At 43.4% G+C, this 211,689-nt stretch overlaps 1 protein-coding gene across 1 annotated transcript; it reads right to left on the bottom strand.

Moving 5' to 3' along the window:
- Window positions 1-5,182: 5,182 nt before the first annotated feature.
- FLT1 (fms related receptor tyrosine kinase 1) lies at window positions 5,183-179,428 on the bottom strand. The gene is made up of 30 exons (XM_035003626.1): window positions 179,009-179,428; window positions 151,440-151,536; window positions 150,824-151,050; window positions 128,034-128,158; window positions 124,227-124,389; window positions 123,990-124,126; window positions 121,330-121,504; window positions 120,271-120,388; window positions 117,954-118,123; window positions 117,394-117,553; window positions 97,245-97,359; window positions 88,130-88,238; window positions 81,254-81,562; window positions 76,383-76,529; window positions 56,383-56,514; window positions 44,426-44,532; window positions 40,149-40,281; window positions 34,815-34,919; window positions 31,346-31,459; window positions 30,473-30,561; window positions 26,463-26,619; window positions 25,939-26,036; window positions 25,111-25,233; window positions 23,449-23,560; window positions 21,812-21,911; window positions 16,041-16,146; window positions 15,633-15,775; window positions 13,274-13,358; window positions 11,229-11,323; window positions 5,183-7,952 (listed from the first exon to the last, which is right to left on the bottom strand). The coding sequence occupies exons 1-30, from the start codon at window positions 179,070-179,072 to the stop codon at window positions 7,751-7,753; spliced, it is 4,017 nt and encodes a 1,338-aa protein (XP_034859517.1). The 5' UTR covers window positions 179,073-179,428; the 3' UTR covers window positions 5,183-7,750.
- Window positions 179,429-211,689: the final 32,261 nt, after the last annotated feature.

The following is a 211,689-nucleotide window of genomic DNA, read 5'->3' as shown; positions in this document are numbered from 1 at the left end:
AGACTCCACACTGAGCACTGAGCACAGAGCCTGGCGCGGGGCTTGATCTCATGAGCCTGAGATCATAGCCTGAGCTGAAACCAGGAGTTGGATGCTTAACTGACTGCACTACCCAGTCACCGCAGTGAAGAAGGACTTTCAAAACACATGTCCTTAACATTTATTAAAAACAGTCTCTATGATGGTTAAGAAACCAGCTTGCCAGAACAAGACTACCTGAGTTCAAAAACTGGCTCTGCCACTTAGAGCTCTGTGATCTTGAGAAACCATTTACCCACAGTTGAATGAATTGGGATTCACTCATTCATGAAATATTTATTGAATGCCTATTAAATGTCAGGCATCGCTCTAGAGGAACCAACAGAACAACTCTGACCACAACAGACAAATATTTCTGCTCTTACAGAGTTTCCACTCTAGCGGGAAGAAAACAAAGTACATAGTACATTAAGAGGTAATAGTGGCTATGGAAAGAAAGTAAAGTAGGATAAAGGACGTGGGTGGAGTTACCATATTTAGCGAATAAAAATAGAGAACACAAAGTTGAATTTGAATTTCAGATAAACAATGGATAATTTCTTTTTTAGCATAAGTATGTCTCAGGTATTGCATGGGACATACTTGTCTTAAAAAATTAATTTGTTGGGGTGCCTGGGTGGCTCAGTCATTAAGCATCTGCCTTCGGCTCAGGTCATGATCCCAGGGTCCTGGGATCGAGTCCCACATCGGGCTCCTTGCTCAGCGGGGAGCCTGCTTCTCCCTCTGCCGCTCCCTGCCGCTCTGCCTGCTTGTGATTCCTCTCTCTCCCTGTGTGTCAAATAAATAAATAAAATCTTTAAAAAAAAATTAATTTGTTTATGTGAAATTCAAATTTGGTTATCCCTGTGTTTCATCTTGCAACTCGAGATGTGGGGAATTTGGTGGTGGTGTTAGAATTTCAAATGGGATGATCTGGGTACCAGCCCTCACTGAGAAGGTGATATTCAAGCAAGGACTTGAGGTAATGGAGCCAGCCATGCAGATACCTGAGGGAGAAGAATTCCACATCAGGATGTGCCAGGAGTATATGAGGAATGGCAAAGGGGCGTGTGTGGCTATAAAAGTGAAGTCAGGTAATGGGGAAGGAGGGTAGTGTTCTGTAGACCATTTTAGGACCATTTTGGCTTTGACTCCCATTGAAGAGAGAAGCTGCAGGAAGACTTTGAGTGGAGGAAAAACGTGATAATTACAAAGGATCTCTTTGGTTACTAGTTAGGAAGTTCTTGCAATATTTTGAGCAAAAGAGAGGGATTTGGACACACGTGTTAGTACAGGCGGCGTGAAGTGATTAGATTCTGAATATATTTTAAAATTAGAGCCACAAAGGACGTCCTGATTATTGGATATGGAGTGAGAAAAGAAGTTAAAATGACTGTTAAGATTTTGACCTGATACTGACAGGAAGGAGGATTCTACTGAATTGAAAGAGATTGTTTTAGAAACAGGTTTTTGTGGAGGGTGGGCAAGGATGGGGAAGTGAGGAAAGACAAATGGGAGTTTGGTCTGGGACCTGTTACATTTCAGATGTTCAGTACTCATTTGTTCTGGTTACTTATTTTGTAATGAATGACTCCGAACTTAATGGCATAAAACACCATTTTATAATTCTCAGGAATTCTGTGGGTTAGGAATTTGGGACAGGGCACAGCTGGGATGTCTTATCTCTATTCCATTATGTTTGGGGCCTCTGCTGGGAAAATTCCAGTGGCTGGGGGCTGAAATCATCTGGTCTGATACTGGGACTGAATGACTTAAAAGCTGGGCTCATCTGGGGACCGTCAGTGGAAGCACCTACACGTGACCCCACCCTGTGGCTCAGGCTTCTCCAATCATGACGACTGGGTCTCTAGTTTGAGCGGCTGCTTTTTTTTTTTTTTTTTTTAAAGATTTTATTTATTTATTTGACAGACGCAGCGAGAGAGGGAACACAAGCAGGGGGAGTGGGAGAGGAAGAAGCAGGCCTCCCGCGGAGCAGGGAGCCCCATGCAGGGCTCGATCCCAGGAGCCTGGCATCATGACCGGAGCCGAAGGCAGACGCTTAACGACTGAGCCACCCAGGCGCCCCTCTAGTTTGAGCTTCTGGAGCATGAGTGTACCAGGAGACTCGGGTGGAAAGGGCATGATCTTTTCTGACCTGGCCTCAGACTCATGCAGTGTCACTTCTGCCACAGTCTGTTGATTACAATTGAGTCACAAAGGCATCTCGAATTCTAGGGGAGAGGAATTTGATGGGGAAGTGGCAAGGGCATGTTGCCAAAGGTCGTGTGGGATGGGAGATGTTATTGCCATTATTTTTGGAAAATCCAGTCTGCCACCGCATCAAGAGATGTCAATTCAACACGTATGCATGTGAGTTTGGAGTCTGGGGGAGAGATCTGGTCTGTATGTGTAATTTGCAAGTCATTATATAGATGTCATTTAAAGCCCTGAGATTGGTTGAGATCATGAAGGGAGTTAGTATAGACGGAGAGGAGAAAAAAGTCCAAGGGCAGAGCCCTAGGGTAACTGGAACAATGTTCAAATGTCAGAGACAAGAGGAAACTAGTTAGAGGGACAGAAATGACCCATGAAATAGGAGGAAATATGTGCGACGTCCTGGAATCAAGGTTAAAATGGATATTTTCAGGAATAAGGGTCAAGTTGTTGATGAATCAAGAAAGATTGAGACTGAAAATTGGCCGTTGGATTTAGCAATTTGCAGGTAACTGATCATCTTATCAAGAGCGGTGTCCATGAGTGTGACAGAGAAAGCTAGGTTTGAGCGGGTTTAAGAGTACTTCGGAGGGATCGGAAACAGAGACTAACCACTTCAAGGAATTTTGCTGTAAAGAGGAGTAAAGAAATGTATTGGTAACGAGGGGAAAGGAAGAATGGAAGTTTGTTTTGTAACATGGGAGAGTGAACAGCATGTTTGTCTGATCTAGTGGGAACGGGACCAGTTGATGGCAGTGAGGGAGTGCTGAATTTCTGGAGCTGTGTCCCTGAGGATAGGAAGGCATCCAGCTGTGTCAGGACATGTTTTGAACTGGCCATCCACAAGAGAGGGCTGACTTGCATGAGTTCAGGTGCCAGCAGGCGGGTAGATGTGAGGGTGAGATTTTGAAGTTCTCTTGATTACTTAAATCTTTTCCTTGATGTGGGTACAACTAATGGTACCAGTCACATTGGGTTGCTTTGAAAATTGAATGAGTTTGTTCCTCTAAAGCACTTAGAATAGTTGCTGGCCCCTGAAGTTAATCTGTTTTTGTCTGAGATTAAGCCCTTACTCTTTTTTAAATGGGCCTTCTCTGAAAAGTGATATTAAATGGTGTTTTTTTTTAAAGATTTTATTTATTCATTTGAGACACAGAGATACAGAGAGAGAGAGAGAGCATGAGCAGTGGGAGAGGCAGAGGGAGAGGGAGAAGCAGGCTCCCCGCTGAGCCAGGAGCCCAATGTGGGACTCGATCCCAGGACCCTGGGATCATGACCTGAGCGGAAGGCAGACGCTTAACCATCTGAGCCACCCAGGCGGCCCTGGTTTTTTTTTCTTTTAATAATCTTTTATTGAATAATAACACGCACATACACATAAGTTTGCAAATAAGTAGATAGCTCTGTTAGTTATCACAAAGTGAACACACCTAGGTACCACACCCAGACCAAGAAATAGAACATTTGTGGCATCTAATTGTTTTTGTTTTGTTTTGTTTTCTCCCTTAAAATACCCTTAGTTCAAAAAAATAGAAGGCTAGTCATCCCTGTGTTGGGATCCAGGATATTTTTATAAAATTTACTGGCCTGTGAAACCCCAAAGTCTGGTAATATGTTTAACACTGAGGAGTCCAGTAAACCTTACTGGGCCATCCTTCTGCTGGAAGAAAGAAACAAAACAAAACAAAACAAAAACCACAACAATTCCCAAATGTCCTATAAGTTTCCAGAGTCATGAGAAAATTTCTAAACTATGATGTGACACCAATTCCTTGAGCATTCTTCAAATCATGTGCTTCAATGAGTGACTTTACTCTTATGTTATGAAAATGAACACTATTTTTAAAGGATTTCAGATTCATGAAGATAAACTGCCTCGTGCCCTCTTCAGTTAACCACAGACTTACTGAGAGAGTAGGCCTGGTTTCCCTTACAACATGTCTCCATCTAGTTTCCTCATGATGTTTTCAGGAAGATGACCACTTCCAAAACAATATGTTGGTCACTTAGGTCTATTAGCGATGATCTGGATTATTTCTCTTTTTAGGATGTAATCCACCAAAACACAAATGAAAGATATTTGGCTGGTGTACTTTTCTTAGGAAAGCTCTTGTGTCTTAGGCTTTTGTCTAATCCTGTATGGTTTCCTGCACACCACCTCTAATACACACACACACACGCACACACACATCCTGTAATTAATTGTTTCTTAGCTGACAGTGTTTGGGAAAACCCACCTCTTTTTTAATTGAGGGCACTTCCATTTGCAGCCAGCACTTGCATTCAGTCTGTACATTTTACTTCTGATTGTGTTCATTTTAGTGTTTAGTTTTCTCGGCGATGTGCCTTGTATGAGTTTGGTTTTGATTTACTGATGCTTTACAGCAGCCATCTTGTGGCATGGACAGAAAGCTCTTCGCCCCTCTCTGCAGAGTGCTTGCTTGATTTTTCTTTTCTTTCTTTCTTTCTTTTTTTTTTTTTGCTTGCTTGATTTTTCTTGTGCTATGTTTCGTAATTGGTATATAATGAAATCCCTCAGAACACCAGTCCTCCACCCCCAAGGAAACCCAAGACCCCTTTTTTCACGTATAAGCAAATTGGAGAAAATAGTAGATATTTTTGGAAGTTAATTTTATTATATGAAGATAGCATACAAAATACATTCATAGTGACTAGAGATGTAGGACCAAATTAAGTCTTACTTATATCTGCAGCATATATTCTTGGTATGTATAAAAGTAACTTTAAAATTCCAGTTTCCTTAAATAGTTACGCACAAAACACACACACGTATATACACATACAGTTACTACCACTGTCGGTCAAAGATGCGCTCCTCCTTTCACGAATGAAAAGGGCCTGGCAAGTATCTGTTTCAGGTTTGACATACTTACAGGCTGGGAAACAAGGCACAGCTAGAAGACCTACGTGACATTTTTCAGGATTTGGACAAATCTGTTCCATGGGCTAAAACTAAGGTCTGAGCATCGTTTCTTAGACTAACAAGATAATAGACCTGCGTATGGTTTCAGTCCTGTTCCACCCACAGTGTTACACATACATGGCCTCACAAATCCTGAAAGGAAATGCTGCTTTACTTGTTAGTGCCAGCTGTTTTTGTCATAAATGACAAATGGTTCTAATAATATCATCGGTTAATTAGTGTTTTCATTTTCAGTGCTTTTTAATAAATGTTCAGGGCTGGTAAATGAACCATTCTGTGGCAAGCACTCTGCCACTAGATAGACTCATTCCTGCAAGCTTCCATTTTTCTTTGTGTTAAGACTCTAGATGGAACCATTGTTGACTGATGGACTCGTGTAGGCTATAAACCTGAGTCTTTGAAGCAGTTGAATTGACACAGTTCTAGTACATGTTTTGTTTTTCTTTTGGAAAGATGGCATTACTAAGGTTTCTGAACAATACAGAATTGGATTATTGAAATCAAGATGTGGTACGGGTAGTTAAGGTTTCTGTTTTCACTCATTGCTGGATCCTTACTGTTTTGAAAGCATGAGAGAATTGATTGACATCTTCTTTTAATTTTCCCTATTCAACCTCCTTCTGGTTACCTGATTGATACCATCGCCAGCTGTTCCAGGTGCTTTTGTGCGTGCAAAGAAGAGGAGGAACAAAGCTCATCCCCTCTTCTGGCCCTGGCCTGACTTTGTTTGCACTGGGCCCTTGGTGGAGAGGCCTGCCTCGCTTCTCTGCCGGCCAGGGGCTTCCCCAGCAGAACCACCACTGGAGCACCCGCCGCCCCCCTTGGGATGTGCTGACTGTCCCATCTCTTTATACTAAGAACCTTGAAACCAGAGTGTGACACACAGAGAAGGAAGCAAAGATTCCTTATATCTCAGGTTCTAGAGTTAAGTTACGTGCATAAAGGGAAGCATACTCTACTACCAGAAGCAGCAATTCACTGTTGCCTGTCCAGCCTTGACTGGCTTTAGAAGGTGCATACATCCTAAATACATAGCTTCAAACAGAGCCAGTTGAGAGATCCAGAGTCTGTAGACTCTCTGAAGAGTCGGCACCCTTGTGTACCCTGTCTCCCTATTTCCATCATCTTCAGACCCATGGCAAGGTCCAAAGCAAATGAAAAGAGGCTTTTCTCCTCTTGATGGCTCATTAACTAATATCCTGAGTCCCAATTCTAAAAGTATCTTGCATAAATTACATATCACCTTTTTTCTCAAGGAGCATAAAGTGCTTAATAAACATTGATTAACGTTCTTCCACATCTTTCCAGTAGACTAGCATGAGATAGTAGAATCCCCATTGAAAAGGAAACATGATTGACTTCCTATCCTTTGGGTCCCAACTGTTTCAGTGAGTTGGTTTGGTTGGTATAGAGATGGGGTTTTCACCCTGTTCATCCTGTTTTTTGCTCCATCTATCCTGGTTTTGGCATAGAGGAAACCCCCCGCAAGACTCATTTTCATCCTCCTCAGAGCTTCCTTTTATAACTAACTGTACAAAACAGGTTAATGTAAAAAACTTGAAGTGTTTTGATTATACATTAAGACTCAAAATAGAATCTGACAATATTTTTGAACATGTGGCTTAAAGCCCAACAGGTAACCCTAATAGACCAAACTCGTTCCAGTTAGCTTACTCTGAGCAACCTGTTAAGTGTGAGGCCATCATGCTGTGGAGCCAGCTTAGCTCAGGGTGAGTTTGCAGTGTATCTTGCTAGAGGGGCCTACAGTCTCGGCTCAGATTTGAGCACCAAGCTCAGTGCTAGAAATTTAAAAATGTGCCATATATGGGAATGGGCATAGATCCAGTCCCATAGCTAAGACTTTAAAAATTTGTTTTGTAGTTCCAAAAAAATATGTCTGTCCTTTTCTTGCCTGCCGGAATCCAGAAAATGTCCCCTCATCCTTCTGTCCTATTTGCTCCCTGGCTGGATTTTCCATGTGGACCGGGTTCGGTCAGGGTTTGGAAGCATTGTCATGGCTTTTCCTACTCCCTTCCCATATGGGACAGCACAAATTCTTCTCTCCAGTGCTCCATCCTGTTTACTCTCTGCTACCTTTCTCCCTTCTTTCCTTCTCCTCCTTCCATGCCACATCTGCTAGAGGACCCCAGAGACATTGCACAGGCCGGCTTAGGGCTGGTTGCCTCCTGGTTCCCGGGTGCCGGTGGCTGGCCCCATGAGTCCACACTGCACGGTGGGGTCAGTGTGTCTCCTGAATCATCAAATGCCCTGTGGTCTCAGGGGTAGGAGCAGGTAAGTCATTGGGCTTAGAAAGGGTTTCTCTAACACACTGAATAATGTGAGGATTTACCAGTGGTGTTTTTCACTTGTCACTATTACTCTATCTGGGGTTACATTCTTGTTAGTCAAAAAGAAAAAAAAAAAAAAGCACTATTAAAAAATCACAAAAGGCAGCTTGCTCCTGTGGAAAGGTAAAGGTGTACATTTATATATGTGTCATACTGGCAGAAGCAGCTAGTTTTCAGGGGGCATAAATACTTGTGTGGTTCTAGAAAGAAGGCGATGTGTCAAACTTTAGACAGGCGGGGTGGAGTATAAGACCACCGAGTTGTAGTCTGGGGGAGGAGAGCAGCACGAAATCTTCTTTTCCAGCTCTGAGTTGTCATACGTAAATCTGCGCCTGCCTCTGTTGATATGCCCACACCCGGAATGGCAGAAAGCAGGCCGCGTGAGGTCAGAAAGCCCCGACTCCTTACTTTTACTGGTTACTCTCAAGCTAAAGAGAGAAAAGGAAAAAAAAAAAATCATATACACAAAATTGATTTCTCGAAAACAAACAGGTCCACTCTTTCCTGTTAGGCCTTTGCTCGTAACTGTTCTAGAGCTGATGGTTATTGAATCCCATCTCAATCTCAGCTCACAGACTCTTTGTTCTAGAGCCTCACGCTGCTTCTCTGCTATCGGCCCGGTGGCACCAGGCAGAAAGATGCCTTCTCTGGCCGGGGCGTGGACTGGGTATGAATAGATACTGCAAATCCATAACGCCGGGTGGAAAATAACTCCAAGACGGGTATGGCCCTCCCCTGCTCTTGGGCCGGTTAGCTACTGGGGTAGGCTGAAAACCGCTCCCGCCTCCAAAATACATAGATCTCAAATCCCTGGAACCTGCAAATAGCACTTCGGCAAAAGACTGAATATTGCCTCATGTGGCAAGCCGGGTGATCAAGCTAAGGATCTTCAGAGGAGGAGCTTAGCCTGAATTGCCCAGGTGGGCCCTAAATACAATCACACGTATCCTTATAAGAGAGGCAGACGGAGATTCACACCCACACACAGGAGGCGGTGGTTGAAGGTGGAGCAGGGAGACACGGCCACAAGCCAAGGAAGGCCCAGAGACACCGGGAGCCGGGAAGGGTGATGAATGGATTCTCCCTCAGATCCTCCAGAGGGATTGCGGCTCTGCCAACACCTTGATTTTGGACTGCTGGCCCCCAGAACTACAAGAGAATAAATCTCTCCTGGTCTAAGCCACTAACTTTGTGGGGATGTGTTACAACAGCCTCAAGAAACGAATAAAGCTTCAGACAAACAGGTCAGTTACAGTTGTTTCCCTATCATGTTTGTGTTCTAGAAAACTTGTTATGGCTCAAGGAGAAGAAACTTGTTTCTGGTTCTATATGTTACATCCAGCCTGAGACAGATACACAGGAAAGAAAAGCTTCTCTTGTCCTTTCATATTTGTTTGTTTCTTCATAGCTGGGATGAGAACGAGAAAACCTCATGTGCTACCATATTACTTCGATTGGCTCATGGACTAAACACGTCAAGCATTTTCTATATTTTTAATCTCAGAGTCGAGGGCGAGATTATGGCTTTCCTTCACAGAGATCTAGATTAAGTCTTCCAAAATAGGAAACAAAAGGTTGTTGGTAGCCTACTTTCTTTCCTCCCTTATACACGTCTTCTTTGTGAGGGTCCCCTAATCCTCTACCCTCTGAGGGGACTCAGCTCTGGTACCATCATGGTGCTCATGTTAAAAGGAAACAAGTATGAAGATGTTTGCCTGGCAGTGTGCCTCCCCTTCAGACTCACTCGTGGTTGTTAAATTGTGCTCACTCTATCACTTAGAGGCATTTGGGCCCACCTTTGGACTCAGATCAAGGTCAGCAAAGCACATGCTATGGGCTGAAAACCTGCTTGGTTTCGTTCTTTTTTTTTTTTTCCTCCATTTTTATTGAGATACGTTCACCTGTTTAAGGTGTCCAGCTGAATGGTTTTTAGTATATTCGCAGATGGTGCAACCATCAACACAATCAATTTTAGGACATTTTCCTCACTCCGCAAAACCCATACCCACTAGTATAGCCAGTTACCCATCTCCCCCACACGTCCCACCCCCAGCCCTAGACAACCACCGACCGACTTTTATTTATAGAATAAATATATAGAGTGGCCTATTGCTGGCATTTCACGTAAATGGAATCATATGCTATGTAGTCTGTTGTGACTGGCTTCGTTCACTTAAAAATGTTTTTCAAGGTTTGTCCATGTTGTAGCATATATCAGTACTTCGTACTTTTTTATTGGCAAATAATATTTGATTGTATGGGTATACTGCATTTTATCAACTCATCAATTGAAGGACCGTTGGCTTGTTTTGGGGTTATTATTAACGATGCTGCTATGAACATTCATGAATAAGCTTTTGTGTGGACATCAGTTTTTGTGCTGTTGGGTATGTACCGAAGGAGTGGAATTGCTGGGTTTTAGAGTAACGCTATTTAACCTTTGAAGAACTGCTATCCTGTTTCCCAAAGTGACCGTGCCATTTTACATTCCTACAGCAACACACAGGCTTAGGATTTCTCCACCTCCTTGTCAATGCTAACCTTTTGGTTCTAGCCATCCTAGTGGGTACGAAGTGGTATGTCGTTATGGTTTTGATTTGTGTTTCCCTGATGACTAACGACCTTAAGCATCTTTTCCCGTGCTCGTTGGCCACGGCCGTCTGTTTCTGTAAGGTTTACTGGAACACAGCCCCACCTCCTTGTTTATATATTGGTGATGGCCGCTTTTATCCTACAGTGGCAGAGTTGAGTAGTTGTTTTGTTTTGTTTTTAAAGATCTTATTTACTAGAGAGAGAGAGAATGAGCAGAAGGAGCAGGAGACTCTCTGCTGAGCAGGGAGCCCGACACGGGGCTCGATCCCAGGACCCTGGGACCATGACCTGAGCAAAGGCAGATGCTTAACTGACTGAGCCCCCCAGGCGCCCTGAATAGTTGTTTTCTATGTGGCTCTTGAAGAAAAAGTCTGCTGACCCCTGATTTAGAGGAAAGAGGAGCATGTTCTGCCTTTGGGTGAGATGGGCAGGCGTTTGAATCAGGAAAGGTGGGAATGCCTGACAGATCAGCCCAGCCTTCGCCTGCCCAGCACGGTCCCCAGGCAGAGACCAGCACAGAGAAGCTGAAGTGGTAGCAGGGCCAGTGGAGAAAAACGCTGGGGCCTAGGTTATTCCAACAGCACTTGCCGATGGCCACTGTAGGGAGGGAGGAGGGCCAGGAGCCAACAGGACACAAGCCTTCTCTTGGAAGGGTTGGCTTCTCGGGATGGCACATCTTAGGACGGGAAAACAGGACCGTGCGCCTTCCCGTACAAATGCTGGCAAGCCCAGGGTATGATCACGGGCGAGCTGCCCTCCCTGCCCCCGTAAGCGTGTCTCCATCTGACTTATGCACTGCTCACACTTGGGCATATCAGACTCCGTCCAGCTGAGGCGCTGTGCTTCATGTGTTTGGACTGCCTGTCCCTGCTAGAATTTTCTGCATGTTTCTACTTCTCAAATCCCAGGCTTCCTTCTCAGCACTTGGTGCTCATCTCTCTGATTTTTATACCCTCCTTCTTGCCCTTGGGAGGACAAAAAGTGCTTTTCTGCAAAACCTGAACACTGTAGTTCAGGAGGCCGAGTGGCCCTCAACTGTCCCCATTGAGTTTTCCCCAGCATCTTCCTTCACACCCCTCGATCAGTTGATCAAAGACCCCCAGCTTCCTTACTCAATCTTCACGGAGGCCTTGGGTTTGCTCTCAGCCCAGGTGAAGCGCTTCAGCAAGGGGGAGGCCATCAGAGTGTTACTGTCCACCTGGTAATCCTGGTGGGAGGAAGGAAACAGGTTATACTTCTTGCCTGACCCAGACGGGCCCACGAGTCTGGGGCATGATATTGGGATGCACATCCGAAGTCACTCCAAGCTCTGTCCTCACCTGCCTATTAAGACCAAGCATGTTCTCCATATGGGCAAACCTAAATTTTGTCAGTTGCAAAAAATGCCTATTATTCCCTGTGACTTTGAGGTCCTTCTTCCTGAAGGTGAAAAAAATACCTTTTAAACAAAAGGGGAAGCTGCAGGTAACAGGTGAGCATTTTTTTATAGTAAACTTTTATGCAAATGATTGCATACATCTACTAAAACTAATTTTGGCAGATGACTGCTATCTGTGAGTATTTGGGGGCCATACATAAGATGCAAAGATTTCACGAAATTATAAAGACCTGGTTGAATTTTCTTTCTTGTGGATCCTATGGCATTCTCAGGCCCTCCATGGTCATGGTTTGCAACAATTCCATTTTCTCCTTGGTTCAGCTTTAGCATGGAGTTTCATGCAGGCTCCTCCTTACTCTGTTAATACAGCCTTCCCAGTGTGTGGATTCCACACTTTGTTCCTCTGTCCTTTGAGTCTCTGACGGGGCTGTGTTCATGTCCTTACTCATCAGTAAGCAAACCTAAGCGAGCAAAGAAGCTGTTGTGGCCCCACTGTATCGGGCTGGGGAGGGTTAAGGTGGACAGAAATCTTCCATGTTTTGCTCAGTATCACTTCCTAGGACTTAAAACCAGCTTACTAAGTAAAACAAAATTTCCAGCTATTTTACTTTGGTATTCTGTGGCTAGTTGTAATGCTTTTAAGTGTTCCAGTCATCTTTTCCTCTTTAGTGTGTTTGAAAAGCTTTTGGTGCTTTTTAAATGATGACTGTGCTGGGTATCAAGTCACAGTGTTTGTGGTCATCACCTTCACACTGGTTGGTTTTCCGGCCCTTTTATGGGATCTGAGCATTACCAGTGCTCCTCAAACTTTATTGTGCACATCAGTCCCCTGGGGACCTTGTGACAGGGCAAAGTCTGACTCAGTGAGTATGGACAGGTCCTGAGATTTGGCATTTCTAGCCCGCTTAGTGGCCACGGTGCTTACCTGGAGATCACACTCTGTCAGGGGCTAGCTAGCAGAAGGGCACTCTTGCCCAGCCCTCCCCCTCCTCCCCTTACTCTCTCAACCTCATGTCCCAGAGCTTCAGAGAGACAGCTGGGTAAGGCCCTGTGTTTGCCGGGCTGTACTGGATTGCTTCTCCCAGTGTGGCTGGGTAGGACCATGGCTGTCCAGCTTCTATAATCTCAGTGGGAAGGAGCATAAGGCCTGGGTAGACTTCTCTCAGGACCTCAAGGCTATTCTTTTTTTTTTTTTTTTTTTTTTAAGATTTTATTTATTTATTTGACAGATACATAGCAAAAGAGGGAACACAAGCAGGGGGAATGGGAGAGGGAGAAGTAGGCTTCCCGCCGAGCAGGGAGCCCAATGCAGGGCTTGATCCCAGGACCCCGGGACCATGACCTGAGCTGAAGGCAGACGCTTAACAACTGAGCCACCCAGGTGCCCCCTCAAGGCTATTCTTAAGGGAGAGCTTTCTGTTATATCATGAAGACCCAGCCACTCACAGCTTTGAGTTCCTCCATTAATCTGGAAGCAGGATTCCATCATTGATAGCCAAGAAGCTTAGAAACACACAATGAAGTTTCCTAAGGGACTAAACTATGACCAGGTGAAGATGTGGACCCTGGAGTGAATTCGAGGTCATTGTCAAACTTCAGAATTACCTATTAGCTCTGTATAGCTAAGTCTTGTTGTCAGTCCCCCGAAATTGTCATTTCAGCCACTAATTACTGACCCCCATGGACTGAGAGCCACCAGACTATTGGAGTTTGTGTTTGGATAGAGTCCGGCAAAGGGTCCTGCCAGGGTGCCTTGAGTAGGTGAATTCCATTACTTACATCAAAGATAGAGGTGGTGTTTGGTGAAAGTTCTTCAAAGGTTTTGATTCTCTCCAGACTCATGAAATTGAAAGCATTTACGTATCTGATGAAGAAGCAGAAAGAATAATCAAGACAGGAAAATGAATCCAGCTTTTATTAGTTGGGAGACTATGGGCACTGTATCCCAGCTGAGGCGAACAAAAGTACCAAAGGAATCCCTGGCTCCTGAGGCTGAAGGTCTCTTGCTGTGTTCCCCCTAAGGATCCTCCCATGGTTGTTCATCCACACTGCATAGTTTTGAGCAAAACCCCAGAGGGACCCTTGAGAGACTCCTCAGTGGTTGGGCTTCTAGTCCCTTGTGGAATTGGAGAAATGTCAGGCCTAGAAGAAACCTGAATCCTCATGTGGTCTAAACACCCTCCCTTACAAAGGAGAGAGATGATGCCCAGAGAAGGGATATGACTTGATAATGTATAGCTGCCTACTTCTCAAAGGATGCGAGGAGACCAAGGAAATGACCTCGCAAGGTCACACAGCTGATTTAATGGCTAGTTCTGTATATTCTGCTCTTGGATTCCAGATTGGGAGAAATGGGTAGTATTTTTGTGTTTTCCCTTTACCTACTGACCTATTGTTGATGATCCATTAGGAAGGCTGGCAGAGATCTCCACCATATGGTTCCTCCTAAGGCGAGTTCACCTATAGACTGAGTTTCTTAGTCTGAAACCCTATCATCACTTGCAAGGCCCAATTTCTTAGATAAGCTTTTTATTGGCCTAAGGCTCAGCAGCATCCTGTAAAGGCCCAAAAACTGACAATTTCCCTCCCCCATCTCTGATACAATCAGATATTGCTAATGTGTTCAATCCCAGCTAGCTTTCTTTAAAAAAAAAGGGGGGGGGGGAGGGTGATTCAATGGGTGATTTTTTTAATCTTAAAAAATTCGGTGATTTTTTTTTTTCCTTAAAAAAAATAAAAGGTGATTCATTCAAATGGGTGAATCCCAGCTAGTTTTCTTAAAAAAAAAAAAAAGGTGACTCAGTGGTGTGTTGATACATGTATCATGTATCAGAGATACAATCAGATACTGCTAATGTGTCCAATCCCAGCTACTTTTCCTAGCTTAAAAAAAAAAATGGGGGTGATTCATCTGTTTCAGCCTCCTGGGCTGGTTGTGAACTGTGAGCAGTGCCACTGACCTATAGCCCATGACCACAAATCCGGGCTGGCCACTGGACTTCTAGGCCTGTCAGAGAAGGCTGTCAGTCTTTTCAGACTGTCCCAACCCTTAGCCATGCCTCCCCTGGCTGAACTGAGGCCAAAGCTGTAGGGTTGTGCCTTCTGCAGATAAAGATGCTAGAAGGCCCACAGGATAGTCTAAAGATCCTAAAAATCATTCTAATGGCATGGAGGGAGTATCAAAATACCTAGGTTACAAACTCCAATCTGCCACTTTCCAGACACACCATTTTTGGCAAGCTATCTCCCATGGAGCCTAATGTCCCCATTTGTGGAACAGGAATAATAATACCTACTGTATAGTATTGTTTTGAGCATTAAAGGAATTGATGTCCACAAAGAGCCTACACAGGGCCAGACTACACACAGCGCATGTCTGTGTGCCCATTAGTACCGAGTGTGTATGATGCACATGGAACCATCAGCAGCGATGAACATCCATATGTAACTGTTAGGACTTATGTGGGATGCATGTCTAACCACCAGGAATGACGTGTTAATACATGTATAACTGTTAGTGATGAACATGTGTGATAAACATGTAACCATTAGTAGTCAAGAGCTGATTCCCACCCCACTAGCACCCAGTAGAGGCACTCAGTCAATATGTTTTCCCCTTATCCCTTCTCCAACTTCTTCTGCAGTGATGAGACAGAGGTTAGTGTGTCAAGTAAGAAAAAAAAGGTTTGTTTTATCTAAGGCCTTACAAAAAGAAAAGGTATTGGGGGGGAGAAAAAGATGTAGGAGTATCTTAGAATAAAAGAAAATGCAATGTGTTATTCTTGATTGGATCCTGTGTTTGTCTTTTGTTTTTTTCTTAAGGTATAAAAGACATTTGGAGAACTTATGGAAAGGTGAATATTTAATAATATTGAGGAACTATCAATTTCTTTGGTGTGATAATTTTGATGTGGTAACACAGGAGAATGACCTTCTTACAAGATTTAGGGGTAGAATGTTATAATGCCTTAAGTCTCTTTCAATTGGTTCAGCAAAAAGAAAAAAAAATACACATAGAGTGTATACAATAGAGACAAAATAGGGCAAAATGTTAACTATGGTTGAATTTAGGAGGTAGACTTTTTTTTAATGTTTGAAAATTTTATAATACAAGCCTAGGGAAAGAAAGAAATCTTACCTGACATTATCAGAACTTCCTGAGTTAAACTTTGGAGCTGAAGTATCTTCCTTGAAGAAGTCATCAGAGAAGGCAGGAGATGAGTATGTAAACCCACTATTTCCTGTCAGTATGGCATTTAGTGGGATATAGTCTTTACCGTCCTAAAATACCAAAGATAGAGCTCTAATTGTACAAATCTCTATTTTAACCCATGTCTGTGAAACGTGTCAGCTTCAACTGTGTCATTTCCACAATCTTTGTTGTGTTTTGGGAAGATAATCGTGCATCTGCACTCTGCGCGCACACACACACACGTTTAACTGCTAATCTCTGCTGTTAATAGCTCTTAAAACAAACAAAGCACCCCCTTGACTTATATTCAAAGGCATTTGGGTCTTCCGATATCCGAGATAAATTCAGCTTTACCTGTTGTACATTGGCTTGCAACAAGTCGCCTAGTTTTTCCACAAGTTCTGCAAATCTTGGCCTTTCTTTTGGGTCTTTGTGCCAGCAATGCAACATGATCTGATAGCTGTTGGGTGAAAGCACAACAGAACTAGCTGGAGACCAGTGGTAATCGTGTAAATTGCCCCACATGCATCAGCAAAGTGATGGAGCTCTTCTTGAATAAAGCAGGGCTCCTGGAAAAGGAAGCCTCGCCCCGCTGTTGACTTGCTCTTAGGTATGCAGTTTAGAGCTCCTCCCCTCACTGTCAAAAGCAGGGCAATGTCCCTTAAAGGTAAAAGGTCTCATAGACACAAATATCCATGGGTGAATTGTTTGTAGTAGTTATATTCTCAGGCTGTAAAAAAAAAAAAAATCGACTCAGGCTTCTTAAGACGCATGTGGTATGTCCAGGGCCCCACGGTTCCATGATTGAGCTCAGCAGGGTAGAGAAAGCATTGTGTACAGGACTCCGGTCCCTTCCAAAAGGTGAGAGTGTTTGTGTAGCGTGGGTTGTTCCTTGGGCTGCGTGCAGGTTTCCTGCATGTGGCTGACCCCCTCTCCCTCTGCCAGCCCCAGGATTTCAAAGCCGCCATTACAAACTGGACTCCCACCCCTCTCAAGGCACTAGGTACAGGCTGGGCTTCTGGGTATGAAAACGTTTGTCTTAATCTCATCCTTAAATGTCAACAGGCTTCCTCTATGATTCTTCTCCTCTGACCTTGGAGATGGAAAGGTTTGGGGCTCTTCCCTTGATCCTGAGGGGATGAGGGGATGCAGGTCTCTGCCTGCCCCCTCCCCCCAAACCCTGCCCCCCTCCCCCAAGAAGAACACACGCCAGGGGTCTGTACACACACTGGCTTACAGATTTACTCTCCTTGGGCTCTTTGTTCTCAAGAGATGTTTACTGTAAGCAATCTCTTCTCTCAGAAGATCATCTGGACTAGAGAAGGACTCTGACCAAGTAGGAACAAAGTCTGAATGGCCTCAGAATTTGGAACTGGATCAGAACCCGGCTGTTAGTGCCATGTGGGCAGGGACCACATCTCCGTGCCCCTCCACCTAGCTCAGGGCCTGCCATACAAGTACTCAATTATTTGATAAGGCAGTCAGGCTGGTCTCTGGGAAGAGATAGCAAGGCTCCTTCCATCAAGTCCTAAGCCACATTGCAGGCATTACTTGTAGTGCTGGGACCTGGGTGTTCCTAACCCAGACCTGAAAAAAGCCTGAGAACCCCGCCACCCCCCTGCCACTTCTTTTTTGTTTTTTGTTTAGATTTATTTATTTATTTATTTGAGAGAGAGAGAATGAGAGAGAGCATGAGAGACAGAGAGCACGAGAGGGAAGAGGGTCAGAGGGAGAAGCAGACTCCCTGCCGAGCACGGAGCTCGATGTGGGACTTGATCCCGGGACTCCAGGACCATGACCCGAGCCGAAGGCAGTCTCTTATCCAACTGAGCCACCCAGGCGCCCCCCCCCCCCCCTTGCACTTCTTAGACCCGTGCTTTCAGTCTGCCCCAGCTGCTCCCAGTGTCTCTGAAGGAACTCCCTATTTGTTTCAAAGGACAGACGAGGTGACCAACAGAGACAGCAGGAATATAGGAAGGTTATGAAAAGAGAAAAGCATATCGGGGGAAGGGAGAATAAAAAAAGGCAAAAGCACAGGCAAAGCTAATCTGCAAAATGTGCATCCTGACTCTCAGCGGTTGGATGGAGGCGGGGCTCTAAACTCCCAGGCAGCTGGTGAAAAGAAGGGATAATCAATTACGTGATGCACATAAGGCAAAAGTTAAAAACAGACCAGTTACTTGGAAGAAGCACGGCTATTCCTAGAACTGAAATCCAAAAGGAAGCTGTCCTAGACGCCTCTCAACAGTGTAATTTCCATCTAGGAAATAATGACTTCATGGGACTGTCTTGTACCTTGCCTTTCAACCAAAGCCTGAAGAGCAAAAGTACCACTCAGAAAAAACAATTCTGAGAGGCAAGAAACAGTGGTTGGGGGTGTGTCTCCTCTGGTCCCCAGGGGAGGGGTGGCCCCATGTGGTCTTCAGACACCCTCCGTGGGTACTGGTCTTCAAAAGCAAGCTCCCCGAATAGTTGGATGGTGAAGTTGAGGTTCTGAGTACCCAGTGAGCACATATCCTAAGTCTTTGATTAAGGGCCTGGAGCTCATAAAGATCACTTGTCTGAATCACAGATTCTCCTGACTTTGTCCAGACTGATGGATCAAGGCTTTTCTCAGAAGACGATTCTGGTTCCCTCCCACCCGTGTATCTCCTCTACTGTACCTATTTTACTTAACTCCCAGGGGGTGTGGTGGGCCTCAACGGGTCCCAAGAGCTGTGAAGGCCAATGTCAAGGACCACCCTACCGAGGCTCAATGCGCAGACACACAGGAAACTCGGAGTGAGGAGAGGAGCCCGGGCTCTCCAACTTGGGGCCATTGTCCCCGCTGTCTGGGAGACCTAGGACAGGGGCTGCAGGGCCCACGTCCCTGACTATCCCTGACCACCAGCCTCAGAGCGAGGGCTCCAGGCACTTGCTCCGGTCAGGCAACCTGGCCCAGCTTGCTAGTGGCCAGAGGTCTGAAGTGGCCCAGTCTGCACAATCCTACGTGGCGCTCACTTGAAGCTTACACGTTTTACTGATTTTTTGAGCTGGGTGCAAAAACGTTTACCAAGGAGACAGGAGGTCACTGGACGAAGCCCGTGGTCCCACACCCCCGATGCGCTGGCTGTGGTGTGATGAAGGCTGGCCCGCTTCCATCCTACCACCCTGAGGCCTGCTCATCCAAGGCAGCTCTAGCAATGAGCAGTCTTGGAGGCTGTTGGAAGGACATTCAATGTATATACGCTGATAATGTATAAAAGGTAGCCTGGCTTGAACCAGCCACAAAAGGGGGGGTGGTCCTGTTGGGGGCCCCGGCTTCTCTCAGCCAGCACCCTTTCCCTGCTGAGCCAAAAGCCGCTGTGAGCAGGACTCACCCTGGCTTCTCTCTGCCCATACTAGCAAAAGGGACCACCTACAACTACTTGCTGTTTTTATTTTGACTCTTGGTTTCCGATTTCTAGTTTCCATTCCTCTTGCCTAAAATCCAATGCAAAATCATCTCCGCAAACACCAAAGGAAAAGAAAAAAAACATCAAAACATTCATTGCTTATTTCCTTATTGAAAGACATCTGATTAAACAGGCCCTGGGCGAGGAACCAGCCACTCAGGGTTGAACAGTTTACATCACTAAGTAAACAGGTTGAACACAGTAAAGAGACACCAGCTGCACCCACCCCAACAGCCCTCCTTGAAACCAGCTGTGGGAAGGGCTTCCTTTTCAAGCTATCACCCAAGCCCCCAAGTGCATGCCACTTTAGGCCAAGTTCAGGTCACAGAGGCCAGTTCCAAGAGCTGCACTTTGTCCTCCACCCAGGCCTTCCCGCTGTGGAGCAAACAAGAAGGCAATTCTCCACCAGCTCTCGAATGCTTGAGAATGGCTGAACGTTTGGATTCCAGGCTTCTGAACATACATTCCACAAAGCCGCTGCTTTTCACCATTTCTAGAACTCCCCAGCATTGAGGAACCATCCTTCTGTCTACAGGCTGCGTGGGATACAAGGGTTTCCTGGGAGTGGTTAACGTGAAGAAGCTTTGATAAAGTCCAAGGGGGTTTTCAGTCCAAAGCTGATATGACTTTGTACCTCTAGCGTCCTTTTGGACTAGAACAGACCCTGCAGGTATGTGGCCTGGTGTTGTGGACTCCGGGCTCAGACAAACTTACTAGCAGTGTCGCGGATCACTTAGATGTTCTGTGCCTCGGTTTTCTCACCTGTAAAATGGCGTTAATAATTGTACCTACTTTATAGGGTTGTGATGAGCACTAGGTAAGTTAGTATGGGTTAAAAGGCACTTAAAACAGCACCTGGCACTTAAGCACTAAATAACTGTTTAGTTAATAAATATTAAGCGTTACTTAGTAATGACAGCAATTATTATGATTAGTAGTTGAGAACTAGTCTTGTGATTGTCAGATTTTTTTTTAAGATTGATTGATTGTTTGATTGACTGATTTACTTGAGAGAGAGACAGAGAGCGAACAGGAGCTGAAGGGCAGAGGGAGAAGCAGACTCCTCGCTGAGCAGGGAGCCTGATGCGGGGCTCGATCCCAGGACCCTGGGATCATGACCTGAGCTGAAGGCAGACGCTTAACCGTCTGAGCCACCCAGGTGCCCCGTGATTGTCAGAGTATATGAAAAGTGGAAGAACTATTCAAAGCATGAGTGGACATATTAGGAATGTGGGTGTATCTATAATTTAACAGCCCTGTGATCTAGGGAAATCAGTCCAAAAGACAGGCTTCTAAACGTCTCCTCTGCTACTTAGTTGACGGAGGACACATCACTTCACTTTTGAGAGGATTAGTTTCATTACTCCTCACATTCGAATTATAACATCTGTCTGCCCGCCCCTCGAGCTTTAGCTGAAACTGTTGGGGGGATACACTTAGGAAACCGTGAAGTGCGAAGTAATCTCCTTTTACACCAGATCTCCCAGCTGTTGCCCCTCTCCACCAAGCAAAAGGAGGCAAGCGATTAAAACTCTCAATGCCTTCCACACTCCACAGCCCAAATGTCATCCTGGGGGTTACTCTAGCTCCGTTCCCAGCTCTCCGAAAGGGGCCCTGCCTCAAGGTCTCCGGACTTCCCTGACCAGACCCCACACAGGCCCGACAAGGACAGGTGCACCTAGCTCCTTTCTGCACTCCTGCTCTTCCCCAGCGCTGCCTTCACGGGCCCGAGTCTCCCACCCTCGTCCGGGCTCTGACCTAGCCTCGTCTCCAGATGGTGAAGGAAAAAGACAGCAACCTTGCACTTTGGCCAAGCCCATGCTTCCTTCATTCCCTCTGACTCCTCCCCAAAGGCCATCCCAGGGCTTCTGACAAGACCCCATTGTGTGGGTAGCACAGGGAGGGCCGCCTGCCAGTTCAGGAAAGGTGGTGCCGCCCTGGGGAGGTCCGAGTCCTCGTCAGCAGCTCGACAGAACTCCAAGTGTCATCACATTCCTGCTTAGGCCTCAAAGTTCAAAACCTCCACAAAGCTTCAGGGAAACAGAGTGTCTGAGGGAGGCCAGCAAGCATTTGCATGATGGAGGACGCCTTCCCGTGGAGCCTAGAGTCCTAGGATCCTCAGCAGGGATCCACCTCAAGAAAAAGCTCCACACAGCTGCCAATTCCCAAAATGAGTCTCGAGAAGTCTTGATGCCCATGGACCCTTCTGGGGAGTAGGATTACTACTTCCTTCGGGAGATGCCCCTTTTCCTCTCCCACACCTCTTCCCCTGAATTCCACATGAACCGCCCCCGTCATGGGTCTGTAGAGTGAATGGAGGACTGGCTGGTCCATAGCGGCTTTTAGCCCTTCATCCCTGCGGCTGCTTAGCTCATTTGGCTCCCACTTTGTGAAGGAGGACAAGGTCTTGCATTCAGTGCCTGGGTGGTCTGTTCAGTGTGCTGGCATTCATACCTAGAAGCTCAATTTCTAACTTCAGTTCCAGCTAATGGCCTTGAAAAGCATGTCCGTGCTCAAGAGGGGAAATAGGGAGGCATGGGTCAGGGATAATGTGTCCCACTTCCAGAAAATAGTCCCAGCACAGCTGGGCCCAAGAGGGGCTGAACATCATCGGCAGGACGTTCCCCTTTTGGAGGTGTGCTGGTGGGAAGACCGAGGTCGGGTGGGGAAGGGAGGAAGTTGGGGGCTCACATTTCAGGAGTTGCGTATTCAGGGGCCCTCATCCTCATGCCTTCCTTCAGGCGGCTGCAGAAGTCCTCATCCATTTGCACACCTGGGTATGGAGACCCACCTGCAGGAGACAGCATGCGGAAGCACAGGGTACATCACGGTTTTGGGGTGCGGAAGACCACGGGGGAGCGAGTCCGTGTTTGCCTCCTCCCTTTAGACTGATGTCTTAGTCCCAAGTCCACAGTGATGGGAATGGATATCCACAGCCAGTACCAGCTGCGGAGAGGCTCAGCAGATCCCCTCCAGCAGCGCAGGCTTGCCTGGTCGGTCCTGTGGTGCTGGGTGTCCGATGCCCACAGGCCATTCCCACCTCAGGAGAAGGGGTGTCCTCTGCAGGGGGTTCCTCTCTCCATACAAGGAACTCTAAAGAAAGCCCGTCGTTAGAGACTCCTACCTGGGGTGACTGAGATTCTTTTTAAGACGCCAGTGGACCTGGAATCAGATACTCATGGATCATTCACACCTCCATGAGAATGCTTTACTTCCCTACGTTCTTGTAAATGCCTCACAGAACTGGAGGACTGGCTGCTGTGAGGGACCCGAGGGAAAGGGGGCCTTGAGCTCTGGAGTGAGGCTGAACGGGGAGTGCGCCCAAGAGGGGCCCAGACTCTGCCTTCCACCCAGTTTCCCATCCAGGAGACCCACGTAACCTTTCCTGTGAGGGGGATGCTTGGCTGGAGCCCGGGGCGGCTAAGGCCTCCCGACCTGCCCTGTTGCAGACCTCGGATCTCGTCTCCGCATTTGTCTGCACTTTCTAGTGCTTGCTGCTGTTAGGAAGCAGCTGGGAGGCGTGCGGCTCTGGCACCGTGTCACCGTAGGGCCACTGCCGACGCCAAGCTGCTTTCAAGGACTGGAAGCAACAGGTGCCTGTCATCGAAAGCAGGGGAATGGTTTTCACACATTACAGGAAACCAGGGATGTTACTGGGTGACTTTTATTTGCTCTGCAAGGCAAATTTTTGGCAAAGTCCAAAAGACTGTTGGCTAGACCCCACGCTTGGGAGGCCTCGCAGCATCAGTGTGTGTCTGCGTGCAGATGTGGGCTCTGTGCACATCTGTGGGCCTGGGGCCTTGAACAGGGCTTCTAGCCACCCATCGTGGATGTTATTGGAAGCAGGATAAATACAACCGGTGTTCCCATTGTTCATCCTATGTAAACCAGCGTCTGGGGCTAACTGGGCTAATATCCGAGCTGGAGCCGGTTTCTAACACCGACGCCCGTCGAGCTGTGCTTGCGGGGGCCTTTCTGGAGAAATTCTGGGGGGAGGGTGATGCAGAGAGGGAAGGGGCAGGGCGTTAGGAATTGGGGAGTTTGAGGAATTAGGAGAAGGCACAAAGGAGAGAGAAAGTAGTCAGACTGGCTAATGTGATGCTGGCGTGCCCCCCCCCCCCACCCCGCCCCGTGCGTGTTGGTACAGAGCATCCTTCCAATACAGGGCACACATGCGTGCACTGTTCCTCATGTGAGCTTCTACAAGGACACAGGCGTCTTTTAGAGGCTGATCTCAAGGGTAGGTCTATCCGGAGGACACTCGACAGAGGATGCAGACTTTTGGTTCTGGGCCATGTATTTGATCCCTTCCTTCCCCCCAGATTTACCTAGGGAGAAGATTTCCCACAGCAGTACTCCATAAGACCACACGTCACTCTTGGTGCTGTAGATTTTGTCGAAGATAGATTCGGGAGCCATCCACTTCAGAGGAAGTCGAGTCTAGAAAAGGGCAGGGGGTCCTTGAGCAGAAGGACTGGAAAACAAAGCATGTTCCACCCAAGGCCCATGGGCTCCCCTCCCAGATAACACTTGGCCCACAAATCATTTCCTAGAGCAGCTATGGTTTCCTAAAATGGAGGAAACCCTTATAACAGTGTCACACTAAAAGAGAGGGCAGTCACTGTCTGGTGAGCCCCTCCCACGTATCCTGCATGTCCTCCCTCCAGAACTCTGGAAGAAGCCCTTCTCCCCCAAAAGGCGTGAGCTCTACAAGGTCCTGGAAAAGGATGATCTGAATTAGGACACATCCTGAAAAATCGATGATTTTCAGGGTTTTGGTTTTTGGTGTGGAAGGAGGAGGATTTTGAAAGGCCTTGCTATGTAAAAAAGAATTTTAAAAGTCACTGGATCAGGGGAGTAGGCAAAGGCACTGGAAGGAAGGAAGGTGATAGATAGCATTTAGGAGACCATTTGGCTGGTTTTCCAGTGTGCAGAGAAATCTTCCTTCTCTTCAGAGAGCAGGAGTCCCAGTGGGTTAGGCCTTGCCCTGCAGATGGATGGGATTTGACAGGAAGTATGGGATCACGGATTGAGAGAGAGAGAGAGACAGAAGTAGGAGAGGCCAGAAGAGACAGAGATGACAGAAAATAGGGACAGACTTCGCAAATTTGCGCTCCCGAGGAAGGTTTGTTGTTCTCCTTTTATAAAAAGAGACTGTGGGGCAGTGGTTCCCAAAGTCTAGTCCTGGGGGCAGCTGTATCTGCAGCACTTAGAAACTCGTTAGAAAGGCAGATTCTCAGGCCCCCGCCCCCAGACTCCCTGCATCAGAATCTCGGTGGGGGTGGGGGGGGGGGAGCTCAGTAAATTAGAGTTTAACAAGCCCTCCAGGTGATGTGTGTGCTTGCTCAAGTGTGAGAACTGCTCCCAGAGTAATCGTCAGAACCCAGACCCAGCTTCAGCCCTCCGGCTGGAGAAGAGAGGACACAGGAGGTCACCCACAAAGGTGCAAAATAACACTGTTCAAAAACAAGCAGGGAAGAGAAGCCAGTGGGAGCCAGCAGGGAGATGCTAGGCGGGAAGGCAGGCATGGGAGGTAAGCCATTTCCTGGTCAGCGAGATAAGGTTGATCCCCTCCCCCCGCTTTCCTGAGATATCCACACCTGCTGAATCAATCACCAGGGTTTATTTGAGGGAAAGAGTCCAGGCTGTTCTTTCCAGCGGTACAGGGAACTCCCGCAGGAGTCAAAGGGAGGCGATGATACGGTCTTCCCAGGCCCCCGCGGAACATTTCTCAGGTTAGCAGGCTCTGGCAGTGCTGCCCAAAAGGACAGGTACCAAGCCAGCAATGGGGGAAAGAACAGAACAGGAGATGGGGGTCTTTCTGAGCCCCACACAAGGGCTCTCTGGTATACAGCCCATCCGGGCTGCTCGTCTTCACAGAAAGCACATGATGGTTTTCGGGGAGTGTGTAAATATTTACCAAGGGCTTTGGTCTAAGGTTTAAAGATGACAGGGTATAAATGAGTCAAAGAAACATAGCACCGACTTACATCTCCTTTTCTTACATAATCGGGGTTCTTATAAATATCCCGGGCAAGGCCAAAATCACAAATCTTCACCACATTGTTCTCAGATAAAAGAATATTTCTTGCTGCCAGGTCCCGATGAATGCACTAGAATGAAACATTAGCATCATCAATACATTTCCTTAATTCAACCCACCATTTCCCTGTGCCTTTTCAGTGTCCTTATTCCTCTCAATTGGAGGATCCATTTCACATGCTTCCTTTACATGAAGGAAGCGACTTCCAAAGCCCATGGGGTGACCACAAACACGAAGGCATTTCTTTATAAATATAGGCCCCCCGAGGCCCAAAAGCCAAGAAATGCCGCAAGTCCGCTTTGCCACCTTTGGGCAGGACAGCAACCTGGTAAACCAAGTTGGCACTGATGTCTCCCGTGAGCAACACCCCACTCCCCCCACCTCCGGCCTTTAATCCTGAGCTGCCAAGGTCAGATCATGATCTGGTTTCGTGGAGCACTCCACATGGATGAATTAACAGAAGCTCTCTGGAGAAGTTGTGTATTCTGAGATTCTGGCCAGTTTTGAAAATATGCCAGAGGGCAATGTGGAGAATGGTCACCAGGTTTGTCTAGTTTGAAATCTGGTGAGGTTCTCCCCTAGAATCCAGTTCTACTCATCGGTATCCGATGCTCCTCCATCCTATCGGGACAAATTAAGGCATTTGGTGTGATGTTTACTCTATGTAAGTATAAGCAAATACTAGGAAGGATGGATTTAGAGTGAAGGTGAGTCCACATAACACCCACGTGTCCAGGCTTGGCAAAGAAGGAAAGCAGTAAAAGACAAGGCTGACCTTTCTGGAAGACAAAAACTCCATGCCTCTGGCCACTTGGAAACTGTAAGAAATCAGATCTTCCATAGTGATGGGCTGCTTGTAGAAATCATCAGAATCTGGAAAGCATTAAAACCATAACTGTTTGTAATGACTCTTATTATTCCACCAAATCCCAGTTTATTGGAACAATGTTAGCAAAACATAAAACCAACAAGTAGATCAGAGTTCATTTTCGAGAGCATTGGAGTTTCAAAATGAACATCAGAGATTTTTCCAGGCCTCCAGCCCATTCTACCCAGGCATGGGGGTGGGGGGTGATCCATTTGGACAAAAAGCCCTGAGGGGAGACAATTGCACAGTTCCCTGTCAAAATTAGTAACTCTGTAAATAATCTTAATTCAAATCTTATCTCCTCAGGACATTACCCTTCAAGTCTCCCACGGATGTTTATTAGGGTGATAAATAAGAAAAAAATGTCAGAGATGCACAGTATGTTGTAAAAATATCTCAGACTGCGAGGACAGGAAGGAATTAATACCTACCCTCCTCTTCCTCAACATCGCTCAGACTTTTATCTTCCTGAAACCCGGAGCTCGCAAAGCTCTCGCTGCTGGTGACACTATCTAGTCTTGGTTTCTTGTCTTGCTCCAGGTCGGGCTCCATTTTTTCTTTCTTAGGCTCCATGTGTAATGCCGCATCCTTTGAACCGACCGAGAAGGACACAGAGGAAAGAGAGTTTCAGAACAGCGATGAGGGAAACTAATCCCTCATGTGGGCAGGTGCCTGAGTTGGGAGAATGTCATTGCACAAAACGGGTGGTAAATTGGTGGCAAGAGCCCCATGGTGCTCAGGTGCCTGGCTCTTCATGGGGTTCTGGAGTCTGTTCGGCTTTCGGGTGGGTTTTGAGATAGCATGTTAGGTAGGATAAAGAAATGTTAACAGTCGCTGGTATTCACTGAGCGCTTGCTTGGTGTGAGCCAGTGTATTAAGACTCTTAGGTACAGTTTCTCATTTAGTCTTTGTAACAATTTGATGAAGTAGTTCTTGCTGATACATGAAGAAATAGGTCCGGCGGAGGCGAGTAATAAAAGTCATAGGCAAGTAGTAAATGGCAACGCTTGAACCCAGGTTTGGCCAGCTCCAGGCCATGCCTTTTACCATTTTTTCCATACCACACACCATCTTGTGAAAGATGATCTGAATAAGAGAGACAAATCCCTAGTGGACTTGGGGCTTCACTTGGCATAATCCCTGTGAGTAAGGAGAGAAGGCCATACTTATTGATTTCTCTGGTTTCTTTGAGGAAGGAGGGAACACGAACATTTCTTTGTCTCCCCTCCATTCAAAACAAAGGTCCAGTTTAATCCTAATAAGGGCAGAAAAGGCCTTTCATCCTGGGCTGGGCATCCAAGCCCTGGTGTATAATCTGGCTCTTTCATTAACTATGTGATATTGGGCAAATTACCTCCTTTTTTGGGTTTCATTTTCCTCACTGGGAAAGCTCCATCTTATTATGTTTGGCCTCTCAGGAAAGGAGGTGTTGGTTCTGGGTGTTCGTGTGGAACCGGAAAAGATTTTTATCATCTTTGGTAATTCACCTAATAACGGCGACACTACAAATTTGGTGCGCCCAGTGGCTTCGTGACTCCGTGCTGGTGGAGCATGGACCTGGGCTCAGTCATGCTAGCTGGCAGTACTGAGGAAGGGGCTGACAGGGACTGGGGCTCAGTGGTATCCCCTGATGCACCTGCACGGCGCGAGGCAGTGCGGGACTAACCAGGCTCCACGTCCTTGCTTGGCTTTTCCTAGACGTGTCACAAATCAGGAGAGATCCTTCCACTAGAGGGCGCAGTGGGAGTAAGCAGAGGACAGCGGAGGGAGCCCCAGCAGGGACAGCGGGACAGACTCAGGCTGGGGGGTACCAGCCTCCTGCCTGCTGACAGGAGCCCCGCAGGAGCCCTGCAGTGGGGCAGACAGGCCACAGGGCAGACCCCCACTGGCACCCCAGGTGACCTACCTGAGAAGAGGTAAACTATAATGCTTTGTTACTGTGTCTCCCAGAGGCAGTTAGAGTTGGTTCTGCTCAGTTGGGGCCTGGAATTGGATTTTCCACAAGGCCCCTGCTCAGGCCACAAGGCAGCAGGGAAAAGGCACTGGCAAGGGTGTGGGGAGGAAAGTGCTCGACAGGTCTGCTCACGGCTCAGCCCATGACAATCCATGCTCTCTGCTCCCCGGGCCACCTTCTTCCTCATCCTCCCAGTGGTCACAGCCCCAGACACATCTGCAGGGGCCATAACTCAAGCTCCCTCATTCTTTCCTTGACTCTCAATCAATGCTCTGTTCAGCTTTGCTTATTGGTAACTACCACTGTTAAATAAAGGTAGATGTATGGAACTTTCGGGACTCTGGCAGAAGGCCGTGCATTTATTACAAATAGGATTGAGAGATCTTGCTGCATTTATTTGGAAAACGGAATATCCCATTTCTATTTAGCCTTTCGGTTTTTCCTTCACTTTCTCTTTATATTCCTTTAGGTTCCAAATATGAAATACAGCCATGTGTTTTCCATGAAAACACTGAGCTCCACCAACAGGGAGGCGAATCATTAAATATAGCCAGAGAAGGAAGCAAGCTTTCTAAACAAAGGACGCACGAACCCAAACGTTCCATCCTGCCCAGGTCCCTGGGCTATGCTGCCGCCTTGGTTCTTCTTGAAGCAAGTCCAGGATTTCAGGACTGAAGGGACTTTGCACTGCTCCCAACCCGGGCCACCACTTTCCCCTTTTTCTTATGGTTTCTCCCCCCTCCCGACCCCACCCTGCTTTCCTTATCCAGCATAATGCACAGAAGGGTTTGCAAGGGCTGTCAAGAGAGCGGGGCTCTTTTCTTCCAGACTTCACCTCTGAGTAAGGGAGTGTCCTTAAGCCAATCACTTACTTGACTTTTCTGGGCTCATCTATAACGTGAGAGAGTGAACTAGCTGAACACAAGGTCCTTTCCAGATTCAAGATTCTTTTTTTTTTTTTTTTTTAAGTTATCTCTACCCTCAACATGGGCTTGAACTCAGGACCCTGAGATAAAGAGTCGCATGCTCTACTGACTGAGCCAGTCATGTGCCCCTTCAGCTTCAAGGTTCTAACTCTTGGAGGGCATGGTTTAAAATTGGAGACAACATGTTCTCGCATATATGTTTCCAAGTCTGGTAGACCACCTGTGTCTTTGGTTGGGTCAAAGTTGAAGGGATGAGAGAATTGACCAGCTGTCCAGTGGTTCTTATTTGTATGTCCTGTGAATACTCTTGTCCATGTAACAGATGGGCATAATTCTTGGATGTGCGGCACTTTATCCATCATACAGGTTGTATAGATGAGTGGCATTAAGTTGGACTCTCCCAGTCCTTCTCTCTCGGTGGGTCAATAATGACAAGGATAGTTAACATTTCTGGAGTGCTTAGCTCAGTGAAAAATGGGATTCTCTCAACAATGCCATGAGTTTGGTTCTGTTTTTACCTCCATTTAATAAAGGAAGGAACTGAGACCAAGAGATTGAGTAGCTTGCCCAAGGTCCCAGATTTTGAGTGACAGAGACAGGATTTAAACCCAGGATGTCTGATTCTGGAGTCTGTGTGTTTAATCACCACACTATATAGACTCATCACCAACACTGCTGATTATCAGGTAATAATGTTGAGTCATTGCTCTCCAAGCCGCTCCGGCCCAGAGAAGGACACAACACTGGTAGGATGGGTCACACTGGTGAAATTTTATTAAACCTTCTCCTCCATTAAATAATCTCTGCCTTCAGGGCTTAAGCCTACATGTTCCTTTTGTTACGTGGTTTTATTTTAGTGGGTAAAGCTGGTTCTGTGTGCGCATAGGGCTGACATGGGTGGTGTGGGTCTGGGGAAGGCGAAGTAAAGGGCACAGCAAGGGGGGGCACCTGGGTGGCTCAGTTGGTTAAGCGACTGCCTTCGGCTCAGGTCGTGATCCTGGAGTCCCGGGATCGAGTCCCGCATCGGGCTCCCTGCTCGGCGGGGGGTCTGCTTCTCCCTCTGGCCCTCCCCCCTCTCATGTGCTTGCTCTCTCTCATTCTTTCTCTCTCAAATAAATAAATAAAATCTTTAAAAAAAAAAAAAAGGCACAGCAAGGGGAGAAAATAATTTCTCTGGCTTCATGTTCACTGCAAAGTCACTCAGTTGATTGAGTCCTTAATTTCTCTAGTAAATGGAGACAATTATACTTGCTATCATCTTCTTTAAAGAAGTAACTAAGTGACTTGTGTGGGTGTCTGTATATACAGAGAGAGAGAAAGAAAGAAAATGATCAAGATGCTTGGATAGGTAGTTAGGTAGATGACTCGAAATTGTAACCTCTAATTGTCGCTTCATAGGCTAGGATTACATGTTCTCTGTGCTGCCCATAAAAAGTGTGGTATATTAGCATGGAAGGAAAAAGCAGAGATTGGGTTTTAGGCTTAGTCATTAATGGAAAAATACAGTTTTCTCTGGCTTTATGCTGCTATCGCCTAAACCTCCAACCCCTAAATTCCTTACCTTGTTGAGAAAGAATAAGTCCCGTTTGCTCTTGAGGTAGTTGGACAGATTTCCGTATTTGCAATATTCAACGATCACCATCAGGGGCCCTGTACGCAAAACAGGTGGCTTATCACTTGTCACTTCTCAAGGGCAATGGAGAAACAGGCAGCCTACGGCTGGGTCTCTATGACTCTAGTTGGGGTCTCCCAGCCCTTAGCTGCTTTCTGTACCCACTGCTACTCCCAACATGTAGGGTCTTCCCGACTACCCTTCATCTCTACTAGTTTTGTTGACCTTGGAAAACACCGATGTGCACAGGTCTTTCGCTCCTTTCTTTCTGGCTTAAGCAGTGATCATACATCTATACCCAAGTGCTAACCTTGCCACAGGGGAAGATAGAAAGGTCTTCAGGAACATGCTGGAGCCCTGAGTCATGACCACAGCCCTGTCCCAGCCACTTGCGCCAGCGGGTAAAACCTGTCTGAAGGGAAGGGCCCTTCTCATTGTCCCTCACATCCCCTCCTCCTGGGATCCCACCAGTAGTGACTCCTTTATGTGGAGCTTCGAAGAAAGCTCACCCTTCTATCCGTTACCTTAGCTCTGGCCACACTCCTTCAAAGCCATCCTGAGAGAAAAATGCTCTCCACTTGACCTGGAGCCCCTGGAAGGAGGTCTCAAAGGGAATCCTTCTCTTTAGAAACTTTCAGTTAACTGTACAGGAAAGGCATTTTTAGGATGGGAGCGCCTTTCCATAAATGGACAAATTGTTTCCTCTGGACCTACTGAGAGGCCGTTTTTCAGGAGATGAGGAGGACCGGGGAGAAGGAGCTATATATCCAACTCTGCTCTTGGCATGTGAATCGGGAGAGGGAGCAGGCCCTCCTCATTTACCTCCTTGCTTGGTACAGGCTCCCAGCAGGTTGACTACATTCAGATGGTGGCCAATGTGGGTCAAGATCTTGAGCTCAGTCATCAGAGCTTTGTACTCACTGGCTGTGGCCCCCTCTGTGTGAGAAACAAGGAAGAGTCAGTGCGACAGGACAATGGGGCTCTTTCCGCTGGAGGCGGCATTCCTGCCCTCCATATTTGCCAATGCTCAGCCGGTTGCTTCATTAACTTCCCCACATCTGCAGAAAGGCCCGGTCTCCAGACTGTTTTCATTACTCCCTCCCTCCAACATCCTTTTGATTACAGTAAGGCCCAGAAGCAGTGGTGGGGTTAGTCACTGGGCATTTCCTCTTGGTGGACCTGGTCTGCTCAGCAATGCGCTGACTCAGAGCTGGGCACCTTGTGAAGGCGCCTTCCAAAGGCTTCCGCTTGGCAGAACCAGGCGCAGCAAGAACCTTCCAGACAGGGGATGTGCCCACACCTCCCCTCTTTTTCTCACTTGCCCCTCTTTGAAGAGTTACAAAGAAGGAGCACCAGGGGTCTGCAAGAGTGGAATGGCCACTTCTGTAAACATCTTTGCAATGTGTTATTTTCTCCCTATAACCTTTTCCTCCCTGGAGTCTGCAGGGTTATCTTGAGTTGTAAGGATCCATAAGCATCTGACTTCAACTTCATTCGCAGAGATAAACAACATCACTCTAAGATTTAGCAGAGTCTAAAGCCTAAATTAAGTTTGTTCTGTTTGTTTTCTCCCTTTCTTTTTTTGGTGGTGGTGGGGAGGGGTGTCTTTCTTATTGGTTAATTTATAAGGCATTTACAAAATTTAAAAAATAAAGTCATATAATCTTGCTGTAAAATATTCCAACAATATGATTTATACAGAGTAAAAAGTCAAAGTCATTCCAACCGCTTACTTCCCTAGACTTTTTTCTACATATTTATTAACATATATACCTACTTAAAGGTCTTTTTGTTTTGTTTACATAAATGGAATCCTTTCTATTTTTTTAAGATTTGCTTTTTAATATGTCAGAGACTTTTTCCATTCTTGTTAGTTGATTAATAGCATTCTTGACATTCGAACTGTCTCTAGTTTGTGTGTGTGTGTGTGTGTGTGTTTTGCCATTACAAATAATGCTGTAGTAGATAGCCAATGTGTAATCTTTGTACACATATGCAAGTATTTCTGTAGAACAGTCTGCGAAATGGCCAGAGCATGTGCATGGTATTTCATAAACACAAATCATTTTTAAATTATTTTTTAAGTAATAACCAGATAAACACTAGAAGCTTTCCAACGGGGTTGAGATTGGCTCACAGTAGATGCTCAACAAATATTTGTTAGAAAAATAAACACTGTGAATACTCTTCTCATTTCAGACATGGGCATGAGGCCCAAAAAGGTTAAAGGTTCTGCTCAAGGGCACTTTGAAGGAGCTTCTGACTCACGGCCTATGTTTGACATTCTGTCTTTTCAGTTTCTCTTGAAACAGATGGCCAACCAATTCGAGCAAGAAAGCTGAATGAAAATGGTTTTTAGGAATTTTATATAGTGGGTGATTTGGCAATCTTTTAAAAATCAAGGCTCATGGCTTAAAAAGATAAGCATTTATAAAGATATTGCAAATGCTGTTTCTGTATTACAAAGAATACATTTTGGGGGCCTTTAAAATTTTTCAAGTCAGCATCATCCCCCTCAAACTCATCAGTCCCTGCATGCTTTTATGCCCCTTCGGCACAGAGGGGAAAAAAACCAAGCTCTCTTCCTCGGATTGTTCCATTTACAGGCAGGTGTTATCTTGGGTGGACAATAGACAAGCATGGGCAGCAGACCCGCCTCTCCAGGAGATGGTGTGTGGTTAGTACAGGGAAATGGGACCAGCTAAGGAAGCAGATGCTTCCAGATGGAGTTTCAACTTCGTTCAAGGTTGGATATCAGGTTGCTTCCATAACTTGGGCTAGGACCATGTTAGGATTTTGGAGCAATGGGCCATTTCCTGGAGGCCAGGTCTCGGCAGCCCCTCTTATGTAGCACTGTGCGGGGGAGGGTTGGGGGGGGGCTGTGCCTGACTTTTGCACTGGTGAGCTGTGGGGCCTTGCAGAGGCGATCTAACCTCTCAGAGCCCTGTTTCCTCATCCACCAACTGGGAAAATAATATCTACCTCAAAAGGCTGGAGAGAGAAAAATAAGAAAAATGGCAATTTCATGTGGTTCAACCTAACACATGAAAGCACTTAGTCTGGTGCTTTCTCATACAGAGGACATGTTGATGCCTCTTCTCTTCAGCATCTGGGGCACGGGGTGCGGGGCAGGGTGCTGGAATGCAGGGATTCTCACAGGAAGGCCTGCCATCATCTGGGCAGTCCATTTTGAGCAGAAATCCTGATTCGTGGGTGTAAGAGTCCTTCTCTGGTTACTTTCTGGTAGAACGGTCAGGTTCCTTGAAGAGCTTTATCAGAGACTTTGCCTGACAAGGACAGCCTTTTGGGGTAGAAAATATCATTTCATGGGGCTCTTGCAATGCTGGCATCCATGCTGGAAGAAAGGAAGTGCTCTGAAATCTCCCTATGCAAATGGTCCTTTCTCCTGGAGCCTTTCCTAGGGATCTGCTTGGCTGGGTTCATGGCCTCCCATGCCTCAGGAGCCCCTGGTCATATCTCGGAGAGTTGGGAAAGCTAGAAAAATGCCCTTTGGGTTTCCAGTACTTTTGGGTTTTGGAATCTGAAAATGAGTCAAAATGACATGAATATTCCATCATGAATGAAGAAATGAAGATTTTCCATACTTCAAAAGAAATCTGCATCTTTGAGATGTCTGATTTATGTAGTTTTCACGTATTTTCATTTTCATCTGTCTTGTGATGGTCATGAATCACAAAGTGATTCATGTGACTTCACTTCGCATGTGCTTCAGAGAGTGGTAGTATCTTTCAACATGAGAAAGATATAGATAGATAGATAGATAGGTTTTTTTAATTTCTAAGAGGAAATGTTTTACGGGTAGGATCTGACAGTATAAAATAGTTTAGATTTCTGAGTATCTCAATTATTCCAGCTTCATAGTTTTACTTTATAGTTAGGTCAAGCCCCAGCTAAGCCTTTGGGATTTATGATGCACAGCTAATTTCCCATTACAAGGTCATAATGGATCATTCCAAAACTTTGAACCTGTGGTTATAGTGAGCTTAAGTCCCTAGTATTTTAGAGCCCACGATGGGAGAGGAGAAAGATCTTTGAGGTGACAGAAATTGTTTTCTCGTGGACAGTGCTGGGTTGTTTCATTTACAACGTTTATTCTGAGCTCTCACGGGCCTGATCTAAAACTCCTGAAGCCAAGGATGCTTCCAGCAGTGCAAGATCGTTATGTGACCCAAGCAGAAATAGCTGCGTCTATACCTAGGCCATATCTAGCTCGTACCAGTGTTTTGGGAATGCAACCGGTCCGCTAAAAGCCAAACTATGACACCCATACCTTTCAGCATTTTTACAGCCACAGTCCGGCATGTGGGTGATTTCTTAATGCCAAATGCAGAAGCTTGAACCACTTTTCCAAAAGCTCCTCTTCCAAGTGACTTGCCTGCAATGAAAAGAAGACATTGGTTTGTTTGCCAAGCCAGCAGGGTGAGGTTAAGTCTTTTTCCGGAAGAAAGTATCCTGTGTGCATATGTGAGCCATGTAGACTTTGAAAGGAATCCCCAGGGCGCCTGGGTGGCTCAGTTGGTTAAGCGACTGCCTTCGGCTCAGGTCATGATCCTGGAGTCCCTGGATCGAGTCCCGCATCGGGCTCCCTGCTCGGCAGGGAGCCTACTTCTGCCTCTGACCCTCCCCCCTCTCATGTGCTCTCTCTGTCTCAAATAAATAAATAAAATCTTTAAAAAAAAAAAAAAAAAAAGAAAGGAATCCCCAATAAACTGAGCCCCAAAGAGTCAAAGTAAGGGACATGTTTCTGGGTATCTTCCTTCCACCTCTTCACTGGGCTTCTGAGGTGCCTTTGTCCCTTGCAGCGAGACTGGGCCCCTGGGAGGCATTTGGTTTGGGTGGGTGACTAGTTTCCTCTTCACCAAATCTTCCTGGGGAGTCTCTTCCATTGTTTAACATTACTACCAAGACTTCCCTTTGTTTAACCTAAGCCACTTCTCTTGCCTCTTGAGGTCATTTCTTCTGAGCTGTTTTCTTTTTTTTTTTTTTCTTTTAAGATTTTATTCATTTATTTGAGAGAGAGAGAGAATGCGCCAGAGAGGGGAGGGGCAGAGAGAGAGAAGGAGAAGTAGACCCCCATGTGGGGCTTGATCCCAGGACCCTGGGATCACGACCTGCGCCGAAGGCAGATGCTTAACCGACTGAGCCACCCAGGCGCCTCTCTTCTGATCTGTGTACAGCAGAAAGGAAGAAACAGAATGACAGTCACTGCTATCGGTTCTGAGAATGCCCCATAGCTACACAAAAATCATGAAATCATTTCTCAGCCTTCCTTGCCAGGCAAAATGCTCCCAGCTATCCTACCGTGCCCTTACACGATGTCGACATCTTCAGGGTTCAGCACATGAACCTAGCAACCACTGGCAGCAATTTGTTTAAGCCACAGAGAAATGGTTGCCAAATGCAATAACAAAGTCAGGTTTCTTTCATGGCACCTGTCATGTTCTGCTGTGACCGCTGTTAACATGTTTCTTTCCTCACCTTTGCATGAGACCACTTGACTCAGAGGGGTGATAACCACGTCTGAATCTTCCCAGAAGCGGGCTCAGGACCTGGTGCACAGAGGGCCCCCTGTGCCTTAGTGCAGAAGGAAGAGTAGCCATTTGGGAACTTGTGAGCAAGTCTTGTACAGTTATGGGGACCTAGAGGAACCCTTGGGTTGGAGACCATGAAGGTGATGCTCCATGAAGAGAGCACCCCCCCTCCCCCTGAATACCTCAGCTACTTTTTATATCAGGGCACTTTCTTTTGTACCATCAGGACACAGGTAGCCAAATAGAACTGAGAGAAACAGTACACCTCAAGCATGATGTGGAAAAAGGAAGAGTGAGCCAAAGAAGTCACTCTCGCTTGGTTCTTCTGGGGGGGAAAGTAGCCAACACAATGCCATTGGCCAAAAGTAAATCCTGGCAGTTAGAATGTTAATTTGACACAAGCCCTCCTCTCTCAGCCTAGTCGTCTTTCTCAGACAACTGTTCCGATAAGGGGCCTTCAGTGAGTTAACCAACCGACCTTCCTTCCTTCCTTCTACTCCAATCCCTTCCCCCCCAAAGACATAGGTTTCTGTCTGTTTGTTTTTAAGATTCTTACAAAGCTTATAACGAAGCTTTCCTGCTTCCTTATCATATTACAACTTTATACTTTTATGTGCAGTGACTCAGTAACAAAGATGACATCACCCTGGCTCTGCTTAGTATCGTCCCCTCACTACCAACCACCCCAGGCACCCAGTCAGGACACAGGAAAAATTCAGTTACCGATGCGATCATAAGAGCCTCTTTGCAGCTGTCTCCTGGGGACTCCTTCTTCCTTAGGAGGGAACACTGGTGAAATTACACGCTTTTTCTCACATGTACTGGTAGCGACTGATAAAGATCATTCCTCCCAGAGTGGGCACCATGGACAGGGATATGGGCTCTGCTTCCCTCTTCAGATAAAACTGTCCATGAAATAGACCAGAATGGGGACTCTAGGTTTAAATAAAAGTGCCTCGGGAGGACCCTGCAGGTAGTGAATGTGGAAATCATGCATGGAAAGAGCATTGGCAGCTACCAGACTTGTAAAGATGGGTGCATTTTGGTTGGATGCTCATTCCTTGCTTTTTTAGGGCAAAAAACATTTTCCCTCTGCCGTGCCTGATAGGAAAAGTGTCCCGAGCCTGACAAATATCCAGGTAATCTCTCTCTTAGGACATCTCCTACATACCACATACCGTGAAGACTCTTGCTTTGTTTGGGGGCAGGCAGAATCCTTTTCCCTTCCACAGCCTCAGCCCCACGCATTCCCTTCTTCACCCCGGCACAACACACTTGATTTTAACTAGTGTTTGGGGATTTTGCTTCTGTCAGTGAGAATAAGCTCGTTCTCACTTGGCTTCCCTCAGCCTTTTCATCTATTCTCTTGGAAGCTGACTGCTGCCTCATAAAACAGCACGAAGCTATTATGCGCTCTTTAATCATCTGATGCATTGGAATCCTTTGGCAGACCCACTGTTCCAGTTTCAGGGGAGCCCGGTGACCCTGGGCTTGACCTTGCCCGATCCCTCTTTTCCCTTAAAATCCTCCTTGGTGTTACCTACATGCCGCTAACTGGCTCGTCAAAGTGCTAGGTCATTGCCATACAATGAAAGGCTATTGGAATCTCCTTCAACAATGTCCTTGACTGGCCAGGGTGTCCCTGGGACACTCCAGGGAGAGTGCCTGGCAGCACTGGTCTTCTAAGAGGCAACACCAGCCCAGGTGCCGTCCCCTTGCAAATTCCACGTTCCCTGTGTAGTTTCCTAGATTAGGTAATTCTGACTTTATTTTGCTATAGAAAGCTGCGTTGTCTGACATTATCCCAGCTTCTGTGATACATTTGTAAGAGCTAACTTCTCCCTTAGGTTTAGTGAGGAAGCACTAACAAAACAGATTCCGTTCTTCCCGGATTTCAGGCATTTCAATGGGAGCAACACTTTTGACCCGAACTCCTACTGTATCTATCTATCAGGTACCATAAATGCTGACTTGTCTCAACAGGGCTGCTAGTAGGAACCAACAGAGTACAAAAAGCTGAAATCAGATGCCACTTGTCTGTGTATTTCCCTACACAGCATGTTTTTTGTATTTATAGCCCCATTGTAACTCTGCCCATCAAACCAGCTTTTCCTCTCCAACTATCCATAGTCTTGGTTACTTTCACTTGCCAGACATTACTTCAGATTACTTTCTGTCATTTATTTGGCTTCAAACCCCCCAAATCTTGGGCCTTTCTGCTCCCATGCTGGTAGGAGTAACATTCCTCTGGCCCTTGCCGCCGCGCTCTGCACTGGAAGACAGAGTGAGCTGACTTCACCCCCTTTCTCTCACCCATCAAAGACACTCACGTGCACATGAGCCAAATCATAACATCTGGCAACTCCAGGAAGGGAAAGAACCGTAAGAGAGATCTTCCACAAGGAGAACCTCCTGAAATGGGATTATCTAAACCCACAGAGGCCCCAGGGGAAATTTGGTGGAAGGATTAGCTTGGCCCCCAATGTGATACGGAGCACAGGGATACTAGGTGAAGGAGTGAAGGGATGGGACGAAAGCTCATATGTCCTATACAGGAAGAGGGATGTTTGATTGTGACTAATAACTCTGGAAAGCAATGTGGCCTGAGAATGGCTTACGGTTGTGGGAAAATTATCCCAGTTCCCTGCCAAGGTCACTGAAGGGCTGGGCTAGCTGCCATATAATTTAGACTTGCAGAAGGAACTCATCTAGTGTACCACCTGCCCTTAACTACTCTAAATTTAGATGATTTTTTTCCCCCTGTCAGCAGCCATTGCTGGCTTTTGCCTGTCTCTCCAGCTTTTCACTGATTTCTAATTTTCTTCCCCAAGCCAAACAGAACATACTCTTGGGGCCAAGTATTCTTTCTCATGTATGAAGAAATGTAAGCAGAGTCATTTCAAGGCCCAAGAGAACAAGAAGAAGAAGCATTTCTCCCTCTCCGTCCTGCCAGACACCCACTCCAATATAGTCTGCCTGTCGAGGGAGGGGAGGCATTGCCCTCGAATTCGGAACAACAGGCTCTTTCGCCGAGAGTGACAAGATCTGGGAACGCTGGATCCATGATCTCTGTTGCTAGTTCCAACTATTAATGATTCTGGCATACACAGGAGTGAGTAGAAATTTTTCAGAAGCCACAGTCCAAATATTTTGGGCAAGAGTCACAGAGGCTTCTTTGGTTTTGTACTACCCCAGGATGGAGATTAATTTGCGTTGTGACACTGAGCTGGAGGAAAGCACAGCTGCCTGATGTTTACGCAGGAACAGTGGTCCTTGCTCTTCAAAAATGCAACTTAAATGACCCCTGGGACTTTCTTCTCTGGACATTTCGAACACCCACGGAAATTCCACGTACGTAGTCTACGGATTTGTGCCGCGGGGTTCTTTGACCCACAGCTTTGAAGGGGCACTGAAGGCTCTTTCCACGTGTTTGGCTGTGCTGTTCCTTGCCATCTTGAATTGTGTCACAAATTTCTAAGTCCTCAAAAATGTCCTTGTTTAGGAGTGCTTGTACTTGTAAGCCTTGTGGTGGCCCTGATCCCTGCCCTTCACTTATCTCCTTCTGCGGCGATCTCCGTCCCCCTTTGGGGTAGCGCACTCAGACATCTTTGTACCCCCCACGGCTTAGATGGGTGTCTGCTGCTCAGACAGGTGCTTAGAGACTGTTGCAAGAAAAAGCAGGTGCCCCCATCCCTTTTTTTTTTTTTTTAAGATTGTATTTATTTATCTGTCAGCACAAGCAGGGGGAGCGGCAGGCAGAGGGAGAAGCAGGCTCCCCACGGAGCAGGGAGCCCAATGCAGGGCTTGATCCCAGGACGCTGGGACCATGACCTGAGCCAAGGCAGCGGCTTAACCGCTGAGCCCCCCAGGCGCCCCTCCCCCGTGCCTTTGTACTGCCGTCCCAGCATTCTGTTAGAACTATTTACCTCTGTGCCCACCTCCCTTGCCATTTTGTGAGCGGCTGGAGGGGAGAATCCCGAGTCTAGGTGACTTTTGCAGCCCTCAGAGCACAGTGCTTTGTAGGCAGGAGGCGCTCAGTGTGGGTTTAGGAATCTGTTGGACGAATACATTACCCAGTTTAAGTCGCTCCCGGGCAAACTCCCACTTGCTGGCATCATAAGGGAGCCGCTCACACTGCTCGTCCAGGGGAACTTCGTCTGGGTCCATTATAATCGATAGGTAGTCCGTCTTTATTTCAGAAGAAGACTGAGAAAGAAAGAAAGAAAGAGATCTCAAAGTCACCAACAAGGAAACAACTTAAAAAACCCTGGATATCCAATTTAAAATAATACCCAGCAGCATCTGCTGCTATTTTGGTTCATGTGGTTGAAACCGTGCGGTTGGGTACAGAAAGTACCCCTCCGCATACACGTATGTACATCACACTTCCCATTAAATAACTCCTTACTCTTCTCACGCCGCATTTCTGTAGGCTGGTTCCGCCATATTGTCTCAGATAATATGCACCCAGATGGTCGGTGACCTTGTTGCTTGTTCTTAGACAATGACCAGATGATAGTCCTTCCCCAAAACATGCAAAGCATTTTTATAAAATCATTCCAAATAAGTGACTGAAAATAACTTCCCATGGCCAATCTGTACAAGCAGGGATATACGTCACAAGCCAGGCCAACGGTGAGAAGTGTGACTGTGGCTTTTCCGCATTTGCAAGAAGGGCCAGAGGTGGCGAAGTGAACCCAGGAGCTCTGGGACAGTTGAGAGGCATATTTCATGTGAAGTATTTAAATATACTCAGAAGGCCTGGCCCCTTGGTTGCTGCAGGTACCTAGAAACACTATGGGATCCGTTGGTGAGAACAGAATAAGATTTACCTTCAATAAGAAATAGAAGTTGACTATTTCAAAGGCCGAGGAGTCTATAAGGCATGGGACTTAAACACAGCCATGTCCTGAGCTTTGGCCATTAGTAGGATTGTCAAATAAGTAAGGCGGGCATCTGCCTTCAGGTGCTTATTTTATCTTGGTAATGGACATCAAGCCCAGAAAACATCCTTTATTTCATAAGCATAGATAAGTGGATTTACATTTTGTGTCTTAGATTCCCATCAATGAATTTATTGCCTGTTGATTCAATGTAGAAGTGATGATGGCATTTCTATGGGCAGTTCAGAAAAGAAGGTTGCTTACCCATATAAGGTGGGTTTGGGTAAGTCTTGCCTAGAAGTTACAGCAACTTCATTTCCGTGAGTTTTGGAACCCTCTTGCGTTGCCCTTCCCTAGGCAGGACAGAGTTCAGGAGAGAAGTCACCCTCTCCATCCACACCATTTCACGCTCGCCCGCATTCTTCAGCTCTTACTCACCCTGTTCTGGGCTGTCACTGCTCACCTCATCCATCACTTGCAATCGGTCTCCTTCTCCTAGAAATTATCACTAAAATGTGTGACAAATAGCTCAAAGCAGAAAGATCTGCCTGGCCTCCATGGCGAGTGGAAACCAGAGAAAGATACGGAGCACATTTGTCACGAGCTGCATTTGCCACTGGTGCTAATCTGTGAGGGCCAGCCCATCAGACCCTCGTGTGAGTCTGGGAAGGAATACAAGTTCCTCTCCCAGGGTGCTGGATGTGTACTAGAGAAGCCACGTGAGTAGGTTTTAGGACTATACTTTTTGATGTCCAATATAGCCAAGGCCGTGAGAAAAAACCTCCAATCTTCAAAGAGCCCAGGCTAGCTGAAGCCTAGCAAGGAACGTGTCAGTTTTGGGACCACACGTGGGGAGGTTGGTGGAGGTGTTGAGAGAGACAGGGGATCAGGCAATGAAAGACAATCTCCCCATGGAATTTTATGGTTTATCTCAATAAGGCAGATGAGAGGGAACACCAGACAAACCTCAAGGAAGGGCTGGAGGAGAGTCGGATAGTAGAATCTTAGTTGACAAATATTTATTCTTTCAATTGACATTAACACTGAGCAGCTACTAGGTGTTAGGCATGGAAGTTGCACAGCTCAGTGCTTCGGGGCCCAGGCATTGAGCTGGCTGCCTGGCTCTGAGTCACAGATCAACTCTGGACCAGCACCTAACCTTGGCAAGTCGCTTAACCTCTCTAAACCTGGTATCCTTATCTGCGAAATAATGATAATGACGGTGCTTATCTCCCAGGCTTGTGGTGAATATTGCATGAAATGATCCATGTCAAGCTATGAGAACGGGGCCTGGGACACAGTAAGCATCCATCAATGCTAGCTCTAATTCTAACGCTGACCTATGCGGCGTGGGGGTAAAAGGATAACATCCAGTCCATATCAATGAGGAATTCACTTGCGGTTACAGAAACCACATGGAAATAGTTTTTGAGGGCCTGTATCTCTTTACCTCCCACAATTAATCACCTTTCAAATTCCCTAAGGATCCTCTTCTGGAAGGAATCATCTCTTGCTCTCATCCTCTCTTATTGACATCAAGATTTCAGATTTTTAGAAATACTAGGGCCATCTTCAATTTAGTCCCAATGCACCTTTCCAGCTTTATTTCCACTCTGCTCCTGTGGGGTCCTTCCCTCCTCTGGGGAGTGGGGAGGAGGAGAGTGGGCTGCCTTTTTCTGCTGCCTTCCTTCCTGCCACAACCTTCGAATTCGTTCTCTAAACTTCATTTTCTCTCAAGTTTTTTCTCCCCCTCCCTCCTTTGTAGCCTTTGGACCTCCCTTCCAGATTTGGCAAGCTTTGCTTTTGTTAGACCTACTTCCCTATGCGCTCTGTCTCCCCTTTCAAATGCCGGTGGTGTGGCCTTTGTGTCCTTCTAAAGCAGTGGCCTTCACTGTCACGTCCCAAAACCAGCTGACGCCTGATGTTACATATTACCACAGAAGGCTCCTGCTTAGCCTTGCCTCTCATATCGACGCTATAAAGTACACCTCGTTGGTTTTGGTTACTAAGCCTAAGGTCGCACAACCTGGGTTCAACACTCAGCTCCAACTCTAACTAGCTTTGTGACTTTGGACACATTACCTCTCTGAACCGTACTTTCTTTCTGTCTACGATGGGAATGATAATATATCTACCTCTTTGCATTTCTGGAAGGATTAATTGGGATACTACATGAAGAGCTCGTCATGAGACCTGGCACGATAACAAGGACTAAGAAATCTCTAGAAATGGAGGAGGCCTCCTTGACACTTTTCACGTCCTGTTGATTTAACCCGCTAAATATGTCTTGAATTCTAATCCCTTAGACTAAGAGCTACTATCGTTTCTTACTTGGGTTACTAGAAAGTCTTCTGGTAGGTTCCTCTCTATGCACCCTCGCCTCCTCTGGTCCATTCTCATAGCAGCCAGAATTCTCTTTCCAGACACTGCTCTCTTACACTGATTGCCTCCTTTTGCTTAACAACACCCCACCCCCATGACGCCAGGCTTCCTTTTACTTCCAGAACACAGACTAAATTTCTTACCTAGGCCTGCAAGGGCCTGTGTGGCCAGCCTTTGCATTCTCTCCTCTCCCACCTCACCTCCTACCTTGTTCCCTCCACGGCAGCCACACGGGCCTCCATCAGGCTCTCGTTCCCAAGGCGTCCCTGTCCTGCCCCAGCCTCACACAGGCTTTCCCTCGGCCTGAAGCCCTTTTCCCTCCCTCTGGGCCCGACTGCCCGCCCCTTACGGTACATCTTTCAGTCAGCTGCCTCTAGTGCGGCAGGTTCACATTTGTCTGTGCAACTGGTGAAAGCCAGGCTCCTCTCCAGACCGCACACTCCGCGTGTCCTCTCCGCTGCCACCCAAGGGCCTGACACCGGGCCTGACGCTCCTCGTGGAGCAGGTGCACGGTAAATGTTGGAGGCATGAATGAATGGATGAACGCTTGTCGGCTCTTCTCCCCCGGACTGCAGAGAAGCAAGTGGGGCTGCAGGCCTGATGATAGAGATCTGATGTCCTGTGCTCAGGCTGAACCTCGCAGCAAAGAACGTAGTTGTGTGGTGGGGCTCAGAGGGCACGGATCCGCCGTGTGCTGTGTGCACTCCCATAATGTTATGAGACGTAAGTCAGAGGGGGTCTCTGTTTTGCATTTTCCTTTTCATTTCTTGGCAGAGAATAAGAAAGACTTTGCAGGCCTTATGCTGAATTTAAAGATTTTATGACATATCTTTATATCAAAAACATCCCTTCTGTTTCTGGGAAATAGTCCTCTGTTCGTTGCTCTAGCTTTGGGTGTGAACACTCCCGTTAACGGTTGAGAGGCATTTTAATGATCTATGTTTGGTGCTCCCCAGGTCCGAGACAGAAGCCAGGGGGCAAGGGGATTAGAGTCTAACATTGGCTCCGCGCCTGCTCTGGCCGTGAGAAGCATTTTAGAACATTATGTAAAAAGGAACGTAGAACTTCATCTGAAATGTTCTTACCCTTTTCAGTTTTCGGATAAAGAGCGTTAACAGGAGCCAGAAGAGGGTTGCAGCCACACAGGTGCATGTCAGAGTGATGAGCTCCAGGTTAGACTTGTCCGAGGTTCCTGGAGAGAGAAAACCATCAGGCTGATCCTCAAAAGGCACCGTCCAACTTAAGAGTCTTTGTGATTCTAGAAAACGGGTCTGATGCCCCTACATGGTTCATCGTGGCGAACGCAATCTGCTGGTGCAAGAGTTACTCTGGGACAGGTCCTCTCTTACCTTCTGAGTCAGGCAGGGTGCGTGATGTTATCATCATGAACTCACGCAGAAATGAAAAGACTTTCCAGAAATTCTGCAGTTGAGTTTGCAAACTCTGTAATCCCAGAAATAGCTAATTAAAAATCAGAGGAGAAATTTTTAAAAAGGAAAAAATTAAGACAGGAACAAAAGCCCATTAAAGTGCTAAATCTGGAATATGTGAAATCTCCCTAAAGGGTTTTAGAGGAAATTCTAAAGAAAAAGAAAAAAAGTAACAAAAATGACATAAAAGCGCTCCTCTGGGACTCACAAAATTCCTCTACTTTGATTTTAAAAATAAAAATAAAACTCAAGGACTGTTAGAGGTGCCTGCTCGCTGCTTTTGGAACAGTCGGGCCAAACTGCCCACCTCCTGCTCACCACTCCTGGCTCCGTTTCTGACCTTCGCAGCAGCAGCTGACCCTGCAGGGGGGCTGGGATGCCAAGGGGGTCCTTCCCAATCGCCTCATTTCCCGGAATCACACACAGATCAAAAGCTGAGCAGTTTCTCCACCACCAAAAAGAAACGACCCAAAGCGTTCAGGAGAAGCCTCCAGAGAGGAAGATCTTTGGGATTTGGAAAGGAATGCCCCAGTGGGCCAGGACAGTGGTTCCCTACTTACAGACTCCAGGGGACAGTTTCTGGAGAATTCTAAAGTAGTGCCTCATCCTTTAACCTCATTACAGGGAGACAGAGGCTCCCTATTAAGCTAGGGAAGAACAAATGGAACTTATTCTCTTTAGAAATAATGATGTGGGGGCACCTGGGTGGCTCAGTCAGTTAAGCATCTGCCTTCGGCTCAGGTCATGATCCCAGGGTCCTGGGATCGAGCCCCTCATTGGGCTCCCTGCTCAGCAGGGAGCCTGCTTCTCCCTCTCCCTCTGCCTCCTCCCCCCTGCTCATGCCCTGTCTCTCGCAAATAAATAAATAAAATCTTTTTTAAAGAAGAATGATAGGAATGGTATCATGGAGCACTTATCATGTGCCAAGCCCTCAGAACCGCCCCATGAAGTAGGTAGCAATAATATCCCCATTTCCTAGACAAAGTGCTACATCTCGTGGGCTCTTTGTTTCAATTCAACAAGAAGGTACAGACTCCTACTGCAGGTGACAGTCAGTCTGGAGGAGATGGGAAGATGAGCAAGAGAAAGTTGTCACGCTCCAGGGGCTCACTGCCAACCTAACTGAGACGTAAGGCAAATACAAAGAAATGAGGGTTGAGGGAATCTAACGCTTTTTGGAAGAGGCGACATTTGAAATGGATGGTGGCCTACAGAGATGAGGCGGGGAGGGCACAGAGACAGAGGGGACAGCAGGAGTGAGGACCCAGAGCTGGGAAATGACGGGGCACACGTGGCAATATACAGGCAGGCCAGGACTCGACTGCAGAGAGTTCGAGCATCTGTGTGAAGGGTTTAAACTCCATGCTGCCTGCGGGCGGTTGGAGCCAGTGAAGTTTCTCTGAAGAACAGCAAATGCACAAGTTAGAAAGCCGAGCCGCTTCCTTCTTCCCTCTATCCATGTGCTTCCTGCAGCCCACGGTCCCTGCTGCAGTGGATCTTTCCATCTAGAGGGGAAATGCACATTTTCTACCCCAACCACTCCAACACAAAGTCCCACCCCTTCTCCTCCCAAGGCTCAGGAGATTGTCCCCTCCTGTGCTGCCAGGCTCACTGCCTACCTCGAGGCCCTGTCACCTGGACCACGGCACCAGCTTCTTGACCCGCCTTGACTCCCCCCAGATCTCCTCCTCGCTGAGCCAGCGTGACTTTGCTTCTGTCTAAATGCCATCACTGCCCACCTCTGCCCCCATGGCTGTCAGGATAAAAATCCAAATCTTTGGATCCTTTGTGCCCAACCTTGCTTGTCTCTTCAGCTTCATCTCCTACCATCCTCCCACTTGCTCCAATCACATCAAAATACTTGTAGTTTCTTAAATTGACCAGTCCTCTTGCACCTCCATGCTTTGGTCCTCACTGTTTCTCTACCAGAATGTAAGCTGCCAGGGGCTGTGGCCACATTCCCGTCCCCGCTCCTCGGACTGGGTGAGTGAGTGGGTACATTATGATTGGCTTTGTCGCCAAAGAGCTTCATGAAGCTTTCAAAGGGTTCAGGGTCAAATTCCTGTTCATGGGCATTAATCCAATAAACACATGGAACACCACCTATGTTGCAGGCTCTGTTCTAGATGCTGGTATATGGTGGTAGATGAAAGGTATGGTCTGGAGTTCACAGTCTGGCATTCACATCTGAACAGGTGAATAGGTTCAAAGTTCCTATCCAAAGCAGCAGAATGTAGGATCGTGGTTCTCCTGTTCACCGCTCTGTCTCTGGTGTTTAGAAGAGTGCCCAGCACTGAGTAGGCATCCTGAATATAGTGGGTGAGTGAATGAATGAATGAATGAATTTGGCTTCATTTGCTGCATTGTTAGCTTGTGGCCGTTTCCCTGAACCTCATGAGAATGAGAACAGCTTTGTTGAAGTTTCGAAGTATGATAAGTTTTTCTCTCTGTATGCATCCTCTCGGGAATATTGTAAGCTCAAGTTAATATGAGTTTGGCTTTCCTCTCCCATGTGTATTCACAGCTGCCCTGCTGTATTCACACACACACACACACACACACACTCACACTCACACGTGCTCTCACACTCACACTCTTCTCTGCTTATGCTGCAAATAAGTTTTGTGGAATCTTACTGGGACCTGCTTGGGCCATAGTGGCCTTGGGCTGTTGGGGATGCTGACAGCATCTTGAGACATGGCACTGTCTGCATCAAACCTCTGCAGAGGCCTCCTGCCCGGAATGCCCTGGGAGAGGCCCCCTCCCATTGTGGGAACTTTCCCACTGCATTCCACGGGGCAGGAAGTTGACCCCCAAAGTAATTCCACAGCCCTTACTCAGGCAAAATTCCTTTCAGTGGGACCAAATGTGTTTGTGTGCACTTACACATTTAAAGAACTCATTAAGAAACCTCTTCAAGATGAACATTTATTACAGGCGAAAGATCTTTCTAGTGTTCTATCCCTGCTTACTGAAAACTAGCATGGGAAATTAACAGGGTATCATGAAGTATCTGTGCTCTTTCTGTCTCACTTGCTTTATTTGGAAAGTAACCATTAGGATAGTCTTATGTTGAGGAAACCGACTTAAGTCAGCAACATCTCTTCCTATGCAGCTCTTGGATGTTTTCTCAGAGGTCAAACATCCCCACACTGGTCTGACTAGACCCAGCTTCAACAGGCTGGTGACAGCTGATGAGCTCAGTCCATGAAATGGCCCAGCTGCACATGGCAGGGGGAAAGGAGGCGAGAGGAAACGTGGGTGGGGTTGACACTAACTAGGAGTGGGCCCTGGGGCTCGAACCGCTGCGCTCATAGGCCGTGTGTGCAAGCCTGCATCAGAGCACGCTGCGAGGTTATTTTTATATGGGAGAGTGACCAGACTGTGGCTCCTCTGAAGAGTTAGGGGGACTGTACTTTTTTTTTTTTTTTAAAGATTTTATTTATTTATTTGAGAGAGAGAGAATGAGATAGAGAGAGCATGAGAGGGAGGAGGGTCAGAGGGAGAAGCAGACTCCCCGCCGAGCAGGGAGCCCGATGTGGGACTCGATCCCGGGACTCCAGGATCATGACCTGAGCCGAAGGTAGTCGCCTAACCAACTGAGCCACCCAGGTGCCCGGGTGACTGTACTTTTTATTCCAGACCGCTAACCCTGCTGCACAGAGTCCTCCCTGTCAGTTACCCTCTGAGGCTCCAGACCACCCCTCCTGGGACAGGAAGTGCGGATGCCCCCCCAGGGGAGGCACTGAGTCTCGAGGGGTGACGTGCCTAGTCTAGAGTCTGTGTAACCGCAGTGGCTGGCTACCCTGCCCTGAGCCTTTGTGATGGTGACGGCCGCTCCCTCTGCCCAGGGCTGGACTCTGGGTTGCGGCCGCAGCCCCCAACCCTGACACGCAGGGCCAGGAAACTCAGCTCTCGCAGTAGAACCGGTGGTGCTTCCCAGGAGGTTAGGAAAGCTCCCCAAGCACAAGACCAGGGCCTCTTGCTCTGGGACCTGCCTTGACTTGAGATGAGCCCAAGTGTCACCAGGAAAGGGGAGGAAGCAAGCAGCTATGTCTTAGACCGAGGACCCCGTGCCCCAGCGGGAGCCATTCTTTTCAAGGTTCCCCCCAACCCCAGAACTCCCTTTCCTTTTTTTTTCTTTTTTTTAAATCCTTCTTAGTTTTTGGACTTCAAGTACAAGATAATTTGGTTTCCATCCAAACCTAGTGCATATATATCACAATTTGTCTCTTCTTTCTAAAACTACTCAGACTTTGGCCAAATACCGATCGTTTTCTACAGACAAATGGGTCACTACTTGCCCTGAGACATTTGCCTCATACCTGCCAGGGTGGCTTAGGTGTTGTTCTCTGGTTCTATCATTATTTTAATTTGAGGTAACTGTTCATTTGGGTTTATTGCCCATTAAATTCTTAAGACATCAAGAGATGGGTGTGTTTCATGTTCATTTGGCATCTCCAGCACTGGCCCAGTGGAAGTCTCAATATTTATATATAGATGAAAAGAAAATCAATCAGATACACTTAGACCTGATCTCCCACATGAGCCAGTCAAGAAGTGCTACTTCGTTTTATCTAAAATCCAATAACCAACAATCCAGTTAACCTTATTACATTATTTCTCTAAGACTTATTGGAATATTAAAATTGGCTCTCCTACTATTTATGAAGCTCTTTGGGAATCTTTGTACACCAGTTTGGAACCCCTCTTAAGAACAGAGAACTACTGTATTCAGATTAAATTAGAAGTAAGTTTTCAAGAATAATTTTAGGTAAAGATATTTAAAATAGCGGGGGCACCTGGGTGGCTCAGTCGTTAAGCGTCTGCCTTCAGCTGAGGTCATGGTCCCAGGGTCCTGGGATCGAGCCCCGCATCAGGCTCCCTGCTCAGCAGGAAGCCTGCTTCTCCCTCTCCCACTCCCCCTGCTTGTGCTCCCTCTCTGGCTGTCTCGCTCTCTGTCAAATAAATAAATAAAATCTTAAAAAAAGAGAACTTTAAAAAAAAAAGATATTTAAAACTGCTATTATGGGCCATCAGTTCTAGAACACATTTTTATTAAAGCTAGTAAAGCTAAATCTTTTGACCTAAATCCTTAGGTCAAAGAGGAACTTTGTGGTTTGGAACCCCGTTTGGGTGACTCCCTGGTTAAGTGTAGGAAAACTAAAATACAGAAAGTTTTGGGGAAGTTAATATGGTTTATCACATTAACAAACAATAATGTTAGCTAATGGTTAAAAAGTTTCTATTATATGCCAGACACGGGTTTGAATGTGTTAATCCTTACAACCCTGTAAGTTTGGCATACCATTATTAACATCTATTTTGCAGATGAAGCACCAAGAAGGTAAGTAATTGGCCCAAGGGTACACAGCTCAGGAGCAGTGACGCACCTGGCTTCAGAGGGGGTCCCCTGCTACCTTAGAGCTGAGAGGAAGTAGAGCAGAATGGTTCAACACGGATCCGGTTCTCAGCTCTGCCACTCCTAGCTTTGTTACCCTGAACAAAGTCCTAAATCTTTCTGTACTTCAGATTCTCACTCGCAAGTAGAAAAAAATCCCCATTGGGTTGTCACAGAAGTTGAATAGACTAATGCATGTTGAGTGAGCATAAGCTATTAGAACTGAATTCCATCACCATTTTTTGAATTCTTGATCAAGGCCAGCTTTATGTCATTGTTTAGATTTTAAGTACAAAGGCATGCATATCCCGTCCCCTAGCCCTTCTGCGTGAAATTAGTGAGTAGCGAGTTCATCTTTCCATTGCAAGCGCTGGTCTCTCCTTGGGAACCCTTCTGAGTTGCCAACACCCAGGAGAGGAGTGACATCAATCAGCAACATCTTCATGTGAATTAGTTTATCACATCCTTCCTAGTGCCAGGAGAGCCAGAGGAGTGAATTTGGGGCAGGATTCAGGAAGAGAGGAGCTAACGTGGAGGGTCCTCCAGGCTCGAAGGAGCATCAGAAAGAAGTGAAACCCAAAAGCTGGCCTGGCCAAGGGGGATAAAAGGGAGTGGCTGCATATCCAAGACAGTTTTGGGCTTTTCCTATTTCTTACTCTCAGAAATGATTAGGGAACACATGTATATTTCCCGCTCTGTGGGTCCTTTCCCGAAATGTGTTAATGTGCAATTATCATGGCATAATTTTGCCAATCTCACCTCTACTGCCATCTGCCACTCCAAGCATTTAGACTGTGGGACCCTAAGGCAGTCCTGTGCATTCCATGATTTTCATATCCATCAGTCATCCTCAAAAGAATGTTTAACGTGGTATTTTCTCTTGTGTAATTATAAATGCTATTGAAGTAGTATTCCAATAGCAAAGCCTAAATCTGTTAGAAGAATGTATTTACATATACATTGTGGTTCTTTCTTGCAATAATAAAGTATGTTTTATCTCAAGTCCTTGGATGAGAATGTGCCATGCTTTCCTTGAAACGGTCCCATTGAGTTGCATGGGCTATTGAGCACTATGTCAATTTCAGAAATTATTTTGGTTAGGAACGGTTTTGTGGTGTTGTTTTTAACGTTAGAACTTCCTCTCTGAGAGTTCCACGTGTGATCCTGTGCAGTCCAAACCAAACAAGACCTGTGATTATTTAAAGAAGCCACTCTGACTCCACAGTCCACTCATCCTTTTCAGATACAAAAATAACACATTGTTTTATCTATGAGCATAAGAATCCTTTTTCAAGGGAAATAAAAGGAGCAGACAGTTTCCTTCCTGGCTAATTCATGAACCTCTTTAAATCTGTTAAACATAGCTGCAGACACAACTCATTTGCTTGGTTTCATTTCCTAAACTCAACCTGACAAGATAGGTCAGTGTGAAGGGTCTATATGCATATATTGGGAAATGAAGTCGAAAGCTAGGGGACGTTTCCTGGCCACCAGAGTGACAGCCACCAGAGAGAGAGCAAGGATCTAATTTCAGTGATAAAATTATTAACCAGGTCCTGCGCTGAACAGTTTGGAAGAGCATCTAAGGATCCAGTTTTTATTCAGTGAGCCTCAAGTACATCCATCCGAGATGGTGCATCTAACTAAAAAGATCCACATAATATCCACTTTAAAAAAATCTCCTTATCCCAAACTGTATATGGAGCTGAAACCTGCCTCCTTGAAATTTCGCCACCATCTCCCTTCCTTGGTTCTGGCTATATTTTCTGGTGTGTCAGAGGAGTGAAACATCTCCTCAGTCTGATGCTTCTCAAATATTTGAGGAAAACAATAATATCACTGCTTAGTTTTTAGACTAAACATCCTCATTTCCTTGCGCTACTTTATCATTACCCTATTCGGATATGGCTCCATTTATTTGTAAATGGGTACAGTATTTCAGGTGGTTTGATGATTGCAGATCAGGGAATCTGTTTTCTCAGCCAACCCCAGTTTTTAAGCAGAGAGGTCGGGTTCAGCTGTCACTGCGAGAGCAGGGGGAGAAAAAAATTACAAAAGAGAGCCAGGAAGAAGGCAGGACAACTATAAAAAGCAGACACAAGAACTCAAAAAGCATGGCAGTTGAGGACAATAATGAGTAAAAACAAAGAGCCATGTGCATGAAGTGCCCACAGCCACCTTGCAAGGCTCTATCATTTCCCCAGGTGCTATTGGAGACTCATGCCACCCGAGGGAAAAGAGGTCATGAATCAAAAGTACCAGTTCCTCAGAAAACCCAGTGAGCTAGACAAGAGGAAATATTTAAAATACCTCAACTTTGTTGTTGCCAAGGGAGATATCAACGTAGAGGGCTCACAGTTGTCTCATAGCTCACTGCCCCATTTGCCTTGCCAACCCAACAACCTCTGAGGCTTCCTTTAGACCTTGGTTCACTCCCCATGGCCTTTCTTGTCTCTCTGAACCCCCTGAGCTCTTATTAGCAGCACTGTGTGGTCTGCTTGATACAAACTAGTGTTTCTATTTTATCCTTAGGAGGAGCTCAAAATTCCTCTTTTTTAAGATTTGTTTTTTTAGTAGAAAGGGGTGGGGGAAGGGGCAGAGGCAGAGAATATCCAAGCAGACTCCTGCTGAGCATGGAGCCTAACACAGGGCTCAATCCCATGAGCCATGAGATCAGGACCTGAGCTGAAACCGAGAGTTGGATGCTTAACTGACTGAGCCACCCAGGTGCCCTTAGAAGCTCAAAATTCTTATTGGTCTGGTTCTGATTGTTCCCTGTGCACCTTAATCTGCTTCCAACCAGGTTGTGAAAGCACACTGAGGTGAGGGATCATGGTTATACTTCCACGTGCTGCACAGTCCTGGGCACATAACTAAGTTGTTGAGTTAATAACTAATTGAATTTGGCTTATCTCTCTTGCCCTAAACAATCTATTGACGTGTGTCTTTTTTCAGACCTTCAGTGGTGGTTTTCTAAGTAGATCAATCCAGCAAACACATTTATCGAATGCTCAGGGAAAGAGGAGTGAAGAGTAAGCTGTGGTAAGCGTTGCGTTAAAGGTTCGCATTAAAGGTTCACGGCAAGTACTCTGGGAGCACAGAGGCGAAAGTGATGGTAAGGCAGGAGGTCCTTTCCTCTACACCCGAAGCAAGTCAAGGTGAGTTGTCAGGATAAATAGGGTTGTCTGGGGGAGAAGGAGATGGGAAGAGGGAAGGCTGTGGAGACCAAAGGAAGGCACTGTGTACAGGCAGAGGATGAGGAGGAGCAGTTGCACAGCTGGGGAGCTAAGGGGTGAAGGGAGGGGTAAGCCACAAGCCTGCAGAAGGAGCCCAGGGAGGACCTTGTGTGCCTGGATGAGGATGAGAGCCTATCCAGAACCACTGCAAATTCGAAGCAGGGAAGTAACATGTCTTAAGATTAGTCATTTAAAAAGAGCACTCTAGAATTGGAAGACGATGGAAGGAGAGAGAAGTAGGCGGGCTCTTTGGAAGGCTGAGAGATGATGTCAGGAGATGGCAGGGTTAGGACGTCTGTAGAGGCAGCCGACATGGCAATCAAGTGAGAATGGTCTCCCCTTTTCTCAGAAGCAAATGACACAGGCTGATGGAAACGTGTAGAAAGGATCAGTGGCAGCCATATTCTTAATGCTGTCTGACTTCAGAAAAGCACTTAGTGGGAAAAGGAATCACTGTAGGAAATTAGAACCAGGTAGAGAGAAAACCAAATAACAGGATAACTGAAAAAGTCTAAGAACCGAATTTTATGCTAAGGCCTCAAGGACAAGTTCCTACGGCACCTCAGGGATTGGGACGAATGGAGAAAGGGTGGACCCTCCACAGGTTACAGGACATGGACTGCAGCCAGCCTTCCTGCTGACTTCGTTGTATGACTTTGGGCAAATAATTTAACCTTTCTGGAGCGTCTGTTTTCCCATCTGTAGACTAAAGATAATACTAGTTACTTCTTTGGATTCTTAAGTTCATGGGATTAGGTATACCAGGTGTCTAGCAGTATCTGCACGGAAAGGTACTAAATAAACAGTCTCCTGCTAAGTGCGGGGCACAGCTAAGAGATACAAAGATAGGTCAGACACAGTTCTGTCTCAAAACGTTTACAATTCAGTCAGGAAGAGAGGGATATCAATCCCCAAATAATAATAAAAAGCAGGATAAAATAAGTACAGACTAAAGATCCAAGAACCATGGTGTGGGAGGGCAGGGAAGAGAATGAGCATCTGAGTCAGCTGTTCATCCTGGAGGACACTGCTAAATTGGCCATAGGGACAAAGGAGGGTTAGCGGTAAGTCAGGCTCTCTGATGGCCAGCGTGTTGGCTCCAGTCCAGCCTGGGAGTCTCCCCAGTGCCACTGCTCTGCCCGTGGACAGCAAACACATCACAGCAGGAGAGACTATTCCCAGGGGGTAGACTTGTGGCAAATAGAAGGGTGGTGGTCCTGACTGCAGACAGAAGAAACTCACAGATGTCGTGAAGCAAGATGGCTTCTGGGAACCCCAGATCAGCCTGGCAGAAAAGGTGAAGGGAAAGGAAATAAAGTCTTTGTGGAGAGCTGCAAACTTGCAGAAATATCCCTGCTTCAGGCAAGGGCTTCTCCCAAACCATCAGCTGCCTAGCCACTGGGTCAGACACGGCTGCATATTCCCTGATAGAGAAGAGTGGGGATGGTGGGGATGAACCACAAAGAAGGCAGGTATGGGAAGCTGGAGTGGGTCTGAAGAGCCCAGCTCTCATTTACGTTTGCCATTACCTGGCTGTCGGGTTTAGATCAGTCCTCTCATTCCTGTATGGGGCTTCCTAACTGCTCTGTGCGTCTTTTGGGGTTGTTGTCAGGACATGGGGGAAAATGCCTTCTGGATTGAGCATCTGGGACCTCCTTGCCCCTTTCTCAGATCTGCAGCCCTCCCTGGCCTGATGGAGTGACTCCCTGAGGGCTACATCTGGAGTCCTTGTTAAAAGGTAAACGAACCATCCTTTGAAGAAAGAGGTGTTAAAGAGAGACGTGCACGTAATTTTCTCCATGGCTAATTGTTTTGTCCGCGCGTAAGCAGACTAGTTGAAAGAATCCTTGGAGATGAGGACTATTTGGGAGAGAAACAGGATCATCACTGTAAGTACTGGGGGAATGCTACCCTCAACTTTTTCCGAAAGTATACATCTGTGGAAGCATAGTTTCTAGATTTTTCAGGAGGCTCTCTAAAATTATCTCCTCGGCAAAGAATGGGGATGATGCTCTGTTTTAAAGGAGTCTGGATTCCCAGAGTTAGACTCTGAGCAGTGCAAGTTTCCAGAGCGGAAGACCTGACGTATAAGCCATTGCCCCGCCAGCAATACTTGTGCCTCCTGTTGTCTGGGGAGCCCCTGGAAACAGGCTACCGAACAAATTGCGTCTTTTCATGGAAGACTTCAGAATGCCATAGATATTTACATCTCAAGAGGTGCCAATGTGATATTTTATGATACTGTAAATGTTATGTTTTGGATGATTCCTGGCATCAGAGGACTGAAATTGAGGTCTGAGCTACTTCCCAAATGGGAGCCACATGGCCACGGTCCTGGCTCGGATTAGACCGCTTTGGATTTTGCTGCTCAACAAACTGTCTGAGGTCTATAAAGAGGAAGCACTTGGAATAGTTTTCTCAAATGTGGTCTGTTTTTTATGTGTGGCTTCTCCCGGATAATATTTTGCAGACTGCTCCGTGTTAAAACAAAAACAAAAACAAAAACACAAAAAACCCCCCAAAAGCCTAGCTTGTGAAAACATTCAGGAGAGCGGCATATGTCTAACTCGTGGGAACTGGAAAAGGAAAAAGAACGAACGAGTTTCCACCGTGTGGGTGTTTCCCTCTCTCTACACCCCTCTGCCTTCTTGGATTTCTTTGTCACAAGCGGGGCCACTGCGGTCATTCTCTGCGGGTCAGTGGCGTACCCCTCTTCCAGGAACTACTTCCCTGCAGAGATGGGGTTCAGATGGTGGCTCTGGGGCAGGGGGGTGGGTGGCCCACCAGCGTCTTCCCCTTGGGCCTCGCCAGGGCCCCCCCCCCACGCGCCCTCCCTCACCCAGAGCCCCAGGGGAGGGGCAAGGAGGTCAGAGAAAGGAACAGGCTGGAGGCAGCGGGAGACCGGGAGGTGGAAAGTTAAACAGGGAAATAGACGTCTGATCTGTTTCTTGTTGCTTTCTGGCGCAGCTGTTTACCTTGAACAGTGAGGTACGCCGAACTTTCCACGGACCCCTTCTGGTTGGTGGCTTTGCAGTGATAGACACCTTCATCCTCTTCTGTGACTCTTTCAATAAACAGCGTGCTGCTTCCTGGTCCTAAAATAATTCCTGCGGGGTGAGAGATGTTTACATTAGTGGGCCTGGGTGACACACAGAAACAGCTGCTTCTGTAATCCAACCCTCTTCCTATAATTATGCGTTCAGACGAGGAAATCCGAGCTCTAGGTAACCTTGGGCTGGGCTGCTCATTTGTTTTCTCTCGGTCCGCGCCGCAGAGCTCGGAGCCCAGCTCTGGAGATGCGGATCGGACCCAGGCCGTTCGCTGCGTGGCGGGCCATGAGATGGGGCTGCGTACCCAGCTTTCAGCAGCAAATGTCAAGGCGGCAGCATGCCCAATAAGAACACTTACCGTTGATTGGCGCCTGCTGTGTGTAAGTAAGACAAATGAATCCTTGCCTACAGAGGGCTTAAATTCTAGTTTTGGAGAATTACAACACACTTCCCATCTCGACGTTGACAACCGCCCCGCAAGGTCTCACGGTCTCCCGTTTTACAGACGTGGAAACAGATTCGGTGAGGTTAAGTAACTTGACCAAGAGCACACAGCTGGACTGAAACACATCTGTGGCCCCGGGGCCAAAGGAAGTCCTGCTTCACTGGTCGGAGAGGTGAAGAGCTGGGGCTGTGTTTTAGTCCAGGTCTTAGCCCTTCCAGCTTTGTCACTCTAGGCAAGCTACTTAGGCTTTCTGTGTTTCAGTTTCTTCAACCTTAAGCTGAAAATGCAAGCAGTTCCTACCAGGTGCACAGGAGCATGAACGGCTGGCGCAGGCCACACAGTAAGTGCTCCGTCAGTCCGAGCTGAAGTGTTACTAGCGAGCATCCCGTAATGGAAGGAGCACCGTGAATTTTCAGAGCCCCAGCTTGAAGGCCCAGTAGCCTCAACACCAAGGACTACCAGCAAGTATTTATTGAGTACTTACTCTGCTATTAGTCTATGTTAAAGATTTGGAGGGAGGAGGAACGCTAAGACATGGTATCTGCTGAGGAGGGAAAATGAACTCCTCCCAAACACACATATATACATATTCTCTCTCTCTCTGTTTCACACATACAAGCCAGCAAACAGAAAGTGTTTCATGAATGAGTGAATAGCATGGCATACCCAGTTAAATGCAAAGCTGGTGTGGGATGGAGATCCATTAAGTATAGGAATAACCTCAGGAAGGCCTCATGGAGGAGGTGGGCCTTGAGCTGAGGTTTCAAGGATTATCAGAGGTGCAGGAAGAAGGGCAGGCAAGAAGACAGCCATGCCACTGACATGAATGTGCATCGAATGCTTGTTCTGGAATAGTGATAAAATGGGCCTGGCCAGACTACAGGCTATTTTGTTTAAATAGTTTGTATTCCCCCTGATTATAAAAGACCCTCAAAAGAGAAAATTTGAGAAATATTGGAAAGCATGAAGAAAATGTAAAACAAACCTACAGTCTTTGCTTCTAGATATTTTCCTTTTATTCTTTTTAAAGTGGACTTTTAACACAATTTGTTCATTCATATGAAAATTTTGAGCTCCTACCATGCATGTACTAGCCACTATTCTAGATGTGGTGATATGATAGTAAGTAAGACAAACGAATCCTTGCCTACAGAGGGCTTAAATTCTAGTTTTGGAGAATTAAAAGTAAGTAATTTCAAGGAACAAAGTCTGTGAAGAAACTAAACCAGATTAAGGGGAACATGGAGGGTGCTTAGATCACGGAGGGTGCTTAGAGAAGGCTTTTTGAAGAGGTGACATCTGAGCAGACACCTGAAAGATGGGGAAGAATGAACTGTTTGAAGATCTGAAAAGGGCATTTGAGACATAGGAAATAGCAACTATAAAGTCCCTGGGGCAGGAATGAGCTTGTTTAAGGGACAGTGAAAAGACCACTATAGACTTTAGTTAGCAAGCAGGAGAGAGGAAAGTTGGCTGGGTTCAGTCATGTATGACCACAGGCCACGGTAAGGATTTAGGGTTTTATTCTAAGCACCGAAGCAAGCCACTGGAGGCTTATATCTAATTGCTCATAACTATAAATAACAGTATAATGAACATCTTTAGACATAAGGGTTTTTCCGTATTTCGGATTACTTCCTTAGGATAGATGTCCAGAAGCAGATTTATTAAGTCAAAAGCTCTTGATTCTTACAACCACACTGCCTTCCAAAAAGATTATACGCACGAACATGTCTACCAGCAAGGCTAAAAGTCTGTTTTATGACTCTTGTCAGTACTGAGCAGGATCGTCTAAAAAATACAAAACACAAACCTTTGCTGATTTGATGGATGGATTTGTTAGCCATTTTTATTTTCAAAGCACCCGTTTTGAGTGGTTGACTAGAAAAGGTGAATTCAGATTAAGGAGAGGTTTGAAATCCTGGCCAAGGAGTTTCCATTCAGTGTAGAAGGAAAGAGCGGCTCACAAAAATTTTTGAGCAGGGAAATGACATAATGAAAGCAATGTTTAAGGAAGTTTAGTCTAGCATGAGAATGCAGGGTAGACTGGAACGAGGGAAAAGTGGCATCTGGAAGTCTAGCTCACCAGCTGTAATTCAGGCAAGGAATGCTGAGGATCCAAATCTGGATGGTGGGAAAGGAAGTAGAGAGGAGGAAAGGCATATGGACACTTTGTAGAAACAACCTATAGGAATTGCTGCCTTACTGATGCAGGAATGGACAGAGACAAATGCAAGGTGATTCTGATATTCTAAGTCCGTGAAACATGAGACTCTCCCCTGTAACCTTGGCTAAATCATTTAATGTCTTTGGGTCTGTTTCCCCATTTGTAAAATGAGAATAGTGCCCGCTTTGCCTATTTTATGGGATTGCTATGAGGATCAATTGAGATAATTTCAATGAAAGCTCTGGAAAGCACACGATATGGCATACATGTTAAAATCAGAAAGTAAAAGCATGGCTAGAGATTGGGTGGTCAAGGGCAATGAACGTTCATAGTAGCGGCTATCCTGCTACTCACCATCATCTTCATTGCAGTAGACCTGACCCTCAACCAACTTTCTATCACTCAAATCCTGGTTTAAGGCTGACACAATGAACAAATGAAGCCCAAGGCCTTGGATTTCACCCAAGGAGATGGGGTTGTAGTTGTGAAGGTGAGCAGATCATGCCAAGGATGCCGTGAGCTAAGGTCACCTGACTGTTTCCTCTTTCTGTCACATGGAGGAGGAGACGGGGTGAGAGGGTGTCCCAAGCCAAGCAGCAACACTCTTCTTCCAGACTTGCTGTCACACTACACTCTGACCAGCGCTCAGAGGTTGATGTGTCACCACCAGGAGGACATTCAGAATCCTCATCGGGCACTTGCTCATTGTCTGCTCTCACTATTTGCCTTCTCTCAGACATAAGCCAGTTACTACCTTTATTATCCGCCCCCCCCCCCAGCCCTCAGATCTGCCCATACTTATTCATAGTTGTGTGCTCTCGTTTCTTTTTAATGCCTTAGCTTGTTGCTACTCACTTCACATGACCCGACCCCCTATGATACAGATGCTGTTCTACTGAGGAGCTCATCTTCTACAAAGGGCTCTCTTCTTAGTTTAACTTTTTCATTGTGATTCATTTCAAACATTTAAAAGTGCAAGAAAAATAGGACCCATGTACCCACCATGAAGATAATCAGATGTCAACATTTGGCCATATTTGCTCTATTCCCCCCTTTCTCTTTTATATGAATAAAATGTGTAGATACTTTATCCCCTTCCTTCTCCTCTCCCCAGAGGTATCACTATCCTGAAGTTGGTGTGTCTCATTCTCATGCACGTTTTTGTGCTTTTTCCACACTGCTATGTACCTCTATAGACTATATAATACTGTTTTGTGGCTTTAAACATTCTAAATAAATGGTGCCATACAGTATATACCTTTTTTCAACTTTTCCTATTCAGTGATGTTTTAATATTTATTCTTGCTGATACATGTAAATGGAGTTCATTCTTAACTCATGTTAAAAAAACTCACTGTATAAAAAAATCTTCTCTACTACAAGATAGTTTTCACTCTTTTACTGTTACAAAGAAGGCTGCCATGCACATCTGACACACGTATGTACACATGGTTATGCAAACATCTCCTTGTGCTGGGTTATACGGTACACCGATTTCAACTCTATGAATAGGATTACAAAATTGTCTTCCAAAATATACTGATTTATACTTTCACCAGCACTGAGTAAGAGCTCCCCTTCCCCCATATACTTCCCAATACCTGGTGCTACCAAATGTTGCAATTGACGGCAACATGATGGGCATAAGATGGCATCTCTCTGTGGGTTTAACCTCTGTTTCTCTGATTACTAGTTAGGTGGAACATCTTTTCCCAATTTTGTTGGCCAAGAGGGCTTCTTTTCCTGTGGATTACCTCTTCATGTTTCCCGCCCATTTTTCTATTAACATGTTTGTCTTTTCCTCAATGATTCTGGGTTCTCTAGATGCTTTGGATACCGATCCTTTGTTGGTTTAATATGCTGCAAGTCCTCCCCCATTCTATAAACAGTCTTTTAAACTTTGCTTATGGTGATTATTCAATACAAAAGCTTTTAAAATTCTAATGTAGTCAAATTTATTAATGTTTTCCATTATCCTTTGTGCTTTTTGTTGCTTTCTTTTTTTTTTAAGATTTATTTATTTGAAAGAGAGAGAGAGAGAATGAGAGAGAGCAGGGGAAGGGGCAGAGGCAGAGAGAGAATCAATCCTCCAGCAGAATCCAGCTGAGTGCAAAGCGCAATGTGGGGCTCGATCCTAGGACCCTGAGATCATGACCTGAGCCGAAATCATATCAGCTGCTCAACTGACTGACCCAACCAGGAGCCCCCATTGCTTGTTTTAAAAAGATGGTTTCCTATTCTGATTATATACTTTCTTCTAAAAATTAAAAAAAAAATCTCTTAAAAAAGATTTATTTAGAGATTTGCCATTTTTCATTTTCATTTCTTTAATCCATCTGAATTTTCTTTTAGGGAGGGGTATGTGTGGTGTGAGTTAAAAATCTGATTTTTACCCTATAAATAGCCAGTTATCCCAGCATCATTTACTGAATAATCTGTTCTTCTCCCATTGAGTTATGCTGTCAGTTCTGTCAGATACTAAGTTCCCATATATTTGTGGCTCTGTTTTTAGGTTCCCTATTTGTTCACAATGACCTATTTATCCCACACAAGTTATGATTGCTTGATAATACATCTTGATATTTGCTATGGTATGACCCCTTCTTCTTCAAAATTGTCTTGGCCCTTTATACGTCAATAAGGATTTCAGGTTTAGCTTGTCAAATTCTGTGAGAAGCACTGCTGGGATGTGGATGGGAATGTCACTGAATTTATGTACTAATTTGGGGGAAATTGTCATATTTATTTTTAGGTTGAAACAAATGAAATTGCCAATATTTTTGACCTCAAAAGTGGCTCAAAAATGGTTCCACTAATAATTATTCCCTGGAGTACCTGGGTGGCTCAGTCGTTAAGCAGCTGGTTCTTGATTTTGGCTCAGGTCACAATCTCAGGGTTGTGAGATCGAGCCCCGTGTTGGGTTCTGCACTAAGTGCAGAGTCTGCCTGAGATTCTCTCTCTCCTTCTCCCTCTGCCTCTCCCTCCACTCACTCACACTCTCTCTCTCAAATAAATAAAATCTTTTAAAAAATAAATATTCCCATCCAAGAATATCAAATGTCTTTGAGTTATTTTGGCATTATTTTATGTCATTTGATAGTTTTACAATCTTCTCTTTAAATATCTTTTCAGTTATATTTATTCCTAGATCTGTTGTAATTTTGTTGTTATGTGAAATGGTATTGGGTTCTCTGAAGAGTCACCCTGAATGAATTTCCTGTTTCCGTTTGGGTGTTAATCATTAAGAACTAACACGTAGAACTCACCTAGAAACATGATGCTCTACTTTGTGTTGTTGAGATGAGATCATTTAATTGTAGGTCTGCTTGCTTCTAGAGGGATCCCCTAAGTAATTTTCAACCACTAAAAACATAATTCCTGTCAAAACAGGATTTATTTCCCTTTATTGAAAGAAGTTGTATCAGATTGGACCAACAGGGCACAGAGCAGGATTTGCAAGTGTGGATGTCTTCAGGGGCCAGGCACATAACATAAATGAGTTGGGGATGAGATCATGGGAGGGGGACTGTGTCTGTGGAGTGCAGAAAGCCTGTCTCCCATCTAAAGATGGAAGCATTAACTTAGCTCCAACCAACTGGAATCTGGGAATTTGAGTCCAGTGTTGTCTTCTGAGGGTTTTTTTGTTTTGTTTTTTGTTTTTTGTTTTATTAATGTGGGCTCCATGCCCAGCGTGGAGCCCAACACACTGCTTGAACTCATTACCCTGAGATTGAGGCCTGAGCTGAGATCAAGAGTCAGATGCTTAACTGACTGAGCCACCCAGGGGCCCATCTTCTGAGGTGTTTTTTAAAATTTAAATTCACTTAATTAACATATAACGTATTATTAGTCTCAGAGGTAGAGGTCAGTGATTCATCAGTTGCATATAACACCCAGTGCTCATTCCATCATGTGCCCTCCTTAATGCCCATCCCCCAGTTACCCCATCTCCCCCACCTTCCTCCCCTCCAGCAACCATCAGTTTGTTTCCTATGATTAAGAGTCTCTTATGGTTTGTCTCCCTCTCTGATTTCATCCTGTTTTATTTTTTTCCCTTTCTTCCCCTATGATCCTCTGTTTTGTTTCTTAAATTCCAAATGTGAGTGAGATCATATGATAATTGTATTTCTCTAATTGACTTATTTCACTTAGCATAATACTCTAGTTCCATCAACAGAAAAATCTGGATTTTTCATGTTAAAGCTTACGATTTCTAAATGTTGGCAACCAAATCAACTTATGTAAATTTGCTGTGAGGGCCAATAGAAGTGTGCAGGCTGGATAGAGTAGATACAACTTTGACTTAGAGGATGTACATGGGATGACACTATTACATTTAATGAAGCAAAGACCTCCATGATCTGGCCCCTGTCTGGCTTTTTTTTTTTTTTTTTTTCCAGTTTCTGTCCCTGCTACATCCCTAAGTGTATCCTTAGTATGAGCCATCCTTGTCTATTGGCAGTTCATGATAAGCCTCCATGACTCTGCCCATTACTGTCTTGACCTGGCACTTGATTAGCATTCATTTACTAATATTTAGCTCAAGGCAAATCCGGATGCTCTGGAAAGCTTCTGATGCTCTTGGGCCCCTTCTTTGTTACTCTTGCATCACCTCGTGCATGCCTCCGCTCCAACACTTAACATTTTGTAGAAATTTGCTGACTTTCTTACTTGCCTGCTCCACTGCCTTATTCATCACTGAGCCCCAGTGTTTAGCACTATGCCAACAGACAGCAGACACTTGGCAACTGAGGAAGTGGCCAAATAAACCAAGACCATGGAAAATGGAATTTAGGGGGTGAGGAAAGGAGAGAGCTCTGTAGCATTTGCTATATGAAGCTGAGTAAGGTAGTAGTTAATGCTGACGCCCTACATACCCAGCTCTCCCTGGTCTGTAAAGTTCTATGTCAGTTAATTTTATGATCTTAAGATTCAAAGAGCTTTAGGTCCTAGAGCTTAGAAATGCAAACTCAGGTAGTTTCATGGGTCTGTTAAACCATTAACGTCAAAGGCTCAAGTAAAATTTTACGCAGATTTGTTTTTGTAGGAACTTGTACTTCAAGGAAATCTGGTGATGTCACCAGTGTAAGAACCTGAAGCATCTATCGTGTTCCTGCTGATGGGGGTTTTAGATCAGAGTTTGTGATGATGCTGGTCTATATGTTTATCCATGGGATGTAGTCTACATTTTAAACATATGAACACCCCCTTTAGTTTTTAATATTTTCAAGGGATTTTCACAATTTTATTTCCTCCCATGATACCATAAGGTGAAGGACAATCTTTGTCCAGAGAAGGGCATGAAATAGAACTTTAATCCAATTCACCAGTGAGTAAATAAATCTGTAGATTTTAACCTGTTTGACTAAATTAATGCATACCATGTGTTTTCCTCCTGTTCCTTCCACAAAAATCTGACTTGTTTCCTAAATTGGCCTGCTAGTCTGACCAGTGACTCCTGTTCTGTGGCTTAGCCAAGCATCTGTACTTCTGACTTAGAGAACATGTCTATGCAATTTGGCCAAATTAGTTGTCATCATCAAAACTCTCTTCTTCAACCATCAGAGTCCAATTAGATGACAGCTCCTCCATGAAGCCCTCCCTGATCACTCCAATCAGAGGTGCCGATTTGTAGCTCATGGAATTTTATACCATTCACACTGCATACTTATGAACTGACTTGTACCTATTATGTGTAATTTTTCCAAAGGTAAGGACTAAGTTTTGCTCATTTTCATTTTCTCTAGAATGTGACAAAATGTCTGGCTCATGGAATAGGTAGTTAATAGATGTTAGGTTTAACAAAATAAAAAGTAAATTTTGTTATGATAGTGTTGGCTGTCCAACGAAATGATAAATTCTTTGAAGTTGGCACATGATATATTTTTGATAAACAGAAGCTATGAGGATGATGATGTATACAGTTGTAGGTACACGGTAAATTGTACCTGTAGATTGATACCTCTTAAAGGAATTGATTAGCTAAGAACTATATCTGAACGAGGGACCAGAAGAGCCAAATATAGATTCAAGATGGCTAATGCAACCCAAGACGACTAGACACTGGATGTCTGATTAACGTCCCACAAAGAACACAGAGGAGACTGTGTTTACCCAGTCAAACTTCAGAGGTTTGCACAACTACAGGGAAGAGAAATCCAAGTTTAGTAAGCTGCAAAGACTGACAAATTTGGGGAGTGAGCAATGGTGGTCAATCAGTGGCACTAAAAATGCAAACGATTCCAGTGTTTTCAAAGGATTGCCACTGGGCTGTTGCTTTCTCTGTTGAGAATTTTACCCTAAGGTCAAGCCACGTGGCAAAGCATTCACAGATGTAAGAAAAAAAAGTTGGCGAACGGTGGAATAATTTGAGACATAGTGAAAACCAGCCTTATAATAATGTGTTATGTTGGAAGAGAATTATGAGATGCTTAAAACACATGGTCTAAAGGAGATCTGATGGGCAATGTGATCCCTGGTGAGACTATTGGCTTGTTAGCCATGAAAAAGAGAGAAGAAGAGCTCTTAGAAAAGATTAAGACTGATGGGCGCCTGGGTGGCTCAGTCGGTTAAGCCTCTGACTCTTGATTTCGGCTCAGGTCATGATCTTGGGGTTGTGAAATCAAGCTGGCGTCGGGCTCCACGCTGGGTGTGGAGCCTGCTTGGGATTCTCTCTCTCTCTCCCTCTGCCCTTCCTGCCCCTGCCCCTCTAAAAAAAAAAAGAATAAGATTGAGAACAGTGGTGGAAAATGCTGTATAATATTCCTCTTCATGAAACCACCAAATAAGGGAAGAGACATAAACAAAGGTCCTTTCATTTGGGACAATGTCTATTGCTTCACCAGCCTAACTTACAAAACTGAGTTATGAGAACAGAATGGTTTCCAAAAGCTGTCAAGAAATTGTAAACTGGTTGACATGAAGGGGTTATAGTTGAAGTGAGCACCTTGAAACTGTGCCAAACACACATGTATTTCTAAACATTTAAAACTGAAAAGCACTCTTGTGCCCTTTCACTGTGAACTTTGCCGTTGTTCTAATGAAGTATTTCAAGATGATTCAGGCACTTAAAAAATGTGTCAAGTGGTGCTACATCTATAGTTATACATAGTTGATAGCTAAGGTTTCATAGTTAATAGCTACAAATTATAAACACACACATGTGCATGCACACACACATGCACTCATTCCTGCTTCACTACATTCTTGTCTATGTTCAGATTGCCGTAGTCCCTCCATGAGGTTGGATGCATTTATCCTGCAGAATACAGCCATTTATCCCAAGTGGCCTTCCTGTGTATAACGAAGAGGTGTTTCTACGACCAGTTTAGTATTAGTGCTGCATTGCTTAGAGGTTAAAGTCAAGGACTTGTTTTTCCATCAGCAGAAGAATAAATTATGGGAATGCATATCATATGATAGTATATGGATGCTAAAAAGAATGAGGCAGAACATTATGCACTGACATAGAAAGACCTCCAAGATACACTGTGATCAAAGCAAGTCCTAAAACAAACATATAGCATGATCTCAACTCATACTTATCTTAGAGATACTAGCTTTCCCATGTAACCCCTCTCCTGGTCACTCACTATAATCTATTACCTTGTTTTGTTCATCATAGCAGTTATTACTATCTGATGGTAGGCAATATGCTTATAGTTCTGTCTGTTAAGTTTATTAAGTGGACTTTTCCATTAGAATGTAAATTCAAGGTCCTGTCTGGTTCCAAGCACCTCCTATATTCCTGGCACAGAGTTGGCTTTCCGTGAATAGCTGTTGAATGAATGAATGACTGAATCCCATTTATTTATTTGCCCCACATATATGTGTGCCCCAATTTGTATATATGCACGTATCTAGGTAAAAAAATGATAAAATTGTTGACAAAATATAAATCAAACAGTTGGCATGTGTTAATTCTCCAGAAGGAAATTTTTTATAGCTTATGCTGTTTCTGTACTATGTGATCTTTTACAATGAAAATGTATTCATGTATTATTTAATTTTTTAAAAGGATAGTTTTAAAAATGAAAGCATGGGCCTCTTGACCATCAGCAAAGAGCCACTGAATAAAAGTTTAAAAGATATATATAATATTGACCATACAATGATGAAATATTTTTGAAGGAAAGTAGATTTATACTCCACAACAATTTATAATTTTGGATTAAAGCAAAACCAAAATCCATCCCATCAGAAGACTGGCCCCCTATAGTGTGTGTGTGTTGGGGTACATGATATATGTTTGCTGTGTTTTATTTTTCAGTGATGGCTGGTTTAATTATGACTGAGTTGAATGAGATAACTCCTTAAACTAACATACAATCTAATTGTTTAAGGCTCCTTACTAGCAGGAGATAATGCAACAATGAAGCACTTGAATATGGGATGTAGGAGGAATGAACTTTCTTAGTTTGACTTTATCAGCATCAATTCAGTCATGCAGGCCATGGCCGAGTCCACCGACTAGGTCATCTGTGAAGACATTTGTATGAGCATTGTCCTTAACTGGATCGGGAATACCCAGCTGCATTGCCATCTGTCACTGTAGGTCCTGGTTAAACTGTTTCAAGTTTGTACTTGGACACATGGAATAGAAAAACCTGATTTAATTGTTCTGCTAAGAGATGGAGGTACAGAATTATCTAAGGTAGAGTATGGCTTTTCCTTCTTTTGCCAGGCAGTCTTCGGTGTAAGCAGAAAATTGTAGATTGGGGATGGAGATGCCTCCCACTCTCAGCACCCAGACAGTGGCTGTTAGTTTTAGGCTTAGTGACTTTGGACAGGGTGCAGCCCTGAGATCTCTGAGATCTCTGGGGTGATCGCTGGGAGGGTCTACCCTCACACCCCCATGTCTCTATTTCTCTTCTCTTTGTTTTTTCTTCATTCCCCGTTTCTTTTTCTCTGCTCCTGGTCCCTCAAGCCCTGGCTGCTCGGCAGACAAAACAGGCTGCTGATCTTGGCCATGCTCAAATGACAGTTCCGTGTGTTGCGAGACGTCACAGAAAGAATCGAAAGAGGAGGTTCATTCACAGTCAAAAGCTTTAATGGGTATGAGGTTTCTCTTTGAGGTGATGAAAAAGTGCTCAACACCAATCCTTGGTGTCACTGAATTGTACCCGTTAATGATTAAGTGGTAATGTTTATGTTATGTGTATTTTGCCATAATAAAAAAAAAAGGGGAGAGGCTCTTTCTAAAGTGATGCTCACGTTCTCCGGTTCTTTTCCATCTCTTATGGTCTAAATTTTTCATTTGAAAATCAAGAGGACTTTTTAAAAGGCACAAAACCACACTTAAACAACCAGCAGGCAGCCCCACTGTTTATATGCGGGGACTTGTGCTGCCTTAATGTGTGTGATTCCCTCGGCTGGGTCTTGCTGTGGCTCACAACTTTCGGGAGGCTTTTCTGGGCTGGATGGGGACGAGGATGCTGTGCTGGAAAGCGCATCCAAGAAATTTTCTTTAGACAAAGCATGAGGATAGGATTAGCTACATACGTACAAGACCTAAATAAGCTGGACGTTACCTCAGTAAAGAGATAGATTTGGGTGTCAAGACTGATTCTCCATAAATAACTTCTAGTGGTTTTCAGTACAAAATGGGACTCTACCCGTGGGTTACTTCACTTTTCTGGGTGTAAACCAGAGAGCTCTACAGCTGTACTTGTCAGTCTCACTGAACCAGCCCGACAGCGACAAGTAATTGCAGACGCCCATAAAGTGACAGCCTCCATTTCTTCACCATGTTTTGGCCGTGGTCAAAGTCCGGGTTCCTCTTTCATCTGGGGTTGGGCTTGTAGCTCTGGACTCTGGCAGTGCCAACCCAGGAAATGTTTTCCCTGCTGTCTCCTCACTCTACTCTCTCCTGAATTCCACTCCTTTCTCCTCACCTTCTAAATGGAAGTTTATCCTTAGAAAAGAACTGAGTCTTGGTTCTGCAACATGTTCAGAAGGTTCCCTATGCTTATATTGTTGTCAGGGGCACAGCTAAGCGTTGAGAATTTGTTAAAAGATTCTGGCCAGGGAGAGGAGCTACCGGGATAGCCGCGTGGGAAGCTTGGCGGTTCTTGGTCTGGGTACATGGACCCCCTCACCTTAAAGACACATATTGGAGAGCAAGGAATGGTGAGAGCAGCTGCTTAGCCAGTCACATCAGCGGACTGACGGGGCTCAGCGGGGGTGATAAACAGAGTGGCCAGCGCACCCCCCCGCCCCATGCACTGCCCTATGCATACCAGGAATCTTGCACACGCTTTTCTGCAACACATCTTCATTCATTATGCACCATAAGGATGGATTTCATAAGAAAGAAAACACAATTACTCCTCATGTTTTGCAAAAAGATAATTGACATTTCTGAATTTTATTATTACCAAGAAATCAAGCGAAGCTATTGATTCTAACAGCCTGAGGGTGACAGGTAGTCACTTTATTATCCCCAGGCATCAACATCCCCATTCATTTCTCTCCTCTACCTTCCTTCAGATCTTTCCTAGATCTATGAAAACCACTTTACACTTCAGATGTCATTCTGTGCCCCCCCCCCCCCCCAGTACGAGGACAGCTGGTCCCCTCCATCTGGATATGCACTTACAGGTACAGATATTTGGTGTCAGTGGTCTAGTGGTAACAGGGAGGCTGTCACCTTCCGGGCTTTAGATAAATAGTCTTAGTGACCAAGACCCAATTGAGGAAAGAATATTAATCAGAGGGTTAGAGTGATCCTCTCCTGCTCCAGCCTCAGGCTATTTAAGAAGGAATTTATTCTTTCTAAACTCTTTGTTGTTCCCATCGTCGTAGTGCTCCGATCTTAAAATATTCTGAAAGGTTTTGCTGCCACAGAAATTCAGTTAAGCATAGCAATTTGCTGATGATTTCTCGGTTTAGGCAGTCTTTATTAGAACCGTCTCAGAGCGGCATTGTTTTCTGTCCTCTTAAATATTTTCAGAGGAAAGTTTGTTACTTTTTCCAGCATTTTAATGACTTTCTCAGAAACCCCATTTACTCTGCACAATTGCTTGGGAGGCAGTCTGTGCTTGTATTGAAGCAATACTAAGCTAGGTAGACCTTCCGTATCTACTCCGCACACCCCTCTGGTGTCCTTAGAGTGTCATCAAGCCGGTGCCAAAGGTCCCACCTGCGGAGCTTGCTCAGCTCTGTCACAGCTTCGGACATTTTTAGGAGAATCTGGGAAGTGTGTAAGGTAGAAAGGCGACTTTCTGATCATTTTGGAGGAACTGCCCGTCTCTTGGGCAGGTGGCTGGAGAAGTAATGAAGACACCCTGGAGGTCACACGTTCTCCAGGGTGAATTCATACTATCGCTCCAAGCCTGGGTGCAAACCCTTTACATTTCTAACCCAAAGGAAATGGATGTTTCTTAGAGGTGCTTGCTGTCTGTACACTCCTAAGAATTAAACCATGCTCAAAGCAGCCAGTGACCAATAGAATTCATCTCCAACTTGCTATCGGGCCTTCCATATTACAGTTTTCTTTCCTGTCCGGTCCTCGAGATTCTACTCGCTTTAGCCGATCAATTCTCTGTTCACCTGTCTCTTCAAAGTAAACACGTCTCAAACTACTTTTCTCGACAACACTCTGCACCCTACCAGCCCCTCCTAAGAGTTCCGAGTGGTTTCTTTCCTTGGTTCTAGTTTGGAAGTTCTCCTGCCTGTATTACTTCTGGCACATTTTCTCTTCTTTCCTCTTTATTTCTCTTCCATTCTGCGTATTCAGTGAACAAGGAATAATTGAGAATCTGTTGTATGTGCAGCATTAAAGTAGGAAAATTGAAATAGAGAGGATGTATTTTTTTCAATTAACTAATGTAGTCAAGGTATTTTAATCCTGTGATGGAGACATATTTTCTACTTGTCCCATTTATTAATTCACCTTATTCCATTTTTAGACTGAGTAACTCTGGTGCCCAACTGGCACGATGATAGTGAATAAATTAGGACACACATGGTTGTAGCTTCAAGAGGTTGGGCTCATTTAAACACCTACACAAACTAATTAGATATTTCGTTATTCAGATTTTAGCTTTCTCATTCGCTGCTGTATTGACAGGGCCTACACAGCACCAGGCACAAAGTACTGCCTTATAAATATTTGTTGAATGACTAAGAGAGTGTTGGACTGCTATCATAAATTCTGGACTTTTTTAAAACTTCAGAGTAACTGGATTTGGGTTCAGAATCATTTTTAACTTCATAAGGGCATGTCTGCTTTTATTTTACTTTAAAATTTTATTTCTAAGTAATCTCTATACCCAAGGTGGGGTTGGAACCCCATAGCCCCAAGGTTAAGAACTCCATGCTCTACCCACCCAGCCAGGCACTCCATGGCATGCCTTCGTTAAAAAAAAATGCTTTAAATATTTTTAATATGCTGTAAATTTTTAACATTTAAAAAATAAACTATGTCTTTGGGAATCTTAAGCTTTAAGAGTTAGAAATGAGAAAATATCCATTGTTTTAAAAATATGCTTGTTTACGCCCATGAGGTCATTTAAAAGGGGTGCTTATGGGGGGCCTGGGTGTCTCAGTGGGTTAAGCCACGGACTCTTGATCTCAGCTCAGGTCTTGATTTCAGGGTCCTGAGTTCAAGCCCCATGTTGCGCTCCACGTTGGGCTCGATGCTGGGCACAGAGCCTACTTAAAAAAAAAAAAGTGGTGCTTATATGTTCCTGAGAGCGATGTACACCAGCGGTCAGCCCCCATGCTCAGTGTGCAGAGTGTCGGCTCCAGACTCACCCTCTGGTCCCAGCCTCGGGCAGCTAGGCACAGGCTCTATGACCTAGTCTGCTATTTCTCCTGTGTCTATGCCTCCTCATGTTTCCTTTGTAAAACAGGCATCATAATTTAGCAAACCTCATAGGATGATGATGATGAATAAGTGACATGCTTGGAACGGGACCAGGCACCTAGTTCAGTGCTTGTTAAATTAAACTAGATCCGTGAAATGGCATCTAACACCAGTACCTACCTCTGATGACAGTTGCAAAAAGTAAATGAAATATTTGTAAATCTCACACAGTGCCTTGTTTCCTGGTGAGTGCTCAATACACTTTTATTATTTTTCATAAAGAAGACCTATTAAGATATTAGATCTATCTTCGAAGGTTTTCAAAACAAGCCCACATGAAACAAGGGAATAAGTGACATTCTGTGACATGAATTGCAAATAAACCAGATATCAAAGGAAGGGAAGAGTCGTGATGTACTGGAATGTGAAAGAAGGATCCTTAGTGGAGGCAGCCTCTGTGGTCCCCTGGCCGGGAAGTAAAGACTGTCCTGTCTGGGGATGGCAGGAGGAAATGGCAATCCACGAGGCAGGGCGGTGCCACGGAGACCCCCAAAGCCTGCAGGTGTGCAGTGGGAGGGCGGGGAGGGCCGCTCAGTGCACGGGGGGGGGGGGGGGGGGCGGGGGCTGTGTGGCTTACAGGGCGTGCCCTGCTGGAGACTGCCTCGTGTCCCCTGCGTACATGCTGTCCTGGGCCTGCGTGTGTAGCCTCCCTTTTATTCCTGCGGATGCCCTTTGGCCCAAGAAAGCACTACTCAGCTTTCATAATGCTTTCTTAAAACTGCATTTCTTCTCTAGAATGGCTGTGTCCCACTGAAGGGCTTCCTGAAAGGAAAGGAGGAAGGAGGAGAAAAGCTCTCCCATAAGCTCTTTCAGCAGGCATTTTATGGCCACTTGTCCCGAGCATGAGCTCTCACATGTGCCCTGTTTCCTCTCTCCTATTTTTTTTTCGAATAGGGTAAGTTATCATTTAACAAATGGCAATGATGATGGGCCAGATCCTAGCCAAGACCCAAGGCCACTAAAATCCTCTCAGTATATCAATGTTTTTTTGAGTTGCCAGGCGTCACAGGTCTTTAAAGGACGTGTGGTTTATTCTCCGGATTTTTAAACTTTAAAAAATTAGCTTTATTAATTGTAAACCATCATTTATATTTAGTTCTATATTTTATATTCATAAACGATATATATTTATAACAATATACTTCACTAAATATGTTTAATTCTGTATTTGGGTATTTGTAAAGCTATCTCATTAAATATATATTTAATTGTTAATTATTTAAACTTTATTTAAAATTTATTCTCAGTATGGCTTTCCAAAGGCTTAGTTTAAAATGGACTAGTTTTCAGTCTTTTCCAGGCTGTGATCTTGATGTTTTCCCAGCTCAGCTTTGGAATAACCAGTGAGTTAAGGATTGTCACTTTGGTTACCTGTAATCTTTACCCATAGGTTTGTAAAAAAAAGAACCATAAAAGAATTGGTATTTTTGAAGATGTCTATGTGCACACACACAGGGTCATAGTCATATAGCTTATTGCATTGACTGCTGAATTTGCTGTCTTAAATTGGAAATCTTACATATGAAACTTTATAAATACTATATGCATGTAAGAGATTATCTCCAGAAAACTAAGAAATTCTTTTCCAAAAGGCTATAGCCATTTTAAGGTGTGAATAAAGGGAGAGAAAATGGACGACTTAATACAGTTGAACTCCATAAATGCCAACAGTAGCATAGTAGAATGATATTTATAAAAGATTTTATGTAAGAATTTATATAAGACTTATTTTAGATATTCTTCTCTTGGCCCTCTGAAAAGCAAAGAAAGCTAGGAGGAAGATATCTTTATTGGATATAGAAGTGTTAGACATTTGAGCTGAATTATTAATTAACTCCTCTGACACCTTCCGACAAATCCTGAAAACTCATTGGCCAATTTCTATGTAAATGAGGTGGGTCAGAAGGCAGCATTTACTCAGCCATAAAGAGAGGCACGCTTAGTGATATTAACTCATTTAAACCTTACCTCATCTTTGTGTTGTCAGCATTCTCCCAGTTGTATAAACAAGGAAACAGAGGCTCAGAGAGGAAGGATAAGTGAGTTGCCCAAATTCCCTGACCCATGAGGGCGATGGTAGGACTCAATCCTCCCCTCGCACCTCATAATCTTTTTCCATTTGTGGTAACTGCCTTAACATACCCTCTTGCCTTGTCTACCCTCTAGTCCCAGAATGGCCACAAGCTTTCGAAATTGGTTCAACTCTAATTCTTTAACCCACATCCAAAGTATGAAAATTGAACACAAGCCAAATTTACTTCTCTCAAAGAACCCAATATCTTACACTAATATTTCGTAAAATGTATTTTGTGATCAAGTTATTTGTGGGAATACTTTAAAGCAATTTACCTGATTTCTTTACTATAAGGCTTCTTGGCGTCTTTAATATACTAATGTGAACTCTGAATCTCTAAAGGGAGGATGTTACAGGTATTGTTACAGACACTGCTTTATTTATTTATTTATTCATGTATTCATCTTTTTGTTTTGGTAGAATACCTCAAGAAATCATTTTCTATGAAACTACCTATCTTAATAGTGTGTCATCTTGGGCAAATCACTTTACCTCATTGGGCCTAAATTTTCTGTCCTACAAATGGGACTAAAGATATCCCAAAGATCTCTTTAGCTTTAAAAGTTCTATGATACAGCTTTCCCAATCACTCCTAAGTCCAGGCATTCATGCTACCAGGTGAACCTGCTAAGGATAGAATAAGATTTTCTGAAAAACTCTCATTCATTCATTCATAGAACATTTATTGATTGCCAAGCACTATGCCAGGTTCTCAGGATAAAAAGATATACTGTCTGCCCTCAAGATGAGGCATGATATGATGATAAACATGTAGGAAGAGAGCATACACATGAACTGATGATATGGTACAGAAAGAGAGCAGTGGAAATATGCATGGATAATACACAGATGAACTGATGATTATAAAATAACTCAGTAAGAGAGAATAGAAACACTTATAAATAATAAAGACCCCTGGAGGATCTGCCCCCTCATTGCAGGGGTTGAATAAGGCTTCCTGGAGGAAGAACACCCAATCTGGGTCTAAAAGGACAGGAAGGCGTTAGATGAAGGGAAGATACTCCAGGCAGAGGGGGGACACAAGCACAAAAGAAGCAGAGGGGTTGAACCAGCATAATGTGTGCAGCGATCTACAAGAGTTTGGCACCTGCTAGAATATAAGGTTCAAGGCAAAGTAGGGGGGCGGTAAGCATGGAGTTGGAGAAGTAGGGAGGGCCAGTTGTTGAGGGCCTTCTCTGTCAGACGCTTGAACTTGGTCCTGGGATAGAGAGCGAGTGAAAAACTTGAAACAGGGAAGTGATGTGCATCTTATCCTGCTGTGTGGAAAATAAGATTCCAAGAGAGAAAAAAAAAAAAAGAGGTGCAGAGATCAGGAGACAGATAATGAGCTCCTGAACCCAGAGAATGACAACGGGAGAGTGGAGGGAAGAATGGACTTGAGAAGTATTTCGTATTTAGTAGACATAACCTGCTCAGCCTGGTGACAGATTAGAGAAGGACGAAGGGGAGGTCATCAGCTTCTGGTTTGGATGATGAAGTGAATGACGTCAGTATGAGAGGAGGCGCTGCTTGATGGAGAAAAATGATGTGAGGTGGTTAGTTTGGGACCAGCTTAGTGTAAGGCATTTCTAAGACATCTTAAAATTGGAGATTTTCTACCACCACCCCCTTCTGTGCATCACACTCAAATGGAGATTTTGTTTTGCATAGAGGACTCACATTCAAGGACCATTCCATAGTGCTAGTCATTTGATTTAGGTTGTTGGGATGTTGCAGATAAATGGTCCAATTTTATTTTTCATGTAAATGGAATTATTAAGCAAAATCATAAATAAGTTTATTTTAATCTTATTTAATGACAAAATTATGAGGCAAGCCACAGACAATGTTGATATGTACTAAGTCTAGTTGTTCTTAAATATATTTTTTCTTGAAAGAAAATTAACACGTGACCATTAGTTTCAGGTTTTTTTTTTTACCAGTATTCTATCAATTTAAAATATTCTTTTTACCAAATCATTTTAATGCACTTACTATCAATTTAAAAGATTATACAACTTCCCTGAACTTCCTCTCTAGACCAGATGTTCAAAGCTTTGCTGTACCTCAAACCAAGGCACGAACTCCTCACTTGCCCTGTTGTCAAGTTGAACAGACACGATGTCTAAGGGGCTCTTCCCATTTCTTTATGAATGCACCACTTAAAGCAGAGTCTGTATGGATCTTTCTACATGGTTCGGCACATGGGGTGCATAAGGACGGGCTCAAACTCCTCACTTAAAGTTGCTATCGGCAGGAACCAAAACTGTACTGGCAAGAGGTTCTAGAAGTACGGGAGGGAGGTGAGAGGAATGTTGAGGGAAGAAGAGAATGATGAGAAAGCGAATTCAAGGAAAACAAAATCTCTTACCGGGTTCTTGTTGGATTCTGTGGTTGTTTTTAAACCAGGTTATCTGAGGCTCTGGGACGCCAGTAGCGTGACAGTCCAACGTGGTGGAGCTGCTGATGGCCACTGTGTGGTCGCTGAGGTTTCGCAGGAGGTGTGGTGCTTCCTGATCTAGTGAATAAAGAAAGGGGATTGTTATTACCGGTCACTTGTATTCCTTTGTCATATATGCACATCAACACTTGACGTATATAAACAGCAAAACTCCCCCGTAAGGTTCCATTCGTCTTTTGTTCCCTCAATTTTTCTTCCCTGGGTAACCTGCTTCATCTTTAGGAAGTTCTAACATACTGAAATTTGTTAGAACACAGAGTAAAATTGAGACCAAAATTCTACAGGATTCAGTATCACAGGTTTTGCCTGGCCAACTAGTTTTCTTCCTTTCTGTGAGAGCAGCTTTTCGGAAACCTAAGGATTTCGCATCCTATTCAAGGAACCGAAAAGGAAACCCACGATTTGGGATAGAGCCTTATAATGAATTTTTACCTAAAGATATCCTATTACAGCGATGAGCTAATGTAATTTTGCACATATTTTTATCAATGTGTTTGTGAGGGCCTGTCTGTGTTACTCAGCCGTCAGTAACCTAAAGTGTGAGGCAGCAGACCAAACAGGAGAATTTCTTGAACTTTGCAAGCTTTATTGATTCTTTCCGTCCCTCCATCCCCTCCCCAGTGCAAGCAACCAAAGGATTAATTCAAGAGGCAGAGGCTTCGATTTGTAGTTTTTGCACTATATAATAGTACAAATATTGTATTTTATATTATTTTCTCTTAAAAACATACAAATATGATACAATACAATTTATTTTAATAAAATGCCAACCAATATAGTACAACAAAATGAGTTTCATACATTAAGATGCAATACATTACAACATTAAAATCCCACATTGGAACAGCAGTACCCCCAAGACCCCAGCGAGTACAGTGTCTCTGTTTAACGAAGTAGTCAGTCCTGCTGATGTGTATACATTCTAGTTAGGCGAGTGCTGGATTGGTAGCTGGAGCTTCCAGGGTAAAAGAATAAAGATCCCTCCTAACGTCCTTCCCACCCTCCCGAGTCATCGTCTTCACCCCCTCTTGTTGCACGTCCTGGAACAGAAATCAGAAGAGGTTTGGCGTAACTTACACATTCTGCGCCGTTGGTTTCAGTTATAGACACTGACCGTTTGGATTTCCTCACCTTATTGTACTAACACTGTGAAAGCAGCTTAGGAGTGATTACAGGGCTAAGGGGTGACACACTGCAGTGCCTTTGACACGGATGTCCCTGCAGGATGCTGCCGACGCCCCCAAACCTTTCTCTTTTTATTCCTGCAGGGAAACTCTGAGGATTAGCATTCATTCAAGCAATTTTGAAATCTCAGGTTAAAAAGTATAGTATCACATAACTTTTACAGCATGCTGACAGGGCAGAACATGGCAGGGTGACCCTCTGTTCAGAGGAACGGCTTTCTCATTAAATTTTGATTTCCAAAGCGCATCACTAGCTCTTTCCTCATTTTATACAAAATGAAATCTTGAAGGCTAAAAAGAGCGTTGAAAGGAGAGCCCTGATTTAGAAACTCTTCAAACGTAGCTTGGAATGAGTGATCACAATGGCCCTTTTGCTTTCCATCAATGTATCCTTCTAGTCTGTTCTGCACCCCCAGGCAGAACCATTTCAACATTTCTGTGTTTGCATTCTGTGCAGTCTGTCAAATGGTCTTTCCTAATTGCAGATGCAGCCAGGTATCAAAATCTTCAGTTCTGATAACTTTTTACAAGCTTGATTGTTACAATTTTGACATTTTTACACAGTAAAGATTCCAAACGTATCAGTGAAACACGACAAGATAATGAAGAACAGTGCCATATTACTATTTAGTGTCTATTACAATGGCAAGTCAAATTTGACATATCTCATTTAAAACTCAGACACAGTTCATGGAGTTATATTTTAATAGCTTCCCCTACCACATTGACTATTTCCCATGTGCTAAGTATGATAAAATTATCTATCATTGCCCATAGGCCTTATTATAAAAAGGAAGCCTGAATATAGGGCTTGCAACACCCACAGTATTTTCATAGCTACAGACTATAGCATCATCAACATAGACAACATTTGACCTCCCTGACAGGTGTACTGGAAAACACTTATATGTAAGAGAACAGTTTATCTTAACAGAAATGTCATGAGAACTCCCAAAGGCCCTATCTGCCCTAGACAAACTTCAGACAAGAGAAGCAGCAAAAAGGCTGCAGAATAAACACAGGACTCTCAATTAAATACAAAGTTCATATAAACATGTCTGAAACACACAGTATTATATTTTTTTCTGGTACCCATTTCTGAAAAAAAAAAAAATGCTCTCCTATGTGAACAATCTCATTTCTGACTGGTTTCTAAATGACCGATCAACCAAGGAATTGTTTTATCAATTCCCCTTTATACTTTATAATCTGTTTTGACATTTTAGGTAAGAAAGGCACATCAAACCCTTATTATTAACCCTAAGTTATCCGATGGAAATAGGTAGCTGCTTTCCAAAACTTAACAAAGTGGAGGTGATCCCTTCAAATGGAAAAAATCAGAATTAACAGAATATTTCTGCTGGTTATCAATAGCCAAAGATAGCTCCCCACCAGGTTCTTCTTTCAGCTTTCAGTGTTATGGCCACAAAGATCTGCCAGGTCTCATAAATACATAGTTTCTCATCTTCACTTGGACTGGGGGACTGAGGAACCAGCCTCATGTCCTCTACTCCAACTCAATCATTCTCCATTTTAGGCCCTTCTTTCTTTCTCTTTTTCCCCATTATCCTCCCCTTCCTCCACACCCCAAAGAGGCACCAAAACAAAATAGAACGCACCCAATTGATTTTTCTCTTTGAAACTCTTTGGAAGGATGAATTACACAGCAAACAATTAATTACTCTGTGGAATTCTTAAAATCATCTCTTGGAAGTACTTAAAATCCTCTCCTGTAAATACTAACACCCTTCCCCGCCCTGCAAAAATTGCAGTCGCAGTTTTAAGGGGGAAAGAAATGATAGCTTCTGCGTGTCTGCTTCAGCATTTTTTTCAGCAGCAATCCCACAACCATCCCATTTGCTTTTTCAGCTTTAGTAAAAATGGGAGTCCCCACGATCTGTGGTACTAAGGCATTGTTTCCTGAAGGAACATGCTGACTTAGAATGAACAAAGACGCCAGGCGAAAGAGCCATAGGTAAAATTTCAAGATACAATTGATTATTCTTTCCTCTGGGCTGACAACTTCCAGGTTACTAATTGTTTTCAGAGCATTTGGGGCTCCATAAAACTGGCATTCTGGGGAAATGCTATTGTTTACTCTTTCACACTTGACAAAAGCAATTCCCACGTGAAAGACAAGTTTAGCCGTGGGACAGAGTCTGTTACCTAAAGGAGGAAACAGTCTGGTGAGTTCCCAAGCCTGAAAAGTTGTCATATTGTCACCTTCTATTGATTTGCCCAGCCACTGTGTTCTCAGCCATGGCTATTTTGGTCACTGTGGCTTGTTTTCCAATAGTTCACGCAAGGCACATATAATGATCAATCATAAATGAAAACAACAGAACAATGCATAGTAAATTGGTGAAAAAGTCACTTTCCCTTCAAACGCGAGCTGGAGAGAGGAAATTTCCATCTCTCCCGATTGAAAAATGGTGTATATTTTTAAATGGCTCTGAATTCTGCTTCTGTAGTTTTGCCATTTCTTAATCCCCATAAAAATCCTATGAACATTTGCATATGGGGAAAGTGGACTTCTTTTAATGGGCAAATCTTAGATTTACATTTAGAAGAATGCATTCAACCTTTGGTCACAAGAGCCTTGATAAACTGATTGTGGTATGTCTTTGAATGCCATCAATTAGATAGGAGAGAGTTCTTTAAAAGAATAACCAGGGGACAAATCTAAGTAAGGCGAAGGCATGATGCACATATTTTCAGATGTGGTCAGTGGCTGTATAGTCCACTCAGGGGCAGTGAGGGGGAAGCCTGCACTGCTAATTGGTTGGCTACCCAGAGTGCACAGGGGCAGGACATGGCCTTGACCTGGGTGGGCATTCTGAATTCATACTGTGATAAAGCTTTAATACCTCTGGATTACACCGACATCTTGCACTCCTGGGGCCCATTTTAGAAGCTCCAGTTTAAGATTAATGTGCTTAATGTAAAAAAAAAAAAAAAAAGCATTTTCAAATAAATAAGCATTATAACTTGCTATCCAGGTGCTATTTACAAATCGAGAGCGGATGAAATAGTACAAAATAAAACCAAGCAGAGGTCCGATAAGAGTCTCAAATTCAACTGTAACTCGTTCTGAGCTGGAAAATTAACTTATTCATGTCCATCTTTGGCAGAAACCATCATTTGTTTAAATTATTCAGTTTGCGTAGCTTCGAAACTTAAAAATACAAAGAGGTTGGCATCAAAGTGGGAGGAAAGGATCAGTCCCAAGTTGTTGTTTATCAGGCAGGAGAAGACAGCAAAGAGCAAAAACAGAGAATGCACTGCAGGGATCCTCCAAATCCAAACGCGCACCAAGTTGGCCCCAGAGAGCAGAGCCCTCAGCCTGAGTGGGGAGCCCAGAGCTGGGACCTTGGGAGCTCATTATCACTCCTATCATCTCCAAACTCATTTTGGGAGGAGCATCTCCTCTGAGCCAGAAAGTTAGCAACAGTGACAATAAATCAAGATGATATGAGACAACTGTTACTTTTTAATGAGTCCTTTAATGTTTTACATTATTTTGTGTGGTACAATCATTCCTTGTGCTTTTAAATTTGGAGATCCGAGAGAAAACAGCCTTTTTGTTGCAGTGCTCACCTCTAATTGTAACTTCTTTCTTCTGAAGGATTTCTTCCCCTGTGTATATGTTCCTGGCTCTGCAGGCATACGTGCCTGAATCTTCCAGGGAAACGTTCTTGATGGTGACATTGAGAGTGACGGAGTACTCTTTAGTGATGGCCATTTTTTGCTTGCTGATGCTGTGGTGCATTGTTCGGTTTTTAACTGTCCGCAGCAAAATCCAAGTAATGTCTCTGTATAAGAACTTGTTAACCGTGCAAGACAGTTTCAGGTCCTCTCCTTCCGTAGGCATTTTTTCCAAGTTAACATGAAATCCATTTGGCACGTCTATAAAATAAGAATAAAGAACTTCAGTTCATGGAAAAATCAGTGTCTCCTCTGGAGATCGTTACAGATCTTAAGAACCGTTCTGACACAAATTCTCTCAGCATCAGCATTAAAAGGGTGAGTATTTATCTTTTCGTGTTAGTGGAACTGATCAAACCCACATAGGAACCAACTAAGTTCGTTCCGTAAGAAGCGAGGCAGCAGGTGCCAAACAGGCTGGTTATTGGGATGGGGACATTTTCCCTGTTTGCACCACGTTGCTTTTCAAAGTGGAATTTGTTGTACACCTTGTGGTGATAGCCACATTCCCCATTTCTGTAATACATCTAGAACTTCTACCGGTGGGTGAGTGGGCGAAATAGGGAAGTCCTAAAAGAGCGACCTGTACAAAAAACCAAGGGTGGTGTTATGGTCAGACTTATCCAGAAAAAGTTGTGACCAGGTGAGAAGAGGAAGTCCCAGGTACACGGTAGGAGACATCAGTCCTGCCAGTCAGTACCACTTTAATCCTAAACTTTTCCAATAAAAAAACCCAACTGATTTCCCCAGTTTCCAACAAGCGGACCGACAGTATCCCGCTCCAGCTGCTGCACCACCGCCTCGCCTGCTCTCGGCGGGCACTGTGGGCACAGAAGAGCCGCGTTCCTTGCTCAGGTCCCCTTTCACGGTGATCGTTCTATTCCGACATAAAAGAACAAAGTGCAGCCAACTAATCTGGGAGAGTTGCTTCATTTCAGAAGTGGGGGCAAGGCGGGGGGAAATAATTTTTAAAAAATCGTATTTCCTCTCAATAACATAGTAAGGGTTTTCAGAAGGTGAATATGCCATTCAAAGCCATTTCTCTCCTGTCGATCCCCAGCTAACCTTCATTTCCATCTCCAGCAACACCTTGTGAGCTCTCCTCCTCAGCTTTCTTACCCTGGACTGTCACTTAGCTTTTGCGCTCCGAGTTCCCTAGTCTCATTTTGGACCATTTCCCCAGAGGATTAAAAAAAAAAAAAAAAATCATTGGTTACTGGCCCCGAATTGACCCGCTCCCAAACCCTCCCATTGCTTGTTACTTAGTGGCGTATCTGTATTGAGCAAAGAATTTGGGCCAACATTTTACAAAGTACTTTGAAGATGAAAAGCACTATGTTCTGCTATTATTATTATTATCCGTTGCACACAAAGCTATAAAGAAACCTTTAAACCTTAAGGGGACAATAGTCCAAAATTAGATATCATATCAACTCTTTCCTAAATCTGACTTTGCTTGTTTTTCTGATTTTTCTGGGCTTTGGCTTTATCATAAAGTGTCACGTCTGAAGAAATGCCAAAGTATTCATTTGAAACCTGGGGGCAGGGGTAGCAGTGCTTATGAAGCTGTCAGTGGTTGGAGAGAGAGGAGACCAGCAGAGGTTTTTCCTGCTTTTAAAATGAATATCTAAGAATGTGCCAGAAGATGCAGAAGCAGCTGACAGTCATTTTTAACACAACAATAAGGTGTCAGAAATAGCCCCTCTAATTCAGCATCTTTTTATATTTGGGACATTTCCAAGCCTGCGGCGGAATAAAACATCAACCATCAACTTTTACACAGATACCCAAAGTATTGTGTATGGACTGCAGTCAAATCATTTCTTCCAAGGCCATACATAGGCTTTCCATTTATTATGAGGTCCCGTCCTGGTGGTTAGAACCCAAGCGAGCCCAAGTAACACCACTGAGATCATGTAGAGTTTCTATTTACTTTAGTGATTTGAAACTTCCTGTGGAAATAGCTCACAGGTTTCCTGATGGAAGATTTTGTTTATCTTTGCCAAGCACCACCAGGAATCTCAAAATAAAGTGCATTTAGTGACACTGGGAAACCAGCAAGATAAGGCAGTGTGCTGTTCCTGTTTCACCCTTGGTAATTGCCAACACACCCATAGTCATGCGGAGTGCCCACAAACAGCAAACACACACACACAGGAAAAGAAAAGAACCAACCAGGTTCTGAGGTCTGCTGCTCATATGGGGGACACTGTTAGTGAAGTTAGTTTGGTTCACGTTACCAGACAGCCTCTTAGAAATGACTGTCCCTGGGCGCCTGGGTGGCTCAGTTGGTTAAGCGACTGCCTTCGGCTCAGGTCATGATCCTGGAGTCCCGGGATCGAGTCCCGCATCGGGCTCCCTGCTCGGCGGGGAGTCTGCTTCTCCCTCTGACCCTCCCCCCTCTCATGTGCTCTCTCTCATTCTCTCTCTCTCAAATAAATAAATAAAATCTTAAAAAAAAAAAAGGAAATGATTGTCCATTTCTCAGGATAACTCCTTTGGCCTTCTCTTTTGAGCCACAGAAGATGATAAATAAAATGTCCTAACACTAGTTAAGGAATCCAGAGGGATTTTTCCTTTTAATTCATGTGGATTTTTTTTTTTTTTTAGCCTGAGTACAAAAACAGACCCAAAGAATTGCCTTCTAACAAAGCGAAAGTGAGAAATCTTCTCACACTTAAGTATCTGTGGCAGATTTAGCACAATCCTCATTGGCACCTACTAACACTCATCCCCTATGACGCAGAGCACATCTGCAGCATCTTATGAGGTATCGTGGAGAAGAAGCAATCTTTGGTCAGAAGAGAGACTCAATTTAGGGTTAGGTGCAAAGAGTAATCACTGACACAGCTGCATATTTGGGGGGGCGCATACTGACTTGGTTGGATCAAACGTGAATTAAGTTCATGAAACAGACAAGCACAGAAATTAACACGCTGAGCAGTGTGTCATTTGTCAGGTGGTAATAAAGAAGGCTTTCCTTCTACTGAAGAACAGAAATAACATTCTCTAAGAGGTGAGTGGTTACTAGAAAGTTTTGCTTGTTTCAAGTAGACACTATGTACAAGTGAATGCCAAAGTTTAGAGTAGAAGCAGTGGAGAATTCTAAAGGCCACAGCTAACTTGTTTTCATCAGTTTGGAAGGCAACCTGTGTGAGTTGTTACTATATTTTAAGGAAGGGGCAACATGCATGACAAATCCAGATCTTTTGATTTAGAGGAGTTAAACTTTGGATCTTTTAAAACAGTCCTTGGGCGCCTGGGTGGCTCAGTTGGTTAAGCGACTGCCTTCGGCTCAGGTCATGATCCTGGAGTCCCGGGATCGAGTCCCGCATCGGGCTCCCTGCTCAGCAGGGAGCCTGCTTCTCCCTCTGACCCTCCCCCCTCTCATGTGCTCTCTGTCTCTCTCATTCTCTCTGTCTCAAATAAATAAATAAAATCTTAAAAAAACAAACAAACAATGTTTAAAACAGTCCTTGCACGCAGTCAAGCATAAACACTGAGTAAACGTACATTCACTTTTCAGAAAATACACGTGTAAGGAGCAACATTCCTAAGAGTATCTAGTTTTATCTTCAGTGAGAAGAAATCTCGTGACTAAGATTTAAGTAAGAAAAAGGTAGTAATTAGTTAAAAAAATAATTAATGTAAGCAAATTAATCCATGATTACCAAAAACTAGAACTTTTCAGGATTGGTAGGAAAGAATTCAGAGCAATTATATTCCATTTCAGGGTAAGATTAAAACTCCTGAATTTCTAGAGGAAAAGCATTGTAAGCCTCAACTCTGTACGTCTGAATTGAATTCTCATAGCTCCTTTCTACGGACAAGCCTTGAGATCGAGAAAAGCTTTCAACCATTCCATGGTTATACATTGTATAATGTGGTAGGAGGGAATCTGTCTGCATTGAACGTGTGATCAGCTTTGTCAGTAAGACAGCCACACGCAGACAGACACGCAGTAATGCCAAGCTCAGGGGGGTAGGCTAGATATTGGTGCTGCAGTTAAGGCTGGGTATCAGTTCATCTTTCTTGGGGACTCTGAATAATAAGGAAATGAGCACAACATCCCCCTCTACTCTTGGTACCTCCTTTTCCAGTACTGCCTTCAGACCCAGGCAAGAGGGGTCCCTGTTCTGGGCCTTTAGATGGCTCTACTCCGGCTGTCCCCCTCCTCACAATATAGAGTCTGGGGGGTCAAGAAAGCATGCCACCCCCACTTCCGTATCTTGCTTGAGGTCCTTGGGATCCCAGAATTCCTTGTAAAGATGATCCCGAGTCTGCTTCCAGACTGTCAAAGTCCTCTTCCCTGGGTTTGTCCTCCTGAGGTCAGACTGCTCCTAGGTGTGCACACGTCTAGATCTCAGGGAAGACTGTTAGTCAGGAGTGTGGGCAGCGCTTGGATATGTGGGCTGTGGAGACCATGCATGTGGGTGCAGTAGTGGGACAGAGCCAGGAGTCGAAGGAGAAGATGGGGGGCCGTTCCTTCTGTACCTCCAGGCATTGCCACGTTCTGTGGTGGAGCTATGAGGAGACCCAGAGTTCTAAATTTGCACCTCACCTCTCAGGTCATCATGGAGGTATATTTGTCCATGAGAAGCTGAAACATAACAGCTAAATGAAACATAACTGAAGTTCATTTAGAACTTGTGACGTGGTTCGATGTATAGTTTGTGGACCTCCATTGGTACTCTTGCATTGACTCTAAAAATGTCAAGGCAAGCCTGTCCTCTTCTTTTTACCTGTTCAAATTTTATGCCCTCCTCCCCTAGGTCGACCTTGGCCCTTATTTCTCAGAGGCTTAAAGCTCCTCTGTACACATAGTATCCACTGGCCACGTGTGGCTACTGAGCACTTAAAATGTGGTTAGTGTGACTGAAGAACTGAATTTTATTCAATTAATTTTATTTCAATTAATTTAAAATGTAAAAACGGATGCAGTGTAATACTTTGAAAACACTGCATTTTGAAATGGTATTTTGGATATACTGGGTTAAAAAAATTAATTTTACTTTTTATTTTTTTAAAAAACGTAGTTTTGCTAGAAAATTTTAAATTACATGTGTGGCTTGTATTTCTATTGGACAGCATCGGCTTAGCGTTGGTAAGTTCATCTGCCACATTACTTCTGCATACGCCTTTTGATATTAGGGTACAGATAACACTTCTTTTTTATGTTAAACCTGTCTTCCTATAAAGACAGGGCTTCATTGATAATCTGTTCAAGTGCTCAGTGCAGAGCTGAACTATTCTAATTAATAGTGCTCATTAAGCTTGTGTAAACTTGTTGAATGTTCAGAACAGGAACTGCTCAATCTTTTATACTTTCAATCATACATACAGGCACTATGGATTTGGATAGGAACTTGTTTGCAACCAAATATAAAGGACAGTTCAAACCTTTGTTCCTAATTAGTCCAAATCATCCGAGACTGGTTAGAGAACCAGTATGTGTGAAATTGCTATCTGACTCCTTCTCCAAATAAAGGACTTTTCCTATGTGGAATGGATGCAGAGACAATGTCCCTTCCACTCTTTGTAAGGAGTGGAAGAGGACAGGGGCTAACTTGGTCTCGGGTGGCTCTGGCGTGTCCCCTTGCACCTCTCCAAACCCGATTTCCTGACTTGCAAAGTTCGAGGGCTATCATGCTGAATAGCCTCTCAAGTCTCCTTCAGCTCTGACATTCCGTGAGAATCTACCTCAGGAGATCTCCCACGATCCCACGACACAGCTTCTCTGAGGATTGGCTAACTTGCCGGAAGGCTCCCTGTGATCCGACAACCCATATGTCTCATGGAATCAGACCTACCTATTTCTTTCTAGAGAACTCTAGGCAACTGCTGCAGCCTGCCCCATGCAGTGCAAAGTTTCCAGAAAGCTGGCAAACTGCCCGGGTTTCCTCAGAAAATTGGGGCAGTGCGGAGCCAGGCAATTGTTTTTATACTTTGAGCTACTTACTTCCTTCCTGTACCCGTGGAGGGACATAGGGAGTGCCATTTGTGTACCTTGGAAGTTTTAAGATTTGCAGAGACCATCATATTGAAGGCTGAAAAATGTGTAAATGCTACCAAAAAACCACATTAATTACTGTCAACAAACTCAGTTTCAGGTTTCTACAGGAGAGCCTCATTCCTCAAAAGTAGAAATTACTTAAGTTGTGAGACAACTAGCTTCTCGGCTTCAAAAACAAAAACCTATCATCATAGGTTTGGTGTCCTTGATTGTTACTGAACAACTTCTATGTACCAGACCCTGTGCCAGGTATTGAAAGGAGTTCAAAAATGAACATGACAAGATCCTAAATTCACGATCCAGCCTGGGAGGGAGATGTACACACATAGCTCTAAAAGGGAACTCAGAGAAAGAACTTGTTCAGAGATCCAGTGATGTTGCAGAATCCTATTCCTGAGAGCAAGGATGAAGGTGCTCAAAGTTTAACAATTCTATGGAAGTTTTTAAAAATAAAAATCCCGGGCGCCTGGGTGGCTCAGTTGGTTAAGCGACTGCCTTCGGCTCGGGTCATGATCCTGGAGTCCCGGGATCGAGTCCCATGTCGGGCTCCCTGCTCAGCAGGGGGTCTGCTTCTCCCTCTGCCCTCTTCCCTCTCGTGCTCTCTCTCTCTCTCAAATAAATAAATAAAATCTTAAAAAAATAAAATAAAATAAAAATAAAAATCCCTCAAGCCAAAAGTGCACTAAGAACAAACAGAATTGAAAGGACAGCGAGGTCACCAGGCTATCTTTGTGAGTATAGGATATACGGCTTACCTGTAATATAAAAGCTTATGTTTCTTTCCACAGATCCTACTTTATTAGAAGCCATGCAACTGTAGATTCCAGAAATTCTAGAGTCAGCCACAACCAAGGTGCTAGCCGTCTGTAAAAGAAAAGGAAGCTTTAGCTAGAGCAAAGAGCTATTTGAACATCCCTAAGATTCTTCTAAAGGTTGAAGTGATTCAGCTATTCCATTCATTCGACAAGGCTAGTACTACGCACACGGCGGTTACCAGAAGGCTCTCCCTTTGCGGAGCCCCAGCAAGAATGGAAAAATAACAGGAAAGCAGGTCCTCAGGAGACCGGGGGCTATGACATCCGACTCGTATGAGGGTTTCAGGCTTATTTATCTCGTGCTGCTGGCGTAACAATTACAGACCTGAAGCTGAGATGCGGGACTGCACGTCCTACTCTATGAGGTGGTCAGTTCCACGTCAATGAGAGGAACAGGTGAGGCTGAGACCTTCCCTTTTGTTTGGATGACCTGAGACTATGGATGCCATTTGGTAACAGGAGGTTTCTTTGCTGTTTGCTTCTGTAATGGGCGTGTTAAGTGAGCAAGGACAGAAGAGAAAGGTTGGCCAAACCATTTCTTTTATGTACTCAAAGAATGGAGCTCTGCAGCCCCCAAGGTGCAGAAGCTTTGGAAAGCTCTCTAAGGCTGTCCTGTGTGTTTATAAATGACTTAATTTCTCAGTCTGCCAACCCACAATCTAGAAAACGAAGACATAAACTGTGAATACAATATCGTTTCACGGAATTTTCGTGCTGCTATTTGACACATGAACCCTTGAAGAAACACTAGTGGTCACATTTGTGTGAGGTGGAAAGCGCTTTCTAAACTGTGATGTCTCACAGAGTAATGAAACACAAATTTGTACAGCATAAAGACTCTGCTGTCTTCTTTTAAAGATAAAAATTAGTAAAATGGAACCAGTTGTTGAGAGTTTTAAAATCTAACCCAGCCTTGCAAAATTGTAATGCATCCTTTCTATGGAACAAATGAAAAAGGAAGTTAAGTTTCTAGTATTTTTTTTTTTTTTTTTTTGAGTGTATCCAGTTACTTATAAATTGTTGCGGCTTATCTCCTAGAACACAAATGACTGGTCATTGGCTTTGAAATTAGAGAGGCTTGCTGATGCTTCCAGACAGAATGGAGTGTCCTAGCTGAAGTAGAATTAGGTCAAGTGACTTACAGGCTAATGTAATATATAGGTAGAAATGTGACAGTCGGCTTTCTAAGATGATGAACCCCGATTCTATAAAGGGTCCCAGCATTCTTCTGAGTTGCTAAGTAATGGTCTAATTAAGCACTTTACTTATGTTCTCATATCCCAGCCAATAAATTATTTGTCTTTAATCTACAGATCAAGAACACTGAAAAATACACTCCTCGTTTTTTCAGCCAGCAAGCTTATTGCTCCAGATTCTCTGTAATTTTCACTATAGTATAGTGTATATTACATGATGTCTCCTCTTCTGTTTCTTGGATCTGTTTAATTACATCTCCTCATATATCCTCTGTGAATTATTGAAATTACTGGAAATGAAAGTGTCTGCAATATGTGGCAATTTTCATTCAACTTAGCAGACATTTATTGAGCGTTTATCAAGGTATGGTGCAGATGTTGTAGGGGAAACAGAGATGAATGTGACACAACCCCTATTCTTAACCTTGAATAGTCCTTGGAGGATTGCTTTAAGGTGACAGATAATTTCCCTGCTTGAAGATCAAATACGTATTATTCTCTCTTTTGCAGAGAAACACTCCCATGGAGGCAAATGGCCAGTAGAGGAGATCATGAAAAGAACTCACGTGTCTCTTTCCCTATGCGAATTAATAATCTTTAGAAGAGGTGGGAAATACAAGGAAATTCTAGCCAGGATATTTCTTTTAATTACTGCACCCACCACTTAAGAGCCATGGAAGAAAATGGCAGTAATTAGAAGTGAAGCTTGTAGGTAGCAGTGTGAAAGGAAGTGTTAGCTCGTGACCGCTGGAACAATTCAGACCATCAAGTCAGACACTGACTTCTTTATTTGGTCTCTGCAAACTTGGGCTCAGATGCTTGGAAGCGGTATGCAACAAGTTCAGACCCAGGGGACACCAATAGAGCCCCCCCCCCCCCCCCAGCTCAAGCACAGGTTTTCTTATGACGTCAGCTCTCAAATGTTTATCCTCAGGGGCCTCAGCAGTGTCTTATCTACATTCTTTGATTTGCTGCTCAGTAAATAAGTGAGAAACTCATTTCTGTTTGTCCTGAGGATGTTTGATATGAGGGACAGCTACTGCCTGAATCTGAAAGTTGCGTCTGTGTTTCTATTAAAACTATTTTGATTTCACTGGACTCAAAGCAAGGGAGCACCAGAACTGGGCTCTGTGGCAAGGGGAAGGAAATTCAGATGTGGCACATTTGCCACAGTTAAGATTTGTGCAGGCAATCGGGGGATGATTCCAATAAACTGTCGGGAGAGCTCAGAACTTTTGTATAATCAGAGAATGAAACTGAGACACCTAAAACTGAAAGGAATCCAGGCCAAAGGATGCGCCATGGAGATACAAATATTTGAATCTCTTATTTTGCTTGAATGACCCCTTCCCAAACCAAGGCAAGCCTTGGCAAGCCTGCTCCAGAACTCACCTCTCCCAAGTTGCTATTAAAATTGGACGAGAAAATGACATCGATGGGAGTTTACATTATTTGTTTCTGGGTGCCTTTATGTAGCCCTTGCTGTGTGCCAGATGGCACGTGAGGCGATATCTAGCCTGTTGCTGGGCAGGCTAACTATGCGACTGTAGGTAAAAGGCTCATTATACTCTAAGCTGGGACTTTAATTTCCTCCTCCCTATAGCCCTGTGAGGTAGGTATATTACCCATGATCTCTACATGAAACTGCTTCTTGCCTTAAAACTCTTTAGATTGAATGGCACAGATCTATTGGTAGAGTTCCATCTAGTCTTTGAATTGAGTTCTTCCTTAAGAATACATCCTTAAATTGGCAGAGATGGGTCACATAAGCTAAAATGCTACTATGTACAGAAATACTAGTTTCTCTCTTATTATTTCACATAAGCTGCAAGCTATTTTTCAACTGATACATTGTTACAAGGTTTGAGAATATGACCGATGAATGAAAAAGTTATAGTTAAAGAAGGAAATGTAAAAATAAGATGAAATTAATATCCTATGATCAACTTTATTAAAAATTATCTGATTTCTAGAGCACTTTTTTCCAGAGAATATATTTTTTAACTTAGAAACTAAAACATGTTTTCATGACAAACAAAAGATATTTATTTGATAATTGAAGTATAAACATTATAGGGTCAGAAAAAGGAGCTCAACTGTGAGTTGTGGGTGAGTGTGGTTTTTCTGCACAAGAGACAACTTCCCTTAGGACAGCAAGTCTAAACGCAGAGGTCTTCTGAGTAAAAGGGACAAATCCATTCCCCAGTGCTCGTAACCAAATACTATTGTTTCAAAGGGGGAAAAGATGAAAATAGCCTAACAGTGGGAACACCAAATATTAACTTAATACTTTAAAAGAGGAAGTGCCAAGAATTTGAGTAGTTACATGTGTTTGAAATTATCATTTAGAAGGTGCACCAAAAGAAATTCTCAAGGATGTCTGCTTGTCTTCATTCTATAGTTTTCATTTGCCATAATTGTTTTTTGCTCTGAACATACACTTTGGGGGTGCCTTGACTTGCCCTGCCAGGACCTCAAGGATTTAGATATTAGAAATAGAGCCTTAAAGTCATTTTCTGGGTTCTTTTGTATGACCCAAGAATGCTGATGAAATCTGTCATCAGGTACTGTAAGTTGGGAAGTTATTCATACCCCTTCCTTCCCTTTCCCTACACATTAGTAATTCCCTACCACAATGAGGTTGCAACCTCATGGGTGAGAATATTTTGATGGGATGATGTGTAATTCAGCCTAATTTCCAGAACTAGTTTTAAAAGGTCTAAATATGGACCCGTGATCTTAATCTCGGGATGTTTCTAATATCGTTTCCTTTCAAGTGTGTCAGGGAGACATAAAAGTAGATATATAAAGGTCATGGAAGAATCTAAAATTAACCTCAGGTGGCACATTTGAGCCAAGTGATGGGAAAACAGAACGTGAGAATTCGAAAAACTTGAGGAGTGTGGGAAATGAGACACAAACTGTAATTCTGTCATTAGTTTTAAGGTCACTGTCATGGATCAGTCTTGTAATGGTAACCCTCCTCAAGGTAACCTCCAAACGGTTTCAATGGAAACACTGCTAAAACATTAAAATTGTCACAATTCTCCAGCCTCACAGAATGAATGCTGTAATATGTATTTCCTGAGTGTTTTTTCTAACACCGGGTTCCCTCTACTTCCTACTCCGTAGCTACAAACCCAAGAGTCTGGCAACTCCATTAAAGAATACTAAAACTCCGCATTTGCTATTAGCAACTCCAATTGATGACTCATTTTTCACAGATCTAGGCCAAAACTTGCCAATGAGGAAACTAAATTTTATTGTTCTCTGCACCCTTCTGAGTTAAACAAACAAACAAACAAAAAACAAAGAAAAAAAAAAGGAAATCCCTAGAATCTAACGGGGGCTCCAGTGGGACCTCTATTCCCCTGATCTGTGGGGGGTGTCACTGTGTGGGCTATGTGACTGTAGTTAAAACGGTCATTAGAGTCTAAGCTGGGACTTTAATATACTTCCTAAAAATGGACAGAAAAGAAAAGCAGTTTTAATTGTAAAGGAAAGGCCAGCGCAAATAATTCTGAAATAGCAAAACTCCCATCGGTCATCATCATAAATTTTTTTCCTACATACACAGAGATAAACTAATAGATGCCCAAATTGTAAAAGTAGTAAATGCTTCTAAATTTAGGCCTTGAAATGAAGAATGAGAATCTATTACTGTTACAGCTTCTAAGAGGATATGCCACAGATACATGATATACATAGATAACAACTTTGTTAAAAGTATTAAAAGTTTTTCAATGCAGACAATTATTGAACAAACAGTCTTCATTGTATACGATCACAATCAACTTGGGAACTGCATTAGGGCATACATGACAATCATGTTTATAAGAACGGGCAAATGAGGGAGGACAAGTATTATTAGCTCCATCTTTTGGAGGAGGGAGCAGGTTCAGACAGAGGGACGGATCTGCGTGTGGTTATACAAGATAGGAAGTCGCAGAGCTTGACCCCAGGGCTCCTGGCTGCAGGCTGGTCAACATACATGCCCACTGTGTCTGGAGATCTATATTTAAAACCTGCATAACTACAAAATTACAAGACAATAAACTTGTTTCAAGCCGTGTAGAAAAACATCAAGGAAGTTCCTTATCTCACTCGGGTTTTGTGACTTCACTCCCTCTGTGCTTTCCAGGTAATTCTGTATGGAGTCAGGTTGCTACTTTATATAATCCGAATATAATAGGTTCAGGCTAATCCGAAACCTCACCTGGCTTTTTCATTTTCCACTTTCTTTTCTATCGTATTTTTTGTGGCTAGGATGCCAGAATAGAATTAAAACTTACCATTGGAATTAGGCTCATAAATGTTTTTTTTAATATCCAGCAGTTAACAGTCCATCTCCCTGATATGATCAGGAGAAGGCAAAATGAATTAACACATTCAGTGGCATCTTGAAGTTTTCTAGTATATTCTGTGACAACTAACTTGCCTTCTACTGTGAGGCATTTCCTTTCTTTGAAAAGACGTACTGTCACCCAAATTAAACTTTCAAGTTCATAGAATTTCCTCTTTTCTAAGGATTTCATTGAACTGCTCTCATCCATGGTTATCCATCATGGGACGTTTCAAACTACTGTTCATTTGTATTAGAGAAAAAGAATTGTAAACCACGGGCACCTGGGTGGCTCAGTCATTAAGTGTCTGCCTTCGGCTCAGGTCATGGTCCCAGGGTCCTGGGATCGAGCCCTGCATTGGGCTCCCTGCTCTGTGGGAAGCCTGCTTCTCCCTCTCCCACTCCCCCTGCTTGTGTTCCCTCTCTCGCTGTGTCTCTCTCTGTCAAATAAATAAATAAAATCTTAAAAAAAAAAAAGAATTGTAAACCACGACTGTAGTCAGAAAAACTTTTCTTAAATCCTTGACAAGTGATTGTTCATATTTTCATGGAAGTCATCACCATTTTAATTTCTGTACCCCGTTGGAAGAGCTGTGGCTTTTGGACTAGGAAGACTTTGCTTTGAGTTCCTCGTCTGCCACATTTAAGCTGTGTGGCTTTGAGTTCATCTCACCACCCCTGTTTTTATCTTTAAAAAGTAGATAACCACTCCGGCTGGCCAGAATGTTGTTGATACGAGCGTATGTCAAAAAGTTTTACAGAACGCGGAAATCAGATGTTATTTGTCGTCACTATTCAATCCTACATGGGGAGTGGGGGGAATGATGCTATCTACTTTGTTGCCTTCAAACGCAAAAAATACAGCTGAATACACAGATAACACACGCATAACCACACTCAAGCAGACAGACCCATACTAACAAGCCACTCTGAGTCAAGATATGCATGTATAAATAGACATTTTGGCAAGGGGTTGGGAGCTTTTTACTTTTAAAGCATCACTACCCCTGGGCCTGGTAAGAGCCGATTTTAAAGTGTATTTTTCCTGAATTCAACCAAAGAAAAGTCCGAGGTCCATGAGATGTGCCCAGTTCATAAGGTATCTGCTATTGCTGAGGTTCAGCGGAGCCCAGGGGAACGGCGAAGGAATGGTATGCAGGAGGGGACAGCAAAGGCCACCCACTCTAAAAAATACGGGTTCCCAAAGTTCAGGGTCCCTCAGCTGCTCTGCCAATCCACTGCCTGCACAGTTTCTACCCAGGCACTAGGGGGCAAGAGGACCAGTGCTAACAAGAAGCCCGCGAGATTTGCTGTGAGTAATAAAGTCCTTGTATCTGACCCGCAAGTAGCAGGTCTTCAACCACAAAACATAAAACTGGGACAGGCCTACCTGTTAGCCTGAAAATCGGGTACAATCTCAAGAGCCTTTGCTGTTCTTGGCATCTCTTTTAGAGAAGTTGAATCTTCCAAAATTGGTCAAAGGGTACAAAGTTTCAGTGATGCTAGATGAGTAAGTCCTAGAGATCCACTGTTCAGCGTAGTTACTTGCACTGAACAATGCTGCGTTGTATACATTTGCTATGTGTTATCATTAATTCATTGATTCATTCACACGGTCCTACATTCAGTGGGAGGAAACTTTTGGAGGCGATGGATAAGTTTGTAGCTTTGACTGTATTGATGGTTTCGTGGGTGTATATTTATCTCCAAAGTCCTCATTAAACTGTACACATTAAATTTGTACAGCTTTTTGTGTGTCAATCACACCTCAATAAAAATTTTTTAATACCAAAAAGCGTACCAGCAAAGATGTGTGCTCGATGCTCATTAGGTCAGGGAACTGTGTGGTTTTTTTTGGTTAGAAGTCTTTTTTTTTTTTTTTTAATTGAGGTATAATTGATACATAACACTGTATTAGTTTCAAATGTAAGAAAGCATAAATGATTCAGTATTTGTATATATTGCAACACGATCACCGTAAGTACACTTAACATCTGTCATCATACATAGTTAAGCAAATTTTTTGTCTTGTGATGAGAAGTACTAAGATCCATTCTCTTAGCAAACTTTCAAATATGCAATTCAGTATGATTAACTATATTCACCATGTTGTACAATAATCCCCAGGACTTAGTTATAACTGCAACTTCATGCCTTTTGACCCCCTTCACTTATTCTTCACAACCCTTACCCCTGCCTCTGGCAACCACCATTCTGTGCTCTGTAATCTATAAGCTTGGGGTTTGGTTTCTTTTAGATTCCACATATAAATGAGATCATACGGTATTTGTCTTTTCTTTGCCTGACTTCTTACTCTTAGCTTAGTGCCCTCAAAGTCCATCCATGTCACAAATGGCAAGATTTCATTCTTTCTTGTGGCTGAGTCATATTCCATTGTGTATATGCATACCATACATTCTTCATTCATTCATTCATTCCATGGGCACTCAAGTTGCTTCCATATCTTGGTTATTATAAATAGTACTGCTATGAACAGGAGGGTGCAGATATTTTTGAGTGTTTTTGTTTTTTTCTTTCTTTGTTTTCCACCCAGAAGTGGAATTGCTAGATTATAGGGTGGTTCTATTTTTAGTTTTTTGTGAAACCTCCAAAAACCTCCATGTTTTTCATAATAGCTGTATAAATTTACAACCCACCAATAGTGCACAAAGATTCCCTTTTCTCCACATCCTCACCCATACTCATTATTTCTTGTCTTTTTGATAATGGCCATTCTAACAGGTGTCAGGCAATAGCTCCTTGTGCTTCTGATTTGTATTTCTTAGGTCAGGGAGTCCTGATATACTCTAATGTGTTTGCATACCCTGACTTAGGCTTTGCCTTTGTGAAGACAGAGGGAAAACAATCTATTTTGTGAGATGGCAATATTCCATTTTAGACCTAAGTCTTGTACTAGCTTTTGCTTATTGACTACCTATTTTATGTATGTCAGAGATACTCAGTCCTAGGTATGTGCTAGAATCTCCCAGGGAACTTTTATGAACCCCAGGCTCTACTCCAGAGATTCAAATGTAAGAATAATTGGTGGAGTATTCTGATATTCAGCCAGGGTTGAAAGCCGTTGGTATGTGAGAGGCCGTTCCGCCTCTTGCATTAGGATCTAGTACTCATGCCTTTGGAACTGGTGGGCCACCGGAGAACAGAGTTTAAGCAGTCTCAGGGTATCTCTCCACGAAGACATATCTCTGATCTTGTCTTCTCTCTGAACTTTTGTTGTGAGCATTTGAATTACTTCTGGTTCTAGTAAACCCAGAACTGGAAGCCAAGTGTGTGTCTTTAAAATAAATATCCCAGGGTCACCTGGGTGGCTCAGTTGGCTAAGCATCTGACTTTGGCTCAGGTCATGGTCTTGGGGTCCTGGGATCAAGTCTGCTTCTCTCTCTCTCCTTCTCTCTTTGCCCCTCCCCCTACTTGTGCTCTCGCTCACTCTCAAATAAATAAAATCTTGAAAATAAAATAAAATAAATATGCCAGTGCTTATTTTTGCAGACAATACCTTATTCTTTCCTTCTATTATTGCCGTGCGCTGAGTGATGCTCTCAATCCTGTTTCCTATGTTGCTGTCGGGATCCAGGATTAGGGACTCTTCATTATTGGAGCAAAAGTCATACCTATTTTTTAAAAAAAGCAAGTCATCACTATATTGCTTTGTAGCATGGTCCAGCCCATGGTGACAGGTGAAATAAAAATCACTGGTTAAGTCCTGAGATAACAAAGATAACAAAACACATTTTCCTCTTTTCCTTAGATTTTCCCCCCCATATTCATCCCCACAACTTAAAAATAGAAAATATATTTTGCTTGCTCTGAAAGCAACCCACACCAGTATATCTCCATACATCCTTCCTGTTCTAAATATTAAATACTAAGTAAAAATGCAAAAATTAGGAAATTTAATATCTAGATTTTAATCAGTTCCTAGTGGAGGAAACATGCAAACACAGGGGGAAAAAAAGAAGCTATGTTAATGAATGGAAACCTCAAGGAAATAATAGCATTTCACATCTATAAAAGGTTGGTTTTAATCAGAATATTCCATTATACAGCTAATTTTTTCCAGGGCTATTAAGTGTATATGGAAACACACAGCATGAAGCAGTTATTAAATTCTATTTCTTTCCAAGTTTTGGAGTATCATGAGAAGCTCTTTAACTGCTCAGACCTCAAAGTGTTTAATTATAAAATGATCTCTTCTGTTTCTAAAAGTCCATGAGATCTCTTATTATATGAAACTAGCTAGTAGAGTACCATTTTAAAGAGAGAAGTTAGCATGTTCTCTCCAATACACGTTCTTATCAGCAAGCTTCTATTTTCATATGGCTTATTACTCAGATTTTGGTGGAAATAGTTATTAATCTCAACACTCACAAAACTGCTCCCAGACTCCTGAATGTTCTGGTTTTTAGTGGAATCCTTTTTGCTTCCAAAGCTCCAATGACTATACTGAAGAAAGCCCAGCTTCCTTGTCCAACAGTCAAGGCCATTCATAGTCCATTCCCTACCTAGAATTTGTGGTGAGCAGAGAACCTACAGGGCTCTAATTTGTACTTGTCATGGGCAGATTATGGGGATTTTCAAGCCAGGAGGAATTTCACAGCCCAATTTCCAGAGAGAATGAGTGGTTGATCTTAGGTAGCCAAGGCGGCCATCATTTACATCAGATGACAGGGAGAGAATAAAATAAGCTGAGGAAGAAGGTAGGATAGATGGGATTGTGAAGACCAGGAAAATGTCCTGTGATTATCCCTCGATGGTCCTTGAGCTAGAAGGGACTCCAGACTGTTAAACCACTGAGTCTTCCTGGGTGGTGTCCTCTCCTGCCCTGTCATGTCTGCCCCCAGAGCTTTCCCCATGTTCTAAGTGGCCCCACTGGACCAGCAGCTCCAGGGGACCACATCTACTGTACACTCTGTCCTCACATCACAGCAAGGGCCGAGCGTGTCATTGGCATGCTATGAACACCTGTTAATATACACACAGGCATGGGGGATTGATACGCTGTTTCTAGCAAGAGCTTTCATTTGTTTTCATTGTTCATTATTTTCAAACATCTTGGTAATCACAGCCCTAGTGTAATGCCCATCACCCAGATTTAACAGTGATCCAGATTTTGCCACAGTTGTTTTGTCTATCCTTATTTCTTTCCATCTTTCTCTTTTGTGAAGTATTTTAAAGCAAATCTCAGGTGTCATTTCAGCCCTACATACTTCAGTGCATATTCCTAAAAGAATGCACATTTTCTAAGATAACAACAAGGCCATTATTACACCTAACTGTACCCACTCCATATACCAGATTTCCCCAAATGTTGGCAAAATGTCTCTCTTTTACAGTTAGATGATAAGATTTTAAATAAGAAAGAATAATAAGGACAGGCCATTCCTTAAGGAATTTATGCAATTTCTACTAGATATTCTTTATAGTCATCGGGTAAAATAAGTGAATGTTTTAACTGTTACTGATTAGTAGAGGAAAATGAACCCAAGAGAAATTATATACTTTCTCCTTTACTTGAAACCCTGTAATGCTATAGTTTTGAAATCCTGTCATTCTGCAATTTTTCGTTGTCTGTTCTCTGCACTGTTACAGCCATGCCCTGAACCGCCTTTTGACCTCAGGTCCTTCACACACGCTCAGGACACATATGAGTACAGCCAACGCACGTATGCCTTACATGTAGATGGGGTTTATTACACACGTGCACACCTGTATTGGACACGTGCGTGTGTACTTGGCATTGTGCCGTCAAACAGCTGATATTCTCTTGTATCTGGAAAAGAAGCTTTTAATTTCATTCTTTTCTCCCCAAAGAAGTGAAAAAGATAAACGGATGCCTCAGACAGAGATCTTAATTGCATACTCTTGATCTTCAGGAAAGGCAAAGAAATATGTTCGAGTACAGCGAGTCTAGGCATTTCCCAAGGGAAGTGCAGTCTGCTGCCCAAGTTCACGCGGGGCTGTCAACCTCTGACCCTTACCCCTGCCCCCAGAGGCGGCTGCTGGCAGCACAAGCCCTATGGAAACTATAGGCTAGACTCACGGCAAGGTCCTCCCAGTGCAAAGGACAGATTTTGTGGCCATTTTCTAATTTGGGGACTGGTTTTTTGTTTTTGTTTTTTTCTTTTTCCCTCTTTGTAATTGGAACCATAAAAATAGAATGTCATTTAGGAGCCTGACTATATAACAGCACTTGAAAAGAGATTTAGGGGGAGGGGAATTTGCCTAAGCCTTAAGAATACATCAAGCTCTTAAGGAAGTAGATTGTGCAATGTTTGAAGATGCAAAGATAATCACTGTGCTGGGAACCGTCTTGAGGGGGGAGGAAGCCGAACAACAAGAGGAAAGCAGCGTTCACTCCTGATTTCGCACAGGAAGCCCACAGCACCTCCTGCCAAAGGGAGATAAGAAAGCTCCCAGGCACTATTCTGGACAAGGCCACTGTTATCAGCTTCAGCTCCACACGGTCCTCTCCAAGCCCCAAGCCTCTGTCCCTCGCCTAATGAGCTTTCGGACTCCTACCTCCATTTGCATACAGCACGACAAATACAATAGCACCGAGGTATTTATAACCATTGAGACGCAAAAAATTTCCGGGGTAAGGGTGTACTCCATGTCATCTCATCAATTGCGGAGTTGAAACAAATTAGTTTGGGACTAGAGATTGATAATAAATAAGTTAAAACAAAACAGCCAAGTATATATCCAACACATGGAGCTGAGACCTTACGTGTGACATGTCAGTCTGTCTAATTCCAGGTAGGAGCCGTCTGTGGGGCTCTCCCACCTGGTCTAAGTAACCAGGCGGCGGCTTTCCACACCTAATGGGAAAACACCACCCTCCGTTGATGTAGGTGACATTACAGACCTGCAAGCTTTGGGTTGATTTTTCCTGTAGTCGTGATGGATTTGCCCTAGTCCCTTCACAGTTGTAAATATTTGTCTCCTCTGTGACCAAAGACAGATGAAGGCAGTCTGGGGCCACAGACAAAGGCAAAGCCAACACTGGGGTCAAACCCACAATCTCAACTGCCAGTCCTAACAGGCAAGCTAACCAGCCATGGGCTAGAATAATTGTAATCTACACCATGCAATATTATACTCTATTATAATAAGGGTATTTTCTACATGCTAAGCACCGTGCTATGTGATTCATATACTCTATCTCATTAATCCACACAACAACCTAAAAAGTAGTTTCTATCATCCCCCCTTTAAGGGATGGGGAAATTGAAGATTAGAGAGGTTAAGTAAATTACCCAAGGTTAAACAGCTAATAAATGGCAGAGGCAGAATTTGTTATCAGTGCTAGCTCATTCCAGAATCTGCGCACTTAACCCTTACCCCACATGCAACATAACATCCATGTCGTATCCTCACATACCGAGAGATTATTATACTTCAGTGCTTCTTTGTATGTAGGAAGAAAAGGCTTCTCCAACATTCACTACCCCAATTCTATTACTGCAGTGGGGATTTAATGTTTTGTTTTTGTTTTTTTTTTTTTGTTTGTTTGTTTTAAAGATTTTATTTATTTATTTGAGAGAGAGAGAATGAGAGAAAGCACATGAGAGGGGGGAGGGTCAGAGGGAGAAGCAGACTCCCCGCCGAGCAGGGAGCCCGATGTGGGACTCGATCCCGGGACTCCAGGATCATGACCTGAGCCGAAGGCAGTCGCTTAACCAACTGAGCCACCTAGGCACCCTTTTTTTTTTTTTTAAGACCTTTCTGCAATAAAGCTTCCTTCCAAAATATAGCAAACAACTCTTACCACACACCAAAATGTATTAAGCGCTCAAAGTGTGCACACTGCAGAATTACAGTTTAAATTAGGGCTCCCTTTGTCGTCCCAGTCCCTGAACCCAGTTCCCACTCACCTTCATAAATCCTTTGGATCGCCTTTACAGGAAATGCCAGGCAGAGTGCACCCAAAGGTACCCTTTGGTGTTCACCTGTGCTTTTTCTTAGTGCTGGCTTTGAACAATTCTGATTTTCAGACTCTGTTCATTCCTCCTGCCTTCCTGTCCCCTCCCCCTACCTCAAATGCAGAGCTCACACTTTCTTTTCTTTAGAGGGTGTATGGTTGCATCTGGTGGAATCAGAAGGAAGCATCCAGCTGGGTGAGCTTTAGCCATTGATGGTTAGTATCTATGTATTCTTTGAAGTGGCCTTCTCAGAACGGTTCAACACTTCACTGAGCCTTTCTAGAAACTGACCATCTGTTTAGTGCCTGTTATGATACCCACGCCTCCTGGAGATACCCAGTAGGACTTCTCATGTCTTGATTGATTTCTAGCAAATTCTAGACGGTCTACTCCATAGCCTGAATCTCAAGATAAAGATTTTTTTTTTTTTTTTTGGCTCGCCTTTCATCCCTTGATAAATAAATGATATTAAGCTGATCTTTCTTTCAACATTTCTGTTCTGCTAAATCCTGACTCTTGGTTGGCTGAAGGGAAACTGGCTGTTACTGAGCTGCTACTAATGTGTCAGGCCTGGGTTGGGGAGGCTATACACATTTAATTCTCACAGTCCAACCAGTTCTCACAGTCCCCCTTCGGTGAAGCAGGCATTATAATGCCCATTTCAAAAATCATTTTACAACGAAGGAAACCAAGACTCAGAAAAACCAAATGCTTTGCTCAGACTCACAGAGAAAATAGCAGACCTAGGATCAGAACCCAGATATACTCCACCCTTCCCACCACGCCAGAACTCAGCCCATCACACAGGATGAATTCTGTTCCCCGGGAACCTCCCCAAACCTTTATCACCATCCTTCACAGGGTGAATCTGGCTCAGAGTCACAGGTTAGAGGAAAACTCTGTGGTCCTCTGAATCAAACTGGTACAAAGTCAGACACCAAGAGAAAGTGAAAAATTAGCTTTCAAGAGAAGTAGCACCCAGTCCTTTGGTGGAGGGGGAAAGGGCAGAGGCATATTTTATAACTACATTTTTGACATAAATTCTGGTTTGTTTTGATCATCAAAATGTCTTGATGCTAAAATTATAGGAACTCTTAGGCTCCTACTGGCTGATGAAATTTATCATTTAAAAAAATCTTGCAGCGAAATATCAAATCTAACTTTTATCACAGGCCTTGTCTTTCCCTATAACTTACTTGTGTCTGCGCAATCCCTGCACATGTTCTGGGATGAAGCGGCCTTGTTTTATTGTGAATTCCTATACAGTTGTAGCAGGCAGCAGACTTTAAAGAGGACCTCTGGGGTGGGGGTGGGGGTGCGCCGTGGTGAGCCGAGCACCCAATACCCGGTGGCTGCCTATCTGAGCCTGAGCCATGCCCAGGAATGAATGTATATATCGATTTAGAATGAAAGCACATTTAGCTGGAAAAGAGGCTCTAGAAAGCCCTACAAAGTCTCAAGGCAGAGAATAACCTCCCTCTCCCTTTTTTTCTTTTTTGGATGATGAAATCTGAGGACTTCTGGTGTGGACTCTGCTTATCTGTTTAATGGGATTTGACTGCACGTGCTAACTCTGATTAGAATCTGTTTATACAGAATATTGAATCATTTCAAGTTACAAAACAAAGGGGTAGAGCAGTAATAAAGAGCAAGTCGAGGCTGTAAAATGTCTTTAAAAAAAACTAGAAAGGAAAAAAAAAAAAAAAAGGACCAGCTGGCAGCGTGCCAGAGGGCACGGCCGGGGCTGGTCCCCCACTATGGCGCGCCGTCCTGGAGAAGGGCCTGAGGTAAACTTTCCTCTGCTATGCGGCTGTACTACCCCACATTAGGGACAGTGGGTCTGAGCCTTCAGATTAATATAATCTGCAAACACTCTCCAGTCCCCTCCTCTAGCGTTCTCTCAAAACAAACAAAACAATATAGGGGAGGGGACACTGGCAGAAAAAGATGTGGAGGTGGAAGGAGTGTTTAGACAGAATGGTTCCTGCTCCTTCTGCTCCAGGAAAAGGGCCTGGGCCTTCGGGGTGGTCACAGGGTCACACCAAGGGGATCCTGGACAAGTGACTCTCGCGCACGGACAGACCTTGTGACGCCTTGGAGCCCATACTGAAAACTACTTCTTGTCTGAATGGAGAGGGGGGAGTGGAGAAGGCTTTTCGGGGATTGAAGGCTCTGGGTCAGCTCCTTGGACAATGGTGGAGGTGATCCAGCACCCGGGCCACCTCTGTTTCGATAAGAGCTTTTCCGTGAGCCTCTTGGCCTGCGCTGCTTCCTGTCCTCCAGGGTCTCGCGGTCCATTCACACTCAGAACAAGGCCTCCTCTCTCCCTGCTTGCTCCCACCAAGAGCTCCAAGCTACCCCTGACTCTGCCCCTCTCTCTTGCACAGAATCTGAGCCAAGGGCCAAGGCATCCTTGCAACCCTATTACCGGGGTGACTAAGGGTGGATACTTACTTGGCCACACCTAGATGTGGGTCTTCACAAGAACACCTATTTTGTTCATTCATTTTTTCTTCTAAGTGAAAGATAGGTCAGCTGAGGAAGGGTGGTTTGACATATAAGAATTCTTCAGGGAAATCTCAAGAGGAGCTACAAATAATATCCTTAAACCCATTCAAGGAGTCTTAAGGTGTTAGCTCTAAATATTTCAAGCTATGGTTACATTTTGTTCTCATGGAAAGGAAGAAAGCACATGACTTACTATATAGCTGTCAAGGCTGAAATGTCCAGAGAGCCTTCAGGGGTAGGAGGTGGTCAATCACAATTTAGCATTAGAAACACAGAACCTAGACCTAGTCTGACCTGAGTTCAAATCATAGTTTTACAACTTCCTAGTTCTGAAAGCCTGGACAGCAAAATCCCAACTGTGAGAATCATAGTCACAGAAAATCATAGTCTTTTCAATCCTTTGAATAGTTCTGAAATAGAACTTTTTTTAAAGATTTATTTATTTGGGAGAGGGAGAGCGCACGCAAGCAGGGGGAGGGGCAGAGGGAGAGGAAATCTCAAGCTGACTCTGTGCTAAGTGCGGAGCGCACTGCCAGGCTCAGTCTCACAACCCTGAGATCATGACCTGAGCCAAAATCAAGAGTTGGACGCTTAACCCACTGAGCTGCCCAAGCGCCCTGGATCATTTCACTTTTAATAAATTCTGCTTTGGTGTTAGGCCGATGATCAACACTAAGGGATGTGATGATTTCCAGTCCTGTGACATTCACTGTAGTGGAAATGTGATTGAGGAGTTTGTGTATACCACATCCCAAGGATTATGACAGGAGAAATCATTTTTCTCGGATTTCAGTTCCCTGAAAGGCTGTACATCTTTTGGTTTGTTTTTATCTGATGGGCCCCTTCATCTTGCCAACATTTATTTCATTTCTCTTTCTCTCTCTCGACAACTAGAAAGTAAAAGCATATGAGCCATATCTCTGTACTAGCCTTACCGCATTTTCTCCTTTCATTCAGAGTTGCTAAATTATTTATTGTACTCTTTGTGAACCGCCTCAAATCCTTTGGGAAATGAATGTGTTCTTAACACTGCCAACTCGAAAGAAGTAACCCCATGTTACCACGTCTTACTAGTTTTATTACAGGAGTTAAAAGACCAACAGAAGGGAAATAATTTACAGAAGAGTCTTTTGCTGTCAATGATGGTAAACATCAGGGTGATACTAAACGAGTTAATTTATGCAATGTGCCTAGCACAGTGCCCAACACACACTAGATGGATTGATAATGTAAGCTGTCCTTTCATTATCTCGCTAGATAGAGAGCTACTTAAGAGCAGGGACTATGTCTTGTTCACCATTATAACCTCCGGGCCTAGCCCAGCCACCGGGTAAACAGCAGAGGAGCACACCCACCTCTTGCTCAGTTAACCATCTGATGAGAAGAGTGAATCCTGACAATGGCCTGACTAGATGTGGATTCAACCCCGTGTCAGGTGTCAACCCACCATCCATCATTTACCTCCAACGTGCTGAAAAAGGGGCACTGCTGACCCTCAAATGACCTCCCATGTCTCCCTTCAACGAAGCACCATGTCACCACCATCAGCGCCTGTCTACTCACGGTGAGGAGTACTAATGGAGACAGAGGGTCTGACTGGGACCTGGACGGACTCCTCACAGCATTATCCATATCTGACCAACTGACAGTCATGGACAATTTCAACTTAGGCAATGATGCTCACGTGTGGAGAAGCATCTTCTGGTCTAACAGAAAATAGAAAACCAACCAGCAATGGTCTTCTCTTTTCCTCAAGGGTAGGCAAAAATATTGGATCATAATCATTAGCACATTTTATTCAAATAAAAAAATATATATTCATACATATTCCATTTAAGAAGTAAAATCATGTCCTCTGAGAGAAGTAGAAGATTTAGTTCCTTCTGTTACTAAGGAACATATACATTTATTGAAGAGACAAGTCAAATACATGCTCAGGTATCAAAATATCAGAAAAATGTCAGAATATAATTGAGCGCAAGCAAGTAAGATGTCAAGAGTCCATATGCTACCATCACTGGACAAGACTTGGGTCAATGAACATTTGAATAGCTGAGGTAGAATTCTCAAATGCAAGCAGATTGAGGATATTATAGCTCCTCTAATTTCCTAAAAAAATCTGAAAACTCTATGCTTTCTGGTCCCATCTTAATTTCTTTGGAGTAAATCACCGTACTCAGAAGACCTGTCTAAAGATGCAAGCACTGGGGCAGCTGGGTGGCTCAGTTGGTTAAGTGTCCAACTGTTGGTTTCAGCTCAGGTCATGATCTCGGGGTCTGGAGATCGAGCCCCAAGATGGGCTCCATGCTCAGTGCGGAGTATGCTTGGGACTCTCTCTCCCTCGCCCTCTGCCCCTCCCCCCTTCTCTCTTTCTCTCCCTCTCAAACAAATAAATAAATCTTTGGGAAAAAAAAATAAAGATGCAAGCACGTTTCTGGGAGAACATTAACCTAACAGCACGGATCATTTTGTCAGAATATTGTCAGCTTCCACAGGATACCAGCGTGTGCATGTTGCCACCTCAGAGGGAAGCTGCTTTGCAGGGGACAGCCCTAGAGTGGTCTAAAAATACTGGACAGGTTCCAGCAAACAAACTTAGCGCTTGCAGTGCACCAGCCATGGAGCTAAATACTTCATATATATTAGCTCATCTAATCCCCTGAACAGCCTACGGTGTCAGTGCTTTCATCTATCTCTACTGTGTAGGTCAGGAAACTCGGACGCACACGGTAGTTTATTCTACCCAGATGCTGGTAGACCGTAGTAGGTGGTGGAGACAGGATTCAGGCTCCAGAGCCCATGACCTTAAACTCTAGACTAGATTTTTCTGTATTCTATCTTTTAAAATTGTTTTTTGATGGTCATTAACGTATTTCTCAAAACATATTTGCTTTCTGGATATGAGCCTTTGCCCCCAAATTACTCAACTTAAGGTCGAAGTAGTTGTTACAGAGACAATCCTAGTAGTGAAAATGAAGTGCTTGGTAGGTGATGCTCAAGAGGCCAAACTCTGACACGTCACAACCAGGGCTGGTTTCCTAACAAGGAACTTAAACTTTCTGTAATGGTAATAATCCCAGGATCTGCCTCATAGAAGTTCTGCAATAATTAAATGAGACAATATATATAAAGCACACATTAAGCACTTAATGTCCTATAGATAAGTGCTCAATAATTTTCAGCTATAAAAGAAAGAAAAATAGAAATCCTAGGCCACAGGGTCTTCTTCTGGACGTGATCTTCTGTTTGGCTCTAAGTAGTCTCTAAATACCCATTCTTGTTATCCTCACCTTACATAGCCAAAGGCTTTTTCACACGAGAGTATTTCTCAGTAAGGTAGCATAGTTTTCAATGACGAAGACAAGGCATATGGAACATTAAATGCCTCAGGAAATGGGATAACATGCCCTTAGATAATTCTTTTATCTACTTATTTATTTTTAAAGATTGTATTTATCTATTTGAGAGAGAGAGAGAAAGAGCTCGCGCACATGAGCAGGGGGTAAGGGCAGTAGGAGAGGGAGAAGTAGACTCCCTGCTGAGCATGGAGCCCGACTTGGGGCTCCATCCCAGGATCCTGGGATCATGACCCAAGCCGAAGGCAGATGCTTAACCAACTGAGCCACCCAAGTACCCCCCCCCCCCACTCCAGATCATTTTTTTAAAAACTCAAGTGAAAATCCAAGTTCTTGGATTCTGAGGCTTTGATCTTCAGACGTGCAGGACAGAGTTTCAGGGACACAAGGCACATGACACATGCCAAAGATGGGCTACAGGAGTAAGACTGCCAGCAGTGAGCCTGTGGAAGTCTATCAGTCTGCACGGGCGAGGGACAGGGTGGGCCTACGGGCAGTAGATGGCAGAAGAGCCAGGCATCAGCCAGGAAGGCTGGCTCAAGTACAATGAATGACTGGCTCAACAATTTAGCCCTTGTTTGAAAATTCCACATCGAGTCCATACCCACCTTTCCAATTTTGGGTTTTAATTTTTCTCAGCCCAAATCTGAGGCATCAGCCAAGTTACTCTTCACGCATGTCCTTTTCAACTCTTCAACCCATCCTTGTCCCCATGTTACTCTGCCACATCTATGTTCCTTTCCATCTGCCATTCTAGTACCTACCCATCATCTTTAGGACTCAGATCTTATTTCCCCCACAGAGTTTCCTCTAAACTGCAGGAGTCCCCACCTACCATCCACTGAAACCATGATGGTTCATTTATTCATCCAGATTACAGGCACCTCCCACGGAGACTCAAGGCAATGTTGTGGTGGAAATAAGAATGAACGGGAATAATAAACAGGTAATCAGAGACTTGAGTCTAGTCCCGCTTGCCATTAACTAGCTGCTAGGTGAGGGATTAATTATTTATCTTTGAGCCAGTTTCTCCTCTATAAAACAAGCTCTTCTTAATCTCGAAGATTCCCTAATTCTAAGTGAATGAAGCATCTTTCAAAGTGACTAAATCAAGGCCTGCGGTGGCGTCCATGTCCTTGTTGCATTTACTCATCAACTATAAACTCAAACTTTCTCCTTCATTTTCTTTTGTCCCCGCCCCCCCCCACTCTTCATCTCCTTTGTTCTCCTGTGCCTCCTGCAAAAATCCACAGCTTTGTGAGCCCCCTGAGGGCTGAGTGCTTGCTGAATCCTGATCCAGAAAAATAATCCTGAACAACAAAGGAGGGAACAGGACTTCCTGCGAGAGATCAAATACCCCTGCAAGGTGAGAAAGTCAGAGAGAGGAACAGTGCCACCACAGTAAAAGTGCCAAATTGACTGTATGACTTGCTACCCTTCTCAGGTTGGTCTTATTTAGACCTGCTCATCCCACTGGGGTTGATACCTCCTCAAAGGGTCTATTCCCACCTGCAGGTCTGGGGCCCAAACCAGTGCAGCTCATCCTCAGTTCCCAAAGTAATTGTGACATCTGAGTTGAATTCTCCCAGCTGCTCTCTCTCCTCTCCCCTCCCATCCTTGGTGCAACTAATTTAACAGGTGGACTCCAAAGGATCACTGGTGACACGAGTAAACCCAGTGGGTTAGGCCGGTGACTCCCCAAACCTGTCCCCCTCAAGGATTTCTGCGCCTTCCTCTGGGAACCCATGGGGGTGCACTTAGAGGAGTCCTGTGGGACACCAATGAAAAGTAACCTTCTGAAATGCCAACCTACTTAGCCTCTCTTATTCCATGATCTGAAGACACCTGAGAAATAACTTTCTGAGCTTCAGTTTCCTAATGGGAAATTATGTCCCTTCAGGAATATTGTACAGATTAGGGATAGTGTATGGAAAGGGGTGAACACAGCTTTGGCACTAGGAAGGGCTCACTGATTACATCTGTTATCATTAAGTAGAAGTGGCATTCAAGGTGACAAGACACCCCCCGAAGCTTCGAGAGAAATTATGAAGAAACAAGTTCTAGTGACTTGAAGTGCATTATAAGGCACCATCTGGCCATAGTCTAAATCCATTACATCCTTTCTCTCTTCTCAATGCACCAGGCTCTACTTTTTCACCCAAAAAGGCAGTGAGGTTACATTAAAACCACAGACCAGAGTTCATATTTCAAGAAACAGTCTACCGATTTTATTCTTTGTGCTACACCAGCGATGGCGGGGGGACAAAACAGTCTACTAAGTCAATGGAGGTCTAACTAAAATGTAGATTTCCAAGAACAGGTGCATGTTTTATAAGTGATTGGTCCTATTTATCCATTACCTAATGCTCTTGTGTTAGGACATTAGTTTCTAAGATTCAGTAAGAAAATGCCCATTCCGTTTTTAAAAATCTGTAAGTAAGGCCAAAGAAAATTTGAGAGGTTCTGCCAATCTTCTTTAAGGAATCTTCCCAAACTATGTGTTATTACCTTCTGGCATTCCTAATCCTGGGAAGCAACACTGAATTTTGCTCAAAAGATCCCTAAAAAAAACCATTCCTATGACTCAGCCTTTTGGTTTAATTTAAACACATAATGAAATGTTTGATAGCAATTACAGGAGACAGTTAATTCATTAGAAACAATTATTCCTCAGACTCGCTGTATTACCACGAGGAGTGGGGAAAGGAGGAAAATCTCACAAAGCAGAGAAAAGTGGCATACAGGCATTTGGCACATGAACTCGTGCTCTGTTCTCAGGACTTTGTATGAAATATTAATAAGGGCCCTCGTCCAAACATTCACATTGGGCAGCATGCACTTCCTCATCCAGCAATTATATAACAGAAAGCAAGAAGTTTCTCATTAGGAGGGGAACATTCACATTCTGCTTGTGATGAAAGCCTCCTAAAGACGATGGCCCGATTGATTTGAGCTTGTTTGTTCAAGCTCAAAGTCCTGCTGAAGTGGTCTTTGGTGAATGAGTCTTCTTTAAAGTCCCCATTTTGATTCAAGGTTTTGTGTATGGCAAACTAAAATTCTCGACAGCATGCCTGCTTTGGGTCCCTGAACCCATACGTACCCCGCACAGAAAATATGTCAAGAGATGCATGGATACAAATTATATGTACACTTAGGAGGAATGTGATAAATATTAAAACACTCAGTACGTGATATTTCCAAAAGAAGAGGTCTTTTTAAATTATGCTTCCCTCTGACATCTGACCTACATTTAGCCCCCAGGAAATGCTGACTTTTTCAAAAATGTTTACACTGTTAACACTTTCATTTTGTAGATAGAATATGGGACATAAAATTGTTTCAGCAAAATAAATAAATAAATAAATAACAGACATTCATGCTGGCAGTCAATTAAGTCCTTGAGTACATCTCTAATTAACTACCATTAACAATTGTTTTGTTTCAGTCCTGTTAGTTTTGTGCATCAGTGGGGTATGTGAAATTACGTTTCTCTCAGATGATCCATCCCTCTCACATCCCTAATGATTCAGGCCTTCCTTTCTTTGCCAATTTGCTGAAGTAAACAATAGAGGGATGCAATTAAGCAAGCCCTTCTCATAGTTCCTAGATGTCTCTGCCTTCCCTTATTTTGTAGGCCACCTCGCCCCCCCCTCCCCCATGCCCCCAAGAAGCCCAGCAAACCACACTTGGTCCTGGAGTGGTCCGCTTTTCCTAGACCCAATCCCCTGTCCTCTACTGCTGGTCAGATGAAGAGTGTTCAGAAATGAGCGCCTGGGTGGCTCAGTTGGTTAAGAGTGTTCAGAAATGGGATGTCAAATTGTGTGGTGGAATGATTATATCCTATTAAACTTCTAAAGCCTGTAACTATTTGCCATTCCAGATCTGACTGGCTTTAGAGTTCTGGAAGCAGTCCCTTGAAATGCCACGTACGCCTATCGGGTTTTTCCTAGCAAATCCCCCATTTTGGCTAAGAAAGTAATACAGGATACTCTACCCCTTTCACCTGCCATGACTTGAGAATCCAGTGACATTTTTTGCATTCTGAAGGGGCTCGTTGGCGAAAGATCAAATAAAGCAAGCAAGGTTTTAGGGCTAACTGGGCAAAGAACGATAATGCCTTTGCTTGGATGGGTTGGACCAAGACCAGCAAAGGTAGTCCAGCTTGGCCCTGAAGAAAATGTGGGTTGACACCAGCAATGCAGGAGCAGAGGGTTGTTTTTTTTTTTTTTTTAAATGGGTGATTACTCGCAATATAATTACTGAGGCAGTTCTGTACCACAGAATACATACTTACACACGCGTAAGGCTTTTCTACAACCATTCAGCTTTCACAGGTTGGTTTTTTCAGTGAATTTGGCACTGATCCTCAGAGTTAATCCTCAGGTCAAATTGCTTTATAATTTGCAAGAAGCAGAAGGGAAATATCAGTGTGCAACAACTAGGAAATTATTTCAAGCTTTTCTGAATGAAGAAAACGTCATTTTAAGTGATTTTCTCATTTCACTCACGAATAGCTGTGTATTATAGGAAAGGGGAAGCAGGGCAGTTACCATTTACAGAAGGGGAAATTGAAGCACAGATTAAATAACTGGCCAAGGTCACAAAGAAGTCAGGGCCTGTGCCAAGAATAGAACCCACTTCCTTGCTTCCCAGGTCTCTATCCCTGAGACTGGGAAAAAGATATTCTGCAGGTACGTGTATGGAGAAAATAAGTAACGACCAGCTGTGTTTGATCTTATAGCATTAAACATACATGCTGAAGGCCAATGGTGTGTATCTTTGTTTTGCACACGGCTGGTGCGGTAAGTAGACGGGTGACAGTATATTTGGGTTGAACACTGATGATGTGCAACATGCATTTGTAAGATGTGAACAATGTGAATGCAAGAGAAGTAGCCGAAGTTTCTCTCTGTGTATTTTTATTGGTCATCACAGAGAGCCAATGAAGAAAATGAGATTTTTCACAAAGAACTTGATACACTTAACAGCCTCTTTCACTAAAGGCCACTCTATTATCATCTATCAGTGTTATTTGTGACCTCAACAGTTAGCTGGGGACAGAGAATTAAAGCAGCCTGTGATGGAAAGAGCGTGCGGTCTAAAAACAAACCTGCAGTAATCAGTGACCACAGGCCACTTCACCCTCCCTGGAGAAAAGACCCAGACACATTCAACATTTGAAAAGCAGGCCTTAGTTTTAGAAAGAAGACAAGACAACCTCGGAAACAACTGGGGAGACTCTGGGCACAGACGGGGAGCGGAGCCGTGTTAATCGGTTAACGGCGAGCATCAGGAAGGATGACCCAGCCTCAGCCCACTCACCACCCCTCTGGTTTCGGGGAGCAAAGGACCCAGCCAGGCCTGCTATTCTCCAGTCAGTTACTGGCAGGGCTCCTGGGCGCTCGAGCATGCATCAGTAAAAGCAATCTTGCAACATCTCAGACTCTTTCTGAGAAAAATGTAACTGGTGATCTGGAGTACCAGCATCATGCCAACACTGTCCATTCCCTGTTTCCCACTAGGGACCCACAGATCCATGTCCTCCATTTCCCGAAGAGGGGTCCCCTCCCTCCAGTCCAAGATTGTTACTCTTTCCTTTAGAGACCAAGCTCCACACAGTGGGCAACCTCATGCACACTATTCCCTGCGAGACAGAACCAGCACCGTGGCAGAGAGATATGTGGCAAAGGACTATGGGAGCAAGACCCGCTCATTGCATGGGCGGGTCAGGAGTTCCACATAGTGCTTCAAAATCCAAGGGGGACGTGAAGTTCTAGAATCTACTGTGGACTCCCTCCGTAGGAATCAGCTCTCCCACGTCCCACTCTGCCCCACTCTGGCCTTTGCCAACCCACAGGTCAGAACCACTTCCTCCCATGACAGGAAACGAGTGAGTGAGAGGCCGCACAAACTGGGATGGTTACTTTAGTCCCCCGCTGCACAGCCTTTGTCGTCTTGCTTTTGCTTTTGCCTAACTCAGCTGTATTTCCTTCATTTCTCTTCTTCTGAAAAATCGTGTTATGTTTTCCTCAATTCTACAGGCCACACCTACTCCATTTCTATTTCTCAAGCACAGCAAAATACACTTTACTTTCCACAACTTGTGTTCATTTCTCAGAAGCGCTGGTTAGGTTAAAAATTGTCACTGTTGTGAAACTAGCTCTATGGTAGGCAGAAAATTCTTTTCACGTTCCTTAAAAGTTTTGGAGGCTTAGACAATTTTATCCCACTGCTAGCAGTAATCACAACCTTGCCTTTTTTTTTTTTTTTTTTAAAGATTTTATTTATTTATTTGAGACAGAATGAGAGAGACAGAGAGCACATGAGAGGGGGGAGGGTCAGAGGGAGAAGCAGACTCCCCGCCGAGCAGGGAGCCCGATGCGGGACTCGATCCGGGGACTCCAGGATCATGACCTGAGCCGAAGGCAGTCGCTTAACCGACTGAGCCACCCAGGCGCCCCACAACCTTGCCTTTCAACGGCACTCCGTACCTTTCCCAAATACATGATCTCATTTGAACCTCATATTGTCTCTGGGAAGTGTGTGTAATCATTTGTATTTTATATGAACAGAAGCTGTAAACTACACACATGTGAAAGGTACTCTGAGCTTAACTACCCTTATGCATACTCCCTAGGTTATGCCCACACTAACCTGGAACAAGTTTAGGAATATCTATTTAGAAGTCTCTGCTAGTTGCTAAGGATGAGGAAAAATCCAAAATTCCACTTCATTTGGAATTGACAAGTTATTTTAATGCTATTAAAAATTCAAAAGAAATATTCTAGCTCTCCTGCTACGTTACCACCCAAATGTGCAGAAAAGTAAAAGGGGGAAAAGATTCTGCCATATTTCCTCTCAGCTCATTAGGAATGTGAGTTGAAAAGTAACTACCTTTTTCCTCCTTTCTTTTATTCTTAATGTTTTATAAGAACAAACTCTAGGTGAATCAGAAGCATAGCTAAAACATAGCTCAGCTGTGTATCACAGTTTTGTTTTTTTTTTTTTAAAGGAGGAAATTTCTGTTAATTTTATTTATGGTTCTTATTTTCCACAAAGGTAAACTAGTTGAGCAATAGTTCTGACAGTTTCAAAATATATTTAATGTATTTACTGGACTCCAGAAAACTATGCAATTTAAGTCTGAACCTCTTTAACTTAGATACATTAACCAGTTGGCCATATTAAACCAATTAATAAGTTTGAGCTACTTAAAACAAATACATTCAAACCTCAAAACTAATGTAATGCTTCGCTTGTGTCCATATATAGATATGTCCTTTAACTAGAGCCTAAAATTTAAATACCAAGAACTATTCTATATATTCACGAGTAATATGGACATGTTACCACCTAATCTCTTTTGACAGTCATGCGTAGATACCACCGTGCAAATATGTTACTATGTAACTCAAAATAAAATTTTAAAAATTCATGCAATAGATCTCCCCTTTATTCAAATGTCACTAACTAAAATTCCTATCTACAATGGAACCTAGGTGTTAAATATATAAAATACATTTATATAAAGACATATTTGAAAACTTCTAGTAATTAAAGAAGGCTCCATTTCTCTGTCAATTTTAGCTCCTATCTCTCTGACAGGGTGAAGTAGAATTATTCTATTTTCCTAGTTCACAAAGGTCCTGTATATCTTTCTGAACTATTTCTAAGTTAAACGTACTGATTTAACCACCAAGCACCAAATTCGGGCCTGACACACGTAAGCTACTTGGTCTGTTGACTTAGGAAAAAAAAAAAACAACAACTTCTTATGGATATGCACATTTTGTAGCAGATAATTTCAAGCAGCAACATATATTGTTTTAATGAAGCATCACTGAAAAAGTTAAAGCTTTCATTTCTGATCTGTCTTGTGATTGGTTAAAAAAAAATGCCTTGATCAGAGAATAAGTCAGATGGTTAACAAACATTTACTGAAGATCTGAGGCACTGCTCTGAGTCTTGAGAGAAGAGGAATTAGACATCTTTCGAGACCTTGGCAAATTTACTCTGTGACACAAGAGAAGGATCCCATGTACCACAAAGAAATCAGAAAAAGAGAGCTAATGCCTCCAAAGCTTTACTTCAAATGACTTCATTCCCCAAACCATATTTTATTAGCATTATTCAAACCCAACTTTATAACATTATATTCCCTCACTCATAATTGCTATTTTCTAAGAGGGTTCCTAGCTCTGCCCTAAATAGAATCGAAATTTTATTTTTATTTATTTTTTATTTTTTAAGTAGGTTCCATGCCCAGCTTGGAGCCCAATGAGGGGCTCAAACTCACAACCCTGAGATCAAAACCTGAAACTGACTGGGCCACCCAGGTGTCCCTAGAATTGAAATTTTAGATTTGCTATTGTCAAAACAAAAATTAAAAACATCTATAAAAGGCTATGTTATTCCCCCAAAATTCAACTTTATACTTTTCTCCAAATAGCTTAAATTATTTAGTTATTTTTCACTTATTTGCATGTTAGGTTAGCACAAATATCCAGGCCTTAAGGGAATAGATCCACAAATATGGGTGCCTACCCCTAAATTAGCAAAATCATACAAAATCTCAGTAGATCTCACTTTCTTTTGGGTTAAGTATCCACAGTGGTAAAGAAGATAGTCAAGATTTGTAATTTCTCCATATTTCTATTCTTAGGAAATGACATTCACATGAGAAATTGGGACATGTGTGGAAACAGCTACTTCTCGGGAACCCCAGGACTCACCAGTAGCTTTCACTATCAGAATGAAAGACTTCAAGCAAAAGATTACAACACAAGATGAAGAGTTGAAATGGCAGGAAGAATCCAGAAAACCAAACAGTCCCTTCTGTTTATGCTAGAATTGTGTCTTACTTTTTATCAAGCTAATTTTGTTTTCGTTTTTGTTTTTTCTTTTAAATAGCAACTTTCCCGACACTCCACAAGTGGAGTTAAAAGCAACAAAGCAAATATTAGGGCATAATGATTGTTCTTGGGCGGTCTCAATAGTATCTGATTGTTGCACTTATCAACTCTATTCCTGTCCTTCAAATTAGCTCTCATGAACTGTCCTTAGCATCATTCCTCTAGACTAAACAAAAATGGGAAAAGAGCAAACAGGACTCAGTCATCAACAGGATGCAAGGAAATGCTGCACAATGACCAGAAGGTAGGGACGTATCCACTCAGCAAATACACAGTAAGCCTCTACCACTGTGTGTGCCGGGCCCTAAAGACACAGAGCTGCTCTCAGTCAGCTCAGGGCTTAGAGATAAAACAAATATATGCAACTGTATGCAAACCCAGTAAAGTAACAAGGCGTAAATGAGGCGTGGTTCCTACTGAAGAGGGAGAAAGGAATCTGAATGAGGCAGTCAGGAGAGTTGGCAAAGCTAAGCCTTGGAGGGTAAGGAAGGACTTCTCAGGAGGCAGCAAATGGGTGGAAACGAAAGAAGAGCATGAGCAAAACCTACGACGGGTAGTGATCACCAGGGCAGGGAAGATCTCCTATCATACCCAATGTTCACAAAATGGGAAATGGGAAAGCCACTGTAGCTGAATTAGCCAAAGTCTGGAGGTTCTCAGTTGAAAACAAGACTGGAGTTCCAACTGAGCTTCAAGAAAGGCTCACAAGGTGACCTTGATTCTGTCCCTGTGCTCCTAAAACTATCAACTAAAGAGAAAAATTATGAAATGGTTAGAAACGAGTAAGGAAGAAAAGTAGATATTGCCGACTTTTTCCCATGGGAGGGAAAGCCTTTGCCCCAAATATAACTGCACATCCCATTTGCAAACTTCCATCTGTGTCCCTTAAAGAATCTCGAGTCCAGGTATAGCAAGTATTCGAAAGTTAGAAAACAAACTGTCCTTACCTTGCTTTGGAATGACTGTGGTTACAGGCACGCCAGAACCACGTGACCGTAGGCTGAGGTAAACCATAAATGGTACAAGTCAGGGTCTGTCTGCTGCCCAGGGGGTAGAGAGTTGGGTCTGGAAAGGATGACACGGCCTTTTCATAGATCTGGGGTTTCACTGGAAGGGAGATGAACAGGACAGAAGTCAAGAGCTGTACAGTGACTTTCTCTGGGTCTACAACATGAAGGCCCGCATTCTCCTTGGTTTTGATGTCGGGGAAACCAACACATATCTGTTGTCATTACTGCCTTTTTTAAAAAAATAAATAAAAGTGTTTTGATAACAGTAAAAATTGATTCCATGGTGTGTACGTCATGATTACAATGATAAAAAATCATATTGCTTATGGAAGATAACGAGCAGACATGAAATCGGTATGATGGGGGCGTACATGGTTTTAAAAATCATTACTTAAAAGTGTGTTTTCTCTGATGTTGTTCTATTGACTTCTGGTTTACAAATTTTTCTGAACTGCACCCCTGCCAGAACCAGAAGAAAGTACGAACAGCAAACTTACCATTTACAATCAAAATGGTGGTGAGGTTTTTAAACACACTGGACTTCTTGATGGCCAGCAAGATCGTGTAATCCCCTGCATCTTCTGCAGCAACATCTTTGATAATTAACGAGTAGCCATGAACCAAATAGCGAGGAGATTTCTCAGTCACAGGGAACCCATCTTTTAACCTGTGGTTAAGAGTGTGATTGGGAAGTCATTCCACACGGCCTCTCAGATATCACTTTAACGCTGTCATTTACATTTGTGAGCTCAAGTTGATACGCTCCAAGCCTTTGGTCCTCCACATTCATTTTACAAATGTAGACACTAACTTTTCAGTAAAGCCAGGTGTGGTTTTTAAATGGAGAAACACTTCACATTTATTGGCAAGGAGGAAGAAGTATGTTGAAGGAAGAAAGAAAAGCGATGGTTTTAAGGTACCCACAAGGATGCTGGTCACCACGTGACTTAAGTATTCACCCAGCAGCACTGGCTGATCCCATCGAGATGTTTTTCAGTTTTCCATGAGGCTTCATTAGCAATACAAGGGCCATTGTAAGTCAGATCAACTAGATCACTTCTCCAGATAAAAATAAAAATAGACTTTCCTATTGTGGTCTCATGTGGAGTTCTTATTAGTTGTATAAATGGTCACACCAGTTGTCCCTTTCATAAGCTACAGTAAAATCAAGATTACCAAGATTTTTCCCCTGTGGAAGAATAGTTAAGGCACAAAACTCACAAACAAAAGGTACAAAACTTAAAAAAAAATTCTTTTTAACTTTAAATACAGAATCAATGCCTAGATACCTAACGCAGTTGCATACAGAACTGAGATTCAGGAGGCCTGAATGCTTGTCCCAGCTCTGCCACTCTGTGCTGTGCACCTGACTTGTCCGTGTGAGCCTCAGTTTCTCCAAATTTTCTAGAGTTTCTCAAAGATTTAATGCTACAAGTCTGTGATTTCATTAAATCGCACAGTTCTTTAGCTGGGCATTTTTTAATCTGTTAGGAGCTTATTGTGTTCTATATGAAGGTTTAATATTGGAAATGGTGTTAGTTCATATCCATACAAACGTTACATTGTCCTGTAAGCAAATACCCATCACTAATGGGTCTCGGTTCCAAAGCAGTTGAAATAACTATGCTCTATTTTATGACTGCAGATATCATCTTAATTTACTTTATTTCTCATGAACAAGTCAGTGTTTTCAAAGAGGGATCGATTTATTGTGTATGTGTTTTAGGTCCTAGCTGCTTAGTTACTAAAGAAATTAGCACTGTTTAATAGATGGGGATACTCTCAGGCCCTTTTGAAAGAGGGAATGTATAGCCTGGAGTGATTAAATTCCTATTAAGGAATTATGTACACCACAGGAAATTTACTACTGGACCTTTTACACATTATAAAACAAAACAAAAAAATCTCTCTTCTACTGTGATGGCATGAAGGGGCACAGCACAGAGTTTAATTTTCTCTTTAACTCCCTATTAACTATTTGAGGAAACTGCAAATCATATGATATTGAAAGCAAAATAAGGTCTGGTGGAGGTGATTCTACAATGGCACCATTTCTATATTGTACGGGCTGTTTTCCTAATCGGTTTTGTACTGTACTCTTTGTTTAAAATGTAATGGTTTGAGCCAAAGATATTGGCATTTAAAAATGATTTAACAAAATGACTACAGATTATAAACAGATTACATTGTTTTACATCAGGTGTTGTACTAACACAAAAAGAACCTGCTTCAGGAGGTTCTGAATATGCAAACTTCGAGCCAAAAAAAACTTAATTAGTTCAAGTAGGTCCTTTCCTCCACCCCTGCGACTGAATAAGTCTTGTCTCTATTAATGTTTGTTTAATTTTACAACAAGCCTGGAACTTTCATCCCAGCTGTATATAAAAGAATTATTTTCAGATAATAAAAGAATTATTATCTTCATTACAAGGGCCCACTTCTTCAGGGTTAATAGAGCATGTTACATATTCAAGATGCTTCCTACTCATTGCCCAACATACTCCATTCAAAGGTTGTTGACATCATGGGGAGGTTTAGAGATGCAGAAATTTAGTCACAGCACGGGAAGGGCTGAACTGAACGGAGCACTCAAAACACCTCAGCTCTTGCCCCATCCTGGGACAGCTTCCTTTTCCCTCCAGCCCAGCCTCTCTGCTTGCTCCCAGCCCCAGAAATCAACACAGTTCTTGGCTTTCCACCACCGTCTGGGGAACTTCTCTTGATATTTTTTCAGGAATTCCAGTCATTGGGCTCCTGCATCTTCCTACTTACAAAGCATATCTTAAACTGATAGGAAAATAATTATGGTCCTACCATAGAACCTCTGGCGAGGGAAATGCCTTCACTTTCACAGATAACCTGTAGGCCCTCTTGCCAGCTGTGGTCTCTAGCACGTGCTGTTTTCGATGCTTCACAGTGATGAATGCTTTATCTTTGAAAGGAGAATGATAAAGAGATTAGGAAAGACCATGTTTATCTAAATAGAACAACACCAACCCAACCCCCTGCCTCCTAGAAGGAGGGTGCAAGCAATAAACAAACAGAGCTGAACTCTGATCAAGCCTACCAGTGAGCCCAAATATCGAGCCCTGAATAAAATAATTCAGAAGCACTCTAACTGGTGAAGTACATTCAAATGAAAGGGTTGCGAGTAAAACGGAAAAACAAAGGCAGAGCCACAGAGAATGGAACATCTCAAATATCCGTATCGCATCACAGAAAAGTAGAGATACTTCTGAAACATGAGTATGTTGGGAGAAAGTTCCTTCAGACACCATAAAACAAATGATCTGATTAAAACAAAAACAAACAAACAAAAAACCCTACTGGAGAAAATCAAAAGAATATCTAAGCCCACTGCCAGGAGTGTTCCAGGTTTCTGCCTCTCGCCGTTTTTCTTTTCAACAGTGAAGATAAATAAGGTTTTTAAGGATTCTAAAGAGGTTTAAGTATTTTCTTTACAGAACTTGCCTATTGGCATTAAGCAACAATATTAGGATTTCATCAGGGTAAAACCAGGGATAAAATCACATCTATTCTAAATAACTTATCCCACCACATTTTTCTCTAGCTCACAGCAGCACCTGAGAAATGAAGGTAAATCTGTCATATTTTTCTGTCTTGTTTGTATGGAATACTAAAAAAAGAATTTAATATGATCTAACTGAATTATTCACCACAATAAGCTGGCAAGGAAAAGATGCTCTAATTCGAAAGTATTAAACAACACTTAATGCGCTTTGCTTTTTGGCAGCGGGAGGAGGGGAATCAAGTTGTATCATTCATGATAGAGTACCTCTTGGCCAAAAAAACATTTTTTATAGAACCCGCCCCAAATCCACGATGATAGAAAGCAGAGCACGAGTGCCTTACCATATACATGCACTGAGGTGTTAACAGATTTGAATGACGGGCCACTCTTCACATGGCAAGTATAAAGTCCTTTGTCTTTGTTCTGTACTTTGTCAATAACAAGAACGCTGTAGAACACAATGGCAATGGAGGTGCGTTGGCCAATACGTTGCCTTATAGACGCTCTCTTCTTTGTCTAGAAAGAAAATGTATAGCAAATGTGGAAGTAGTAATTGTTCATGCTCAAGGTGATAGCATTTCTCAGATTATTATGATGGACATTTTACGCTGAGAAGCAAACCCACCTAACAGCAAGATGTTTAGAAACTCAAACTGTATCTCAATGCGTTTCAAATATTTGCCATGGGGGCACTCATTTAGCACATCATCTTCTCCAGATGGACTTTCATTTACATTAACTCAGTAGTTTCTCACAACCACCCAATGAGATAGGCAGCATCACTGCCCTTTTACAGATGAAGAGGCTGAAGCGTCAGAGGCCACCGTGGGCAGGAAACTCAGGTCTTTGGAGTATAAATCTAGTGCCTTCCCTCCAGCACACGCCTCTCTAAACAGTAACCAGCTCTCTGGGCATAGACGTGGCTAACTCAGGCAGTCAGTATCTTTGGTATCTGGCTTCATGACATTGTTTCTCTAATAAATCACCGTGTGAATTTTCTCTTGCTTCCTTACTGGAAATGAAGGAAAAAATCATGAGTCCTGGCTACACGGACTAAAGTGTAATAATCTTGCTTTCATCATTTCACTATTTTGAGCAAGGCTTACCAATTTCTGCTAAATCACACTGAATGGATCTGAGGACATGCAAAGCCATCTACAAGCGTAGCCAACACTCTGATGGTGGTGGTGGTGGGACGTCCTCCTGTGTTTGCCTCAGGGCACACCAGGAGCAGGCCCTGGGGCTCAGCAGTGTAAAGTGGTCACAGTGCCTCCTTCCTGGTTTTGAGAAGATGAGATCACATTGCCTTTTCCTTCCATTGTTCCTTCCCCCTCTCTCATTTTTTTTTTTTTTTAGCATTACATTTTATAACACATAATATGTTATTTCTCCCTCTCCATCCTTCCCCGTGAGGCATGGAAAAAAGACATTGAAAAGTACGGTACTGGTCTTTGGGTCTTGAAATTAGCTCTCCTCTGTGCCGCGTTTACGAAACTTCTACCACCTGTCCTTACATTGCCCTGCTGGAACAGACACACGGGTAGGCCGTTTTCTTCCTTCTCGGCAGCAACCAGAAAGAAGATGTCAACCACCACCATCAAAAATCAGAGCAGCAGCCCCTTAAATGCCAGCCTGAGGGATTTTCAGCCACTCTCTGTAGGTATTACTTCTGTCTTCTCCCTTGGAGAACTCTTCCCTTCCCAAATTTGAGTAACATTGGTGCTGTTTCTGCCTTTGGAAAAGAGCTGATCCCGGGTTTCAGGTAACTGTTTTGTCTGGCACCGTGGCCACCAGCCACATGTGGGCTGTTAAAATTAAAATAAGAAATTCGGTTCCTTAGTCACAGGAACCACATTCCAGGCCCTCATTAGCCACCTGTGGCTAGTGGTTACTGTATTAGTCAGAAAAGATATTTCAATCACACGAAGTTCTATTGGACAGCGCCATTTTCGAAGGTAACTGGTGGTCAGTAGATGTTTTATCATATCTTGTCATACAGCCACCAACAGGATAAGAGTTTGTTCCCTCCTGGCGTTTACTGAGAATATCTGACTTCTATCAAAACCCAGAAACAATTGCTGCAAGTCATAGCATTGTTATTTAAATGAAACAATATCACTTTCTAGAAAATAGGACTGACGAGTCCTTCCTACAGGGCACTTGTTGCATCTTTTTGTTGCCAAGTTATTCTATTTCCATGGCAATAAATGTTGATGAGAAATAACAGTAGCTTGGGGCTGACGCATTAATCTTAGCATAAAATTTAATCATCGGTAACCTTTGTGATTGCGCAATCTGAATGACCGAACGCATGACTGGGCCTGGGATATGCCCCATCCGTCATACTGCCACCCAGCCAATGGGGGCCGCGGTGACAACAGCTGATCATCGATTCCCCATCTACACGCCTGCAAACGATGACTGTTTGTTTGCAGGGACGTTTGGTCTGAATAAGGAGCCCCGACTCAGTCTTCATTCTTCTCATTTTTCTGAAGGACAGCATTGCTCCTTTGTCACTGAACAAAGGGGATACTGGCCGGCTGGCTTGGAATATCTTTTCCAAACATGCTCCAATCAGGTGCCTCGCTGTCTGCGGGTATCTGACATTAATGCGCTGACAACAGCTTTTTGTTGTTGTTCTTACCACAGATAGGCCCTGCCTGGCATTGAGTGATAAATTTCCCTCTCATCTCTAAATCCCAGAGAACAGTTTCCAAGGATGAAACGATCCCCTTTTCCACCCGGAATCATGCAACAGAAATACCAGCCTATATACTTCAAAACAAAACCTCCAGACATCAAAAGACTGTATCTATGCACACACACTCAGGGAACATCAGACAAGGGAAGCCCCCAAAACACACCCACAGCTTCCTTGTTCACTCGGAACTGCCACGTGAGTCAGAAGATGCTGATTTTGCCCCACCTCAAAAACCCAGCGGCACGTCACTTGCCAGAAAGCAATACTGCCCTCCAGAAGCCAGAGAAAAACGTCACTCACTTCACCAGGGTAACTCCAGGTCATCTGAACCCTCGTGTTCAAATCAGTGGTAGCAGTGCAGTTGAGGGTAAGAGTGCGACCTCGAAGCAACTTGACTGGGCTTGGAGTGCTTATCTGGACGTCTTGGATGGTATTGGCTGCAAGCATAAGAAATGAGATTTTTTTTTTTTTTTTAATCAAGGTTTCCCTGCATTTTGGTGTTTTCGCCTGCGCTCATGCCTTTGGAACATCACTTACTTTGTCGATGGGTGAGATAGTTGGTCTTGTACAAATGCCCGTTGACTGTTGTTTCACAGGTCAGAAGCCCTATTTCTCTGTATGTTGCATTTGCTATTATAAAACCCTTCCTACTGTCCCAGGTTATTCGTTTTCCATCCGGGATCAGGGTATCAAGGGGAAACTGAAAAGAAAAAAAAAAAAAAAAAAAAAAAAGATGTTTTAAGAAAATCGTACTAGCACCGTGGCAATACTCTTTCCCTCGTAATTTGTGGAAACACAGTTTTCATTGAAAATGAAAATGGTCCAGGTAAAAACTTTAGTTTGTCATCATGGGCTCTTTAGTTTTCTTTGCGTGGAGCGAGATATACATTATGATGATAAACTACAGTAATTACGATAATTCGTTATCAGCCTCGGCAACAAGCTGCACCCACCCGGGATAGACCTAGCTGTCATGTCAGACTTGCACTGGGAGCCCATATCGCTTGGCCTCTGGGAATCATCCTTGTAACGGACTGGCCTGAGACTCCACAGAGAAACCAACCAGGACTTTTTCCACTGGGGCCGCCAGGTTACCCTCCTGGGCCTCATCATCTGGAGCTTTTAACAAGCCATAACTTGTCCTCCCACTTTTCATGATTTAGTAAAGAGGTGGCTGTCCTCAGAGGACTAAGGAATTCCCAGTCCTTTGAGATTCATAGCATTCACTTGGTGCTCGCTGGGGTTATCATTCTGGGAAGGCTGAGGGCCTCGACTCTGCCTCTGGGAGGGGAAACTCCAGGGAAATGGACAGTGAAGACAGCTGCAAACAGATGTGGAGGCCGGAGATGCTGTCGTGAGTGAAGTGCTCTCACATTCTTAGAAGTATTCCCAGACACATTGAGTCCAAACACAAGAAAGGAATCCATGATTTGATTTTCCCTTATGCCTTCCGCTGGACGCCAAGAATTTTATTTTTAAAGATTACCATATAAACAATCCGCCTTGGGATGAGGCTTTATAAAGGGGATACTGCTCCACTGATTGACCCAGCCAAATTCCCCTGATGCCAGATTGCCAGCCCAATTTCAGAGGCATCTCTGACAACCACTATGACTTATGCCCTGCTGGAAAAGGGGGGAAGAAAAAAATCAGATTACCTTCCCACAACAGATTAAAAAGGAAAGGGCAAACTGCCCTGAAGATGTTTCAGATCTTTTTCATCTTCTAAAAAGTGCACCTTGCATCGCTTATCTGTTTATCATTTATTTATATTGCTTGTTGAAGGAGCTAATCTGGCTGGGATTTGTGACTCCATGGCAGAAATTCCTCTGGGAAACGTCACCAGCGCCCTCTCCCAGTGAGCATGTCTGCGTCTGTCTGTGTTACCAGAGTGTCACACGGCTTTGAAATGAGCTGCACCCTGTTTATGAGGAACTTGCAAGCAAGTGAAGGATGCATTTAGTGTTCTAGTAAATCATGATTCTATCTGCAGGCTTAGGAAGGCTTTATCTCCAGTGGGAGGAAAAGAACCTTCTCCTCTAATTTGGTGCAAATTATTAAGGGGAAAGCTCAGACAAATTTAAGTCAGGGATTGAGACCTATGATGCTTTAAACATAGGTGAACACGAGCATGTACCGAATCTAAAAGAAAGGTTCACTGATGGACTTCCTCAGCACAACTGAGAAATACACTAAAGTTTCCTTTAAGGTTTCAGAGGAAGTTTCGCTTACTCTAATCTGCCCTTATGGCCACTAGTAGGATTCTACTGACCAAGAAGCTTTGTTCCGAGCTGCCGAGAGCTAAACTAGCAGAAGCCCATGTAGCTCATCAGCTGTGGTGGTGCCTACGAGTGTCACAGAGAGGCACGCAGAGGGGCAGCCCTGAGAGAAAGGACTGGATAGGGAGGCTGTCTCCAGCTTACATGGCTCTACCAACACTAGCGGGGGAAAGGAGAGGGAGGGGACAGCAAGTTAAAAGGGACAAAAGGAGAAGTGGAGAAGTGGAAAAGATCTTACAACTTTAGGGCGACATACATACATAATAGGTTCGAATAGTTTCCATATATATGTGGCAAACCCAAAGCCCTATTAGAACAGTGTGCTTTTCTCTCTTCCCTCCCTCTCTCTTTCCCTCTCTCTCTCTCTCCCCCTCTCTCTCTTTCTCTCATGTCTGTTATAGATCTTAGGTAGAAAAACAGAGAAAATAAGCTCCCCCCCCCTCATATTTTTACATGGGGGAATGTGGGACTGTTTCTTACAACAGACAAATGATCTGCACTAGAACCAAAAGGCAGTCCCGTGGTATGTTCCACGGTCATCACACAGTGATTATTACCTCAGACTAAGAGGAGTGGATACCACGCTTGATAATAAATATCACTTGATAATAAATCAAGTATTGGGTATTAAGCTGTTAGATAAATAATAACAGCTAACCCTTAATGGCGCTCAGCTTGTACAAGGAACTGTTCTAAGGGCTTTTTATGTATCACCTCAGTTACTTCCTAACATCCATGTGAGGTGGGTGCGACCCCATTTCTCCAATGAGGAAACTGAGGTGGAGGGAGTTTTGATAATTTGCCAGTTTGTCCAGCAGGTTAAGTGGTTGAGTGATCAGAATCCAGGCAGCGTGCCACAGGGCTCTGTTCTTAACCACTCTGGTCTTTCTCCTGTGCAAACTAAACCATTAACCAAGGTGGCAAGGGCATGGAAGGAGAGGTCAAGATACAGATTCCAAAGCCCAGTGTGGTCTGGGAGGTCCCCAACTCCCCCAGAATCTCAGTTTTTCCTTCCACCCATTGGTTTAAACTCCTCTGATGCTTCCAGCTCTGAAATACAATGCTTTTATAATTACTGGCAGGGACACATACATATAATGGAAGCTAAAACCTGTCACCGATGGACTATCCTGAGGGCTTAAATCAAATCAATAATGTAGGAAAGTGAATTCAAGGGAATAAGACTGGGAGACACCTCCATCATATTCCAGGACTCTAGTGATACTGGAAATCCCTCCAAGCTTTTCAGACTTGACTACTGCGACCACCAAACGCTTCGTGAGTACCTACAGGGTGATGGTGGTGCTTCGTGCTGCCTTGAGAAAGGCTTAACTTTTCCTCTTAAAGCTCAAAGCTCTCGGGACTCACCACCATTTTCCATTTGGGGAGTGCTTGTCCACCTCTTCACCCTAGTCTGTTCCCAAACTCTTAGCATCGATGAATTAGCTAGAATGTGACATTTTAGCTTTTATCTTTATTAGATTCCATCCCAAATCTTTTTCTTTCTCCACATGCATGGTTTACAACTTGATATGAAGGAAAAAATGTCGTGTGTAGCTTTCTTGCCCCCACTCCCTTTTTTTCCCTTTCCCTAAGCAGCTAGGTTTGGCTGCCCAGCAGGACTTAAGCTTTTTGTTCCTAGGAACTTCACAACCCAAACTAAAGGTAGTGGGTCCACACGCACCTGTCTCACAGTTCTGTCCTTAGCAAAAATCTAGAGTAACCACTCTCTGCCAAGCTATTACTTTGTATAAGCAACAGAATTGGTTTTTCTCACATTTGCAAACACTTGGATTTGTGGCAATATATGAACATTTGCACGATTTTCGTTCTTTCATTATATTCACACAGATTTATGCCCACCACATTGTCATGATATTTCATTTAAGTACATGCCTGGGTATGACTTCTAGCACTTATCCTTTATAGTAAAAGGACATTCCAGAAAAGTCCACTGAGCAGCCCAAATGTGTGAGAAAATCATTCCAGAGAGATAAAAGGACTTGAAATTCATTGTGCTCACTTGCAGTAAAGATTTTCTGAGAGAAGCATTGCTCGGTTTTACCTTTTTTAAAGTCACAGTGATGTTAGGTGACGTGACCCGGCAGGGGATGACGATCTCCCTTCCTTCAGTCATATATATAATTTCGGGTATTTCACTGTGCATCTCTAAGAAAGGTCTACCTGTATCTGAATGAGAAGAAAATGAAAAATACATAATATATATATATATGTATATATATATATATGAATGGTTGTATCAACAACATCTAGACACCGTAGCTGGGTGAGGCGGGATGGTCACTGACACGAGTCCCTCTTAATATAATCCATAAGTTCACATTCTTGTCTCTGAATTTGGCCCTTTTTGTTTTTACCCAGAAACAGAATGCTTCTGTAATAAACCAAATTCCTTAAAGAGGTCTTGACCTTGGGTCAGATTGCCCCTGATGCCCTAAAATGCCATTGTGATGTGTGGGGTGGGTGGGGGTGGGGTGGGTTTAGGTCACTATTGCAAAAAGCCATAAAAGCACAGGGAGAAAGAAAGAAGAATATTCTGCATACACTTCTTACCACAGCTATGCTAAATGCCTCAGGAAGCGCCCTCCAGAGCCTTTGTAAGGAGTCAAAGGGCCCTGGGTGCAATGGTCAGCTGACCTTGGAGCAGACAGAGGTAATGCAGGGGTGTCAGTTTGGAGAGAGGATTAGCATTTGAATGACAGAAGCCTGACTTAAAGGTTTTCTAGACCTTTCCCAGCAGACTAATAATGAGTGAGAAGCTCTGAGCTGCTCGGGGCCAGGGGAAAGCCCGGACAAGCGGTGTTGAGGACTGCATTGATTTCCTAGGCAGATTAGATTTCTTTAGTATGTGCTAGGTATCTCCTAATAGCACAGTATGTCCCAGTGCATGCAGAGAGGGCTGGAAGACGCTTTAAATAATCACCAAGATACCACCCTTCAGAAGAATGGCATCTGGCTAAGTCTCAGAGGCCAAAAGGATTCAAACCACCTGTTCAACTTCTCTGTGGTTCCTCTGTGGACCAGAAGGAGCATCAGATCCTTTAGGAACATTCGAACAGCCTCCAATGCCCTCACCCTCAGGGACCCACTGACATCTCATGATCTCTTCAGGAGTCACTGTGTTCCCATCTTCTGCCCTTGGCTTCAGCCTTAGACACCCAGATGGAAAGTATGGTGTTAACTCCCTCCAACTGGACCTGAAAGATCCAACGAGTTCCCCCCACCTGCTTGCTGTACTTTAAGGAAGCTCGCTCTGGACACTGAATGGAGAATGGAGACACACAGCAGTAAGTAGGCAGTGGTTGCCTGGACTAGATGGTGGCTATGAAGTTGTTGTGGGTTGAACTGTGTCCCCCCACCCAAAACCAAAATGTGGAAGTTCCTCACTTCAGAATGTGACTCAGTACTTCAGAATGTGACCTCATTTGGGTCAAATGGAGTCATTGCTTATGGAATTATCAGTTAAGTAGGGTGGGTTCCTACTCCAGTATGACTGGTGCCTTTTTAGGAAGATGGCCCCGAGGAGACGGACATGGGGAATGTGGGGGGAGAAGCCACATGAATACACGGGGAGAGACTGAGTGATGAGGTGCAAGTTGGGGGCTGCCAAGGATTGCCAGCAACCACCACAGGTAGGAAGAGACATAGAAGGAGCCCCCTCCCTACAGGTTTCAGAGGTAGCATGGTCCCACTGACACGCTGATTTCAACCTCTAGTTTCTAGAATGTGAGACAATAAATTCCTGTAGTTTTAATTAAAAAAAAAAAAAAGTAACATTGGTGTAGCCTGCTTAAGATGGAATCATTTGACACACGCTAGACACAGAATTCCTCCTTGTCCTCTGGGAAGCCTTGCTAGGCCAGCCCCTTCCTTATACCCTTTCTCCGCCCCAGCCCACCTTAGGGGCCCTCCCCAAATCCCCAACATTCTCCAATAACCACACTTCACACACTCTACACTCAATGGGCAGGTTACTTCTCTGGCTACAAACTGGCTGATGAATTCCTACAGGAGAGGAAACAGATTGTATGCATCTCAGTCTGACGTGTAGTCAGTGAATGAATGAATGACCTAACAAAATGGATGAAGGGCTATCCAACAACTCTGTCCTTTTACAGATAAGACAGAGGTGTAAATATGTGAAGTGAGGTGAGCAGAGCCAGGCCTGGAGGCCAGTATCTCCTGACCTTCCCCTGTACCACCCTCAGGGCTGGAACTCCCCCTACCCTCCCACCCAGCCCCACAAGGGCTGTAGCCAGCAACTGCTCTTCAGAGACTCAGCCTGATTATCACACACACACACAGTGGGGAAAGGATGTGCCCTGTCATACTGTCTAGTATTAGAGGAATTCTGAGAAGAGGACAATCACCCAGGGGCAGGGCTGTGAGGGTAGGCTTGGGGACAGGGCGGTTACAAAGGCTGAGTCAGAGGGCATCAGCAGATGGTGGGGGTTCAGAGCTCACACTTTACAAACTGGGTTGGAATCCTGGCTCTCCCCCTTACTGGTTGTGAAACCTCAGGCAAATCATTTTACTCTCTGTGCTTCATTTGCAAAATCTACTTCAAAGGGCTATTATGAGGGTTACATGAAGGAATATATGTAAAGTGGTTAGAATGGTACCTGGCAGACAGTTAATACTGGATATGTGCTGGCTCTTACTTTTCTTATTTTTATGAGAGATTTGAACTTATGGAGAGAGGGGGTTGGGATATATGAAAATCACTAATTATACCCATGATCTTAACTATAAAAGGTATAAAAAAAAATTAACTATAAAAGGTATAACTATATATTCGTCTATGGCATAGAAAAAAATACACTAAAATGTTTGAGTAGTGGCTTTGTTGTTATTTTCTCATCTACCTTTTTATATATTTGTCAGATTTTCTAGAATGATCATGTATTATTTTATAATAACATTTTGAATTATTAAATTTAAGTCTCAAATTATAAAGCAGCATCCATTTTTACTTGAGGGAAACTATCAATTCTGCCATTTTATTTACTTTAGTTTTACCCAATAGACATTAATACTGCACAGTTAATAGTTATATGTCTATTAGGAGAGCTCAGTGGGTATAGCAACATATGCAGAGAGGAAAAGTTAATTATACAGAGACAAAGATTCACTTATCAGCACAAAATTCCTCCCTTAAATAAAGTTGCTGAGCTAGACATTCAGGCAGAAACTATTGGGATTTGATCATTCCTTTCCTTCCTCCTGTGAGTCTATATTTTTGTCTTCTTTGTGAGTCCCAAGGTAAACACAAACACCAGGAAATGGTTTAATTCATGTAACTAAACTGTAAATCCTTCACATTTAATTTACTGTCTCCTTAAGCAACTATTTGCAACAAAGGGCACTGGCATAAAAAGTTGGGGCAGGAAATAGTAAACATCAGTGCAGTCATATCTAGGCTAATGAATTCCCATCCCAAATGAAAACAGAAGAGGTGAACTCCATGTGCCTTTGAATGTTTCCTTTCCCTTTGTCACTTTGGATCCCCCCAACACTTGAATTTGACTACAACTATTGGCCTCGACAAGCCAATACCAATATCAGCCCTGGGCCCACTGCACTTCTGTTCGGAACTTCAGTGAATTGTGTCCATCCCAATACAATTCAAGGTACATCATTTGTATCAAGTCAGCAGTTGGTTAAAATCCACTGTGTTTGCAAATGAGGTTATGACTGTGGATACACACACACACACACACACACACAATGCTCTGGGCTTATTAATAGTATACTTCCTCTACAATTTGCTTCAAGGAAGGGCTAAGAATGAACTTGCCTGACATATTATAATACAAACATTTTTTGTTTTGTAGGACCATAGATACAGAAGAGGTCACGGTTCCATTAATATCACCAGTAAAACCACTTACTACTCCCCTAGGACACATTTGTCTTTGTCACAAAATTAAAAATGACTTCTGAACCCAGCCAGCACTGCAGAGTGGTTTCCTGAGACCAAATTGGCTGGTTGTTGAGCGAGGAAGATTGTCGGCACACTCACAGCGCAGACACACTGTCACCAGGGCCTCGTGCCAACACCCAGCTAGGCAGAGGTCACGCCACCCTCCCCTCTCTGAACTCCTAGAGCTCAGAGCAGTGCAGGAAACTGGCCCAGAATGTGAGGTGCTCTCCTCTAATGGCAGGATCGGGGCTAGCCTCCTCTAGGACAACAAGGGGGCTCAGACTCAGGGAAAGATCAAACAGGGACATCACTGGCTGTGAAACCTCAGGCAAATCATTTCACTCTCTGTGCTCTGAGTGGTATTACATCTGTTTTTTTAAATGTGTTTTTTCCTTTTGAAATCTGTACTCACTCTGGCACAGTAAGCCCCACAGACACAGGGGTCCCAGCATTCCATCCTCATTCCATGCCATTTCCCACCAGCATCACTTGGGGGTTCTTCCGCGGCATTCGGGGCAAGTGAACGACCCAAAGAATTCGGGGAAGCTTTTCTGACTTGAAGAGGAGGTCAAGAGTAAACATCTTTTTCCTAAAACCTTCGTAGTCCTCTGATTTTAATAAAATTTTCCCTGATTTCCTTTTCAATTTCAGTTTCTTACCTCTAAGTTCTGGTCATGACGACTCCTCGTTATTTTAGCGGAGGATGTGATTTTAATTTATTGAGGATGAAGTAAAGAGGATGAACCAATCCCATGAAAGCGTTCTAATCTAGACCCAAGAGTTTTCACGTCACACAGGTTTTCGTGTTGGGGACCATACTTAGTGCTCAAGGAGAGTTGGTTGATTGGTAAAATATTTCATTTGAAAGATGAAGGGGGGTAAAAAGGAAAAGGGGTAATGTCTTCACTCATTTACAGGGCCCATCAAAGTCTATGAAAATTCAAAGCAGAGCTTTGGAGCAACCATAAGAAAGCTGAAGTAGCTATGCTAATATTCGATAAAATAGACTCTAAAACAAGAAATGTTACTAGAGATAAAGAGGGACATTTTATAATAAGAATAGGGTCAATCCATCAGGAAGATATAATAATTATAAACATCTGCAACTAACAACAGAGTAACAAAATACATGAGGCAAAAACTGAGAGAAATGACAGAAATAGACCATTCAACAATCATAGATGAAGACTGCAATATCCCAACTTCAATAGAACAACTAGACAGAGAATCAAAAAGGAAATGGAGAGCTTGAACAACACTAATAACCAGAGAGGCCCAAGAGACACCTAAAAGAGACCCCAGCCATCACAGCTGGCTATATATTCTTCTCAAGTGTACGTGGAGCATTCTCTAGGATAAACTGTATGCTAGGCCATGAAACAAACATCAACAAATTTAAAAGGACAGAAATAATACAAAGAGTATTCTCTGACTACGGTAGAATGAAAACCAAAATCAGTAACAGCAAGAAACTTGGGAAGCCCACATATTAAACAACACCCTCCTAACTAGTGAATCAAACAAAGAAGAAATCAAAAGGGAAATGAGAAAATAGATGAATGAAGATGAAGATGTCATATTCCAAAACTTATGGGATGGAGCTAACATTTATAGCTGTCTGGAGGGAAATTTATAGCTGTATGCCTCCACTGAGAAAAGAGAGAGACCTCAAGTCAATAACCCACTCTTCCACCTTAAAACTCTAGGGAAAGAGCAGCAAACTTAACCTAGAGGAAGCAGAAGGGAGGAAAGAATAATGATTAGAGTAGAAATGGATGAAGTAGAGAACAGAAAAACAATAGAGAAAAATCTGTGAAACCAAGAGCTAGTTCTTTGAAAAGATGAACAAATTGGATGGGGCTCCTGGGTGGCTCAGTCAGTTAAGACCTTCAGCCCAGGTCATGATCCTGGGGTCCTGGGATCGAGCCTGCATCGTGCTCCCTGCTCAGCGAGGAGTATGCTTCTCCCTCTCCTTCTGCCCTCTTGTGCCCCTCCCTCTTCTTCTCTCCGCCCCTTCCCCCCACCCCCCACCCCGCCCCGGCTCGTGCTCACTTGCTCTTTCGTGTTTTCTCTCTCAAATAAATAAATAAAATCTTAGAAAAAAAAAAAAAGATTAACAAATTGGAAAACATTTAAACAGACAGGCCAAGACAAGAAAAAAAGAGAGAAGACAAATTAATAAATCAGAGAGGAAACAGGAGACATTACTACCAGCATTACTAAAATAAAAAGCATTATAAAGGAATATTGTTAATTGTGTGCCAGTAAGTTAAATAACCTGAAATGGACAGGTTCCTAGAAAAACATAAACTACTGAAACTAACCCAGCAAGAAACAGACAACCCAAATAGACCTATAAGTAAAGAGATTGAATTAGTAACCAAAACACTACCCACAAAGAAAAGCCCAGGCCCAGATGGCAAGTGAATTCTATCAAACATTTAAATAACTAATACCAATTCTTCAAAAACTGTTCTAAAACAGAAGGGAAAACTTCCCAATTCATTCTGAGGGCAGTCTAATACCAAAACCAAAGACATTACAAGGAAACCACAGATCAATATCTTTTGTGAATGTGGATACCATAAAGCTCAACAAAACACTAGCAAACTGAATATATATAAAAAGAATGATACACCATGACTGAGTGGGATTTGTTCCAGGAATGCAAGATTGGTTTAACATCCAAAAATCAATGTCATTAATATACCATATCAATAGAATAAAAATCAAAAAGCATACGATCATTTCAGTAGATGCAGTAAAAGCATTTGACAGAATCCAAACCCCTTTCAAGATAAAAACACTCAACAAACCAGTAATAGAAGGGAACTTCTTCAACCTGTTAAGAAAATCTACAAAAAAACAAAAAACAAAAACAAAAAAAACCCTAACAGCTAATGTCATACTAATGACGAAATACTGGATGCCTTCTCTTTAAGATTAGGAACAAGCCAAGGTCGTCCACTCTCACTACTTCTATTCAACATTATATTAGAGGCGCCATGGCTATCGTGAATAATGCAATAAACATTCTAGCCAGCACAACTGGGCAAGAAAAAGAAATAAGAGGTAAGATTTTCTCTATTTTCAGATGACATAATCTTGTATATAGAAAATCCTAAGGAATTCACCAAAAAAAAAAAAAAAAAAACTATTAGAACTAGTAAATAAGTTCAACAAGATTGCAGGGTCCAAAAACAATATACAAAAGCAAATTATATTCCTATATACTTGCATGAGCAATCTGAAAATGAAATTAAGAAAACAATTCCATTTATAACAGCCATCAAAAAGAAAAAAGTACTTAGGAATATATTTAACACAAGAAGTATAAAACTACACTTCTCAATTTCAAGTTACCACAAAAACTATAAGCAACAGTGATTAAGACAGTGTGGTACTAGCGTAAGGACAGACACATAGATCAATGGAGTAGAACTAAGAATCCAGAGTCTAAGCCCATGAGTCTACGGTCAGTTGATTTTTGACAAGGTGCCAAGATCATTCGATGGGGAAAGAATAGGCTTTTCGACAAATGGTGCTGGAGTAACTTCACATGCAAAAGAATCAAGCTGGACCTTTCTATCACACCATACACAAACACTAACTCAAAATGGATCAAAGACCTAAATGTAAGAATTAAAATTATAAAACTCTCAAAAGAAGCCCTTGAGGTGAATCTTCGTGATCTCGGATGTGGCACTGGATTCTTACTATGATACAAGTAACAAAAGAAAAAAATAGATCCACTGGAATTCATCAAAATTTAAAACTTTTGTGCTTCAAAGAATACTATCAAAGAAAGTGAGAAGAACCCACAGAATGAGGGAAATATTTGCAAATTATATATCTGATAAGGGGCCTGTATCTAGAATATCTAGTATATATTTATACAAATCTAGAATACATTAAAATCTAGACATATATATATCTGTAACGTGTCACTACACTCTATCTCTAGATGATATTAAATTTTAAATATATAATTATATAAAATATATTAATATATAATATTAATAAAAAATTGAGGAACTCTTACAACTCATAATAAAGACAAATAGCCCAATTAAAAACTGGAAAAATGCTCTGAATAGACCTTTCTCCACAGAAGATACACAAATGGCCAAAAAGTGCATGACTAGATGCTCAACATCATGAGTCATCAGGGAAATACAAATCCACACTAGAACGAGATACTGCTTCACATCCAATTGGATGGCTGTAATAATAAATAAAAACCTACAATAACAAGTACTGGCAAGGATTTGGAAAAATTGGAACCCTCATACACTGTTGATAGGAATGTAAAATGGTGAAACCACTTTGGAAAACAGTCTGGCATTTCTTCAAATGGTTAAACATTGAGTTACCATAGGACCCAGCAAATTCCTCCACTAGGTATCTACCCAAGAAAATGAAAACTTGGGCGCCTGGTGGCTCAGTTGGTTAAGCGACTGCCTTCGGCTCAGGTCACGATCCTGGAGTCCCGGGATCGAGTCCCGCATCGGGCTCCCTGCTCAGCAGGGGATCTGCTTCTCCCTCCGCCCTCTTCCCTCTCGTGCTCTCTGTCTCTCATTCTCTCTCTCTCAAATAAATAAATAAAATCTTAAAAAAAAAAAAGAAAAGAAAATGAAAACTTACGTCCACACAAAAACTTGTATATGAATGTCATAGCCAAAACATGGGAACAACTCAAATGTCCATCTACTGATAAATGGGTAGCTAAAATGTGGTAGATCCATACAGTGGAATATCATCCAGCAACAAAAAGAGATGAAATGCTCATACGTGGTACAATACAACATGGATAAGCTTTAAAACATGCTGAGTGAAAAAAGCCATCAATATATTTATATATTTAATAATAAAATACCACATATTTGATTCTATTTCTATGAAATATCCGGAATAGGCAAATCTGTAGGGACAGAAAATATATTAGTGGTGGCTTCAGGCTGGGAGCTAAGGATGGAGAAAGGGTGATAGCTAAAGTGTACGGGGGTTCTTCTTGAGATAATGAAATGTTCTAAAACTGACGGTGCTGATGGCTGCATATATCTGTCAATATGCTGAAAACTATTAACTGGTACACTTTTAAATGGGTGAATTGTTGTATCTCAAAAGCATACTTTGAAAACATCAGAACTTGGGGCTCTTTCTTAAAAACAGTGACGCACTGTTTTTTGAGCTGGAATAGTTCCTGGAGATCATCCAGTGCAAACTCTTCACGTTATGGGTCCTTGCAACCTTTTTCTCCCACTCCCCTTTGCATCCGGGTGGGCTACTCATGAAAAATGCAATTTTCCCCTGTGACAAAGTCATCCTGACTGCAAATATGTCCTTCCGTTCCTCTTAGCCCCTGCTCAGCGGGGAGCACAGTGAAACATCTCTGCCTTCATTTAAAGAAGCCTCTTGACTAACATGTCTGAGGATGATAGGCCATACAGAGTATTCAGTTAGGTATTTCCTAGCAAGTTATCCTGATTTTCCAAATGAATATCATAAAACCTCAGTGGTAGTTTACCACCAACCCTAATTATAGATTAAATCTATAATCACAGTTACCAATAGTGGTGGCTCCGTATTTGGATTCAAAAGTGAGAAAAATCCTGGGGTGGCTGACCTGGGAATATCAGCTTCCAGCTTCTTTCATCTAGATAGATACTGTACAGAAATATTTCTGTTCAAGCAAGGCAAAGAGAGAAAGGTCATCATGTCGCAGACTCAAGATGCTATCCCCAAATTAAAAATTTTAAAAATGTATTATTTGTGTGGTACAAAATAAGAAATGCCTCTTTTGGGAGAAGCTCTTTCCTGACTACCTTTCTTCAGAAGAGAAACGTGTAGTTTTGCCTTGTCTCACTTTGAAGCCCGACTGGCCCAGTTACAACAGCTAATTGAATAGCAAGGGAGGAGAAAAGGACAAGAGTTAGAAAGGAGAGCAGAAAACACAGACGACAGTCCACCCTCACTCCTTCCTCTTGCATCTTTTATGAACTTGCTCCTTGAAACATGGGCAGCTAGCGGCAGATCAGGGTAATCAACCATCTCAGCCCCGTGTCCAGCCCAGGCTGGGCACGTGGGAGACAGTCAGCTGATGTTTATGGAGAAGATATCAGGTGAAGCAAGAAAAAAGGTGAAATCGGAATGTATTAAACACCCAGCGCTGTGCATAAATCATAGTCCGTGAACTCAAGGTCTTTCTACTACAGTTCGGCTCTCTGCTCAGCACACATACCTCCCCCACACAGAAATTTTCAGATTGATCAGAGGAAAAAGTATGAAATGTTGCCTTAAAGGAGAAGAGGAACATCATTTTTTTTAACAATTATAGCTAAGATCTAAATAAGTTAGTTGAAGATCTAAATAAGAGTGGAGTGCTGAGTAGATGGTAAGCTTGACTAGGACTATAAGATCCAGAAAAGCAGAGGTCTCAGGCGTTCCGCGTGCCCTGGAACCTCGCTGACTGGGTGTTCACGCAAAGCTGCTTAGTTGAATGACCTGTTAGCTCTTCATCTTGATCATCTGAAGCATCTCAAAAAGAAAAGAAAAAGAGAAAGACAGGAAGGAAGGTAAGGAGGAAGAGAGGAAGAGTGGAAAGGAAGGAAGAAGGATGGATGGATGGATGGATGGATGGAAAGGAGGAAAGATGGATGGATGGAAAGGTGGAAAGATGGAAGGATGGATGGATGGATGGAAAGACAAAAGGAAGGCAAGATGGAGGGAAGGAAGGAAAGAAGGAAGGAAGGACAGACAGCAGGAAGGAAGGAAAGAAGGAAATGAAGCACAAATGAAGGAGAAAGGAGAGGAAGATGCAAGGAGCTCTGAAGGACTATTGTAACTTTCTTCTACTGCCAAGATTTTGGCCATGTCCCAAGTCCTATTATTTCCAGTTCTGCCTCTGAATCATGAAACTGTAAAACTGTTAAGAGGCTTTTATGATATCCTAACACTGTCTCTCATCTTACAGAAGAGGAAACTGAGGCCCAGAGAGAAGGAGCACAGGAATAATATGAACGGTTGAGCCAAAACTGAATTCAGGTTTCCTGATTCTAGACCATTCTCTCTCTACCACACTGACATCTGGCCCTGACCCTCCTGAATGACTCGGGAGCAACACCACCTTCAAATATCCACCCCAATGGGAGAAATGGGGGCACAGACACAGGGGTAGCATGGTCCTTCTGACAGAACTTAGAAATCCAAAGCACAGACTGACAAGTAATTCTCACGACTGCAATCAAGCTTAGCTCTCTCTGCTATCAGTGCCAGTGATCCCTTGGTGGTCTCTGTGATAGCCCCCTCCTGCCCGAGAACAGCCAAACCAGAGAAGGTCCTGTTTTATGGAGACTAGAGATGGAATTCCTTCCAAGGGTATAGTCGGCAAGTACAGGGGGCGCTTGGTCACCCCCTCCCCAGCTGGGACTCGGGTTCTCCTAGAGAGCATCTATCACGCAAACATTCCTTCCAGAGTCATGAGGAGTCTGGAGCCAGGGTTCCGTTCAGGTCCTGCACTGACAACTTGTGCCACCATGGGACTCCCTGGGGCTCAGAGTCCTCACCCAGAAAGGGTGGCAAGCGCTTTTCCTATTCCCAAACTTACGATTTGTCATTCATTCACTTGGAATGTTCACACTGGGCATGGCACGCAGACATCCCTCTGGGGGCCGGGCAAGGAAGGCAAATGAGGGGAGTAACAGGATGAGAGATGGTGAGAAAGCTGACCGTTGAGAGTGTGGGGACCAGGTCTGGAAGAGGCAATCCTTGCTTGCGGCAGCCGGCTGTTGCCAAGTGGAATAGGGGCCAATATGGCTAATTTCCAGTTTTTAAAGATAAGTAGGGAATCAGGTTTTTATGTGAACTCCTCCAATTATTAAATATTGGCAGCCAAAAGCACTCTGCCTGCCAATCAAAACGTATGTCAGCTGAATCTGGCCCACACACTTCCAGTGTGCAATCCTGCACCACGCTCCACCTTCCCCCACTCTGTTTCATACGGCACACAAAGCTCCCAGGCGGCTGGGGCAGAAGCCCCAGCAAAGCCACGTTGGAAAGAGCGGGGGCTTTGGAGTTACCCAGATCAGGGTCCAAAGCTTGACTTGGTAACTTACAGAGTATGCAACCTTGAGCACAGTATCGGATTTCGCCAACTTTTCTGTAAAAGGAGACTTACAATGGAATTTATTCCATTGCGTTGTTAGCATGAAATGAGATGATATGTGTAATGAATCTGAGCCAGATATCAATAAATAATAGTGACACACACCAAGTCCTCAATGAATCCCAACAAGGGGACAACCCTGAGGCATCATCTCATCCAGACCCACCAAGTGAGCACCTGTCCTGTGTTGGAATACCTGGACACATGGGGAATTCACCAGGTCCCAAGACAGTTTGTTTGGATAGCTTTAGACATTAGAAAGTGTTTCCTTCTGTCAAACTGAAATGCCTGTCTTGACTTCTTTCATTCTTAGATGGCACTTCTGCCATCTAGGTTCATAAAGACGAAGAAGCTTAGTCTCTTCTTCATATAAGAAAACTTTGAAAGAGACTATTCTATAGTGTCTCCTTTTTTCCCCACCCAATTCTTTACTTCTTTAAACATTTCAGTTCCTTTCTTTGGTTGTTCCTTGCCAATGGTGATAATAAAGTCATCCAATTATTTGATGCTCACAACCCTATGAGGCAGGTGCCCATTTTACAGATGGTGAAAATGAAGTTTAGAGGGGTTGAGCAATTTGCTTGGAATTCCTGTTTTCATTGTCCATCTTGAAGTGTAAACGAAATGGTAAGACACGCACCACCTTTATCCTGAATGTGACGTATTTATTAATGCAGTCCAAGATTGGATTCTTTGCCTTGTCCAATGTGGAGTCTCTGTCCGTCTCACTCAGTCACAGCCTCCCCTGGACGGTCCCAGGGCAGTTAGTGGGTTTTGAAAGCCAAATGTAGTCCTTTACACTTATTCTTGTCAAATCTCATTTTGTTAATCCCAGTTCACTGTTTAAGTCAGTTGGAAATTTTTAGGATCGTGATTCTGCCACAGGATAGACGAGTTTTGCCCCCAGATTTTGCTCATTTGCTCAGTGTGTCCTCAATTTCCTCAGCAAAGTCCAGGAGATGAGGTGAGGCTAATGTAACTGAAAAATCCCATCTTTCCTTCCTTCTCTTTCTTTCTTTTTTTCTTTCTTTCCTTCCTTCCTTCCTTCCTTTCATTTAGCAAACACTCTTGAGCACCTCCTATGTATGGGACCCTGTGCTGGGTGCTGGAGCTAGAACAGTCAGTCCTGGTCCTCCCAGAGCCTGGGAGAGGTGAGTTCTATGTGAAAGGGGGAGGGCAGCAGAAGAAGCACCAAACCTAGTTTGGGGGAGCCTGGGGAGGTACCCAGAAGGGATGATGTTTAACTTGAGACCTGAAAAGTAAGAGTAAGCTGATGAAGAAGAGCTGGAGGGAGGTGTGGGGAGGGGGAAAGTGTCCCAGGCAGAGCGTCCTGGTCTATATTCCTCTTACTGCTCTTTCCCATAGTGCTTTGCAATTGGCTCATTGTAACAGATTTCATTTGCTCGAACAATTGCAGGCCCCTTGAGAGTTAAGGTTGTCATCTCTATAATTTCTAGTCTGCCCAGCATGGTGCCCTTCACAAAAGTAATTATTGCTGATTGATCCTTCTAAGCACAGGCACAGCGTTATGTTGATCATCTCATTTAATCTCCTGACAAGCCCGAGAAGTAGTCCTCTTCTCATTTTATAGGTGAGGAAGCCAAGGCTCAGAAGTTGATCACATTAACAACAGCAGTAGCCGTCAAAGTAAACGCTCACACAGCTACGAACTCCTGACTGTTAGAGGTGGCGAAGGGCAAGAACTTCGTTGCCCTCTCTACTGTGTATCGGTTATAGGACTCCTTATGTGAACAAGTTACTTAACCTTTCCATGAAATGGAGATAAAATGGCAGCACTATTCAGAGCCCTGTGGAGGAAATGAAAACCACTCCCTTATGCAAAGTGCTTCCCGTGGTGTCCAGCAGAGTGAGACCTCAGTGTTAACCATTATTCTTACCAAGGAATTTGTACAAAGTCAAAGACCTAGCATGTATCAGAACAGGGATTTAAACCTAATCTGAAACAGATCATGTGGTTTCAGCTCACAACAGCCCACTGGTTGACATTTGATGAGGGAAGGCAGGGTGTTTATGGTTTTAGTAAGTCACCCATTTTGAGAAGCGCAATCTGTGGGTCAAGACGATGCCAAGGTAACCCAGCAAAATGCATCAGATGACAAAACAATGAATATTTTAAATAGTAAAGAAAAATGTAAGAATATCAGAACTGCAAGGACCATAAAGATCAAAACAGATCTTCTCTGGGTCTCCAGATAGGGCAGGCATTTCATTATCATTGTTAAAGAAAGTTACAGAATGTCAGAAACTTAAAGCCTTCTCGGCTTAAGGGGATTTCTCCTGAAAAAGCCCCTTGCTCGTTCTTAAAAGATCACTTAGAGGAGATTTTTAAAAATCCTTAAAGCCATAAAGTTTTGATGTATTGTTCTTCACCCTTCTTGATTGTAGAAGGAAAATGAGAGGGTATAGTCAATTTTATTGCCTTTGGACTTCACTGCCATCTTGAGATTTCATTGATTGTACCTCAATCGTTAACTTCTCAAAGTCTGAGGCTGTGTCCAAATGGCTCATTCAAGACTATGTTCATTCCGATTATTTTTTAGTATTTATGTAGTTGTACTCAATGTCTTGTGATATACAATTGTATAGCAAAGCTTAGCTAGCTGGCCAAAATTTTCTGGTAGGGAGCCTAGGGAGTGTTAGAAAACACTCTCTTTCTGAGGGAAGGGCTGGAACATTTGGCAGGTACCATCAAGGGCTAAGGTTGAATTCCTAGGAATATGCTAGGTAAACACAAGGTCTGGGGCAGGGACCAGGGAAAGAAGATGCAATGCTCCCGATTGTCAGCAAATCTACATAGGAGGGGCTTCTATCCCAATCACACATAAGTGTTTTCTATGGCCAAAGACCCTTGGTCTAAAGACAAAATGTTTCTAGAAAGGAAATATGAAATGGCAGGGCTTGAAGATACCAAGAAGTTATTCTATCAAATTTTCACAGAGTTGGAAAGGAGAATGGATAAGAGTTAAGTTACTCTTCTCTAAACTCTCACCATGTGGTCCTAATCAGCTGTCCCCAACGATGGATAGAATGGATCATCTCCTTCATGCTTGCGCCCTAGAGGGGACACAGAGCTGGGAGGCAGAGGGGTCCATTTCCCAAGGAAAAATCTGCCATTCCAATCAACAGTGTCATCAAGTGTATATTTTAAATCCTAGAAATATTTCTTTCCCCTTTTATACAACTTCATCAAAATGAGAGGGAAAAAAAACACCAACCCAGCAAAACCTGACCTTGCACTAAAATTTCTGATGAAGCTGTATGCAGAGACAGGTCACAGTGTTCCTAGGAATTCCTTTTAGAAGATCATTTGTAGTAGAATTCTGGAAATGCAAATCAGCCTCAAATCACTGCTGTTTTAGGAAGCCCACCTGGGTTTCCAAAGGCTGAGAGTCCAAACTCTGTTCACCTCAATGTGTTCATCTGTCTCCTGAGCAAATACAACAGGCAACGATGTAAGAAGAAGAAGAAACATGATCCATCAGCTGACCTGGCTGCATCCGTTGCTTCCTGGTGCTGCGAGGTGACTTGTAAGTTTACTTTGCAACAACTGTGTGCTCGAGAGATTACTAGGACAGGAATCTCAGACCACCCCCAAGACCAAAACTTTGGAAAGCCATTCTTACTGAGAGATGCCACTGAGTTTTCTGAAACTCAAGTTTCAGAAAATAAGGGGTAGGAGCCACAGGTTAGGGATAGAGATGAAGTGAGTAAGGGAGGTGTGGGGAACTGGAGATGACTCCAGACATTAATCTAGCAGTAACAGATAATGTCACAGATTTGCCAAGAAATCCGGAACCTAAAGAATTCAGCCAACTAGTGTGGCTACGAGTTTTGTTTTTGTTTTTTTAAATTGGTTTCTAATTTTCTTTCTTCCTACAAAACGTTAACCGTTTAAGCATCTTTTCCCTTGGAGGAGAATTTTGATAAACAGAAACAATATTTTCTCCTCAAAAGTTTCACGAAACTACGAGGGGTATTACACTGAAATGTTTCCGGAAGCTTTGAAAGTCCGTTCAGCCTTGCATTGCCCTCCCTGCCCATCACGGCTCTGACCTGCACCATGCGGTGCATCTGACCAGGCAACCAGCTGATGCAATCCAAAGTATGAAGACCCCCCTTCAGGTTAGGCTGGAGGGCTAGCATCCTTTGTTCATGCCACCTTACAAATGCTGTCATCACTACAGCGTAAGAGATGGAAGCCACGAGGCTTAAGTAAATCTGCAGATCGCTGCTGTTCTCATTGATGTCCCTGATTGTTATAATGGCTCTGCTGGTTGAACTTGCCATACCAGGATGGCAAATGAGGCAACAAACACCAGCTGCTCAGACATCACCCAGCTAAGCCACGTCGACTGAGCATCTCTCATGGGCCCCACCGTGCGTGAGACGGGGGAAGGAACCCGACGGGGGGCAGTGTTGGAACAGAACGTGCCTGCTTCACGGAACACTGGCAGGGCGCCTTCAGTAAGTACTGCTGGAGGAGTCCTCGGCACTCCTTAGAAAGATCCACTTGTGAACAGCAGTTATTCTCTATAAATGTTAAGCCTGTGCATTTAAAAATGCTCACAAATCTATTTATATAAACTAGGGGCGCCTGGGTGGCTCAGTGGGTTAAGCGTCTGCCTTTGGCTCAGGTCATGATCCCTGGGTCCTGGAATCGAGCCCCACATCAGGCTCCCTGCTCAGCCGGAAGCCTGCTTCTCCCTCCACCTGCAGCTCCCCCTGCTTGCGCTATCTCTCTGACAAATAAATAAATAAAAATCTTAAAAAAAAACCTCACCATAGTGCTTCTATAACTGGTGCTGTTTTCCTAAATAAAAAGTACAGATAGGACCTATCTTGTCTAAACCAGGTTAACACTTTTGTAAGTTCACTTGTTTAAACTTTGATAAGTTTGAAACTTTTAACTTATTTATTCTGAGTTCCACAATAAGACATACATTTTACATCAGATTCTTTAAACTTCTGTTTCCATTTTACACACATACACATTCATGTGTTTTACATATATGTGGGTATGTGTGTGTGCTATGTGTATAAAATGGAAACACAAGTTTTTTTTGTTTTGTTTTTACATTTTTTTATTCTTATGTTAATCCCCATACATTACATCATTAGTTTTAGATGTAGTGTTCCATGATTCATTGTTTGTGCATAACACCCAGTGCTCCATGCAGAATGTGCCCTCCTCAATACCCACCACCAGGCTAACCCATCCTCCCACCCGGAAACACAAGTTTTATTTAAAAATGTTTCCCCAGGGACTCCTGGGTGGCTCAGGCGGTTAAGCATGTGCCTTTGGCTCAGGTCAAGATTCCAGGGTCCTGGGATCGAGTTCTGTATCAGGCTTCTTGCTTGGCAGGGAGCCTGCTTCTCCCTCTGCCTGCCGCTCCCCCTGCTTGTGCGCTCTCTCTCTCTCTGACAAATAAATAAAATCTTAAAAAAAAAAAAAAGTTTCCCCACACGATACCTACCCTTACCTTTTGCAATATACTTGGATATTTTCCATTCTGGTCTTTTTTTTTTCCCTAAGATTTATTTATTTATTTATTTGACAGAGAGCGAGACAGAGCGAGAGAGGGAACACAAGCAGGGGGAGTGGGAGAGGGAGAAGCAGGCTTCCTGCCGAGCAGGAAGCCCAATGCAGGCTCGATCCCAGGACCCTGGAATCATGACCTGAGCCGTAGGCAGACGCTTAGGGACTGAGCCACCCAGGCGCCCCTGCTTTTTTTTTTTTTTAATGCTGATTACAACCCATTAATTTGATTCCACAGACCATTACCATGTTGGAATGTACATTTTTTAAAGCCCTGGTCAACTTTTAAAGAGAGCTATGTCTCTCTCCGATATCGCATGAGCTAGAACGCAGCAGTGGAACAGCGTGCATGCAGATGGCCCCAGATAGGCTCTGTTCCCCACAAGCAACAACACAAAGCTCTCTGGGATCAGGATTTGTGGCTCTAAGGTCCATTGCCCGGAAAAACACTCTGCCATCAGCTTAACCGATCATTCCTCAAAAAAAAAAAAATCCTGAATTTGGAATTTAAAAGTTTTAATAACTATCAAATCTATATTCTCAAAGATTAAAACAACAATTAGTTTAACAGTTTGAAGTCAATAGCTGGAACTTCAGTGGAGTGGAAATAGCTAGGGATCTGACCTGGATCCCTATCCTGGCTTGTCATTTTCTTAATTCTGGCTTCTGAAGGTCACTGAAGCTGTTCTCTTGTGTATTAAATGGAAGAAATAACGCCAACATAGTTTATCTCAGAGATAACTATGTAAAAGCTCTTTAGCAAAATCTGTACAAATGAGAACTTTCTCTCATTTACGTGAAGGCATGATGATTATTCTCTCCCAGAATACCTGGCAAACACTTTTTTAAAAAGTAATCTCTATGCCCAACGTGTGGTTTGAACTCATGACCCCAAAATCAAGAGTCACATGCTCTACCGTCTGAGCCAGGCACTCCGTCTCTCCCAGAATATCTGAGTCAGTAGAACCTCTACTACTTTTTAGTGATGTACTTAACGGGTCTGATAATTTTTTTTTTTTTACCTAAAATTAAGCTGCTATGCACATCTCATCAGTTTGACACAAATGAGAGAACCAATGGAGGAAAAATCTGTCAGGAAAATGCTCCAACCCATTTGCTTTCATAGACTCAGAGAGAAAAACAACCAGGTAAAGAAATCAGAATAAAAGAGATGAGTTTCTCTTACAGGACAGAGGTAGAAGATACTCACCCAACGATAACACACACACACATCCATTTTTTCCCCTTTTCAATTATAATTTTTTAAGAGAGGACATACTTTAAAGAGCCCTGAAAGGCTTGGTTGTGGAGAGAGGAGGAATTCAGGCTGACTTCACAGTGTGGGGAGCTCAGCATGCTAAGTTCAAGGTCTTCCTAACTAAACCGGAGATGCTGACAAAGTATTACATACTTCGGAGATGCCATTAAAAACTCTTCTGCTCAGCTTTCTTACTTTATGACCACAACTCATATATTACAATAATAATTTCAAAGAAACCCTCCAACTTTTAGGAAAGGCTGAGCTGGAGCCAATTTCTCATGTATACCAGAAGGTCAGAAAAGCCATGCAAAGGCATTCCCTCTCTGCAAAGGGGATGAACACCACCTAAGTAGCCCTCACATTACTATTCATCTAGAAATCTTTCTGTTTTGCAATTAGCAAAACATTAAGGAGTGCTTTACAATTTGTTTTTCTTTATGACCCAGAATTCTGTAGCTGTAATTATGGGGGGATTCCATTCATTCTGCATAAGCAATTTTCTAAAATATATATAGTATTTTTCCGCTACTGCAATTCAACAGCCATTTATCAAGACCAAGCCAAGGGCATACCAAGAGAGGAGGATGTAATTTAGGGAGACAAAGCTCTACTTGGCTATGGGTACAAGCCACCCAGGTGCCCCTCCAGAATTCTGAGGGGCTCTGACTCTTCTCCCTCACCCACCAGAACCCAACCACGCACCAAGGCCAACTAAATCCCTCCAACCCCCAAACTTCTCTCCTTCTCCACAGCTCTCAGAGTGACCTTGGACCACCAGCTCTCCTGCATCAATGCACACAGCAGCCCCATCCCTGGTCTTCCAGCCTCTGGATCTCCTCCCACCACTGAGTATCTGAAAGGAAAAATCTGACTACCTTACTCTGCTGCTAATACTTTTCCGGTCTCTCCCCATGTAGTCTCAACGTGAAGGGGATCTTAGGTTCTTCACTTGTGAAATGAAGAGAGGAATGCTTCATGGGGTTGTTGTGGGAATTAAACGGCATAATGTAAACAAAACCATTTGTTTAAACGAAGTTGTTACATTAAAGGAAATGGTAATTTACCAGACAATTCAGTAATTCAAGTGGTTAAATATAATTACTTGAATAATTAAACGAAGAAGTTACTACATTAAAGGAAATGGTAATTTACCAGACAATTCAGTAATTCAAGTGGTTAAATATAATTACTTGAATAATTGAATTGATGTAATGTATTATGTCAGAGGCTTGGTGGATTTATACAAAGCTGTAATGCCAAAGTGGTGATGCTGATGTCTCTGTACACCACGTATCAGCCGTTACGTCCGAATCAGTGCTTAGGTGGGAAATGTGCCCATTACCCAGCAGGCAATCAACGATGTCCAGATGATAGTTTGGTTATAATTCACATGCTAGCTCTACGCGGACAAAGCTACACAGCCCTGATTCTTTTTCTTGGAACCCTATCAGACTACAAATCTATGTCTTTTTCAAAAGATTTATCGAACACTGTTTCTCAACTTCATGGGAAATCAAAGTGAAATGCAAGTACATCCACAGACGCTTCTCAGGGCAGAAAGTCTCCAAACAGAACAATGAGCTCTAAAGTAAATATTCAACAGCAATAAGTAAGTGATAACCAGTTAGCACCTAGTGTGTACCAGCTGTATTTCAGGATTGGTTGGAGTTTTGTTAATCCTGAGACAATTCTGAGCCATCGGGGACAAGTTTTGTGTCCCCGAATGAAATTAAACCTGCAATGTAGTAGGTATTCGATTAAAATGGAAGCATAAGACCAACTTATTTTGGAGCCTGGGTGGCTCACTCGGTTAAGCCTCTGCCTTCGGCTCAGGTCATGATCCCAAGGTCCTGGGATCGAGCCCTGCGTCGGGCTCCCTGCTCAGGGGGAAGCCTGCTTCTCCCTCTGCCTCTGCCTCTCTCTCTCTCTTTCTGTCTGTCTCTCATGAATAAATAAATAAAATCTTAAAAAAAAATAAAGACCAACTTTTTTCAAAGGAATTGACACAATAATGAAAATACGCAGTGCATAAAATGTTACGCTATTTGAAAAAGTTACAGTTGCTTAATAAATTCTATTACAGCTACCTTGGACTTCAGGAAAGTTTGTTATGAGCTCAACATCACTATCAGGAAAGGACACAAAACTGGCATTACTATTCAGAGTCCAGTTAAACAGGCATGTAGGAGGTAAAGGTAAAAATAGCTAAACGTTATTTTTTAGGAAAAAAAATAAAAGAGATGGTCTTTTTTTTTTTTTTTTTTTTTACTCATTTAAGTATTTGATTTGCAAGTCAGACTCTGATAAACCCACAGGAGAAAGTTCTATGAGAATTTTAGTATGGATGTTTCCCCCTTTCCCCTGGAGAGATGGGAATAAAAGCATTTTCTTTCCTCTGCCAGTGCCAGAAGGAACATAAGATACTATGTGGAACTCGAAAAAGAGAACAGATGGCTGAGTATATGACTTTTTTCCCCACTATCAAACTTTGTGTCTGCTTTCTCCCTGAGCTGCAAAAGTACCTCTCTGGAAGTCTCTGTCTCTGCTCTGCACCTTTTCCAACATGCCCCATTTCCTGCCTGTCCCCCTCTCTTCCCTCCTATGGACACGGGCTGACTTCCCCAAGCCAAGATCCCAGGCCTACCTCCCCCTCCGACTTTGAAGTACATTGGCTACATTCCTATGATGGCAAACTGCTAGTAAGTTGTTATCTACCCCCCTGGAAAAGTGCAAAATGTAAAAACAGGAGTTTGGAAGAACAGAATGCAGAAAAGTGGCTCAGTCTACATCAGGCTGATAAAAGCTAAAAAGATGTTTCTGGCAGCATCATACAGCTGCTTTACGGTCTCCTAAAACAGGAGCGCTGAGTCTGGATTATTATATGATATGCTTAGGTGAAACACTGTCTCGTTGCCTTGCTTCAAAAATTAAAAAAAGAATCCTGCCAAAACGTAATTCTGTTGTTTTGCCTCCCATGCAAAGACTCACCAGGAAGTAGACCCACCATATTGTATATTTAGGTTACTGACACGGTGGTTGCTTGTTCTGTTTTGTTTTTGAACTTGATTTGTGCTTGAGGTGCCTGCTAATTTTGCTTTGTGTTCTCTAGAGCCTCGGGGTTTTTTTGTTGCTTTTTAAAATCCCATTAAGTTTTGGAAATTGGCTGGAACTGATAAACAAGGAAGAACAAAGTGACAGGCCAATTTCCTTATTCTTTCTCGGGCATCCATTTCTACTGTCAATTGATAGTTCTTTAAGGATTTTGCATTTCTTCCCTCTGAGTATCACTTCATACGTTCATTCTCCACGGAGTGAAAAACGGTACCATAAAAATTGTAATTGAAAAATGATTCATTTTTACCCTTTCTACGATGTAATGATACATGCCAGTTCTTACGTCATTATACTTGCTTAATGAACATGAAATAATACAAAATTATTGGAACCAACTCTATAACATTCAAGGGACATTAGCAACATTACATTTATAAATTTAGTAGAAAGAACAATATTTTACAATTCTGACATATAAGTGAATGTGTTGTGCTAAAGGACAAAAAAATCTTGTATTCTGTTTTGCTTTTCTAGATGATTAAGAAATAGAACTAAAATCTTGTCATTCATTTATTCATCCAGCTATGCTACATGCCAGCCACTATTCTAGGTGCTATGGATACAACTGTGAACAAAATAGGCAAGAAACTGCCCCTGCAGGGAACACACAATTAACTACGCATCCTTGAAAATCATGGTTGAAATTGATCCTCAAGAAATGCATTAAAAAAGCATTCCACCAGTTTCCAGGGCAGAAGCTCTTTCCTGGCCCACTTCCTTCATCGCTAGGAATGCCCACTTTCTAAGGGATCAGGGTAGATTTATAACCCACTGCAAAGCAATAACAAACAGAATGTAGAAAATGGAAATCCTACCATTAATAAATATATAGATTGTAGATTCTGTTTTCTTCTTCTTTGAAGCAGGTATAGATAGATATTTGCAGCTATAGAAGCCAGTGTGGTTTGCCTGAGCCGCGTTCAAGGTCAAAGTACTGCAGAACTGTTTGCCATTCCTTCCACAGGCAGATTTAGTTATGCTCAGCCTTTTGCTTTCCTTTCTCACTGTTTCAGGCAAAGACCATGAATGGGCTGCTTCCCCTCTGCAATCACAGATAAGAAAACAAAACACAGTTAGGCCTAGGGCCAGGTCCTAAGCACCCATTTCATTAGGAAGCGCTATTCTGAGGGCCTTGAAATGTAGTCCTCCTCTTCTTTACAGAGAAGCAACACATTTAGAAGGCTTTTAAACAACTTGGAAGAAAAATGCAAAGATGTTCGTTCAGGGCATCCCTTCCCTGTTTCCCTTCCAGTGAGTGAGTGAGTCTCTCCTTGTGAAGCTGGATACATGTGGCTTGCACTTGGCAGCTTGCAAGAGACCACATAGATCCCCACCTTTGTTCTCTGAGAGGCGACCCTTCTACTCTGCCAGGGAATGATTTTGCCTAAGAAAAGTCAATCAGGTTATCCCCAAGCCAACACAGCCACTTACCTACATTTGAGATACAGTGTCTGGCCTGCTTGCATGACGTGCTGGGTGCCTTTTAAACTCAGCTCAGGACCTTTTAATTTTGAACCTGAACTAGATCCTGGAAAACAAATTTTAGAAAAGAATTATTTGCAAATTGCCTTCTCATTTTTTTTTTTTTAAGTCATATCTTTCCATGAAGGTAACTTTTAATCTTTAACTTACTTGCATCTGCAAAAAGGCATGTGTAATATTAAATTCTCTTAATTCACAAATTTTTTCTAATCCAAGCCTCGTTCACAAATATTGTATGTCCTATTTTACCAAATGACTTAAATAATATCCAAAACCCCATTGATTTAGAACATTAATAGATTCAAACATGTTTCTAAATGCAGCCCCATGTTAAGAATATAAAGTAACATTAAAACTCTCAGGATTAAATGTGTCATTCAAAACTGAACTTCCACCATGGTGGATCATCTGGTCCTACAGGCCTAGCTGAACTTCTTTTCCAAATACAAAGTACAGAAACTTCCTGGGTTCTAGACATAGCTCAGTGATTAGTAAGGCCATGATATTTTGGGCGAGTCATTTCTCTTTCTGAACCAGTTTCCTCTTTAGGAAAACCAATTATAGACCAAAATCAGTTTTAGAAACCTTTTGGTTTGTCTTACATAATCTCCAAGTTCCCTCTATAATGGAAAGAAAAAAAGGGAACTATTCACCCCTACGTGACATTTGACAAGCGTACTTCACGGGAAATGTTGTGAGATAATGAGATAAGTCCAGCGAAAGTGCCTGGAAATCTACACATCTCTACACAACACGATAGTAATATCCACCCTAGGGACTCTGTGTGACACTAGCCAAGCCACCTGTCTCTCCAGAGCTCAGTTCTCTTATCTGTAAAATGAGAGACTGGGCTAGATGACCTTGGATTTCTCAGTCCATTTCTGACATTTCCAGTCCCATGATCCTTGGAGCCCTGCGTGCTATATAGAGGGTGATCCTCTCCTGAAGCAGCATTGGGCATGGACTCATCACAATAAGTATCAATAAGGATCTCTCCCGCCTCTTCCCTCCCTCTCCCCCTCCTCCTGCAGAGGCAGCTGCAGATGCCTGGCAAAAAGCAGGAGATCAGGGGCCCAGGATTAGCAGGGACAAGCAGGAGGGGATGGATATTCTTAGAAGAAAAGTTAAGCCAATCCTGGAGTCAATCTTTGGGAATACTTTTTTTACTTGAAAAATAGGTTCATGCAGTGGAATTCAAGATAGAAGACTGAGCTGAATCCTCTAGGCTTTTATGTTAGATCACAGATCTGTGAGATGAGATACACATGTCAAATTCCACGGTTAAGTCTAGCAGTGCTCTCTAGCGTTACTTGTGGGTCCTAGTATCGCAAAGAAAACTAGACTCAGTTTAAAAATCTGCATTTGAAGCTTAATTTCTCCATTTACGAGCTGCATGACCTTAGCCTTCCTTCATCGTTGCTCCTTAGTATCCTCAGGCGTAAAACCGGAAAACCCACGATCTACCTTGCAGGTGTGGTGTGTGGATTCGGCGCTGGGTCATCTAAGTGATGGTGCTGCCCTGATGTGGGACAGATGCCCAGTCACTGCCATCTAGCAGAACTGCTTCCCCCCACTTCTGCCAGAGAATATTTTGCTGAGATATAACTGCAAAGACATTCCATTAACTTAATCTGCATTTCTGAGGTTGCTGATGAAATAAATTAATGCAAATGTAACTTTTATACACAATAGGTCCTGGTATCAAATTACTGCTAGGAAAAAAAATGACTTGATATTAACTAATTCAAATTAAAATCACTGTTTCCTATAGATCCAACTGGTCTATCAAATAACCCCAGAGAACAAGTCAACCCATTCAGGTACCCAGGGACGCATTTGGTATTTTATTCATCTTGAGGAGTTTCCTAAGGCAACAGAGGGCTCAACATCAGCGATCCATGAGAACACTAAGATTTTCTAAAGCCACAGCCAGGAACTGATAACACCTATCCTGAAAAAATTTCCAGGCCAGAATAGTTTCTGCCCTTCTTTATGGCATGGAATTCTGGAGATTTAACTGAGTAGTTGTTCATGTGCTGGAAAAAATCCAGCAAAGTTTCCTGCGGAAAATTCTGGCACGATTTAGAGAGATCCCTGTGGTTTATGCGGAGATGGTGTGCCTTCTCATCCAGGAGAAGCCAGGGGAAAGAAGTCGCCCTTTTCATGACATGAGGTAAACCCCAGTGCCTGCTGGGTCATTTCCAAATCATATGAATCTTTATCAGCACCCTAGAAAACCAATACTCCTGACCCTTATCAGAAAGAAGCTTTGACCTCAAAGAGCCACCAAAATCACAACTGAGGGGAGTGTTATATAGAGAAGATCCCCTTAAAGAATACGCCATCCACACTCTCCTCTCTGCACTCCCCATTCCATCCTCCCACCAAAAGAAAGCAACACAACTGAGCAGTTAAATAAGACACAGAAAATAATAAGAGTTATTGGAAAGTTTAGGGGGAAAATGCTAAGAAAAATATTTTGCTATATCATTAGTCTCCACTGACATCAATGAATTTTGCACTCGGAATGAGAAAGCTAGATTAAAGAAATTGATTAAACAAAGGAAAGGAGAAGTAGAAGGAAACTATTTCCAAGTAACTGGACACTGTGAGTATACCATCATTCTTCAGTTAAAAGGAAACTAGAATCTCATAAAGATTAATGGAGGTGCCAAGACTACAGTTTAACAGGAAAACTAATAGGGAAAAAGGAAAGTGAAATATTTATTCCTCAAAAGCTCTAAAATCACATTAGGCCTTAAAACATTTCTTTAAAGCAATTTAATTTTCCATATACCTACCTGAGTAATAAAGATCTGACTAACACTTTTTGAGTGTTTACTGTAGGTCAGCACTTTCTCCATTTCACTAGTGATATACGTAAAAATGTAAAATGTAAATACATACATATCCATATCCATCGTCACACCATATGAAAATCAGTTTGCTCTTCTCAGCAAGTAGCTCAGAGTCACGATGCCCAATTAGAAACAAATCCACAGGATACTTTATTTCCAAGGATGGAGTGCTAGAATTTTTTTTTTTTTTTTAAGATTTTATTTATTTATTTGAGACAGAATGAGAGAGACAAAGAGCACAAGAGGGGGGAACGGGAGAGGGAGAAGCAGACTCCCTGCTGAGCAGGTAGCCCGATGTGGGACTCGATCCCGGGACTCCAGGATCATGACCTGAGCCGAAGGCAGTCGCTTAACCAACTGAGCCACCCAGGCGCCCGGAGTGCTAGAATTTAACAGGGATTCTCCCCTTGTGAAGCTCAGATGGGGATCAGAACTTTCCACTGTTTGCCATGGTAGCCTAAAAGTCTGGTTGAAACAAATTATTGTCCCCTCAGTGAATTAGGTGGTCTGTGAACCACTATTTTCATCAAAATCCACTACAATATACAGCAGTCTCCCCTCATCTGCAGGGACACATTCCAAGACCCCCAGTGTATGCCTGAAACCACAACAGTACCTAATGTGACATATACTGTGTTTTTTCCTATGATACAGTTTAATTTATAAAGTTGGCACAGTAAGAGATTAACAACAATAATGCATAATAAAATAGACCAATTGTAACAACATACTGTAATAAAAGTTATGTGAATGCAGTCTCTCTCAAAATATCTTACTGTACTGCATGCACTCCCCCTTCTCCTCATGATGATGGGAGATGATAAAATGCCTACATGATGAGACGAAGTGAGGTAGATAACATGGGCCCTGTGACGGAGCGCTAGGCTATTAATGACCTTCTGACCTTACATCAGAAGGAGGATCACTTCTTCTGGGCCACAGCTGACCACAGGTGAGTGAAACAATGGAAAGCAAAACCACACATATGGTGGGGGGACTACTGCAATCATGAGAGGCAAACAGATGTCCTTCCGTCAGGAAAATTATTAATTAAATAACAAAACAAAAAACCATGCAGGGGCGCCTGGGTGGCTCAGTTGGTTAAGCGACTGCCTTCGGCTCAGGTCATGATCCTGGAGTCCCCAGATCGAGTCCCGCATTGGGCTCCCTGCTCGGCGGGGAGTCTGCTTCGTCCTCTGACCCTCCTCCCTCTCATGCTCTCTGTCTCTCATTCTGTCTCAAATAAATAAATAAAATCTTTAAAAAAAAAAACAACAAAAAACCATGCAGACTATGAAAGTGGGCTTTATCACATGCTTCTTTATTAGAATAAGCTATCAAGCATTGCGGTGTAATACCCCCGAAAGACCAGTCTGTGTACAAGGACCTAGGTGAACACCAAAACTGGTATTATTCTTGCCTGAATATTTTCTTCACTGTCTGTCTGTTCTGTATTTATTGTCTGGTAGGTGGAAAGAGAATACAACGTTATGACTCGTTGACAAAAATCCCTTCCCTCCCCACACGCCAAACCTCTGCTGGAACGCCCATATACCCAGACGGTTCTAAAACACGACTCTCCATTCCACCCTCGCTTCGTTACGCAAAATGGAGTGTTGTCTTGGATTGCAGGGGGAAGTGGGAGTACAGTTCCAAGTAAATGACGGCTTTATTTTGCAATCAAAGCCAAAGCCCAAATGAGTGAGGCTCTTTCTTCAAGGCCACCTTGCTGGATACCGACAGAACAAACTTTGCTCATAGGACATTAGGAACCTGACGGCCTTGTCTACCATTTTTAAGACTGAGAGAAGACTCTTATGTAGAGTTGGACTAAAAGCATCATTAGAAAATTGTTTTTTATTGACCTAAGTAAAAACAGTGTTCTTATTAGTTGAATACAACTTCAAGACAAACCTCAGTTCCTCTTCCTTCTGGATACCACCCCTTCCTTCTCCGCTACTATATGGAACTCCAAGAGTTATGCTCTGTAAGAAAGGGGCCTTAGCCAAGTATAAATCATGAAACATCTATGTTTTTCCCTTTCTGATTTAGAGTCAGTGATCTCCCCAGTTCAGCTACTAACTGGTTCTGCTGTGGCCATGGGCATGCACTTAAGCCTCAGATTCTTCATCTCCCAACAGAGGGGGATGGCTTCAGATTTTTAGAATTCCTTCCAGCCTAAAAATTCTATGATCCTAAGATTACAGTAATTGATACCAATGTACAAGTTAGAAATCATGTCAAAAAAATTATGACTAATAAAAAGACAAATAACCCAATTTAAAAAGTGGACAAAGGACTTGAATAGACCTTTTTCCAAAGAAGATTTATAAATGGCCAATAAGCACATGAACAGATGCTGGAAAAAGTGCAGGAAAATGCAAATCAAAACCACAGTAAGATACCACTTCCTAGGTTTTATTACATTAAAAGACAGATAATAGGGGCGCCTGGGTGGCTCAGTCGATGGGCGTCTGCCTTCAGCTCGGGTCATGATCTCAGGGTCCTGGGATCGAGCCCCACATCGAGCTCCTTGCTCAGCAGGGAGCCTGCTTCTCCCTCTCCCACTCCCCCTGCTTGTGTTCCCTCTCTCACTGTCTCTCTCTCTGTCAAATAAATAAAATCTTTAAAAAAAAAATACAGACAATAACAAGTGTTGGTGAGGATGTGAAGACATTGGAGCCCTCATATATTGCTGGTCAGATTGTAAAATGGTAACAATCACTTTGAAAAACAGTATGGCAGTTCCTCAAATGGTAAAACACAGGTTAAACACATAACCCAGAAATTCCACTTCTAGGTATCTATCCAAGAGAACTAAAAACATATGTCCACATAAAAACTGGTACACAAATGTGTACCTACAGCAGTATTACTCATAAAAGCCAAAAAGCGGAAACGCTAATGTCTATCAACGATGACCGTATATCCATACAATGGAATATTACTTGGCAATAAAAAGGAATGAAGTACTTACACATGCTACTACTAGAAGACCCTTGAAAATATGCTGGTGCACAGAGGAAAGACCTTTGAGGACACAGGGAGAAGGTGGCTGTCTACAAGCCTCCGAGAGAGGCTTCCGAAGAAAACAAACCTGCCGATACCTTAAATTTGGACTTGCAACTTCCAGACCATGAGAAAATAAATTTCTCGGGTGCCTGGGTGGCTCAGTTGGTTAAGCGACTGCCTTCGGCTCAGGTCATGATCCTGGAGTCCTAGGATCGAGTCCCATATCAGGCTCCTTGCTCAGCAGGGGGTCTGCTTCTCCCTCTGACCCTCCCCCCTCTCATGTGCTCTCTCTCTCTCATTCTCTCTCTCAAATAAATAAATAAAATCTTTAAAAAAAAAAAAAAAAGAAAAGAAATTTCTCTTATTTAAGAACCCAAAACAAAAACGCTATGCTAAGTAAAAGCAGCCCATTACAAAAGGCCACATATTGTATGATTCCATTTGTATGAAACGTCTAGTATAGGCAATTCACAGAGACAGAAAGGACATTAGTGGTGGCCAGGGGCAGGGGGAGGTGGGCGCTGGGGAGTGACTAATACGGGCTATGGGGTTTCTTTCTGGGGTGGTGAAAATGTTCTTCAAATTAGATAACGGTGACAGTTGCCCAGCTCTGAATGCATTTAAAAAGCATCAAATTATGCAATTTAAAATGGTGAGTTTTGAGGCATCTGGGTGGCTCAGTCAGTTAAGCATCTGCCTTTGGCTCAGGTCATGATCCCAGGGTCCTAGGATCAAGCCCCGCATCGGGCTCCTTCCTCAGTGGGGAGCCTGCCACTCTGCCTACTTGTGCTCTCCCTCTCTCTCTCTAATAAAATCTTTAAAAAAAATAAAATGGTGAGTTTTATGGTATGTGAATCCTACCTCAATAAAACTTAAAAAAAAAAAACTTATGACTAAAGTTATCACAGAGATAAGTGGAAGACACAGAATATGGAACTATTTTTAACTTTGCTGCCACACATGATCCCATCAGTATTAGATTTTATTTATTTATTTATTTATTTTTTTAAAAGATTTTATTTATTTATTTGACAGAGAGAGACACAGCGAGAGAGGGAATACAAGCAGGGGGAATGGGAGAGGGAGAAGCAGGCTTCCCGTGGAGCAGGGAGCCCGATGCGGGGCTCGATCCCAGGACCCTGGGATCATGACCTGAGCCCAAGGCAGACGCTTAACGACTGAGCCACCCAGGCGCCCCCAGTATTAGATTTTATACTAGTTATTTTTTCCAGCTTAAAGCTTTAGAAGGCTGACTTTTGAGAAATCATTTTTCCTTCATGCTCGATAACATCACTCTTTATGTATTAGAACTTTTACAAACATATTGCAAAAAACTCATTGTTTCCCCAAATTACAACCTTTTAAATTTAATTTGATGTTAATTTTAAGTCACTTCTAATAGCATACTTTGAATTTTAACTATTTAAATTGGAATTCTAACAAACTGAGTCACATTGAAAATTATGTTGTTAGAGCTCTCTGAATAAACCTATTGGTGTTTCCTTTTATATTAAAATTGATCTCTGATTTGTTTTTTTTAATGCAAAGCTTTGTATATTAGATTTATTTCAAATGAGATGCATCTGTCTTTGATTTTGCATACCACGTTTTCAATAGTACATAATCCTACATGATAAATGACCTCTTTATCTAAGTATAAATCCCCAAGTATCATGTTTCCAAAATTTGATTTTAAGACCATGAGCCTTTACCAAGGTTGTGTGAGGTTAATTAAACATAATTCATAATAAAAGAAGATATTCTTTCCCCAAGATGTAGGTTATTAAAAGCTTAAGTCTCACAGACTACATTTTATAGACTCTTTCTGGTTGGTGGCAAGGCTGAGAGAAAGGTTAAGAATGCAATTGCAGGTGAACCAAATTTCTAGAACCTACCACAATTTGTGTTTGGGCTGTTAATTCTTACAGTGCTTCTAGTGCTTAATAAAAAGCTAAATCTTGGTCTCAACCTCTGTGTTGTGCCTCTATTATAGTATTTACCAGGTAATATGAAGCATACATTATAACCGAATGCACTATTAGAATGGCTGTCTTAAATGAAGACCACACCACGAGCTGAAAGCGCACACTTTGATGGAGAGCATTATAACGTACGTGCATGTTGCTCTCGTTTGTGGCATGATGGAGAAAGACCAAAGGGTTCATATTCCATCTACCAAGAGACTACATCGAAGAAAGGAAAGCCAGAGGGATTCGCATGGCAGCCGCAGAGCTTGAACGCCACAATTAGGCATGATATTCGTTTTCAAAATGTTATCCCCCCCCAAAACAATTGGCATTGAGTCAAGGAAAACCCTAGAGAAAAAAGGCTGTTAGCCTAAATACATGTACACACCTATCTATTTGGATGCACACACTTTTCTCTCTGCAAAAACACCCAGTTTGTTTGAGGGGTGGGGGGAAGCAGGTAGAGTAGTGAAAGAGGTTTAGGGGGTGTGTTTGAATTGTATTCTCCATTGTTTTAGGCTTTAGGGAAAGCTCTTTTTGGCTGGGATTTGGAAATTGACATGTATTTGGCAATAGCACTGACTTACTGCTGAGTAATCCCTTATGTTGATAAGATTATTTGCAACTTTTGGACAGTCAAATACAGGCTATTTCAGATTAGGGTAACTGTGTTATTGATCTTCAGGGTCCACAAAGCACTGGATGTTGAAGTAGCTGCAGTCCAGCAACCATACATTTAAGTTGTAGAAAGTTGCTAATCCCAGGGACTTGCTTTTGTCCTTTACATCTTTACATGATGTTAAACTCATTATTTCACTGCATGGGCCTGCGACAAGAATTCACTGGCTTCTTGCTTTAGAGTTTTTGCTATTCAAAGTAATCCCCAAATCATTAAATTTGAAATGTCAAGCATCTGATCTCCATGCTTTAAACTAGAAAATTTTAAATAGTCCTTTACATAGCATTTATGTCTTGAATTCAAGTGTAAAAAAAACAAGTGAAGAAATTACTTAAATGTTTAATTTCAGCAGTTGGGGTTGGCATCCCCCTACAGATAGGTTCATTTGAATAATTCTGCTGTAGTGTGTTTGAAAGCTGTCTTACAATTTGTATTTTAATTGTCAGTTGACAAAACCCCTAAATAGCTTTTGCAGTGCAAGGCACAGAGGACACCACAGTATTAACAAGTGATGTGGCTGATGTCTAAAATAATCAGAACTTGGACAGTCTGCAACCTATCCATGCGTGAGTTATAGGCTTTGCTCATTTTTCCTTTATAAAAGTTATTTGTAAAAGAGAAAATTCTGTGTGGTTTAAGGTGTTTGCCAAGAGAAAAGTACTCTAATAACCTCGACATTCCTACTATCAATGTTTACGAGGGGCACGTCTTCAGTGTACCTCTCTGAGCTTTTTCCATGACGCTGGCTTCTCAGAGGGTCATGGTTTAACAGGGCGCCTTCATTTATCATTAGGCCTGTCACCGGGCTACCATCAGGAGCCTACCCTCCCAATGACCTGTACCCATGCACAGCTCCTTTTCATGTGACATCAGAGTTAATTAAGGTTAGTCAGTGAGAAATCTCCTGCTGACCAAGGAGATACCTTTTCCAAAAAAATGCTCTACTCCCACACTGCTGCTCTTTTATTGAACGAGTTCAAAAACCACCTCCGCAGAGCTAACAACAGGTCGTTTCGATATACCATACGATGTCATGAAAGTTATCTGAGTTGCCTGGAGCAAGGGTCAAGATCTGGTTGACAGGGCACGAGACATAGCTTGTAAAGTATTTAGTGGAAAAGTCTGGTAGACCTTCATCTGGTGATGCAAAGGGAGAGGAACAGAAGAATGTTCACACCCTAAAAATGCATAAAGATTTCGTCTGTTAGGTAGTGCTTCTCTATCAGTAGCAGGAAACGCATTACATTTGGAGCATATCACCACGGGCCTCTGTTCCACCCAGTTTTACTGTTCAGAAGAATGTGGGCAACTTGGCCTGATGCCACCTCGTATAAAATGGATCATAACCACCAACAGCCCGCTGCTATTGTTCATGTTGATTCACAAGTTATTTCAGGCCAGAATGTATTCATTTTCAGCCTATGAACACCTAAAATTCAGAATGTATTAAACTTCAGGTTATGAACCCCTGAGAAGAGATTGCTCAGTAGAGGTGCCATTTCAATGAAAATGCATGCAATATATGCAAGATTAAAGACACAACATTAGGTTTAATGGAAGCAACTGTTTTGTTATCTTTCAGCACTTGATGCATCCTCTTTAGAATCACAGTGCTCTGAAACAATGCAGTGTAGTCTGTGACAGAATGCTTACAGGCAAGAGAGCATTTGGATAGAGCTGCATTATTAGGAATGGTAGCAGCATTAATAAAATGCTTGAAGTGTCTTAGCATCAGCCTTTTTTTTTTTTTTTTAAAGATTTTATTTATTTATTCATGAGAGACAGAGAGAGAGAGAGGCAGAGGGAGAAGCAGGCTCCCAAGGAGCAGGGAGCCCGATGCGGGACTCGATCCCAGGACCCTGGGATCATGACCTGAGCCGAAGGCAGACGCTTAACGACTGAGCCACCCAGGCGCCCTAGCATCAGCCTTCTCATCTCTCATCTCTTGTTTAGAAATCCAAGTTTCAGTTCTGCCAAAGGTATCCTCCATATTATTTTTAAATAAACAATTATTCCTGGGGCGCCTGGGTGGCTCAGTCGTTAAGCGTCTGCCTTTGGCTCAGGTCATGATCCCAGAGTCCTGGGATCGAGCCCCGCATCGGGCTCCCTGCTCGGCGGGAAGCCTGCTTCTCCCTCTCCCACTCCCCCGGCTTGTGTTTCCTCTCTCGCTGTGTCTCTCTCTGTCAAATAAATAAATAAAATCTTTAAAAAATAAATAAACAATTATTCCTAAAACTAATGTAACGTACATCAACTATACTTCAAACAATTTCTAAATGGTTAAAACCTTTATACAAAAGCAAACAATGATCAGTCTGGAAGCATAGTACAGTGTGTATGCAACCCACAGCTTAAAACCTAAAGTGTTTCCCATTCTGCATGACATTAGGATTACAGTTTGGTCTACTACCAAATATTTTATCAAATGCTCTGTGTCCATTAGTGCTCATTGCCAAAGGGCCAGGCATCTATGGAGATGATGGGAGCAGGTACCCAAATTTCATGGACATGTTATTTACATAGATCCCTGTGGGTTCCATCAGAAAGGAAAGCATCCCAGAGAAGATGTGAGAAACGTTTTGTCAATTCAGTATAAGACCCTGCCATAGAATGGTTAAAGCAGAACAGGAAGTGGAACTTTTATTTTATTTTTATTTTTTTAATTTCATTTTGTTATGTTAGTCACCATACAATACATCATTGGTTTTTGATGTGGTGATCCACGATCCATTGTTTTTGTATAACACCCAGTGCTCCATGCAGTACGTGCCCTCCTTACCTCCTTAACACCCATCACCGGGCTAACCAATCCCCCCTCCCCCCTAAAACCCTGTTTGTTTCTGAGTCCATAGTCTCTCATGGTTCATCTCTCCTCCCAATTCCACCCCCCCATTTTTCCCTTCCTTCTCCTAATGTCCTCCATGCTATTCCTTATGTTCCACAAATAAGTGAAACCATGTGGTAATTGACTTTCTCTGCTTGACTTATTTCACTTAGCATAATCTCCTCCAGTCCCATCCATGTTGATGTAAAAGTTGGGTATTCATCTTTTCTGATGGCTAATATTCCATTGTATATATGGATCACACCTTCTTTATCCATTCATCTGTTGAAGGGCATCTCGGCTCCTTCCACAGTCTGGCTATTGCGGACATTGCTGCTGTGAACATTGGGGTGCATATGGCCCTTCTTTTCACTACATCTGTGTCTTTGGGGTAAATACCCAGGAGTGCAATTGCTGGGTCATAGGGTAGCTCTGTTTTTAATTTTTTTAGGCACCTCCACACTGTTCTCCAAAGTGGCTGTACCAACTTGCATTCCCACCAACAGTGTAGGAGGGTTCCCCCTTTCTAGGAAGTGGAACTTTTAAATTGTAGTGTAGCTACTGCCTATAATAGGTTATCACACACAAATAATCTGCAGATGTACACACAGTTGTTCTTTCTGGAAAAAAAAAATAAGTATACCATGGAGCTGTATGCTGTGATGATATTAAGTAACCACAAGAATGCACTGTGCTGAGGTTTTAATTCTGAATCCAAAATAATGCCTTAAAATATGTGGGTAATAAAATCAAGAAGGCTAGCAAGCAAGTAGGCAGGCAGGCAAGAGTGCACCTTAACTCTAGCTATCCAGCAAGGAAAAGCCAAAAACGTGACTATAACCAACCTGTGTTTGGTCTCTTCTTTTCATATATTCTTCAACTTTGTAATCTATTACAAATGATGACAAAATAGCATTTGCTTTGCATATAAAAACAGGAGAAATAAAACGAGATTGGCAAGCAGAGTGTGATAAGATTCTCACGTTAATTCTCACACTATAGATCCAGTTTATGAAGCCTAAACTACACAGAAAACTTTTTCTGGAGCGCTTTAAACAGTCTTATAAAGGAGGTGCTTTATAAATTCCCTCCCCGAGAAGCAAGTTGAGAGATCTCCGCCTTTGTAACCAATAATATATACAAACCCTCTGACCTTTGAGATTTAAATGGCCAAGTGTGTGTGATGAAGTTATCCATCATAGGGGAATTGAGTTTTTGAAAGCGATGTTAGCATACTTTCTAAGGCTCATTAAAACACTATTCCTGACCATTGTGTTTCTGTTGTCAAACTCAGTTTCCTTCTAAATTAAACAATTCGAAATACAATTGCTTTCATTACGCATATTTTGGAGACTAATCCGCTTAGACAATGGGATGGGTATGATGACTGAACTGTTCTTTTTAATTCTGGCTTCCTTTGGGGTGCCTGGGTGGCTCAGATGGTTAAGTGTCTGCCTTCCTGCTCCGGTCATGATCCCAGGGTCCTGGGATCAAGCCCCACATCGTGCTCCCTGCTTGGCAGGGAGCCTGCTTCTCCCTCACCCTCTACTGTTCCCCCAGCTTGTGCTCTCTTGCTCTCTCTGTCAAATAAATAAATAAAATCTTAAAAAAAAAAATTCTGGCTTCCTCTAATTTCCATGTTTTCTTAAGACTTGCTTAATTTACACAGGAATTATTTGTAATCTTCCTAAGATTTCACAAACTTTTAAAAAAATCTTATCTCAGATGGAATAATGTTCTATAAATTTTGCTGAGAGCCAAGATCCTGGAAGGGAAAGTAACCCACTAAAGGCAGGACGCTTCCAGCAGAAGTATCGCAATTTTTAAAGACATAATTTAGTGAGTGAAAACCATTCGGTAAAATATGCCATATGTGATAGCAAGGGCTCCCTTACAAATATCCATAAAAGACTTTATTTTTTTTATTTTTTATTTTTTTAAAGATTTATTTATTTATTTGAGAGAGCGAGAATGAGGGAGAGTACATGAGAGGGGGGAGGGTCAGAGGGAGAAGCAGGCTCCTCACTGAGCAGGGAGCCCGATGCGGGACTCGATCCCGGGACTCCAGGATCATGACCTGAGCCGAAGGCAGTTGCTTAACCAGCTGAGCCACCCAGGCGCCCCAAGACTTTAAAGTCATTTATACCCCAAACCAGGAAAATATTAATTCTCAGGGCATTTTTACTCATACATTCTCATTAACCTAAACTAGAATTTTGTTTCTAGAAATACTGGGTCTGTTATCATCCAAGATATCACACCCCGATGGAAGAAAAAATAAAACACAACACCAGTTTCTGCTACCAGCTGGCCATCAACCTAACAGGGTTTATTCTATTTTTTAAAAAGATTTATTTATTTATTTGAGAGAGACAGAGAGAGCACAAGGGGGGATTAGGAGCGGAGGGAGAAGCAGACTCCCTGCTGAGCAGGGAGCCTGATGTGGGGGCTCCATCCCGGTATTCTGGGATCATGATCTGAGCCGAAGGCAGACACTTAACCAACTGAGCCACCCAAGCATCCCTAACAGGCTTTAAAATAACTTATGAATCAGCTGACTCTGGAGGACGAGCCCAAAATCGATAAGCAGAAGTTACATAAAACCAGAAGGAAGAACTCTGTAGGAAGGCAAGAAGGTCCCTTGTCCTGGAACTGTCCCTATAAAGTTAAGCCACCAACTCCCCGAGATGAGACTGATGGACTGTGTTAAGGGTTGGACTCCCATCCGTGATCCCAGGAGTATGGGAACTTGTTCCTTTCATTTATCTATCCTTCTTATCCCTCTTTTACCACCAGCCAACCCTAATTTTCTTCCCACTACATTCCCGATAGGACCCCTTTCTCTCACCCTTCACCTTGTAGATTTCTCTGATCTTTAACCTCAGCATTTATTCCTCCATGTAATATTTTCAACATACACTAAGAGAAGGATACAGTGATAAACAAGACACACAAGATCACTTTCTTTAAAGTGCTTATAACTTAAGCTGGACGACATAAAGCAACAAGTAAATGTAGACATATATAATTTCCTACTTCCAAATTACTTTCTATATAAACATAAAATTACATTATATTTGTGTGTTATCATAGGAAAGCACCAGATGTAGGGAAGTTAGTCCAGCCCGGGGAGTGAGGGACATTTTCACAGAAGAATAGTGTTGAAGGTAAGACCCGAAGAATGAGTGTGTATTTGCTAAAGGAAACACTTGGTTCTCTTTCCTTTCTCTTTCAAAGACTTCCAAATTTTCAAACCCTCTAAAGCTTCATTTTTACTTTTAGAGAACTGTTTTCCTTTACCAAATACCCTTAGCTCTCTTGCCTGCACAACTCTGCTTTCCTTGACCTCTTTGCTGAGAGGCAATGCCCCGGTTTGCATATTTTTTAAAATGGGGGATTTATCTGACTTTATTTGCCACTAGAATAAAAGCCACAAAGGAACATTCTCTAAAGATCTGCCCAGGTCATGCTGTGCTTTTGAAAATCATGGAAGAGGAGGAGAAGCAATGAGAGGAATGAAAGAAAATGATGAGTTTTCATTCGCATGATTACATTAGCCAGAACTGAACTTGTCCCTCCTCTTCACCCCTCTCGTCTTCCTAGCTTACCCTGGGGATGGTGCAGAGCCAAGAGGAAATAGCTTCCAACCCAAAAGTCCTTATCTAAGATGGCAAAAACAATAGCAGGGGCAGTAACATCACCTAATATCTTTAGGCTGAATTGGTGTACCTAGAAATTCACGTTCCCAATCAACAGTCTGTCTTCTGTGCTGTTTAGGAACCTTGACCAGCTAAGAATTTCCCAGCAGGAGGTCTAATTTAAAGAAAAGATCTCTTGGGAACCATTTCTCTAGTGGCTGGGCAGCTTAAATCCTCATTTTGAATCCTAAATCTAGATTCAATTCAGGAGAACATGGCCAGCTCAGCCAAAGACAAGAAAGGGGTCACTGGAACCAGAGGATGCCCATAAGGAAGGAACAGAACATTACAGAGGCGCTGGGAGATTGACTGCCAGCTCTTAGACAGATTTCTGCCAACCTCCTTCAAACACACTCGCACACAGGTTCTTAGAAAGTGAACCAATGTGGAACCACGACTCCTACAAGGGTCTCTGAGAACGAGAGGAAACACTAGGATACAGTTTCAGTCAGTTCAACCAGCATTTATTGAGTGACTACTGTGTACCATGTACTGTACTGGATTCAGAGCTGGGAAGATGAATCAGAAACAAGCACTTCCTTTTGAAGGGCTCTCAGCCCTGAGCAGCCTCTTAGGTCATGAGTCATCTAGAAGTAGATTAGGTGAATACGAAGAAATGTAGAAGATTATCTAAGTCAACAAACAAGAGATCACCTCATAACTATGTATAGCTTGTTTTCAAAGACATGTTTTTGAGGGAGTCATAAATTCTTCACTAACTTAAGTGATTCACTTCAGTAAAATTCAGTTAACGTCACAAACTAAGACACTTCTTCAATGGCAAACATATAGCACAATGAACACAACCATGTTTATATCTTGAAATAAAATATACTGGGCTAATTGATGATAATTGCCTGAGCACCTTTTAAGTGAATATTTTAAAATGTTCTAAAATAAAAGTCTTCAAAAAAAAATAGTCTTCTGCACATGCCTGAATTCCATGGAAAGTTGCACATAAACCTACAAAGATGACTGGTTATGAAACAGGCAACAGGAGAATCAAATTTGTTATGATCCATGCTTTTCCTTATGAAATCACAGCAGAAAGTACAGCATTCCAAAACATTCTAAGAAAATATGTTCCTTAAAAGAAATTTCCCATCCCAAGTTTTTCCTTAACACTCTCCCAAAATGGTGAGTGAGTTATTCCAGCAAGACAATCCCATGCCCATCTGCTTGGACTCGGCTTTATATCCAAAACAACTCAATCTCAACATTTTAGAATTTCACTGCCCCTAAAAAGAGCTAGCCAGATATAGAATCACTAAGCTCAATGTCAACCGAGACAGACTAAGGTGAGATAGAAATTCCTGAAGTTCAGCATTTGTGTTAGTTTCCTGACTTCCCCATTTGCCTTCCAAGGGACTCTGTGTGACAAATACTTTGCAGAGGCTATTTCTCATTTACCAGTTTTGAGGACAGGGAATGGGATAGGGGAATGTGTGGTAGAATCACTGCTAATTTGTACATCAAGGACGTGTGTCAAATATTCCCTAACCCTCCAGAAGTTATAGGTGCACAAGGTCCATCCTGGGACAATACAATTGCTCAATTCCCATGCAATTTTTTTTCTCTAGTTCTAGCAGAATTCCCTATGGAAAAGATTTCAAAGCTATAAATATTTCCAAAGAACAGACAACAAAAATCTGATCCAGCAGGAGACATTAAGTGGAAAAGAGAGTTAAACAGTGTTTTCCAAAAAGAAAACAATACCATTAATCACAGGCAAAATGCCATAATGAGAGTTTACACTGCCTTTTCAAATTGTTTGCAATCTCCTCTAATACAACCCTGCTTTCCCAAGTGTTTACATCTACTTTTGGTTGCTCTAATGCCAACTTAGAAAAAGAAAACAATAATAAAAAAAAATCAAACAGTTTATATATCACCAGTCCTGATAATTTCCATCCAAGGCATATATATCCATTGGACTACATTTTCCACTGTTGGCTTGGAATGAACGATAAAAGGTGGCAGGACAGGGTTTTTCTCAGATTTGGATGAACACAGCCATATTCTGGTATTGAAAAGTGTCCCTCTCCAAGTCATTGATCAAGGAAGAAGTAAAAACACTTTTTCCTCTTTCTAGACTTTTTTTTTTTCCTCTTTCTAGACTTCTTGCAGGTTTGAAGATCTGAAAGGAATGATCTAGCGGAGGAAGAGAGACCCAAGGCACAACAGGGCTTGAAAGAAATGCTTCCATTTTTGATAATGTTACGAGGACTGTCGATCAACAAGGTAAATCATCTGGAGATGCAATGTACCACATGATGACAATAATTAACCCTGCTGTATGTTTGAAAATTGCTTTGAAGAAAGAGACAAAGAAAGAAAAAAGAAGTGAAAGCTTGTGCTGTGTCCATCCTACACTGAAAAGTAACTCCCTCTAGGAGAATGCCCTCAGACAGTTGTGTTTTTCTCACAGACATAAAGCTATCGATTCTAAACCCCAGAAGCCAAACTCTTTGGTTTTCCTTAACTCCTAGATTTTGTCATTCAAGATATGTTGGGTACATGTTGGCGGAAAGAGTACCAATTTCAAAATCAGAATGATCTGGTTTGAACCCTGGGCTGGACTCTCATAAGGGTGTGATCCTCAGCAAATCACCCAGTTTCCCTGAGCCTCGGGGTTTTCAATCCGTAATAAACAAAGTTAAAAGTGCACACATTGGATAATTATGAAGAAGTTCATTGGAGCTGCCATATACAGAGCCTGTGCTTAGGAGGGGCTCAGTACATGCATCCTCCCCCTCCCTCATTGTGCATGGGTCCTTCCCTGTACTCCAGTCTCATTAAGAAAAAGCTCCAAGTCTTTGAGGTTTCTGGGATCTAAAAGGTGCACAGAGAAGTAGACATTTGATTCCTGGAAGCAATCTGGCAGAGGGCAGCCCCAGCTTTTTCAGAGAACCTTCCTGATGAGAACGTTTCCAGAATCAAAGTGCTGGTTTGGCTCATCCATCCTTCTCTGTAATCTGAATTAGTATGAAGCCACATATAGGAGATATAAAATCATATTCTTAAGAAACACAGAAAAAGGGCCTCCTGGGTGGTACAGTCGGTCAAGTGTCTGACCCTTGGTTTTGGCGCAGGTCGTGATCTCAGGGTCGTGAGATCCAGCCCCACGCTGGGCTTCCCGCTCCGTGCGGAGTCTGCTTGAGTTTCTCTCTCCCTCTGCCTCAGCCCCTCCCCACCGCTTTCTCTCTCTCCAAAATAAATAAATAAATCTAAAAAAAAAAAAAAAAAATCCTGTTCTTATTGACGTTGGGGATCCTTTTCGGACTTGAGTTTCTTGGAAGGTCCTTGATCAGAAAACCCACGTGATTACAATGCCGTCCTAATGGAGACTTCGCCGGCCTCTGCCACACCGACGGTGGAATCTCCCAAGGCCGCTTCGGGCTGGAGCAGCGGCGGCGTCTCACATTCTTGGGAGATGGCAAAACTCCAAGGAGAGAGAGTTTTGAAAGAAGGGGAAGACCAGCGCATTCTCACCGATGCTCTCTTTTCCTTCTCCCCTTTTCATTTAGGCTGTCCGGCATGAAAGGCGGAGGGGGTTGGGGCAGTCAGGCGCATCAGACTGGAACACTCCCAGCTTTACTTACCGCTTCTGTGATCGTAGGGCAAGTCTTTACTTTATGTCAGCCTCGGTTTCTTCGTATTTGAGAGCACTGTACCTACCTCTCGGGATTGAGTCAAATCATATATGGAAGTCAAAGTGCCTGACAAACCATCAGCGTTATTTTCTTCCTTCCTTCTTTCCTCAAAGCATGCAGCCTCCCCACAGCCTCCAGAAGAAGTGCTCCAGCAGAGATCCCCTGATCGAAGTACAACGAAGCTGCAAGGCTGCCCACGCTCGGAATCTGAGCATCAGCAGTGCTCCCTTGCTGGGATCACGGTACTCGTTAGAGGCCAGCAGCCCCAACATGGCATGGCACCTTAATCAAGGCCCGTGCACCCTAATCATAGCATTTATGAAATGGAAGCTCTTCCATGGTACCAGCTGTCCCAATCACAGGTAGCGTTTAGAAGGGCCAAGGGATTGTTCACTATTATTTTATTGGCCAAGTGCCAGCCTAATAGCTAGACTGAAAAGAAAAAGCTAACCGTGCTAGCATTGGGGGTGGGGTGGGGGAGTGGATTGAAAAACACGGCCACAATATCGTGCAGCTTTCAAGAGAGGAGCCCATTTCCACACCCCTTGACTTGGGGTTAGGACCTGCCTTTAGCAATCGGATGTGGCAGACTGGTGTTGCAGGAGTGGCAAAGGCCAGGCCTCCAAGGGCCTGGAGGCTTCCACAGTCACCCTCTTGGACCACCGCCCCTGCCTGCATGTAAGAAGCCTGAGCAACACCACTGAATGGCAAAACACCGTCTGTGGAGGGAGACCCGGTGACAGCCGGCGCCTAGGTCCTAGTGGAAATGCCAACTGACGGCAACTGCATGAGGGACTCAGATGAGACCCGCCCAAGTTCCTCAGCCACAGACTCAGGCAGGCCTAATGAATTATTGTTTAAGGCCATTTGTCTTGGGGCAACCTATTACATAGCAATAAATGACAGATACAAATGCAATCCTGACTCAGCCCCTCAGACAGTGAATCAGCAGTGGGAGTGCGTGAAAAAATGTTCTTTCTATATTTGAGCACCAAGTGCCCAAATGGAGTACACATACCATTCGGCCTCGAATGCCCCATAGGTACCCTCAGATGCTCTCAGGGAAGGAGATGCTGCTTGGATTCTTGATGTTTCACAAGGAAGTTTCCAGCACACGGTTCTGCACAAGGGGAGGCCGGCTCTGTCTCCAGCCAAGCAGCGACTCTTCCCACCAATGGGGACAGACCACGAAAGTCAGCAGAACCAAAGGGGAAGAATTCAGCCACCCAAGTGGGGGACACTGATCCTAGCAAAGGAAATACAGGCCAAGCAGCTCAGGTAGGGACTCAGAGCATCATGAGGCTTCAGGACGCATTGCGTGGGGATCCTGGAGGGTAGCAGGGCAGGCCCGAGGTACGTGGGCGCCCAGGACAGGTCAATGGCACGGCACCTTTCAACAGGACTCTGTAGACATTCACCAATGTTTATACAGAGGGAAGTCTGAGTGCTCTGAGGTGTAAGGCAGAGAAGACTACGATTAGCTCTATTGTCTACACCTGCAATTCAGTTCCGGCTCCTAACTCACATACCCCACCTGCCAACTGGATCCAACTTTCCTCAGAAGGCAATTTCGCCACCTCCATCGGTTGCATGCCCCAAGCACTTGATCCTAATATTCCTTCTGCTAACACATACTCTTCCCAGCAAGAATTCTTGTAAACAATTTCCTCTACCTTGTTATGTCTGATGATGATTTAGAGCCTTTTACAGATTAGCACATGGGCCTCCCAGGTGGCCAGGCCTCTCAAACCAGCCCCTAGGGCAGTGGTCTCTGGATTAGGTGTATCAGCCACACAAGGGAACTTGTTTGAAATGCAAATTCTCAGCCCCGCCCGCCCCAAGGCCTACTGCACCAGAAACTCTGGGGTGGGGCCCAGCACTCTAGCGAGCAAGCTTTCCAGGTGATTTGGATGGATGATAAAATAGGAGGTTCTTAACCTTGGCCGCCCACTGAAATCATCTGGAAGCTTTAAAAATTACTGATGCCTGGCTCCCACTCAAGAGATTGTGATTAAATTGGTAAGGGGTGCAGCCAGGGCAAGGGATGTTTCAAAGCTTCCCAGATGATTCTAATGTAGAGCCAATGCGGGGGACCATGGCCCTAGCAAAAGGCAAAGGGTTTCACAGAAATCACCTGGCAGACTAATTACTAATCAGGGTTTTGCTAAAGGTGGCCTTGAGTTTAAGTGGTTTCATATTTGTGTATAATGAAAGCGAAGGCTTTTCATCTGTATAAGGTTCACTTCAGGCCCCTTTCTTTTTTTTTTTTTTTTTTTAAAGATTTTATTTATTTATTTGACAGAGAGAGACACAGCGAGAGAGGGAACACAAGTAGGGGGAGTGGGAGAGGGAGAAGCAGGCTCTCCGCAGAGCAGGGAGCCCGATGCGGGACTCGATCCCAGGACGCTGGGATCATGACCTGAGCCGAAGGCAGTCGCTTAACCGACTGAGCCACCCAGGCGCCCAGGCCCCTTTCAATACAAGCATCTGATCATTGTTATAGCTTTGCTAGTGGGGACCACATGGGTGGGTCTGTAGCTTGAAAGGAAATCAATTCACACTCCATCAGTTAAATAGGTTAGAAGACCAGGCTGAGGAAAAGTGCCTTTAGGCACTGCGGTAATCTGTGAAATTGACAAAAGCATTTGCCAAGATTTGCAATACAAGACAAGGAAGAACCAGTACAAACACATTGAATGTCAAGCCAGTAACAAGCACACACACACACACACACAAAACCTGTTATCAGGGTAGCAGGACACAATAGGACAGTGACGCTTCCCTGACAGCTAAGATTCCAGAGAAGGACACTTACCTTCGTTGCTTGATGTCACCAACTAATCTTGTTCTGAAAGCAAATACCTCATAAAACTTTTATTTATGGTTGAAACCTATCTATTAAATTAACTATTTAATGCCATTTTTACTATTTTTCACCGAGTCTGTATTTTCTAAGAACTTGATCTTGCCCACCCATGATTTGGTTAACCATGGTATTCTTCAAGACCACCACCTCTGTTTCCTCTGATTACAGGTCCAAGCCACGTCTAAGATTTTATAAAAAGAGCCTTGAAGAAGGACATAGGTGTCCCAGGAGAAGACGGGCCACAAGCACAATGTGGGAGCCAGAAGAGGCTGCTGGCCACCTGGGAGGCTGAAATCCAGCTTTGGTGGCTCCGAGTCCCCAGTGAAGCATCAGGACCAAAAAGGAGAGGAATACAGGAAAGAGGGATCTCAGAGAGTTGAAGATCCTAGCTGATTTCCTACATCTTAGCCACTAACTGCAATGTCATCTTCGCAGACCAACATTATCTCTTGGGAGCAAGCCTTCCAAGGAATCCACTGTAACTGAGGCCAACTGGACAGGCAGGAGCACATTAACATACTGGGATAAATTCATATCTGGCCCTGAGAGCTTTCTTCTTTGAAATGGTAGTGTGGTGACATCACTGATTGATTCCAGCACTTACTGAGGGCCTCCATGCCAGGCATTACACTAGGTGCCAAGGATCAGAGAGCAAAGGGACAGATACATAAACAGAATAGTAACGATGCAAGGTGAAAACAACTAGAAAGGGGTACATATAAAGGTTCTATAGAAGAGGGTACCTATAGGAGAAGAAACCACAAATTCCGTCTGCAGCTATAAGGAGGAAAGCAAAGAGATGGTGAGTCTGCAGCTATAAGGAGGAATGCAAAGAGATGGTGATTTCGGAGCTTTTGAAGGCTTTTGAAGGCAGGGGAGAAGGAAATGCAAAGGAGGGAAAGGGTCTTGCAGGCAAACAGCATGAACACGGAGTGATGAATGCACAAGGCCCATCGTAAGAATGGTGAGTAAGTTCTTTGACTGGGGTAAGGGTTTGTGTAGCTGGGTCACAGGGTGTGTGGAGGGAAGTGGTGAGAAATGAGGCTAGTCATGTAGGCTCCAACTATTTCAGACACAGCAGTTCAAAAGAAGGGTCACAAGGAGAATCAGTTTGCTCACCAAATCTATCAGTGTACTACTAAGCAGCCATAATTTTGGTATTCTTAATCTAAACCCCTTGTGGGCTATAAGAAAATAGAGGAAAATTTCACATTTGAAAAAGATGCCGGCATTTAAAAAGAAACGTGAGCACTATAATAATGTCATTCAACAAATGTTTGAACATCTCTACTCTGCTTGGGATGGAGGAAAGACAGAAATGAAGAAGAAATGTTATCTGTACTGGGAACATCAGGTTCTATGCCTGGGTCTGCCACCAGCCAGCTACCGACCTTGGGGGGAAAAACCCACTGTTCTGGGTGGGTTTTCTCATCTTTGAAATGAGTGTCTTGGATCTGTGAGGTTCCATCTAGCTCTCACAACCTGTATGTCTGAGAGACAAGATCAGGTCTCGCAAGGAGCTCAAAATCAAGGCAAGGAGCAATAATCAGATGTGGCTCTCAGGCATTCAGCTTACCGAGACTGATGGGAAATCCCCAGGAATTCTTGACATCCCCCCACATCCGCCCCAACAGCAATGCAGGAAATCTAGTCCACTATCTTCAGCAGACTCAATGGAACCATTTCCTTAATGAAACCCCCCTGCAGTCCCAGATGCTAAGCCAGAGGCTTTCCTCTCAATCCCTCCGTCAATTACCCCATTCCTCCCATTTCCTTCCCCTCCCTCAATCTGGTATAAAATCCAGTAATGTCATCAGCAGCATGCAATTTCCAAGGCACCCAAGTGTGTGAGGAATCAACAATGATCCTGGAAAGCATTTGGCAAGAGATCTTGTCATTCCTTACAAGCCTCACCAGTATACCAAGACCAATGGAATGGCAGGGACTATCCTGTTCTATTAAATTATTAAAGCAATGCAACAGATGCTTTTAATGCTTTTAACCATTCCTCATGATATATTTTTGTTTAAAAAAAAAAGTCTGGTGTCGTTTCACATGTCTTTCCTCTCTTCTCCACAATGACAAATACTCCGAAAAGTTATATTTACTTGATATCCAATAAACTCCCAACCGTGCAACTGTACCAAAAACCTAACACCAGCAAGCTTTGCATTTAACACCCAAATGCCAAGAGAGCTTCTTTCACTTTCTCTCCATTCTTATGCCCACTCGCATACACATCTCAGTTTGTTCTTGCTTTGCAGAACTTCTCAAGCCAGAGTAAACAACAGCCACAACCTCGCAATAGGTGGGATAACCTTCCTCCAGGACACTGCATTTTTTTGGTCAATATAAAACCAATTTTTTTTGCAACATATTTTCAGCTACTATATTATATATGTTCAAAGTAGATTTAGAATGTCTCAATACTTTTTGGTAAGGAGAACAAAGTGATTATTTGGTTTGTTCTAGAAGATCATATAAAACAGGCCCACTTTTAAATAAGAGGTTTAGTATCCCTGTTGCAATCTGAAATTTTTAGAATGCAGTTATTTTTTAATCAAATAAGTGAAAATTAATTAAAAAAAAAAAAACACAAGAAATTCTTCTGAGTTTAAAACGACTGACGGCCTTTTAGAAGAGGTAACGTAACCAGAGTTGGGAAGTAGAGTTTACTTCCTAGGGTTACATTCTGTTTGGAAAAAGAGAAAAAAGTCCATGATTACTACTCGTTCAGACAGCCTCTAACAGCTTAGCTCTTGCAACCCATTAAAGAGCAAGTTAACCAGCTGGTGGATGAAAAAAGAAAATGCAGTGTGATTACTGATAGCAGGTGACGCCCAGTTCATCATTACAGGCTTAGCTCTGGCATTACTGGGCTTATCATCCATTTTATATGCAAATGTATAAGGGCCAGAGAGAAAGAGAGACACAGCCCATTCCTTGGAACCATTCACTGACTCTGGTTTCTCTTCAGATCGCATTCACTGAGTCTTAAAGAATTGGAAAGGGGCATTAGAAATAGGCATCTATTCTAACTTCTGACTTTCACATATGAAAACGAAAAATCCACTTAATGATCCCCAGCAAAGAAACTGGAGAGCCTGTTACAGAATTTTCAACAGGCAAAGAAAAAACTTAAAATAACAATAAACAAATAAGGTAAAAATATTAAGGAACTAGAGCAGGTGACCACCTACAGTCCATCTGCAACACAATCCATCAGGTGGAAAACTCCCAGCGTGGACTGCCAAAGGTGCTAACTAATTAATAGTTCAAATATGCAAGATAGAAAAGCATTATCAAAAAAGTGTGGCTTCCTACACCTTTGAGAAAACAACAAAAATTGTCATGTAAAATTAGCTTTATTATGAAAGATTTATTACATTCTATTTGGAACTATTATTTTCAAGCACATTTTAATTTCATATTAATGTAGATTTCCCTCACAAGATTCAGAAGTGATGCATTTCCGTTAGTTACAGCAAATTGTAAATATCAGCTGCTCAAAACCCCCCCAAAAGGGGGGACAGAAAAAAGGGTCTGTGGCTTTAATCATGGACATGGTGCCTTAAAATAAGAAAATGAGACTTTGAGCTAGAGTAAGGGAGGTATTCTTTTTAGAGGGAAGGATCTCAATAAAGAGGATTTGAAAATATCTGTCTTTTAATTTCTCAGGATATTTGGAAGAAGGTAAATGTAATCTTTAGGGGGAAATGCATTATCTTTTTGTCTGACTGAGCCTCTGATTAAATTATACCTCAGTGCATGCACACACATTAACACACAAGCTCAAAATATTAATAACCCACAAATATTCAAAGGCTATATAGCACCTGAAGGAGAGCAGACTCCTTATAAATCCACAGAGCAGAAACTTGGCCTTTTTCTGGACACCACTTCCTGGAGTAGCCCCTGAGTTCAGTTTGAAAGCCCTGATGCTATTTACGAGGTAGGCAGCTGATTGTTGTAGTGTGAGTTGTCTGTTAACCAGCCAGAAGCGTGTGGTTTACAAAGCCATGCTTCAACAATTACACACCAGGACCACTGAAACAACAGTCCCTAACCCAGCAGGTAAAGCGGTTCTCACCTTACTAATGTTTTGTCTTGCTTTCTTGTTATAACACATATACTTTTTTTTTAATCGCAAAAGAGTCCCAACATCTCTGCCTCATTTAAGTAAAATAAAATCTAAAAGAAATCTCAACGGAACCTTACTCAGGTTTCTGAAAAGCTTGCACGGATCTAAATTGCTCCTCATCACCAACAGAACTATACTTCGCTGGTCAACCACGTTTTTGAAACAGAAGTAAAGATGTATATGTGTGCAGCAGAAAAAACCAATGAAGCATATACTTTTCCCTTCATTTTTTGGATTCGCAAGAATTTACCTAGATTCACCTTTACATAACAGGCAAACGGATTTCAGAAGTTACTTAAGTGCTCTGAGCAATTACACTTCAATATAAGCGGCTGTATTTTTGAAAAGAAGCAATATTTCATATAATATAGTTATGTTACCGACTTTCCCAACTTATAGCAAGTTCTCAGACATTAGGACTTCGCCTGCCTCTCAGTTTAATGCTTTCGCCAATCTAATCGGAGCTATTACTTGTTTTTTAGAAACCGACGATCTAATTAGTCTTTCCACTGAGAAAGAATATTTCTTAACAGTTAACTGCTTTGGGGGTTTAACAAGCATTTTTAAAAACGCTCAACCCTACTGACTTTTTCCTTCCCTGGAATCACTGCAATAACTTTTTTATGTTACCGTACTCTATTTCATGGATTACCTTTTCTCCCGGATTGCTTAAAAGAAAGGCGCTCCGAAATACGGCTCTCTGCGCCCAGGGGGACTGAACCGGAGGGCTTGGCCACTCAGCCCCAATGGGCAGAAAAGGCAAATCTGGGCCCCTAAGTCCCCTCGGGCTTTGACGCCGGGGTGCCGGGCGCCCTCCACACTAACAGCGGTATAACCTCCTGGCCCCGGACTGTTCTGCCGCCTGTTTCTCGAATTCCCGGCAAAGGGGCGGACCTCGCCGATTCCTCAAACGGCATCTTTTGGTCCAAAGCGTCCTCCCTCTCTTCTCTCGGAACTTAAAGACTAGGCCTGCAATTCCGAAACTTAACGGTATCTGGGTTCCCGGCTGCCCTGGTCAGTCAGGTTCACTCAGGTCGGCGACCTGGGCTGGACCGGCCGCAGGGGCCCCACCCGGGTGGCTGCGCGCAGCGCGCTCGGCCCGGCGGTCGGCCAGCGGCGGGGAGGAGTGGAAGCTGCCGGAGCGTTCCCGGGGGCATGCGGGCCGGGGGACCCCAAGTGGGTCGAAGGACATCGGCTTTTGCCATCTCCTGCGATCTGTCCGCTCCCGGCAGGCACGCGATCCCCTGCAGCGGGCTCTCCTCCTCCCCCAGGGAGGCACGACGTCGTGGCCGGTGCCCACGGCGCCAACGCCCGGGCCTCAGCCCAGCCCCCAGGCAGCCTGGCGGGCGTTCTAGGAGCCACTGCTCGGGGCTCCCGTGGGCCCTGCCGACCGGCGCCAGGCCGCCTGGGAGCAGGCGGCGGGGGTCAGGCAGGTCCGGGTGCGCGGGGCTCCCCGAGCCTGGAGCCTGGGCGGGGAGACCCGGCCCGGGAGCCGGGCGGAGAGGGTCGGCGACTCCAGCCGCAAAGGGGCAGCCCCGGCGCGGACCCGAGCGCCGCGCCGGCAGCCGTTCAGGGCGGCGATGCCCGCGGACCTCCGCCAGCTGCTCTCCGAGGCGCCGGCACTGCCCGCCCAACGGAAGAGAAGGGCGCCACGGCCCCAGGCGTGCCCACGACAACCAGCGTCCCAGGTTCCCGGCGAGGCTCGCTTCTGGCGGCTGCAGCTTCACCTCCCCGCGCGCACCGGGCCCAGCCCCAAGGGTGTGCCCGCCTGCCGCCCCAGCCCGGCGCCGCGCGGGCCTCTGGCCCCGACCTCGCCTCACCTGTGAGCAGCAGACCGCCCAGCAGCGCGCACAGCAGGACCCCGGTGTCCCGGCAGCTGACCATGGTGAGCGCGACGCGGCCTGCTTGCCCGGTCCCCGCGCTGCTCGCGGGCCACAGACCCAGCCGCCCGAAGCTGTCTTCTCGCACTCCGGTCCTCCGCCGCGAGCGCCCCTCTCCGCTGCTCCAGCCAGGGAGACCACCACTTCCCCGGGTAATCCTCGCAGCTCGGCGTCCTCTGGCCGCTGCGCTCCAGTCCCGGAGCCCGCTCCGAGCCGCCGCCGCCGCCGCCGCCGCCACCGCCGTCGCCGCCGGGGAGGAGCCGCAAGGAGCGTCCGCCCGCCGCGCTCTGAGCCTTCTGCGGACCTCGATTAAGAGGAGCCGAGGGCGGGGGCGATTTATAAACTTTCCCCAGCCCACTTCCTACCCCGGCACCTCCTTCCAGTGACGTCAAGGGGTCCCCCACCCCTCATCCGCCTCCCCACCTACCCTCTTCCTCCGGGACCTGATTCCCTACGGCTCCCGAGAGGGGCGGGGGCCGCCGGGGGAGGGGGGCGGGTAGCTGGGGCCCGAGCGCGCGTCGCGACCGAGGGCGAGCGCTCGTGGGGAGGCGGTGGCTACTCTGCCCGGGGGCGGCCCCGGCAGGTTCAGGGTCCTTGCTCCCGGCCCTCCTGCCCGGGTCCCCTCCTCCTTCCCTTAGCGCTCAGGAAATCCTTGCAGTCTCCCTCCCTCCGCCCGGCTTACTCAGCCTTTGGGGGCCGCCCGAAGCAGGGAAGGGGGACCGGGCTGGAGCTCGGCCGCCCAGCTCCGGGGGCGGAAAGTCCGATCCGTGGGAAGCTGGCCGCGCCTCCGCGACGGTGTCCTTGGCACGGAGGAGTGAGGCGCAGTCCGGCTCCCTCCTCTTCCTTGTTCTTGCCGCCTGGTCTAGCCGCCCCAGGCCCCCCAGAATGTCCCCAGACGTCTAGGAAGGCGCCGGAGACCCTCTGCACAGGGACTGGACCGGGAGCATCCGAGGGGACCGGACGCTTGCGCGGCACCTTGGGGAAGACAGAGAACCCTCTCAGGTCCCTGGGGAGTACGTCTGTGTCTCTTTCGGCCGCAGGGATGCACCCGCCCAAGTCATTTCCTAAACCCTCTGCTTCCTAGAAGCAAAACAACGAATAACATCATGATACCTTTTAAAAAGCCGAGGCGTGAAACTGCTCCTGCAGCTTGTAAGGGCCGAGCACTTAAGCCTTATTTCCTCAATGCTCCAGAAAAAAAATCTTTCTGATGGCAGCTTGCTACGCAAGATGAGCGACTGCTGCTCTTCCAACAAAACCCGATGACATTAACTTGAGGCACTAGATCATTTGTGATGACACTAATTCCACCTTGTTCCTCAATTATGTCTCCATTACCTCAAAGGCTGAAATCATCCTAGACTCCACGGAGCAGCCCAGTCTTGTCTTTGTAAATACCTCTGGCTTGAAAAATAGTGCTATTGGAACTGGCCAGATGGTTGGTCTTGATAAAAGGGACTGTGATGGCTCCTAAAGGGGACCAGCGACTCTTCCCTGTAGGACTGGACTACCTCCCCGCCTGCGAAGGTTGGGCAACCCGAAGGTGCCACACCTACGGGCAGCCGAGCGAGGACAGGTTCCTGCCACCCGCAGCCCCATGCAGACACCTCGCAAACCTACACCTGGCGCCCGGGAGCCTGAGTGGCAGCCCCTCGTGGTTCAGAAGAAAGGAAGACCGTGTGGAGTCACTGCTGCCCTGCCAGCTTCACCAGCGCTTTCTATGTTTCCACTCCCCCTGGCTCCTTTTCTCTGCCTCCCCCAAACCCGGCTCCTGGAAAACCACAGATCATTCCATGAACAGTTAGGAAATACAGATTGCTGGAAGCTGACCGCTGATCCTTCTCCAACAGGTCCCTGAGCCCAGGTCACTGCCTGGGACACACTGGGAGAGCCAAGGTGTCCCTCTACCTCACTTTAGAGCTGCTTGTCACTCCCAGGCTCCCTCCCAAGGAGAAGCTGTCAGCATTGGCCTTCTGCAACACCTCACAGGGGCCAGGCATTGTGTTGGGGCTAAAAGCATTGGGGCGGGGAAGATATCATCTCTGCCTTCTAAGGAGCGTAGAATCTAGAGAGGAGGGTGACAGGTAAAGAGGCCATGACAATACGGTGCAGGGACCATAGTGTGGGGGAGGGGGGGGCTTGGGTTCTCAAAGGTGCAGAGAAGAGGTGGTCTGCCCTGGGAGCTCAGGAGGGCTACTCAGGAACACTTAGCTGACTCTGGAGGAAAGTAGTCCATATAGTACAACCTATAAAAATGTAATTCAACTTTAAAAACACCATTTGATTTTGTAAACACCCAGAGAGACAGCACTCCATATACCTGCCATATACTAAATATATAGTATACATATACTATACACTCTGTTTGTGAAGCCACAGCAGGTATTTGATGGACAGCTGAAACAATCTTCATCATTTTAAGATACCACCCCACAATGCTAATATGTTGTTCAATTATTTAAAGTTAAAAGAGAAACAAGTAAATAAATAAAGCTAAAAGAGTCATGGTCACATCAATCTAACTTAATTTATGCCAAAATCATTCTGCATTAAGAGTGGTCCTCCACAAATTCTTCAACTATTCTTTTGAGAAGTCGCAGGCTTTTAATTATAGTCAGCAGTTTCTTTCCTACTTCTTATCTTGGTAGCCGTGTTCGCCTCCTCACAAAGAATTCAAGATACTACAAATTGTTGCAAGGTTTTGTTCATGATTTCATTTCAGCTTAAATTTTAATATTTAGTTAAATGAATATCTAAGCAAAATGATGGGGAATAAAGGTTTGGCTCTCAACTCCCCTCCCTCCAAAGAGATAACGCCTTTGAATGAGAATAGGTTACTGGCACTCTTCTAACTAAACCACTAAGTAAAGAGGTTTTATAGATAATCATGATGGAAAAGATCAATTTCAACATGCCTGGTGGGTATAAAAAGCTATTGAAGTAGACTATCTGCTTGCTTCCTGCTCACATACAAAAGAACATTTCATCTCCTGCAAAACCAGACACTCTCTCTTGTTATCAGCTACAAACATTCTCTTGAGGATTCTTTTTAGTCCCTATTCAGAGGCTCAGTGTTGGTAAAACCAACAGCTTTAATACTCAAGACTGAATAATAGTGTGGAAGCATCAGTGTGAGAGACTGGAGGGAATCCAAGGCCTCATCTTCCTAGAGTGGACCAAGAGTAGAGCTGCTCAGCTCATCAGAACTGGGGCTCAATCGGGAATTTCACCCTCACATGCGTTAGGTAGCTTCAGAGCAAAGAGAAATTATACTCTGTGGCTACACACTGCAGAGCATAAATGTGTATGGTTGGCTACAAGAACCAAATGATCTTATAAACCCTCTGTGTTATATGAAAACCCCCCACCTCACAATGCTTCTTCACTCAACAGTTTACCTGGTCTAAAAAGTACACACTCACAATCCTCATGTAGCAAGACCGGCTGAGCTCACCAGGCAGGCACACTTAGGGGTTGATTTGACAGATGCTGCTAAGCTCTGCTCAAGTTCCTTAGGGCACACTGGCTGCCATCATCCTCACTCCTCTCCTTTCTGCTCCACGCACTTCACTCTCTTCCTGACCACCTGCTCTCACAGAAGTTGGTACTGCTGCTATTTATCTCACTTTGATTTATTCAGGGTTTTGGCTTCTTTTTGAGGCTGGTTAACAGTTCAGAGAGGGGATGGAGAGGGAAATTAACTTTGGGGTGGACAGGAGGGAGAGGAGGAGCCCAAGAGAACTCCAGGGATCCAAGGAGGACTTGAAGATAGGGAGCATTGCTTGGATGGGGACATTGGGAGGGTGCTAAGGGGGGGAGTAGGGAGGGGAAAAGAGGGAGAGCAAGGAGGGGAGGGGCAAGGGTAAAGGAGAGAAGGGGGGAGGAAAAGGAGGGGAGGGGCGAGGGTAAAGGAGAGAAGGGGGAGGAAAAGGAGGGGAGGGTGAGGGTAAAGGAGAGAAGAGGGGAGAAAAAGAGGAGCGGGGTGAAGGAAAAGGAGAGAAAAGGGAAAAGGAGGGGAGGGGTGAGGGTAAAGGAGAGAAGAGGGGAGGAGAAGGGTGGGAAGGGAGCAGGAGGGAAGAGGAGGAGAATGAGATGGGTAAAGGAAAGAAGGGGGAGGGAGAGAAGGAAAGGGAAGGGAAGGGAAGGGGAGGAGTAAAGGAGAAAGGGGAGGGGTAAAGGAGAGAGGGGGAAGAAAGAGGAAGGGAGGGTGAAAGGGAGGGAGAGGAGTAAAGAAGAGAAGGGAGAAGGGGAAGAAGAGGAGGGAGAGAAGAGGAAGGGAGGAGGAAGGGGAGGGGTGGGGACGAAGCAGAGAAGCTGGGAGGGAGAAGGAGAGGAGGGGGAGGGAAGATGAGCAGGGGAGGTGAGAAGAGGAAGAGGAAGGTGGGGAGGGGTAGAAAGGACTTGGCTTCAGGCAGGCTGAGGTGAGTGGGCAATTGAAAGCAACCTACTTTATTTCCTCTTGAGCCAAGGCAGGGTTTGAAGTGATAATCTGGCTCCGGTCCAGACATTTGAAGAAAGTGGCGTTCATCAGCAGATTGCTATACCCTAACAGTGGACAAAAATCTTATATGTCTAAATGTAATGTCTGGGTTTCGTGTAATGGCCGGGCGATGACTAGGAAGTTTATTAAAAGCCATGGATCTAACTTCCACTTCTGAGTAAGTAGCGGTGACCAGCAGAGATATCCATCTTCAACCTTCCTTTTTCAAAAGTTCTCCTAACCCCAGGCACAGCCTCAGGGCAGGTCTGCTGGCAGCTTCAGTGGAAGACCATCCCTTTCCTTCCTGCATCTCTTCCAGGTTCCTCCCAGACGTACTTCTGTCTCAGCTGCAGCAGAAGTCCGGGAAGCTGGGGCCACTCTGCCCGAGCCCACGGGGCCTCTCTGAACCAGAAGTCAGCGGGAGTGCAGAAACACGGACAGGTGGCAATATTCTAAGTCATCAGCAGATGTAAAAATCTGGCAAATCTGCCATCTGTAAGAAAGTGAGACCCCCTCCCCAATTTCACCTAGCCCTATGGTGCAAGGAAAAATTGAGTATTGTAAGTGGCTTTAGGTTTTTTCTATTGAAAAATGAATATTCCATAAAATCGAGTTCTAGCTAAACTGAGAGCACACCTTCCAATTAGTATTTGAAAGACACATCGTAAACTGCTTTCAGCCAATTTTTAGACGGTTAGATAACTTTGTGTCTAGACGTTTATAATGAAAATTTCCTCAGAATCACTGTTTCTGTATTTTGGAGTACAACTCCGGCTTATCAACATAAGAGAAAAAAAGTTAGGGTCAAGATAGGACAAACAAATCTTGGTTTTAGACATAAAGCATATCAATGTCCAAAGCATCAACTCAAGTATTAGTGTGGTTTTTCTTGCTGAAATGTAAATCCCAGCCAAATAATAGTTTATTACTTAAATAAGATTCTCTTTCGTTATCGACTGAAATAATCACAAAGGACACAAGAAATCATCTAAGATTTGCTTCAAAATTATCCAAGAGGAGTAAAGATGAAACAGGATAGGCTGTATAATGATAATGTGAAGCTGGGCCATGGGTATATAATTTATATATATTTCTTTTTTCCTTATGTATATGTTTATTTTTTTAAAGATTTTTACTATTATTTTTTAAGTAATCTCTATGCCCAATGTGGGCTTACATTCACAATCCTGAGATCAAGAGTTGCATGCTCTACTCCCTGAGCCAGCCAGGCCCCCCTCTTATGTATATATTTAATAAAATACCTTTTTCTTTCCTCATCTGAAATTGAAAACACAAACTATCGGGTGCCTGAGTGGCTCAGTTGGTTAAGCATCTGCCTTTGGCTCAGGTGAGATCTAGTCCCACATCCAGGCTCCCTGCTTGGCAGGGAGTTTGCTTCTCCCTCTATCCTGCCCCCCTGCTTGTGCTCTCGAAATAAATAAATAAATAAATAAATAGAATCTTTAAAAAAAAAAGAAAAGAAAACACAAACTATCCGCTCAAACTAAGTTTTAGGATCTGAGCCTATGAAAAAAGCTAGAGAGAAGAAAAGAGGGACAGTGACCAGAACTTTGGTTTCACGGATGGTCATGAGGAACTGTGTCCTTGGCATGAGTTTTCAGCAAATCCAAAGTTCACTGATAAAGAGGTATGAATAAATGTAAAGCAATCACAGAGGAGACAGCTTACACTTTAAAAAATCCACTTGATTTGGAAAGTACTTCTGTGTTGAGAAGTAACACAGATAAGTAGAAACAAGATCAAAAAGGAAAAAGAAGAAAAGAAAATAGGAAAATCTCTTTAAAAGGAAAATACTATCTAATGATGGAGAGGAGGAAAATGCACAAGTTTTGAAAATCTCTTTTCTTCATATTTATTAAAAATTATGCATGGTAATATTATTTAAAGGACTTTAAAAACTAAGAAAAGGATTTGTTGGCAAGCATCCGAGACAATTTTAGAAACAGGAAGACAATATTGCAAGACAATTGGCCATTTTTTTCTAGAACGTAAGAAAAAGAGAGGTTCCAATGGTTGGAGAAAGAAGGAGATTCCACAAGACTGGTGGACATAAAACATAAAATTATAAAATGTTAGTGTACAAATTGACTTCATAGATGATCTACTCCCACTGCCTGATCTGATGGTGAGGAAAGAGGCAGAGAGGTGATGTGCCTGGACTCTCCCCCAAGCAGTCCCCACCACCCCTCCCCACCAGTCCCCCTCGTGCCCCCCTTGACCCCCACCCACTCTTCTGCTCTCTTAAAACCAAGCCTATCAGACAGAAGGAGAGAGCTAGTTCTTGAAGATCCACTGCTTCATCCACTGGGTCACTGTGGGATGATCTAATAAATCAGGGGAAGGAAGGATGGTTCTGCCTGCAGGTCAGTTCATATCTCAGTCAGATGAAGGTCACCACCTTTGGGCAGAAGGTCACCTGAACCCAGAAAGCAATATAAAACTAAGTGGAGAGCAAAGAGCCTCTCCTGTTATAGAAGGTATGTGTGCAGCTTCCAGTGCTCCCTGCCTCTTGCTGGATATATGACCTTGAGCAAAGCACTTCGTGTTTCTGAGTCCCAGCCTTACTCTGCAGAGCAGGGATGACATAATATGGTTGTTGGGAGGATTAAAAGAGGAATCCAGAAAAGAATTTATAGTAGTGCCTGGATCGAAATAAACACTGAATACATGTTAGCTGTCATTACCTTGGCAATGCCCCTCTGCACGTTCTCTCACGAGTCCTCCCACACCTGCAGTGGGGTTGACTGCCCTTTTGCCCTCAAATTCCAGATCTCCCTTGGGACTGGGCCTTGAATGGCCTAACACATTGTCTATCCTTACTAGCTTTGTCCTTAAAGGGCAAACCCTCTTCTCCTTACCCTAAGGCAGTGTTGGAGACCCTGCTTCCTCTTGACTTCAAGTGTCCCCTGATGTTTAGAGCCTCCAGGTGCTGGTCCCATCCTCTGGGGCCAGACATCCTCCGATGTCTCTCTTCTGGGACCTGACCCTGAGTAACTGGTGCATTTCATGGCCATCCCTGTGGGAACCAGGTCGTACTGTCATGTTTCCATGCTTCCTTTCCTTTCCATTCTGCCCTGGTCCAGCTGCCCATCCTCTCTCTCCGTGGGCCTCTGCTACTGAAGTTCCAGCATAAAATCCCATGCTTTCTGTAAGAAAACCCACCGGTTCCTTTAATAAGCAAAAACCTTGACCCACCAAGGTGGACAGTGAGGAAGAATCTCACCTGGGAGAAGGCCACCCCATTCTCCTTTCCTCCTGAGATCGCCGTTCCTTGAGTTTCCCACTAATCACCACTGCCACCATGGAGCTGCCCTGTCAAACTCTACAAGTGCGGATAAAAGCTCCCTTTAGCTTCCTTCAGCAGAGCTGAAACTGACTATAATCAATATCAGGACCCTACGAAAGGCTCAGACAGGTCAGCAGTGGATGACGCCTGCCCCTCCAGAGCCCAAGGGATGTTTTCTTCCTGTCCCTGTTCAATGATTCCACATGATCTGATTGAGCTCTGGGCCCAGGAAGAATCCAGAGATAAAGGGCTGCAGTAAGAAAGCTAGAAGAGGCAGAAGGTGACAGGCAGCTGACTGGCCCGGGACCTCCCGTGGCCACAATTCCTCCTGCTTCGCTGGGCAAGCTGTGGCTTGCTTTTGCCTTTGTTTATTTGGTTCCCTGTGCTTAAAATGTTCTCCCACTTTAAAAATGGTAGTGTAGGAGAAAAAAGTAGGAATCCTGTGATTTCAGTTTCTAGAAAGAGCAGCAATTATAAACAACCTCTTCAAGTATGATTTTAGTTTAGAAAAGCCCCAGTGACTCATCTCTTATAAATGAAGAAAATGAAATCTCAAAATATGAAGTGATGTATCCACCTAAGGCCACATAACTGTTAGTGGTACATCAGTATGAGAAACCAGATTGTCTTCTCTCGCCACGGCACCCGGCTTTGCAGATGAAGAGACACTTAAAAACACGATTTTCTATTTTGTCATGTATGGTATGTGTCACCATGAATAGTGTGAGGCAATTTAAGGAGCCTGACCACAGCTAGAAGTTGGAAAGTTTGCCACAGGCTAACAGGAGCACCATTAGCTTAGAAGAACCCTCTAGGACCATGAAGGAAATTTCCAGACTGTTGGTCTGGTCCCTTGACCACCTCTGACCACGAAGGAGGACAGAAAGTTCTCGGTCTCAGGAAGAAGGTGTATTAGGAACACAGGGAACCCACCCAGCAAAGAGCAAAGGCACACAGCACAGCCTAGAGTTGGAGTCCATGATGCCTGCTGATGTGTTGCCCGGTGGCAGAGCCTCCGACCCCAACAGGTGCCGGGCTTCACTGTCGATGGTCCTCAGAAGTGCCAGAAGACTGAAAAAATAAGGTTTCTGTGGGATCCAGGAGACCTGGAACACTCAGACAGGAGTTTAAATGCAGACTGGAATCCAAGTCCTCTAGGGTATCCGAAACACTGGCCATCATTTGCTTACGCTGGGACCTTCCGCCTGCCTGTGATATGCCTGACAATTTCCATCTGCCTGTTCTGCTCTCACCCACTGCACAAGTCCCGGTCCAAGGGCCATATGCACTATGAAGACTTTCCTGAGCACTTGGTCAGCCGGATCCCTCTCTCCCTTGCACTCCCCTAGAATGCACAGCTCTGAATTTTTATCTTGTACTTTCTTCTTTAGAAACTATAGGGAATTGCAAGGGGATGTCTTTAGGAATTGAAATGCTTGTTTAAAAAGCAAATATAATGTGTATCCTGGTTAGGCATGCTTTGGTTGCAAGTAACAGCATACCTGACTAAAATTAACAAGCAATAAAGACAAAATTTAATTATCTCACATAGCAAGGAGTCGGGGGAAGGCAGTTCCAGGGTAGATGCGATAATCCCACAATGTTACAAAGTACCCAAGCAACCTGTCTCAGTCTTTCTGCCCTGCCATCTCTGATGTTGCTTATTGGTCACAAGTTGACTTGTGCAACTGTATTCAAAGTAGGCAGTGGGGCAACGAGGTCTGCTCCTAGCTGTTTCCTATCTATTAAGTGAGAATCTCCGAGGAGCTACGCCGCAGAATCCCCTTTATGTCTCATTGGCCAGAAATGGGTCACATGTCAACCTTTAGACCAATTATTGGCAAGGGGAAGTAGATTTAACTTGACCGGCATTAGCCAATCAGGATTAATTATCACTCTCAGCTTGCCTGTCACACAAATACATACTGGGTAGGATGCTGTGTCTCCTAGAACAAAGGATCTCCTTTCAGCTCCCACCAACTAGACTAAGATCAGGGGTCTCTTAACAACCAAGAGGGAGAAGTGCCTGGGTGGCTCAGTCAGTTAAGCATCTGCCTTCCGCTCGAGTCATGATCCTGGGGTCCTGGGATCAAGCTCCGCATCCGGCTCCCTGCTGGGCAGGGAATCTGCTTATCCCTCTCTCTCTCTCCCTCTGCCCCTCCCCCTGCTCGTGCTCTCTGTCTCTCTCTCTCAAATAAATAAATAAAATCTTTTAAAAAGCCAAACAAACAAGAGGGAGACATATTATCTTTTGTCTAAGCATCGGTGTCAGCTGCAGTGAGTTATATGGATAGTCACTGATACATGACATGTAAGAGCCATAAAAATCGACCTTCCTAAAACATAGCATACATCACGTCACCTCCCACATGGAAAACTGTGGAGTATCCATCTTTTGCCTATTGTGGTAGAAAAGCAGTGACCTTAACGTGGAATCAGAGGAACTGATTCAGTGGGCTGGATAGCATGACTTATTAGTTATGTGGGTAAATTAATTCACTTTCTTGAGCCTCAATTTCCTCATTTGTATAAAATGAGTGAATTGGAGTTGATTCATCCCTTTCAGTTCCAATCCCCTGTGAGTCCCTTTTGACTTTCAAGGCTTCTTCAAATCTGGCCAGATATATATATTTAATCATATTTCCTGCTTAGTTATTTCTATCAAGATTCTTACTTCCTTTATGCTAGTCCATTCATTGCCCCAGAACACACTATGTTATTCGTTCATTTATTCCGCAAGCATCCATTGAATGCCTGTTGAATTCTGGGCATTAGATGAAAGCAATTCTCTAGCAAATGGCAGAGCAAGAACCAAGAGGGACTTGGGTCTCTAGATGACACAGAGGAAGCCCTGCACCACCTATTTCTTCTGGATTGTTACATGAGAAAAAAATAACATACCTTTGGTCCTTTTTGGAGCCATTATATTTTTTAATAGCCTGTACACTAACTACTTTAGGTCTCTCCTGGTTATTTGTTCTGGGCCAAAAGGCATTCCCTCAAAATTCATATGTTGACATCTTAACTTCCAGTATCTCAGAATATGACTGCACTTGGAGATAAGATCTTTAAAGAGGTAACTAAAGTTAAATGAGGTCATTAGGGTAGGCCCCTAATAGAACTGGTGTCCAATATAACTGGTATCCTTATAAGAAAAAAAAAAAATAGGACAGAGATGGAAGGACATGCAAAGACACAGGGAGAGAAGATGGCCAACTACAAGCCAATGAGAGAGGCCAAGGAACCAACCCTACCAAAACCTTGATCTTGGACTTCTGGCCTCCAGAACTATGAGAAGATAAACGTCAGTTGTTTAAGCCACCCAGTCTGTATTCCTTTGTTATGGCGGCCTGACCAGACTAATAAGCTACTCCTGCCTGACTGCTTTCTTAATTCTTAAAACTACAATTTTATCTTCTAGTTGATAACATACAACTTAAGTCTTAATTTTCTACTCTTTACACCTTTGTTAAAAGTTCACTTAAACTTTTGTAGAATTTCTATTGTTATTGTGATTTTGAAACCAAAAGCTCAACAGTCCTTTAGCAGAATTGGTAAGAAAAAAAAAAAGAGAGAGAAAACAAATATATGTATTAGTAATGACAAAGGAGCCAAACAAAGTGCCTAAATCTACAGGTACAGTCCAGTGTTTTTAAAAAATCATAAGAAAACTTTGAACTATGGTATGCAAATTATTTTGAAAGCTTAAGAGAATTTGACAATTACTTGTAGGAAAAAAAATACAAAATTGGACTGAAGAGATATCTCTGTTAAAATGAGAGATGAGATTTATACCAAATAATATCCCTCCCTTAATACCTAAAGAAAAAAAAAAACCCATGAAAACCATCCTCCAAATATGCAATAACAGCAAACAGGCAAGGATAGAATTACAGCTCAATGAAATACACTTCAAATATTAGTAGCCAAGGACAGACAGGACCTTCTGGAGCAGAACTGAGAGGCATAGGAAGGCTAGACTTCTTATTCCACCCCTTTACCCAAAATCATACCATTGAGTAGAGAAATCCTAAGAATTCTCACTGATGACCCCCAGGAATCCTCACTGGGGAGGACAAGCTATTCAAGGGTCTTCACTTTTTCCCCTTTCTGTCTGACAAACAGCAACAACAGAGAAACAAGTGATCATATCACAACAGTCTCAAATCTGAGAATATTCTCACCATAGGGGTTGGGATTCCTGGTTCTAGAGTTTTAACAAGATCTCAGAAGAGAGAAAACAATCACATAGCCTAACAAATACTGTTTAGCACCCCAGACTCTTCCCTTCCCACTCTCCTCTCAGTCCTATTTAAAAAAATACAACATGCACAGCCTAACCCTCAACCTATAGTTTGGAGGAGAAAAACTGTTTTTAGATACAGTGGGAAAAGAGTAAAAAAAAGTCACCCACTTTGTAACAGAGAAAATACAAGGTCAGGACAGAATTGCTCAAGATAAAGAAAAAAACCAGCATGACAACTATGCAAATATGCTGTATGAGGGAATGAAAGAAAAAAAGCAAGAGGAAGGGAGTGAGCAAGCAAGCACAAGACCTGGTAAAGAACTCAATTTAAGAGAACACTTCACTCAAATAAAAGAAGAAAACTCTTCCTGATCTCTTTACACTAGAGAATAATTCTTTTTTAAGCCCATGAAACAATAAAAGAGCTCAGAGATGGTATGGTAAATGTGGAGAAGATAATGCTGTATGTTCACCCAATCTTGGGTCATTTCCTTCATCCCAGCACACAGAACTTTTGCATTTCTTTGACTTTCTTACAGCTACTACTACCAGCAGATTCACTCTGGGCAAAAAGCGTACATTCTAGTAATAAATGTAAATGGCAAGGCGTGCATCAATTCCGGGCCAATTTCAGACCATTTGAGGTCAGCAGATATGAGTTCTTTTGCTGTCATTTCTCCTGCCAAGGCAATTTAGCCTGTGACAAGGCTTCTGAGCTGCAAATGTCTTGGGCTCTGAGTTATCTCTGGACAGGAACTATCCTGGAAAACTTTGCATGAGAAAGAAATAAACCTGTAAGTGATAAACCACTGAGAAGTTGTGACTAATTAGTTACTGTAGCGTAACCTGGCCCACCCTAATATCTTGAAACCAACAAAATGAAATTTAAAAAGAATTCGCAGGCACCAGAAAACCAATTGATAGTCAAACAACATCATTACATAATAGGTATATAAATTAGGAACAAAAAGAACAGACAGATACCACTGAAAACCTGATTATTAACATAAAGGAAAGTCTTAAAACATTTGAAATAATATATGCAAAAAAGACAACCATATGAAAGAACCTAATGAGAACTCCAAGAAGTAAAGAAAAAGGATTAACTTATTCCAACTTGAGATAACTGATGTCCCTGCAGTAAAGAATGGGTGAAAAATTACAAAATTAAAGAATCTTTAAAAATTAAAGAGACTATTTATTCACATTATGTAAGAAAAATTCTATTGAACAAAAACCTGACGCCACAGACCAAAAGAACAAATCGTATTTCAGGACAATTGAATACAGTACACCACCAAAGAGATATATTCTAATGAAACTATTGAACTTTAAGGATAAAGAAAGAATTTATCAGGTGTTTGGGCAGAAAGGCCAATTACTTACAAGGAAGAGAAATTATACTGGCCACAGGGCTCTCCTCATGACCTTCAGGGGCAGAAGACAGCAGGGCACTGCCTTCAAAGCTCTAAGTGAAGGGATATTGGACCAGGCCAGGATGTCATTCAAGGAGGAAGGCAGGGGCAGACGTTTCTCAAAAATGGTGGAATTCAGGGAATACAAAGCTATGATGCTTCAAGGGAAAGCCAGATGACTTGACAACAAATTCCAGCCGATTAAAACAAAATTAATCAAATAGAAGAACTCAGGAATGAGGAAACTATGGCCAAGGATTTAAGATGAACACTAAATCCATTTGAAGACATGTATACATATACACATACATAGTAAACAGCTTCAGGAAATACATTACTTACTAGAATGTAAATATTGTAAATTGGGGCAAAGATCAGGAGGGGAAGAAAAATAGGAGGAAATAAAATACTAGTGTCCTCTGCTTTCATGGCAGGGAGTCAACTGATACTGTCTAAAATTTGAAAAAAAAAAAGAGAAAAAAAGGTAATTACAAAAAATAACAATGGGGGCACCTGGGTGGCTCAGTCAGTTAAGCATCTGCCTTTGGCTCAGGTCATGATCCCAGGGTCCTGGGATAGAGACCCGCATTGGACTCCCTGCTCAGCGGGGAGCCTGCTTCTCCATCTCCCTCTGCTGCTCCCCCTGCTTGTGCTCTCTCTCACTCTCTGTCAAATAAATAAATAAATAAATAAATTTTTTTTAAAAAGACTTTAAAAAAAATCACAATAGATGTAATACCTTAATGTTTTAAAAAATTTTTCTTCCTAACCTACAGGGAAAATTTAAAGGAATTATCTCTCTTATTTATCTGCAATTCAGTTTCACTTTAACCTCTTTTTTCTTGAATAAATTCAAATAAAATGAACAAATTTATAACTATGCCTACCTATTTATCTCTCTAAAAATAGTATTTATAAATATTCATTCACCCATCATTCATCAGTCTTTCTATTGCATTTTTTTGTATGAATGCATTAAAAATTGTCTGGATCTAGTTGTTGATCTAGTTAATGATGGTTTTTTCTTAATGGCGAGGTTTGGAGTAGGTTTAAAAAACTTTCATTTTTACACATGAAAAGATGCTCAACATCACTCATCATCAGGAAAATGCAAATCGAAACCACAATAAGATATCACCTTACACTTGTCAGAATGGCTAAAATCAAAAACACAATCAACTGAGGTTCCCCGGGTGGCTCAGTTGTTAAGCAAATGCCTTCGGCTCAGGTCATGATCCCAGGACCCTGGGATCGAGCCCCGCATCCGGCTCCGTGCTCAGCAGGAAGCCTGCTTCTCCCTCTCTCACTCCCCCTGCTTGTGTTCCCTCTCTTGCAGTCTCTCTCTCTGTCAAATAAATAAATAAATAAAGTCTTTCAAAAACACAAGAAACAGCAAGTGTTGGCAAGGATGTGGAGAAAAAGGAACCCTCGTGCACTGTTGGTGGGAATGCAAACTGGTGCAGCCACTGTGGAAAACAGTATGGAGGGTCTTCAGAAAGTTTAAAATAGAGCTACCCTATGACCCAGCAATTGCACTACTAGGTATTTACCCAAATAATACAAAAATACTAATTCAAGGGGATACCTGCACCCCTACGTTTATTGAAGCATTATTTACAATAGCCAAATTATGGAAGAAGCCCAGTGTCTATCGATGGATGAATGGATAAAGAAGATGTGGCATATATATATATGTGACATATATATATATATGTGGCATATATATATGCCACATCTTCTTTATATATATATATATTTATATATATATAATTCAGCTATAAAAAATAATGAAATCTTGCCATTAGCAACAACATGGATGGAGCTAGAGAGTATAATGCTAAGTGAAATAGAGAAAGACAAATACCATATGATTACACTCATATGTGGAATTTAAGAAACAAAACAAATGATCATAGGGGGAAAAGAGAGAGAGAGAGAGAAACAAACCAAGAAACAGACTCTCGACTGTAGAGAACAAACCAATGGTTACCAAAGGGACGGAGGTGGGGGGATGGCTGAAATAGGTAAAGGGGATTAAGAGTACACTTATCATGAGGAGCACTGAGTAATGTATAGAACTGTTGAATCACTGTATTGCACACCTGAAACTAATATAACACTGTATGTTAACCCTATCGTGAAATTAAAATTAAAAACTTAATAAATAAATAAAACAGTAAAAAAACCCAACAAAACAAAAAACTTCCACTTTTATACTTTGGGCATATATTACCTTGACAAAATTAAAATGGCAATTTTTTTCCTCAAAACAGTTGAGCATATATATCAAAATATTAAAAATGGTGATAGAAATTTGATTATAATTTTCTTCTACTTTCTTTTTTTTTTTTTTTTTTAAGATTTTATTTATTTGACAGAGAGACAGCGAGAGAGAGAACACAAGTAGAGGGAGTGGAAGAGGGAGAAGCAGGCTTTCCATGGAGCAGGGAGCCCGATGCTGGGCTCGATCCCAGGACCCTGGGATCATGACCTGAGCCGAAGGCAGTCGCTTAACGACTGAGCCACCCAGGCGCGCCTTTTACTTTCTTTTTAATTTAAAAATTTAAGCTAAAACTTTTGACTCAAGAGAAATTAGAAACTCAAATAGATCAACAACAATTAAAGAGATTGAATTAATGCTTCCTCAAAAATTGTTTCCTTCCCACCCGTTCCCCCACCCAAAATATGTATCATCGCATAGTTTTCCAGGTACGTTTCTTTTCCCCCAGGTACGTTTTTTTTACATTTTAATTTAATTTAATTTAATTTTTAAAAGATTTTTTATTTTTTTATTTGACAGAGAGAGTACAAGCAGCGGGGAGTGGCAGGCAGAGGCAGAGAGAGGGAGAAGCAGGCTCCCCGCTGAGCAGGGAGCCAGGTGCGGGGCTCAATCCCAGGACCCTGGGATCATGACCCGAGTTGAAGGCAGACGCTTAACCATCTGAGCCACCCAGGCGCCCCTAGGTACATTTTTTTAAAAAAAGATTTTATTTATTTATTTGACAGAGAGAGAGGCAGTCAGAGAGGGAACACAAGCGGGGGGAGTGGGAGAGGGAGAAGCAGGCTGCAGACGCGGGGCTGGGATCTGAAGGCAGACGCTTAATGACTGAGCCACCCAGGTGACCCTTCCCCCAGGTACATTTTAATAAATATTCCAATATCAGCTCATCTCTGTCTTATAAAACTGATCTAAAGAGAAAGCTATTTAATTTGCTTTGTAATGTTTTTACCATAAACTTGATTCCAAAGCCAAATAAAGAAAGTACAGGAATTAAAGCTATAAACTGATTTCCCTTATGAATAATAGATGCAGAAATTCTAAATGAAATATTAGCAAGTCAAAGAAAGAAAAATCACATAATTTGGTCTTGCACTCATATTGATTGATTGATTCAGTATCCTGAATCCTTGTGAGGCTTCATGGTATATCTGAATACTGTGTCTAATTTTGATATTTATAATTTTAAAACATGCAGATTATTAGAGATAATTTAGAGACAATTCCACTGTAAAATGATTAAGAGAATGGAAAAATATGTAATCTGATTTTTTAAAAAAGCAATTGATTGGCTCAGAAGGACAAAATACCAGAGGATATATTTGATTTAAAAAGAAAAAGCACAGAAAGTATGGGTTTATTGTTGTTAAAAAACAAAACAAAACATTATTTTCACTTAAAATATCATCATCAATAAATCTGTTGATAAGCCCCCCAAAAGGCATAGGCATCCAAGGGAACTCTTTAGGAGCAGGGTCCCTTCAGAGGCAGGCAACTGTGCAGTCGTACGGGCCCTGGGCTCAGAAGGGCCACATACTTGGTTTAATTCTCTGCTGTCGCCATCTTGAAATTCTTAATACTTTTTGGAGAAGGGGCTCCACGTTTTCATTTTGCATTGGGCCTCACAAATGGTATAGCTGACCCTGCACCAAAGGGTAACTAAACAGTCAACCAACTAGCTGTACTGGTACAGAGGTACAGAGACATGGGCGATTCCTTGGGCTGGAAAGAAGAAAATAGGGACATGATTCAAATCCACAAAGTTGTGAAGCATGTAGTTGGTCTGCACATTGACCTTTGACCATCATGTCTCTACCATGAACCTTGCAGGTGGAAATTTTATGAAGAAGTCTTCATCCGGCAGGATAGAGGCTGGAAAGCTATTTCTCTGAGACTATGCCACCGAGCTACTCAAACTATTCCCATTCTCAATATATATATATATATATATATATTTTTTTTAATTTATTTATTTGACAGAGAGACAGTGAGAGAGGGAACACAAGCAGGGGGAGTGAGAGAGGGAGAAGCAGGCTTCCCACGGAGCAGGGAGCCCAATGCGGGGCTCGATCCCAGAACCCTGGGATCATGACCTGAGCCGAAGGCAGACGCTTAACGACTGAGCCACCCAGGCGCCCCCCATTCTCAATATTTTAATCCCAAATCAAGCTACACAAACTATGAAACATTATCTTGAAGGGGAACATAAGTTATAAAGATGAACCACAGGACTGGGGGATGAGGGAACAAGGAATGTCTGAACCAACAGTGTCTGTTTGCACAACACCAGCTCCCCCGACACCAAACTCTTCAGAGCCTCGTCCTCAATAATGAGCAAAGAAGCAGAGAGAGCCCAGCTCAATCCAATCCATCCTATGGATAGCTCTGTTTGCCAAATAAAACATTAATACTCTGTATTAATAGTAGACATATGGGGGCGACTGGGTAGCTCAGTGGGTTGAGCATAGTATTCCCTCTCCCTTCTTTATATCTCCCCCTCTTCCCAGAGCACTCTTTATTGAACTAGCTGTTCAATTTAAATTGGTATCAGGGGCACCTGGTTGGGTCAGTTGGTGGAGCATGGGACTCTTGATCTCAGGTTGTGAGTTTGGGCTCCACATTGGGTGTAGAGATTACTTAAAAATAGAATCTTTATAAGTAAGTAAGTAAATAATAAATGAATAGGTTTTCAATTTTTTAGAAAGATTTTATTTATTTGTCAGAGAGCGAGCACAAGCAGGGGGAGTGGCAGGTAGAGGGAGAAGCAGGCTCCCCACTGAGCAAGGAGCCCGATATGGAACTCCATCCCAGGACCTGGGGATCATGACCTGAGCCGAAGGCAGACGCTTAACCGACTGAGCCATCCAGGTGTCCCAGGTTTCCAATTTAAATAATGTTTTATAATGTCCAAATTACTATTTATTAGGGTTGTACACTTACATAGAAAGTGATAACATTTAGGGAATTAAAAATTTTTTTCAATGTAAGAGTATAACGCTAACAATATATAGTAAATGGACATTAAAAAACAAAACAAGTAGGAAATATTTTTTTCTTGAATAGTTTAGGCCAACAATTATAAACCATGCTTTTGTGAAACTCTGGTACTCAGGAACTGGACTGAGGTTTTGAGCAGAATTTTTCAGAAAAATACCAAATTAATGGAACTTATTTTCTCTATTTAAAAATTTTTTTATATATATATATATATTTTAAAGATTTTATTTATTTATTTGAGACAGAGAGAATGAGAGAGAGAGAGCACATGAGAGGGGGGAGGGTCAGAGGCAGAAGCAGGCTCCCTGCCGAGCAGGGAGCCCGATGCGGGACTCGATCCCGGGACTCCAGGATCATGACCTGAGCCGAAGGCAGTCGCTTAACCAACTGAGCCACCCAGGCGCCCCCAAAATTTTTTTATATTTAAAAATTTTATATCAAAACTGTTTCTCATAACTTTGATACCTCTCTCCACCTATCTATACAACAAGCTAGGCTGAGATGGCATATAATTTTGCCAGAAAATTATGTGTTCACCTGACTAAAGGCAGCAGAACAGAGGTATAGTCATGATCTTCGATGGCAGACTGCCTGGGCCCAACTCTGGCTCTCTCATTTCCTTGTTGAGTGGTCTTGGGCTAGAGGCCAATTACATAGGAAGCTTAAGCTTCTGGACCCCTCACCCAAGGTCCTCACTCAGTTTGTTTTCATGAGTTTGAGTTCCTTTTCTTAAAGGTAGCCTCTAAAATTGCTAAATGGATCTGTCTCTGTTTGGTGTAAAGTACTTACCCTCTCTGAATATCAGTTTACTCTTCTGTAAAATGGGGATAATCACAGTATGATAGTATTAACCTCATTGTGAGAATTATATGAGATAATATGCAAAGCAAGTAGCATAGTGAGTAATACACAGTGACACTCAATGAATGATAACTATTGTTTTGATCACCATCATCATTATTGAATTTATTGTTTTAATTTTAACATGTATTCATGGTACTCCCCCAAGAACTCCATGATAGGCAGGAGCTCCACTATCTTTATATGCCTAAGGGCCCCTGTTTGAAAGGTCCAGCTATTTGGAGATGGAGGCTCTGGACCCCCTGTAGCTTTATAATTCTACTAAATCATGAAGTCTTAAGATGACCTGGGGTAATAGCCATTATTTATTACGGTGGAGAATTACTTTGAATCTTTGAGACTAAGATCTATAAAAACACAAATTTTATAGTAGTTTTCCTTTGGGTACAATAGCATTAATAAAATATTTTCTAACTAAATGAATCTAGAGAGCATAGACAATGTTTTTTAGGACATGTTCTTCTTGCATGTTAGGTAGAATTATTTTTACAAGATGTTTATGATTTTTTTTTTTTAGATTTTATTTATTTATTTGACAGAGAGATAGACAGAAGAACACAAGCAGAGGGAGTGGCAGAGGGAGAGGGAGAAGCAGGCTCTGCACTGAGCAGGAAACCCGATGCAGGACTCGATCCCAGGACCCTGAGATCATGATCTGAGCCGAAGGCAGACGCTTAACCATCTGAGCCACCCAGGCGCCCAAGATGTTTATGATTCTTAAATGGCAGTAGTTAAGTCTGCTATACTTTGGCCCCAGACATATATTCCATATGCTCTGCCCCAGGGCCAAAGGGTCCGTGTCACCCTCAGTTGATAAGTGGAGGCAAGAATGTGTTTTGATTACAAATGTTCCATTGTCCTTCATGTAATTAAAGACAGAAAGTTGTGACATTTCAGTGCTCTGAGGTAATGTCCCAGGGACACAAGGAATGACATGGGAATGTATATCTAGCCATCAGAGGGCAGAAGAAAGCAACCAGAACAAGTTTTAGAGGTAAAATACAAAGATAGGAGTTTGATATGAAGAGACTCCTTTGCTGGTTTAAAAAGTCAACATTTACTAAGTGAAAGAAGCCATTTTGAAAAGGCTAGATTCTGTATGGTTCCAACTATATGACAATCTGGAAAAGGCAAACTTATGGAGACAGTAAAGAGATCAGTGGTTGCTAGTGTTAGCGCTGGGAGGGAGGGATGAATAGCAAAGAAGAGAGGATTCTGGGGGCAGCGAAACTACTCTGCATGATACCGTAATGGTAATAGCATATCCTTATCCATTTGTCCAAACCCACGGTATGTACAACACCAAGGGTGAACCCTATTGTAAACTATGGGCTTTGGATAATTACGATGTGTCAGTGTAAGCTCATCACTTATAACAAATGTATCATTCTGGTAGGGGATGTAAATAGTAGAAGAGGCTGTGTATGTGTGTGTGGGGGGCATGTGCACATATGTCAGGGGGGGAACTCTATAATTTCTGTCCAATTTTGCTGTGAACATAAAACTGCTCCTAAAAATAAAGTCTATTAGAGTTTTTTCTCTAAGATCAGGAACAAGACAAAAGTTTCCAGTTTCAATTTTATTCATCATAGTACTAGAAGTCCTAGCCACAGCAGTCAGAGAGGAAAAAGAAATAAAAGGCATCATATTTATAGGGAAGAAGTTCACCTGTCACTATATAGTTCAAAAAACTATTAGAAGTAATAAATGAACTCAGTAAAGTTACAGGATACAAAATTAATACACATAAATTGGTTGTGTTTCTATATACTAATAACAAAGTAGAAGAAAGAGAAATTAAGGAAACAGTCCCATTTATAATTACACCAAAAAGGATAAAATAACTAGGAATAAACTTAACCAAGGAGGTGAAAGCCTGTACTCTGAAAACTATAAAATATTGATAAAAAGAAATCAAAGACAACATAAATGGAAAGACATTCCATGCTCATGGATTGGAAGAATTAATATTGTTAAATGTCTATACTATCCAAAGCAATCTATGGATTCAATGCAATCCCTATCAAAATACCAACAGCATTTTTTTTTTCACAGAACTAGAACAAATAACACTAAAATGTGTATGGAACCACAAAAGACCCCAAATGGCCGAAGCAGTCTTGAGAAAGGACAAAGCTGGAGGCATCACAAAATTCCAGATTTCAAGATACACTACAAAGCTATAGTAATCAAAACAGTACAGCATTGGCAGAAAAACAGACACATAGATCAATACAAAGAATAGAGCCCAGAAATAAACTCACGATTATATGGTTAATTAATCTACAACAAAGGAGGCAAGAAGATACAACGAGAAAAAGACAGTCTCTTCAATAAATGGCTCTGGGAAAACTGAACAGCTCCATATAAAAGAATGAAACTGGATTAAAGACCTAAACTGGATTAAACTGGGTTAAAGACCTAAATGTGAGAAGTGAAATCATAAAACTCCTAGAAAAAAACATAAACACTGATGCCTTTGACATCAGCCATAAGAATATTTTTCTAGATATGTCTCCTCAGGCAAGGGAAACAAAAGCAAAAATAAACTATTAGGACTACACCAAAATAAGTAGCTTTTGCACAGCAAAAGATAACATCAACAAAATGAAAAGGCAACCTACTGAATGGGAGAAGATATTTGCAAATGATATATCTGATAAGGGGTTAATATTCAAATTATATAAAGTACTTACAGACCTCAACACCAAAACAAAAATAATCCAATTTAAAAATGGGCAGAAGATATGAATAGACATTTTTCCAAAAAAGACATACAGATGGCCAACAGATACATGAAAAGATGCTCAATATCACTCATCACCAGGGAAATGCAAATCAAAACCACAATGAGACATCAGCTCTGATGGAATGGCTAAAATAAAAAAGATAAGAAATAACAAGTGTTGACAAGGTTGTGTAGAAAAAGGAACCCTCATGCGCTGGTGGCGGGAATACCAATTGGTACAGCAGCTGTGGAAAACAGTATGGAATTTCCTCAAAAAATTAAATATAAAAATGCCATATGACCCAGTAATCCCACTACTGGGTATTTATCCCCAAAAAAGGAAAACACTAATTCAAAAAGATATATGCTCCTTTATGCATATGTTTATTGCAGCATTATTTACAATAGCCTGGATATGGAAGCAACCTAAGTGTCCATAGATAGATGAATGGATAAAGAAGATGTCATACACACACACACACACACACACACAATGTACTATTACTCAGCCATAATAAAGGATGCGACTGGGGCGCCTGGGTGGCTCAGTTGTTAAGCATCTGTCTTCGGCTCAGGTCATGATCCCAGGGTCCTGGGATCAAGCCCCTCATCGGGCTCCCTGCTCCATGGGAAGCCTGCTTCTCCCTCTCCCACTCCCCCTGCTTGTGTTCCCTCTCTTGCTGTGTGTCTCTTTGTCAAATAAATAAATAAAATCTTAAAAAAAAAAGAAAGAAAGGATGAGATCTTGCCATTTGTGAAAGCATGGATGGACCTAAAGGGTATTAAGCTAAGTGTAATAAGTCAGACAGAGAACAAGACAGAAAATCCCATATAATTTCACTTATACCTGGAATCTAAAAAGGAAGCAAACAAATAAATAAAAAGCAGAGACAGACCCATAAATACAGAGAACAAACTGATGGCTGCCAGAGGAGAAGGGTGAGGATAGACAAAATGGGTCAAGAGTGGGAGATACAGGTTTCCAGTTATGGAGTGAATAAGTCACAGAATGAAAGGTACAGCAAAGGAATATAATCTATGATACTGTAATAGTGTTGTCAAATGACAGAAGGTAGCTACACTTGCGGTGAGCACAGCATAATGTATAAACTTGCTGAATCACTATGTTGGACATCTGAAATTAATGTAACATTGTCAACTCTACTTCAATTAAAAGATGCAAAAAAACAATAAAGTCTATTAAAAAATTTTTAACCTATTTTTAAAAAGTGAATCTTCAGGTTCTTGATTTACTAATCTGTGGGTATTTGGCAAACTTAACTCTTCACTATTTTTAGCATTCACAGAAATCTGAGGCCTAATTTTGTTCACTATTTCCAGTGTCTGCCAAACAGGTACAACTAGATATTATTACCATAAAAGTTACATAATGTTATTATGTGTTAAAGAAAGAAAGAAAACATATGTGGTAAGTCATATGCATGAAAACAGAAAAACTTTAACCTTAAAGTGGCGATTAACTTAGCAATTTAAGGAAAACTACACCATGCATTCAGTTTTCACTAATTGTAGATAATACTTAACCATAACACTGTAACACTGAAGTAATTCTGATCCATAATCTTTAGCAATAGTTACCTTCTCATTCATCTTGGGAGTTTTCTTTACTGAGTCTCCTTCTTTTTATAAGCTTTTTTCATAAACTCGCCTTAATATTTTGATCTATATATTTAGGAGAACGTAAAAGAATTTTTAGTTCTTGAGACAGAGTAGGCTGCAGAAACTCCATGATAGCTCTGAAGTGTTCTTAGAACCCAACTGTTGACTGAAACAGCTCGGTCAGGTAAAAAAAAAAAAAAAAGTTACAAGGTGCCTGGATGGGTCAGTTGGTTGAGTGTCCAACTCTTAATTTCGGCTCAGGTCATGATCTCAGGGTTGTGAGATCAAGCCCCCTGTTGGGAGTCTGCTTGAGATTCTCTTTCTCCCTCTCCCTCTGCCCCTCCCCGACGCACTTGTGCGTGTGCTCTCTCTCTCTCTCTAGAATAAATAAATAAATCTTAAAAAAAAAGAAGTTGCAGAGTAGGTCTGGGTGGTAGGGATTTAGATTAAGATTTAAAAACAGCGCATACCTCAGAGGGGTATTGCAAGGAAAAGGCATGTGGGTACTTAACGCCCTCAGTCCATTGTAAGTGCTCAGTAGGGCTTCCCCGTTAAAATGATTCATTTGTCAACCTACTCACTCTGCCTGTATTTCTTTCTTTCTTTCTTTCTTTTTAAGATTATTTATTTATTTATTTGAAAGAGAAAGGGAAAACACCAGCAGAGGGGAGGGGCAGAGGGAGAGGGGGAGGGAGAAGGAGACTCCCCGCTGAGCAGGGAGCCGATGTGGGACTCAATCCCAGGGTCCTGGGATCATGACCTGAGCCAAAGGCAGATGCTTAGCCTAGCTGACTGAGCCACACAGGTGCCCCGCCTGTATTTCTTAATGATTTAAATTTCCAAGAGATTGAGTCTTGATGGCCCAGTCAATCCTGTGGATGGGTTTGCCTTGGACAGAGTGACCAGGTGTGTATGCATAGATGTACACATGTGAATGTGAGAGTGTGTACATGTGTGTGTGTGTATGCACACACATGAGTGGAGAGGTGTGCCAGCATGTCGGATGCTTGAACATGAACTCTGACTTCAAATGGCCAAGAACCTAGTTAAGAAAGATGGCCACAATGTAAATTCTTCTTCTGATTAGAAAGAAGGCTACCATGGTGCTCCTGTTGCTGACCTGTACCTGTCATTTCACTTTTCTCCTTCATTCAGAGCCCGTGGGAGGGAAACAATGAGGGTAAGAGAGAGGCAGAACAGGCATTTTTTTTTTTAAGATTTTATTTATTTATTTGACAGAGAGAGACACAGCAGGAGAGGGAACACAAGCAGGGGGAGTGGGAGAGGGAGAAGCAAGCCTCCTGCAGATCAGGGAGCCCGATGCGGGGCTTGATCCCAGGACTCTGGGATCATGACCTGAGCCGAAGGCAGACGCTTAACGACTGAGCCACCCAGGCGCCCCAGAACAGGCATTTTTATAAAAAGGCTCCATATACTTCAGTGAAGGACAGCCTTTCTGTTATTATGAACCCAGAAGTAACACAGGAAAGGGGCTGGTGGGAGAGGGGGGTATAGGGCTGAAAAGTTTGAGGTGAGTTAAAAAGATGTTTTCCACTCAAATACATACATGTAGTACCAGGGACAACACAGCTGGAATTTTATTTATTACTATCTTTTATCCAGATGTTTTAATTAAATCATGTTCTAAGTAATAAAATAAGTTTAAATTTATTTCCAGAACATAAACTACTGAGGACAGGGTAGAGCTATTTAGATGAAAGTTTTAAATATTATAAGCTATTGACATTAGGAGGGCCACATATTGCTCTTTAATATTCATGTTTAAGATTTTTGAAGAATGTTTCATACACCAAGCATTTCTGTATTAGAGGACTCTGCTTTATATTTGTAATTCATGAAAGGCGTGTGGCTTGTAAAGGCTGAGTCATTCTTTGACTCAGTGAATCAAACTTGTGGGGGAATCTAGCCACAGGAAAACCTGAGCTACCACTGCTCTCCAGATGGCAGCTTGCCTAAAATGTGAGCAGATTCCCCAGGAGGAAATAAGCAGACTTGGAATCTGGCCTTGCAGACTAAAACCTGCAAGGTGCTTGCAAACATCATAGGGTATTTCAAGTCCTGTGAAAACTCACATGTTTCTATTTTTTCAGGGCCGTAACTATGACCCTCTGTTGATTTTTTAAATTTAAAGATTTTTTTTTTTTTTTTTTTTTTTTTGACAGAGACAGAGATAGCGAGAGCAGGAACACAAGCAGCGGGAGTGGGAGAGGGAGAGCAGGCTTCCCGCCGAGGAGGGAACCCGATGTGGGACTCGATCCCAGGACCCTGGGATCATGACCTGAGCCGAAGGCAGACGCTTAACGACTGAGCCACCCAGGCGCCCTGATTTTTTAAATTTAAACCTGCCTCCTTTTCAGAAAGGTTTTGAGCTGTCATCGGGTCCAGTGGGGAAATGGTCAGATACTCATGATAAGCTGATGCCCACGAAGGAAAGTCAAGCCCCAGAAAGGAGAAAAACAGAGACTGAGAGAATCCGCCCCTGCTGAGGATGTTCGTGTCAGACGGGCTGGTCCACAGGTTATCAGAATCTTTAGGCCAGGTCCAAGAAATTCATCAGCAGTGGGGAAAGGAGGCAAAGATGAAGTAAACGGACACTTGAAAATATAGGCAGAACACCACAGTAAGAAGTCAGCATGGGCATATTTCACAGGGAAGGAGTAGGCAAACGGTGTCTGATAGGGCTCTCCACCAGGCCTCAGCCTCAGGACCAGAGTTCTAGAAAAGAGACCTAGTAACAGTTCTAGAAGGAAAACATTGCTAGTCAGGAAACGAGGGTAGGAACTTGGAGGGTAGGGGCTGGGAAAGAAGAACCAGATCAGAAGCCCAGGAATACAAGAGGAAATGGGGGGCAGTGGTGGGATACCTCAAGTAGCAAGAGAGGGCGCGTCATTAGCTCACTGAATGAATTTCTTTTGTATGGACTTCCACTGAATGGAGCCAAAGAACAGCTTTACTGATATGTTCCAGCAATCCTTGAGGAACATAAAAGACTCATCTCTAGTCACCCACACAAGTTAAGCCAACATGAATAGTCCATCGGAAAGCAAGCTGAAATGCGACCAGTCTGCATTTGCCAGCAGCTGAGGAACCCAGAGGTCCTCCTAGCTGAAGGTCATCAAAGAAGCTACAGAGCTCAGTAAGCCCCTGACTTATTTAGCTTAAATTTGGGCTAATCCTTTTGTGAAAGGCTGTGAGGGAACAACCTGCCTCTCGGGTGCCGGCAGCAATGAGGTAGGTGGAAACACGAGTAGGATGTGTGGACAGATGGAGCCTTAGGAGTCTGGGTGCAGACAACTATTTCCATGAAGAGAACAGAGGAGTCAAACCTTTCATCATTTTCCCCTGCTCTGAGCATTTCTTTTCTGAAAAGTTTTCTTTTTCTTCTAGGGCATGTTCAGAAAGTTGTTTTTTAAGGATTAGTGACAGGGAAAGTTCGTTCAATCTTAAATATTTACCCCTCTTAATAGCTTTGGGATAGCAATCTGCCTTTGCCTGTTGCTGTCATTCATCTGAAACAGATGTTTGCAAAACGGTCCTAAACGGCAGGACCGCAAATACAAAAGTCACCCTAGTACAAGGTTCTTCTCCCCTGGTCCCTTGAAGTACACCCCTGTAATGCCATTGGAAGACTGCCACTGGAGGGCATTAGACATCATTTAATTTGCTAGATGATGACTTTTGACCTCTGCATTCATTTCATGCAGGTTGCTAGTTTATCCCTATCACCACCATCAGACATTTATTGATCTATTTCTAGGGGAAGGAAACGATGATAGAGCAGCAGATCCAAAGTGGTCTTCTAAGACTGGGCTCATAGTCTAGTTGGGGGTAAGTTCAAAGCAGACTTGCATGCTCTATCAGAAAGCCATGGTGAGATAAGAGTAACAATTTTTTTCAGGGACAATATTTTGCAAAAGCAGTGAGGACCTTCTTAAGAAGCAAACCCATAGTGCCATACAGGGTTTTGCACACTCTGCTGGGTAAGCCTCAGTGCATCTAGACTAACCAGAGGAGCCGGCCAACATTTTCATTATTACAAAATATTTGTCGAGCAATTAGGATGTGCCCAATTTATACCTTCTTAGAGATCGCTCCACCTGTTTCTCTAAATTTATTTCTATAGACCACAAAGCTAGAATCTCTTCTCTAAGCTTACAAATAAAGGAATATGTAAACAAAAAATAGAATATGATCAATCATTCATTCATTCAAAGCATTAAGCAGCCTTGGCTTTTACCCAGTTCAGTCGGGACTCAGGACTCCAGCAACTGGGGATGATTTCCACATCACAAAGAGTCCCAAAGGGTTCCTTTTAGTGCTTCCCTAGAGTTTAAATATTTAAGTGTTGTTTTACAGACCATTAACTCTTGCAGCTGGTAGAGGAAGAAGAGATAAATGTGGATGGTCAGGGAAAAAAGTAGATCTAAAACTGAAGTGTTGGAAGCCAGTGCCAACAATAGACCACTGATCCCTAGAACTCTGATTTATATCTTACTCATATAGGATAAAAGTCCTCAAAGTACATTGTTGACATTCTCTGTTTTGATCTTAACATCAGTTAGGCATGATGATAAACTCAAAAACGGAGGGTTTAGAGGGATGACTAGATGGAACACAAGATTTTTAGGGCAGGAAAACTACTCTGTATGATACTGTAATAGTGGAACTATATCATCATACATTTATCTAAACCATGGGATGTACAACACCATAAGTGAACCCTACTGTGAACTATGAACTTGGGTGATAATGGTGTGTCCGTGTAGGTCCATGGCTTTTTAACCAGTGTGCCTCCCTAGTGGGGGATGTTGATCATGGCAGAGGCTTCACATACGTCGGGGGAGAGGTATATGGGAAATCTGTACCTTCTGCTCTATTTTGCTGCAAATCTACAACTGCTCTGAAAAATAAAGCCTACCAAAAAGTTTGGGAGTTTACAATTTGGTGGTAAATAACATTTTCAACAATTAAATTCCCAAAGAATGTTTGAAGAATTTGTTGCAAATATTAATGAGATGGGGAGGTACACCTATAATAGATTTGAGGTGGAGCCTCTGTCTTCCTCTCTGCAGACTGCCATCAAGGCAAGGTAGAGGAGATGGGGATGGTAGAGGATTGCAGTCGTTCAACACATACTGTAGTCTGTGTGTTGTATGAGTCTGTGTACACATGTGTCATGTATAGAGACGAGCATGTACATGATATACATGTATAAATTTTGTGGGTACTTCCAGCAGTCAGCGGTCAGTACACCCAGCCTACACATGCGAACAGTAGGAGATGGTGGTAGGCTAGCTAGCACAAGCCCCAATGTCTCCATTTTTAGTAAACATTTATAGTGATAACGGCAAAGAAGACTCCTCTCTGCCTCTATGATTCTGCAATCAAGTTTCGCCCAGGAGACAAGAGACAGGGCAGTGAGAGGAATACCAAAATAGAAGTACTATGTGGAGTAGGACAATATTTACTGGTAATTTTGTGAGCCTAACTGCTGTTCGTATTTGTACATTTGGGGACCGCCTAGGCAACTCCAGCCACTGCCCAAACCTAGCTGACTTGGAGTCCACCGCTAGTACCTCCAGAGGTGGGTGCGGGAGTGGCGAGGGTCTTTGGGCAGCTGGGGGCTCCTTCTGCCAAGTTCCCCTTCCAAATAGAACGGGTTGCAAGAGGGCTCTGACTGCTGCTTGGCATGGTCAGTCCTGATGGCCCCAGTGGGAGGGTCGCTGGTGAGACACCCAGCCCCATCGTATTGTTTAGCGCCGGGAGTTTCCTCCTTTGGCAGAGACCCGGAGCCGTGAGCTGAGCGGGAAGGGGACGGGCTGGGGCAGGACTTTGGGATGTCTATTGCTGCCGCTCCTTCCCCTCTCCGGGAGCTCGGGTTTCCCGGGGTGTGTGCGGATTCTCAATAAAAAGGGAAAAGCACGATCCAAGTTAATTTTCCAGCGCCGAGAGGAAATGCTGTTTCCTGCATCGTACAAAACTGGTGCCAACAAGACTGACACAGGAGCCCATTGTCCCGCTAACAATGCGGTGATGGGGGAAGGACGCCTGAGAAAACAGACCTCGGGCCGCCGTGAGCGTTTGATCTTTCCTCATAAGTGTGTGAATGTGCATGTGTGTGTGTGCGTGTGTGGCGTAAGGATGGGCTCGTAGAGCCAGGGCACAGCCCCTTTCCGTCCTGCCTTCGTTCCCCGGGCACGCTCCTAAAGATGGCAAGGGAGACCTAGCCCTCTAAAGCGTCCAAAAGACAAAAGGAAAAAGGGCAGGGCAGGAAAACCAAGAGAAAAGTTTGGAAATGGAGAGAAAGCAAAGGAAAGGAGAGGGGGCAAGACAAGACTCACCCCAAAGTCCCCCCATGGGCTAATTTCAAATCCTCCATCGGCCTGGGTCCAGTGCAGAATCCAGCGTCTCCCACCCCACCTCCGCCCCGGCGCCAACCCCGCGCGTCCGGTGACCCCGAGCCGAGGGCGAGCCCACGCGCTGTGAGTGCCCGGGGCTCTGGCTGGACCCGCCGGGAGCGCACCCGCGCGTCGGGAGCGGGAGGGAGCGGGAGGGAGGCAGGCCGAGGGGCAGCCTCTCACGTAGGAGTCGCTCGACAGCCAAGCGGCTGGGCAGGGCTGACCCGCCGGTGACTCGGCCCAGAGAGCGCCAGGTGCGCCCCGATCCACGCCTGGCGGCGGCGGCGCCGGGCGAGCACGGGATCGGCTTGGTGGGGCGGGGGGGGGGGGTGCGCTGCGCCTCGGGGTCGCCCCCGCCCCGCCCCGCCCGCGCCGGGACGAGCGTCCGAGCCGGTGGCGCTCGGCGGGGACTTCCGCGGAGCAGGCGGGGGCGCGGGAGCAGCGCGCAGCTGTCTGCTCCATTTCACCTGGGCGCCCGGGGTCAGCGCCTTTGCCTGAGGACACGTTGCTGCAGGCTCCAGGGGACGCGGGTTCAGCCCAGCGCCCAAATGTCACCTCCCCGCCCCCGCTCGCTCACGTAGTCCGGGGCTTTCGGGACGTGAAGTGCTGGCGAGGAGGCTGCTCGGGCCCCCGCGGGGCTGGGTGATAAACAATCGCCAGGATACACAACACCCTGGGCTGTCACAAGTCCCTCGCAGGAAAAGATAAATAACATCTGAGGAGCCGCGGCTCAGCTTCCCCGGGCTGAACAGAAACTCTGCGAGAAGTGAGTAAACAACAGAACTAAAGAGAGTTCACGGAGCCTTGGCCGCGGAGAGAATCAGACGCGGTGTCCTCTCCCCAGCCAGGGGGGTGAGGGGTGGGGACGGGGCGGGGGCCGTTCTTCCAGGGGAAACGAGGGAAAAAACAAAACAAACCGCACACGGTTCAAACTCTGTCCTTTACGCTGACTAGCGCTTGTCACGTTCTGGAGCAGAAGTCTGTTTCCTGGGCATTGTAGGAAACCTTTCTGGAGCAGGGGTTGAGGTGAGGGGGCTTTCTGGAAGAGGAGGCTGAAGGAGAATTTCCTGAGGAAGCAACACTTTTCCGAAGGTTTGCTCCTTGGGATCATAGTTGTCAGTGACCTAAATCACCCTCGGGAATCTGTGGTTCTGTGTTGCTTTCTTAATGTTAAAGGAAACCTCCTCACCTACGGAGACGCTTTGCCCTGTGGGGGTGGCCCGCGGGGAGAGGGAAGGCGGAACAAAATCCAAACCAGGTAACTGCAGATGCTCCATGGGTCCCATCAAGTATGCACACCTAAAGGGTTTACCTTTCTCCCGCCTGGAGTTTGAGTGCCCGAAGCAGGCTTTTCCCTTCCGTGAGGGAGCAAGGCTGGGACCTCTGGGGTACAAGTGCTAAGGCACTTTGTGCGCCTCTGCTCCCCTCCTCTCCTGCAAAAACTCATCTAGCGCCTAGCCTGCCAATCTCCACAGCCCCAGAAGGACCTCGTCAGAGGTCCAACAGCCTCTTGGACACTGCCCAAATTGCACTACACCAGATTTATTACTCTGAAATAAGGCTTACACCCTAGGATACAATTTCCCCTGTATAGGGTATTCATTCATTACTCACGCACGTGTTATTTACGTGTTCCTGTAAACTGGGCCACTCCGGGAGCTCATTATCTACTTCATACTGTTGTAGCTTTTCAGTAATCCTTAGGTCCATATAAGTATGGTGAATAAACTCAGTGAATTGTTTCAAGATTAGGGAAAATGGGATGAGGACAGTGAGGATGTGGTGAGAAGGTGGGCTGGCCACTTACTAAACACAATTGAGGGCAGACTGTGGTCCTCATCCCTCTGAATATTCTGACCCCTCACTCAGCGGTCACGTACACACATAGAGTATCTAGATTTCTAGATGTTCTTCAGGCTTTCTCATGCCTGTCATGTGGGCAAGATGGGGACATCTGGACTGGATGCTGGTGCAAGAAGGTGCGTTACTGACTAGTCAGAGTTCTGGTTCTGATGATTACACTCGTGAAGTCATATGGGAAGCTTTCAGTGTGGTTCACAACCCACTCATCTGCTGTGAGCTTCTCCAGAAACAGCCCCATTCATCTTTGTATTCACAGTGCCTACCCAAGGGCATCGTAGGTGCTCAACAAATGTGCATTGCTGAACAAAGATTTTGTAGACCTGCTTATTAAGTCTGGAGGTGACACAAAGTTGAGATGGTAAATATGATTATAAAATCAGGGTCACCCAAAGCCCTAGCAAATTGGA

Source organism: Mirounga leonina, unplaced genomic scaffold, assembly GCF_011800145.1.
Source record: "Mirounga leonina isolate KUSES-001 unplaced genomic scaffold, KU_Mleo_1.0 Mir_127, whole genome shotgun sequence".
In the NCBI taxonomy this organism is placed as follows: Eukaryota; Metazoa; Chordata; class Mammalia; order Carnivora; family Phocidae; genus Mirounga; species Mirounga leonina.
The sequence above is the reverse complement of the archived record's forward strand: the minus strand, read 5'-3'. Positions and strand labels throughout refer to the sequence as shown.

What these genes read in the sequence shown, in the direction of transcription:
- FLT1 (XM_035003626.1), bottom strand. Translation starts at nt 179,072, where the DNA reads ATGGTCAGCTGCCGGGACACCGGGGTCCTGCTGTGCGCGCTGCTGGGC. An exon ending in CACCTCAGTGCATGTATATG is followed by an intron (nt 120,389 to 121,329) that starts GTAAGGCACTCG and finishes CTCCTTTCAAAG; the next exon opens with ATAAAGCATTCATCACTGTG. An exon ending in TGCAAGCCAATGTACAACAG is followed by an intron (nt 15,776 to 16,040) that starts GTAAAGCTGAAT and finishes TTGGTATTTTAG; the next exon opens with GACGGTAAAGACTATATCCC.